Here is a 224,971-nt window from a genome sequence, read left to right as displayed (position 1 = left end):
AATTGCAATCACTACTCGAGAAACGTTGTCACACTATCTATTAAAATCAAAAACTTATCTGATTTACTGTCAGTTAGAGAAACCCTCCTTTCGACGTCGTAGTGGAAACACAATGAGTTAGTTGCGATAACTCAACTTCCCGTGTTTGCGGAAATGAAAGTAAAAGTTTGATATATGTCACTATTGTCATTACTGACAATGGTTGTCTTGGTCGTAGTCAAATAAAGCCTCTTTAATACCCTCGAAGTAATTACACGAGTAATTGACTGCTTCCAATTATATCATTATATTTACAATAAACTTATGTAACGTATACTCTACATTCGTAAAAGCACTTCACTCGCTTTTTGTTGTCATGTAAATTAATAAGAAATTTCACCACAAATGTTACAAAAAACGAATCAAGTTTTAAGTAACACTTCCAAGGCATTATTAAAAAATGACTTAACTATGCAATATAAACGACACTATTTCCCAATGAAAACCAATAACCATAAAAGTAAGTTAAAACGATAAAAATAAGTTTAATGTCAGTAACAAAAAATACGAAATCAAATCGAAAGAAAAAAATTCACGCGTCCTGGTCTAAGAAGAAGCCCACACTTTTTTTTGTTATTACCATCCTCACATTGTGATTTAAAATTATTACAAGAGCAACCTGGTTAGAGCAATAATTCACACCCAAGCTTTTTTAGCGATTACGTAGTCTTTATACTATAATATGACTTTTCTATAAGCTTACATTTAATACAAGCTTTGAACTTTTTAAGAGACATCTCCAAGATGTCAATGGGTAGCTTTTTGTATAATTGTATGCAATTTCCTTTAAACGAATTATGAATTTTATGTAACCTAAGTATACTGCACGGTAAGTTTATTCTTACTTCTAATGTTTAAATTATTGCAGTCACATTTTTTCTTAAATTTAGATATGTTTTTATGAACATACATTAAATTTTCAAATATGTACTTACAGTCACTATTTTAAAATCTTTAAATTTATCAAATTATCATAGATTGTGGACATCCAATTTAACACTATTTCTGAACAGCCTGTATGCGGTATGCCGTCATCATTAGGTATTAAGACTATATATTTAATTTTAATAGGCTATTTTAAACTAAGGTTTTGATCACACACTCATCTGACTATCACAACAGACATCTGAAACAAAAGCTAAGCGGATTTCTAATAGATCCAAGATAGTCAATTTAATTAATACAGTATCTATTAATTTGTAACTATCTACTTTGTTGTATACGTAAATAGATCTAATAAAATAGATGAAATTTCTTAGTACAAACATAAGATGAAAGTGGTGAAATCTTAAACGAGTCGCGAGAAATCGCTACCATAATAAATAATGCACTAGTTCAGTCAAGGCAGCCCTTCCTTAGTTCATCTTGTCTAACCAGTTACAACAGCCGTGTACTTTGAAAACTGCTCTAAAGACATTTTAAGTAGAATTCCATGGCAATTAATGGATTTATTGCACTTTACTTTTCTAGATGAACAAAACTCATTTTCGCTTATAAAAATTACATACGTAATTAACTAAACCATCCTTTAAAAAAAACTAACTTATATTATAAATGCAAAAGTTTCTGTTTTTCGTCCAAATCATCTTCTTATCCCCGAAAATCTCATGTATGGGTCTCAAACATTGTTAAATATATTTTGATAAAAGAAAGTCGAGCGGATATGGTCCAAATGGCGTTGGTTGCAACGCAGTAGATTTAGAAGTTAATGAATATCGTTTTTCGTCATCATCCGACGCTACTAAGACTTATTTTAATAATACTAAGACGTTGCTTTAGAAAAATACACAATATATTGACACTAACTTCAAATTATCTACAAATATAATTAATGCGAAAACAAGCATGATGGCGTTTTCTTCTTTAACTCATCAACATTGTCATTTCTATACTATTATAAAGAGGAAATATTAAGGAATAGAATATATAGGCAAAAAATATAATATTCCTCACAAAAAACTTATGACGGACAGACAGCTCATGTAGATAAATTAAACGTTGCCCTGATTAGCTTTTTATTTAATGCATCTAGGATATAGTGTAAAATTCGAGGATTATCGTTCAATCTTACCGCTGCGGGAGTGGATACTTACGCGGCTCATATATGTACTTTAATACATTTCATTAATAGCCATAATTTACACAGGCGAAACCGCGGGATACGATAGTAAGCCGCCTGTAAAGCTAGTTCCATTTTTAGCAAAAAGTCTTTTGTAATACTTTTTTTTTTAATTATTGGCGTGCTTAATACATATTTACGCAATATTAAAATTGTATGAAGTGTTTTTACTAACATGAAAAAGTGATTGGGATCTCTATATTTAAATTCGTTTATCTACCATCGATCATAATTGAAAGACAAATGCTACAATTGCGTGTGTAATGGGCAATTTTATTCTCATATGAGATTTCCAATTCTTGTCGGCTAGACAACTATTTATTAAACTATGATATGAATTTAAATTATTTTTTGTATGTATAATAAAAATAAGAATGCAAACATTTTATTTTGCTTTCTTCTTTATGCGCTCTACATTTTTTTTTTGCATAATTTAAAGATTATAATTATTATATACATGTTCATTTGTTATAAATAGGTACGAACAAATAATTGAACAGAACATCAATATAACGTAATACCAATGTTAACAATAAGCTATTGCATTAAGTTGAGGATAGGTACTATTTGGTTGATAAACGAATAAAGCATCAGGCCACAAAACTTTTTCCTAATTTTAAGAATTTCTCAGTACCACCCCTTGTCCACTCCTGTGGCTCAGAGAGAATGCTAAGCTGTCAATCCAAACGCCGACCCGCGCTAGAGTAGCGTGGTGGATCTATGCAATAAATCTCCCTATTCCATGAGAAAGCAAGAGTTTATCACTTAGGTCAATAAGCTGAGAATGATGTTGAACTTCATTAGCGTTTAACTGTGCTTTAACTAACATAACTTGCCAGGAATCTTTTGTGCTCCACTGAATTTAGGTCATCATATCAACATAGGTTGATTTAGGGAAAGGGTCTCCTCCCACAATGAGAAGGGGTTCAGGCCGTAGTCCACCACGCTGGCCCAGTGCGTATTGGTGGACTCTGCAAATCTTTGAGAACATTATGTTGAACTCTCAGGCATGTAAGTTTCCTCACGGTGTTTGTCTTCACCGTTGAAGCAAGTGATTAATTACTTAGAACGCTCTTAAATCACTTTAAAAAAGTTAGAGTGGCGTGCTTGGATCAGAGCTCGGCCCCACGAAAGTGAAGTCGAGCTTCTACACACTGGGCTGTCACTGCTTCTAATTTCAGAATTTACATATCATTATTAAAATAAAATTTAAGTGCATAGGCAAAACACAGGTTAGTCAAATGTAAAAGAGAAAACGAATGCAATTAATTATACTCATTGTAGCTGGTGGTATTTTTGGCTGGGTTCTGAAAGATTAATAAGAGAAACACGGGAGAAAGTGAGTTGTATTATTTTGCTCTAATTGTGATGCTGGTTTTTATGAATAACTTTTATTACCATAACAATAAGTGCACAATTATAAAATTAAGTAAGAAAGTTTTTGTTTCGTTTTCTCTAATTGCTCTCTGAACAATAGGGACTTACGAGTAGTTTCGTAGTTGGTACTTACATCATTTTGTTTTTACCCGAAAACTAGAAACATAATTCACGTCACGCGAACGAACTCGCAAACTGACTTATCGGTGGTTCACTGCGGCTCACGAGGAGAAGTTTCGATTCTCAGATCGGACTAAAATTTAATAGGTCGGGATTTTGTTTTACAATTTTCTAATTTGGTTACGAAATTGGTGTTCTCCACCCACGTGTCTTTGAGTGCACAATAAGCTGTTATTATCATTAACATGCTATGATAACCGAAAAAGACAACACCAAGCTCCTCCAATGCGTATTGGAGGAGCATGGTGGGTCTTTGCTCTAAAGCTTTCTCTCCTATGAAAAAGGAGGCCTGTGTGTGTGTATATTAATAATACAATTGGGGATGATCAAATCGCGTCACGTCGTTCATAATATGACAAAATATATCTAGAAGGGCAAATTGAGATAGTAAGCAAAATATTTTAAATACGCTGACACTTACGTGCACATAAAGGCAGGCATAAAGCAGTATGATGACATGAAATAAAATTGTAGAGTAGGCAGTGCTTTTGTGCATGTATGTAGTCAATCTTTTATCCCTCTACAGCATCTAAACCACCAAGTAGTTGTAGTTACGATCTATATTAGACATGAATCATTTACAATTTATGTGTTAGGCATTTTCTTTTATAATTAATATAACATACTTTGTTTAATGATAATTACTTTTGAATGTTACAAGTTATTACTTATTAATGTAAATAACTATGGACTCAGTAATACGGAAATAAAAGTAAAGTATTCCATCAAACAAAACTATTTGATTACTCTTTTAGAGTTATCGCAGTAATAAAGGATTTTTTTTCTGGATTACATGCAAAAATGGCATGAAAATATGAAAGAAAATCTATTTCGCTATGCAAAATGTAGACAGGTTCTTCAGTAAAGGATATGATCCGATATAACTTTTATAATCAGATAATCGCGAATAGTTTTCCCCTGCCTGGCTATTTAAAGGTGAGTTAAGAAATATAGGGGCTCTATCATCTTGTTAGTACTTTTCATTTATACGGGCATACCTCGTATAAGTATTAACATCCTCGTTTAAAATACTTTTACATACATTGTTAGTTAAAAATCAAATCATGGAGGTACTTTCTACTGTGATTCAGCATTACGAAATTACGAAAGCGTTTGACATTGCATTTTTTTTATTTATGTGAGTATTTTCATGTAACGATGTATTCTTTGCTTAATCAAGCATTGTGAGTAGCATGTCGTTTCCTTTTGAAGAAGAACAGACGTATTAAAAATACTCGTACGTATTCTAAATTCAAAATACGTTAAATCGATTAACAACTATTTTATTTGATTCAAAATTATACTGATGTGTATTCTTCTTCTTCTGCGCTATATAATCTAATACTCGTAGTATTAGATTATTTATGCGATAGACAAACCTATACCAAAATGTTTTATAGTTTGTGATGTATTTGGTTATTAACGAAGTTGATTGAACTTTCGCAAATTTCGATGAAGCTTTTCTTAAGTATAGTACAACGGGTACATACCACGAAATCCCTAAATATTATCGTAGTAAATACCCGTTGAACTATATTTAAGAAATGTTGATTAACCACGAAAATCTTAGTTTAAAATATGTAATTCGATAAAGCTATTTTCAAGACCTTTTAGCTTTGCTTTTGCCCCACAGTCCGTGTATCTCATGAACCGTGTTAGCCTTCATACTCTCACACCTAGTCGATTTTTGAAAGATTAATTCATTATTTTTCTGCATTAAGAATATACCTTAACTAATTTATTATATTATCTTTATTATTTCTGTCTTAAAATGACTTATTCCGCTGTTTTAACATCGACAAGTTACAAGACAAATACAATAATAAACATTAATAGGTGCGTGGATGTATTGCTTTGTAGTTTTAAAGTGCTTTTGTGTGTCATTGCTCACGTGTTTTCACAAAAAAACCTTGTGTCTTCTTCAATCTAAGAAAGAAAAAATTGCAGTAAATTTCCTAATCAAAAATGCATTCATCAATTGCTATTTTTTTTTTAATTTGGATAAATCCAGTGATGACGAAATGAAAACCTGCTACGTCTGTTTGACATGACGAATGCATCCTATTGAGAGAGTGATTGAAAGTTCGAACTTGGACAGAGGACGCAAAGGCCCTTGGATGATGATGCTATTATGTTTTGAGTTTGTACGAACAAGATCATCATTCTATGGTTTCCAGCCAGCGGCTCATTTCCCAGGCAAAAGAAAGGAGCCCTACTTGTAAACTATGCCTTGCAACAATAAACGATGCTCCCGCGCGTGATGCGATCGCAGTGCAGAACAATTAAGTTTTTCCATGATCGCTAATGTTAGATAGTTGCCTGAACAGTCACATTTGTAAAGATGTAATTAAGATAAACTATTTCTATGCAAGAGTACAATTACTTAGTGTGATCGATATCTGTTTATATCAATATTTATATTATAGTATCAAGTCTTAAGGCAGATACTGAATAATTACTTAAAAATATAATACATTATAACTTCGATTATTTTATGGACGTTTTACCCTATCGACGTCATAAATAAATACGATGCATACAATAATATTTTGGATGTACCTATATATTTGCAAAAAAGGGGTTCAATCTTTTCGTGTCATCTTTTCAATATCAAAAACCTAACTAAGGAATTCACTAATTTATAGATAAAATATTAAAAAAATAAATGATTAAAAAAATACTTTTGTTATTTATGAATACCTTCATCAAAACGTTCCTTCCAACACGCTGTCGCTTTTGCCATAGGTAACTATTGCTAAGATTACGTAATTTTAAGACAGATCGATCGTTATCGATTTTGCTTAATCAATTTTAAAATAATAACTACTTAGCTGTACGATTATTTCGATTTCTTACAAATCTCATGGGACCCGTTTGTTTTCTTAGGATAAAAAGTATTCTATGTTAGACCCCGTCTTTGCAACTACCTATATGTTAAAAATCAAGTTAATTAGTTGCCTTGTTATAGCGGTGAATAAAGGATAAAATTAAACTTTCGCATTTATAATATTAGTAAGGAGTGAATGTTGAGTTTTTTTCGTTCCCAATACGTGGGTAATTACTAGTATTTACGGCTGACATAGTCATGTCGGGGAACCGGCTCGAACTAACTAACCCGCTTCTGCGTTTCAAAACTATACGAGCTTTCAAGCCCTAACCTAAATTTATTATCTGCTATAGCGTTAAACTTAATGATAAAGATTGATATCTTATAGCTTGATGAATATAAGACTTAATAGAATGATTGAATCTAGATATTCAAAAAAAAAACACAATAATATAGCTAAACTTAGTTAAGTAATGATCGCATCAATTTAAAAGGTTTCTGATAATCGACTTGCGTACTAGAGATTTTTTTTGAATGAGTGTGATTATTATATTTTGCACATACCAAGCCTGTATATGCAAAGGATACTTGCAAAGCATAGGATACTTTTTAAACCGAAAAAACATACCGCCGGATTTTTTTGAACCGAAACATATGCGGACGATACAAATATACGAATACGTACACGTACTTAGTAATATGCTCCGATCTTCAGCTTTCTAGCTTTATGGATCTGGATACGTCGTGATCAATCAGTTAATGGTATTTGGCTTTTATTTAAATAGATAGAAGATAATGTTTCACTTATGAAGTAGGTACTTTGTTTCAAAGCCACAAATTACCGACCACCTTTCCTTTAGCCCTGAGGCTTAATATTATCGAGCCAATAGTAAAATAACAAGTGTATTAGTCGAACAAATCAGGTGTAAAGATGGCATAGGAGTGGCGTGGAGTGGCATGGATCTGACACACTGACTCGCTTTCCATTAGCGCGCCGCGTCGCCCGACCACATGCCAAGCATCTTATACATTACTAGTAAACAATCCTAGTGCCAAAAAAACATACTAATTTTGCAAATGCGAAAGTGCGTCTGTTTGTTTGTTCATTTCTTACATATGTAAGAAATGAGCGAACGCGGCTCATCTTAACAACTGATATCTCAGTAATTTGCTTCGTATGTGACAAAGCCTGTATCTGCAAAGGATACTTGCAGAACATGGGATGATTTTAATCCGAAACATACTGCGGATTTTTTTTGTACCGAAACATATGCGGACGATATCTCAGAGAACATTCTAGATATCTACCGGTATCTAGAATATTAAATGTAGAAAAGCAAGATGACATTCAAATATATCCGAATAATAATGTTACTTTTGATTTAAAATCTTCTGTAGGTTTTTTTTAAATTATTTTGTGTCTATTTTTATAAATAAATCAATAAATTAAAACACGTACGTAACTGACTAAAATAAATAAAAATTTAGACAGCCGAACATTTGTTCAGCAAGCCATTGTTACTTTAGATTCTGTAAGGATTATTACGATACATCTAAAATATAAGGGTGGATTAAATAAACTCTTGGCCACCAATAGAGGATGGGGAGGATCGTGCGGTGCAAATAGCACAGGTATCGATGGATTCCTGAAGCCTGCAAAGACTTACACACCCTTGGAAAGCCGATTAGTGGCGCCGAATAGGAGCGAGTGGCAGCTTCTGGTGTCAGAGGCCAAGTTCCTGTTTGGGTCACTGAGCTGTCGTAGTAGCCTATATATATATAAAATATAGTATTTAGTTGCAAGAACGCCTTAGCCTGCAATCTCACCGGGTATTAGTAGTAGGTAGGGTTGTAACTAGAGAGTTCTTTTGAGACTCGGGTCGATTGCGGGTTGGTGGGCTTTCGTATAATAAAATTATAAAACATCTACAATGAGAAGGAAGTGTACGAAGGACTGCTAAAACTAACATAATATATTTGTCTCCAATTCTAGAATAAGGGAAAAATTATGAAACTAAGGAAATGTTACTGTTTAAAGGTCACCCATTATGTCTACCTGTCTACATTGTAGAATCACATGAAACTCAGTGAAAATGCAGCTATGTATCATAATTATATATTTTACGAGTTGGTAATCGTAATTATGAATACCGCATCTAATTTGCGGTACAACTTTTAAGCAAGTAAGTCGTCTGGGAGTGAATTAAAACTCAACATACTCATTAACGCTTTCACCGTGACATTTCCGTTATATTCGAGAATTTATCTCGCAAATATGAAATCTATACAGAGAGAGAAAGTGACGATTCATATTATTATGACGTATGTATTAAAAATTATACATGTAATATTGTAATTACGAGGCAGATTAGATGAAAATTAGATGAATTTCTTTTTTTCGCTTAATAATTTAGATGAATATATAATAGACAAACACAATTATAGACATATTGACATATAGACAATTTGTTATAGACAAATCAGCAGACCAAGAAAATGCGACATAATCAGAAAACATTATGTTTATCAATTCCTGCCTCATATTGACATGATGAACAGAAGGTTCTAAAGGTTGGCCTTTAACAATTGTCATAAATATTTTGTGACATTAACCACAATAATTACAATAATCCGATTCGATCCGGAACTCAAACCTAGAAACTCGTAATCCTTAACGTTTAGGAACTTTCAGACCAACGAAGCAGTTTAACTTTATCGGAAGTATCTTAGCTGCAGTATTGTAACTTTTTAATGATTTATTCATATTAAATTGTTACAGATAGTCACACAGATGTGACCAAACTCTAAGGCGAAGTAGCCATTAGGTACTTACTGTCGCGTGTATTCCCTACTTCCATACTAATATTTTAAATAATAAATAAATATACAATGACAATACACACATCGCCATCTAGCCCCAAAGTAAACGTAGCTCGTATTATGGGTACAGATAACTGACTGATGATTTTTTATGAATAGTAAATATAAATTCGTGTAATGTACAGATATACGCACAGACATAAACATTAATGTTCATTACAGAAACATTTTCCAGTTGTGGGTATTGAGCCCACAGGCGCAGAAAACAGGGCACACTGAGCCAATCGGCCCTCAAAATGCAAACGAAAAACAAAGAAAGACAACCTTCCTAATACTAAGCAGTTTGGTTGGGATAATTTATTAACTTGTTTTATTCTTATAAAATAATTTAACTGAAAATCTAATGAAATCACGCATTTCGCCAGTTTTGAAAATAGGCTATGTCACTAACTTTTTGGGCAGCTTATGGGCCGAAAAGTGACATAAACTTCATTAGACCTACACGCACTGCGAAAAAAATTCGCGCAATTTTTTTTCGTTATCCTGTAACACTTGCAATCATTCAGAGACAACGTTCCTGAGATTTAAAAAAAAAAGCACGGTAAAAAGAATCTTTGGTTTCGATGTATGCAAAAAATAACAGCAATCCGTTGCTTTGCTCTTGCTTGAAGGGCAACCAACAAACATACTTTCGAATCTACACGTAATTTAGGATTGGGAGGTACAATAGACACCTTCGTAAAGTACAATGATTAATATTATGACATAAAATTCTGTCCCGAAAATAAAATTATCCTTGAAGACGTGACCACACCGTGACGCCCCATTGTTTCGATGTCAAACTACATCTAAACAATAGAATGGGAATCCCTACTGTATGGAATTTCGTAATTCAGACTATTTCGTAAGAACCTGCAGTTAGCATACCATATCCGTTGTAGAGATAAGCCAAATGGAAATACGCAACTTTAAAGTAGCAACGGCAATTTTAAAGGTTCTTAGACAGCATTTATCCATTACTTTAATGAGTTTTTGTTTAATAATTATTTTTTACATTAGTGGTGACATAATATGTTCTTATAACTTTACACGTACCTTTCGAGGTACTTTCTATTTCACTTTATTCTAGTTCTCCGGAATTAGATTGATTTTGATATTTTTAGGTTGAATGTTCCGTGTGTTGACGGCACATCCGAATACAGTTTTCACCACCCCTACTCTTCTCATGGGTGTCGTACTACGCGACTTAGAGTATACGGACACAATTGAACGGACTCTGTGCTACTTCTAATAAGTGTGCCCAGCTTGGTGATTATGGGTAAACCCTCTCGTTGGGAGAAGCCATTCAGTATAGACAGCATTGTGTTGAATAATTTAACAAAATAAATAATTTAAGGTTTCCTTCCAAGGATCGGAAGCCCCAACATTCGATCTGTCGTGTTAGAGTAAAACGTAGACGGCACCCCCCTCGTGGGTTCGGGGAACCGTATGCGAAAGTGTCTTCATGACTCCATTGGTTGGAACACCGTGAGCATGCATTGCACCTTCTAGTACAGTGGTGGTATCCATGAGGATTTCTCGCATAAAATAAGGTGTTGGTAGTTGTTTTTTTTTAGACAAATGCAATTTGGCTAATAAAAGAACAAATAAAATAATAATTTATATAAACTCTTTAAAGTACAAGTCAAATCATATTTTCGTTGCGACAATCTAATAAGATGAAGGTACTACAGTTTAGGAAGGGGCATAACTGGGTGTTGAAGTATTACTAAAAAGTTTTGTAAGTACAAATTCGGTTGGAGTTTTCTTCTAAAGGATTCTTTGTTTTTTACTATCAATTCTAACCCGCGTGGCTATTTCAAATGTCTGTCTTTCTTTGGTGTAAGGGCTTCAAAGGAAAGTGTTAACTACCAATATCAGAAAGACGGTAGTACACACTCGTAGGTTACCGTGGAAAATCTCTTAATTATTTTAATCTTACAAGAAAATAGATACTATCTTTACGCGGACGTAGTTGCGGTAATAAACAACCGCTAATAAATAATATCAAATCTATATAAGATAATACCTACAATAATATAATATCTACGTTTACATGTGTATATGAACTTACCTATGTAAAATTTAAAAATAGCATCTTATGCTACAACTCTATAATTTATTTTAAGTTTTTTTTTATTTTAACTACATTATGTTCCAAAATAACAAGCAACGTTAAACGCTATTTTAGCTTTTATTGTATTGTTATGTTGCGAATCAATTGGAATGCTTACAAGTAATTTCACATATTAAGTAAACGAGAAACCCCTCAAGTATACCTATAAAACGCGAGCTCTGTAACGACTGACCTACTTTCCACACCCGGCTTCCACATATCGCCTGTAGAGAATCTGCTCGCGAACATCACTTGATGCTTACTACGTACACATAAAGCCTATATTTCATTAAATAAGCCCCAGAAGCCGGCTCTTGGCGGTAAAAACCGTGGAACACATGCAAATGCGATTTTCAAACGTTGCGGATACGCAAAAGATAATATTTGTCGCAAGTGAAAGTAAAATTATGCAACTTTCTAAAGGTGATTAACTATAGACCGCAGATAAACCTTATTCGAAAATTATCTGTATCAATTTTTTCAAGATTTATCTGTTTTTTTGTACTATTGCCTACTTACTTTATCTGTATACCTATCAACCAACAGGTTCGAAAAGAAAGTAACATTATTTTTTTGTAAGTTTCTCTCTTGTTTAAGCCGTTTTCAATTAAGTCTACTGTAAGCGGTTTAAAATAAGAAATCGAATTATAATTTTTTAAAATTTTTTTTAAACTATCCTGGATTTTTATGAACTAAGGATTTTTATAAAACAAGTTATGAATAAAGCCTTCATACAATAAAAAGGCAAACCTTATTTTGAAATAAAAATCCTGGATACAACAAACCGGCGAACGCTATCCTCAACGTAAATTGACGATTTTTTACACACATGCACTTGTTATCACATGAATTTCATACACATATCCATATCTGTACCTTTTCAGGCGAGCTTTCAACGCGGTAAGAGTTCGAAGAGACAGTTTCAGGATAACAGAGTGAGCTAGCGATCACTGTTCCAGTAACACAATCACAGTATCACAGTCTGAAGGGTAGGGGTGTCACTTTCGTTTTCGCGGGTGGAGGTAGCGCGTGCGCGGGTGCAGCAATGTTAGGCGGACTGGTCGCGGCGGCCGGCGCCCGCCAGGTTTTATACGCGAGAAAGTTGCGTCTGCACCTGCGACGTTTCCACCAAGCCTCTATCCCGGATCGGGCAGATTTGGCGCGGATTCCGATTTTGAAATTATGACGCCATTGATGTCACCTCAATGACAGAACACGTGCGTAGGCATGAATGAACGAAATTTCGTAATAGCGTATTTTTGAGCGTTTCCCTTTACTCATTGTGCTATTGATATAACTATGTGCCTTAACTGCCTTATTGGTTTTTTGACGACGCATTTTTCTTGGCCAATATACAGCATAGAGAGTTCCCCGTAATTTTAATTGTAATGGTAACAAATTAAAGCTTTACATCTATATCATGCGGTGATGGCCTAGTAGTGGTTACGACTTCGGTCTCATTTTTGGGGATGGGTTCGATTCTCGTCACGCTACTCAAAATATATCAAATCTACTTACATCAAAGATGTGTGAAGTCAACCAATTGGCCTAAACCCTACTCATTCAGAGACCCATGCCCCGTAGTAGTAGAGCCGCGAATGGGTCGATAATGATGAGTACATCTATTTATTTATAATTAATTTATAATTAATTTATAATTAATTTATTTATTCATAGTGGTGAAAACATTACAAATACCAATTTTACATAATTTATCTAAGTTACAGTTTTCTTTTTCAAATGATGCAAAATATAATAAATTAATTTAAAATGGTTGAACCAAAAACTAAGCTAAAATCATGCGATTTTGTGGTATAGCTTTTGGATCTCTTCCTGATCGAAGGTATCCGTTATTGCACATAATAATTTATAACTAAGTGTTACAATTTTAAATAATATAATTGATGAAAATTACAAACTATTATATTTATTTAATCAATTCATTTTTTTTTTTTTGAGTTAAGAGAATTGAGATATAATATATAGATTATTTAATAAGTGTGGCGAATTGGGTGTGTATAGGTGTGGGTGTATGTGTATGGGTGTTTGTGAGTGTGTGTGTGTCTGTGCATGTGTGTGTTTTGTAAGGATAGGTTTAAATATTGATAATCTATGACATATATATGAATACGTTATAACCTGTCATGGCCACTTTTCTTCTTTACATTCAGGCAATTATACACCTTATTGTACATTTTATTGTATCTTTAGTTGCTTCCTATAGTAACGAAAGCTCGTTATGGTTATTTATATATTATAACGAATTCCCTGTCGCAACGGTGTACGTGCTATGGTTTTAAGTTGGACGTCCCGGTTTTGATCCCCCGCATATATAATTTGAGAGAATTTATATCTCCTGAATTTTGTCTGGTCTAATCTGGTGGGAGGTATGACCCTTTAGTTAACGCATACTCTAAATCGGTTTTGGTATCGAAACCTTACGCTTATTTCACGACTAAAGCCTAGCTAGAACAATATTTAATGTTGTTTGATCAGCTTCTTTAAATACAAAATTCATTTATTTTGAGTAGGCTTACTCTATCCGCACTATTGAAACGTCAATGTTTTTAGTGGCGCTACCACCGGTTCGGAAGACAGACTCTATCGAAAAGAAGCTGGCAAGAAACTCAGTAGTTGTTGTTTTCTAACTTCAACATATGAATGTACTTCTGCTGAAGATCGGCCTCTTACCATAGGTATTTAGATCTTGAATCCTCCACGCTGCTCCAATGTGGGACGGCAGACTTAAACCATTACTATCACGGGTCAGTAATAACAACCTAATGTGCTTTTCAGGGCCAAAGGGTAGGCCATGCCAAACCAAAAATTCCGGGCTGAAAAGAAGAAAAAAAAGAAATCTTTTGGAAGAACTGGGTGGTACCATTTGTTTGGCTCGTAAGAGTTTCAGCGTAATGTAAAATAGTTTCTAAGCTTCCCCAAGAATTGCGGGGAATATCTATTAAATGCCTTGAAATATAATTTCCCAAATCCACTGCGTATATCTTGAAAATTTACCCACATAAACTATCAGCCGTTATTGTATACAAAATATCGCGACCCACAGCGTCACATCATCCTCCCTCGCTATTCCTCCATTTCCTAAAGTTCGTAAAGTGATTTTAATCCTTGAACAGGTTTTTTCCGGTGAGCAACGAGTATCAAATGCAATAAAGGTTTTTTAAATCCGACTGAAAATATTAGTAGTAGTATATAGTAGCGCTTTCAAACATAAAAACAAATAAATACAATTTAGCTTTACTTTTTATTAGTAGGTATAGATAAATAAGTGTATTTGAAAGTGCCGATAGTGAAACATTGATTTTCCCTTTTTAACAATTTCATTGGATAGGTGATGAATTGCAAATGAGACAACGGATCAAGTTTGTTTTAATAAATTATTATATATTTCATAGAGATAACATATAAATAATAATGAAAAGATAAATAAATATGTCAGTGAGAGTATTTTTATGATTTAAAGTAGGTACGAAATTAATATTTATTTTATTCTTTGCCTATTTATTAGAGACTGTTTTGCTAAAATTAAAGTCAGGCTTTATGCTAATTCTATTAATAATGTTACGCAAACTAACTTGGATAGGTAATCATTCTTTGCATAAATAAATTATTATTTTCATAGAAGTTTAAAATTCAAGGCGTTTTTTATACCAATGGAAAACCGGAAATTCAATACTCATGAAACAGTCATCATCACACATGATGAAGATGAGAAGAATATGCATTATCATATGCACCCACTGCTGGACATAGGCCTCTTTCAAGCTGGGCCAACTATTTCTACTCCCAGCTTTCTGCATCCATCATTAGTGGATGCCTGCCACTAAGAAAAAAGCATCGCACTGCCTAGTCAGGCACCCTACACTCCGATTGCCGAGTCGTGGTCTCCACTATAAGCCCTTTCAACTCCAACTCCAGCCCGTGCCACTTCAGCATTTTAGACCAATGAAATAGCAGGCCACAGGTAGCTCAAATATGCATTTAATAAATCTAAGTGAACAAGAACCCAAACGTTTTGATTGATGCGTTTCAGATCAATCATTATTCCAATAAGAAAATACTGTTTGCTAAAAACTACTCTGATAAAACGACTTCAACGCGCGTAAAGTAGCATTTTATCTTTAGGTCTGCCTTGCGATCTAGCCTAATGGTAACTGGATTATATTAGAAAACAATTACAATGTATTTTTTCTCTTTAAAATAGAAGATTCATAAGCATATTAGAATCAAACGAATCGGAACGAATCTAATCGTAAAATGAGTTTTCGTTGCGCAGTGCCAATCGAAAATTCGCCGCCCCATAAGTTTAATATGTTAAATGGCGGATGAACAAACAGATATATACTTAGATATAATAAGGTTCTCTGAAGTTTGTTGGGAGGCTTTGGCTGTAGCTAGTTACTACACTTCTGTCAAAGATAAGTAGATTTCTACCTGAAACCTGCTACCCGGGGCTATGATTCCCAAGTCAACCCACGCTAATAGATTTTGCCCACAAAGTTTACGAGCTTTTAACAAGTAACTTGTCAAGTCGAACTTTAAGAAATCTTTAACACGTCGCATCGCTCTTCTTAATAAGATGAACCAAGTATACCTACACGTTTGAATCGCATGGAGTGAGAAATAGAAACGCATCACCGTCACTAATCACACCTGCGCATACGCGGGCATTATCGTTCCACTGCTGCCACCGCGTGTCGAGATTAAAACAGAAAGTAAAGCTTGCCAAATTCGTGCACCTTACAATGGGCAATTTATTCGATTTCACTCTTTCCGTCAATTTCATATTTCTGTGCGGGCGCAGAGAGCAGCGCGACAGGTGGAGTCTACAGCGCGTGTTCATCAGAGCACAACCTACTTAAGAATATCCTTTGCATACATACATTTCTTCTCGTAGAATGCAGTTATAAAGTACCTGTTTAACTCTCGTGTGCACTGTATCTCTATTTCCCAAATGATACCTATAATAAAGGCGAAAGGTGCTGCGTGAAAGAAAAACATACTGACAAATTCACATTCGCATTAGTAGATTTATTTAGATAAATAAACTCTTGAGCTGCTATGGGCGTGGAATTTAGAGGATCTGTCAACAATATGGGAACACTCTGGAAAAAGTTTTCGAAAGTACTTGCAACCACCGCGTCAGAGATTATTTTATTATCGTTGACAATTACCTCGAAGTCTATATCGCGAGGTTTTGTTTTTCCAGACCCGTTATTAACAATTTTCCAGGTTGCTTATATTTTGTTGTCAGATTTCAAATATTTTTTGCTTTTCATAGCCTGTTTATCGAGGAAGGCTGTAGGCTAAGTACAAGGCAGTACTATTGATAATCCCGTAGGATCCCTGCATTTTTTCGTCATCATGTCGTGTGTTTGACATCCGGTTTGCGCAGTGGGCGCGTTATCCACGACTAATTCATCTTTATCTCATTCTTATTACCCATAACATTGTTACTACGGTGCGCTTACATTGGGGCTAGATGGCGATGTGTGTACTGTCGTAGTATATGTATGCATGTTTGTATCTATGTAACTCTCGTAGGTACCGAAATCATTGTATAGCTTGTTATCATTTGAATCCACCGATACATAAGTTTAATTAATGTGATATAAAAATTACATTAATGTGATGTCATTTATTATATGAGAGCAGTTATAGCCTAGTGGGCAAGGCTTCCTCTTTCCTTTTGGGGGGACAAAGTTTGAGCCCCGCGGCATGCAATTCTAACTGTTCGGAAATATATGCGTTTTTAATTTAATCACTGTAGAACAATCTCAGGTTTCAATACTGTTTAAGTCGATGACTCGCCAATTACGCCTTTGGTTGGATTTTAAGTTTGACTTTTTTCTCGTACTTTTAAACAAAAATGCAATGCTAGGATGCATTGCGTTTTTGTTTAAAAGAAGCGTTATTTTCGGTTACAGCAGCCTATTCGTTTATTCAGTTGATCGCTTAGTTAAAGACTCAACATATTTTCCATTAAAATATTTAATCTATTACCTAGCTTTTTCCCATTCGTCTTAGGGCTTACTATCGCCACGCAAAAATGAAATATTGATTTAATATAGTTTATTAGATATATACGAGTATGTACATTGCAATTTTTGAAACCTGTCTCGGCCCATTCCATTGTCCTTATAAGCCAATTGGGCAAACACGATACATAAACAAAGTGTTTTCACTAAAGTTATTGTACCAACTAAGTTCCTCAGATCCGCTTTGCATAACATTTGTGTGTCACAACGGAATTGAATACACTAACTAAATTGGGCTAAATTCGTCACCGTATCCAAATCGCTAGACTGAGTGCGCCGATTTACATAAGATGCCTTTTGTGCATTATGATTAGTATTAGCATTGTCCTAATATCATTATAGACAATGTAACAATCACATATACAAGAGACAGGTATGCACACAATATTATATACACACACAAACGAACACACACCCGAACAAAAACATGCACAGACACTGGCTGATATAATCATTACAATACAAATGATCGGTTTGTTAGTTATTTTCTTAATACTTCATTTGTCTTTATGAACAAATACAATAGTTACCACTTGTTACCGTTCCTTACATTTTTAACATTCTAGTCAAAAAGGGCACAATAAAGTTTTTTAAGTTTTCAAGTTTATTAGTTATATTATAGTTTAGGTATAAATTTAAAGTACATTTTTGACGTTACACACATTTTTTCTTAGTAAGGAAGTAGTAATTTAATAGTGGAATAGGACCTACAGGCGAAGCCTTGGATAGATCAAGTATATAAGATAGTTTTTCATTGTTAAAGAATGTAAAGGAAGAGTAGAGTTTAATGTCGTGGAAATGCGATTTTTCGTAAAATTCTAATAGGGTAGTGTGAGAGAACCTGCGATCTACTCATAATTTTAATGAAATACCAGCAACAAGCCGTCGGACCATATGATCGTAATTCTCCCTACGTGAGTGGTTAACGTAATAGTATGCCATTGACCCTCGGCCCAAAATTAGTGTTTCATAATTGTACGCCAGAGCCATTAAAATGTAACAAACGACGTACGTTATTCAATATGAGTGCGGTGACGCGGATGCGGGCGGAATGGGGGCGGATCTTGCGTATTTTGCAACGTACCTGCGCCCGGAGCTGAAAGGAAAGTGAGAGTCCCAAGCGGATATTGAAAGGAAATTCTAATGTTTACGAATCGAATAGATTTCTGACCGCCTAGTACTTCTGATAAGCTTTCGTGAATAACTAGTTAAGGATTCAAAGTAAATTCCTTCAACAAATCCAAATTCTAAATTCAAATAGCTATTTTAATTACACAACATACTGTTACCGGCGACTTCGTCCGCCTTTATTTCGGTTATTGGAAATCCCGTGGGAAACGTTACTTTTCCCGGGATAAACAGTAGCCTATGTGCTATTACAGACTATATAAATCTGCTAAATTTCATCCAGACCCCTTCAGCTATTCCGGCGTAATTGAGTCAAAAACATCAAACAAACATTCGCATTTGTAAAAGCAGTAAAACTTTTGAATAAAATGTATGGAATCACTAGCTGTTGCCGTTGGCTATTTATTACTCTCGCAGGAATCGTGGGTTATCTAGGGATCAAAGAATTCTATGTCTGTGTCCAGGATGCAACCTATATAAGTGCCAAATTTCATCAAGACTGGTGCAGTAGTTAAGCCGAATATAAGAGAGAAATAAAAAAACTAAAAAACACACAGATACACTTTCGCGTTTATGGTATTAGTATGAATTAATCTATTCTGTATTAATAAGGGTACTACATCATTGAAACTTGAGAATAGTTTCTTAGTCTCACATAACTACAAATGTAAAAGCACTTTCGCCAGCTCAAGAATGCATGTAGCCACAAAATGATATCTTGTTATTGTGTGCAGATTAGTTGGCATGTACCATAGGATTAAGCCATTGTCTAAGCTCATATATGAATTGGCGGTGGAATTGCTTGTCTGTATGATAAATTGCTGGGTTTAAAACAGTCGGTGGTATAGAGAGTGCTAATTTCAAACAGCAACCAGTATTATAAAGATTGATACGTACCTTTATAGATTTACTAATTTTTGTGTAACTGTAATTATTCCTTACTAATATTATTATTGGGAAGTATTAGTACTTATTATAATGTTAGTAAGGATATTGAGACGCAGGAACCTTTATGGTCTATAATAGTCCACTGCTGACTGCTGTACTACAGGCCTCTCTCAACAGACGGTTGGTCCATAGTCCATTCCATGTCCATTGGTGAAAGCAGTAGAAGTAGTAGCACAGATAACTCTGTTGCCCGTTCTGCATTATTTTCCCTTAGTTACCATATAACAATAGTGGTATATGTTCTTTTTGAGGTGCTTAGTACTGCTTTATGGGGTAGAAAAGCTTAAACTATTAATAATATAATCTATCTAGTTCTTCACAGCGGAGAAAAGATATACTAAATTGACCATATTTCTGATTAAATGATTATCCGCCTTAATATTTTTCCGTTTGTAGAGCTTGTCAATCCAACTGAGTGATCTTTTACTTAAACTCTTTTTTTCCATCCTTCGGGAACAGTATTTCTGTCCTTTTCTGAATTCTTGAAAACGTGTACCTACGCAGAGTTTCGTGATGAACAGTAGAGTATTTTTGTTATTTTTTTTATTTCACTACAAATGAGCGCTTGACTGCAGGCTGCTTGGCAGTCTGCTAACCTTTTAAAGGTTTTAGAGGTGGCAGCCATATAATGGTCACTGCGTAATATTTTTCAACAACTTACAATGTTTATTGCTAATAGGCTTGATCTCAGTTAAAAAACGTTATTATTTATAAGACAATACCTTCTGCTAGTTGCTGCTTTACAACATTTTCATAAAACAGCAATAAAAAGATTACAAATGATAAATGTTCATTTTCACTGTTATAAAAACCCAAATGTTACGTCCAACGTCATAAAACCCAGTTATGTAATGAATCATTGTTTAATATTTGGTTTAAATGCGAACTCGTTGCACAATACAAATTGAGTGCATTCAGACCGTAGAAGGTCCTGCAGACGTAACGAAAGTGAGTCACGACAGACAGTGAAAGCGTTTTTGGCTAAACTCTATTTCTATTCTAATCGTGAATCGATAATGGGCTAAGTAATTTTAATGATAATATTAAACATGATCCAATATATTACATTAAACTTTTAATAAAACAAATTGTTTGATTTGATTATTTATTTGCAACTTTTGAAGAATAGAATTAGAACGCGCAGCGCGTTTGAAATTAACACACTTGAGAGGTTATATTAAAAACTATAACCTCGCAAGTTTTAAACCTAACCTTTGTATAATTAATATTAAACATTATAATTAATTTTTTTAGAATTCTTACTTCGTACCGTTGCGGGATTTAAGACCATGAAAGCGGCGATAGCAGAGTACAATGCTTTGGTTAGGAGTCAATTGGAAAGTAACTCAGGTATACCCATATTAACCACTAATGTACCAAAACAAAAAATCTGCTCATAAAGGCGTAGTATTAGCACAGAGGATATTGCTGCTCGGTCTTTGATATGATCCCTTAGTCGCCTCGTACGCAACCCGCGGGAAAAGGGGGGGTGGTGACAACTGTATTCTGATCTGCGGTCACGAAAAGGCACCAATAATCATGATTATTCTTACTACAACCAGTAATTTAAAAATATACTAATGCCCCGATTAAAATACTGTATTGTAACCTGTTAGAAAAGAGCAACTGCGTATAGTTTCTAGCCAGCTTATTCTCGGTAGAGTCAGCCTTCCAAACAGGTGGTAGAGTCACTACAAACAGATTGGACGTTTCGAAAATGCTTATAGAGTAAGTCTACTTGAAATAAATCAATTTGAATTTGAACCATCTGGAAACTATAGCTGCCTAAGGTTTAATCGCACTTTGCAGGTCGGTCTTTCATATCGCCTAGATCGGACGACGAGGCTTGCATCATCCCTGACCACTCCAGAAGTTAGTTATGGGTATTTTTTTTATTAATATAAAATTAAATTATTATTACCTTTAAGCAGGTAGGTTGCTACAGTGGGAATATTGTTTTTTAGTCAATAAAACAACGATAATGCTCCACATCGTTGAGAAAGTGGATTGTAAAAAGAAAAAGCTGATAAGTAAATGCTCAGCCCCTAGCTTTTATAAACTCAACCTAACAGGATGAATATAATCGTCTTTTGTCAGAAATATAATATCCATAAAGTACTAGCAGACCCCAGCGCCATCTGTCGGGCTGATTTGTGAATCTAAACCATCCAGGGTGCCACCCCAAACGCATACCAAAAAATTCATTCAAATCGGTCCAGCCATTTAGGAGGAGTTCAGTGACACACACACGCACACAAGAAATATATATATAGATAGCGGAACCCAGCGCCATCTGTCGAGCTAATTTGTGAATCTAAACCATCCAGGATACCGCCCAAACGCATACCGAAAAATTCATTCAAATCGGTCCAGCCGTTTAGGAGGAGTTCAGTGACATACACACGCACCAAGAAATATATATATAAAGATATTTATTGCTTCGAGAGTACAAACCTATAGTACAGTCTGTCCGTCGCTATTGTAATTTATTCTTCTGTATGATACGTTATCCACGCGTTAGAATAACGCGGGCTAATAATTTACCATTAATTTCACTTTCGTACGAAAATTAGACCAAATTTATGTACGTGGAATTTCGAAAGTAGATCTGTTACATGTATTTCCCAAAAATAACATTGAATACTTTCACTAGATTGCGTAACCTTGCGTTTTAATTTTGAATGTTTATTATAGGCCATCCTCAGTATACAAATGTCCCACTGCTGGGAACGGTTCTCCTCACTTATAGGAGAGAGATTAAGAGCTTAGACCCACCACGCTGCTCCAATATTGGTTGCATCGGTTTTAGCAATCAAATATTAATTTTAATAACCGGGACTAAAGCCTTATTGAGCTCTCGAGTAGCGTGGGAGTAGAATATGCCAATTTCTTAACTCAGGAACCGATTGGGACTTTATAATTTCTGCATTTTCTTTGGCCTGGTCTGTTCGGAGGCTACGGCCATGGCAAGTTACCTTCCTAACGACAAATAGAAGCCGCCAGTATAGTATAGTATAGTATATAGCTCCTATAACAGGTAAGTCCGCTACCATCTTCGCTTACCACCAGGTGAAATTGCAGTTAAGGGCAAACTTGTAGTAATATAAGAACTAAAAAAATGTCCCAGCAGCTTAGCAGTGCTGTATCCATGAAATCAATGGACTAGAAAAGTCAATGTTATAAAATAATTATTAAGGTAATAGATATTTAATATATAATATCTCAGCACCAGCCCGGAATAACTAAATTGGCGGAGTCTTCCCACTGCCTAGAAAAGCAGATTAAGGCCAACTCTGGGAAAAAAGGACAGAAGGAATGGTAGCTTAAACTCACCGTGTTGCTCCAATGCGATTAGTGGGCTTTATTATTATTATTAAGTATGTTAGTGATGAGCTTCATTTCCTATCCAAGGCACAGAGTGGACAGCGCCATCTTTAGTAGGTATACCTAACCCATTAATAATATGGATATTTATGCAATCTTCCAGGCAAGCGAACTCCACCTCATGTAGTATTATCACATATCCTAATGGTGGTACCATTAGGGTAATACCGATATATTTTAAGATCTACTTATCTTTGGGAGAAATATGTCGATACTTTAACAAAAAGAACACAGGTATGTGTTCTATAATCTGGTTTGTAGATTTATACAATCTTCCAGGCAAGCGTCAGGCACTTCAGGTTGTATCGTCACATATCCACCACCATTAGGGTAATCCCCATATATCTAAAGATCTACGTTGGAGAGAAGTATGTCGATACTTTAACAAAAAGGACGTATATGTTCAATAATATAGATTTTAAGATGAAAATCTGCGATAAACCGCGAATGAATACTGCAAAATGCACAAACATCCTGGTTTTATTCGTCCGTTCTCACTTTCACTGATCCAATGCAAGCTTTGCAGGCTGCAGCTATTGTTTACGATTTAACATGCCTTTTATGTCACGAGATGTATCCGGCTGATGAAGCGGTCACTGACTTTAGAAACATATAGCACCGTAGAAATTACCTTATGAAAGTAGCTACTATATTATACCTACATAATTAATTAAATAACGAGTAGGTACTAATTGGATGGAAAAAATACTCTTTCTATTCCATGAAATCTAATTAAATAATCTTTCTTTTCTATAAATATTCATAAACTTGCATACACTGTCTTTATTGAGTGTTCATATTAATCTTAGGTTTGAAAGGGTTCAAACGACATATGACCCCCTATCATTGGTCACTTTTAGAATGATAGCGACATTGCTTTCTGATTGGCTAACACAATTCCACTATTGGCCAATAAATATGTAACTTTTGTTGACGACCTCCCTGGCGGAACGGTGAGCGCTGTGGATTTAAGTTATTGGCTTCAGGTTTGATCCCCTGCAGGGGAAATTTGGGGAATGTTTAATTTCAGAATATCCTCTGGTCTGGTCTGGTCTGGTGGGAGTCTTCGACCGTGGCTAGAACGACCAGCTAGACGTAGCCCCAACGCTACCGAAAGACGTTCCGTTAAGCGATTTAGCGTTCCTATACGATATCGCGATTTAACCGATTAGCTTTATGGGTCTAATATAACTGTCATCTTCCTAACAGGGTGGCCTGTTACCATTTTAGACTGTATCATCACTCACTAGCAGGTGAGATTGCAGACAAGGGTTAACTTGTAGTGGAATAAAAAAAAAAGCTAGAGTAGCATACATTCAGCCAATAAAAACCATTGCAATAACCACAGGATTTGTTTCTATAAATAAAACAACTAAAATTAAAGGTCATATAAGGATTGCTTTCATGATTAGTAGACAGTTTGGTTTTTTTTTGTAAATACAGTAATTAAATCAAAATTAAATCAAATGAATTTGCCAGTACGAGCAAATTAAGTTTATTCGATTTATCATAACATTTACATTATTTTTATTAAATAGCTTATATAACTAGCCCTGTTTAACAGCCTGGCTGTAGGAATAAGGTCGAATAGGACTGGCTTTGCCCTGACTGTTGTAAAAAGTAACAAGTTGCTTCACGCTTCCAGGTCCAGGAGTGGTAATGGGATTCACTGCGGGGGTAGGGTAGACCGGCTTTGGTGTTATTATGCTTGGTGTTTTTGGTGGCTGAACTGTTGGGGCAGCAGCTGGTTTCACCGCAGGTGGAGCCACTGGTGCCGCTGGTTGAGGAGTTTGAATTGGTTTCGCTGTGTCCGGTATTTTCGGTGCGGTGGTTGGGTTTGGACTGATGTTTCGTGGAGCCGGCCTTATCCCGCCGCCTTCCATATTTATAAAAGCAACGTTAGCATTCTTGTCGATCGGCGCGTAAGTTTTACGACCTGTAAGGCATACAAAAAAATATTATAACTTATTACAAAGATAATATAAAAAAACATTTAAGTTTACTTACCAAAAAGAAAATGCCTACAGATAGTAACTTCTTCAGGATATTTTCCTATACCGTTAAAGAAAGCGACATTTTAATTGATTAAACTTTAAACGCACATAACTCGGATAATTTTGAAGTGTAAACTAGGGAACGAACAGTACTTACTTTAGCAGGCAGATATAATTAAATTTCAATTTGTTTGTGTAAATGTTTTAGGTAAAAGATAATAGTAGATAGAGATACGCAAATATAAAAAAACAGCGTAAGGTAAGTCGCCTTACGAAACTCAACGTGCGATGAGAAAATTTCTAAACAGACTATTAATTTGCGCATATTTTAGATGGTATCTGAACAAGAAAGTTAAAATTCAAAAGAATACTCACATTGGACGCAACAAAAGACAAAGAGCAAAACAAACGCACAGATCTTCATGGTTTCCCACTGAGTCGACTGTCTAGCACAGGTTACTATCAATTAATAAGAAGATGAATGTTTTTATTCTGTGGCTTGCGTTAGTGGAGGTCGAATCAGTGTTCTCGAAACACTGTGCGGACAGATGGAAATGCCAATCCAACTTGACCTTTATGAGCCTGACCTCAAGATAGTGGTGCGCTTCTCGATATAAATTAATCTTATACTTTTTAATCTGACAGTTGATTTTATATTTAACGTTTTTGAATATTAGAAGAAAGTTATACCTTAGGTAGGTTAAATAAAATATACGAAAAGAACTCCAAACTGTACCTTTAGATATAATTTAGCAGCCAAATTGGTGCCTGAAAATCCTTTGGCAATCAGAAGGTGGATTATATACAAATCTATTCTTCCCGGGGTAAAAAGAATCTCAGATTCAAATTCCGTCGGTTCTAAAATTTTTATATGCATTTTAGAATTTCATCAAATTGATATTTCGTCTCAGTGTAGTGTGCAATACTACACTCACTAATCAAAATTATAAAACTGCAGGACTTATCTTAAGCCTTTGTCAATGTGCAGGAGGCACTGGGTAGTCAGCAAATAAATAGACACACAATAAAATTTTAAATATTGTGAGATGATTAGCCTTGTCTTAACAGCTCTTTTTCGATAGACTAGGGAGACTCTAAATGCCCTCTCTAAAATGGGCCTATCTACCCAAAAACCAAACTTAAAAAACAATCAACTCAGCTGTACAGATCAGGTTATTATATAAATGGTCTTAAATATGATTCATAGAACTTTACGATTGAATCTTGGAAATTATTTACCTACCCAATTAACTCTATGATCTCACCAGTTAACCTAGCACATCCTTTTATATCACTGACCCAAGTATACAAACAAAAACAAGCTTATTATTACAACAGTCTCAGTGGACGGGTCGACCATTTTGTTTTTTTTTTCACTTATAAACTTTAAGTATAAACTTATATACCGCTGAAAAGTTATTGTAATAGCAACTTAGGACCCCCATGTCTTATTTATATTAGATAGACGAGTAATATAGGTAGTTGTTTATAGGAAACTGTAATCAGCACAACCATTTTTCACAAGTGGTAATATAAAGACGTATTTAGGTAAATCGTTGCATCCGCATATGCAAACAAATGATAACAAATTGGAACATTATGACCCGGCCATAAGATAACACAGCTCTTAGAATACATAAACAAATTGCTTGCTTCATAAATCCCATTTATGATTTATTATTTACTAGATTGATTTATAATATACTTATAATAAAAATTAAACGGATCAAATTCCGAAACGATATTTTAAACTTTTTTTTTGAACTTTATTATAATCGATCAGACGCCAAAACTTTTTATTTTCTTTATAGTCTGTCTGTATGTGAAACTACTGAATGAATTCAAATAAAACTTGGCGTGATCTGAGTTCATACTGCGATATAGCACATAGGATACTTTTTATCCCGAAATTGATCACAGTTCCCTTGATAGAAAGGGTGAAAGTGTTTGACTATTTTACACCTGCATATAGGTCTTTGTAGGGAGTTCCAAATTTCATGTTCTTGGGCTTCATGCTCAAGTTTAAATCGTCTCCGTTTGGCCAAACATATCCAGGAACAGAAAATTGTAGCCACGAACCGGTGGCCTCATTGTTCCTAAGTACTAAGAAAGTATATACTTGGAAATTGACAAGATGAATAGGTAAGTTATAATGCCCAAAACGGTAACAGTGTATTGTATACCAACATGTACTGTGTTTCCAATGAGCAGAAAGAAATGCATAATACATGAAGTAAAATACGATTTTCCCGACGCGCGTGTGTGGCTCGCAAAAATTGCATTGCAGGTGTGTGCTGGTGTGTGACCGTTTGTCTATCACACCTACTTAGTCTATATCTTAGACTTTCTTCAAGATAAATATGACAACACTTTTTTATTATTTCCAATACAATCTTACTTGCGGCCAATATTTTTTTCCACATCAGACAACAATAAGCCGATAAGTATTTTTCGTAAACAAGATCGGAATAAGAACTTTTTTGTGGTAGGTATAACATATTATGCTACTTAAAACCTACTTCCTGACGCAGTAGTACTGGGTTCGATGCCCGGCAAAGATAGAGTAGTTATATGTTGCATTATTATATAGAGTCATGGTTCTTACTTGTGTTAAGTAAATACCATCTATGTACACTAAAGCGTATATTTGTTGTCTAAAACATGATATCTACGTCATTTGATGAAATTCTATAGCCATGATAATTTGAGTTAACAATCACGAATGAGTCGTGAAGGCCGAAATTGTTTACCGTGCCACAAACCTAGCATTTGGCATTATGTATTCGGGGCAGTCACCGCTGCTAAAACTGGAAGTCCGCAGGTTGAATCTCAATAACATGCCGTATCTCATACACAGTTGAGGATGACGTCAGCCAAAGGTCGTGCAGTATCGCCTACAGAGCGCGGTCGCAGAGATCACTAGTGCGCAGTGATCGCGCCACTCGTAACGTTTAATTTACCAGGATGAAACTCTCAATAGCTCTACTGCTCTGTATAGCAGCCTGCCGAGCTGACGACATCGCTTCAGCTGCGGGTCAAATCTTCCAGAACATTTTACCAAGCCTGATCACTAACTCCGTTACCGGCCAGCAAGGTAACACCGGAACTAATACGCTCCAGCAAATAGGGACTGTAGTGGGTGGTGTGGTGGACTACGCCAAGAAAAAGAGCTATGAAGACCTCTTGCGTCAAGTGCAGGATCAAACCTCCGATGATGACCTGCTCAGAGTCAGCGAGGAAATGTTCAACGCGGATATTAACAATGCAATAAACTATATTCAGGTCAATTTGCAAGGCAAAACCACCCCTATGTCTAGGAATGATGAAGCGCAAACTAAGTGAGTACCTACCATTATATTTTAACAACGTATAGCTAATGTAGGGATCGCTACTAAGGGATAAGTCCGCTTTTGTATCCTGCTTTGTAAGTTTCTTCTTACACTGTCCATTTTTTTCTTTTTGTGGTGTAAGTACAAATAAATACATGACAATACCTATACCTAAGTAGGTAGAAAGCAAAAGTTTATTAAACAATTTAACGTAAGAGTTTTTGAAAGGGGAAAAATTTATAGATCTTTGTTAAAAAAATACATTTGACTTTTAAATACGTAGGTTCCCGAGATTTAAGATATCAAAGTTCTACTGGGGTCATTCAGTGAAAAAAATCCAAAACTGAAATTAAACTTACGCTCAGAATAATGTTGTTTTATGGTAATCCAAAAAGTCGGGATAAGCAAAAGATTAATCGTTAAAGTATAGGATGGTGTATTGGGTAGGTAACCTATGTTACGTTTTACGTAATCAATGTATATATATATATATATATATATATATATATATATTTTAAACCTACTTACTACAAGTGTAATGTTTTAACATATAACATACACTACTGTTTTGACAAAGAGGCCCAATTTAAAAAGTAAACAGGTTGATACCTACCTATAGGGTATGTTACTTTGGCTACCTATTTTTATAAGGTAGGTTCTAGGCACAGAATTAAGAAACTACAGAACACTCATTCAGTCATTATTGCATGGAGAGCATAGTGTCCAAAAACAGAAAACGCCCCGTCAACTGCTACATCGTTTGAAGTGACTAACCGCCTGTTCGAGATACACTACTGAAATAAAGTGGTTTTTGATGTTTCAATATTAGTGGTATACACGTTCTTAATTCTGTACCTAGAACCTACTTTATAAAAATAGGTAACTATAATAATCCTTTGTTTCTTGCAGCCTATTGACGATTCCTGATAATGTCTGGAACGGACCAACCATCAGGCCGATGGTGGCACTTTTTGATAATTACCACAAGAACGTAATTAGACCAGAATTCGTGACGCCAAATGTAAGTTATTTATCTACTAACTAGCTGTTGCCCGCGACTTCGTCTTCGTTTAATTTAGTTTTTTGATGTAGCATTCAATTCAGTTGTAGTTCTAAAAAAAAATTAAAGTATTCAGTATCGCTAACCCTTAAATTAGGAGTTTTGTCCTCTATCTCCAACCACATTCAGATCTACACAAAGTTTGGGGATAATTAAATCGGTTATCATTTGTCGGAGTTATGGTGTAAAACCTTGAAACACTCTCATCCCCTCTCCCAAAGGAACCGAACTTAATGTCGGGATAAAAAGTAAGAATATTACTTCTAACACTTCCAAGAATATGTGTACAAAGTTTCATGAGGATCGGTTAAGTAGTTTTTGCGTGAAAGCGTAACAAACAAACTTACATTGACATTTATAATATTAGTAGGATTAACAATTACCTACCTATATAATTACGATAAGTCGGTTGTATAATATTTTTCCTATAATATCTACTAAGTCTTCACTTATCTATAAGTTATAATCACAATTCACAGTGGAATCTGCGGAATAAATACCACCATGCAAAAGAAGCTTGAAATGTTTACAACTTATTAGCAAATACATGTCTATCTAATAGATTCAATAGTTTTGCCACAATTATTATCTATGTCTGAATTCATAACTGCGTATTGCGACCTCTTCTCACATATACGAATTAAATTGTATTATTTAATCACTTAATATGTTTAAAGCCAGCGCACATTATAAGTAGTAAAACTTTTTGTGACAGAGCTCGTCCGGGGATGTGCTACCACCGTGATTATTTCTGCCGTTAAGCAGCATTGTTGCAATGCTTTTTCCGGTCTGAAGGGCGTGGGTGCCGGATTAATTACAGGCACGTTAGGCTTCACATATAATACTCAGGCCTCCAGGTTGATGGTCACAGAGTAACAGTTTGCAGGATGTGTTCCTTGCATGCCCTGCGAAGTGTTGCTCTGTTTATAGGCAATGGTTTTCCACATACCATCAGTTTTAGTCTCTCTGCTTGGTCCATCAATTGGTAAATATTAAAAAAAAAAACACCAGAAGGGCAGGCCAGAGCATTTTGCTTTGCCAAACATACGTAACTAGAGGAAATAAGGTACTTTTGTCTTATTGCACTGCCCAGCACGGCTAGCATGGGCAGGAGACAATTATTTCCCTGGGGAAAGGATATAAAATTGATCTTCTCCCACAGCTTTATCAACTCTCAGAGCACTGGCGCAAGTGGAAATAATATATGAAAAATAATAAACGGAGTTAAATTATCCTATTCCATGTTGCCGTGCTATAGCAGCTGGACACGTTCATTATATCCCTTGTCAGAGGAAATAATCGGGGGAAATAAATAAATAAAAAAATAAATATACTACGACAATACACACATCGCCACCTAGCCCCAAAGTAAGCGTAGCTTGTGTTATGGGTACTAAGATGACTGATGAATAATATACATAAATACTTAGAATATACATAAATATATACAATATACATAAACACCCAGACAATGAAAAACATTCATGCTCATCACACAAACATTTTCCAGTTGTGGGAATCGAACCCACGGCCTTGGACTCAGAAAGCAGGGTCGCTGCAAACTGCGCCAATCGGCTGTATATAATTTTTATCTCCTGCCCATGCTAGTCCTGCTGCCTTCTTCCCTGTGTGCGTTGTCCATTAGAATGTGTTACGACTAGAGATTAGTACGTAGGTAAAAAGATAATCGGGGCCATGAACTTGTAGCTTGTAGTATGTAGGTAAATTTACCTACCCCACTGTTTACATTCTATGTACCCATTGCAGGAAGAGACGGAGGTGATCACGTACATAAACACAATTCTGGCGACTGGTCCGATTAGGAGTCTAATGACGTTCTTAGTCAGCAAAGGTGAGCAACATATGTGACTAATAAAACTATACTCATCTATGTAGTAATGCAGTTGTTTTTCTGATGTATGCTAAGCCGGTAAAACGGTTAGAGCGTGACGATATCAGTTCTAATGGTTGCGGGTTTGAATCCCGAGCAGTGCTCTTTTTGTTAATACATTTACACACACACTTTTAACAGAAGAAATGCATTAAGGAATCCTGTATAAGTAGGTACTTATTTTGGAGTAAATCAGTATACAAATGTAATATAAAACTGAACAGTGTAAACCTACACACAACAGTACAGAAAATATATAAGTTTTAAAATATAATTTACTGTAATAGTGGTCATGTTATTTGGAAATAGTAAAACGAAAACGATCCCTACCATATAAGGATAGGGTCGAGACATTTTATAACCTTACAAAAAAATGTGGCACAACGTCGCAATAGTTATGCAGTGTTCCGTCCTACGACATTACTTTACAAATGTCAGAGCCTGTAAAAGCGGGATTGGATCTTTTTCTTTTTACTACATCTTAATCAAATCTTCACACAAATAACTACGAGAAAATAGGCGTTATAAAAACTTAAATTGATGCAGTGCCTTTACGCACGTATGAAGTGCATGCCTATAACCTATAAAAATAAAATCTTAGTAAGCAAGTAGGTACCTACTATTTTATTTTTTACTTGTATAGTTATTAAGGTTAACACAATCTTGATATTAACAAACAGGTCTGACGCAAATGAACGAGTACAATGAGCAAGTTGAACTGCTCAAAAAGATCTGGTTCACGAAGTACGCGCGCCACTGGACAAGCTTGTGCAAATGCAGTTGCGCTTTCGAAAACGTCTTTATGGCCGAGCTCAAGTCGAACGACGTTCTGGGTGCGTACCACTTGATTTACATTTTACATGTTGGTAGAGATCTACGTATAAATTACCGAACTATCTATTTAAATAGCACTTATACTCTAGAAACACCTCTGTAATTGTCCTGTCCTTACGTTTGTTAACCCAATTTCCGATTTAGGCTTTAGGGTATTTAACATGCCTTGAGACTTAGGTGACAAGCAACGCGATTTTTCGTAAAACAAAAGTTTGTATGAGTTACCTACATTTACGTATCGGACGTTTCCCACGGACTTAATCGCAAGGAGACGCTAGTGTTATAATGATGTCAACAAACCTCATCCGTCTGCCTGTCTGCGGGCTGTATCTCATGAACCATAATATAATATTTCGAATGCATACAGAATTACTTTCTGTCATCATCATCATCATCACATCAACCGATAGACGTCCACTGCTGGACATAGGTCTTTTGTAGGGAGTTCCAAGTTCCACGATTCTGAGCCGCTTGGATCCAACGGCTACCTGCGACGCGCTTAATGTCGTCTGTCCACCTCGTTGGGGGTCGACCAACGCTGCGCTTACCAGTACGGGGCTGCCATTCCAGCACCTTGGGACCCCAACGTCCATCCTTTCTCCGAACTATGTGCCCGGCCCATTGCCACTTAAGCTTCGCGACTCGTTGAGCTATGTCGGTAACTTTGGTTCTTCTACGAATCTCCACATTTCTGATTCGATCGCGTAGAGATACTCCGAGCATAGCTCTCTCCATCGCCCGCTGAGTGACTCTAAGCCTTCTTATGAGGCCCATAGTTAACGACCATGTTTCAGAGCCATAGGTCATCACTGGCAACACGCACTGTTCGAAGACTTTCGTCTTCAGGCACTGAGGGATTTCTGACGAAAAGATGGCACGGAGTTTCCCGAACGCTGCCCATCCGAGTTGGATTCGGCGGTTCACCTCCTTCTCGAAATTGGACCTACCTAACTGGATCGTGTGTCCTAGGTATACGTATTCGTCAACAATTTCGAGTGCAGTGTTCTCAACGATTACTGGTTGAAGCGGTACTTTCTGTAAATGTAGTAAAACCCTTTGTGTGCGAGTCTTACTAAACTTGACCGATTCTTTGAGATTGCCGTGATTAGCACCAACTTTGTAATTATTTAGATACCGACAAGGTTTGTCTCCTCAATTTAAATTATTATCGAGGGCGAGGCTAAGGAAAACGAACCGAACACCATAAACGTTATAAAAAACAAAGCCAATGTTTCAATATGAGCTTTTAGGCTAACGGTTAGAAAAAAACAATTCACTCCACCAAAAATTTTCAGATTTGAAAAGAGACTTACCTACCTAATTTGTATATGTGGGTATAACAAAAACATCTTCTTTAGGTGCCTCTCCAACGCGTGAAATACTCGCCTTATTTCTTGAAGGTTTAACAAAATCTGGGCGCTACTAGCGACCCCAGTCCACTCCCTTATGTTGTGCAACCAAGACTTCCCCTTGCGCTCGATACGCCTCCTAGCAGCAACTTTGCTCACCTTTATAAGTTGCACACAACACAGAAAAAATAATTTAATCATTTAAACGGTTTAGCTGTATGCGCTGACAACCAACTCGGCGCAAAACATTCCCATTGGTGATCTTTTGGGTCCATCCGATTTTAAGCATGTGTCGACAGGCCACATTTTGAATGTTTCCATTTAGGCGTTCCTTTAGATCCTCTTTTATTGCCCAGGATTAGCAACCATAAAAGATTACCTATCGGTAATAGGAACATTCAGGTTAAGTATATAATCCAACAATTTTTTTATCTTTATAGGCCTTCACAGCTGGCTGTTCTTCGCTAAGCGGGAGCAGGATCGGAAAGCCAATTATTTGGGATATATCGACAAACTGGACTTGTCTGGAGTAAGTCAAATCTGTTTTATGAACCATATATGATCCCTGCTATTTCATATCGGATACTTTAACATGTTCACTTCCCCGAAAACTGTTTATTGTCTTGTGATTGTGTATCGATTACAACTATAAATGCCTCGAGCGCATTTAATTTAAAAAGGTTACATCGACAAACTGGACTTGTCTGGAGTAAGTCAAATCTGTTTTATGAACCATATATGATCCCTGCTATTTCATATCGGATACTTTAACATGTTCACTTCCCCGAAAACTGTTTATTGGTCTTGTGATTGTGTATCGATTACAACTATAAATACCTCAAGCGCATTTAATTTAAAAAGGGGGTTTTAATCCATTTTTAGTATGAAACCTGGCTAACCAACTGTCCTCCATTTTCACCGTTTCTAAAATAGGGGATCTAGACTAGGACTAGTCAAGTACGTTCATCCGAACGAAAAACAATACTTTAAATTCAATTTGTATGATTAAGTTTAGTTTTAATTATTCAATGATTCCGAAATGTTGATAGCCCAGTGGGGCAGAGTTCGAATGCCAGCGCGCAACTCTAACTTTTCTAAGTTATATATACGTTTTAAGCAATTAAAATATCACTTGCTTCAACGGTAAAGGAAAACATCGTGAGGAAACCTGCATGCCTGAGAGTTCTCCATATTGTTCTCAGAAGTGTGTGGATGATGATGATGATAATGATGATTCAATGATGGCACCACTAATTAAGCTATCGTATCTACAGGGAAGAGTACGAAAACGATAGCACTACTTAATTCAAAATACCAGCATCAATATCTTGAATTAATATTGGATAGAAGCAGGCGTTACTTTGCAGAAATCCATGATATGTTATCAAAATTAAGCTTTATTTGCTATACTCCGCGAAAAGCAGGAGAATTTGTGTCGTGTAATTTATAATTTCTTCAATCCTTATACCTACTGTTAATATATCTTGAATTAGATTAATTATTAATTTAACATGTTACTCTTCTTTATTTTGAGATGCGGCGAAAGCTTGTTAGGCAAATAGCATCTGCTGAAAACAACATGACTTCACGATGACCACGACCACTCTTACAATACTCATAAAAAATCTTCTCTATTAATTGCATAAAATTGTAGATAACTATTTTATGAAAGTTTACATAATTATTTTACTGTGCACAGAAAGGGTTAATCCTGAAGCAACACTCAATCCTAAGTGAAACCAAGGATGCGCCAGAAATCAACATGTTCGTGGGGACTTCCCCGGAGCTGGAGACTGCTCTATACACGCTCTGCTTCATGGCCAGACCGGACCGCCCGTGCAAGCTTCGTTATAACAACGTGCCGTTCACAATACAAACCAAAACGCTGAAGGCTGATAACGTACTCGTTATCGACACCGCTTATCCAGTTTTTTAATGTAACGTTAATTAGAGCTATTACTGTTTCTTATCTGTGTTAAAATTAGGGTTGCCAACCATATTCTATTATAGTTAGATTATTCTTATAGTACAAAAAATAATGAGTAATATCTCCATCAAATAATGTGGTAACTCTTATTTCTTCCACAATCTATATTACTAATTATATTATTTCCATCATGATAATAGATATTTTATTCTCATTTAGTACCTACATAAATTCTATAAAACTTATATATCATTTTTAATTTTTCAATAAAAATAGTACAAATTATTATCCAAAGTTTTCGTTTACTTATAAACCCTGTATTCGTAAAATATTTTTGGCTTTCTAAAAGATAAGTTTTACGAAGATTATCTGACTTAAAAGATTCGTAGGTAAATAAAACAATTGATATTCAAAAGTGTTTTATTGTCTAGTAACATGGCACAGTACATGTGAGGTTATCTAAAGTTACACAAAAGTTGACTTAAAAACAAGCATGTTATGATTAAAGTTAAAAAATACTTCCATTTGAGGTTATACACGGTCATATCGTCTCACATCAACAGTACCTGAATACATCTGATTTAAAGATCTTTAGGCAATAGTCAAAAATGGTATACATCTGATGTATACCCTTTAATAGGTACATCTGATTTAAAGTAACTCGAGACAAAAGTAACTAATGACAAATAAAATTTCAGTTCCGAATCGACATTTTCGTTTTAACTTATGATAGAAAGCTTGACTCCATTGCCAGTTGGTAGATGTAGCAACCTGAAATGGAGCAAGCTTGCCTAGAAGATGCCTATTTGATGGTACTCACATTAAAAGTGGAAGGTAAAAAAGGAAGTCGAAAGGGCATTTCCGATATTTGTGGGATGCAAAGAGCTTCGCGAGAGTCGATGGGATGTCGACTATGCAAATCGATGGTAGTTAAATTATTTGAATAGTTATTCAAATAATTTAAAAGCGAATAATCAAGATTGAAAACACCCTCGCATCGCGATGCTCACACTCGCTTTAGAGTTTCCTATTGCATCAAATTTATATTTTTTTGCATAAATAATATGGAAATTGTTTCTTTTTTTTTATTTGGTAGCGTCTGTACGACGTTAACATATCGTAATACATTCGGTGTTTATAATCACTAATTAGAACATAACGGGCGGCTGGTAAAAATATAATAGATTAAGCGAAGGTGTAAATGTTTGTAAATGTAAAATACGATCTAAATATCTATTCGCCTTAAAATAATCTACAAAGGTTCACTAATCTAAAATAGAAGTTGACTACAAAATATAACTATAACGCCCAGGCAAGAAAATGGCTTTTACATCAAAAATATCAGTAAGTCTATAAGTACCTACACATGATATGTCGCAATTATGTTTCCAGGACATTATAAAATTCATTTTAAATGCCTTAAACGGGGTGACTATAAAAATGTTAAAAATGTTATAATGTTTTCAAAGGCGGTGTTCAAGTCTACCAATCCGCAATCGGCCTGCGTGATGGACTACGGCTAAAACCTTCTCATTGTGAGGGCAACTCGTACCCTGTAGTGTACCGGTAATAGGTGGATAACAGAAAGGGAGGTCTCATGGCCACAACTAAGCCAGATAAAGATCTTTTACGCGATTGGAAATCGATCAGATCGGGCATACTTGTTTTTTAAGTTTGCAGAACATAACGATAATCATCAGTTAAGAAAAAGAGGTTTGTATATTTTAGTAATGAGTGTGGCTTACCTACTCTTCGCCATTTTTATTTCATTTTACACAATAGCAGCCTCGCATTGACCCTGTATATAACAATAGCTGGCTGCATTACATTATAGAAGGCACTATCTTATATATCAGGTTTCTTTGATAGAAGTTATCATAGTTTTACTGGTAATTGAGTTAATAACGTAAATAACAAATTAAGCATGCGAATTGGCTCTTAAATAGTGTTTAATGGTCAAGTCTAGATCAACTTTATAAGTAAACCTAAAATAGTATTTTCAGGGTAGGTATTTTACTAAGGGATAGTTCCCAGCCCATCCGCCAGTAAGCTAAAGCTATACTTGAATTAACGAAAACCAATACTTTAAAGCCAATACGATTAATTTCTGTTTTAATTTTTGCTACCGTTTAAATTTTGGTGGCTTTTATTACGGAAACCAGACCTTTTGATTTGGTCTCTAGTTTATATTGATAGTTTGTGGCCGCTTAAAAAAAATCGCACGAGTAGGAATGCCCTTCATTTAATTAATTGTTTGTACAACAAACATAAAAAAGGCGTCCGGCAAAGTCCATTTCAGACCTCTATATTTTATTCATTCAATCAACATCAATATAGAATACCTACAGTGTTAAATATAATAAATAGATCGGTTTTTTATAAAGATCCCGTCATGTACCGACCCCCGTAAAACGTATAATCTTTTAGTAAATACACTTGACTAGAATCTTCGAACAGGAATACTTAGAGACTTCTTAACAATAGTTTTGCACACAAAATCAAGTTGCAGGTTCCATCTTACCAAACACAAATTCTCAATGAATCTAAGACAACATTATCTGTTAAGATACTTTTATAAGTTCACAACTTTAACAGGATAAATATAATAACAAATAATCTCTACTTATAATAATAACAAATAAATAACATGATCTTTTCTATATAAACATATAAAAAAATTTCTCGATATTTGTGGTACAAGTTTAAAATTGTACTCATATAGATCTTTCAACTGAGATTGGAGTGTAGAATCCCTATCCCTATCTTACTAAAAATATAAATGCGAAAGAGTGTCTCTGATCTTCTTTCACGCAGCAACGGAGCGGTTCGACGTATCAATCAATCAAATATTTGGAAAAATATGTCTTTTTTTCTATCCCGGTAAAACAAATTATCACGATCGATGCCGCGAACAGGAACTGGTATTAAGAAAATGCATTTTCTATGTTACTGTCGCTCTTAGTACAAAAAAACTATTCAATAAAACTCACCCAACTTATTAACTTATTACGACCAGAGTAAAAATATCCAAATTTACCATAGGCGAGTATACAAAGAATTCGTTTATTATTTAATAATTACTTAAACTCAAAATATTTAATACTCAAATAATATAAAATATTTACTCTTAACTTAAAACAATTGTACAATAGCTAACAAATAAATCTCCAAAATGTATAGAAGCACGTTGTATAAAATGATTATAAACTTATCTAGAGGTCTTATTAAACGAAATAAGAACCATATTCGTGTGGCATAACACCACGGCGCGGATAGAAGGTGTGCGTTACGGAATAATTCAAAAGATTCCTAATGTTCGATGTGTAGATATCTGCGAATCGGAACAACCTTCGAGAAAAATATGTAGGGTTGTGATATGTCCGAAATACACTACCGAACTGTTTATTGAATACTGCTTTTGTAGATTTCCTGGAAATATAAAAAATGAAGTCATGATACAGAATTTATAGACACAATTTATTACTAAGTCCGTGCGTGTGTGACACAGACTCGCACGCTCGCACGCACGAAAGTACGCACGCACGCACGTACGCACGCACTCACGCGCGCTTACACACACACGCATCTGGGCGTATCAACCAAAGAAAAAGTTAAACGGAAAGGTTTTAAAAAATAAGTCACTGAAAGTGGAGATTGATAAAGCGCACATGCATCCTCCTTAGTGCTGTGGTGAGCGCAATGGTCTTACATGTGGAATCCCAGGTTACCCGGCAGGATCAATATGGAATTAATAATTTCAGGTGGTTTGGGCCGTGGCTAGCTACCGCCCTACTGACAAAGACGTACTGCGAAGCAATTTAGCGTTCCGGTACGATGTCGTATAGAAACTATAATAAATAATAATAAAATAGAATATATAAAAAAATATATATAACTGCCATAAACCTAATAAATTGCCATCTTAGATCATCACTTACCACCAGGTGATCTTCAAGTAAACTAACAAACGGGTCGTAACCATAATAGAATTATGGGTTTATTCTATTTCCTTGAGTCATACGAACTCTTATTATTATGAAAGGCATTTTGAGGTTAGGCCATAAACACAGCTTGCTTTGCAACGACACTTCTAGTACGTTATACATTCAAACTCAAAGAACAAACCTGAGGTAGTCCCGTTCTGCCATCCAATCAGATATTACTTCCATTGCCTCTGGTTCCTTATAATCTTGGTGGTCCTCAATAAGTTGCGTAAGCATTTGCAGCCAATTCGCGTTCTCCTTGAACGACGGCGTGTTCAAAGTGTTGATCTCGTGCTAGAAAATTAATAGCAAAAGTTATAACCCGGGGACACTTGAGACTTAAAGCAATTTTTGACTTTTCTTATTAGGGATAATTTATATAATAAATGTGAATATTTATATATTTGTTATTCCTTCAAGCCATAATGTCTCAGCTAATTTGGCTGAATTTGGGATCTTACAAAGAGTTCTTTCTTCTTTCTCAGAGATTCTTTCTTTTTCTGCCAGCCAGTTCAAACGATCCCCAGGAAATATGGAGTTATATAGATGGATGCACTTGTATTTTTTCTTTTAATTTTAATATACTCTCACATTTTTTACTTGTCTCTGGACTTTAAAATGATACGATATCAGTATCATCATCATCATCATATCGATCCATCACCGGTCCACTATATGGCACGGCTCTTCTCCCACAATGAGAAGTGGTTAAGGCCGTAATCCACTACGCTGGCCCAGTGCGGATTGGTGGACTCCACATACCTTTGGGACATTATCTAGACCTCTCAGGCATGCATCTCGCGATGTTAACCTTCAGCGTTGAAGCAAGTGATATTTGAATTACTTAAAACGCACATAACTTAGAAAAGTTAAAGGTGCGAGCTGGGATTCGAACTCGGCCCCCCGAAAGTGAAGTCGAGCTCCGCTATCACCACTTTTATGTATATAAATAAATAAATAAAAATTTCATACCGTAAGCTCATTAATAATAGCTCCTGTTCGCCAGCCATGTTCGAGCGTCACATCTGCGAGGTCACTGTACGGATGATCTCCGAAGTACAATACTTGATGGCCGCTCCATCCAGTTAGGTCCTGCAGCTGTTTGACTGTACCCTGTCACAAATAATTATCATAAACGGTTAGCTGTCCAAATTTTATTGTGCAATAATCCTTGTTAATGCCAGTTTTCACTGACATCGAATAAGGCAATGCTTTGGCAATTAACGTCTATTCTAAGAAGATTCGGAAACATACAGACGTTTCACTAATCGGTTTCAGATAGGCAGCAGCTTAGCTTAGCTCTGAGTTGAATATCTTGTCTATGAATCCTTGCCACGTTGTCAAATTGAATGTTTACTGTGACGTTTGTCATGCACTAGTACTTATCGCGCGCGACCGGCCGTCCACTCGCTCGTGTCGTATTATTTTCTATGATGACAAGATTATTAAGAACAAAAGTTTGTAAAACAAAACATTATTCTTTATAAAAAAAAAAGTGTCGACTCCACTTACTAGAAACGATCTTAAATTATTAACACCAATGTATCTACTTGACAGAAGCAGGCGTCACTGTGCGGAATTCCATGATATACAATGAACTTAATGTTAGTCACTAAGCAGGTACTAAGCAATTGTTAATTGTTAAGTCATTCCCTGAGGATGCTCCGGTGTCGGAGCAAAACGTGCGTTGAGAGAAGATTACGAAAGATTTGTTTGGTGAGGAGTACAAAGATTTAAATAAATGAGAAAGTGTATTTGTTGGTATAAATTGTCATCATGTTTAAACGGCTAAAGGAATTAAGATAATTTTTGGTAACTAGGTAACTGAGTTCCGGGAAAAGTACTTCTGATATCTAAAAACCTACTGTCATTATTAATTTGATTATTAAAAGTGAGTTCGTCTATGAAGTTGTATCGACAAACTCACTTATATAATTTATTTAAATTTAAAATGCATATAAAAATTGTCGGAACCGACATGATTTGAACCTGCGACTCTCTGGCAATCGCGGCCTGCACGCTTTCTCCAATTAAGCTACGACTCTCCTATCGTCGATGCCGAAATAAGTATATGCCTTTCACATCAGTCAGTATATGCATTTTAAATTTATAAAAAATGATAATTCCTCCAAGTGTAGGTAAAAACACTAATAAAAATTATAAAAATCGCTTATAAAATACTCATTTAATACGCAATACTTTCTCGCAGCAGCTGTATTTGTTAATGATTTATGATCCGTTTACAAATCCGTTATTCGTAATGTGTTTCAAAATCTAAGACTGGATATGACTCGATGGTGGCACGTAAGCTGGGATGACATTAGCAAATGTGTTACCAGTTTTGGGGCAACGATATCTTATTTAACAACACTCACCTCATAGTAGATGGTGCCCTTCTCCAAAGAGGTGACCTTCTCCCAAATGTGTGTGTTAGCCGTTTTATCAAACACTCGGATTGGGCGGGAGACCTCCGTAAAGAACTTCGGCTTATTCGCGTTCACTATAACCACGTCGAAGAATTCCCGCCAATCGGGACCCACCAACATTTCCATGCCCGCATTACTAGAATCAAATCATAACCAAGATATACTTCGGAGAGTGTGCTCAGGAACTATTCAATTTGGTTCCATCCTAACATTTATACTATCGAACTGCAAGGCGTCGTAAAGCGCGCTCCATCCTCGGCATTATCACTGGGTGCGTCAAGCGCTATTTTATATATTAGAAAAAAAACATCATACCGACCCACTACACGGTCTCCTTCCGCAATGAGGAGGGTTTAGGCCGTAGTCCACCACCGTTGCTAAGTGCAGATTGGTGTATTTAACACGCCTTTGAGAATATTATGAAAAACTCTCTGGCATGCAGGTTTCCTAACTATATTTTCCTTCACCGTTAAAGAAAGTGACATTTAATTGCTTAAAACGCACATAACTTAGAAAGGATAGTGTTCGGACACAAAGTTTTACTTAGCATTTTATTAAGCAGAAACGTCTTGTTTTTATATACCTACGACTATCTTATTTTTAACCAACACAAAAATATTTCGTAAGTAGGAATATTATTATTCTTTGTGTCTATTTAAAGTTCAAACATATTGACACGCTATTGGCAGTGAATAACTATCTAGGTACACATCACCTTATATTAATAGAAGTTTTGTTACATACAACTTTGTAACCAGTTTTGCGACTAATTTTTCTTCAAAGTTTAGAAGTCGTCATCAAATTGACGTTCATTTCTTTTATTCGTAGTCAAACTTAGTCTAGCTATTAGCTAGTAGCTGGATAACATAATAATGATGTTTTATTATGGTAAAAGAACCACCAAGTATATGGCTACCTAGACTAATAAATGAACTACCCCTGACATTGAGATATTCAGTGAAAGAGAGTAACGCATTCTAAAAAAATTATACGCTGTAATAAATCTAACATAAAACCTTTGCACGTAGTAAAAATGGAACACCGGTATAACGTATACATTCGGAGCAGCGGCAAACCGGTCGCTACCTGCTTTTAGAGGTTAAATGATATTGTGTACAGCGCATTTAAACTTATATATAGCTAATTCGATATTAGAAGAATGTTCAGCGTCCAAACAAACTCATGTGAGTTTCAGGATGCGAAGAATAAATAAATAAGGTACCAATATCTAATATTAACTTTAACTTTCGTATTTCTGTATTTCTTATTGTCATCCGAATGTTCTATCGTTATCTGTAATTCATCGGGTGGTTGGTTTAAATTGAATTACACAATTTGAAGAAAACTGACAATAAGTAATAATAAAAATTCTGGACAAGTACAGATTTGTAGACTTCACACGTCTTTGTAAGCGTTATGGATAACACTCAGGCATGCAAGTTTCTTCACAATGTATTCCTTCGCCGTTAAAACACAATATTGAAATGCTTAAAACGCAGATAACTCCGAAAAGTTCGAGATATATCACTGCTTTTCCTAACCACTAGGTTATGATAGCTTTAAAAATAAAAACATAAATACATACACAAAATGGAATGGGCTGTTTGTGACCAAGAACAAATTTTTATCCTTTTCTTGCAACAGCTGAAAATATTTTCTCAAGTCTGTGTTTGGCCTTATGTATTCCTCCAAATTTTGTGCTACAATCTTGTGCATGATAGGGTGACAACTTTGTACTGAGTTCTGGGAAAGAAAGAGTACTAAGCATAGTTGGAAAAATCTTAATATCAAAATTAGATAATTGCATAAATCGATACATTACAAAATATAGTGAGATCACGTCGTAAAAGGATTCATTGCCATGCATATAAAGAAAATACTGAGAACTAAAAAAAAATGTTCCAAGAAGCGTGAGGAATTGCACAACAATATCTATGTCAATAATTACTTTAGCTTGTAAGTTAATTGAGTCTCGATGATTATTATTATAAGCATTTTAAATATTTGTTTAATTGGTTAATTATGCTGGTATTTAGTTATCGATATTAAAATTTGGAATGCGAAAGTTTGTTACTCAATAACGCCAGCACAGCTGATCGGATCTCAATGAAATTTAGCTCAGCAAAAGATATAGTCTGGAATAGCAGGCTACTTTTTATTCCCGAAAATGTCTGGTTCCCATAGGAATCATTTGTGTTGCGCCTTCACAGAGCAAGAAAACGGTGTTTTTTTTGCATAGTGGTGGTTCAGGTGACACAGAATATCATAGGGATACTTTAAAAATTTCATGCAAGCGAAGTAGCGAGCAACATTAATTAGATAATTTAACATTAATATTTTTTCTCTTATTTAAAAGATTCTAATCATGTTTTTTACTTTAAGAAAGTTCACCGTGCTGAGTCGATCGTTGGACCATTTAAGGTACGTAAAATTGTCTACGTCTTTTTATGATAAGGAATTTATCAAGCTTTTATAAGTATCAGCTAAATCTTCGTTATAATTTATGTTTTTGACAAAAAGTTCTTGGTCAGACAGAGTAGGTATCGCGAATTCTAGAATACTTCATTGTTTCTACGTCAGTGACCAAAAAAAAAACCAGTACTCACCTTTACATCTAAAAACAATATTTCAGGATGATATTCTATATGATTTTTGATAAAATATTCCGCAACATTACACAGTAAACCCATTTCCGGAACTGAAAATAAATCTGCAAGATGTACCATTTTTGCTCGGTTTGTCTGTAAAGAAAACTGGAGTTTTAGTCGGTGAAGTTGGTCTAACTCGAAAAATCTATTAAGCATTAATTCAAAAACATCGACTGCTATGCAATTTGTTATAAGTACCCTTCCTTGTATGAGCTTTTCACGCTCGCAAATGTGAAGTCGCTTCACATTCTAACATTCTACTGTACAGTAGCAAAATAAACCATAATGCACTTATGTTAAAGTCGCAAGTTCTGTACCACAAATTTTATCTTACAAAAGTTCTGCGCAAATCACCAGCTGCTGCAGAATTGTAGAAAACATTGAGCTTTATTAAACAATAATGAATAATTTCATTTACTCTGACGTGCCAGCTTTTCGATACTCGAAAATTCTTTCATGTAGTAAACGTTAAGTTTAACGTTAAAAAAGCAGCGACAAGATGCAGTACTTTTTTAAGCTGCGCTCTTTTTATGTGACGCGAAAATTTAAACATTCACAACGTAATATTACAGACAGTTGTTTGAAGTGAACCATATGGAACGCATTATTTACTGTTGTTATGTACCTAGTTACTGTCACATCTTGTCATAAAGACCTTGTAGTGTAGGTACAGAGCGGCTAGGGGATCGCGCAAATGAATGATTGCTTACAAGTGCTCTCATTACTGGAGTAATAGAGTACAATAGCATACCTACTGCACAACTATGGTAGCGTAGCTATAATTTTTTTATTACTGATGAAAGGATTGCACAAGCTATAACATCCCTTGTCTGTTACTTGCTCAGTTAATTAAACTTATTGATTCAAAATCGTCCCTTCATCATTCTTTATTTGCCCCAGATAACGTTCTATAGACTTTCCGAAAAAAAAGACAAAACTATAAACTTTTGTGCTGATGAAAGCTTAACTTGAGCTTATCAAGACATTCACAGAATTTTGATTCAGCTGCATGATACCACTGCAGTCGATTGAATTCAAACCACCACTGAAGCACACTGCTAACTCAATATAGCTTATACATCAAACTATTAATTTAATCTTCTTAATATAATCATTTAACCAATTCATTTTTGGGACAATTGTATGATGCACAAGAAGTCACAGTGAATATACAATTTTCTATAAAAATATAACAGTACAAAAAGTTCTAAATAAAAATTTGTTGAACAGCAACTATACATTTAAATTTAATAAAAAAAATTACTTACTTTATGTGCTCTTGTATCACCTTCAACATATGCAATGGGTATTATTCTATTTCTATATATTTTAAGAATTTCCTCTGAGGATACAGGTGTTAGTCCTCTGTAAATAGCATCAAACTGTATTTGAAGGAAAGAGTCCAACTTCAACAGTAAACCTTTTTCAATGTCGTAGTGCAAACCTCTTACAGCAAAATCTGGTTTGTATTCCAATTTTGAAATTTCTGGTGGATACTGAAATTAAATTGTGATAATGCATCTATATGTGGCATTTGGGATTTTCCTCAGCTTGATTTCTTTAACAGAATTGCACGAATATTTCTTACACTCACATGAAAAGATAAGTTTTCCTTTACATCAAAATTGCCCATTGCACTACCCTGTTTCACATAATATGATTGCAACCTTTACACACATATATATTTTTCAATATATATATGTTTGCTACATAGACTTATCTACTCAATTTTTTCATGCCATTTCAGCATGAACAGATTTTGATAAAATTTAGCAAGGATATAGTTTGCATCCTGGGAAGAACATAGAATTGTTTTTTTTTGATGCAGCAATGGTAATGCCTTACCTTATATTTATCCAGTAACATGTCCCGGCCAAGATTATATAATAAATGCTCCAAAGATGGTTTGTAATGAGCCAAAGTGTAATCATAATCAAAACCATATACTTTAACTTCTGACAGGTCAAGCTCATTACAAGCAAAGACTCCCTGTGGATTGACATCTTGAGGCAGCTTCTTCGCTATAATTCATTACATTAAATGATATAATAGAACACAACCACATTAAGCTGGTGATAGTGATAATAAAGAGCATATTATGCAATCTCTTTTTAATAGATAGAGAACGCTAGACTAAACATGATGTAAGCAACAAGGTGATTAGTTTAAGAAAGCATCCGCTTCCTTTCCTTCTTGTGCCATCCAAAGCTTTTGAGGAAGCTCTGATTATTGAAATCCACCTGGATAATAAGTGGGTTTAAAGTCATCTAAAAAATCATACAAATTATAAATGTGCAGAAGTGACATAGAAAAAATAGTATAAGACCATACAAATTAAACAGGTTTTCAAAATGTAAACTGTTTCTTCCAATCAAAGTTACAAATAAATATTACAAAATAGTTATATTTAAAAAAAAAACAAGCGTGTAGCGTTCCAACAAATTATACCTTTTTAATATTTTGTCAAACATAAATTTCAAAATTAACTTACATCTACATTTCAGTTTCGTCCGACAATATGCTTCTTTTAAAAGTTCACGGGTAGAGAAATTTTTTGACAGTATGAGAAAATTATTATTAAATTTTTTGTGTGATAAACTGCGATTAAACTTTATAATACTTCGTATTGACTCGCACAAAGCCATTTTTTAATGTTATAATAGAAACTTTGTTAATATTTTGTTTATGTGAACATACCGACACTAAATATGTTGTTTATAAAAAAAAGAAAAAAATCGAAAGATCTTAAAAGTCGATTACAACTGATGTGTATCGTTGCATAATTTGACGATTTGTAAAGTATCCATTTTTATTAAAACACACGAACATCCTATAACGTTATTTTGGCAACTGCACCAAACACAGACCCATAACTCCAGCTATGACAAAAGTCAAAACAAGTCATGACATCTGACATTAGATAAACTGTCAAGCAGAGCTGTCAAGTATCTAATGCAATGGCTTTACAGTAATAAACGCTTTAAGGAAAGCATCATACACTAATATCTAATAGAGGCAGGGATCGGGAAGGATAAAGAAAAAAATTTTTATGTCAGAATGTCAGTCATCGTATCTGGGGCACTACACTCTATTATACTATAGCACGTCATCATAGAGGTCAGTGTTTCTAGGGTTATAATATTCATACGTAAAATTACTCCAGTCCAATAAAAAACAATTTTCAGAATCACGCTATACTTATCTATATATAAAAATGTTATGTTGGTACGCTTCAAAACCTCAAAAAGTTCTGCACCGATCGAGCTGAAACTTTAGCATGATATATCATCCGCATCAAGGAATGTTTTTATCTATTTTTTGCATCAGTCACGTTAACGACGGAAGTATACAGTAAGTATATTGGAATTTTCGGAATTGTTTCTTTAAAGTTCTATAAAAAAGTCCGCGACAACATAAGACTATTTTTTGATGTTGACTCATTCGCGGACGAAGTTGTGAGGGTTCGCTAGTTCTATATAATTTCTTTCCTTTTTTTTCCTCTTTTAAAATCCCGCCAAATAACCCCAAAGGCCCGATGTCGTTTCCCGCGCCATCTTTTTTCTGTTCCATTTAATTTTTTCTTCCCCGCGTTGCTTTAGTCGCCAGTCGTCCAACTTTCGTGGCAGCACCATCGTATCAAACATTAATACTCATCAAATCCATGACTGTTTTTATCGATCGTTGAAAAGATTGGTGACCAAGGTCTTACATAATTTCTAGATTAATTTTAATGATATGCATATCATTTTCTATCGATAATCTAGCTCAGAATGGCATTTTACTTTGAAGAAAATTCAAGTAACCTTACAAATATAAAATTAAAATAATTTGAAATTGCATTACTTAAAAATACCTATAATAAGAGTTGCTATGCTATTTCGCATTCCTTTCATTTGCAGAGCACTGAAAAAACACAGGCATGCTCACCCAGTGCTGCAGTTTTCTGATCTTGTATTTAGAAATCCGTTGGAGTTTCTGCGAATTCTGCTCATCACAACACTGGTTGAGCATGAGCACATGCTCAACCAGTGTTATCTATAATATGATGACAAAAAGAGCAGCATCAGTGTTGTCTATTATATACAGCAGAGATGCTCTACAGAAACGCGGAAACCCCATCAGCCCTTTACGTATATGTCACCCACAGGTTACACGTGTAAAAAGTTAGGCAATAAGCCTTAAAAAGTGCGAGTTTCCTCCTTATTGCAACGTGTGAACCAGCAAGCTATTGTGAAGGACCGCCAACGCCTTGGGCTCCCTTTCGATATCCTTCACATCTGATAAGTCTTTTAGGAGTATATGCCCCAGATACTTGATCTGTGTGACTTTTTTCAGATAAATTCTGTTAAGATTCACTACAAGGAATTTAATTTATCTTTTCTTCACATTATATGTTAGTCCATGTGATGCAGCATAGGATTCACATACCTTCAGTAACCTCCTGAGCTAATTGATAGACTAAGAAGAACCGTATCGTCTGCGTAACTCAGGTTGATGATTACAGTTTAGAACAATAAATTTAGATTCGAATTTAACAATGAAATAGAATTTAGATCCAAGTTCATCGATTAGCTAATTAATGAATACATTAAACAGAGCTGGAGAAGTTAATCCACCTTGATGAAGGAGGTGTTTTCCTGTCCGTATAGTATTTTCAGTAGTAAGTTGCTTCTGAATCCAAATCGCGCATCGTTTAACTGTAAATATCCACTTAGCTGGCGGTTGAGCAGCCTATCAAGCTTTTTTTCCCAGTATTGCGTTTATTTAGAGCAAGCAGGTTTTAAAAAGCTCGTAATATAAGTAAGAAACGACAAAACTAGAAAATGTAGCAGGTATTAATTTTCTAAAAATCATACAATAAAATATTTTTTTTCCAAGCTACGGTCACGTGTTTACAAACGCTGATTGGTGGACTCTCGGTTTACTATTTGTGTTTTGTGAGAAAGTACTTTATGTGCAGTCTTAAAGTTCATAATTGTGCGTGACAACGTAGGGTCTTTAGGTTTCTCGGAACTTACTTTAAAACATTTCTAGAACATTCCTCATACGAAGTCCTACCCACTGGGCTATCACGGCGGCGTCTGCTTCTGATCACTCATTTTGATCTCAATATCACCGTTACCGAGGAAAGAAAACGGAGACTTAAAGATTTTTTTTTATAATTATATTTAAATCCCTTTCGGCCTACTTTTCAAAAAAGTTTTTGGGTATCTAAGTTGATTAAAAATTATAATGAAATGAAATTTGTACAACATTGTATAAAACATTTAATTTAAGATTGTATTTTGGTATTAACATAAATAATATGAATTAGTATGCAGCATTATGGATATTGCATAAAAATTATATTTGAGGATAAGCGCTCCCAATATAGTTTTTGCTGCGGTATCTAAAGTTATGAGTTACAATGTCTAGATCTTTATTTCCAAGTTTAAGTTTGCAGTCATTGCCAACACGAGTTACGTAACATAGAGTATAAATTGCAATCTCTAGTTCAGGTGATGTACCAACAAACATTGTATCAACGGGCTTGTCCACTCCTTGCTGGTTAAAATGCATTTTTAAGACAGCTCCTTTCTGCAAAAGTATTATATAATATTAATATTCAAATATTAATGTTTAAATAATAAATCATGCTACCAGCTGTGATTCGTAATTGGACTTACATCATTAAACTCGACATATTTTAAATAACCCAAATAGTTAATACGATTTGCTACCTCTTCTTTAGAGAAATAAAGCCAATTATGCAGTCCTGTAACAACAAAATTATTTAGATACATTATTATATACGTTTTATAAAAAGGTAGAAATGCATAGTTATATAATGTGATACATTTAGTGAATTAATTAGGTACCTGAAACTTCTCCATTTTTGAGCTCTGATACAAATATATGTTCGAATCCAGAACTGCTGATTTTACCTTTACCTCTAGAATATAAGCCAAACCAAATTTGCTTCAGAAAATCTCTTTGTTGTTTAGGATCTGGTGTAACGTAGCCTATAACAGATGAAAAAGGAATGCTTGGACTAATTAATAATGTAAAGTAGGTACAATACAATTATACAGGTGACATTTTCATGGAAAGATAAATAAATACCTTTGTCTTTTAAGAAGTTCATTAAATGACGAATAACACTTGTAGACATTAACGCGTCCATGAAAGTATTTTCTTCAGTTCTCTCCTATAACAGCAAAAACAACAAGATTTTTAAATAAATTATTTTCCAATAATTTATTTCGTCTTCTAAAGAAAGCTCTGTAAAATAGCTACCTTTGTAAGCCATAATCTGAAAAACTAGGTATTTGTTTATCTTACTTGTGGCGTAACATGCTCGTTTATTAAGGTATCCCTTTCATAATTGTCTAATAGTGGCAAAAACTGTTGAATTGTTGTTATATTCCATACTTCTGGCGAAATGGTGAGTAATCTGCAAACAAAGATAATGAATTTGACGTTTTGTAAACATAGTCAGAAATATAATAATTTCTTAAGGTCACCTTAATTTTGAACTAACATATGAATTGTGATGAAGTGTTTGAGAATATTATTCGAGATTACAGCAACTGGACTACAAATTAAAAAAAAAATTTATTTCGAAGTTACTTACGGTAGAGCAGCTTTATCGTCTTTAGATTGGGATGTGGTTTTTCCTTGATAATTAACTGTTATAAATTTAGCTGCATTATTTACATCTTTTCGGAGCAGCTCTTCACTAACAGTTTGTAACTCTACATCACTTGGATTGTTCGAGTTTGCAACTTGATTGTTATTGGCTAAAGAACTGGGTAAAGCAGAACTTGTTGGACGATTATTAAATTGATTCATATTCGGGGTACTATGTGGTTTACCAGGAGTCGATGCAGTAGGAAGAGACGGAACAACTCCAGTATTAGGATTTTTTGGGCCGGATACGACTGAACTGAAGCTTAATGGATTTGGAATATTTCCTGGAGTTTTAGAAGAAAACTGTGGAAGTTGAGTAGATGAACTTGGTATTTTGTTATCTTTCGGCCCTTGTAAAATCGAACTGTAACTCGGCCCTCGTGATGGTGTGGGTCCTTGCTGGGATTTACTGTCATAAAAATTAATGAGATCTTTTACTTTTCCTGAGGCATGCTGGTTACTTTCTTGTTTCGTAGTTGGAATGATAGGGGCAACATAATCTCTCTTTATTGACGTCGTTGGCATCGGAGTAGTACCGTCTTGCCTCTGTGATGATCCCGCGGGTTTTAATGTTGGCCACTGAGAGGCTACATAGTCTCTCTTAGGAGAATTTTGGGCAGATGTAGGATTTGTCACTAAAGATGGTGGTTTAGACGGTGTTGTTGCTGTTGGAGTGTTTGAACTGCGTTGAGGAGCAACATAATCTCGCTTACCCGAAGATTGTGGTTTTGCTGTAGTGGCTGAATCAACATTTGTATTCAGGGTAGATTGGCTAGGTTTCATAGATGGCAAACTTGGGAATTGAGCTGTATAGTCATTTTTAAAGGTGGGTGCAATTCCCCCAGCTTCGTGTAGTAAAAAATCACTGCTTGGATTATACCGTTTAGAAAAACCTGTAATTTGAATAATATTAAAATAATGTAAGTAGGATGGTTGACCCTATGGTTAAAATTAGTTTTCATATTTTGTATCAACTAAGAGATGATCAAATCATCCAATTACATTGCCGCTAGGATTATGATAAAAAACATAGCCGTTTACATACAATTACTTACACACAATTGCGTTTTACGAATATAAAGCTTGAATAAAAGTGTCACTGGCCGTTCGGCCGCTATTGACATAAGCAACGCGTTTCGACAGGTAAGTCAATATTATTTTCCATTTGAAATTTAATTGATAAACTTAATTATAATGAACTAGCTGTTGCCAGCGACTTCGTCTGCGTTTTAATTTAGTTTTTTGATGTGGCATTAAATTTAATTGTAGGTAGATCTAAAAAAATTTTAAGTATTCAGTCAACCCTTAAATGTGGGGTTTGCTGTTGTCCGCTGAGGAGTTCTGTCCTCTATCTCCAACCACAGTTTAGGCAAAATTAAACACATATTATAACCTTTGTAGTACAAAAATTATTATTTAAATCGGTTATAATTTGTCGGAGTCATGGTGTAAAATCGTCAAACACTTTCATCCCCTCTCCCAAAGGAACCGAGCTTAATGTCGGAATTAAAACTATCTTATATTACTTCTAACACTTCTAAGAATATGTGTACAAAGTTTTAGGAGGATCGGTTAAGTAGTTTTTGCGTGAAAGCGTAACAAACAAACTTACATTGACATTTATAATATTAGTAGGGAGTAGGGATAGGGGTGTATCTGGAAATGAGATTAAAATGTTTATTTTTGTAATTTTGAAATAATTCGAAGATTAACCATATTTCTAACTACAAAAACACCAAATTTGTTCACGTGTTCTGAGGTTTGCTTGACAACATTACAAGGATTTTGTAACTTATATTTTACGAAATCCTTTGAGCGAAAAACACCTGAACCAGGTTGTTTGCCAAGCGATAGATTAGTACCCTTTGCTTAAACCCAGGTTTATCCAAATAACTAAATAATCTACAAAGAAGACCTACTAAATCTGCAAAAATATATAAACTTTAATAAAATTACACCCGGGTCATGTAATGACAATTAGCACTTGTCTTTGCGTTGTCTTTAGAATCGGAATGTTAGAATCAACTTTGAATAATCTGGTCAACGTATAGTGGTAAACAATGGGTACATTCTATAAACCAAAATGCATTAAACTGTACATATAAACCCTAGACATATTCATATACATATATATTTAGGTCTAAATAGTAGATAAAGAATTAAAAAAAACACCATCCACCCATGACCCATGTCCTTCAAACAAGTTACGAAAGTTCGGTGTTTCACTCTATCTAGGAAACTGGTATTTACAAGTAGGGCGGTGAGTTGGATTAACAAAGATTTCAATTAAGCTCCGGATTTTTTTTAGTGGCATCGCAAATTAAACCGTTAAATAATTTGGTAAAATCATAAGTACCCATTTATTCTACAGCTACTGTTTTTATTCCATTACAAGTTAGCTCTTGACTGCACCTCACCTGATGGTAAGTGATGATGCATGTCTAAGATGATAACGGGCTAACCTGTTAGGGGTATGGCAGTTTTATTAATCCCATACCCCAGCCACCGTACCGATACGCTAAATCACATAGCGCAAATAATGGATTTTTTCACAAGTTAGAGTGTTTTCGGGTTTCACACATGACGGACAGGAAAATTTTTTGACCTATTTTGGTGTTTTTTTCCAATTCTATTGCAGTAAATCAATTTTTTAAGAGTATGGAATTAGTCTCCATTAAATTATCTCGACAATAGTATGCAAAATATCTTGATTCCGTGAACTAACAAGGCTATAATAATAAAAATAGCCGCCGAAATGAGGCGAAAAAAATTTTTTTAAAGTAAAGTACGTAAAGCACTCTCTGATGCTTCGCATCATGAGTCGTGCAATTACGTTAATCCTTCCTTAAGGCTTCCTCGTCATTTTAAAGGATGCAGCCAAAACTGTGGTACAATTTCGTTGTGTTACTGGGAATCCGAAATCTATTGAGGACTGATTTATCCATGGTAAAATATTAAAAGAGTTCGAGTCTCGTTTATATATATATTTGTTAAGTATTTATCTGCTTATTTGTAAGCATATTGTAGTTACTTACTGAAAACAACAATTGATGTGAAGAGCTAAATATGTAATTAGGTAGCTTCTCATAATAGGTATTTATGAATCCCCTGTTAAATATTTGATTAGGTAGGTACGCGAAAATTTATATCTGGTATTTTACGTAGGTAAATAAATGCCTATTTTTCCATCTAATTCGAATAACTATCTAGGTATATCAAGATACTTAATAATTATAAGTCAATGCTTATTTAAACGTCCTTGACATATAACATCTCTAATCAATTGCTCTGATAAAACTTATGACTCAAGTAATTGCTTAAATCAGTAAAAAACCAAATGTAACTTACATGTTTCTATAAGAAGAAGGAGTATTGACGAGAAAATCAAAGTTCTTAAGTTACTATCCATTCTTCACCTGAAATTAACCCAAACTAAAATTAATTGAATAACACTCTTAAACCGTAGAAGTACCTACAACGCGTGGTAAATATTTCGCCTTGTTTTAATTTGTTTATTTTTCGCAAGAAACTGTTAGCCGCACGTATTCGGGCAAAATGATCCGATAAGTGCAAGATCGAGGAGGGGAATGAATACCTACTCTTGGAATGACAAACATCTTACAGACTGCTTACATCATTAATTTGTCCGTGAAACTATCGCGCACAGATTGCCTAGTGTGAGATTTCCTTCCTCTTTAATCGCGTGAAAGTTAAATACGACTTTTATTGAGTCGAAAATGCACCATCTAGCGGCAATACTGTTTCTCAGTACCTACTGTAAATATACCTACGGCGCCCTTTTTATTCCATTCATACAAATTTAACGAAAATAGAGTTTTTTTTTTTTACAAAAAACAGACTTTGTACAACAACTAAAAAGCAAAAAATAAATATTTCGTACATGTTTAACTAGTTGCCAAGTAAAATGCTAGTAAGGCTAACTTTTATGCATTAGTAAGGAAAGTATCTTGAAATTTTCTACATTTTAGTTAGCACCGTCTTTAAAATGTAGAAAATATTTATTTCTTGCTTCTTAGTAGATTTACAAAGTCGGTTTTTTTGTAGAATTTTTCTTTTCCGCTTATTGGTATGATTTGCTATTTAAATCTTATTTATAATAGCCGAATTCAACTGCTAACTAAAAACCTTTTACAAAAATATTGCTTTCCAGAAGCCAGGGCGTTACTGGTTCAGGAGTTCTCCCTCGACTTCATCATCAGCTTCTTTCTTGGGAAATTCATAAATTGCTTACCTACATATAGTAGGTAAGCCATAATCGAATAACAACCCGTGTAATTATAACTTATACTTTTTATGTTATAGTTCAGTCACGGTCATCCGTGGTCAAAGAGTAAATGTATATTACGTGGTCTTCATCATTTGTTTCTCTTTACCAAATGGTGCTTTTCGAAAGAAAACGCTCAAGTAACCATAACAATATTCAAATCGGAATAGTTCCCTCGCATGGTTTAGGATACCTCCAATACTTTTTCACCAAATTAAAATGGGACTACCTACCTTTAGGTATGATAAACCAAACAAAAAAATATTTATCTAGATCCCTTTATAATTTGCAGAGTAATTGCGAAACAAACATACAAAAAACAGCTCATAGTCGAATTGTGAACCACCTGTTTTCTTTCATGTCGGTTGAAAAACCTCAAGCACGTTTCAATATTGTAAATTTGAAACTGGCTTGAAGATCTATATAATAATACGGATAATTCTTTATCGCTTACCAATTAAATTGAATTGAATATTTAGTTTATGTTGAGCTACAACAAAATGTACCCATGTTTTATATTTTGTAGGTATTATCAGTTTATCTTAATTTGACGCGTAAACTGATTGGCACCACTGGAAAATTCAGTATTGCAGAACTCATATATACAACTGCGGCACAAAAAAAAGCTCATGCACTCGCGCTGATCAACAATTAAATACTATTGGCAGTTTTGTATTTATTGTTGTTAATACCACCAATGTTTCGCTCTTGGCTGAATGACCCCCGCGATTTTCATATGGACACTTGCCGATAACCACCTGAGGGGTTGCTACGGCGTCCTCGGGGGAGTGGGGCGAGCGCGAAAGGTCGCCATGAGAAGAGCCCCAGGGCTCGACGACATCGGGGGGAGATTGACACCAGCCCCAAGAGCCAGACATTTATATATTTCACTAACGTCACCTTATACTTTATTAATTGAGCATGAATGGGACCACGCGTACATTTAACGGATTGAAGTCTTGTTGACACATTCCGTACAACATCACAAAAAGATTTCTAAAAGGTAAAGAAAAAGAATTAAACATAAGATGGAATATTTTGGCACAATAAAAGGAATCGATATTTTCTCTAAAGTAAATCGACGAGAAGACTAGTAGAACTCACAAAGTACCAGGTAACAGGCATATTAGGGGCCATTGCTTGTTCAACAGAGATCTCACAATAATGAGAATTTTAGATCATCTATGATGTGAATCCAGCTTTCGCTTCAAAGCATGCGCTATGTATGCACTTGTATTAATTATTAAGTATTGCCATTACTAAACTTAGGATATTCATGGATAGATTAACCCTTCCCCGGGGAGACAATTGTCTCCTGCCCATGCTAGCAGTGCGGGTGGTTTATGCTTCCGCGCCAGTAGTAAAAGCTGTAAACTAAAAATCTGTATAAATACTCTTTGTTTGGAGAGTATGTACGAAACAAACCGAAAAATAAGCTGGTTTTTAGTCTTTGTTTACTCACAAAAAATAAAGAAAAAGTAAGTGATCAAGTTTAAAACCAGATGGCGATAAAAGGAAGAAGAAAGAACAATGCTACCAAACCGTAGTATCAAACACTCAACAGCTGTAAGGTGAACGGATCGAGTGAGTGAAGTGTGAACTGTCACTTGTCAGTTTGAAGTTCCAATGCTGTCTGAAATCACTCACTCTCAATGATATTCCGAGACAAACTAAAAGCCATGAAATAGAGCCGCGAAAATCAAATAAACAGTTTTGCGATATGAAAAATAAATTAAATTTTTTAGAGTTATGTATTTATTTTATTTTTTGGATTACAGCTAATATATATTCTTTGTATAAACTTTTTGAGGCTCAAAATGGTAAGTCGCTGTTGCTATACATAATCAGAAAATTATAATTGTCACAAATACAGTCTTCTAAATAATTTACATAAATTAAGTGAATTTTTTTTGCTATACCATTCTTGAGAATAAGATTTCGCAGGAACCTTAAAGTTATGGAGCCAATATTTAATGTCCCATAGTTGGACATACATATACCGCGATGCTCCAATGTGGTTTGATGGTTATTTTCACTACCTGATAACCAGTGGTGTGCATACAGGGTATGCACTAAGCGGTATATTTAATAATATTAAAAGGAGAAAACTTCCAGTATGAGTTATAAAATCTTAAGGATAGGCTTTTCATACGATGTACAATACAGCTTAGTGAATACCCTGTATGCATACTTGCTGATGACCCACCACTATCACGGCTGGAGCAGAGCTTTTGCCACATGCTTACGTAGATAGAAGTTTTGCTTATGTTTTCATCTACACATGAGATAACCCTCTACCAGCAGTTCAGGAAGTTTCTCATTAGCAGAATCTGGCAGGAAACTCAGGCAAACTATATTGTACTGTAGTTTTTTACTACTCCATAATATTTTTGATTTGCAGATATTTTAAAGGGCAATCAAGAACTGGTACATTCTTTAACTGATTTACAAAAAGGTTGGGGATTCACAGCAAGACACAAAGATGTATCTGATATTGAGTGGAGCAGTTGGAAATATTTTTTACATACATCCTGGCGTTACCAGATTTTTCAGTTTATTGTTACGGAGACCTTACGTTATAAACATGCATCTATCATAAAATACTGGTACATCATATCCAGCATGTTTTTTGTGACTACTTTTATGGGATATAAACAAATGATAATTATTTTAACACAGCCTGTGATATTTGCTGTGATTTTATTTTGTGGTGGCAAAAAACTGAGTATTTGGATCACAAGTATTTTACTACTTTTTAGTTACAATTCACTAAAATATATGTATTATTTTTGGAGTTTTTTGGATTACGACCACATGCAGGATGAAGAAGTATATCTCATATTATTTAGTGTGGCTTGGATTGAGCTTCGCTGCATAAGTTACTCGTTAGACTTTGTAGGAAGAAAGGAAGAGAAGTCATTAAATCTAGATGATTTAATTAACATGTTCAGTTACACATCATATTTACCTCTGCTATATACTGGGCCAATTATTCTATATGAAGAATTTGAGAATAGTTTTAATAAAAGAAGAGAATATTTAATATCAAGAATAAAACAGTTTATTTCTGACATGATATTTTTTCAACTGTATTCAGTGTTATTGGATTTGGTTTTTCATTATATATATTTCTTTGCAATGCATAGTAAGATGGAGGTTAGTACAGTTTTATAGTTTTAATAAATGTTTATTAATATTATATAACTAAAAAGTATGTATAAATAATGCACTAATATCAGAAAATACCAGTCTGGTATGTAAATGTATTAGATTGTTCTCAAACATTTTGTACAATTTCACATTTACAATAATACCTAGTATGGAAATATAGATTAACTTTTCATATTACTGTTTGTTTCAGTTAATACGAATGCTGCCCACAATCGCTTTGTGCGGTGGCGGCCTCTTCATGGGCTTAGAGTTCCATATGAAATACGTGGTCTCATATGGCACGGCGGGGGCATTCGCTAGGTTGGACAACATGGATCCTCCTCCGACACCAAGATGCATCGCAAGGATTCACGTGTACTCACAAATGTGGAGGCATTTTGACGTTGGGCTGTACAGGTTTTTAGTTAAGTAAGTAAACAAAATACAACAAAATACTTAGAACAGTTTGCAGTACTATTGATCACTGTAGTAGGCTTACAATGAGTTGATAGTGATGAAGATGATGATGACCAGCATCAACCTTTTTCGACGACCTCCCTGGCGATACGGTCAGCGCTGTCAATTTAAGTAGGAAGGCCCGGGTTCGATTCCAGGCAGAGGCAATTTAGAAATTTATAATTTCAGAATTTGCTCTGGTCTGGTCTGGTGGGAGGCTTTGGCCGTGACTGATTACCACCCGACAAGACGTGCCGTTAAGCGATTTAGTATTCCGGTGCGAAGTCGTAGAATTCGATTAGGGGCATGATTACCATACGCCCTAATAGGTTAGCCCGCTACCATTTTAGACAGCATCATCACTTACCACTTGTTTATATTACTCTAAGTATCGTGGTAAGTGATAATTAGAGGAATATAAAAAAAAGGTCCACTACAGAGCACTGGTCTCCTCGCAGTGAGAATATATACTATTCTCAACAATAAAATAGCATTGACTGAATTATTTGGTATCAGTTCCAACTTGGTACGTACGTTGGCGTCGCCGGGTGGTAGCAAATAACGGACTGACAGACATACAACACAGTGACCATATTTTTATCAAAACCCTTAAAAAATCATATATTTATTATAAATATTACGTATTATATCAGAACAAATTTCTTACAGGTATATCTACAAACCTGGTTACAGTGTACTAAACCAGTATTGCAACTTACCCAAGATAGCATACAAGTTAACCGCGTCGCTAGCTACATTCCTCTTCATCTTTGTCTGGCACGGCACCGTGTGGCATATACTCGTTTGGTCAGTACTCAACTACTCTGGCATAACTCTAGAACATCTTGGCAAGTGTATTTCAAGGCATGAAAGTTACACATATTTTAAGAAAAACATTTTAAGATCTGAGGCAATGGAAACAAGGTTTATTGCAATGCTATGTACGCCACTTTTGGCCCTATCAGCGATATCAAATTTCTATTTATTTGCTGGCAGTGAAGTTGGTAATTTATTTTTTGAATGTCTATCACATCCTTCTTTGTTGAGCTCTGTTGTATTAGGTGTATCTTTATACAGTTGTTGTCATGTTTCTATGGCTTTGGAACATGTGCAATCAAGAGGCGGTTCGAAAAAAGTTGATACTCCCAAAACGTGAATATATCACAATTCCTATGGTCTCAGAGTTCCTGTTCTGTTATATTAATGTTTGAATACGATAATCTCAGGTAGACTGGTACTACTTTGCTTTATAAAATTCTTAGTATATTCCAATAGAAATCCATGACTTGACAGATTTCATATATTTTTTGTACTTTTTATAAAGTAGATATGCATAAAAATAAACTTTTCGTTAGAATCCCGTTTACTTAAGAAGGTTTTATGTATACAGTAGCCTTAGTGCAAGATTTGCTCGCTGGCAATCGAGTAGTCGTTTTCGCGTAAAACTCTGTATCGTTGTATAAGTAAAATAGACCTCATGTCATTCGTTTTACAGTTATAAATTGTGTACCTCTGATTTTTGTTTTACAAATGTTCTGTCAAAAGCTCGAGTTTAAAATTGAGCTTTAGAAAAATGCATATAAGATCCATTTTAGGTATTTCCATACTCGAAACCAACTCGATTGCCATCGAGCCATTCTTGGCTTACAGGGGTAACGCGTGAAAAAACGCGGGGCACAGTATAACATAAATGTGATAATCATTGTGTAATCTCATCTAAAGTATTATCAAAGGTAACATAACCTAACAACTTTGAAGTTTAAATTAATTATTAGTTAAATTGTAAAAAAGAAACATATCAACTTTATATAATCTCTTTATTAGAATAAATCAATAACTATTATTTAAAGAGAAATTAATTGATAAGTATTTGATTCTTTAAGTAATAAGTAAGCATGGACGTGCATTGCCTCAATAAGATCATTAGGATCGCCAGCGATTCCTGCAGACTTATGTATTTGTATCAACTCCTGTCTGGTAAAAACATCTTTACCCAACTGATGAGATCGTCTGCCCAATATGTCCAGGAATTTCTTAACCTGCAACCAAAATAAGACACATTTGCCTTCTGATGTTTGCCACTATAGTCTCAAGATTCCCAAAGTGTACCAATAATATAGAGATAAACACACCGCAACTGTAATAGGTACATGAATTTTTATCACAAAAACATTTTCCCGGAGTCTCGAATTACGTTGGAAACAGGAAAAAGATTAAGGTCTTATATAATATTATTAAAACATTAATTGACAAAAAACAAAAGTTTACACAAACACGTAGTCGTTTTTATAGTAGGAAAACAATTAGTAAGATTAAAAGGAAAATCAAGCTCTTACCTTATTACGTGAGCTAACGCCCGATCCGTTTATAGATCGCGATAGTTGTATATTGCCAAATTCATCACTAAATGTGTCCATAAGGCTGTGTTCTACGAGGCTGATGACGTCACTCGCATCTCGAGCTGTAGCCTCTTCGCGTAAATCTACCCTCGCTCGAGCCTGTAGAAATTTTCCTTTAATTCATATGAACTAATACTGGCCAGACCAGCAGAGTTGTGGCGACGGTACGGTGGGCGTAAAATCGAGCTTCCTTTTATTTAGGTTTTAATAAATAAGTAGATATTTCTTTCATAATTACATCAGAATATTTGGTTTTAATTATGCCCCTATTAATTTATTTTATGTATATTCAACGTGTATATGTAATTCACAGGGTTGAAATTTAGTGGTACATTATGTACTGTGTCTGAGACTTATCTGTGAAACCGAAAACCTAATAGTTTGTGAGTAAACCGCTGCCATAGTTTTTACTGAATGAAATCAGATGCAGCATTACATGCAAAAATAAAATCAAGTGACTCCTGCACTTTATCAGGTACGCGTCGCGAAGCGTAGGTACTATGCGCGTGTCGGTCTTATATCTTCAATAGGAGGGTTGTCATAAGTAAACACTTGATATGAATTCGTTTGCATCGAAAAATAAATGTGTTACCTTTGATTTAATTTTTTACAGGGCGTTTATTTTATAAAAATATTCAATCAAACATATTATGCAACTACTGTCTACTGCTACCTTATGGAATTCCTATACTTATGCAACATTCAACATTATTTCGTAATTCGGTTACACGTTGCAGATAATAAACCATCCTTGTATGCATATTTTAAACGGTCAAGACCGACAGTTTTAATGACTCTTTCCACAGTTTCAGCAGGTTCTACGGCGAATTCGGAAAGAACCTGAGCAGTCGCTCTTATCCATCATTTTATTATCTAACAAGCATATTTGTATCTTGTGAGAGATGCATATGACGTAGTTAATATGTGACGTAGTTTAAGAATAGCCTCACCTGTGTCAATCTTATGCAAGCTTCAAGTTGTCTAGTGGTGATAGGAGCGCCATCGTTTGACACACCTTGATGCTTATGACGCAGCTCTAAGTAGAAATCCTGAAGAATATTCGCCGCTTCCACACTCAGTTTTGGGTGGACGTATCTTCTTGCGTACGCGATGTATTTACGAAGCAATACCAGCGGTAAAGTGTCGATTACCTCCCCAGATTTGAGCCGTAATCTAATATGAAAAAACAATGATAAAAAAATCTTTTGAAATTCACTAGAAGGGGGATCCACTAAAAATTTATTTCTTACATTACACTTAGTGGTGTAATGTAATAAATAATTTTCAGTCTGTCGGGCGTGAGGAAATAAACACTCACGAAATTTCCAGTAGGCGCGGCGCGGCGTTGATTTAGCGCGGCGTTTTTTTGTAAATTCTTACACATAGGTTACATTTCTTTTAATATACAGCTTACAAATCCCGGATTGAAATGTTTCCATAACCTAACGCCCAAATTTATAAAGAATCAATCAAATTCAAAAAAAGATAGTGGACCAAATTTAGTAGCCTTTTCCTACTTTTGCCTGTATATAAGGATAGCACGACTAATTTCTCTGTAAAGATTTTGGATTAAACTAATAATTCGTACTGCGAACTGAAAAACACCAGTAAGATTTTAAAACTACGAGTAAATCCCGACTGAAACTTCAAAGCATTAGAACGAAATCGAAACGCTTATTAAAAACTAAAAATGCTTTGAAGAAAGTTTTATAAGAAAGGAATCAATATATATTTTTAACATTTTCAATGTTTTAAAGCGTCAAATAACAAAAAAGTGGCACCTACCTCCCATTTTTCTGTTAATTGACTTTGGCCTGACTTGGCGTCTAGTGGCTGTTATTACATTGGCTTTTTTTCACCATTAAAAGCGAACATAATGTTAAAGTAATTTTAATAATTGTTATTTTTATTCAATTTTAAATCTCACCTTGACGATATATCACCATCCGTTTGACTTGATACGATACTTGCATTCATTTTACTGGTACTAGCACCTTCTTTTCTTTTATTTTTTGGGCCTGCATGAAGTGCTAATACATGTTCAGATAACATAGCATCTAGTTTCTGAAAAAATAAATAATCAACAGGTACGTATGCGTTAATTAAAACAGACAAATTATAAATTATTATTTCTCTAAACACTTACCTCATCCGGCTTATCTAATAAGATAAAAACTAAATCAAATCTCGATAACAGCGCAGAGTTCAGTTTTAAGTTCTCGGCAACGGTTTTTGCTCTGAAATGAAAGTTATACAGTATTATACCACATAACTCTGAAAAACTACAAAATACACTAGGCAGGGTTAATCAGGAATAGATGGTAAGAAGAGATTTAGGGAATTAGATTCTCGACTCGCACCTCTTAACCGCATGAGAGTTCTCCATGATGTAAAACGTAAAGTCTACCTATCCGCACTTGGCCAGCGTGGAGAACTTCAGCCGAACCCATTTTCATTCTAAGGGAGTGTGCCTTGTAATCGGCCGATAATCGGTTGATAAAGATGACATGTGCTTTATAGCAGATTTAAATTTACTAAAGTTATTAATATATTATGAGTAAAGGTGTAACTAGTTTCTTTCTTAAATATTCAGTATTGAAAAGTTTCAAATTCTTATGATTATCATGTCAACTAATGGACGTCCACTGCTGAACACAGGTCTTTCGTGAGGAGACCAAAATACCGTTTGGGTCCAGCGGCTACCAACGCTGCGTTCATACCGATGCAAATTCGCTATTCCAGCTAATTCTTACGATGTACTTAATTTGTACGTTCATCGTGAGAATTCTCAAATCTGTATGTTCTTATAAAGTACAAGCGATGTTAAGCATGGTTGTATGTTCAATAGTTTATGACATTTACTTCCAAAAAAACGGTGTTATTTTCTGCACCTTCAGAACCTGTTATACGAGCGATAAACTCACCATACCATCAAATAAAATAATCATCCAATAGAAGTATTATCCACTTCGGCAGCATCGCAATGAGTTCGAAAGAAATATTGAGATCATGGAGGTGCAGCCTTAGGTATTGGCGTTCCCTTTTATTACGTGTATTTATTTTTATTTAAGAAGATGAAGTCTTTGTTGCACATACAAATCGAAAGCTAGGTTAAAAATACAAACAACTTTTGGTAGAAGCAACATGTTACATCAAACGGTATAGTGCAATACCCAAATTTGCAAATTATATACATTAATACTATACATACTAATACTACTTTTATTATCACCAACAAAAGAATATAACCAAAACGCATCACAGGTTAGCCCGCTACCATCTTAGACTGCATAATCACTTACCACCTGGTGAGATTGCAATTAAGGGCTAAGCTGATTTGGAATAAAGAAAACCCACCTGTTGTAGCTACCAGCGGCTGGATTCGCTGCGGCCAGTACCGTAGCCCGTGCGGCTAGACTGCAAACCACGCCTCCTTTCGCAACGCTCACGCGACACTGTTCCATCGCTTCTAATAGACTGCTGTGATGGGCTGTCATCTACAATATATTTGTTTAACTACACATATTAGTGGTAACGAGTGGTGCGAGACACGGACGTGAATTGGTTTTTAGAGCTCCGTACCCAAAGAATAAAACGGGAACCTATTACTAAGACCCCGCTGTCCGTCCGTCTGTTCGTCTGCCGTTATAGTTAGCCAGTTGAAATTTTCCATATGGTATATTTCTGTTGCCACTATACAAACAAATACTAAGAAGCAGAATAAAATAAGTATTTAAGTGCGCTTTACAGATACAGATTCTTCTGCTGTTCGCGGAGTATAGCAAATTAAGCTTAATTGTCATAATACCTTTAAAGTAATCTAAAAGAAGGAATGTAAAACCATAGTAGTAATATAGCATAATAAAACCATAATAAATATAGTAGTATATTTATTATTTATTTATTATTATAATTCAGCTGTTGTATGTGAGAAAGCCTGTGGAACATTAATAAACTGAGGATGATATTTCCAGAGATCGTAAACCTTTAAAATAATGTTTACCTTATCGAGTTCGTCCACACAACAAACGCCCTTGTCTGCCAGCACCAAAGCGCCAGCCTCTAGAGCGAAATCCCCGCCCGCCTCGCGACCTAAAGCCACTGTTAAGCCCCCAGCGGAGGCCGAAGCGCCACAGACGTAAACACCTAAAATACGAAGAGTAATTGTCAAATTGAAATTCAGATATTTAAAAAACAAATTAATTCTTACCTCTTGGCGCAGCATGTGCGGCTGCCTGGAGGAGTTGTGACTTCCCTAACCCCGGATCGCCTACTATTAACACATGGGGGTTACACCTCGCCCCATTCTCTATCTCGGTCCCCCCAAACAAACCCAGTATAAGGCCCGCTTTAACAGCGTCATGGCCAAATATTGACGGGCAGAGAGAATGAACCAGAAGTCTAAATACGTCGTCTGAAGCATGGATCTCCTGTAACAAAAGTCCTTATTTTCTTAATTATTTATCAATCTTTATAAGCAGTTGATTAAAATGTTAATGTATAAATATTTTTAACAATTAATAATGCAGGGGGCCGAAACTACAAGAGGTTTACACACACGCACACAAGGCATACAAAACTTGCATAAAAGACACCTGTATCACACAAGCTGGACATACGAAATTTGCATACGTATAAGAAAGACGTTAGCCTCTTACGTGATGGATATACGAACGTAGCACAAAATAAACTTTCAAATCACATGTGCGTCATACGGAACTCGCATAAAAGGCACTCGCAACTCGAATGCAGAACATACATAACTCGCATAAAAGCGACTTTCATATCGAAAGCGAGAGACAAAACTGGCATGAAAAACCGATTCAACATACATGCGAGACATCCGAAACTCGCATACGACACAAAAGTTGCACTTTCTATTCACATGCCGTACATACCGAAGTACATACCGAACTCGCACAAAAGCCAATATCAAACTATAGCCAACACATACAGAACTTGCATAGAAGCCAATATCAAATTGCACCCAAAACATACAGAACTCGTATAAAATACATAGAACTCGCATAAAAGATCACATCAAAACCGAGACGCTTAACTTGCAGGAGCAACAACTTCGTTTCACATGCGAGACATACGAACGTAAAAATCTTGCAAATCTCACAGGAAACATACGAAACTTGCTTATAAGGCACCTTTATTTCCCACGCCGCACATACAAAAATTGCATAAAAGACACCTTCGAATCACATGCGGACTTAACAAAACTCGCATAAAAGACTCTTGCAATTCGCAAGTGGGGCATACTGAACTTAAATAAAAAACACTTGCAGCTCACATGCAAAACATACAGAACTTGCAGAAAAGACACGTGCAACTTGCAAGTGAGTCATAGGTACAAAACTCGCATAAAAGACAGTTTCAAATCACATGCGAGACATGTGAAACTCTCATAAAATATATTTTCAATTTGTACGTGAGACGTACAAAACTAGCGTAAAGGATACATACAACTAAGATGCAAACAGCAACTACAAATAGCAACTTAGATGCAAAACATAAAGAACTCTTATAAAATACACTTTGTAGTCACATGCTTGACATACCTAACTCGAACAAGACACTTTCAAGAAGTTTCGACCTCTTAATAGATAATTTATATTTGTTCCAAATCGACGCAACGGTTCCATAGATAAAACATATCTAAGTACTTTTAAAATAACACACCTGGATAGCATAGTAATCTTTTAGAGTGAATGACAAAGTTGGATTGCTAAGATTCCTTTGGCTGTGTATTGAAACAGCTTCTACATACAACTGTAATAATCTTGCTGCTCTTCGGCCATCTTCACCCCCTTTGCTCTCGCCTCTAACCTGGTAAGTAATAAGTCAATGATAAAAAACAGGTCAACTTTCTGTGATATTCCCGAAGGGATTATAATTTCAACATAATCCATTAACCATTATGTTTTGTCGCTTAAAATCATGTTCGTAAACTATGGCCCTAATAAGAAAGCTGCAGCGTTAATTTGCTGGCGATAGAGTTCGGCGTGATATCTTTGATAATAAGCTTTGTTCTAAGACCAGACATAGAACAGAGCTTGTTGTCAAAGTGACTTATGGTTCCCAAAAAGGTGGTTGGTACCTTTAGGAATGAGTTGAGAGCTCTAGTCACTCGACAGAGGCGATGTAGATATTTACTGTATCTATATGAGAAGAGAATGAGAGAGATCCGTGGATGATCCAAAGTACTCAACGAGATGCGAGATAAGTTTTAAAGAGCTTAACTCAAAGTAATTGGAATAGCCACCACGCACCGAAAATTTTACGAAACCTTTATCCAGCAGAAGCTCATTGGTTTAGTAGTAGATAAATGGTGAGGGATATGATAGGCTGGGAGCATAAGATCGATCGGGTGAATAAGATCGATCTATTGTCCAAGCCTAAGTTGTGGAATAGGAAAAAACATTTCGGAGGAAACATTGTAGCATGCAGCTTTGCATTCTTGCGCAAATTCAATTGGATATTTTATTAATAGTTTTTTTACTGGCACGGATTACTTTGACGTATTGTATAATATTTCCATGTAATACGATAGAGAAAATAAACTTTATTATTTTACCTGAACAATGCCAGTAACCGAAAGTACATCTCCTGGACATGCAGTACCAACCAAATCACCTTGAAGTTCTATTTCAACAGTTCTAGGAATTGTTCCTGATAAACTCTGAAAAAAAAATGAATACAGACTACAGTGTAGTTAAGTTTATTAATAAACAAATAATGAGGTCATTTTAATTGGTCATGTGAATTTTAGTTGTATTGACAAAATGCCAAAAGACTACAAAATTCACATTCTATTTTAGAGCTTTTTGAGGTTCATCAGAAGTAGCTATTGAATTTTTGATTACCTGTGATTGTATTTCTTGTATTTTAGCAACTTGCCAGTCGGTGGTATTTGTGTATGACGATGATTGTAATGGTTCAAACTTGTGACCATTTTTACAATTTTGACATAAGTTTGGTGCTGTAGCAGAAAATATTTGGTAAGAATAAGTGAAGTAAATATTATTAGATTGGTATTAAAGGTCCTAGCTCTAGTTTAAAGTTAACGAATGCAGTTATCACCATCACTGACGTTAGTGTAACATGTTAAATGTATGAACGCTTCATAAGTGCCTGTGATAAGGTCTCCATGAATAAAAAAAAAAAAAATTTTTAGATTTTGAATAAAACAGGCAGCTTTAAATTGTTAGCAAAACTCTATAGGTTATAGTTATTTAGCTTATTGCTATCTGATATGAACATGACCTCTAATGAATTGGACCTATTTGACGCTTTTAATAATATGAATGAATTCTCTTAATGTTATTTCGCATAATGTTATTATTCTCTCAATAGTTCTTTATTTACTGAAATGCTAAAAATAATAAGTACTGATAATGTTATAATACAACTTAAAACTAATCCAATTATAGCACAAGTATGGTACCTTTCTGCACCAAACAAACAGGCTGATCCTTTGCTCATAAATGAGCCAGCCCTACTGTGTATCAGATGTGGCAATCAACCATGGTGTAATGTCTCGCAATAACTCTTGAATAAGTACTTAACAAATTATACTGTTTTATGATAGGAGAAAAGATGACTAAGTGGTTTTAAATTGTACCTGTAAATACACCTTGTGGTTGCATAACAGCTTGTACACTGTGACAACTGCTGCATTCAAAAGCCATTGAGGTGCACATTAACCCAACACTGCCAACTCTTATCACCGTGCCTTTAATCGTAACTAGTTTTCCTGAAAGTAGGAAATTAATTCTTGTAAATAAATACCAACACTTTTATGGTACACCACAGAAAAATCACAAAAAAAAATGCAATACAGTTCAACAGTGGCGAGCATATGGGTTTTGACCAGGGTAGGCATAAAGCTGGATGATCGTATAAAATTGCAAAGTTGTATGGAATTTTTAGGGTAGGCAGTGCATTCGTTCTTATATGAAGTGCACGCCACTGAAGTTCAGTAACACAAAGGTACATTTAGGCGATGATATTGCTACGTAAATATCCCTTCTAGGTAACCTGATGTAAAAATAAAATGCTATAGATGCAAGGTAGGTAGTACAATAAATATTAACAGGTACATAAATCTACATATAATGTTATACATACTACACCAAAATATAATAAAACTGCATAGTTGGCTGCAGTAACAATTATGTGCCACAGCATGATTTTAAGAGTTCAAAGGAAAGAGATAAGAGATATACATATATCATGTTCAGTTTATAACAAAGAGGCTAATGTTCATTTCTTGCACCGTTAGCTGGCTAAACTTGACTGTATAGTGAGAAACAGTTTTTCTGGGGTTATTTGAGACAAAGCATCAGACAAAAGATCAATTTATAGCTAAGTTGTACACCAAGAGCAAGAAAATAAGAAAGCATTAACATACTTGATCGCTTAACAAATTAAATCTGTAGGTTAGCAGAACACCTAATATTGTTAGATTTTTTTTGAAAACTGTTAGATGGTTTAGTAAATAAATCATAGACAAAATACATACCAAAGTAATTAACTTTAAGATTTGCGATTGGGATGACTGGTTCATGGTTTAATACTCTAACTCTTATTCTGGATTCACATTTCAGTGTCTGTAAATAGTACTTTATATTATAATTATTTCAATAACATAAAAATAGAAAATTTAAATTACAATACAATGTTTACATGATTGTTTATATTCAGTCTGATCATCAAGAATAATACATGATCATATGGCAGGCAGATGTAACTTTCTTTAAAGGAAGTGTGAATCTATAAAAGAACTGAATGCAGTATTCATAACTATTTAAAAAAATATCATATGCAAAATAAGAAGGTCCTTGGCGATAATCAAAATGTCTTTTTTACACATTTAAATAAATTGGAACTGAGATAAACTATAGTTGAGTGATCTTTACAGGCAATAGCTAGGAGTTTTAAGTATCATGTTTGGATTTTGAATGAACAATTACCTCATGTAAACAAAACTCCAAAATCCTTAAAGTTGTATCTGGTTTTTCAAATAAGTCTGTTTGAAAAGATGACCATTGGTTTTTAAATACTTCATCACTTAATAATGCTTGTGTGTCTAGTGAAATACTGCGAGTTTGGTCAATTTTTTCCAAATCAAATAAACTTCTATTCTTTTCTATATAGCTCTGGAAACTTTTTATGTTTTCAGAAATAAAAGTATTTGGTGGTTGCCCTGAAATTTAAAAAGGAGCAGTCAAAAAAAAATGAGGAGATCTGTAGAAGAACTAGAGTTACAAACATATCTCAACTACATAGCTCAGAAAACAGATGGATGATGTGCTAGAATTGTTGCCCCTTACTGTAAGCACACTGTTGGTCAACCCCCAATGAGGTGGACAGACACTGGATGCAAGCTGTACAAAACCATGGAATTAGGAAGTCCCTAAAAAACACAGATAACCAGCAGTGGACATCTATCGGTTGATATGACGATGATGATGATATCTTTGAACACCTATAATATATATATGAAATGCTAAATTGAGCCAATTTGGTGTTCAAAGTTGCAGAAATAGTAACACCGGAAGAGTTCACTAAGTTTGTTCACTAAGTTTGTATAACAACACTATGTGGGCAAGCACACAGAGTTGCTAGCAGGGCTCCAAAACAGTATTGGATTTGTTTTCGTATGAGTAATCTATAGAGGCAGGATGTTTAAATCATCATTACTTATTCCATGCACACTATATTGCTAATTTTTTTTTGCTCGATTAGAATGGTAACCTATAGCTTTTCGGTTTGTTCAATTATTTAATAGGTAAAACGCAGAACAATAAATTAAACCAAACAAAATTTTTCCAGTAAATTGAAACCAGTTGTGAGCCTTAGAGCCCTGCTGAAACATATGGTATAGTTAATTATGTGATGCCTGGTAGTAATGGTTCATTTATATTATGTTCAATCAATCAAACATTGAATCAAAAGTAAATGTTCTTTTAAAAGGTTCTGAGAATTGCCACTGGCTCCGGACAAGAAATCAGCTTTCTTATTTTATAGTTTGCAAAACTCAAAAAGTAGTCAATGGTTTAACTTGTAATTTTTACACAGCATTGCATTTCTATAAAATAGTAACAACTTTAAATTGTGGTTGGGTTAAAAATAGTATTAAATACCTTCAGTGGGAAAATATAGTTTCCACACATTTTTATCAGAATTAATAGGTATTACTATTGGTATCTGATTAGCGGGAGCTCTTGAGGATGCCGATGTTGATGCACCAGATAATGTCGAGTTATTAACGCTACCACTACTATGAGAATTGCGACTGCTAGTGCTTCTGTTCCAGTTACTCCTATATCGCCCTCGCCAACCACGACGCATTGTATAAAACCTTATACAGCTGCAAGTGTATAATCAATTTAAAAGATCAATCGTATTTCAATTTTTTGCGGTGTTTACAGGTTCACTTCATTGTGTGGTTTACATTTTCGCGCCATTAATACGTAGTGTTTTTTTACATTGTTATTCTCTAACTGTCGATAAAATTGTGTTTTTCTAGTTCTCTCGGATTTAAGTTTGCTTTTAGAAGTTTTATTATAAGCATTGTTGAATTAAAATTGCTGGAAACATACGGCATAATACTGTTCGAAAACAAAAAGTTTTGAAAGTGACATTTGACAAATGGCAATAATTCATTTTACTGCTGTGACTTCTAGTGTAATGGCTGTATTACAGGCGCGTACCTAAGCATCTAATTCGGTTAGACGTGATCGAGATGTTGGCTACGACCTTATTTATCATTATGATGCCTCTTCCATTAAGCATGCATTGCAATACATGCAGTTGCTAACATTATAACACTCTTCTCTGTCCGTATGTATGCTTTGCAAAATAAGTTTTGTCTTGTTATGTGTTCAATGTTTGTATCTTCACTGTGTGTAGGTACCAAAAAACATTTAAAAGAGATAAAACTTTACTCTGTAAAGCCTTAGAAATTGTTCTTGGTGAATGGTTGGTTGCAATGAAGGTAAAAAAAAAATTGAATTTAAAAAAAGAAGTCCAAATGGAAGTTTGCATATTTTGTTTTGACCTAATCAATTTTAAATTCGGTTTGAAGCTGACGTTTGTAAGGGTAGTCGCTATAAATAAAAACAAGTTTTAATCTAATTAGCACGTATTTTTAAAATAATGGGAGATGAAGGTGGACCAGAATCTGCTGAGGAGCCTGGTGAACCAGTTCCAGCTCTCTCAATTATGGACCCTGGCGAAGGACACATTGAGGACGTTTCGCATACCACAGGAAAATTAGATGATATTTCAAGGAGATTATCCAGAAAGCAGTCTGTTTATCCTGTGAAGCCTGGCACTTCCGCCGAAATTATTGACATAGACAGAACTGCCTTGGAAGCAATTCTGGATGTCAGTTCCCGTATTCAGGATATTCAGAAGAAAAGTAAAGTATCCATGAGCACTTTGGGTCTAGCTCATGAGTCTTACAAGGACAAACAAGTAAATAAAGCTCTTAATTGATTAAAGCGTGTTTAATTTGTAATTTGTCACGAAACAAATATTGTAATTACAGGCTAAAGCGAAGGAGGCCCGAAATAATAGAATAGGAGGACTAAAGTCTCAAAATAGATTTTTATTGGAAAATGGCGCTACAGTATTAAATAGAACGCTTGAATATGTTCTGGTTGGTACTGATTTAATTTTTATTATATACAATGGGATGAGATAAAAGCCTTATGCTTTTTTCGTATCCGAAGGCCAATGAGACCCTATTAATAAACCTCCGCTGTCCGTTTGTCCATCCGTCCATAAAATCTGACCAGTACGAGAACAAAGGAGCCGTACGTTGTTGGAGGGTTTTAGCTATTCATATTTTAGTTATAATAACCAAGACCAAATTTTTACTTGCTTGTCAGAGGCAAGGAATCAACGTATTATCCAGACTCGAAAATCAAACCGAGGAACATCATGCTCCGTATTCGAACATAATAGGCACTAAGTAGGTGCTACATCAATTCATACAGATCGTATTTTATATACCAATTGTTATTACGTATCTATTAAATCCGTATTCCATAATAACTGAACATTATTCGATTAGATTTTACATTATGTGTGGCTTCGATATTATGAAAAAATAAATCCTTTAAGTGGCAGGAAGTTTGTTTTTTCTTAATAAAAACGGGAAAAAATAATAAACTGAAAAATCTGGCCTTTTTACTTGATTTCAATGAGTAACTTGATTTGAACTGAAACTTCTACTTATAAATAGTAACAACTAAAATATAGTCCAGCTATCCATCTATGCAAACAAAATATTGTAGGCAACTTAATAACATACCTTTAGCTCAGAAATTTTAAGGAAGTTTTTGATTAAAAATCATAACTAATTTAGGAATTCGGTATGAAGTTCCATTCCTATGCATACAAAGGCTCAATAAAGAAGTGTGACAACTGTCGCCTAATAACACTGAGCCCCCTCTAGTAAACTAATGCTACGCATTCTCTTTAACGACTAGTGATCTTTGGTCCAAGGAAATCTCCAGAAAAATTGTTTGCCAGATTCGGGAAGGCATGAGAGGTCAAAAAGCTGACTTATATTTGCTCTTTTGAATTTCCAAAGGCTTTTGACTCTATAATATTATATATTACTAGACATGGGTGCGCCACAACTAGAGCATTTACCGAGATAGTAGTGCGGACGGATGGTGTTTAGTCATAAAACTACGATCCCCATACAGAAGTCCACCGTTCCACAGCAGATATGCAGTACACTTGCGCACCCTCTTGCAAGAGTGTACCAGGGTACTGACAGTAGGGAGAACTGCTCATGAGGAGATTAACGTCTACTCCAAACAACGTCACTTTTCGATGACCACGACCATTCTGACAATACTGTAAAGAATTAGTGGAACCCTAAGGTTTAGTAATTCTCAGGATCAATTTTAAATGCCTACACACGAAACATCACAAGAACTTTCTTCGAAGACATTTAACGATGGCAAAATCTGTCGATATTAAAAAGAAAAAATGCGATAAATTTCCGTCTATTTTTTTTTCAGGAAGGCGTTTATGATGCTGATGTCCATATAGATATTTTGGATAGCTCATTAGCTGATGGTGGTAGGAGTTGTTTTGTACTGTGTGATGCATCACTACCGCCTTTAAAAATGGGTAAATTGGTTTCCTTTGCAATATTGCATCACTTCACACTTTTTACTCTTTGTATGTGAAAGACGACGTCATTGTAAATGAATTCGAGGAATCGAGTCTCACTTTCCAGTCATTTTTTTGGAATTACGAAAAATATATTCTGTATAGCCGTTAAGTCCCATGTCCGTTCCATTCTTAAAGTTGGCTGATTTTCTATAAAGAAAATAATAAGGTTCTTAAACAAGATATTATGAAATTTTCAAATTCTAAAATATACGTTTATAGCACTAATTGAACTCCGTAGATATTTACTTTACTCGGTCTAGGATTTACAAGCTTCTTTTATATACATACCTACGCTTCAGATTTAGTTTCCAATTGGGTTCTTCACTACTGGTTGGTCCCAGGATATTATTTTAAGAAATATATTTATATAAAGTGAAATTTAAGCTCAAATTCGCTGTAATCCACGAAAAGCAGGAGAATCTGTACGGTGTGATTTATAATTTCTTCAATCTTTATACTCCACACCAAACAGATTCTCGGCAAAGTACTCTACGCACGTTTCGTTCCGACGCCGGAGCATCTCAGATGTTGACTTTACAATGAATACTGGTCAAACAAAGAAGAAAAGTAAACAATTGTTCAATGTAAAGTTAAAAAGAAATTATAAATCACAGGTTCTCCTTTCGGCGGACAATAGCTAATTGAACTTAATTTTTATTGTAAATCATGGAATTACGCAAGGTAGCGCCTGCTTCTATACAAAATCTTTTATTACGAAACTATGAGCATTTTGCAGCGAACCTGGTTTCTGAGTCCAAGGCCGTGTGTTCGATTCCCACTACTGGAAAATATTTGTGTGATGAGCATGAATGTGTTTCAGTGTCTGGGTGTTTATATGTATATCATAAGTATTAATATTTTGTATATTTTAAGAAAATTTCAAACATTTTTTAATATTGTTTATTTACATTTAACTGGAGTATGTAGGTACCACATACTCCAGTAGGTTTTGATCGATAACTTTTTGCCATCTTCTAGGTAGGGTACATAATCCCATTGCTATAGTAATTTTGGGGCTTCTGATCAATAACCGTGACAAGTAGTTTTGGCAGTCCTTTCGTGATGTTAACCTGACAATGCCTAAAGAATTCTGAAGAGACCGAAACAGGTAGAAATCTGAAGGTGCAAGGTCAGGACTATGCGACGGATGCATTAACACCTCCCAGCCAAACTCTCTTAATTTTTGCTGAGTGGCTAAATATGTGTGAGGTCTAGCGTTATCATGATGAAAAATCACACCTCTTCTGTTGGTTAATTCCGGCCGCATTCTCTCAACTTCCTGCTTTAATCTCATCAGTTGTTCCAATCCCACCACACACACAGCATCACCTTGTTGCGGGTTAACCCGGGTTTGGCCACATTCTGTGAAGCCTGAATAACCACGACCTTTTTCGCACGTTCTTGTCGTACATGATGCACTTCTCATCAACAGTTATCAGCATCTTCAAAAATGGTTCGGTTTCATTAAGTCGTAATAAAGAAACACAAATGAGTACACGGTTCATAAGGTTTCTTTCAGAGAGCTCGTGAGGTACCCAAATATACAGCTTTTTTGTGTACCCAGCTTTTTTCAAATGCGCCAAAACTGTTTTGTAGTCAATTCCTAGTTCTTCAGCGACGTTGTTACTACTGATATGCCGATCTTGCTCCACTTTTTAAAAAATTGCATCCATTTTATCCGTAATAGGGCGATCAGAGCGAGGTGTATCTTTGACATTATAATTTCCGGATTGACAACGCTTAAACCAAATTTGTGCTACTCTCACAGACGCTGCTAGGTCCATAAAAAAACATCGTAGTATATAAATTATTTATAATTATTTAAATTATTTATACTGTATTTCTGTGTTAAAGTCAATTTACACATAGTTTAGCCATACATTAAGATATGGATAACTGCGTGTATAAATGAATCTTCCTTCTTTTATTAATAAGAGGATCGGGACGTATTACTGTTCATTTATTATTATTAATAGATGTTTTTTTATAATGTAAGTATTTAATACCCTTTCCGTATCATGTTATTAATGACAGAGTCGGGACGATTTGTTCCTAACCAGAAAGGGAAAATGGACAGGACGTACATATCTGATGCAACGACTATAGGAACTGAGGGCATGTGCGTTGCATTTTACAGGATCAAAAATAAGGCTGTTGACATGAAATCTGTGGCAGATGTAAGATATTTATTGTATACAATAATATTTACATTATGAGTTTAGTGTGTGTAATTATCGTGCTAATTTTTTTTTGGCTATCGACTTTTTGCATAAATCTACAGATTAAGTATGTAATGCATTATCAAACATGCCGTTCTTCTGTTAAAGTTTTTTCCTCACTTACGCTGCACATAAATTGAAGGTTATCTTCAATTTATGTGCAGCGGAAGGAAGGAAATAGGCCTTTGCATAACTCTGCTGGGCTTATGTATCTTCGGCAAAAGGCTCCATTTAAAACCATCTGCCCTATGTTGTGATGCCTATCCTTGTGACCTTTTAATATTTTGTGTGGATAACTCGTGACCTAAAATGAGAAGCTTTAAATACTACTATAGCATGCATTTGTAGGACTATTTCTTTGCGGTATTTGACATAAATCAAGAGAATGAGAACGTCGTCTCTGGGATATTCAAAACCTTACAACGCGTTCATGTACCAGCAATAAAGGCTTGCCAAGCTTGGGGAGACTTGAACCCTCCTAATCCTAAAAGCGCTGACATTATCAAGTCTTACATATCGAAGATTATGCTGTTTCTTGATTATCTGGCTAGTGAGTGCAACTGTTTTTCTTTAAATATTTAATGGCTTTTAAGACATTTCAGCTGCTGCGTTTACCTGCAGCGAGCTCTTCAACATCGCAGGCATCTCCGGGGATTCCACACTATATTCCCAAGTTGTTGTTGAGCATTTAAATTAATACGCTAATCCTACAATAAATTTCATTATTTTAAGTAATTTCTAGAATGTTCATTAATGAATTTATATATCCTTCTGTCATACTGAAGAATTGGGCATGCGCTCCTGTTTTAATTCATTAAAGATAAGCCTTTTTTTCTGGGTTCATGTAGAAAAAAATGGAAAGGTATTATAATGTAATTAATTAGGTATTACGAACCAGGAAGGATTAAATTATTTATATCTCTATCTTCAGAAACGAAGGTTGATTTAGACTGTTGCACAAAATTTAAAATAAATCTAACCTTGTACGAAGAGGAATTGGCTGACCAAGATAAAATGAAAGCCGCTATTACTAAAACTCATGTTTTGGAAGAAATCTGTACTTATGTTAAACAATGGGTTAAGCAAATAATGATGGTAAGTTGGTGAACATCTTTAAACAAACCTTGTCTCGATTGAATACGCTCGGTTTAACATGAACATGCCCTCGATTACAATAAAATAGATGATTGATTAAAATAAGACAAATGGAAAATGAATGAGAAATATATCATCATTGTCTATTATCGGTCCACAACAGGGCAAGGGTTTTCTCTTAGAAAGAAGAATCAGAAGGGTTTAGGCCGTAGTCCACCACGATGGCCAAGTCAGGATTGGTAGACTTCACAGAAATATATAGTCAGCCGTAAAATGAAATGTGTAAGTAATAATATGGCTGTATGGAACTAATACATATAAAAATATTTAAAACAACATCGTTATTAAGAACAATGTATGGGCTAGTTGAAATCTCCAAGTTTTTTCATTAGGTGCTAGTCCAAAGTCAGCAGCTACGTCGGGAGCCTTCGAACATTGGCCCTCTAGCTGAGCTGGATCATTGGCGGCGACAGCTAACAACTTTCACATCCATCATCGAGCATATCAAGAGCGAACCCTGTCAGATGTACATACACACACTTATTAGAGCCAAGTCCAAACTGATCAAGGTGCTAATAAGTTTATTTGAATTTACTTTTTTTATATAGTAATATTTAAAATGAGCTAAGCAAAAAAACCGGATTTTGCCGATTTAAAGTTTTTTTTTTATGTAATTCAGAATTTGGTCATGTTCTTTTAGAATTTATTCAACCCTTAAAGTTACATGCACGATAAATAGGATTGATTTCGAAACCTTTTACGTTTTTTAATTTATTTCTGTTATAATTCGAACTACAGGATTTTCTCTAATATTTTGTAACGTTTTGCAGAAATGGAGGTTGATTGATAATCAAGTTACCGATTATTTCAACGAGGCATTTGATAATGTGAAATATTTATATGCCTTGGAGAGATATTGCGAACCCCTTTATAGGTATCATATTGGATTATACCATTTAGTTTCCGTAATCTGATATTTTTTATATTCATTGGTCTTGTTTTCACTCTCAGGTGTGACCCGCTAACAATGCAGCAGTATATACCCGGTTTAATTTATACGGTGCGGATGATATTTGCCACGTCACGCTATTATAATACCACTAAACAAATCTCAACACTTCTCGTCAAAGTAACCAACCAGATCCTTAACATGTGTATGGACTATATGACGAATGGTGGCAAGAAGACTATCTGGAATCAAGACAAACTTAATTTCATTAAAAAAGCTAAGGTTAATATTGTGTTAAATTGTAAATGTGGCTTCACTTCAGTTCAACATTTTTTGAAAACTGTTTTATTGGTTGTGGCCAAATTTCTGTTATACAACCAAAATAACTAGTACACTGGAGGTATGTGGAATGAGAGACGAAGTTTAAAAGTTTGAATTTCATTTTTACGAGTACCTTTTACGAAGTTCAGCAATTTATAAGATTACTCACTTACTTTTCCAAATAGTTCGCAAAATATTTTGTTTTATTATTCTGACAGGCAGTGGTCGGTTTATAACAAACTGCCTTTTTTCCAGTTATGCTTGAACCTCTACAGCTTTTATCGAGAATGTTACAACGAAACTCAGTTGGAAATGATGGAGGCGGCAGACGAGCGACCATTTGATTGCTCTGAAATGTACATTTTTGGGAAATTCGAAACCTTCCGGAAACGATTATTAAAGGTAAATGTCGTGTTAAAAATGTTACATTTCTAAAACTTGGTAGAAAAAGTTATTAATAATATTTAGCAAACAATTTTTTTCCGTCTGCTATTTTTCGTTGATAAGCATGAACTTTTTATAACAGGTTGTTGATTTATTCCAAACGTATATAACGTACTATGTGTTAAATAAAACAACTCTGGAAGGAGTTGAGGAGTTCGCTGTGAATTTCAACAAATTATTTAAAATTATATCAACAAAAACTTATGATGCTTTGGATCACAGGTACGAAGTCAACCTTTTCAATCGACCGTTTGTTTAAGTTTTTATAGGTTCTTTTAAGTTTGTGTCTTATTTTTTTTCCAGGCGACCAGATTTCGATAAAGATTATAAAACCTATAAAGACAACGTCGCAACTCAAGAACTACTTTTAGAAAATTTTATGATAGCGGTATTATTTCAAATATATTTAGTACACACTACATAGATGCCTGTAGGCCATAATGATGTAAGATATAGTTGATTGCAGAAAGAGATGATTGTAAATGTATTTATGATCTTGATAATTGCAGACAATTATTATTAAGTGTTAGTGATAATAACCAGGATAACATAATAAGAATAACCACAGAGGAAAATATGAGAAGCCAAATAAATTGGAGCCATCCAAATCATACATCATCTAATGACTCTGAAATTAGTTGCCTATTGCACTTTGCAAGGAGGCTACAGCATCTAACAAAAAGAATATTATGAAATGATTTTCACCGATTGCAGAGTGTAAATAAATGTCCCACCACCGAGATAGCTCTACATCTTTTAGAAAGATTCAAGAAGCTGAAACTAGATTGTTTATACCTGGAGGATCAGTATTATGACTTGATTAGCAAGTATACAGGAGAGATTGAATCTATTCGTGATAGGTATGTTTTGTGTCTCTACTATTATAAGCATCTCTAAGAAAGCGATAATTTTTCTTTTTATTTCGCCTTTTTGCCCTTGTCCGTCACTATGTGGGGTCGACACATTTCTGACAAGAAAGCTGACAAGCCTTTAAGTCAGACTTGTTTTTTGATTTGGCAAACTTTTTACGACCTACTGACGTGCCTACCTGACGTCAACTGTCCTTAAGAATATTTTTTCTTTTTTTTATTCATAATAAATATGTCTTAACTTACCCTTTCGGGTAAAGCTTTTTCCAAAAGTATATGTGAACAGGGAAAAGTACACATAAAAAATACGAGTAAGATAACTCAAGTAGATCCTCGATTGACAAAGACTGGTGTGAATGGATAAATAATAATTATTATTTTATTGTGTATCATATAGTTTATTAAATAAATGATAAATCATCATTTCTGTTACAAAATGATAAAACAAAACATAAATTCAGACATTATGATCATAGGTATAATGAAGAAAGAGAAAATCCAGAACTACCAAGAAATATGCCTCCTGTGTCTGGTAGAGTAATGTGGATACGATTTTATGATAAAAACATAAAGTATCCGATGCAGGAATTCATGCAACACAAGGAGGTCATCACTCACATGGTACTTAAAAATGATAATTAAAATAAAGGATTTAGGTATTGTAAATAATTTTGTTACGACTAAAAGTTGGTAAAAGTTTCGACTCCCCACACTAACCTCGTAAATCTTCGTATTTTGTCACTATATAGCATTCGAAGTAATTATATTATTAAAAAAACTTAATTCTACTTTAACAACTACTTCGAAGTGAAATTCCTTCACGTTGAGTTTATTTTTGACTTATGTTTTTTTAGCTTTTGTGACCTTCTAGCTTGGCTAACAAAATAGGACGGAATGGTAAAATATCTACCTTAGTCTTTAAAAAAAGATCAAAGCGATTTAGTTCATTAATAAGTATTCTGAGGCATATTAATAATTTATTTTTTTGTACTTCTTACTTCGGAAATTACTGCTTATATGAGGACTCTGTTGTACGCACTTAATATTTATCGACACTCATTTCAGAATACTCAGCGATGTATCAAACTATTTAACGTGATGTATATAGTGTTTACGGAATTTGAATACATTTATCATCGTGCTTGGACAGAAAATGTGGGCCAGGTATTTCTGATTTATTATTTTAGTTTACTTATTTGTCTACTTATTTCTAGTCGTATTATAGTTACGTGCACCGGGAATGGGATAAATTAAAAGCGTATTGAGGGTGTTGCATCCAGAATCCTGAGTGTAGCGAGGAGTTTAGGGGCGCATAAGACGAATACTGCTTTACCTCTGCATTAAGTGGTATTTTACACACCTCGTGAAGCAATAATATATTGGAGCATTTATTTTAACACTTTCTGGAGTTTATGTCTGCTATGGTTATACTATATGCTATTTTCATTTTAAAATAAATAAATAATATATTTCAGCAAATACAATACAACGTTTCTGAGGTAATGAGTTTTGTAGCGAATTTTCAATAATCAATATTCAATATTGTTCGCAATACAATTTCAGTAAATATAAGAATCCCGCTAAGTCTAATAAATTTAACGAAGTACTTTAACTCAGATAACTAACTGGTCTTGTATTAACGCATTTATCGAGTGGTGTGAAAAATAAAATTATTTTTTTAGGTGAGGTTGGGTCTAATATCTCCGCTCTTAATTCGCCATCCAGTCACAAACAAATATATAGTAAACTTCAACATTTACATACCTGAGTGTATTCGAGAGGTGGAATATATGTGGCAGTTAAATCTATGTAAGTAACATCCGATAAGATTGAATCGGTGATATTCCAGTGGGGGGACTTCGATTTCACTCTTGGGGGGCCGAGTTCGAATCCCTTCACGCATCTCTAACTTTTCTAAGTTATGTGCGTTTTTAGCAAAACGTGCGTTTCACAGTTTCAGAGGTTAAGGTAAACATAGTGAGGAAACCCATGCATGAGAGTTATAGGAGATATAATGTTCTCAAAGGTGTTTATTGTTTATTGTTATTAGGTACACAAAACAGGTAATAACTAAAAGTAGATCTAAATATAAGTAATAACAAGTTTTGTTCTAAGCTACAACCCAAAGTATGTGTACACAACTTAGACTTAAATTAAACAGAAAGTAAAGATAAAATTAAAGTTGAAACAAAAAAGAAACACTGAAATAATAATGTATATATTATTTCCCTAAAGATTATGTGGAATAGTGCTTAATAATTTGAATTTTAAAAATATTTATCCTTTTGTTAAAAATGACAATATTATGATTACTTGATACTAAATCATTATAAAGGCGGCACATGCGAACGATGGGATTGTAAAAGGAAGTATTGTTCTTGTAGACACTTAGGGAAAATGGTTTAAAATATTTTAATCTGGGATTAACGCGAGTATTTAAAGTAATGAGCGAGAGCAAGACAGAAGAATCAATTTGGGAGTTAATGAGCTTAAATAAGAAGATCAAATGAAAGTATTTTCGACGAAATTGCAAGAGTGTAGAGAAGATGTGTAGAAAAGATGAGTAGTGTGTGTAGAGTCCACCAATCAACACTGTGCCAGCGGCTGTGGATAGCCTTAATCGCTGTAGTGGGCCGGTAATGGGTTGATATGATGAAGCTATATCTAATTAGTGGAAAAATCATGTAAAATTAAAAAAGTACTTGCTCGCGCGTTAGTCGTATTATTTATTACAATCTAAGCCTGTTACGAATTCTATCAATGTTATTCGTGAAGACAGTACTTTCTCATCGACTCTATGATCGTCCTTGTATAAAGGTTTTTGCAGTCATTTTATAGTAGTACTGGCTTGACTGATATATAATGAAAATCTTGCCTACAACTATTATCCTATTTTTTGTAGATGTACCAGATACCGCCCAAATTGTTGCTTTTTGCAAAGAGAAAATATATGGAGACTACGAAAGACTGTTATATTTGGTCGAACGCAACGACCAGATCAGAAGGTATTTTTGATCATTTATGCCGCTACTAATGTTTTGATAGTAAAATAAAATAATCTTAGTTTTAACTTAATTTTAATCATTTGGTGATATTGATCTCAATTGACGGAATGCATTTTATTTTAATTGTTATTGTTAATTGTATTGCAAATCCATTTTTGCAGATTTTCGCATTTTATTCTGAAATTAGCTCCAATACCTAAATGCAAAATTAGCTCTTTTACTCCAGATAACCGGTGTTTTGTTTAATAATCTTGTGTCATTTGTGTCTTCTTTCAGGAGTATGCCAAAATTATACTTGCCATTGCTTCGTGCACAATTAGTGAAGTTAGATAACGCGTTCCAACCAGGTCTCTCTAGTATAACCTGGACATCTTTAGAAATACAACCATACTGTGATACCATCGAACACGTTTTAGATGAGGTGGACTTGTTTGTTAAGGAGGTATGGCATGTTATATTTGCATAGATTACACAAGCATGTATCATGCATCCATCTAAAGACACGTAATATGTACGTAAGTAAATAGGTTCATATTGCTTAAAGATCAAATCTGGTTAGGTTTAAATTTATTCTTATTTTAACTTTTATTTTCTATTTTTTATTTTAATGTTAATTAATTTTCTTTTTTCTTTTGTAAGTGATCATCGTTAGGTTTTAATTGCCATTGGTGAGCAATGTTTGTACATTTAATTGTTAGAGTAAGCGCTCTTTATTAAAATAACATTATTTCGCAGGTAGTGGATATGAAAGAAGCGCGTATCGATGCAATATTACAGTCGATATCAAAAACGTTGCTTGTGTATTTACCAGAAATAGCTGTCGATCCTAATTCATTTTACGAAGACAACCTAATAAGACGCGATGAAATAGGTGAGATTTTTATATCTGCTCTGAAATATAACAGCACTAATCAAAATAAGTTTAATGTTATATTACCACGGTATTCACCACAGTTTGGAACAGAGGCAGTTTGAATTCTTACCATATAAAATAATTGTCATCCCAGAACCAACCCTAGTGACGTTACAGTGGGATTTAAAAGCATACCGTTTATTCCTAGGTATGCAAAACTACATAAGCGAAAGTTTTCATAGAGGCAACATAAAATTTGATAGAGGACATATACTCGTTTCTCAGGACCACGATAAATTCCGCATGATAAAAGAACTAAAAACCAAATAATTTCTAGTTTGAATTCTTAGGATGGGATATGGATTTTAAGCTTTTGGATGTACTAACTTACCACAAAAAACTACCGGATTGGTTGTCATGAAACTTTAAGATTAGTGATGAAAGTTTCATGTCAATTCAGGTTGGATGATCAACCAGTCTACTACAAAACAAAATTATCATCCCGAATTTCAGGTGGCACGAGCTGCTATGACTTAGTACTAATTTACCGAATGTTCTTTAATTTTTAGCAATGGATTTGCAACAAAAATCATTTAATGCGGAAATAGCTGTAATTGAACTGATAAACAAGTTCTTGGGTAGCGTGCCTTCCCAACCGATTCGGGACCTCGTGGATAACTGGTAATTGTATACGATTTCACAGGCTACAGCAATAATTTCGTTTCACCAAGCAAAGAAAGCTTTGCTTCAATCAATAATGTAAATACTAGATATGCAGGCTTATACAAAATCTAACAGAAGAAATGTCTGAGTTTTGTTGGTCCTATTGAATATAACATACCTGCCATATGGTTACTTATGTTTTTACTTAAAATAATAAAGTGCGTCACTTTTATTGCCTTGACTGATGCTCAGTAAACACACATTGGCTTTCTTATTGGAGAACTAACGTTTTTAATTTTTCGGTAATGAATGTTGCGATATGGTTAGCGAATCCCATATGAACGAAACGATTGATTGATTATTTTTACATAGGTTAGACATCGAAAAGGCACTAAAGCAAGTGACTTCGGCTACGCGGGTATTTCCTGAAGATGCGGGTAGGCAAACAGTGATATAGTATAAAATTCTATATTTGCGTGAAAAATAATAATAATTTATTAATGAATTCTTATTCAGCTTTTATGGAAATCGAAAATCCAGATAGATATGAACCAATGCATGCAATTAATGAATGCAATGAATTATTTGCGTATTTTGCCACAAAATGCTTAGAATCTTTGATAAAATGTACTAGGCAAAGTCTGGATTTACTCCGAAAGCGGGCTTCTGTCTCAAGGTACGCGTTAAACTTTAGATACCTCAAGTAATGAAATATAATTTTAAAATCTTATTATATTGATATTGCATGTACCAATAGCTTTTTGACAATGACAAATGATCCAGAAGAGCAAAAGAAGTTGAAGCCGCTCATGTTCACTATGATGTACGTAGAAATTCCGAGGATTTTAATCAAACCCTCTTTAGATGAGATTCAGAGCGCTTTTTCACAGGTATATTCAAAAAATGGATTTTTAATTTGTTGAAATATATAAAGATAGCATATAAATATTATAGCATGTTAAAAAATTTAAGGTGGTGCTAAATTGTATAATGGACATTCACCGTAGCGTGTTCATGTGGGGACAACAGGACATGATCAAGAAAGAGGGACTGAAAGGCAAATCATTTTCGATTACTAGGACAGTAAGCTGTAAGCAACTTTTTAACAAATTAATTGGCAGAGTACTTATTTTTATTGATATTTATATGATCTTTAAATATAATGACTCTGTGTCAGACAAGTGGAGGAAATATATTGAAAACAAATTATGCGTTAAAAATTCGGCCAAAATACCTTCAGTAAAGTTTTAATAAACAACAATAGATACAGGATAAAATTGATACATGGACTTTGTTTGCAATTTTGTTGCAGCTGGTTCCAGATCTACTTCCAATTTCCTTGGAGTCAGGACCTATTTCCGAATGGTTTCCGAGCATAAAGATATTGTGCGAGCAGTCATGGCTCTGCAGGGCATGATGTATATGTATAAACCTGATATTGAAAAATTGCTTAATGTTTGTATTTGTATAGTAATATAAAATAAATATTCAGATTATTTAAAATCCCATCTTTTTGAAAATTCTTCTATGTTATAAGGTTTATCATCGATTTGCCCCTTTATGGGCGGAAGATAGAGTACAACAAATCCAAAGCTTTGTCGATACAAATCCGTTAAATGTTATAATCGGAGATATGTTTAAGAAGTATGAAAGTGAAACGGATGAAGTTCTTAATTTACCGAAAAGGCATATAATTGGATCCATACAAATAAACATGGGTAATTTTTACTATTATAATCTTATTTTGTACTGAAATATGCATATAACTTATTGGACGTATCTTTTAGCACGATTCAATCTTTAAATAAGTCTTGAAGGTCAATACTTTGTTTCAGATAACATAACATTGGCATTGCATATTGAATCCGTCGAATGGAAGAGAATACTAGGAAAACTTCTTAGTCAGGCCTACAAAGAAAGAGTTTTGAAATTGATGCAATTTATCAAGGATCGCATGAAGACTATGAGTAAGAAAATCAAAGACTTAGATGATGTTAGAGTAGCAATGATGTGCTTAGAAATGATACGAGACGAGTTTATTGGGTAAGATAATTTCGAAGTTTTATTGAAAATCTATGGAAATTCACTACTAGTGAAATTAATTTATACTGATGTTAAAAGAGCATTTTAAAGATGTCTTTGTAAACTTTCAGAATGGATATGGAGTTAGATTTAATTGAAGAGAGCTATGCTTTGTTTAGTCAATTTAACATAGATATTCCAAAAGACGATGCTGACATGGTTTATGGACTGCGATATACGTTTCAAAATATGTTACTAACAGTTAGTTCCTTTGTTGCTAAATTACGAAATTTGATAATATTATGTATGAAATTTATTAATATTTTGTAATCATCATTAAACTATAATGTCACTGTTATTCAATTTGAAAAGAGAAAAAATCTGATCTGTCTGATTTATCCACTAGGCTCAACAAGTGCAACAACGTATAGTGGAAATGCAGGGTCCCCTGCAGCAAGAATTAACCGATGGTGTGTCAAACTTCTTAAAAGACGTGTTGAAGTTTGATGCTGATTACGAACAGTTTGGACCTATGACACCCGGTCTTTCAGCTAGAGAAGCCAGTGATAGGTAGGTGGTTGTGATTAAATATTCGGTGGGACATTTTAAATTATATCGTCATCTTCATAGTAAATTTCGGTCACTCTTCTATAGGTAATTCAAATTTAGATTATAAATATAACGCAAACTTAATTTCAGAGTAATTATGTTCCAATCACGATTTGATGAGTTATGGCGGCGATTTGAAATGTATTCCAATGGCGAGAAATTATTTGGGATGGAAGTTAAGGACTATCCGATTCTGCATCATAGAAAGAAGGAATTTAATCTACTAAGCAAGCTGTTAGTATACTTTTTATTGTGATATATACATAAGAGATTACAAGTAATTTACTTATTTATTACAAGGTATTATTCGGAATTACAGGTACAGTTTGTATCTTGCTGTTATGAATTCAATAGATGGATACTTTGAAACACCTTGGGTGGCTATAGATATTGAACAAATAGTAGCTCAATTAGCTGAATTTGATTTAAGGTAAGTTGGATCCAATATTATAAAAAATATGTTTACATCTTGTGACTGTTGTTGCAGTTTACTTTAAAACAGATCAGTTTGGATTTCCATCCCAAATATCGCGTAAATGAATCTCATAATAGTATAGTATCAACTAATCATATACGTTTTTGTCAGATGTCGTAAGTTACCTAGGGGTATGAAAGATTGGCCAGCCTTTATTGATTTAAAGAATAAGATCGATGACTTCAACCAAACGTGCCCTCTATTAGAATTGATGGCAGATAAATCAATGAAAGATCGTCACTGGAGGAGACTTGAAAAATTAATGAGTAAATAACTTATTTTATAAGATGAAATAAAACATTAAATTAACATAATTAATAGTTACACTTGTTAAATAAAATCATATACTTTCAGATTGCATTTTGGACGTAGAGTCAGAAACATTTACATTAGCAAATGTTATGGAGGCTCCGTTATTAAAATACAAAGAAGACGTTGAAGTAATTATCTCTCATAAATTAAAGCTACATTATACTGCATAAATATCACCCGTATTGAGTAAGCCTCCAATAAATTCTTTTAGAGTATCAGTACGAGATATAACCAATACTTCGATTGAAATCGTTGAATGATGTGTAACTTTATAAGTGTCAGTGCTCTATCATGGTATTATTTATTCTCAGGATATTTGTATAAGCGCTGTTAAAGAAAAGGACATAGAAGCAAAATTGAAACAGGTTATAGCAGATTGGGCAGTTGTGGACCTCACTTTCGCTCCATTTAAGAATCGTGGAGAACTTTTGATTAAACCGCAAGATACACTCGATATTATAACGATGCTAGAAGACTCTCTGATGGTTCTAAACTCTTTAGCCTCCAATAGGTAGGAATATTGAGTTTCTTCAATATACGATGCATTGTATTAATAATGCTCTACCTTTTACGAACTTTCTTATGTAATGGTTTTCCAAAAATATGTGATTCATTTTGTTAGCAAAGTGCCATAAAAACAATTTTGAGCTCATTTCATCCCTCTCGCTAATTACAGACATTATGAATGTGCAATTTTATCTGTATCTACTGTGCGTGTATGTGGAAAGTTCATTTTGTCAGTAGGTTTTGTTCTCTATAACAATTGTAACTTGTCGATGCTCCTGCAGGTATAATGCACCGTTTAAGAGGGACATATTGCTGTGGATTAATAAACTGGTGGGCACGACTGATATCCTAGAGAAGTGGTTACAAGTGCAAACTCTATGGATGTATTTGGAAGCTGTTTTCGTTGGTGGCGATATCGCAAAGCAACTGCCTGCTGAGGCTAAGCGATTTGCAGTAAGAATTGTTTTATAGCTTTTTATGCTGCCCCAGTGTAGGTTGGCGCTGCTTGTGAGCCGGAAATGCGATGATAATGAATTACCTTTTAATCATTTCAGTCTGTTACCAATAAATAAAATTCAGTTAAAATAAGTAGGTATGAAGTATGAACGTATAACATGAGAAATAAATAGTTGAAATAAAATGCGATCTTATTTTTACAGACAATTGATAAGACTTATGTCAAAATCATGTACCGTGCTCGGGATATCGTGAATTGCGTGGAAGTGTGCGTTTCAGATGATACTTTAAAACAACTCCTCCCTCATCTCATAGAGCAGCTTGAAGCTTGCCAGAAGTCGCTCACTGGTTACTTGGAGACGAAACGGCTTATCTTTCCAAGATTTTTCTTCGTATCAGATCCGGTTCTGTTGGAAATTCTTGGTCAATCGTCAAATCCGCAATCTATTCAGGTATATGACGTTTTTAGCTTTTACTTACATAACTCCCTCTGAAAATCTTATGACGTGAAATAGCACAAAATTTTAATGACTTAATACGATAATCATTGGCAAAGATAATTAGTATCTGCAATAGATTTTATTAACCTAGAAACTATATTTTTTGATCCACGTAGCCTCATCTACCAAGCATATTCGATGCAATGTACACAGTTGACTTTGATGATAAAGATCGAATTATAAATATGAACTCTGACAATGGAGAAACTATTCCGTTGGATCGGCCCGTTAGTTGCATTGGTGGAGTAGAGGTACTTATATTTTTATAATGATTTTCTAATCAGAAGGTTGATTGGTTGATTGGGGTACACTAAAGGTCCCGTACCAACGTGTATTATGAAACACTAGTATTGAAATAAATGTTTTTTTTTTTTTTTGGTTTTATGTGAAGTATTTAAAGTAAACATTGTGTTTTATTCTCTTTACTTTTTTTCTTATTCTTAAAAACAGATATGGCTGAATACGTTGCTGGATACAATGAAAGACACTGTAAGAAATATAATTGCTAGTATAGCTCAGGCTATGGCTTCAGATCCAGAATTTGAATTTTTGGTCAGTTTTTGGAACTTTCCGGGTCAGGTAAATAAATATTGATTTACAAAAATGAATCAAACCGGTTGAAAAATTACCTATCGAAAAACGATGGAATGATTTTTTAATTTATATTTCCAGGCAAGTTTATTGGGGATGCAGATACTTTGGACCAATGATGCTGAGTATGCGTTAAAAAAAGCAAGAGCCGACCGTTTCATTATGAGACTGACAAATCAAAAGAATCTCGATTTGCTGAATGGACTTATTGATCAAACCGTAACTGACTTAGTGCCTTTAGACAGAACTAGAGTTGAAACTATGATTACTATCCACGTGCATCAAAGGTTCCCTCTTATTTCTTTCTACGAAACTTAATACTTTATATAGCATAGAAATAATTTATAGAGATTAGCATGCATATTATACTTTAATTCTATTATAATCAAATATCAAGCCATTAGCGGCCAACTACAGAGCATGGGTCTCCTGCGGAAGTATGTAAACTTGGAATAACATGGAAATATTATAAATTTATATTCGTTACTCATTTAAAATTGTATTTTAGAGACATTTTTGATGATCTGGTAAGAATGAGGATTAAGTCTCCAGGAGATTTCGAATGGCAAAAACAAGCGCGTTTCTATTACTTTGAGGATTCTGACGATTGTGTCGTGTCGATAACGGATGTGGACTTTTTGTACCAGGTAATTCTTTTTGGTATTACAATCACACAATTGTAAAGTAAAACAACTAGATCATAAACTTTAGGTTCTGATTTAGAGGGTACACAGCACACATCGACACAGATAATGTTCGTAAGCATGTCCTGAACTATTTAATAAAATGGAGAAGTTTATTCTCTTCCATTTAATTTCCGCCTTATTTTCTCCCAACCGTGCAAAGGTCTCCAACTCCCGTTTTAGTCTCTCTTCCGCTGGATACCCTACAAAATATACAACTAATACACTTTAACATCATCGTCGTTATATCAACCCATTACTGCCCACTACAGGGCACAGGTCTCCTCTCACAATGAGAAGGGGTAATGGCCGTAGCTCACCATGCTGGCCCAGTGCGGATTGGTGGACACTAATAAACTTATTTGAATTAAAGTTACAAATGACGTTTAAGCTAAAACAATATTATAACGTCCAATTTTAATAGTTGTGTACATTGTTCCAGAATGAATATCTGGGCATAACTGAGCGTTTGGTAATCACACCACTAACTGATCGGTGCTACATTACACTATCGCAAGCTATAGGGATGAGCATGGGAGGGGCACCAGCAGGGCCAGCTGGTACCGGTAAAACAGAAACAACGAAAGACATGGGCCGCACGCTCGGCAAGCTGGTTATTGTGTTCAACTGCTCTGATCAGATGGACTTTAGAGGTTTGTGCTTATATAAAATAAAAATATTTCACGCCATACGAACGTGATATTGCTGTCACATCATTCAATATTATGTCCGGATCAAAGCCTATATTGGTCCAGAAGAAGCAGAAGATAAAAATTATTTGGTATAAAACATTTTTAGGGTTAATTTAATGTTTATCTTCAAGGTTTGGGTCGTATCTACAAGGGTTTGGCTCAATCTGGGACATGGGGATGTTTTGATGAGTTTAATCGCATCGAGCTGCCGGTATTGTCTGTAGCAGCACAACAAATTTATATATGTCTTACTGCGCGACGGGAAAAGAGAGAATTCTTTATTTTCAGGTAAGAAACTTCACGGACAAAGTGGTGTTTACAATAAATAGGATGTTATATCAATTGTTCACAATTTAGTTAGTTATTTAGACGCTTTCCAATTAAATAATATATAGTTTTACAATTATAAATTACCAAAAAACTTAACTTCACTTACAAAAGTATGTAAAACTTTATAGCAGAAACTTGTAATAAGAAAATTTAAATTATTTTTTAAATTTAGTGATGGCGATACAGTGAGCTTAAATCCTGAGTTTGCTTTTATCATAACAATGAATCCCGGTTATGCTGGGCGGCAAGAATTGCCAGAAAATCTAAAGATTCAGTTCCGTTCTGTAGCCATGATGGTACCAGACAGACAGATTATTATCCGAGTCAAATTGGCCAGTTGCGGATTTAAGGAGAATATATTGTTAGGTAATGTCTAAAATTTAAACTATTTGTTCTCATTTACTATAAAGATGTTACTTAATTCGTGCTGTCTGAAAATTTTTAGCTCGTAAATTCTTCACTTTGTACAAGCTTTGCGAAGAGCAGCTCTCAAAACAAGTGCATTATGATTTTGGTCTTCGAAATATCCTGTCTGTATTGAGGACAATGGGTTCTCAAAAACGCGCTAATCCAGACAGTACTGAAGAAAATATTATGATGAGAGTATTAAAGTTCGTATTTTACATAGTAATTTGCTTTATAGATGGTATTGAATAAATTGTAATCCATTAAAAATATAACCTTAATAGATAAATAAACTCACAACTTTTTGTTCATTGCTTAAATTATAGAGAAATGAATGTATCGAAACTGGTAGATGAAGATGAACCACTTTTTATATCTTTAATTGAAGATTTGTTCCCGGGCATGAAACTAAGTCAAACATCGCACAAGTATGTATTGATAGAATAACCATGTATTGTTATTGAAAAAAAAAAAAATTGTTGAAAATTAAACTATTTCAATATTTTTAAGCCTGTTATTAAAACTGAGATATTACGTCAATCTATTTTCATTACTTTTAACTATAGAGAGATGCAGCGCGCCATAGGAATTATTACAGAGCGAACTGGTTTGGTTAATCATCCGGAATGGAATTTGAAAATTATTCAGCTGTATGAGACATCTCTCGTACGTCACGGACTTATGACCATGGGTCCAACTGGGTCGGGAAAAACCACGTGTATTCACACTCTCATGGCAGCTCTTACAGAAGTTGGAAAACCTCATAAGGAAATGCGAATGAATCCAAAGGTACGCGTAACAAACGCTATGGAACTAAATCATGTCGTAGGTTATAATATTAATACTCATAGATCACTAAAATATTGCTAACATTATTTTTTATATTTTGTTCAGGCTATAACAGCTCCTCAAATGTTTGGTCGCTTGGATGTAGCAACCAACGATTGGACGGATGGTATATTTTCGACTTTGTGGCGGAGGGCTTTGAAAGTAAAAAAATCCGATACTACATGGATTGTTCTAGGCAAGTACCTTAAATCTTTCGGTAAAATTCTTATCTAATGTTATGGACCATTACGTGCTAATATTTGTGTTTGTAGATGGTCCCGTGGATGCTGTATGGATTGAAAATCTAAATTCTGTTCTCGACGATAACAAAACTTTGACGCTAGCAAATGGTGATCGTATTTCGATGGCGCTTAATAGTAAACTTGTATTCGAGCCCGATAATGTAGACAACGCTTCTCCAGCCACAGTCAGCCGCATGGGCATGGTTTTCTTATCCTCTTCTGTGCTTAAATGGCAACCCATTCTTGAGGTATATGAAGATAATAAGAAATAAAGTAGAGAATAATAACAATATTTATATTCATCCTTGTGCTATCTACGGATAAAGTAGAGATTTAAAAGTTAGAAACAAAATATTTTCGCAGGGTTGGCTTAAAACGAGAACCCAGAAGGAAGCAGATTCATTTCGAGCAGCTTTTAATAAAGTATATGATGATGTGCATTCGTTTGTGCAACAAAAGTTACCAGCTAAAATGAAGCTTCTCGAAGCCATTTACATCAGGTATGAAGAAGTATTTTCAATACTTATATTATACTCGTACTACATGTTATTTTATAAATTCAAGCAATTAAAATATTTATTTTTCAGACAATGTATTGATGTTTTAGTTGGTCTGTTGCAAATAGAAATTCCTGGTGGAAGTGAGTGCCTATAATTGTTTCTTTTAGATATGTATCAAAGTTTTGTAATTTAGATATTAGTGCTTACTTTCCACCAAGCACAATGCAAAATTTTCTTGCATTGTTCATGGTACTTTGGAAGAAATTCACAATACTACCCGTATTGTGAATTTCCTCCAAAGTAAGCAGTGGTTATTCTTTGGTGAGGTCTCTCAAATCATACATCCTGGGTATTTGAATAATACTGCTTTTTTGTTAACAATTAGAAATTCATACCGATCGCCACCTGGAACGTTTGTTCGTTTTTGCGATGATGTGGTCACTCGGTGCTGTGCTGGAGTTAGATGCACGTTATAAAATGGCAGAATTTATGACTAAACTCTCAGTGCGAATGGACTGGCCTGGTGCTCGGTCAAAAGAGTGGGTCATGCCCTTCGAGTTTATGGTCAACGAGACAGGCGCTTGGCAGCACTGGTAATATTTAACTTTTAATACGATAAGCGAGCCAACCAATGCAATGTTAAGAAATTACCGCCATCCATGAATATTATCACAAACACCGCTAAGGAAGATGGTGCGATATTTTTTATATTTGTGGACAAAATTGTTTAAATATATGTGCAATATGATCAAGAAAACGACAGATCCAGTTGGTTTCACAGAATCCCCTTTATTGTACCCAATAATCCCAACAATAAGTCGAATACAATAATAATACTATTGTTGCCCTTTAGGTCCGAAATCGTGGAAGATTATATATATCCAAACGATAGTGTACCAGAGTACGCTTCTATATTGGTGCCAAATGTGGACAACGTTTGCATATCATTTCTTATTGACACCATAGCTAAGCAAAACAAAGCTGTGCTTCTGATAGGAGAGCAGGGTACCGCGAAGACTGTCATGTTAAAAAGTTATATGACAAAATATGACAATGAAGTGAAACTGTTTAAGATGATTAACTTTTCTTCTGCTACCACTCCAAATATGTTCCAAGTACGTTTCGTTTCTTTCTTTCTCCATAGAACCGTATTTAAAAATCCAGTTCTATCCGGCTTAATTGATTTTGAACATATTCCAGCGTTGCTTTGATATACGTGTTAATATACATAAGAATCCTTTTTTGACTTATCAACATCTACACTCATAACAAAATTATGAAGTCGCCTTGCATCTGGCATATTTAGTGTCGCATATGCATAGTTTATAAAAATCCAGTTCTATCCGGCTTAATTGATTTTGAACATATTCCAGCGTTGCTTTGATATAAGTGTTAATATACATAAGAATCCTTTTTTGACTTATCAACATCTACACTCATAACAAAATTATGAAGTCGCCTTGCATCTGGCATATTTAGTGTCGCATATGCATAGTTTAGTATCGAGTTATCATAGAACCGTATTTTCCAATTATGTTTGCAGACAATTTCCATAGATATGTAATTATGAGTATACTGGATATTAATATATTTTAAAATTAAAATTTGAACTTTGCAAAGGGAATTCTAACTTATGTTTGTGTATTAATAGCGAATTATAGAATCGTACGTTGAGAAAAGGGTCGGAATGACGTACGGACCACCTGGTGGAAGGGCCATGACTGTATTTGTTGACGATATCAATATGCCAGTCGTAAACGAATGGGGAGATCAAGTAATAATAATTTATTTAAATACTTAACCACATAAATATACCTATAATGTTACCTTACAAGTTTTCTAGATAAAGTATAGTAAATGTTTTAGGTAACAAATGAAATAGTCCGTCAAATGATGGAGTGTGGGGGATTTTATTCTCTAGAAAAACCTGGCGAATTTATAATAATTGCTGACATACAAATGTTTGGAGCCATGATTCACCCCGGTAAGTATCAGTGTTGAAATATTAAAACATACTGCGATAAAATATATGATAAGCAGCTTAAGTTGGAAATTGGCACGTCTGAAAATTAAATAAAATTTTTAGGTGGCGGCCGCAATGATATTCCGCCGCGTTTGAAGCGTCAGTTTAATATTTTTAATTGTACATTACCAAGTGACGTATCGATGGATAAAATCTTTGGTTCGTATATCAAAATAGCAAATAAAATCATCCAAAATTGTATGTAGGGGTTTTAACGCTGAATTTGTGTGTACTTTTCGTTTATTTATTCAAAACTTAATTATAGAAGAAGGTCTAATCTTAGGTCCCTTCTTTTCTTAATTTGATACATAAAGTTTAATTAGGTATATGTTAAACAGAGACTATTAGTGCGGGATATTTCTGCAAGTCACGGTTTGACAAAAAGATTGTGGAGTTTATGCCACGTCTCGTTCCAGTCACACGTATCCTATGGCAGCAGACCAAAGTTAGTACTTTCATCTTTTTCCTTCGTCAATACCATTATCTTATTATACATCTTGACTTTAATTCAATTTCATGTTTTTTTTTCTGATATTCACAAAACTTTAAGGCTTTGGATTAGTTGTCTTTTAATTTTTCGCATGTATTAAAATACCTTTGAACGATAAATCATTCTCTCAGGAATGATTTATCGTTCAAAGGTATTTTAATATTATAATTTTATCATAATTTTAATTTATTTAGGTAAAAATGTTACCCACGCCGGCTAAGTTCCATTACGTTTTTAACTTAAGAGATTTGTCAAGAATTTGGGAAGGAATACTTTTTATTAAGAAAGAAGAACTACCGACTATAAAAGTTGCTCTGAAATTATGGTTTCACGAATGCTTAAGGGTTATATCAGATAGGTAAGAAAATAATTCAAATTATAAATATAAATTAATTTAAAATTGCAACTTTCATAATTAATATAGTATTAATCGTCTAATAGGTTTACGACATTCGACGATAAGGATTGGTTTGTGGCAAATTTCTGGAAGACCGCAGCACAAGAATTACCGGACGTTGTTAGCGAATTCCCAGAAAGTGAGACATTCTTCGTTAACTTCCTTCGGGAACCTGTAGACCCTACCGGCGATGAGGACGAGGACTTTAGTACTGACGCTCCCAAAATATACGAAGAACTACCTACGTGAGTTATTAGAAAATTAACTAATAATATTATTGAGATTGTAATTCATTACATTCCTATACGTGATATAAGGCAGACATAGTCTTATAGGGTAATATGCACCAATATCAATATTGAGAGATGACATTATATCGATTAACATTTATCTTGTATAGAACCTATATTGTGGGCTAGATATTTTAATTGTTCAGCTCTCTTTTATTTGGAACCTAAAGAATAAACATTAATCAGTTTATTTATTTAGTTAAGTGCTCTCAGAAATATTTATAATGATTATAGTTGGTAGCACGGGGTACTTAATATACGAGGTTATTAAAATTGCGAAAGAAATATAAAATTGGATATTACAGATGGGATTTCGTACTTATGAAACTTGGGCAGTTTCAAGAAACATTTAATGAACAGATTCGAGGAGCCCATTTGGATTTAGTATTCTTCCACGATGCTATGGTTCATCTGTTTATCATATCACGAATTATCAATACACCACGGTAAGCTCTTGTTTTATATTTTAATGTTTTTAGCTCCAGACTATTTGAAATATTAATTCAATATTAGAAAAAATAATAAATCTAATATTAAGGTAAAGAAATAATGCTGAAAAGTTTGCTTTGTTTCAGTGGAAATGCTTTACTAGTGGGAGTAGGTGGTTCTGGTAAACAAAGTTTGACAAAGCTAGCAACGTTCATAGCAAATTTTTCATTTTACCAAATTACACTGACAAGGTTTTGATTTTTAATTATTCTGTTTTTATTAGTTACATTATTAGTTTATAACATTGTTTCACTTTTAAACAATTTAGACTTAATAAGCTTTTACTCGTTATTTACCTAGTGTCTTATAGATTTATGGCAATTCTGCTTTCCTGAAATCATAAAAAAAACTATAATAACAGGAAAAGAATTAGTGGTACCATCATTTTTAATCTGTAGCGTGTAAAAAAGGATAGCCCTATTTTTAAATTTTAGTTTTGTTTAGAGAGTTTACTAACAAAATAACATTATGTTATAGGTCATACAATGTAAATAACTTCATGGATGATATTAAAGTGTTGTATCGCATGGCTGGTCTCCAAGGAGAAGGAGTCTCGTTTATATTCACTGACAATGACATAAAAGATGATCAATTTCTTGAATTTCTTAATAACATCCTCAGTTCAGGAGAAATTGCTAATTTATTCGCTAAGGATGAAATGGGTAATGCTTTTTCAAAAAAAAAAAAAATATTACTAATGGATAGGAGTTTCTTGGTGATGAGATGTTTTAATTTTTAGTACGATCAAATTGTGTTCAGTGTTTTAATTTGACAATCCTTTGATTAGATGAAATACTTAACGAATTAACGCCGATAATGAAAAAGTATGCTCCGAGAAGAATACCAGTGCCTGATGTGCTATACGAATATTTTATTATGCGCTCCAGAGCAAACTTACATGTCGTTTTGTGTTTCTCACCGGTAATAATAAAAAGATATTTTAACGAGATAGGAAATATATACGCTGTCTAATGAGTTTCCTTTATCATTTGTCAGGTAGGTGAGAAATTCCGTAGCAGGGCGCTAAAATTCCCGGGACTTATTTCTGGATCTACTATGGATTGGTTTCAAAAATGGCCGAAAGAAGCTTTAATTGAAGTTGCCCATCATTTCTTGTGGGATTTCAATGTAAGATATTTGTATATTTTAATATTTCTCGTTTCAAGACTGTAAACCTACAAATTCAAAATCTTTTAAAATTCAGAAATGTCCAATAACTATGTCAATATATTAGTTTACCGAAAGTTTACTATCAAAAGTATTATTCTAACTTTGTTTTCCATTTTTGCCTACATTCATAAGTAACATTAAAATAAATTCTGTTTAGTATTCAGTAAATTGATTACCTGTGGTGGTAGTACGTAACAATGCTGGATTCTACATTCGCTTGCATAAAATATTGCTCTTCAGGTTCTATTTCAAACGTATGCTTATTATATTATACATTATATTTCTTGGTTTTACTGACGACAGGTTATAATAAAGATCCGACAAGTGTGTTGTGTGATAAATAAACTACATACCATGCAAGATCCATACGTGTACTATTCAATATACAAGACGCTAAACCACCGCTAGCCTAAACATGTGCCTTTTTACTCTTAAGGTTGTTTGTTCAACGGAAACTAAAATACAGTTAATAGAAATTATGGGCATGGTACAAGACAATGTGGCCGATACGTGCGTTATGTACTACGACAGGTTCCGGCGACAGACTCACGTCACTCCCAAGTCGTACCTGTCTTTCTTGGAGGGATACAAGGTTCTGTATAAGGAAAAGCATATGCACATTGCTGAGCTAGCTAGAAGGTTAGATATTTTGTTATTTTTGTGTAGAAATATAAACTAGTAAAATCACTATTTGTCCTAATCATATTTGTGATCATTATCCGATGACTCGAAGGATGACTTTAAGGCAGGTGTTTGTTTCTTCAGGTATTTTATCAGCCTTTATCGTATAGGGTTTTCTCAGTTGTATGAAATTCTAATCGGTGTCATGCTATTCTCACTTTAAATTTTGCGCAAGACTTGACTGGATAATGTAGATTGTAGATAAATTCGATGAAGGACATTTCTGCGCATGATATATAAATGGAGTCTTATCCGACATTATTAATTACGGTGGACACAACGCGTTGGTTTTGTTTTTACCCGAACACATATGATCCTTCTTCTATAGTTGAGATAAAATAAAAATCATCTAACCAAATCACAGTTAAGTGTTTCAATAATAAGCCAACCATTTAATTTTTTAATTAATATGTATAAATAAATATATAACAAAAGGATGACAACTGGATTGGATAAACTCGTCGAAGCTGCTGCAAGCGTTGATATTTTGAAAAAGGAATTGGAAGTTAAAGAACTAGAAATCAAGGAAGCTACAGCTAAAGCGGAAGAAGTAAGATTTTGATTAATACTAACCGGCCCTATTCTATTTACTATTTTTATTAGTCGTCTTCTGACTATGCGGACTAAATAGAAAAGAAAAATCGTCGTTAAAAAAAAGTTATTCCATTCACAATCACTGCGTTTTACCACGTAAATGACTGTCCCGATTAAGGTTCTTTTTTATTACGTTCTAAAGGTATTAGCGGCTGTGGCTGAATCAGCAGCTGCGGCAGAAGTGGTAAAGGCCGAGGTGTTAGCGGTGAAGGATCGAGCTGTTAAGCTAGTGGGTGTTATTGCAGCAGAGACGGCTGTAGCGGAAGAAAAACTAGCCGCTGCCAAACCAGCCTTGGAAGCTGCCGAGGCCGCTTTATTAGTAAGAATATGATTTTCATTAATATTATTGATAACTAGGTCTGCACAGCGGTTTCATCCCGTTGATCACGGGGAGTGTTTGATATACCCTGTAATACTTTCCTAAACACAAACAAAACTCAGTATGTTTTAAGCCTTAATAATTATTAATACCTTTGAGCAAATTCTTTTCAAGATTAAAAATCTAATAAACATCTAAAACAACAATCTACAAAATTGTATAGGTATCACAATTTTGATGAATGCAGTAAAGTCGATGACAATTTTCACTAGACTAAATTTATATTTTTTTGAAATTAGGTACTTTTACCTCGATCAAAAATATTAAACAGTTTTTCAATAAACATTCATAAGGTACAGTCAGAACACTTGGGACTAACATATAGATTACCAATAAAAAACCCGTCATAAAATGGCAACTATTTCAACTTCTGCTTTTTTCAGACCATAAATGCGGCGGATATAGCTACGGTGCGCAAACTGGGCAAACCGCCCTATCTCATTACATTGATTATGGATGCTGTCATTATTTTGTTTAGAAAACGTATAGATCCCATTAAACCTGATCCTGAAAAACAATTCTTAATGGCTTCTTGGGCTGAATCTCTAAAGGTTTTAAATTTTTTAATAACTTTTGCTATCTAATTACATTTAAATCTAGTGAAAATTTAACTACATTTTTTTAAACCCTGAATAGGTAATGGCGGATTCAAGGTTCTTAAACAACTTGAAATTTTATCCCAAAGATGAAATTAACGCTGAAATGGTGGATTTACTGCAACCCTACTTTAGATTCAGGTTAGCTTCTAATAATTTTGCTTATTTTATTAGCTTTTATATTTTGTCAACAATTCAACCGTTAAATTGGCATAATTTCAGTCAGTACACATTTGAGGCAGCTAAGATCGCTTGCGGTAATGTAGCAGGTTTGATATCTTGGACTATTGCCATGGCACAGTTCTACTCGGTAAACAAAGATGTACTCCCGTTGAAAGCCAACCTCGCTGTCATGCAAGGCAAGTACCAGGCCGCCAAGAGGGAATTGGAAGCCGCTGAGGCTTTGTTGGAGGCTAAAGAGGTAAACTATGCATAGAACCATAAATATAAACACTATAAATCATAAATAGAAAATACGTCTATTATTTTATATTTATGGCTTCTAAGTTAGAACGTAATTAAACGTGTTAGGTTAGGGTAAAAAATAAAAGATTTACTGAAACATTTATTATTTAGACAAAATTTACTTTGTTATTATAAAAAACTTTAAAATGATGACGATCATTCTGAGTTATGGTAGAATTACTAATATAGCAATATTATCTTTGTAGCGAGAACTGGCCGGAGTCCAGCGTCAGTTTGAGGAGGCGATGTCTTTTAAACAGGCCGTTCTAGATGACGCGGCTAAATGTCAGCAAAAAATGGACGCGGCCACAGCTCTCATCAATGGGTTGAGTGGCGAAAGAGTGCGATGGACCGAACAATCTGCATTGTTCAAATCTGAAATCGAGCGTCTTGTCGGCGACATACTTCTACTTACCGGGTATTTTTCAAAGAATTAAGCAATAGATGCCTAATAACAACATAAAATATTTTAATCACAATAACGTACAAGATTGGCATCTGTATCAAATCTGTAATATTGTAATATTTACTGTTATTGCCAAATTGGCCTTGTTTTCAGATTTTTGTCTTACACTGGACCATTCAATCAGGAATTCAGATTATACTTGATTCAAAGTTGGCTTCACGAACTATTGAGAAGGAAAATTCCTGTATCTATGAATTTAAGCATAACTGATCAATTGACGGATGCCGCTACTGTATGTTTACATTTTTAATTACACTTTGGATTTCTTAAAACATAGTTAAATCGTTTATTTAGAATTGAATTGAATTCGTAATAATTTGATGTAGATTGGCGATTGGAATTTATGTGGGCTACCAACGGACGATCTGTCGGTGCAAAATGGAATTATCGTGACAAAAGCAGCACGCTTCCCCTTGCTTATTGATCCTCAAACACAAGGAAAAATTTGGATTAAGAACATGGAAAAGTTTAATGATCTTATCGTAACTACCCTCAATCATAAGTATTTCAGGTATAACATTGAATGCTCCGAAGCTTAAACCGCATGCTATGTTTCTTAAAAGTTTTTTATCACTAACTTTTTTACTCCTTCAGAAACCATGTAGAAGATTGTGTATCTCTTGGAAGACCGATGTTGATTGAAGACGTAGCTGAAGAATTAGACCCTGCTTTGGATAACATTTTAGAGAAGAACTATATAAAGATTGGTTCCTCGTTTAAGGTTTTTTTTTTAATTATTAGCTGACAGTTCCTTTTGTTGAATATTATTTAAACAGTCCAATGTTTGCAGGTAAAATTAGGAGATAAAGAAATTGATGTTACTGCTGGTCATAAAATTTATATTACAACAAAGCTTCCAAATCCTGCTTATACTCCGGAAATATCAGCCCGAACGTCTATTATAGATTTTACTGTAACAATGCAAGGTATCAACATCGTTCATAAAGTGTATTCCGTCTATTTTGGAAGCATATCCACTACTTACCCAACTATTATACAGGCCTTGAAGACCAATTATTAGGGCGTGTTATTTTAACGGAGAAAGCCGAAATGGAAGCCGAACGGACTCAGTTGATAATGGACGTAACGGCCAATCGTCGTAAAATGCAAGAACTGGAAGCGAATCTACTGCACAAACTAACTACAATACAGGGATCTTTGGTTGAGGATGTGTCGCTGATTCAAGTGTTGAATATTACCAAAAGTACAGCAACTGAGGTACCACCGACCCAAATCTATACATCTGTGTATTATCTTTCCCTAAATCGAAATGACAAAAATAATATGGTTGTGAAATATCAATTATCAAAGCTAAGGTAGGTAAAAAATGATGGGCCTGGCACGGATATTTGATAATAGCTTTGTTTCCGGACAGCGGGACAAAAACTTTTAAGAAACATAGCATGCTATTTGTACACGGTCTGGTGTAAAATTAATAGGTTTACCCGTCATGCACGTCATAAGTAGAATTTCCACATCCCACACATCCTACTCTTAGCGTTTTGATTAAGACGCCAAATATTGGTAATATTTACTCCCAAATGGTTTTCTTCTGCATAGTCTATCTAGTTTTTTTAAAGGTGAAAATTTTCGATACAAATCTGCTCGTGTATGCTTTCCTAAGCGTTTTTAAGCTATGTTACATGATCAGCATAAATTTATAGTATTGAAAAATAAAAGTAGAAGGAACAGAAACAGGTGTTAAAAAAAGAGTGATTAACTTTTAACAACTTTAGGTGAAAGAAAAATTAGATATAGCAAAAGAAACGGAACAAAAGATAAATATTGCTCGCGAGGAGTTCAGGCCGGTCGCGACACGGGGCTCCGTGTTGTATTTCCTAATATGCAATATGTCGCTCGTGTGTAACATGTACCAGACCTCGCTTGCGCAATTTTTGGAACGATTTGACATATCCATGGAGCGATCAACGCCAAGCCCTATAACTTTTAAGAGAATTGCCTTTATTATTGAGTATTTGGTGAGTGAATTCTTTCTTTTATAAAGTTCTGGCAGTTGCCCCTTTATTCTCCCACAATTTTAGTGTTACCGCGGAACTAACATATTTTCCTGTTTCAATGGGAAGATAAAAGTAACCGTCTTTTTGTAAACCTTTGTTAAGTCGAATTGATGATAGCTTAAAACAATTAAACAGACAGAAGCTGATTCAATTTTGTATGCACATGGAATATTTAAGCTCTATCTAAAGATAAGGCTAGTCTACTCTAGTTTGCAATTTAACATATCTATTTTTCCATATAGACGTATGATGTATGGAAATACATTAGTCGTGGTTTTTATGAGAAGCACAAGTATTTGTTTACGTTGCTGTTAACTCTTAAGATTGACCTTCAGAGAGAATATGTAACTTATGATGAATTCCAAACATTTATTAAAGGTAAATATAGATCACGTGTTTCTTTTTCGGATTGTTTCGAACTTAGTTGTCAGTGTAATTCACCGTAAATAATGTAGATATCTTATGGGAATATGTATTTCTTATAATTTATTTTAGTGTCAATAACTGACTTTGTATTACTCAACTTTTCATTTCTCAATTTCCGTTCTTCTAATTTATTGATCAAACATACATAGGTGGTGCAGCGTTGGACTTAAATGCCTGCCCTCCAAAACCATTTAAATGGGTAACTGATATGTCGTGGCTGAATCTAGTTGCATTATCTTCATTGCGCCAATTTACCAACATTCTGGAACAAGTTAATAATAACGAGAAAGCATGGAAATCTTGGTAAGAACTGGATTTTTTATTTTATTAAATATTCTCTAGCACGTAAAGATCAGGCATCTTTTAGTTTGATAAATCCCGTGCTTTCGTGAGCAGTTTTATTGGCAGATTTTTTACGTTTGTTGTTACTAAACAATTAACTTTTTATGAGATCTTATCTTCATTCTTAAAATGAAAACTAAAGGTTTGAAAAGGAAGCTCCCGAAGATGAACCTCTGCCTGATGGATATCATACCTTGGATGTTTTTAGAAAACTATTAATTGTACGAGCTTGGTGTTCGGATCGAGCGTTGGCCCAAAGTTTGTGAGTATGTTCAATGGCTATGTCAAGGGATTTTTTTTATATTTCTTCTCCAAATTTTAATGATTTATTAATTTCTCATTATTTTTACAGAAAATATGTAACATTTTCAATGGGTTCCAAATTTTCCGAAGCCGTTATTGTGAATTATGAGGTACATTATTTGCCTTTACATTTTAATTAAGCCATATAATTTATTTATAAGGCAGAAGAGATATTGAAGACATAACCTTTCCTTTGGCTCGGTTTTAGTTGGTTCCTCTGTCTATTAAAATGGTGGTTTCAGGCTATGGTGTTAGAGTCACGACCTCTTGTACCACTGATCGGATACTTATCTATGGGCTCAGATCCGACGCCGTCTATCGAGATTACAGCTAAACGTCTAGAGTGTCTATGCTCTTCAATATCGATGGGACAGGGACAAGAAGTGCATGCTAGGAAACTTATTGATCGCGCTTTGAAAGAGGTAACTTTCAAATCTTCTAAAAAATTTCTTAGGTTGGTGAAAAATAATGTGGTAAGTAGGTATAATTCTAGAGTGGAGAAAATTACCATCGATAAAATCAGCTGATAGTAATTTTTGCCTGTATTTTTTTAATTAACTATTAATTTATTTCTATACTATTAACATAACGCATTTGGTTCTTGGGTTTTGTCCCTTATGTTAAAATATATTTTATTAACAGGGATTGTGGGTCCTGCTACAAAATTGCCATTTAGGCTTAGAATATATGGTTGAGGTCATGGAACAATTTTCTGAATTGGAAAAAGAACCCGAGAAAGTTCATGAAACATTCAGATTATGGATTACAACGGAAGTACATGAAAAATTTCCTATCACTCTACTTCAAATGTCTATAAAATATACTTGTGAACCCCCGTCAGGTATGAAAACATAATTTAAAAAAGATGTTCGAACTCAATAAGCAATAGAACATGTATCTAAATTAATTTTCAATACTTTTCTTATTTTAAGGTATAAAAGCAGGATTAATGAGAACTTACGATTCTATGAGTCAAGATTTCCTAGACTATAGTGACAGTCCTTTCTATCTGCCCATGATATATACGATATCATTCCTCCATACTGTGGTGCAGGAAAGGCGTAAGTTCGGACCCCTAGGCTGGAACATACCATATGAGTTTAATTCGGCCGATTGGTTGGCTTCTTGTATGTTTGTACAGAACCATTTAGATGTATTGGAGCCTGGGCAATCCGTTAGTTGGACTACTGTAAGGTGAGATTTTACAGAAGCTTTAGTTACTTATGTTTTCGTTGATTTGCAAAGGAATATTTAAAAATACAAATACAAGGAGTACATGGAGTGAAATTTATGTTTGATTTTTTTCTACTGTCTAAGCACTCATTTTATTTTATAATTTTAGATACATGGTGTCGGCTGTACAATATGGCGGACGAGTGACGGACGATTATGATAATCGTTTGCTAAGCACATTTTGTAGAGTATGGTTAACAGAACAGCTGTTCTCGGACGAATTTCAATTTTATAAAAATTACGGTATCATGAAGTTTAAAAATATTCCCGAATACATAGAAGAAATTGAGAAGATGAAGACTACAGATCCACCTCAAGCTTATGGACTACACACAAATGCTGACATAACGTAGGTATTTCCATAATACTGAAAGTACAAAAGTTAAATAGTGGAGTATTTAAAACGTTTCTAATCTGAGTACACTTGAGATTGAACCCTCTTTAAACCCTCCAGATATCAAAGAAATATGACTCAAGAGCTGCTAGATACAATTTTATCAATCCAACCAAAAGAGTCTAGTTCTGGTGGTGGCGAAACGCGCGAAGCATCAGTGTACAGGCAAAGTAAAGAGATGTTAGAAAAAGTGCCACCTAACTTTGACCCTCACGAAGTAAAAGAGAGGTAATTGGTTAACGTATAATAAAGCCCGTTAACTATGGTCATCATTATTTACTGTTTTTCTGTACTTAATGTTTATATATGCAGGTTAAGGTTTTACGGTATTCTAAACTCGATGGTTATATTCCTGCGACAAGAGATTGACAGGATGCAGAAAGTAATTTCACTAGTGAGAACAACGCTTAAAGATTTACTTCTCGCCATTGACGGAACAATTATCATGAATGAGGTATTGAGCTTTGAGAAGTGTTTAACATTAGTTTCAAGTTATTACTTACTTACAATGCCTATTAGGATCCACCACCTCAATTGCACGATCAATAATTTTAATAATTTTATTTTATTTTTGAATTTTTAGCTGTACTTTAAACTTAACTATCTCTTACATAATTCAAAATAAAGAAGTAGAGTTCGAAGTTTACCGATAGTGATTTTTTCACTAGATTTTGCATGCCACGCAATATTATAGAGTGAAGTTAGCCAGGAATAGTTTTGTCTTATCTAGCGTGTGCTACAAACCCAAAAGTCTCCAAGGCCAACGTCTCATCATTTTATGCTGTATTGAAGTACTTATATTGTTTTGATTTGACAAAGAACAGTAATTGTGGTGGTGTATTTTTGACAAAGAACTAGAACAGTAATTGTTGTGGTGTATTATATACTTATGGTCGTATTATAATGTTTACTAACAGGCTCTCAGAGACTCGCTCGACAGCATTTACGACGCGAAGGTGCCAAAAATTTGGCAAAAGGGGTCCTGGTCGTCGTCCACGCTTGGTTTCTGGTTCACCGAGTTTTTAGAGCGTAACATACAGTTTTCCACTTGGTGCTTCCAAGCGAGACCATTTTCATTCTGGATGACTGGGTTCTTTAATCCTCAAGGTTATTTATATACTTTTTGCAGCTGCTTATTCTTAATTACACTTTAAACTTTATTTTTAGTAACAACGTTATACGACAGTTGAATTATTGTATCTCTGAAATTAATTATTATTTCATATTCCATTTAACTACTCTATATAATATGGTGTTCACTTTTCTAACGTTTTAAAGGGTTTTTAACGGCAATGCGGCAAGAAGTGACTAGAGCACATAAGGGATGGGCCTTAGACATGGTTGCTCTTCACAACGACGTGACAAAATATGTGTTAGACGAAATAAAGGCTCCACCTAATGTAAGTATTACATTTTTCTCACTCTTTATTACGATTTGGTTTGTTTAAAGGTGGAACGGACGTTAGTATTTAAACCTATAATGAAATATGCGAAATGCTTTGAAATTGTTAAAGTTCAAATGAGTGGTTCTTGCGACATGCTCGAAATAATAAAACTTATATTATTTTATAGTATTACAGTACAATATTAATTTCATGTTTATTGATTTCTAGGAGGGAGTTTTTGTACATGGTTTATTCCTCGACGGTGCAGGATGGGATCGTAGGAATCTGCGACTGTGTGAAGCAACACTCAAGGTGTTGTATACGCAACTACCTGTCGTGCATGTCTATGCTATCAACTATACTGCACCTAAGGACCCTAAGCTATATCAGGTTCAAGTCATGCTATTATATATGCTCTTACTAGAAAATTTGTTGTCCGACGTTTGGACATAATATATCCAAAGGTTGTAATCGTAGGTCATCACACTATAGCCCTTTGTGCGCCAAACGATTCTCCCATTGACTAATCTCTATGGTTTCAAAACTGTTTTGTGTCTTGATTAACCTCACCCATCCAATCGACTTTTTGCTTACTAATACTTCCAGGATAGTTTGCCATGACATTAGGTTGACACTCATTCCGACGCTACAGAAGTTCAGTCAATAGATAAGATGAAATAGAGGTTAAAGTTGTATGTATGTAATACGTCATAAACTACTAACCATGTATACCAACCAACTACTAAAAATTTATTTCACTGAAAACAATACTTGGTGCAGTACTCACATTAATTTTCTATTGGCGAAATGACACTATATTATTGCGTGAGTGCGACTTATAAGTACGAATCCACAGTGACCGGTATATTTATAGTCGTCACTGTACTAAGAATGCAGTCTTGTAGAGATGTAATACTCATAACATAATTAAAGATTGATGTCAATACATATTTGAACTGAAATAATTGATACTAACTATTTTATATTTTTGTTCTAGTGTCCAGTATACAAAAAGCCTTTCCGTACAGGCTTGACGTTTATAACGCCGCTCTGGCTACCCACCATGAAGAACCCTGATCACTGGATCCTCAGGGGTGTGGCCATTTTGTGTGATATCAAGTAAAATTGTAAACATCTGAAAAAAAAAAACTAATAGTACCTACTACTGCAAATGCGCTTTACATCAAAACCAGAACCTATAAAGGTTTTTTGTTTGATCTTCATGCCATACATACCTGTAGGTATATATTATGTAATCAGGTAGATCTCTATATCATATCTTAATTTTCATTAGTCTTTTATAATTTATTTCATGGAGTGAAATGCAATAAAATACTGTTTACTTATAAATGTTTTATTTTCAACTAAACGTGTGGAAGCATCGAGAGGTATCCTTAATTTATTTACAAAACATTTAAATTACGTTGTAACAATACTGTTCATGATTATTAAAAATGTATGTATATTAATTATTTTCGATCGGTTCTGGATGGTATGGTTCGTACGAGAAATTCGAATTTCTCTATACATGCCTTCTACGCTCGATGTGTATTGCCAATCATCAAAATACTGAATAATTGACCTTTTAACAATTTCATTGGACGGAGCAGATTCGCCGATTAATGTTCGGCGATTTGTAGTATGTATAATAAGTATAGAAGTATGTATCATAATTGTTTAAATATTACCCACGTAATCACTAAGCTTTGGTTGCTAATATAGGTACAAATAATTATTAAGTATAGAAAATTGAAATATCAGTCTATTATTTTATTATAGAATTAAAAAGAACTGTCTATGTACTTTAGTCACATTGGATATATTTTAAGTTAAGGTGATTGTCATATTAATATTTTAGCACCTAAAGTCTGCTCCACGAGAGCTGATAGCAGATTCCGATACGTAACAGTTGGCATGCCCAGTCATAATTCTTTGTTACCATGCAGGTTTTTTGTGCGAGCGCAGTTTGGTTTACAGACCACTTATCGATTACAAAACGATTATTATATTTTTGTGTCTACAATACGGTAAGTCGGCAGACTCACTATCAGCTCTAATGTATGGACTATATTTGAATACGTAGAAATTACAGTAGTAACGAGATCTAGCATTTCTATTGGGACATGCCTATTAATTAAGAACTTATTAGTCTTATAACTTAGTAGATATTACGTACAGTCTTATTATAGTCACATTATACAATTTATTATAGAGGTTGACAAAATATCGAAACACGATTAAATAATTTATGAAAGTAGGAATATAACATTAGATGTCCGCATATTATGTACATTCTACTCTGTAAAGCTATCAAAGCAACGTGTACAATATTTAATACCACTAATAACAAACATTGATAAATGGTCTCAGAGTGCATCCGATTGCGGGTTTCCTCAATCACATTTTTAAAAAGAGACAATACACATGGTCTATTAATAAATAATCAGTTTGGAGGACTCTTCCCCTTAGTTTTCGGATGCACTGTGAAACACAATAGGTTCAACATAGTACCTAACGTTTGTAAATACCGGTGAAAGTTGTTCGATGAATTGAGATGAATTTGTGATTAATTTATAACGACTACGCGTTATACTATACTTGGGATACAGGTACAAGTACCACGTACTTTTTTTTATACACCTATGAAAATAACTCTAATATGTAAGTGATTCGCCTTTGGCCAAGTTATAAAGTAAAATATTATTGCACTTAATAAAAACATGTTAAGCTGTCTTTGGGCTTCTGGCTCTTCTAGTATCAATCTCTTTTACATTCACCGCGAAAATTGCCGAGAGGTTCCACAGATCTTGACCTAGGAGCTCTGAAATTTTTATTTGATTAGAATCTATGAAGTTCAAATAAATATTGTTCGAGAGTGTAAACAAATTACCTTCTTCTTGAAAGCGTCAATTCTATTTTTCCTTCTTTTACTTGTTTAAACAACGATATTGCACCAGCGTGGCTGAGTCCACGCGTTGGAACGTTGTTGACTGATAAAATCTCGTCACCTGAAACATATTTGTTTTCAATTTACCCAAGTGTCTCAGAAAATAATAAATGAAGAATTAAAACTTACCTTCATAGATAGTTCCCTTATCGGCTGCTTGACCATTTGGAAAGACTGTCTTTACGAATATTCCCATTTGCCCTTTGGGTGAATCGGTTCCGCCTACAATACTAAAGCCAAGGCTCTTTTGACCTTGTCCTTTCCAGAATTCAGCTCTGTGTACGGTGTTGTGAGAAGAAATAACATTTTCTTGATGATTATTATATTCTTGGTGTCGTGACACATGGGCATAGTTAGGCGTACATCTTTGTGATCCAACTCTGTTGAAAAACCTGCTTCGGCTACTGCTCCTCAGTTGTTCTGGTATACTCTCGAAAGATCTGTTTTGGTATAGTCTTTGAGCATTTTTTATGTAATGTGAAGAATTTTCTTTGATTTCGTTTGTTGTATTGTCATTACAAACTGATAGGCCAAGAATTGGTGGAGGCCGTGAATTATGTAGAGATATGGGTCTATAGTTATTGCTATTAGAATGTCTCGGTACAGGAGACGATCTCATTGAGATTTCTATATTTGTGATATTTTGTAGAGATGAATGAGATTGCGTGTAGCAGTTTCGCTCTAGTAATTTTTCGTCGTCACTTTTTTGATTTGACAACAATAGACTATTGTTTACTTGAACTCCAACTTCACATTTTTTATTATTTATATCAGTTCTATTATTAAAATTGCCTTTTGTGCTATTTGCGTTTCGCCTATGCTGATCTTCACTTGGGAAATGAGTTTCTATAATTATTTGGCTAGAAGATGGTTTGTGAACCGTTTGTGGGATAATGTCAGGCGGTATACTTGACAAAGAATGCATCGAATTTGATTCACAATGCTGATTATTAATAATTCGACTCAATGTAATCGGAGAAATTTCGTCATGTGCCATTACTAAATCAACTTGATATCTGTGAAATAGTGCACCTTCTTCAATAGTAGCTTCCGTTGAACAAGAGTTAACTATATGTTGTACATCTCTTAGAGAAGATAATCCTCTTAAAACTTTACCATTTACATTAACTATTTCATCGCCTATTCGAAGTCTTCCATCTCTGTGAGCTATACCATCAAAATCTAGTTTTACCACAATATATCGGATTTCATAATTATTCCCTCCATTATCAAAATCAACTCTATGTTGCGCTAAGTACACGCCTAGGCTTTCATCAAGTCTTGATTTCAATAATCTTATTTTCCGAAACCTTTTTGTACATGGCCCTCGGCCGAGTATGTCAGTTTCTTGAATTCGTTGCACATCGACCACTTCTTCAGAAGTACTTATTAAACTTTCACTAAGGTTTGGCGTCGACGAGTGATCTATGGGAACTAATTGGGATTGCAATAACTTAATTTTTCTGGTTTGCACTCGTTCATCTAACGTTATTGTTTTGTAAATAAAGGGTGTTTTTTTATTGATAGTTTTCTTTGGCAATGGTGGAGGTTTAGCATCATTGTAGTCAATCATAATAAGATGATTTGTATCGTTGTTTTTATATTTATTTATATCTCCATTATGCTTTTCGTATTCATAAGAATTATTTTTTTCAATTGGAAATAGAGCACAGGGTGTGGAGCTTCTTCGAACAGGTGTATTAACTCTATTTACGTTTATTTTATTGTTAAGACTCAATTGTCTTAAAAAATTACCATGATTGGGCTCTCCATTATTGTTAGATGCCCCTTGAGAATTACAAGAATAACCTGGGGGCGAATGATTACTATGCTCATCTGTAGGTCTACCATCACTATCATACCCAGACTCATTTGAGCTGACGTAGTTGCTTAACCTATGAGCCTGTAGAACTTCTAGATGTATGCTTTGATTGGAAGACGCAAGATCAGCTTTAAGATCATGTGCAGATCCAAGAACAGAATTATATTCATACACTGGCAAACTATTCCTATTCCTGGGTAGCAACATTGGGTCGTAATCAAACGGTGCCTTTTGAGACACCATTGATGATCTTCGTGGCACATCCTCAATACGATGAGGTTGGTAGACATTTATGTCTGGGTCGTTAACACTTCTCGTTGAATTTCTCGTATATTCACAATTATTTCTCAGACTCGCACTGATTAGTAAATTTTCTTCGTGGACGGATATGTTATCACTGCTTTGGTATCGCTCTTCTGACCGAGAATTAGGCAAATACATTCTTTCCCTTCGAAATTTAGGAGATCTGCGATCTATCCTTTCCGAAAAGCTTTGTCTTACTGATACTGACCTATGATGTGATGCCATACTATTCTCTTCCGGCAAGACGGATAACTTAGACCGCAAGAAAGCGTACGGAAAATTTGGTTTTTTACACGTTCCTGTATTTTGCTGCCCATCTAATTTGTTCGGTATGTTATCACAACTTACTGCCTTTGTTGATGTATTTACTAAGCTTTCCTCTGATAATAACTTAGTGTGTTTTTGTTTAGAAGGAGATATTTTATTTTCCGCGTTCGTATTCTGCAAATCAATATCATCAGAAGGGTCATCTGCTTTGACGTATGTCGATAAATGTGATGTAGAACAACTACGATAAAGTGATTGTCCGTTGGATAAAGGATAATTATCAGGTGGTTTCGGGGTATGTAGAGACTGAGTTTTAGAGGAATTCAGCATTCCAGTTGAACCCATCCTATGAAAAAAAGTTTTAAAGGGACTTGGTGATCTATCTCTTGATCCGCTTCTTATAGAGTCGCTGTCGTTATCTTTTTTTAAGGACGTTGAATCTGAGCTGCTTCTTCCCATTTTCCAATTTTGTTTTTTTTTATACCTTTCAGTAATAATCAACGAGGAATCGTCACTTATATTTTCGTTTTTGACTGGTTCTTCAGGTGATTCTTTTGTCTCCGTCCTTTTCAACATATCTAATTTCTTGCCCATGCGACGACCCCACGTAGCAAACACTGAAAAAAGAAACAATAATAATTAAATATCGAAATTTGTCAATGAAAATTAAACATGTTAAACTTTACTCGGTTAAAGAATATTTAAAATTTATAAAAATTTAAACATTTCAGCCTATTAATGTCCCACTATGTAATGTGAGCGGGATTTAGACCATCCATAATGCTCCAGTGCGAGTTATTAGCATTTCAAGTCAAAGGCAATCAATTAATTAATTAAGAAAAGTAAAGGAAAGGCTACAACCGTGGCGTCCAACCTGCGGTTAGCGTCGTTCAAGACGTTCCAGCGTACGACCGATGGCGGGACGCTGGATGGACGCAGTAGACGCAGTGACCCTCGCATGAATATTGGTATCACGGGGCTGGCAGCTTAGATTGCTCTACGAGAAACGGCAGGTGACTAACGCCCATTTTCTTAACTCCGGGTACCGTACCGTGGTACTGGAAAATTCTTGTCAGACAAAATATAACAGTATTGGCTCAAACCGGCTGTAAAAACATGCTAACTACTAAACCAACAAGAAATCTAAAAAAGGTGTTAGGTTCTTTAATGGATTGATAGAATGACTCCATTTAATGATGTTAATGTTTTCAGTTTTACTTGCATTTCTATCTTGGTTGGTTTCGTCGAGATGTAACAAAATGCTGCTATCACTTTATTCTTGTCTCAAATCGATTGTCACCGTTTTGGCACTGTAAGAGTGACACAACACGAGTGTCCAAGGAACTAACACTAGAATCACTACATAATTAATTTCAGAAATACTCGTATGTCACATATGGTGCTTTAAATGGGGATAGAATATAAGCTGTCGTTTGCATATGCAGTATGTTGATAATAGAGGTCAGTGTCAAAAAAGGATCTTAGGTTGTTGTGGTACCTTTTTTCATGTCGTTGACGTCGTCCTCCATGACCATAGCGGGGAGCGCTGTCACGAGCGTGTAGTTGTGCGGGGTGTGCGCGGCGAGATCTCCGCGCGGAGACGTCGCGGCCTGCGGCCCGGTCACTTCCCTGCGCTTCGGCCCGCGGAAGAGGCGCATGATGACCGATCACGCATCCATCGCGCGCATACTACGCACCCTGCTCTGTGGACATAGTGACATATGGTTATTTAGGTTACGTATCTCAAACTAGGTTTTGCGAATTACATAGGTATATGGCGTTAAAGCCAAGTAGTTTTACAAGGATTTGAATTGCATTAATAATCAATTGTTTTAGCTGTCTATAATAACTGCCACAATGGCCCAATAGTTTGCATGTGCGACTTAGCATTACGAAGACCTGTATTCAAAAATTAAATAAATAAATAATAAATAAATAAATAAATAATAACAATGACAATACACACATCGCCACCTAGCCCCAAAGTAAGCGTAGCTTGTGTTATGGGTACTAAGATGACTGATGAATATTTTATGAATTATATATACATAAATACATAGAAAATACATATAAACACCCAGACACTGAAAAACACTTAATGCTCATCACACAAATATTTTCCAGTTGTGGGAATCGAACCCACGGCCTTGGACTCAGAAAGCAGGGTCGCTGCCCACTGAGAAAATTGAGAGGGTCTGGTAGTTTTTATCAAGATTTTTTTAGCACCCGTGCAGCAGCCCGATAACTTCACTGCGTTTCAGCCCGCGGAAGAGGCCCATGGTGACCACGCATCTATCGCGTGCACACCACGCACCCTGTTCGCGGACATAGTGACATACGGTTACTTAGGTTAAGTTCGCTAACTACGTTATAAGTTGACACGGTTAAACCAAATCGTTTTAGTTGAAATAAAGGCTCTAAATTGCATTAATTACCTACTTTCCAAATCTGCCTCATTTGCATGATCGACTGCGGATAACGAAGTAGTTAGTAGTTTTGCCTAGCAGTGGAAAAGCCTAAATATTATGATGGCGATGAGATTTCGACAAGAATTTTATCGTTCTGAATATTAGAGCAACTATTTTTTTCCGGAGAATTAAATTGGATTTAGTCTTACTAATCCAAATTCATTGTCATTGTTTTTTTGAACGAATATGTAAGCGACACGCCAATTGCAAGTCAAAAAACGTCAAATGTTTCTAGCGTAGAGATTGACGTCACGGGTTGGTGGACAACGAACAGCGAACACTAGGAAAAAAGCGAAAAGATCAAATTGTAGAGCATTTAATTATGTACCTCTATATTTGCTTATTTACGTTTCTGTCATTAGTAGGTGAATGGTTGGTGAAACGAGATAATTTGATAATGAATAATTTTTGGTCGTTCGATGAAACAGTCTGTTTTAATTTAAAAAATGACAATTCGGTTAGATAGAGACTTAAGCTTAACTTGATTTTGGCCATTTTCTAAACACTAAAATAAACAGTTAAAATCAATGCAATTCTCTCGTTCTACCTATTGATATATGTTTTAGAAGCGTAAAAGTACTTTAGTTTTAAAGCCCAAGTACCTGGGCGACCGACTCTCGAGCTTAGCCCGGCCTTTTTATTGTAAAACCATGTTTTTTCGGAGAAGATACGTATTTAGATAAACATGAATTGCAAAACGTAAATAAAATTTGGCATCCAAGTCGTTACATCCAAAGCTGGTTTATTCCACGATTCAAAAATATATATTATATAAATTTGCTCGGAAAATGTACCCGAAGCAACGACTTCAATTATATCAACGACTTCAATCTTATCTCGCAGACCTAGGACGAGAAAAGGTAGTAATAAATAATTCGTAGCGCGCATGTTAGCCGTAGAGTAATTAATTCGAGCTTATCTTAAGTTTTGCGCAATTTGATTAAAAAATTAAACAAGAATTTGTAAACTTAAGACAAGTTATTACTAAATTTATTTTTTTACCTTATTATAGGTTTAATGAAGATCGTTATTAGTTATTACGTATTTCGTAACTCGTGTAATAATGCCAAAGCAGTCATCGACTCTACGAATTATGCAATGTTCTGCACGCATATATCTCCCTGTTATGTTACACGTAAACTGCATTCGTGTTTTGTTTACACGCGATGTTTTCATATGTAAATAAACTTTTTCACTATTTAGGTATCTATTTAATTACAAACTTTATAAAAACATCCGATCTAACAATTACCTCGTAATATAAGGCAGTTAGATTATGAAAACAAAAAAATTATTTGAACTATTACCAATAAATTCAACTGAACACATTAGGATTATAAATGCTGAAACTATCAGACTAAAATTCATAATTGAGGCCAGGAAATCTTATGTTTTTTGATCAAATTATAAGTGCGTTCTTACATTAACATTCATGTGAATGTTATGCATTTCTCCCTTTTAAAACACAACTTAATACAATCATAATGATCAACAATGCATTTGAGTAGGATACACAGATACAACGCCCGTCGCCTGCACAGCGTCTTCGCCGGGTATGACGAGGTTTCGATTACTAGTGTCATCTGGACGCAGGTCTTATACGCGGTCTGATCTGTACTCACTAGCACGTTTGTGATAAACCCTAGTTCAAAACTTACACACAGTCCAAACGTCATCCTGAGCTGAGGTCCGATTGTCACAGGAGGGACAGGTAGGTCAACACATCCTGACGCCAAGTCCTGAGGCTCAACTCCTGCCTAGATCGCGTTTGCTCCTGGTTCTTCGGTCACGGTAAAAATCCGTATGACAACAATAATTACCATAAAACTCATAATAGAGTTTGAAAAAAGTTCTGTATACGTAGTAATTACGTTTGTCGTAGATATAAATATAAATAAATCATCAACTTTATCATATCAACCCATTACCGGCCTATTACTGGCCACCGGTCTCTTCCCACAATGAGAAGGGGTTAAGGCCGTAGTCCACCACGCTAGCCCAGTGCGGATTGGTGGACTCCACACACCTTTGAGAACATTGTACTGAACTCTCAGGCTTGCAGGTTTCCTAACGATGTATTTATCAATTAAGGAAGGGATATTTCAATTGCTTAAAACATAACTTAATGAAGTTAGAAGGTGCATGCTAGGATTCAAACTCGGCCCCCCAAAAGTCCTACCCACTGAGCTATCACCGCTTCTTATGAATAAATAATATTGTTAAAATCTTTATAATTCTTAGCATATTACGAGTCGGCGCGGCCACGGGACAATCCCGTAGCGCGATCATTCGCGAAAGTCCTTTGGCCAAACGTTAAAGTTCTACTTATAAGAGAGATTAGAGTGGGATTACTCTACGCCCCGTTTGGATTATCTAATGTGATTTAGCGGGTTTTAACAATAATCATCACATGTTAAATACGAGGTAAAGATACAAAGCAAAAGGGAAGGAGAAGAGCATCCTGGCAGAAATACCTGCGCCAGTGGTTTAATAAAAGCACTCTGTCACTTTTTAGAGCTGCTGCGTCCATAGTTCGGGTTGCCTTGAACTATTGTTAAACTTGGTGGACAAGAGGGACTTCAACCTGGACTGCTATCTTATTGAGTCTCCTAGGCACGGGATTGGATGACACTTATTCTCACAGGCAATTTTTATGTTTAAATAAAAATATGAATATGAATTATCCTCATTATCAAGCCATTCCCGGCTTCCACAGGGCAAGGATCTCCTCTCAGAATTAGAAGGGATGAATAAGAATAAGTAATATACTAACTTAAATAATGCAAGTTTTAAAAATATATCAGAAATAGCGTGAGAGTACAGTTTAAATGTAAGTTCTTTCAATTCGTTAAGGAAATGCGTCTAACTGTGCCTAGTGGACAAACAACGGTAACGCGTGTCCGTGACTATCATTACGTGCTTCTGTCTGACGGACGCGCGTACCCACCGTAATTAAATGAGATGAGATACTCGGCAGTTAGAACTATTAATTTGAGTTCATCTATCGTGAAAACTTGTGTGACTCATCGTAGGTAATAGACTTAGTGGTTAGACTGGTTGGCCGGAAATCCGTGCGACTCCTAAGCGCCATCATTGTTAATTGCTTTGTGTAATGTATATTTTTAGGAACCGTGACAGCTTTGTATTTATTCGACAGGAGTTGAGATTGTATAACTTCAGCCGATTTTATAATATTAGTAATTAGATACCTATTTTATTAATTTCTCTGAACCAATGTAGTTGTGTAGTCAAGGACCAAAGCTAGGATTCACCTATTCAAAAACCGATTTAGTTAAAAAATATACTACGACAATACACACATCGCCATCTAGCCCCAAAGTAAGCGTAGATTGTGTTATGGGTACTGAGCTGATGAATATTTAAGTTTTAATTATATGTGGATTTTTTAAAGATTTCTGAAACTCATATGCCATAATTATCTACTAAATTAATATTGAACTTATCCGAAATCTTCAGATCGAATAGTAAATTTTAGTAAGCGGTTAGTCATATTCTTTTCCTAGTCCTGATAAGAATGACGACATATTTAATCTGAAGATTTTGTGATTAGATTGATAATAATTATCTTCGAGCGTAAGAACAGATAAAGGCGTGTAAACATACTCGTATTATTAAATAATCGAACTATATTACGAGGGAAAAAAAGAGTAGGTAGATATTTTGTATATATATAAAAAGTAGATAGCCAGAGCACAATCATAAGGGTATTTAGTAAAATAAAAACAATTTGGGTGTGTGTACGTAACCCGCCATTACCACCTTGTCTATGAAATACTAAAAGTATTAAACCAATTTCTGAACGTGTCACGGTGGCCATCCACTGTCCCTAGGTAATTGCATAATTCGCGGTATTTACAGTAAACACGCACGCACGACTCTGACAGACCCAACGAATCCTGCCGGCTTAACATTCCAAGATTACTGTAGGTACACTTAGGATTCCTTTGTGCCAATAGAAATGCCACGCACGCCATAATTTCTAGAGTCGATATATTTACACTTTTAGTAATTATACCTACTTTCTTCTCACCAGCTTTGAAGGCGAATTTTAAAATATAATATATTCTTACTTACTATAGAATTGATAAAATTACCTGTAAATTAATACATACTAATTGTTATATATTTTTTTTATTTTAAGAAATTTCAAATATCACTTGTTTTAATGATGAAGGAAAATATAGCGAGAAAATCTACGCAGGTTTTCTCGCACTTGCCTGAGAGTTCTCCATAACGTTTGCAAAAGTGTGTGAATTCTATCAATCCTGACTTGGCAGCGTTGTGGACTGACAATCAACCATTTGATCAACCCTTTGCCGGCACTGTAGTGACCGATGGCGATGGGGTAATCGTGATGAAGAATTAAATGAGAATGTGAGATATTGATAAACAAAATAACACCTGGGCTTATGCTTCGGCCTGCATGCGTCGTAAAAAAGCCTTATATTTGAACAAAGAGAGTTTTATTGCAACTGATCAAATATATTACTTATTTAGTAATAATACCGGAAAAACCTTGACATCGAGCAGTTGAACTTTATATTCCTCGTGTAGCAAATGAATGTTTAAATATACAGTGTGTAATAACACTTTATATTTAAACATATATTTACTTTCCTTTTTAATACTTACAAATTAAATGAAGGTTCGATTATCCATAGTTAGCTTATTAAGTTATTAAATTAATGTTAAAGTAATGTGTGTAAAAAAAAGTAGATCAAGTCAACATCTATTTTTCTATTTATTTGAAATCACTGGAAGTCATTAATTAGAGTAGGTTTTCATATCTTTTATATATACTGCAACTTGCGCTATTTTAAACCTAATTAAAATTTAAAATTATGTTCGTACATCGGAGGCAGTATCGTAGCTTCTAAATGTGACGTGCCTGCCGGAACCTTATATTTAACTTAAAGCTCTATTGGGTATGAAAAGTGCACAGAGAAAGGTTTGCCTATAATTACAAATTATGTAATCTTTCCTAATGGAAAGGTAATCATTTAAGTTTATCTTTTTAAATGTATGTACCTATGCGCAGTTGAGTGTTATGCAATTAGGTAATATTTGCACTCGGGCTTTATTTGTAAAATGTAAGTGGCCATGTTTAAGTTGTTAGTGCCGCGTTTGACGGGCATTGACATCGTGTTGCTAGGCAGGTGTGCCGCGAACATAATTATTACTAGGACGCGTATGCACGGGTATTCTTTTCTAATAATGGACTCACGAGCATGTGGTATACTATAAAGATTAAGTAAACGCGCTTTTTACCCGACGTGAGGTTAAAATTTTAACACACTACGACGTGCTTGTATTTACACCTAGATGTTCTACTTTTGTATAATAGCAGCTGTATTACACATTAGCTTTGTGAATGCCAATATCACAATAAATGCGATAAAACCTATATATTGTATTACAAGGTTCTTTTCTGTAGTCGAGCTTTAGTTATGAGAAGTTTTTATTTTATACTTGTTATTTCTTTAAACATGAAAACGAAACTTACGCTCTTGTACTACCCATTATAGGCTCTGTAAGCAACTCTACTTTTTAACCGGCATTGGGGCAGCATGCTGTTTGTAAGATTATTCTGCATCCTACCTCTTCTATTAACTTCTCTGATAGTTTGCCAACTGGTTGTCACTATACAAAATGCATTATTAGACAGCAGCGTTTGTTTTGCTTTCTATTTCAGTTAAGCAATATTTTTTTATTTCAATCCTACTTGCCTGACACTCTTATAAATTATTCAAACATAATTTTCAGGATTATTGCGAGGTGGACTATTATCTACTTAATTTCGTTATTTAATAGTGGAAACAAAAAAAATTAAACCCGAGTGATTATGAAACATCAATCAACTTAGCCGGTTATTTATTTGGTCACCATTTAATATTGTGACACTTACCTGGTTTGAACAATTTATTTCCAAGCCTTCATGTAATCCTATTGTCCTTTATTACAATAAAGAGTTTTTGGTATGACAAAAATATTATAGTTTTTATGGTTACGTGTAATGAGGAGAGTGAAAATAGTTTTTTTGGAAATTAATGAATATCCTACTCCGTCTGACTAAAACATAGTCGATTTGTTATTATATGAACAGTACAGCAATGATTCTAGTGTTGGCAATCCAAACTGTGGCAAATATCAGACTCCTGCACAACTCTATAATAAGATAGCTTCCGTTTTCGTACAATAAGCGCTTACGCAGTCTAACGTTATACAGATGCGCTGCAAATATGGGGCCATCAGTGCCCCAATTTTGCAGCTTTAATGTACCCATCTTCATTGACAATACAACAAGCATGTTTTTTTAATTCACGACCCTTTTTAAGTTTGACCAGTCAACGCAGTTTTAAACTTTGGGTTTTACATATCTGTTTATTTTAATTAATTTCTTTACAAAATAACACATAAATTATTAAACTTTTCCCTGTTTTTACCTAAAGTACTTAATACTAGAAAAGGTACAGCTGGAATTTCTAATGGACGTCTTTTTCTTATCCTGACACTGAACGACAATAAGCGAATCTTGTTGTTAATGCAGATATTTTTGTTGACCTATGTTATTGACCTTAAACAATTCGGTCACGGTTCACATAAGAACCGAATTTTGTTCGGTCACTTTTTACTTCAATCTTGTCTATTTCTACGACGCGGTCTAGTAGCGATCGATATAGTGCGAAAGGTCTTTAAAGAACGTTGGCACCAAGCTTCTGTAAAGACCATAACCGAAGGTTCCCATGGAGACACTATCACTAAGTCTCCGATATCCGCCTGCTGCCATTTTTTTTTCGGATTTTTTGTCCTCGGTCCTGCCGTTAAAGAGGAGGTAGTTGACAACATGTCCAGAAGAATTGAATTTATTAGTAATTTTCTCACCGTTTAAACCTTCTCTAGACTTCCACGAATATTTCATGACCTAAATAAACCAAATCGGTCCAGCCGTTCTCGAGTTTTAGTGAGACTAAGGAACAGCATTTCATTCTTATATATAACTAGTTGTAGTACTCCACTCCCGTAACCGATTGTGTGATTTAAACTTCATTCAATACATTCTTGTTTGCTCGTAACGTAGCCCAAAAAAATTACCACATTTCATGTTTAAAAGAGTTAAAATACAAAATTTAGTCTTTATGATTTTTTTCTAATCTTTAACGCCCCCGCTGTACACTTCGGAGATTTAACATTTATAAAAAAGTTAGCCTATCCATTAACTCAATGTATCCTCTACATGGATGCAAAATTTCAATTCAATCGGATGTACAGTTTAATAGTTTTAACAGAAAAACCGTAATAAACTCTATAGATTTATACATTAGTATAGATGATAAATGAACGATTTCTAGTGCTCGTGTTGCGTGTTTTTTTCTCTCAACCAAGTGCGAGAATCTCACAGTGAGGCAAATCTTTACGTTCTGGTTTAAATATGGTGAGCATATAACTTTATAAATATATTACGATGACTCACCTCATACCAGGAATGCTCATGGAGCAGACAGACGTCGAAGGCGTGCGCAGGCGACGCTCGGCTGAAAAATGAAATAAAACGCATTTCAATAACGTGCTGTTTGTTTATTACCTTCGTACTTCCACGGAAACATTCTGAAGTAAACATTACTTTGTGAAAGCAGTTTCAAGCTTTTAAGTAGCTTAAATATTTAGGTGTTGATACCGAACATGTGCGGTCAGCTTAATTTATGTTTGTTTGTATCTTGTTGCATGTTGGCAATGAATATTTCTTTAATAATAGTTACATAGAGATTGCTTTGTTGGATAGTATGTTTAACTACAGATTAGGTGCTGGGTTTGAATCCTGGGTCTGGCAAATTATTTACATCTCTACGTCTGCCACGCTACTATTCGCGACTCGTAATGCAAAGTTTTGTGATATTTTAGCTTACACTTTTGAAAAGGCGGTTCTAGATTTGCTTATACTCGTAGATTGAGATATCATACAACAGATAATACATAAAACTTTGTACGTTTCATAAAAGCATAAAAGAAAATATTAATTTAACCTGAATCATAATGCCGGTGGCGTCAAGGGATCGGATATATAAAAATTCCATCACGTACAGAATTTATCGCCATCTACCGCGGACAATAGGGCGGCGTTTTCAACGGCGAGTTTCTAATGGCAGCAATGAAGTTCGGGTCTTATTCGCCCAGCGTGACAGGCAAATAGAGTTATTCCCTATTATTTTTTTTACTGCCGGACGGACGCTTGGCGCTAAAAGCCTTTGATCGTTCGCTTGTTATGTTTCAACCGCAGGGATTGCTCCGAATAACGCCAGGTAAATGTCCATGCAGTCAAGTGGCAACCCATTATACTATAATATTATGTAGGTACCTATCTATTTATAAAACGGTGATAGCTTAGTGGTTTGGACTTCGGGCTCCCAGCACGCACCTCTAACTCTTCTGTCTCTTGCTGTTCTTTGTGTGTCTGTCTCTAAGTTATGTGCGTTATAGTTATTAAAATATCACTTGCTTCAACGGCATAGGAAAATATTGTGCGGAAATCTACATGCCTGAGAGTTCTCCGTAATGTTTCAAATGCTTGTGAAGTCCACCAATCCGCACTCGCCAACGTGGAGGACTACGGCCTAAACCCTTGTCATTGTAAGAGGAGACCCGTGCCCTGTAGTGGGCAGGTAATGGGTCGATACGATGATGATGATCTATTTATTAATGTTGTTTGAGTTTTCGAGTTTAAAAAAAAGCTTTGAGTAGTTGTAAGTGAAGACGTAAAAACAAAATAAATTTCAGAAATATATCTCTTGATATATATCTTATATCTTTAAACTAGCAATTCTTGTATTTATAATTGGAATAATTGGAATCTCGAAATCGGCTCCAACCATTTTCATGAAATTTAGTATACAGGGGGTTTCGGGGGCGATAAATCGATGTAGCTAGGATTCATTTTTAGAAAATATCATTTTATTTGTGTTTTCCGGTAATAACCGATTTGTTGCAAAGAAATTGCACAGGTCAGCTAGTGATATTTAAAGTAGAAGAAGATAAGCTATGGTTGTCTGATAAATCTTTTATATATTATTCCAGTGGCATTATGTTTGTCCGGGAAGAACTCTGAAAATACTGAATCGAAATTAACTTTTTTTTGTAAATAGGATATATCTTAATTTATAATTGCTATATTTTGAACATTTCTTAATTCTTTACTAATCACTTCCTTAGTACCTAATTATTGAACGGAATACAAGAAAACCAAAGCAAAGCATGGCCGGGTCTGCTAGTATTATTTATTTCGAGAATCAGTTATAAGACATGATTCCTTGAATTTTACCTAATTACCTATTTATTACATACCTTAAGATTTATTCCTTTGTCACCACTTCATAAAGACTTTAAAGACACAACTAAAAAAAACTATATAGGAAGTAATTTCTATCACACCCGAAACAATAAATCAAAGACCACGACACCTCATCCAACGATATCAAAGAAAACATCTTTGTCCTGTTACTTGATATTTCACGCCTTTGACTAATAAATAGGTATAAACTATGAAAATCATTTAATAAAAAACATAAAAGGCAGAATAAATTAATTAATGCTCACACAGATTTAAAGATTTCAGACGAATGAAAAAGCATTATCTTCACACTCTAAAAAAGAAAGCCAACTAAGAGAGATTTTCTCTTAGTTGACGTTATATAAATTATAACAATTATGATAATAAACATAACAACAAAAGCTGATTAGTTATAGCAGCAAGTATCATTATAGATTGAGCTAAAAATGTAGGTATGTTCATTGATTCTAACAAATAAATACGTTGTTTCTATTATTATTTACTTCTTTGTATGATTAGATTTTTAATTATTTAGCTTAAACAAGTACGTAAATTGAATCAGTTAAGAATATGCCTTAGTTAAGTAACAATCATAGGAGCAATTCAGTTGCCCAGTCCATTGAATTATGATAAACAATCATTATCATCTTATTTTATGTATCTGTTCTTGTTAGGCTCGTATGGAATCAAGATGCTTGATCACAACAATCACTATCTTGTTAGGAATAACCAATTTTTTTTTAGAGTGCAGATCAGCCGAGATAGCATTTTAATTCCGATATTTGAACCAATACGACGCGACTGTGCAAATATTGTAAGAGATAAGCAAACTAATATCATAAAATCTGGCGCGAGATTGCTCGCTAAGGTATGTCAGGAACGCAAGTAATGTACTATGATTAACCTGGCCAGTTTACCTAGAAGAAAAATGGCTCAGTCGGTCCTTAAAGAATGCGTTGCGAATTATATGAGATTAAATTGAATGTGGTTTTAATGGTATTTTGACGTATTTTATAAAATGTGATCTAGAAAGTGTTTCTGTTATAAAAGTGTTCTATTAAAGGTAGGCAATGATTATATATGTACAAAATTGTAAAAATTTTTGGATGTGTGAACTGTTTGATAGTAAACGGTGGGAAAAATATGATTTTCCTACATTTATATAAAGGATGTAACTAAAGACAGTGCATAACCAATTCATAGTTAAAATTTAATTTATGTTCATAACAAATGATACCATTTTAAATAATAATATTAGAGGCTTGTATATGGGCTTATATAAAATACTAATGAACGATAAAATATGGGTTTAACTGCTCTAACTAATTTATAAGTGAAATTTTGTAATGAGAATAGAAGCAATCCGACTTTGTTATGCGCTATTCCTAAGAGCAGTTGAGGCCTAGGGCCATCATTTAACACAATATTATCTCAAAATTAAGATTACGTATAGTTTATATAATCAGCGTATTACAAAAACATTGATGTCCTAAAAAGAGGATTACAGAATTATGTAATAAAACCCCAGCAATACTATAATAAGTACTGCTTTAACCTACCCCTAAACCTACACATTAAATTAAAACATAAACATTAAGTTCAAAAATTTCGAATTACTCAATAATTTATTTTTTGACGACCTCCCCGGCGCATTGGTGTGAGGCTTGTGAATTTAAGTAGGAGGTCCCGGGTTCGATTCCCGGCAGTTGCAATTTGGGAATTTATTATTTCTTAATTTCCTCTGGTCTGGTCTAGTGGGAGGCTTCGGCCGTGACTAGTTAACCACCCTACCCACATAGACATACGGTTAAGCAATTCGGGTTTCGGGGCAAAAAGAGTTTCGGGGCATAGAAACCCATACCATACTCCCTGATGAGATTGCATTAAGGGCTAACCTGTAGTGGAACAAAAAAGAAAACTATCATTTTGATTTAGTTATCCACACAACGATTTCAAAATATGTACAAATGCTTTAAACGATATCGAAAATCTTTTTGATAAAATAAGCTGTAGCTTAGAGATATTGATATTGATACGTTTTTCCAAAACATTATTTTATGGAAACATAAATTCAATGAAACTTCGTTAGTCGTGTTGCCACTTAACGAAAACACTATCTTTTGCACTTATTCGTATGAAACACATACTCTAGAACGACGCATATAGTCTAAGATAATTTGTACACTTGTCGTAAGTTTTATTAGAGTTTTATTACCTGTAAAACCTACAAGTGACTTTACAGATGATCACAAAGATAGGCGAGTCATAAAATCTGGACGTTTATAACCGTAATAGCAACGCTCACGCACTGTTATCAGTACGGGCAAGAAGAAAGCACATTTGCAATAAAGCAAGCTATCATGGGTATTACATAGGCAATTTGTCGCGTGTACTGTTAAGAGAACAATTTATAATTGAGTGGGCGGGCGGACGGCGCACGCGTTCCGTGGGCGGACACCACCATTGACGAGAAATGCCCTTCACCAGAGCCTGTACCCACGCACTACCCATAGACCCTTTAGTAAACTTTAACATTCATTTCAATGGTATTATTTGGAAAGCAAACAATGTCGACAATAACGTATTATTTGTAAACTACTTCGTTGATGTTTTCTGATGCACGGATACCTTCATTGTTATTTATCCTAATACATTAATGGATGACTACGCAGCCAAGAAACTTACCCACGATGTCAGAGTTAGATTTCCTTGTGAGATAAGTGTTTGTACTGACAATGTAGATAGTTGTCGCGGTGGGTGATATAATATGTTGCGATTTTACTACTGAACTCGGGAAATCCCGTACAGAATTTTAAAATTGTTTATACAAGTATAAGAAGCAAGATTTTTTTAAACCTTGGTTAACGTCATGAATAGTAGATAGTAGATTAAAGTTCCCAAGATGTCAGAATTAGAATTTATTGTGATATAAGTGTTTTTACTTACAATGTAGATATTTTTTGCGATATGGGTGATATATTACCTATCTATATTGCGATTTTTCTACTAAACTTGGGAAGTCCCAAACAGAATTTAAAAATCGTTGATACGGGTTTAAGAAGCAAGTTGGTTTTTAAACCTTGGTTAACGTGTGGAATAGTAGATAGTAGATTGACGTTCCCATGATGACTGAGTTAGATTTTCTTGAGATAGATAGTGTTGATATTTGTTGCGACCTGGATGATAAAATATTTCGATTTTTCTACTAAACTTGAAAATTCAAAAAGTCAAAGTCAAATATTTCTTTATTCAAATAGGCACATAGATGGCACTTTTGATGCGTTATTATATACAAAATGTGTACATAGCAGTGAGTAGTGATGGCGATTACTACAATCGTAAACTTAAAACTAAAGCTACGAGGGTCCTGGTCTAAGAAGAAGCCCACAACAAACTTAGCCGGGTGTAAAAAGTCTTGAAAAGTCTTATACAGAATTTTTAAAGTTGTTGATCCAGGTTTAAGAAGCAAGATTCTTTTTTAAACCTTGTTTAATACCTAGATTTGAAGATAGTAGAGAAAGGTACCCACTATATCAGAGTTACATTTTAATGTGGCATAAGTGTCACTGATAATGCTGATGTTTGCCGCGACCTGGGCGATATAATAATATGTAGCGATTTTTTAAAGATGTTAATAGATTCTCTACTGAATTTGGCAAACTCCATACAAAATTTTAAGGCTGATACGGGTTTTAAAAGCAAGGAAGTAAAAAGTTATAAACCTTGGTTAATATTTGGAACTCTTTCATTAATGTTACACCTTGTCTGGAAGAATGTTGATTAAAAAAACTGACTTAAAAAACCTCGGTGTAGTGCGTAGTTGTATACGTGAACGGAATTTAGAGTATTTTTAAGTAATTTATTATATAGGTACTCTCTAATTTTTATGTCTATTTATTAAATTTGTTTACCATACCCATACTAATATTAAAATTACAAAAGTGTGTCTGTTACATATGTTCGGCTCAAGCCTCACCTGACGGTAATGGATTATGCAGCCTAAGCTGGTAACAGGATTCTTAGCGACATCGTACCGGAACGCTAAATTGCTTAGCGGTACGTCTTTGTCGGTTGCTTGCACTCTAGAGACTTATAACCCGGGAAAACTAGCGGTTACCGGAAATCGAAAAAAAAGCGGACAAAGTCGCAGAACATCTAACTGTTTATAAAGTCAAATTGCGTTTAGATTTACAATAACACTTTATCATATTATGAAAATGAAGCTAAATTTATAATATATTCAATCTTTATACTTTTTATACTTTTCTACGCACTTTTCACTCCAAAACCGGAGCATCCTCAGGAGATGTTGACTTTACAATGAATAATTGTCTATATTTCATAATATATCATGGAATTCCGCAAAGTAACGCCTGGTTCTATCCATTTTAGCGTATGTGTATTGCGAGAGTACGTTAACCACCTGCTTCATCTTTTCTCTGATAGGTAAGCAGTGTTCAATTAATTCGTTTCCCATGTATTCGTTAGATAGGAAATCTTCCTAGAAGTCTCTCAATCTATTTGTTTTATCGCCAGCAATTAAACGCTCCCAGACTGACGGTTTTGATTTACTTTCTCTATATACTCTGGGCGGAGTCACATTAACTTCCAATACTGCTGGATGTTACGATATCTCATCAACGGGCAGGTGCAATGAACCCCGCACAGGTCTAATATCTAATTAAGTTATTTTTCTAGTAATAGAGATAGGTACGCTCAATATTTATTACCTGCTGCACCTGTGTGTAGTGCTACTGAGCTACTTTTAACTACGTGTATAAAGTTTAAAGTCTTGAATTACTTAAATCCTTGAATTAAAATGATATGCATGCACAAAGGTGTTTGTTTGTTACTTACTCGGCGCCTATATAACTTTTATACTGAAGATGGACATAGTTTTATCCCGGGCAAAAGACGGTTCCAGCGGGTTTTTAAAACAGCGTATCTTTAAAACCACAGAATTAAGAATATGCAGAAACCGTGTACACGACTCAATAATATTGAAGCATCAAAAAACCACTCCACTTTAGCAGTGTTTCTCGAACCAACGGTGAGTCACTTCATACCATTTAGCAGTTGAAAGTTATAAACGTTTACCAAAAAATGGGAAATGAAAAAGTTTGTGAGCTAGCAGCATTCCGCGGGTGTAAAGTAAGTTGTATACAGTGGCGAGAACAAAAGCACTGCTTACCCTAAAATTTAAATATAGCTCACCTAGGAGAAGGATTTTAGCTATTTTATGCAATTTCCCTTCTGTATAGAAACCTGGTAAGAAACCCAGTGCACGCCACTGGTTGTACGTTGGGAGTTTTCATTGTTTTGGATACTCTGCATACAATAATGGCGAGGATTCTGTATGATCTTAATTCTGTGTTTACAACAAACTTAAACATGGTAACAATGTGACATTGAAATTATTACTTGTTTCTAGTAAATTAAAAATTATACAGGACAGGACAAAATAGCACAGGAGTCGGTGATTTTTGGGCCACCCTAAAAGTTGAACCCCTAATATTGGCGTTGTGAGTATGATATTACTTTATAACCATGCGTTATAAATTTTTTTTAAAACATACACTTAGCGAGTTTACTTTAATTACAGATAATCCTTTGCATGCTTCTGAATTAAGAAGTATTATAATGCGTTTGTCCACGAAGTCTACTAGCGTATATTCAATGCTTAAAGGTGGCTTTTATTTTCCGATATGGGACCCACTGAAACCTGCCCTGCGGTCTGGACCGCTACGCCGATGTCAATAGAGTTCCGTCCCAAAAAGGATCGGTTGCTTTTTCGTGTTAGCCTCGTTTTATTACTTTGTGTAGGTACAAAAAGATTGGTGCATGCCAATATGTTTTCTTAGAAAACACAATAATATGATAGATTCTTGCTCCGCGTGCATATACATCGTACTTTTCTCTTACAATATCACTTTTTATGAAACAGGTAATGATAGCAAAATGAAAATGCAATTTACTCTTACAAAGGCAGTAGATCGGATCTCAAGACATTAGACGAGACTCATCCGGAACTCGCACTGGTGATTTGTTACACGTGTGATGAGAAGAATCTAGCGATTATAGTAATTATCTTAGGCCGTTTGATACGCTTCACGGTCACGGAATGGCGTTTTAGTACATCGTATCGCAAAGCGTTTTATTCGGTGTAACAACCAAAAGCTATTTTTTTTTTAATTTGTTACCGTTTTTTTTGACTAAAATGCAATACGGCGTGGCCCGGTTACGAATACGACAGCTCTATTAAACTCTAAAGATTATGTCTGTTTAGCAATGTCTCGAAGTAGGTAGTCAAATATTTAAGAGATTGTTTACAAATGCTTTTATTATTTATAAAACATACCATACACTGAAAAGCAGTTAAAACATGGTTTACTTTCATATATAAAAACGACGTCTATAAGTCCTTTTTATTAGTTTCATATTTTTAACCTGATATTATGAAATTCAATGAAACCCAAGAAATGAGTTAAGAGTTAGCTACTCTAGCTATTAAATACGTGTGTGAACAACTACGTTTTACGTATACCTACTTTCTTCTGTGTTCTCCTGAGCGTTAAAACTAACGGCCGTAAACTTGAAATATGGTGTAAAATAACACACATTAGCAAAGTCATGTGTTAGTAGTCTACTCGTATATTTTTAATTCTTCGACACATATGTTCATTACCATTTCCATACCATACCATTAGTTGTTCATACCTAGGTATCTTGGGTATTTTTAAATGAATTTTGAGCTTCTAGTATATTTTTTTAAGGTGTATAAACGTTACGTCAGGGTTTCTTTCATCTTCATCAACAGGTTATTAAAGTTCCACTGCCGCTTGAATTCTCTCTACCTACCTTGAATCTAAAGATAGCGATGTCCTTTTACGCCTTTGGTTGCCTGGAAGAGATCGCTACGTAGTAATAAAGCCGCCAAATTGTAAGACCGTCTACCTTACTCTATGTATTCCTAATTTCGGTTTTTTTCTCTGGTGTACAATAAAAGTGTGTTCGTTCATTCATTCACTGCTAGGCACGCATGATAAAAACGGGACTGGTGCCAATTTCTTTTATACACAAATCTCTTATCTTCATTGACAGTTCATAAAGTAGAGGTATCCTTTTTACAATGCTCCCTATAGAAAAGGATGGGCTATCCTTTCAGACCTGGCAGTTTAGTTTAGAGATTGGTGATTTTTGGGCCACCCTAAAAGTTGAACCCCTAATATTGGCGTTGTGAGTATGATATTACTTTATAACCATGCGTTATAAATTTTTTTTAAAACATACACTTAGCGAGTTTACTTTAATTACAGATAATCCTTTGCATGCTTCTGAATTAAGAAGTATTATAATGCGTTTGTCCACGAAGTCTACTAGCGTATATTCAATGCTTAAAGGTGGCTTTTATTTTCCGATATGGGACCCACTGAAACCTGCCCTGCGGTCTGGACCGCTACGCCGATGTCAATAGAGTTCCGTCCCAAAAAGGATCGGTTGCTTTTTCGTGTTAGCCTCGTTTTATTACTTTGTGTAGGTACAAAAAGATTGGTGCATGCCAATATGTTTTCTTAGAAAACACAATAATATGATAGATTCTTGCTCCGCGTGCATATACATCGTACTTTTCTCTTACAATATCACTTTTTATGAAACAGGTAATGATAGCAAAATGAAAATGCAATTTACTCTTACAAAGGCAGTAGATCGGATCTCAAGACATTAGACGAGACTCATCCGGAACTCGCACTGGTGATTTGTTACACGTGTGATGAGAAGAATCTAGCGATTATAGTAATTATCTTAGGCCGTTTGATACGCTTCACGGTCACGGAATGGCGTTTTAGTACATCGTATCGCAAAGCGTTTTATTCGGTGTAACAACCAAAAGCTATTTTTTTTTTAATTTGTTACCGTTTTTTTTGACTAAAATGCAATACGGCGTGGCCCGGTTACGAATACGACAGCTCTATTAAACTCTAAAGATTATGTCTGTTTAGCAATGTCTCGAAGTAGGTAGTCAAATATTTAAGAGATTGTTTACAAATGCTTTTATTATTTATAAAACATACCATACACTGAAAAGCAGTTAAAACATGGTTTACTTTCATATATAAAAACGACGTCTATAAGTCCTTTTTATTAGTTTCATATTTTTAACCTGATATTATGAAATTCAATGAAACCCAAGAAATGAGTTAAGAGTTAGCTACTCTAGCTATTAAATACGTGTGTGAACAACTACGTTTTACGTATACCTACTTTCTTCTGTGTTCTCCTGAGCGTTAAAACTAACGGCCGTAAACTTGAAATATGGTGTAAAATAACACACATTAGCAAAGTCATGTGTTAGTAGTCTACTCGTATATTTTTAATTCTTCGACACATATGTTCATTACCATTTCCATACCATACCATTAGTTGTTCATACCTAGGTATCTTGGGTATTTTTAAATGAATTTTGAGCTTCTAGTATATTTTTTTAAGGTGTATAAACGTTACGTCAGGGTTTCTTTCATCTTCATCAACAGGTTATTAAAGTTCCACTGCCGCTTGAATTCTCTCTACCTACCTTGAATCTAAAGATAGCGATGTCCTTTTACGCCTTTGGTTGCCTGGAAGAGATCGCTACGTAGTAATAAAGCCGCCAAATTGTAAGACCGTCTACCTTACTCTATGTATTCCTAATTTCGGTTTTTTTCTCTGGTGTACAATAAAAGTGTGTTCGTTCATTCATTCACTGCTAGGCACGCATGATAAAAACGGGACTGGTGCCAATTTCTATTATACACAAATCTCTTATCTTCATTGACAGTTCATAAAGTAGAGGTATCCTTTTTACAATGCTCCCTATAGAAAAGGATGGGCTATCCTTTCAGACCTGGCAGTTTAGTTTAGAGATTGGTGTGGAACAGTATTGGCACCACTGACGTTTTATCGTACTTTTTACGTTCAAAAGAGTGTACTTATGGAGTGACTACAACATTAAATGCCCAAAAAACTGATTGTTTCTATTAAAAGGTGTAACGTTTACATATAATACAAATTTACACTAAAAACACAACTATGAGAATGTACTCGTACGTCTCTCTTAGCGTATCTTCATCTTTGTAATTTATAACTTGTATATTTATTACGAAAAAAAAATGTTAAATTTGAAATAAAACCTTAGGTAGGTTCTAAAAATCATCACATGTTAGTTAAAATAAACAAAATAGATGTACTTACGTACTCCGGATTGATTATTTAGAAATTCTTGAAAGTAAAACGCATGATGCATATCTATAACGGTGATGCATATATATTTTATATATGTATGTATATAGGTACATACAATTTTTGCACACGCTTACCAATAGACAAAATGAATTCTCATATATTATATACTTGAGCTTGACCCTCGCTTGTATCCTCTTCAAACTTAGGTTTTATTTTTCAAGAGTCCTCAAAACTTAGGTTTTACAAAACAAAACTCGTTTTGTATTGATGTTCGAGAGATAATGTTGCCAATTCGGTTTAAATTACTAGTAGGTATATTAACAAGCAGTCGTACAGTTTTAAAATATGAAAATAAGACGATCTTTACATTCCAAAGCTTAGTTTCGTGGGCTGCGATCTCTTTACTAATTTATGTCGCAGGGCAATAACATTACTTACTAGTAATTTTGTGAAATGTTCTTATGCTGAATCGGAGGGCAAGCCGGGCAACCGCTTTGGGTTTTAAATAAGTCGGGCTATACAACACATCTAGTAATATGACAATTATACGACCAACAATACAAAAATAATTTAATTCAGGTGCAAAACTTAAAAAGTGGAATTAAACGCTTAGCAAGCTGGCGAAAGCAGAACGGAGATCCCGCTACAACCGTCTTGGTTACATATTAATAATTATAATTTGGATGCCACGTAGTACAGTACAACTTCAGATTTTTGTCATTACTAGATTAGTAGGAAGGCATATTGGGCTTAAGTTTTTCATAAATTTTTACCTAGGCAATTCTTGAAGTCACTGAAAATATCATAATTTTCCTGCGACATTAATGTCTAATCAATTAACAGCTTAAATGGCCCATTTCAATATTCATAAGTCACTCGATTTACGTTATAAGTGTATAAAGTCTTCGTCATTATGCTATCTATATAAAATTATTTTAATTGCCTTGCATAATGAGATGCTGTGGACGAGAAGTAAAAACACACTAAAAAATGTTTTCAAAATGAAACAAATTGTGAATACCGAACTGGTTTTGTGTAACTCCGGAAGCGAACAGGTTCCACGCAGATACATAACAATTAATTTGACTTTTAACTTTACTAATGAAAAATGGTCCCCGGTCATTATCAATGACACCTGATAAAATTTAAAGAATAAAAACACGAGACCTGTCATGATATCGTATACTAAAACACTAATTCAATATTTCTCATGATTTGAAGTTGTCGTTCATTTCATAATATGAAAGCGGACTAAAACGGTTTTTTTGTTTATAACTAACTTTCTCATCTAGGTTCTAGTCTTTCTCTTCTTTTATTTATCTTTGTTAGCGAAATAAAGTTTTGTGGCTTTTTTTAATTTTCTTCCTAAAATGTATTTTTTAGAATTTCTTGTTTATCCTTCGGAAAATCATCGAATATCGAGTGTCATCGACCACAGAACGTTTATTTCTTTCTATTACGTAGATTGAGTAACGCAGCTTTCACTTAATACTAAGTAGTTTTTTTTTACAATAGGAGAATCACGCAACTTTTAGGTTACGCAGTACCTACACAGTCTGGCTATAACGTCTGTGCTCGTTATAAAGGTAGATTTTATTGTATCGCTTATAAATTATTATTGCTTATTAAACTGTCGGTAGGTAGAGCCATTAAATACATAGTTAATAAAGAACCGCTTACTGGACTATGAAAATTAATTAGGAATTATCTATTATAATCAAGCATGCCGCTGATAGCAATTTTGTTTAATATTATCTGTGTAATGTAAAGTTAAATATATAAACTATAAGCGCGATCGTTGCTGGTAATTACTTCGAAGTAAGTCACGAGTGGTTGCGCGGTTATTACCTATAGTTTTTTTGGAATTCAATGTTGACATTGTTCATGTAATTCAGAGGTCGTGGTCCAACCACGGTATTTTGCCTATATTGTGCCTAATTGGACAGTACTGTTGATGGCTGAAAGACAGTGTAAGGATACATGTTGCGCTGGCATGTAATGGTAATAGCAATCTTGTAAGATAAGTAACGTAGGTTAAATACATTAAGAACACTAAATGACACTATAAAATTGTTAGATACTTCCGGAGCCTTCTTTCTTGTGTTTTTGAGTATAAATACGATTTAATAATAATAATAACAATAATAATGTTTATATCGGATAAAAGTCCAATAGCTTGCAACAATTATCTTATTAACTATTAATTTAATTAATAATTTAAATTTGCCAAACATATCTTCTAATTAAGGTAATTACCCTCTTGAGCACTTGGTGTATGAGTGTCCCATTTTTTGCTTAATATTTTAAAAATACTGAAACAATGTTTACGATATCATTTTTATTTTTAATGAGGTTCGCGCTTGTCCACAAACTCACATGCGTGGCTAGCGTGGGCAGGAGATATTTTCTCCACAGAGAAAGGTTACTCTTACCTCCTTCGACAGTTTTATCCACTGGCCGAGCATGGGCGCACATTTAAATAATTATACGAGTGATTAAACAGATGTACACTTTTCCTTTTCCCTGTTGCCGTGCTTGGCAAGTGAACTCGTAAATTTTATCCCCTGTCAGTGGTTTGAGTTGCGGAATAATTTTTTAACACAAGCTACGCTTACTTTGGGCCTAGATGGCGATGTGTGTATTGTCGTACCATATTTATTTATTTATTATTTATTTTAACTATGCTAGCCGTGCATCTAGGGAATATAACCTTCTACATTTCCTATGTGCCTGTCTAGAAGATCTATTAAAAGTTACCCATGTTGTTAGAATCGGGATACATATCTCGATAGGGCCTCTAAAACCGTAGCCCACTTACGACACCGGCGCGGTATCACAATTTTAAATAAATCTGAAATTATTACAAATGCCCCGGTATATATACCTATTAGATATTTATTACTATGTAGATACTCGCAGCTATAATTTCTAAAGCCACTGTTTTCTTGTTTTCTACTTACAGAGTACTTTACTATTAAAACGACATAGGCTGGCTTTTTACTCACGTCGATTATTTTGCTCTTTAACGGAAACAAGTTTTAGATAGACTTACATTTAAATGTGCAACAATGTTTCATCCTGCCGGTTAGGTATATTAATAAACCGATAAACAGTATCATAAAATAAATAGAAAATTCAATAAGATATTGCTGAGATAGGACCGTTTTATTAGCCTGGCTTGTTTTGTTAAAAATCGATGCGTTTATTTAAGATAAATAAAATATTATAGAAAAGGTCCAAACCAAGCGAGTAATATGTAAAAGCTGGATTGAATGGACGATATAACTTCGAAGTGGTGTTGCTTCAAGATAAAAATATTTTTTTTATTGTTTAAAAAAGTATTTACTAATATATATATTATTAAAAGATCAATATTCAATGTATATTATAATAAATTACTTTATTTTAATGTATATCATACTAGACATAAATATATTTAAAATAAATATATTATCCGTATTTTTAAATTGAGTACAATAAAAGTGTTATAATTCAATAATTTTGCCCAAAAAATATATTGTTAAATAAATAAGGTTTTTTTAAAATTTATATTTTGCTGTCACAAGGTTTTGTGTATGGTTTATTCGAACAACTGACAGGCGTCACAAATTTTTTTGAGAGGCGGATTATAACGCCCCTTCGAAGCACAAGGATGTATAAAACCTATCCCTCTATTAAGTAGGTATCTTTTCTGAAAGGCTTCCTCCAATCCTTTCTAAGCTTATCTATTTCTTTCCGATGGTATGGCCGAAATATCATTTCAAAATTTTTACCTCTCTGGAGTACCCGCACTTACTACTTTGCTCCGTAATACCTCACCCCGAATGCCTATGTATAGATGGCTCATTAGGTTTATTAAAATACTCGGATCTTGGTCAGTGTAAGTCGGCAATACCTAATAATGGCAGCGTTGATGAAGTGACCGCAATATTTCGTGCGACGGTTGGGTGGCATCCAGGTCGCATATGCGCATATGCGTCCGCGCACACTGGTTATCGCGGTCGCACTCGATGTACTCTTTGGATTCTAAGTAGGTGGACCATATATCTTGGCTTTACATAAATTTCCGACTGGATCTAAGACACGCGAATTCAGCTTTCTAGTTATATTAATTGATCTTCTTTTATAAACAGACTGCCTAAATACTGAATAAAAAAATTAAAATTATATAATTTCTTTATTGCAATTTATTGAATACCTACCTAGTATAAATCTAATTTAGAGGAAGTTTTGTATGGAAAACTATAGCTATAGTTAAGGGCTATCCTTGATTTATGGATATTTCGATGGTAAAAGTAGCCTTTTTGTTAATTCATAGTATAATCTGAGTCAAGTTGGTTTGTGAGCCGTTTTTGCGTGAAAGAGTAACAAACATCTTTACTTGTCATTTTCACGTTTATTGTATTAAGTAGGATTAATAAGATATATCTTAATATATAAAAATCTCCTGTCACGATGTTTGTCCGCGATGGACTCATAAACTACTTAACCGATTTTAAATTAAATTGGCACACTTAGATAGGATAGCTTAGATATTTCATTATAGTCGCAATTTTATTTTATTGTAAATTATTTGTCCATAATTAATTGACAGTCACATGTACTCATTTAAGGCTTAGCGATACTGAATACGATAAAAACAAAATCAAACGCAGACGAAGTCGCGGGTAACAGCTAGTTTTTTATAAATATCTGGTGAAACGAGCATATGGAAGGCTTGTTTTATCATTTGTTTCTAGATGTCTTTTTTGCCCTTTATGGTTGTTTAGAGACTTTATACGGGGCGTGTGTTTTTTGTAGGTAATTTTCCAACATATTACCCACATGTGCAGGTCGCTCATAACTTTTACGTATGAGGCCCGACCTAACGAGAGCCTGGCGCGGTACCCGATAAAATGCTAACCCAGTAAATATCTACTCTTTTATTTTAATACAAGATAAACGACCTTCTTTCGACGACTGCCATGCTTGATAGAAAATATTGATGAGCCTAGGGTAGAGCACGCTTGTCTACAAAATATCTATTCACTTTTGCCTTGAAGTTATTAAAATTATACGTGGTAGGAAATATTGCTGCCGGAAAGGAGTTTCACACCTTAGCGGTTCGTATCAGAAACGTGAATAGTAAACGTATTTTATACATAAGAAGCAAGTATTTATGGCGCTTGCGTTGGACTTTGGGGCCATGGTCAGAGCACACGAATCTTTTCAACTGATATAAAAACAGGTCCTTCTATCTAGTGATGAAGGTTTTCATATTTAAGCCTCTTGGTCTGCTATGCACACACCATTGTTTGTTTATAATTTAATTTCTGTTAGGTGTACAATAAAGTGTATTTTCATTTCATTTCATTTCATTTCATTTCATTTCATTTCATTGACGAGGTGGCCAGTATATGTCATGCAGCTATCGACACAGGTTGCTTCCCACACAAGTAATTAACAATAAAAATTAGCTTAATATTATCCTTAGGCTAAGGCCTTATTTTAAAAGAATATATAAAATACTTGAAGCAGAAGATCTCACTGTTCTTTTAACAAGATTCGTTCAAAAATTATGTGCTAATTATAAGATGGCGTATGGCTGATATCAAAATGTTTATTATTTAAATATGATTTTTAAAGTAATAAGGTTTTTTTTTCATCTACAAGTAAGCCCTTGACTGCAATCTCACCTGGTGGTAAGTGATGATGCCGTCTAAGATGCCCCTAATCGGTTTCCACGAAACATAGCAACGGAACACTAAATGCGCTTAGCAGCACGTATTGGCCAGTATGGTGGTAACTAGCCACGGCGAAAGCCTCCCACCAGACCAGAGAAAATTCAGAAGTTATAAATTTCCAAATTGCCCTGCCGGGACGAACATCGAACACGGGACCTCCTGGTAAATTCACAGCGCTCAGCCGCACCCGTTAGATCTTTAAAACCGCAGAAATAGGTTACAACTAGTATAAGTAAATGGCACCATTACATACATTTATTACATACGCACCAATATAATTTGTGAGGCACGCATTTGTTTGTATAAATATTATAATAACTACTTTACATTTTAAAAACTGTATGTACCTACATTCTTGTGAATAAATTATTATTATGTGAATGTGAATAAGTTAAACAAGACTAAAACAATGATTAGGTGACTGAGTAATTAAAACTACACAATTGATTTTGACAAATTCTGTAGTCCCGGTTTGTTTATCAGAAACGTGGTATAAGTAGTCAGTAGCAACGCCGCGAAGATTAGCAGTTATTTGCACAAGCTCATGGCAATGAATTATTAATTCTTATTTTCTTAATTACTTATTTTATTCGAGATATGCAAAAAAAATGGTATATAATATATTCCGAGAAGCTAACGAGCAAGCTAACTTTTTTAATACCACTTTTGTTTCACTACTAGGTAGTCACTACCATTAGATAAATACTTGTAATTGATATTTAATTAATTTAGTTAATTTTATAAATGTATGACCTATTTAGAAAGCATTATATTATATACGTCAAAAATTATTGGCAACCGGGCATTAGAAATGATACTTTAAATTCACTCTAAAACCTCAGGCAAGACCTCGTGCTTTCTAGCGTTGGGATAGCAGAAGGAACTGCTACTACTTGATGAAATTCTTTAAAGATACATAATAACTGCTAATTCGCCAAGAATTTAGACGACACCTAATTATTAATATGCTTTTAGCATGACCAAAATTATTTTATATTATCAAAATTAAGCTTAATTTGCTATACTCCGCGAAAAGCAGGAGAATCTGTGTGGTGTAATTTATAATTTTTTCAATCCTTATACCCCACACCAAACAGATCTTCGGCAATATACCCTCTACGCACGTTTCGCTCCGAAACCGGAGCATCATCAGGAGATGTTGACTTTACAATGAATAATTGTTAAGACCGTGCAGGCTCGACTTTACATATCCAATATTTAAAAATATTTTAATTTAAATCTCGTGGTGAAGACACATATCTGTCATCATCGTTCTCAGCTTATTAATAACTGTTGCAGAGTACAGGATACCCATCTCAAAGGAAAGAGGGTCCGGAACTTAGACTCACTACGTTGCTCTAATGTGGGCTGGCAGGCTACAGACACAGAAATATTTGAAATGTATAAATAACAAATTCAGATGGTTCCATTGTTTATTTGGAACATAGATTTCCATAATACCTACCTATTACTAGAATTAAAGAATAATGGATTCATTAAATGCTATATCGTTCTGAGTAACGCGCAAGAGAGCGGACGGAAAATCTCCAAACACACCTAAATGAACTAGGAGACGTCACTATGTTAGGTTAGTAATTTTCTGATAGTATCTTCCAGTAATAGAGTATTCAACGTCTTGCCTGGAATCTTTACATCAGTAAAAACTTATTTACTGTAACATCTAGTACTCATACAACGGTACCGGGAGAGCATTAAGTTTATCATTACCTATTTTACATCATTAGGCCGATGTAGGAAGTTATGCTTGTATAAAAACCATCATGGAGTATCCAGATATACCTATCTATACGTACATTAGAAGATTTACGGTAGGATAATGGCCATACTGGTGTTTATGATCTGCTTAGGTAACTAAAGTCGTTAGGTTTTGTTTTACGATTATTATTAAGTCATATCGTTAACACATTTGGAAATGTTGTCTTTATTATATCAAACAAAAATGTTGTCTTTATTGAGTTATGTCAACGTTGTGTATTTATATTGCGTATTTTAATTAAATTCTTATTTATTTTTTATGTTTCTCATTATTGTTGGTGATATTTGCAGCGGGCTCCTTTTAATAGAATTGCGAGGTTCTCAATATTTCGACGTGTTTTTCTCATGTTTGTGCACCAAATTCAGGTGATTCTTTTTTTATTTGGGAAGCTTTCTTAAAATCTCCGATTATCAATTAAATATTAACTATTCCATCGAGATTAGGAATAATATGAACTTTTTAAAACACATTGTGGACGTACGGCGTCTCGGAATTTACACGAAACAGCGAAAAGAAATCAATCGTCCATACCGTTGTTATTTTCTGCCTGTTAATTCAAAATACGTCAATAACGGAAATTAACCGCTTTTACTTTTTATTTTCTTAATTTTTTAATATGTATTTTTCATATCCATGTCCATCTGTACTTTTCAGGATACATTTTTGATATTTTTTATATTATTTTATCATATATTCAAAGGTAGGAAACCTGTTAGTGTTGTATAACGCTCATATTTCTAAGATCAGAAGGTACCTACGAGTATGTGGTATCGCTCCAAATATTTGTAACCGGCAAGTACACAAAATTGTAATTTGTATAAAAAATAATAGAGCTAGTTACGGTCTAGTTGTTAGTAAGATTTCTATGGGCATAACAAAAAACTAAATTAATTTATATTCCACCTACGCAATGTATACCTAAATAAAAGACTAAAATACGTTTAGCAGTAGCGTATTGTATAGGCTGGCTAAGTTGGCTGGTTACAATGTTGAAAAATATTTGTTGTTGTAACTATAGCATAACATGAGCATAAAGGGCAAAATAGCGTTTACCGAAATAGGTTTGTTATATTCAACAGCTGCTCGCCCGTTTTAGGTAACTCTTTAATGTTTGCGTCCAGTGTAAAAATACCCTCATCTTTTTGTCGCTGTCTGGTGGGACGGATATGTCTTTTGTCCTTAGATGCATATTTAAGAGCGTTTCAAGTTAAAATTTAAAATTCGTTTAAACATAATGTTTTCATACACAATTCCACGTGGTTAAGTACCAAAAGTTTTGGAGTTGGTAAGTCACTTTGTCTTATTGCAGCCACACACAACTTTACAGACGAGTTTTCAGAGTTCCATATAATATTTAGTATCGAGACTAACATTTTTAGAGAACTCTTCAACACCCTAAACGAAATGTTTGTGACAAAAAAAAACAATTATACTTTGATCCATTTGCCCCTTCAGAAAGTTGTGTTTTAAAAATGCTTAATGAGGTATTTAATTTTAAAGGACTTTCGTACAATTTTCCAACACCTTAACGAAAGATGTCCAACATTTGTTTTTTCGCAAACTTCCTCTGGTTGTCGTGAAAGTCCCATCAAAATCGGTTCGACCGTTTTAAAGACTAGCCCTAGACTAGAAAGATGGATAGACTATCGATAAACTTCAATACGTTGTATGGTTAAAGAAGTCCGTTCAAGAAGTCATCTGAGGGAGGGGCAGTTATTTTGAAACCCCAGACAGACACCTCGATTTATTTATTAGTAAACATAAGTTGGATATTAATCAATGGCCTTCAATTCCATATTTACTTTTAAACAATCAATTAACTTTGTAAAAACGTGACATTATTAAAATTTTAAACAAAAAATTGATACCTAGGTCGAGGTAGTTATAGAGGTATGTAGGTAGGTTTACTATATTTTGCATTGAACAATATTATTGGAAATATGTGTAACCTCTATTTTAATCAGGATATCTTAGTGTCAGGGGCAACGTAACTGAGTAACAAATTATTATCACTGTAACACGATTGGTTTTAACTGATTGCGTTGTTATTGACATAGAGTCGTTTATCGGGGCGAGGTTTCTCACGTATTATGGTGTAATGAAGATGTATATTTTACAGGTATTCTATAATTATATAAAAAATAGGTTTACAATAGAATACATGCATATCTTGTAAACAAGAAACTAGTTCTGGCCGGCAATTTAACTGGCCTTAATGTCAATATTGACAATATTTTTTTGTTTTCGGGCTAAATATATAATAATTAAAAGACACCTTATGTCCGTCTGTGTAGCATTGTAAACGTACATGCAAAATTGCATTGAAATCTATTGAGTAGTTAATTTAACTAAAATCATGAAATTTTAGTGTAAAAGGGTAACAAACATACTTACATTAGTATTTATAATATTATAATATAATAAAAATAAAGTTTGCCAACTAGCACTAGAGAAGCGTATCTTAACTCTATACCTATTGGTTATTGGTATATCCTATGAGAAAAGGAGTTTGTTCTTAGCAGGGGAACAATGTTATGCTATGAATGATTAAAGGCCAGTGGTTAGGACTTCGGCTTCACTTTCGGAAGGCCGAGTTCAAATCAAAGCACGCAACTCTAACTTTTCTAACTCTCTGTTTTAAGCAATTAAAATATAACTTGCGTCTAATGTTGTTACTTATAATGTCATGTTAAACTTTATGTTCTATGTTGAGCTTGTTTAGCAAAACATACTCATACTCTGGATGAACCAAAAACGTTATAATGTTTTCATGTTGAACTTCATAATCGTATATGCAAAGCAATATCATAATATATAATCTTAAGTTACACATGTAACCAACATTTTCACTGACAACTATCTCAATATACTTATTAAAATGCAGAGATATGCAAAAATTGGATTGTATTTAAGGTTTGGGTGGGTAAATACTTAAGAGTATTAACTTAAATAAACTTTAGACCAGAAAAAAAGTTTAGGTTGACAAAGGAGACGTAAATACTTTTATTTCTACGGTTCATAAATATTTTACCTACTTAAACATTACAGCACGTAGGTATAACGAGACTGTAATAAATAAAATAAGTAGGTTACTAAACTAGATATTTTTTTTATAAGTTTTTATCCATAATGGAAGGTTTATATATAGGTGGCTAGTAAGGTTTTACATTGAGTTAAATTATGCATAGAGATCTACGACAAAATCAAATAAGGAAAACCGACATCACAGTATCTCTACAAGTCTTTTTTTTTACTTGTCTTAGTATTTAAACAATCTTTGCTATAAATTATGTTTAAAAAAATAATAAAGCTAAATAAGGCCATCTAGACAATATATATTTTATTTATTTTATAACGCACTGGTTTTTTTCTGTTTAAAGAACATGTTACATAAAAAAACACTGAATACATTGTTTACATAATAAGATGACTAAGAAGTACGAGTAAGTATATCGACAATGCTACATTACATAGCCAAGTTGATTTCGTGAATTTCTAGAGATATAAAGGACGCTACGAGTAAGTAGATATAATACTAAAGTAAGTAGACTATAGAATAGATTTAATCTAATTTTTGTAGCTCTACATTAAACTCTACTTAAACGTCTATAAATGAACTTAAAAAACTGATTTATTTATTTATTTGAACAATCTCAAGATCATTATCATACCTTAATTTTTTTTATTGTCATAATTAAAAAACAATCAAAACTACCAGGCATTGAAAGCTAATATAATAAATATAAAAAAGAAGTCTTTCTATTAATCTACTGCGAATATTTTAGATTAATTTAAATGAAAATCAAAATCATTACGAAAATACCGAATAAAATTTGAAATAATTTTTAATAAATCTACATATATGTCTATTTATTAAATAAAATGCTTATTAATATGTACTCACCTATTATTTCCGAAGTGTGATAAATTAATACAAATTTTGTAAACAATAATCCGATAACCGATATTCACAAGCCATAAATCACAACACAGTATAAACAGGACACTACAGTCGCAACGTCATTCGGGGGTCGTACGTTATCACCAGTAGCGTAGAGACGTGCAGATCGATCCCAATGCGGGAATGTTTTGATAAGGGCAGCTGCGGATGCGGAGAGTACGCAAACACGCGTGACAGAGTAGCGGAGAGCTCGGTGCGCGCGGCGCGACTGACTGACGGACACACGGACTCGAATATCGTCTTCGCCGTACCATCCAGCGGTTCGAGCAATGCAACAAAACCAGTTGAGTTGGGTATAGCTAACACGATAATCCTGCAGCGCTGAACGATTCGATTTACACAATCACAAATTCGGCTCCAAATGCCTTCGATACTGTGCGGTTCTGTAACCATACAATTATAGCCGAAGAGCTAAGTGATCTGAGGTGTGACTTGAAACTGACAGTCCTTGTACTATAAACTCAAATTTGGTAAAAAAAATGCATTTCACGCGTTGTAGCCTATTAATATTACTTAAGTCTGACTTAAGCAGTTTTAATTTCAAAATACAGTTATCATCATAATATTAAAGGAATAGTTGACGTCTCTGTAATAAAGAAGGTAATTCTGAAATGAAAACGTCAATAATGTTAAAACAATACTGCTTTAAGCTAGGCTTTACTGCTGGATAAGCCTCAAACTGGCTTTGAGATTTGGCTATCTAGAAATTGTAGAGGAAATAGTCTACCTTGTATCTCGTATCGTTTTCACGGAGATTTTTGGTTAGATGACGATATAAGAGGTTAAGTTATACTTTTATGGTTTCTTAGCTAAACAAAACTTTTAAAATTTTTTGGTGCGTTAAACGTATTATTTTAGAACGAACAATGACATGAGAAGATATCAATTATCATGAAAGTGGTGCTGTTTTTTCTTTTTTTCCTTTTGTTTTACAGTAAGCTAAATAACAAACATTCTGTCAAACCTGACAACAGTTTGATGATGGCATAAGCTCTCTCATAATATAACGTAGTAATAAAATATTAGATCTTAACTTAATTAGGTAGGTAGATAGTATAAAAACAACTGAGGTTTTATGAATGTTTTCAAGAAGGACCTGCAAATGATAATAGGTTTGTATATTTATTTATGCCCGATGGAACCATCACGCGCGGGCTAGCAGGTTAGATGTACGAATCTTTAATCATACTTAACTAATGCCCGTTTTCGCTAACGACGGCCAAGGCAATGCCGAAATAAGTAACACCTAATCAAAGAAGATTCTTTTCATTTACCTTTCACCAATCGATTTTAACTAGGCAACTCATTTACCCTAACTTGTCTATTATTTACAAGGTAATATCAGTCTCAGGTTGTATTAACATATTTTTCATTTTCCTTATGGAATTTTCACCAAATTCATATTTTTTTATCTGTCAAGTGACAGTTTAGGAGTTCCCTAAACATTACGAAAAGCTGAATCGGTGTCGTAACTTAGACGGCGCCTAACGACATCATATCAGAGTTCGTAAAACGCTTTTTTTTCTCTAAGAATAACCTAAATCAGTAGGTATCCAATTAAGGTGATTCCTATGTTTAGTGAAAACGGGCTTAAGAGTAGTGACTTATTTTAGGCTTTTAAAACACTTACTGCCACTTGCCCACATGCTCCTGGAATACTAGAACGCCCGAACCAGCGATAAGTCGGCCGCTTACGCGACAAGTGCATCCATTCATTCCCTTTCTACTGCCACGCTTGATTTAGATATCGTAAGCCAAGAATCACTGCGTCCATGTGGCGATGATCATTTATATTTAGTCGTGATTGTAAAAAAAAGGAACTGCGCCTTTATATTTGGTTGTGATTGTAGCAAAAGAAACTGAGCCTGGCCGATTTATAGGCGTAATTGGAGCTTGGTAGCGTCAGAGTAAATGAAATTAATACAATGTTATAAAAATGTACTCACGATTTTCTAGGGATGTGGAAATTGATGACGTTCGTATGTCCGTTTTCATCTTTCTAGTATTTTAAATACAACATGAGGCATGGATTTTTTTAAACAAAATTTTACGTGTAGTACGTACTATGTAGAGCTCCGTACCATTTTGGTCTTCCTAAGAAAAGTTGTAAGAAAACTAAAATAAAAACTACTCTCTGTTGCCCGCGTTAAGCGGTTATTTTTTCCAATCCTGCGGGAACCGTTTGTTTTTTGGGGATAAAAAATGGCATATAAATTTTTAACAAGTACGTTATTCTCCATCTTTTCTTTATATTCTTTGCCGATGTCTTCTTTCAAATCAAGATGATTGGTTGGACCTTTGGCTTATTTGACAACTTTGATTGAATTTGACTAACCAGTTTCAGTGTGTATCGAAATGCAAAGTAAAGGTTACTTACTAAGACTAACTTATTAAGACTAACTTTAAGATTTCAATATGATGATTTTACTATTGTAGTTATTTATGATAAAAGGATAAGCCGTTATTCAATCCAAAAAGTGAAAATTAATTACAATCTGAAAAATTATTTAATTCATCTAAAATTATATCCTTATTAAAACAAAACTGTTAATAAATACGTAAAATAGATAAAAATAATTAAATAATAAATATTATATTATTCTATTATTCACTATTAAACAATATTTTTCTGAAAAATATATTATTTATTTTGAGGAAACTAGGGTCATATACAAAAACCAGTTTTACAGGGTTTTTGTATTCGTGAATAAAGCGACCTACGAACTCCGCTCGTTGTAACTGATATTAGAGAGAACAAAATTTTCGTTACATTGTAATCCTAGTCCATTAGATCAATGTGTTACTAATTATAATTACAAATCGAAAACATTTGAAAACGTATCGGTAAAGTCGTCAATTGAAATTTAATTAGCGTAGCTATGTACAGATTCTGTTTCATCTACTATTCCAAGAGACATCAATATTTTATTCCATCTAACTGATGGAAAGTAAGTAGTAAAGAAAGTATTGCACCTATTTAGGTCAGCGGATCGAGACATAAAATTGAAAGCAGTAAAAATAAACGGTACATAATCGAATCAAGCAATTTATAAACTCTAGTTCGCTGAAACTATTGCTTTTCACTGGTAATATAAATAACCTTGGCAATTGGCTTAAAAAGTCTCAATCTATTTTTAATATAATTTAGCTAATTAAAAAGCTCTGCTTTAAATACCTAGGAATAACGCAGTGTATAATATTTTATATTGTCTTTATACATGCGAGTAGGTGTAGAAAAACGTCGTGGTTGCATATTGCTTTTTGGGTATCTTTGAATGTGTGTAGGTCGTGTAAATATTAAAATCTATACCTAGCGTTAGTTTATCTTTGTATATAATAGTATCCTATCTTACAAATATTGTTATGGATATATAAGTTATGCTATAACAAAATATGCGGCAGTAAACAACCATTTTTATTCACCCGGAATAGGGAAGCGTGCCAGGATTTTCCTATTGCTTCCCGTTCTAAAAAAGTTTTAATGTTTTACCATAATATTAAAAATATATCAACATTTCATAGTTATACTTATGTTTACTTATATAAGAACTTCTAATTTCTACTTTAAAATAATGTTTTACTGAAAGATGAAATGTAGATTAAAATATTTTAGTCAAACGTCACTTTGGTATTTTTATAGTATGCAAAAAAATACGTTTGACAGCAAAGATCGCAAGATTTACGTTTGTTGAAAGCCTGTTGTTATTTACGTAAGCACCCTGTGGGATTGGTTGTCTCTATGGATTATTATGACGCAGATATCAGGCTCTCCGAGCCACGAGGTTGGACACCGCTGATATTTCAACCCCGGGCTGGTAAAAGATTTTGTATGAGAGTACCTTACAATTTTTGGCTGAGAATCAACTAAAGACCTCGCGTACCAATTCCAAATCTTAGGTAAGATCGATAGAAAAAAAAATTCACCAACTCTTAGGTGCTATAGCTATTGGTGAAAAGTTGTTGCATGACTAGGAATTTCCTTAGATTAGGCGTTACTTATCATAGCATTGCCTTATATAAGTTACAATCATTTTTTTTAGACTAACTTCGACCTTTCATCACAGTCGAATTATATTAAGTACCATTCATGTACTAATACAACTAAGATTTAGACAAACTATTGATCTTATAATTTATTAATAATAATTCATTTTTAACCTATAAGTACTTAAATATATCATTTTATATACTAAGAAATAGCCCAATAACGCTTATTAGGCTTTTGATAATAAACGGTAAGTGCACCGTGTTCATGTTTTTTAATGCAGAGCCGATTAGCGCATTGGGCGACGACCCTGCTTTCTGAGTCCAAGGCCGTGGGTTCGATTTCCACAACTGGAAAATGTTTATGTTATGAACATGAATGTTTTTCAGTGTCTGCTTATATGTATATTATAAGTATTTATGTATATTATTCATAAAACTATTCATCAGTTATCTTAGTACCCATAACACAAGCTACGCTTACTTTGGGGACTAGATGGCGATTTGTTTATTGTCGCAGTATATTTATTTAAAAAAAAATGCAGCACTTACACTAACACTACACTGTCACTGTTCACTAAATCGAAAGGCTTTGTCTTTTAGTGTTCTTACTAACTTCGCTAAGTCGAAGACCTAAATTGGCATAACTTTAAAGTGGTTGACAAAGTGAATTTGTTAATTTTTAATCAATTATTATGTAGCAGAATCTATAACATTTCAATAAAACAGCAAGCAAAAGGATTATTCATTTTCAAAAGCGGTAAACGCTATGCATAAGGCGCACTTGGGACATTTTAACAATTAAAAACATTATACATAAATCCCGCTGTTGCCATTTTAGCAAATGGAAAACTCTATGCATAAAGCTTGCTTTTAAAATAACAAGAAGTGGGAAATTACTGAAAGCATATATTTTTTAATGTTTTACATGTTACTAAATGGAACACGCTTACTGGATAGGAACTCTGGAAATGTTGAATAAAAGCAGGCTTACTTTACGGAAGTCCAAGATTTAAATAGATATGAAAACCAGATTTGACTGGTATGAGGCTTCGGCCGTAGCTAACACCATACCGACAAACACGTTCCGTCAAGCGAGTTAACGTTTCGGTGCGATGTCGCGTGGAAACCAATTAGGGGTATAGGTTTTATATTACTACCAAAACCCTTATCGGGCTAGCCTATTACCATCTTACACTGCATCGTCACTGCCACCAGGTAAAATTGCAGTCTTGGGCTAAGTTTTAGTGGAATATAAAAAAAACATCTGTACGGTGTTATAATATTTATAACTTTATCTTTCTTTATACGCCACACCAGAGCTTCTAAAACACGCTGATTTCACGAAGCACAATGCTGCTTCAGTGTCGGACCGAAATGTGCGTGAACTTCCTCCAGATTAGGTTACCTCTAAAATAAATTGATGTCTCGATTTCGCTTCCACAACCAAACATTTTAAGAAGCTCATCAAATCGTACTTTAGGAGAGCCATCCGATATGCCAAAGCACTAGTGGTTGAGGCTTACGCTTACGGTTTACGGTTGGTAAGTAGAAACTTACACTCTCGATCCCAACGCCGCTTCCCTCAGGAGACCAATCATGTCCTTTTATGATCCGGACGAACAAATAGTGACTGACAACATATCTCCAGAACAAAAACTGATAAAACTATTACACAGTGTATTCTCCAATGAAGACGAAATGCCGTGTACTAAACCGTTGTGCAACAAACACAAAATATTGTCCAACTGCACCCGTCTGAGCCTCAAAGGTGGTGCCCTCGCGTGCCGCCCACTCCTGGCAGGCTTTGCAAGACTCTCCACTCCACGCCGAGATGCCGCTGTAACTACCTATAATAGGGCCTCCGCACACCATATTCAACAAAGACTGGGCTGAATTAGATGAGCGGTATAATATGCCACTGTATGTGAAATGAAATTAAAATATTCATTATATCTGTGCCTGTAACATGTTAAATCAAATCATTTTTTTGATTAAGATAATCCTATAGAAGGCAATTTTGATACGTCACAGGTTTTAACATTGTTAGTGAAATGACAAGCCATCCAAAACTATAACAATGCGCGTATTTCGGAAGATTAGTGTGATTTTGAAAGAATAAATTTGAGTGCATCGACTATTCTGGATGTCGCGGATTATAGCAATTTAGGTAAGCGTAATATTTATGCAAACTCTGGAAAAATACGTCTTAACGTTACTTTTATTAATTCTAAAGTCAAGGTATAATAATGATTATCTTATCTGCGACGAAAATTTAAATATTTATGTTAATGTACAATTTTGCAATAAGAATTCTTTGTACATTGTTCCACTTAACTCGAATATTAATTAAATCGTAAAGATAATATGATTGTAAATGAAGTAGATATACTTAATTTGTAACATGAAACATGCCACGACTCAGGAATGTATAAAAACTATCCAATTTGCTCACCGACCGTTATGTGTATGCAATTATTAACAGCTAAAAAAAAACCAACAGTTTCGCAATTTAACTTTGGAAATTATAGCTGAAATAAAAATGCATCTTATCACCATTAAATTTCATGGAGTTTTAAAAAGAAATTAGTATCTTGTATTATAACATTACAACAATTATTACCTACAATTAATGTTTATTTAGTGCTATTTGGATTTAAAAACACATGGCGATGTCCAGGGCAATAATAATTATTTATTGGATATTCTGTTAGAAAATTTTCAGCACCAGATTGGAGTTAGAAAATTTGCGTTGCCCACCCTCGTACCTCGGAAAGCATGTGTCATAAACACGTGATAATGAAAATTAAAGGCCGCCATCTTTCATTTGAGCAGCGTGGAGGGTCTTTGATTAATACCTTTCCCTAGGAGAGGCCTTTGCCAAGCAGTGGGAGTCTTGTGAGATGCGGACGATGATTGTGATTCTAGGCATGGTTTAAACATATATTCAGTGAAAAAAGAATTTATTCTGCATTATTACGGAGAAAACAATTTATCCTCGAATCTCCATTAACAGAGAAACCGAATATGCTTTTATATAAAAGAAGAATCAGATGAAATTTGAAAATGTAATCTTCAATCACTCATAGTAGGAACACATATACGAGTATAATATTGAAGTCAATTTCGTACTTCATCAACATTTCAAATTGAGCAAATAAAAAAGTTCGTTGAACTAGATAGAAAGACAAATTGGATTTCTGACGTTCTTCTCAGTTTCTGTCTGAAAACAGATACCTGTGCCATGATATGACTTGCATATCAAAAGTTTTTGTCCGAACAAGGTGGTTAACCTCATGCAAATATTAGTCTCATACTTAACTGTGACTAAATTATATATTTTTTACTTACTTGAAATCCGATTAAAATATATGAATTACCAGTTTCAAAAGATTCAATAAATTATATAAAATGTATCGTCACATTTCATAAAGAATGATTGACGTTAAGCAGGTGAGTAATGTTTCATACTTAGTTAAATTAATCACTTACTAGGTATATATTATGTAGTATAAAAAAATCTATGCAGCTTACTAAGGTAACCTATCCCATATACGAGTATATTGCTAAAGTTTAGTACATATAACTTCTTTATATACCCACCACATCTTTTAACTTACGCTCTCAAGTCTCAACGCACATTTCACTCCAAAACCCGAAGTTCAGGAGATGTTGGATTCCAAACGCACAACTGGTACAAATGAGCGTTGCGAAATCAGCGTATTTTGGGATATCTATGATGTTGTGTCATCCGTAAGAGATGCTGACTGTAGGTATACGCATATGATCATTATCCCATCCCTCGTGTTAAAAGCTGTTATCGTTGATACAGTGTTGCACACCACTTCACACTACTAAAAAGTAATGAAATGATGTTTTACATTATAAGACAAGGCAATTGCAAACAGAGCAATCGTACGGTAAGTTCGAGGTGGAGCGGGTCGAATAAAGGACCCTTACCTGACTCAAGATTAAAGGGCCTACTGATACGGTCTAATATATCGGCATTTACGATGAGATCAAAGGCGTAAACTACTGTATTTCTTATACTATGGGATGGTGATGATACGAATAAAAGTAGAGTATAGACGTCTTAGTCAAACCTCTATATGAATATTCTCACTCTGTTATCATCCTTAACTTATTAACGTCTCACTGTACAAGTCTTCTTTCACACGGGTTTGGGAGATAGAAAACTCAATACTTAGGTATTGAAAAATACACAGAAAATATTAGGTACGTCTGGCCATCACGGGCACTTTAATCACCACAATTACGTGACGTGTAGATTACATACAATAACACCGCAAAAAACCGTCACGCTGTATAGGTTGCATACAAATGACATAAAGATAAAGATAATAATTGAAAGATTCAAATCTGATAAGTATTACGATATTTTATAAGCATCAAGAAATTGAATTATAACATGTAGGTGGGTAGGTAGCTATAGTTTGCAAGCGCATTAACCTTGCTCCGGAATGTCGGTGCATATGTTAATAAATATAAGTACTTGAAAATACGAAAGGTTTCCTTCGTATTCTTGAACAGTTATTATCAGATTAAGAACAAGTATGGAAAGCCTTTAAAAAAATTCAAACACTTCAGTAAAATTCCCTGTAAAAGTTGAATGGGATTTCGAATAAAGGAATGAAGGGCGTAACTGGCTCGATGGTCTAGTGGTTAGAGTGTTCAACTGCAGATCCCGAGGTCCGGGTTCACTCCCCGGGTGAATAGTATTGAGTTGGCAAACCCGGAGTTTGGAAATGGGTGGTATTCACCCACATGCCTCAGAGAACACCTTAAGCTGTCGGTCCTGTACCTGATATATTTTCGGTCGGGTTGGAGCTGCCGTCCCATCGGATTACTGGAGTGAGGTAATAGAGGGTTCACTCCCGTGTAGTTGAATATCTATTTGGTTCAATCTCCAACGAAAAGGCCCTGAACGGAATCTGTCAGGGAAACATTTTTTTTAAATGGCTAGAAATGGAAACATTCCAATAAAAAGTAAAAACTTATTAAATGTTCAAATCCAGTTTACTAAGTACTTTAAAACCTAACCGTGCTTCGTAATACCCAATAAACTTGATAGGCCCAGTGCGGATTGGTGGACTCCACATACCTTTGAGAACATTATGGAGAATTCTCAGGAATGCATGTTTTCTTTCACCGTGATATTTTAATTGCTAAAAAGGCAAATAACTTAGATTCGAACTTGGCTCCCCAGAAAGTGATGCCGAATTCCTTGCCACTAGGCTATCCCACTTCCTTAAATAATCGTTAACTTATCGATATATTGTTTTCGTAAAGAACCGGATAGTGATATGGGTTTCTTTTCCCGGGAAAGCAAATTAACGCAATCGAAGTCGGAGCCACAGCAAGTGAAAATAAGTTCTACAAGTTTTACAGAAACACTGTTATGTAAATATCTCGTGGAAGCGGTGATAGCGCATTAGGCAGGAGGTCGAATTCACTTTCGGGGGGCCGAGTTTGAATCCCTGCACGCACCTCTAACTTTTCAAGTTATGTGCGTTTCAAGTAATTGAAATATCACTTGCTTTAACGGTGAAGGAAAGCATCGTGAAGAAAACTGCATGTCTGAGAGTTCTACATAATGTTCTCAAAGGTGTGTGAAGTCCACCAATCCGCACTGGGCCAGCATGGTGGACTACGGCCTTAACCCCTTCTCATTGTGGGAGGAGACCCGTGTTCTGTAGTGGGCCATTAATGGGTTGATGTGATGATGATGAAATATCTCCTAATGTGTATAATTTATAATACGTGACATTTAAATACAACATTGAAATTAAGCAGATTTATTTTCCAACTTAAATGTTATTATTATAGCTACTAAGCGCAACTACTGGTCACGAGGTCCTGAGTTCAATTTGCTAGGCATTGAATGGATTATTATATCAGTGCCAGCCTGAAGTTAAGAAATTGGCAGTATGCAGCCAAAACTCTCTGAGATAAGATAAAAATATAATAATATGAAAGACAAGTTTTAATAATAGTCTTGAAAGCCCACCAACCTGGAAAAGGTAAAGTAGCAGCTAAAAATTTGTCTCATATGAGAAAGGACGCTCTTGCTCAGCAGTGAACGTTTATAAGCTTATAGTAATGATTTCTATTTGAAGTTGCAGTGCCAGTCACAAATTGCCCCATCGCTCATCCGCTTCTACGAATATATAACTATTTATAAACGTCTTCCAAAAAACGTGGACGTTATCCATTATGTATAGATGCGCTATGCCGTGTGTTGACAGATTTGCTTGTTTTCTTCTACGTTAAGTACTTTGTTTTGGTTGCTAAAACAATAGAAATCGGCGAAAATAAATGCATGCAATACATACCATAAACATATTATTGCTATAGTTACAAAATAAATACACAGATCTTTAACGTACCTTGGTTTGTAATTAATGTAGTTAGTACTTTTATTGTAAAATATTTATATTTAAATAATACTTTATGCGTGCGGCGTAAAAATATTCCAATGATCGTCCGTTATAATTGAGGTATTTTGATTGCTTGATTTTATCTTCATGTAGGGCAGTTTTGTCCTAACAAGCCTAAATGGAAAGCCAATATTACGAAAGTAGAGCGCAAACAGTACGGGTAATTAGTACGGTATCAACGAATAAATCATGGTTATCTCCGTTGCTACACAGATCTTTTGATCTTATTGTTAGGAAATTTTGAACGCAAAGAGTTATTAGTTCTCAATACAAAAGTTGTAGTGAACTAAAATACTCCTAGGATGTTTCCTCTAAGCAATACTAATAGCTCTATTCACTGTTTTCTAGTATTGCAAAGATGTTGCAAAAGGAAAACGTGTCAATAAAATTTGAAAACAAACCCTTAATATTTCGTTTTTTTTATAACAATAGTTTAAATTTAGTTACAAGGGAGACATGACAAAAATGCGAAGAAAAAAATCTTAGTAATAGGAATGATTTTGATATGAAAGATTTCATAAGGAGTGTTGAATTCGAAATTATATTAGTAGCGGGAAAAAATGTAAACGCTAATCTAGTACTCTTTATTCGGGCATAATTTTTTTATCCTGTTTCATGATAAAATACTAATACCTTTAAAGTTTGCTGTCTTCTCGAGAAAGGAAAGTCATTAGAATAATTTAAACTTTGTAGATAAATTAAGAAAACATCAAGGAACTTTGTATTCCTTGGTGTTATTATCATAAAGAAGCCTTGAATTTACTGATTTTATTATGGAACCCAAAATACTTAACATTCTTATAGGACTCTCCTACATTTGACAAGAACGAAGTATTGACTAACTGTGTGCATTAACATTTAAATAAAAGAAATTACCTACTGCTTTTATTGCGGAACGCGAAACGTTGCGCAACACGGGAACTCATCTTCTTAAATATCATGAAAGTTATATTTTTTTTTACTATTTACTTACGTAAATATGGTTATAAAACTATTGAGTTCTTACGCAGTAAGATTTCCACTTAGATTTAGTTAGCTAACATAACGAATTATGACTTAATGACTTTGCAATATTATTAGCACGCAAGCTGCGTAAACAGAAGGGATATACTTACAACGTGATGACTTAGTAAGATAATGGAAACAAGGCGAATGTATTAGTGGGACGGCATTGAATACACTTTGCGTAAATTATGCACATGCCTGATTGCCTTTGTAATTAAGTTAACTGTCGCGCCCTAGTGCAAGTAAACTTAAAATATTTTAATAACGTTTGTCTGCTGAGAGGCTTCGAATGTGGCTGGTCAACACTCCAAAGTCAAATTTGTTTACTTCTCTTAGAATGGAGAACAACATTTTTGTACCTTTTAGTGTAAAGTATAATTTCAAATTTTTAAGAAAATTATGAAAAAACATTCCTGCATAAGAAAATCTCATTCCTGTTTTTATCGAAACAGTGTTTTAAAATCATACTTTACATTCAAAAGTAATTAAAAGATTGTTTACATCTAGGACAAGTTTGAAAAAATTGAGTGAACAGATAAAGACGTAGAAAACGATAAGCGGTATGGGTTTAATACAACTGTCATATAGCATGTAAGCTCGCTACCGTCTTAAAATGCATCATGAACAGCAATCAGCAGTGCTAACACAGGCAGGAGACAAAAATTATATCCCCCGATTATATCCTCAGTCCACCACGGGAATACAGAGAAGTTCACCCCCGTTTCTTATTACTGTAATGTATTATTTGGATATTATTTCTACTTGTGTGATGTGGCAGAAGACTAATCTTTATATATCGTAGTCCACAATGGACTAGCACTAGCGTGAATATGAGTTTTAGCTCGTTCTCCCAACGCTTATGCTGCCGGCCCGTTTGTCAGTTTCGTATAAAGAAAATCTGTCAACTTTGTTTTCCTCAGGCAATTAGGTGTACATTTGCGCCGAATCTGCCCTTATCTAACACAACCGGAAAGTATACTTGGTGCCTCTTGTTTGCAAGCGATTATTTATACCGCTACGCCTGACAGCAGAAAACTACGTAATTCAAATCCTAATTGTTTATTTGTGTTAATCACGAAGATTAATGATATTGCTAAATTCCTTAGCCATAAATGTGTTACATTTATAGCTCTTTTTCATGCAAATGATGTTGTAATATTAAATTAAAATATGAATACAATAGTATTTCACGGTTCATTATTTACTCAGTTTGATTTTAATTTTAAACCAATAAAATCTTTTTATTGATATGGCATAGTAATACATTTTAGTTTTATTTAAAGTGATAGAAATAAATTGATGATTGAAGATTTGATGGAAATTTAATTTTTATTATCTACGTACTACGGTATATATTGATACAAGTCATATTTATCGTTTTTTAGATATAGTAAACGGAATAATGAAGGTGATATTTGTTAGATATTTATAAAAAGAACTTTCGATATGCTATTCGAATAGTTGCGTATAACCACGATACAGGCAAATGACGGAGTCATGAGAACTTTAGAGAGCCTTGTTAATAATCTTATACTAATATGTAAAGCTTGAACGCAATGATCTCAGGAACTACTAGTCCTATTTGGAAAATTATTTCAGTGTTGGATAGTTAATTTATCGGGGAAAGGGAATATATAATCACTAAAACCAATAGGAGCATAGCACCAATGGCAAATGTTTGAACATCGAGATTTTTTCCCGTTTGAGAATTTTCACTGTATGCGCTGCGCGGTTAAGGTATCGATAAAATTATATATGACAAAGTTATTCGCGTCTTTTAAGGTTGACTTATACGCCAACAAAGTTGGAAGGGACCGCATCATAATCATATCAAAATCGATAGTAAAAAAACAAATTATGAACCAATTTCGAATATTTTCTCAGTATCTCAACTTCCGTTCATACGATTTCTTTAGTTAGCACAAGCACATAAGTCTCATCTTACCAGAATTTTCTTATAAGTAGATTTACGCAGAGGAATGTTTACAGAATTATGAAAAACAAGAATCTCAAGTGGGGACATCCACGATGAAGAATCATAATTGCAAATCATGTGATTAAATACATTAATTTACCGTGTGAACGCAATTAAGAGGAGCAAGGGAATGCAAGTAACAAATACAATTATTTTGTGTGCGGTATGCGGCCGCGACAGGTGGCGCGAATGTCAACAGGATTCCCGTACTTGTCCGTCAAAAAACTGGAGTTTACATGCGGGAACGGTCGCCTCCACAATTAACCGGCTGAAAAATGTCACCCTACATCCTCAGAAATAATCGGACCTAGACATCTGCTTTGTAAAATGATAAGTAAAAAGTCCTGCCATCGCTTATTTAGGTGGCCAGTCTTAGAGCCGGTTGTAATGCGTTTTTTTTTGCGCGTTACAAAGAATATGAATACAATTACTTTATAAAGTTATTTATAAATCTAAATCATTTTATTGAGATGCTTGAAACATAAATGTTTGATAAGACCCAGATAGAAACATCAAAGGCAAATTTTGCAATTAAAAATGTATTTTGATTATTGCTGCTATATTTATTATCTAAGAAATGTTATATATTTTTTATAGTTACATTTGTGGTTAAAACTTACCTAAAAGTTTAGGTGAGTGAGGTTTTTAAATCCTCCTTCAATTTTTAGCAGTCCACTGCTAGAAATAGAGGGTGCACGGGACGAACAACTTTCACCATGCGGAAATGCTTTCGCATGAAGGTTGCTTTGCCCGTCAGTCCAAGGTGGCAAGTCAGAAACTGACGGGGAGTACTACGAAACTGCATGAGGCACTCATGGCAATAGTCTGTAACTAATTTATAAGCCAGCAATGCTCGAAGTAATTTTGGATAGTGAGGCACAAACCTCTCCTTGATAGCTGTGGTCAAAGTTGTAACAGGCATGCTATGAAAGGCGGTTATCACTTTCTGCGAAAACGTTCCATCTCAGAAAGCTACATAATAGCTAAAAGGGGATGATGTGGACTCGAACGAATAGCGCGTGGACGGCGGCTAGCATATTACCACCTGCCCCCTTAGTGAACGCTTGTGGGCTAAGGATTCGGGGAATCTGTTATCAATTAGAGAACAACATTTTTGTACCTTTTAGTGTAAAGTATAATTTCAAATTTTTAAGAAAATTATGAAAAAACATTCCTGCATAAGAAAATCTCATTCCTGTTTTTATCGAAACAGTGTTTTAAAATCATACTTTACATTCAAAAGTAATTAAAAGATTGTTTACATCTAGGACAAGTTTGAAAAAATTGAGTGAACAGATAAAGACGTAGAAAACGATAAGCGGTATGGGTTTAATACAACTGTCATATAGCATGTAAGCTCGCTACCGTCTTAAAATGCATCATGAACAGCAATCAGCAGTGCTAACACAGGCAGGAGACAAAAATTATATCCCCCGATTATATCCTCAGTCCACCACGGGAATACAGAGAAGTTCACCCCCGTTTCTTATTACTGTAATGTATTATTTGGATATTATTTCTACTTGTGTGATGTGGCAGAAGACTAATCTTTATATATCTTAGTCCACAATGGACTAGCACTAGCGTGAATATGAGTTTTAGCTCGTTCTCCCAACGCTTATGCTGCCGGCCCGTTTGTCAGTTTCGTATAAAGAAAATCTGTCAACTTTGTTTTCCTCAGGCAATTAGGTGTACATTTGCGCCGAATCTGCCCTTATCTAACACAACCGGAAAGTATACTTGGTGCCTCTTGTTTGCAAGCGATTATTTATACCGCTACGCCTGACAGCAGAAAACTACGTAATTCAAATCCTAATTGTTAACGAATAGCGCGTGGACGGCGGCTAGCATATTACCACCTGCCCCCTTAGTGAACGCCCCTTGTTTTCTGTGGGTCTTTGGAAAGTTGCAACCTTATCCAAGTCCTTAAGCAGGGTCTGCTCAGGTGTTGGGTCAGCTGGCAGGCGTATATTTCGTACACTATGAGCTGTTAACCCTTCAGACGTCTGACTTAACCCACACGCCCCGAATATGCGTTTGGGTTTTGCATGACGAAAAAAGAGTGATTTTTTATAGTACAAAATTCTTCTTACTTGTAAAGAAAAATAAAGAAACACGACTGAAGTGTCCTCTTGGCGCCAATAACTGCCTTACATATTAAAGAACCGGATCGAAGAATTATTGCAAAACACAGTTGTAATCGATCCATCCGATTGAGTGCTACAATTACAGTGGCACACAAACTTAGAATGAGAGAGGTGTTTCAGTCCAGGGTAAAAAGGGACAAAAACATTAGTAACGACCGAAGTTGCATTTAATTTATTTTCTCAAGACACTTATAATCATAATACGCTTTTAAGATCGAGATACGCGACAAAATGTTTTCATGTTTCGTTTTTAACTTTTATATTTTGCATGTAAACGGACAGAGATGGTGACGGGTTTTGACTTTGACAAATCGAATACGGGATGTATTGCGACGTTCTTTGAGGCATCTCCACTTTATACTAGCAAAATAATAAAGAGCACGTGAGGCTGTAAAGCTATTCATTGGCTTCGGTCGACAGTATCTCGTTTATCGTTGTTGTAATGTGACAGCTTATACAAAAGTTATTGAGGCAAACTCGAAGTCTAAGTGCGTTGTACTGGTAATTGTCGGAGTAAATGCATTTTTTGGAAAATAAAGAAACTTTGACGGTAGAGATCGCAGAATAATCATTCTCTAGGGTTGGTTTTGGGTAAACAGTTGGAATATTTAGTGATATATTTTCAACGAACATGACCAACATTGGGGTTTAATGGTATATGGCGTATTTTTCCAACAAATCTAAATAGATGCCAGCTTGGCTTTTCTGCAATGAGATACCACGCCAACATACTAAAGTTCTTTAAAAAATATAAACTGTTTAATGCTGATTTCATTTTAAAATTTAACATCACTAAACGGATCTTCATCATCATCAACCCACTACTGGCCCACTGGTGGGTAGAATGGTAGTGGTGGACTTAACACATCTTTGAGAATATTATGGAGAACTCTTGGGCATGCAGGTTTTCTAACGATGTTATCCTTCGCCGCTAAATCAAGTGATATTTAATAATTGAAACGCATATACGTTAGTAAAGTTAAAGGTTCGTGCCGGGGTTCGAATTCTGCGCCCATAAAGCGAGTGTGACAGCGTACATATTGACGGTGAAGTTGCGTCTTGCGTTCGACCAATCACAACTCTTGCCCGAACGCGCAAACGTCTTGTGATTGGGCGTTCGCTGAGCGCAATCTTGAACGACGTCAATGATGCATGTTGGATGCCCTTGCTTGGTCTCGCTTCGACTCTATCATCGTATGCGCAGCGAATCCTGCAACACAGATAAATCTGTTACTGACATTATCATCATATCATATTACTATCAACGGAAGACGTAGCTGGACTTGGATATTTTCCAGGGATTTCTAAATAAAACGATCTTGTGACCTTAGGCTGTCAATCTTGTACGAAGTCTATTGACGCTGCGTTCTGCGTTGCGGAGTTGCTATTCCAGAACTTTGAACCCCGATGTTTATCGTCCCCTTCCATCGCAACTTAATCTTAAAAAACTCTCTGCGCTCAGGAAAAGAATGATAGAATAAAAAATAACAATCAACAATAAGAACACATAAACCACCAGATCTTAAAGTGCAAATTAGTAGACTGTAGGAGGAAAGTGGGTTGATATTATTAAACCAGTATGTTCTCAGTAATGGACACCTACAATAATACAAACAAGGCAAATGACCTACAAACAGTTTCAAAGTGTGGCGCGTTAGTGTCTCGCAGTATTCATTAATTAGAACGCAACCGTACACAAAACAAATGAATCGTTTGATGACGTTTGCACCTCATTGATGTTTGTAAACAAAGTTCATTGAACAAAACAAAATACCTATTTGTAAGATGCTGTAGTATACGTGACAATACTCACGAATATTATTTGCTTAATAACTAAATGATGGATGAATGAATTTATGGAACCTTTCATACGCCACATAATAATAAAAAAAATGAAAAAAAAAAACAATTAACGCTATATTATTTACAATTTGCGGCTTTATCGTTACATTCGTGACTATTCCAGGCAACTTATGGCGTAGAACACAGCTAAAGAAGGGAGGTAGGTGATGGATACAATTATGTTTACACTATACATAACATAAACTTAAACATAATAATGTACATATATAATATATACATACCTAAAATATTAAGATTTTTATGATGTGTGTGTACCTTAGGTTACCCGAATGAATATCTACCAATAAAATAAACTGTGCTGGTTACTTCGTAGATAGTAGTATGAAAAATCATTGATGAAGTTGCCCCATAGATCCAATAGGCAACATGACCAGGGATCACGATTCACGAGGGTGTGAGTTCTATTAGATTATTTTTGGGTAGAGCAAAAAAATATAAGCGATTAATAGTATAAGCTCGGTGTTAGGAAATTTGCATTGTCTATCCTCGTTCTTCAGAGTGCAAGTGAAGCCGTTTGTCCTAATAGTCATTATAACTAAAAAATTAAAATATTATGATTAAAGAAATATCCTTGAGATTTTCAATTCTAAATACCTTGCGATGAGAGAAAAGGCTGCTGTTTGATTACGATAATGATTGCTAAGATGAACTTGATATGGAAATTTTAAGACTTAGATCTAGTAAGTGTTGAAACGTGTATTTAATAATGAAATAAAATATATTATTATTTATAAAAATATAATTACTATGCCATACTCCTTGGCGAAGTGGTGAGCATTTTTATAAGTGGATGTATCGACCTGACATGGGCAATTTGGAAATAAGTAGTTTCTCGTCTGCTGGTACGTTTCGGCTGCAGTGGATTACCACCCAGCTAACGAAGACGATGCCGCCAAGCGGTTAAGCATTTCTGTACAAAGGAACCGATGGATATGGGTTGAATATAACTATTATACCAGGTTAGCACGCTATCTTAGAGTGCATCCCGATTTTCGGATGCGGATAACCACCTGAGGGGTTGCTACGGCGTCACCGGGGGAGTGGGCCGAGCGCGAAGCCGCCATGAGAAGAGCCCCGGGGCTCGACGACATCGGGGGGAGAGTGTGAGACGTCGAAACGAGGGTGCCTCCTGCGAGGGCTCGGACCTCGCCTCGGTTTGACGTTAATCTGAGTGTTGTTGTCTGACTGTTCGACTTATCATTGTTTAGTCTGAACGCCCCCGTGACCGTGTTAAGGATCCACGTCCGGATGACGTCAGAAATCTGGGCCCAGACTGCATCTACAATTACCACCAGGTAGGACTACAGTCAATGACTAGTTTGTAATGGTAAAAAAACTTGTTGAATAATCTGTAATATACGAGTATAACTATTTTTATTCATTTTATCTGCTACAAGTATAGCACACGCTACTGCTTATTAGCCACACTCAGACTTGACAAGTTTGACATTGAGGTGCTGCACGCGTCCTGTCGCTCACGTAACGTTCCCCAAAAAGGCATGGCCAGGAAGGGCCACTGACTCAACCGCAGCGTACGCCAGCGCTGGTACAAAGACGGTGTAAGAGAGCATGTACACTGCTACTTTAAAATTCGGTTACAGATAAAATCCGATTAAAATATTATCTTAAAAACTTGACTGGAACGATTTAGTATAATCGTAACTAACACGGATATCACTCACTTGTACAGGGACTTACTGACTGCATTTGGTCTATAGTATTGCACAACTGTTGTATTCTGTTATTGTCTGTGACAGATATCCAACCCGGTTCACTCGGTCTTTTGTAAGACAAAACGCATAATTTGACACTGATGAAAAACGCATAAATTGTTATATCATACATTTTTATTGCCTGGAAGAAAACGCTATGTAGCGATTAGGCTGCCAAATTATACCATTTACCTTCTTGCTGTGTTTTATTCGCATTTAAGTAATATGTTCTCTGAGGTGTCCAATATAAGGATATCCATTCATGCGTTTATTCACATAATGTTGTCTCAAGATTTCAGGTCCAGTACTGATCAGCGTCTGACACAAACGTCACAAAATATATTTGGGATTTTTCGTGACCTTTAAGGAAATTAATAAAAAAAACTTGTTATGTTTTTATTAATTTAACTTTTTCCTAGTGAAATACCTAACTTTTCATAAATTATTATATATAAATACGTGACCTTACCTACTGCGTACTTTTTAAAGTTATCAGTTATGGGTTTTTTATTCACTTTAATGCACAACCAAAAAAAAACAGTTAAAAAGGCAGATTTAATGCTAATATATTTATTCATGGGATCATTTAGGGTTGGTAATTGGCTTATATGAAATTACATAATTACCGATTAAAATAGTTGAATTACTCATTCAGTGTGCACGGTTCTCTACGCACCTTTCACGATTATGAATAGAGTCGAGCATGACACAACGTATTTATTAATTAGCATACGTCGATACAAAGCCATATTTGGTGTATATAAAAGGCAGGTGCGCTTTAATGGCGGTTATTAAAATACTTGTGTATAATACGGCGTTAAAATTAGCGTTAGGAATGAACGCTTTCCGTTCTGAACTTTCAAGTCCCTTAATACAACATAATACTTGCACACATGATTAATATTTCTTCGTCTTGTTGGTTGCTGTTATTTAAAGCATGCCTATTATTTTAATCTCTGAGTAAATAAAAAATAAAAGTTATTATATTTTTCTTATCTTGTATTAAGTTTAAATTTTATTTTTGTTACCTTTTTATGAAAAATAAATTAAAAATACTCTTACAATGTTGAAGCTTGAGTATGAATTATTATTACCCTCACCGTTAACTATGGGCCTCAGAAAAAGGCTCAGAGTCACTCAGCGGGCGGTGGAGAGAGCTATGCTCGGAGTATCTCTACGCGATCGAATCAAAAATGTGGAGATTCGTAGAAGAACCAGAGTTACCGACATAGCTCAACGAGGCTGAAGTGGCAATGGGCCGGGCACATAGTTCGGAGAAAGGATGGACGTTGGGGTCCCAAGGTGCTGGAATGGCAGCCCCGAACTGGTAAGCGCAGCGTTGGTCTACCCTCAACGTAGACCAAGATCCAAGCGGCTACCTGAGACGCTACAAAAGACCTATGTCCCTATGACCCTACAAAAGACCTACGTCCAGCAGTGGACATCTATCGGTTGATATGATGACGATAATGATTAAGTGACACTGGTGCTAATAGTAGGAAAAGAGAACTTCGTGTAAAATAGCTCGTCCGGGGATACTTCCCCGGACGAGCTATTTTACACGCTATTTTAGCTATTTTACCGCTAGGTTTATTTCATCCGCCAAGCAGCATTATTGTATTCCGATCTGAAGGGCGTGGACAATACAATATAGACAAGACAATAATAATATGGCAGTTTATTATTAAATAAATAAATAAATAAATATACTACGACAATACACACATCGCCATCTAGCCCCAAAGTAAGCGTAGCTTGTGTTATGGGTACTAAGATGACTGCTAAATATTTCTATAAATATAATACATAAATACTTATAATATACAGATAAACACCCAGACACTGAAAAACAGTAATGTTCATCACATAAATATTTTCCAGTTGTAGGAATCGAACCCACGGCCTTGGACACAGAAAGCAAGGTCGCTGCCCACTGCGCCAGTTGGCCGTCATATATCATATTGTTTAGTAATGTAATGTAATAATTCAAGCAAAGGATTTCCTAATATTGCTAAACTCGTATGTGGATTAAATGCATAGAACGAAAAAGAAAATAACTTAAAAAAACTGTATGAACTAAAAAAAAATCTGTTATTAACATTTAGTTCCACTTTATATTGCCTCCTAAATATTTTCTATTATTTAATTTAAATAAAACGAATGACAATAATTTACATTCTGCATAATATTAACGTACTGCAGTTGTGAATACCGGTTGTGAATGTCACACTGATTTTTCTAATGTTTTCTTGATCGCCCTTGATGCACAGATGGAGTCAAATACTAAGTAGGTAGGTTTATAGGAAGACTTGTATCACTTGTACGTAATAGTAAGACTAGTAGTATCTAGTAACTGACGTTTATGGAATGTGGACTGTGTAATTAGATTCAAGTGCTATCCACGAGTCATCTAGGAAAACAACGATAGCCTTACTAGGAGTTATTTATAAATCAACGCTTAAAACAGTAAACGTAAACGGTATTAAAAACACATAGTTGTATCTACTTTGATAAGCTGATTCTATGAGTTGCAACAAAGTTATTTACAAATTATAATTGAAACCATGCCATTCAGTGGTCTTTTTATTTATTTGTATAATTTTTAATTATTGTATAAAAAATCTATCTATAAAAAACTGTCTAGATTGTAATTGTAAAGATTTTGGTTTTTAAGAAGACATCAACATCTAACGCTGTTGCTTTCGGGGATATTAAGAACGAGATGTTCGTTCTTAATCACAAACAGTTTCGCTTTTCTAATATAAGTACGGATTTCATTGTTTTAACGTGTGGTAGCTTGTGATGTAGCTGCAGAAATAATTAGTTAGGCACGCAACAGTGAACTAGAACTAGGCAAAGACAGCCGCCAGCGTTCGTCCTATTTCTATTCTGAGAGGAGACGCATTGTACTGCGTAGTATTGTTTACAAAATAACGAGCGTGACGTTTATTGCACTCGTGGTTATCGTTGACACCGCTGCGCCCCTGCTAGACTTTCTCCAGCGATGATTCTCTCCAATTAACGGAATGATTGTCGGGTGCTCTAAGAGCATCTTTGGCTGCCGCACGCGACGTACTTTGCTCTCGTTATGAATGAGGCAGATTCACAAATTCGTGCTAACGTGAGCACGTATGTAGGACGGAACCTTTTAAGTGAAACTGTTACTTTGACAAGCGCTTTTAAAAATTTCCTCCAATTAAATGCGTGGTTCATTATACGTTATTCCAAATGTGTGTGGAGTGATCTGAATGCGCGGACACTTTATGCATTAAATAACTGCATATCCTAGATATGTTTATAATTTATATTGGAGAATGGTTTTTCATATCACCTAATCTGTTCAAACGTAGTCCAAAAAAAATTTGCTTGATAGTCATTGATTTCAAACTAAGCTGCGAAGAGTTTAAAGTATCGAAAGTTATAAACTTTAATTATATTTAATTTGAATTACCATATTTCAAGACGATCAGTACCATAAGTAAGATGTATCCGTACACTACTAGTGAAAAGTTGTTTTAAGATCCTGGCAAGGCTGCATTGTTTGTTGTTGTTTATCTATTGAGGAGTTCGTTCATCATTTTCAAAGATCTTCTTTAAAATAAATGGGGACCTCTCTGAAGATAAACCTATCAAATTAAGAAAAAGATGAATACAATTTTGATCAAAATTGAATTTTCTGCATTTCATTTAGTTTTTGTATTTCTATTCTTAATCGTGAAGACTAGAAGGTACAAAGAACTGAACATAGATATGCGACCTTAGAACTGGCAGTAATTTATTCTCAATGTGCGATTTCAATATGATGTCCTTAATATTTTAATTAGTTTGAATGATATCGTAGGTGCTCACGGTGTAGGATGTGCCTCACCACGGGCGTTACTTTTAATGGGTCAAAATAATAATGAGTCAGAAGAATTCAATCATTTTTATCATCATCATCGTTTTTCTCAACCTATTAATGTTGCTATTGGGCACGCTTTGCAACGTGGCACCCTGTTTCCATCAACCTGAGGAGTAGGTGTTAAGCCTCATGAGCCTGTTATTACACCGGTAATTCGCGTCCTTCACACTGGAACAATGTTGCTTGACTGTAGAAATAACCATTGTGGTACTTTTCCAGACGCTCTTGGTTACAAAAAGCTCTTCTACTACTGCTTTAATAATAATAATAATAATAAATTCTTTATTTTCAGGCAATAGTCCCATAGAATAAATTTGTTTTATAGTACAGTAATAACAATAATAATAAATAAAGCTAATGCAGATGTAAAAAAAAAAAGAAAAAAAAAATGCTTTTAGTATACTAATAGATGGTTGATGTATATAACGAACTAAGTAGTTCGTTATACATATCAACACAAGTATTTAGTGTCACAAAGCAGTAAATAGATAAGTATTATGTAATGTAACGCTTGGAAATATATTCAAGGCGCATTGCGTTTTACCGAAGAACTGTGCTTTCGCTGTTTGATATGCGTGTAGCGTCGGAATCGGATTCGAGTAGCTTTTGTTCAAGGGCGTACCTATCTGTACTTTGTAACGAATTGAAATCTTTGTATTCTAATGTATCATCATGTATTATCAATATCCCATAACAGTCCACTGCTTGACTCAAATCCTCTCCAAATGCTGCCTGTTCTCCGTTATATTCCCTTGGTCACCTCGAACGACACCATGAAGATACCACCGATGAAGAGAGGAAACACATACAACTTGTAACCGAATTACGGAATAATGTTGAAGGGTGCATATGTATATTTCATAAGGAATCATCATTTAATTTCAGAAGCACATTTATTTTCCATACAAACTAATTCAAAACATTCTATGCGTTTACTTATGATAACCTTATTGAAGATAAAACACCGAAGCGCGCGTATTACCTACTTCGTGTCACGTGCCTAATAAAGTGACAGTAGTTGATTAAATTTTGCATGTGATGTTAGGGCTGTTTCTGATTTATTTCAGTAAAATCTATGGCAGTAGATTACCCAGCAACTATAAGCGTTTCGGTTCCACAGATAAGTCTCAGAGACAGTAAACAATGCACCGCTAAAGCATGTGAAGAGACATTTTGGTTTACATTTACACGTTGCATAATCTATATCATCGTTAACAGGCTACTAAGCTATTAAGCGCTAAGGTCGCCTTTATTTTATTTTGTTTCTGTATTTGTTATTTTATTCTTGTTTTGTTTCTTCAACTAGTAGTAGTGTGCAAATAAAGAGTATAAATAAACAAATCATGCTCTTAAATATGTTAATAAAACAAAATCAAGTCATCAATTATTCATTTGAATAGGCCGATCATAATTTGTGAGGGGCTGATGATAACAACAATTGTTAATTTATAACTAAGCTTTAATTTTAACACAAATAAAAATCTTCCATTTCAAAGTATTACTCACTCAAAAGCTTTCTAGTTAAATCAAAATATAGCCAAGCCACAAAATAAATATTAGAACTAACGTACTAAAGCTACAGAAACTTGGACATAAAATGTTTATTTAATCCTGTTTAGTGCGTACAAGTAGTTAAAGAACAATATTATAATCACTTCATAGCTTCAACCACTTTGTCATAATTTCATTACAATGATAAATATATCGTTTATAGTATAAACTAAAGAGTAATGATCTAATTGCAATATTTTTTTTTTTTGCATACCTAACGAAAATTGACTTGATGCTCCAATAATGGCCAAAATGTACTCGTATTTTGGAGATTATGTCTGGGGTTGCGGAGTCGAAACGGGTAATCTGTATCATCAGCGACATTTTTATGTCCCACAGCTTGGCACTTTTTCTCGCATTGGAGAGGAAGATAATTACAACACTGACCCACCAAGCTGTTCCGATGAAGGTTGATGGGCTTTGAGACTTAATATTTTGATTCTCAAACGAATCAATTATACCTGCTAGGGAATCAAACCAAAGAAATTGTGATCCTGAGTCAAACTTACTTAGTACTTTATCAATGAGGCAACAGGCAGAGCGGCGGGACAAATCAAACTGACCTGTCCCGCCTGTTCTGTTCATAATATAATATATATCTCACTAATGGGAAACTCTGATAAAGCTAAATAGGCAGGGATAGAAAGAGATTCTGGATATGGATACGGATTTATGAAGGAATTGGGTTTGAGTATGTAACCCGTTTTCCATACAGCTGAGTATAAGGTATAATTCGAAACTTTTTATCAGATACGGTTAAGCTTTCAAATAGGTAAGTATCGATACAATAATAATAATAGTAGATATCAATTAGTGTAAATTTAAAAAATAACACAATTAAAAAATAAGATAAAATAGAATTAAAATCCTTAAAACGGGTTTTTTTTATAACAAACGCTATTTGCGATTTTTGTCACGATGAGCAAGCCAGTACCAGTATAGATTAAGTGATAATGGAATGATCTGGATAGTCAGTGCATATACTGAGGATCTCGTCCTCAGAATATCAAAAACGAAATAAAAATGTTACAATTAGCGATCTAATAATTGCGAAGTAAAAATCTAAAGTTGCGTCGGCAAACATGCATAACCCACTACAGTATGCAGGCTGTTTCTTGATTTTCTCCAATAGTAACGAAGCTCTTTTAAATCTATGTGTTTTGTTAAGTTATCGAAATGGCAGGTGCTTAATGTAGATAAATGTCAAGGTATAATTTTTATGTCCCACAGCTTGGCACTTTTTCTCGCATTGGAGAGGAAGATAATTACAACACTGACCCACCAAGCTGTTCCGATGAAGGTTGATGGGCTTTGAGACTTAATATTTTGATTCTCAAACGAATCAATTATACCTGCTAGGGAATCAAACCAAAGAAATTGTGATCCTGAGTCAAACTTACTTAGTACTTTATCAATGAGGCAACAGGCAGAGCGGCGGGACAAATCAAACTGACCTGTCCCGCCTGTTCTGTTCATAATATAATATATATCTCACTAATGGGAAACTCTGATAAAGCTAAATAGGCAGGGATAGAAAGAGATTCTGGATATGGATACGGATTTATGAAGGAATTGGGTTTGAGTATGTAACCCGTTTTCCATACAGCTGAGTATAAGGTATAATTCGAAACTTTTTATCAGATACGGTTAAGCTTTCAAATAGGTAAGTATCGATACAATAATAATAATAGTAGATATCAATTAGTGTAAATTTAAAAAATAACACAATTAAAAAATAAGATAAAATAGAATTAAAATCCTTAAAACGGGTTTTTTTTATAACAAACGCTATTTGCGATTTTTGTCACGATGAGCAAGCCAGTACCAGTATAGATTAAGTGATAATGGAATGATCTGGATAGTCAGTGCATATACTGAGGATCTCGTCCTCAGAATATCAAAAACGAAATAAAAATGTTACAATTAGCGATCTAATAATTGCGAAGTAAAAATCTAAAGTTGCGTCGGCAAACATGCATAACCCACTACAGTATGCAGGCTGTTTCTTGATTTTCTCCAATAGTAACGAAGCTCTTTTAAATCTATGTGTTTTGTTAAGTTATCGAAATGGCAGGTGCTTAATGTAGATAAATGTCAAGGTAATTGAGGAATGAGTAACGATTGCAGATGATGTAAATACCTACCCACTAATTATTACAACTTTGTGGGTGCAACAATAGTTTAGATATAAAAGGATGACTAATTTTATAATTGTTTGCACAGTTCGGTACTTACTTCATGGCAGGTTATGCTTGAGATATGTAAACATTTACAATAATAAAATAATAATACCGAGTAAGTACCCTTTTGTTAAAGAAAACAAAGTTTGTTCTTAAAAGATATTGCTGATTTCAAAATAAACTGTAGTAATAAATTATGGATATGATATCGTAATAATATTTATACGACTTTCAACTCGTTTTTGCTTTGCGAACTTAAAAGATTAGGTTTTGGCATTCTCTAGAAGTAATGAAATAGTTAAGCTGAGAAAAGAAGCCATGTCAAACCGACACATAGAAAACGTAGTAATCCTACAAGGATCCCATTTTTCTATTATGAAATTTATTTGCTTTATTTTGTTGCGGCTATATTGACCTATTTTCATAGATATTATTATCTCAATGGGACAGACCCTTCTGCGTATTAGAGAGAGGACGGTTTTTATTGCATATTCTACCCTCGTAAACTTATTCTGGTTAGAAAAATATTCCATAATATTTTCGTTGTCCGAATTTTGTAGCTGTTTGTATTACTGTCGCATAAGCACGCCATTTTTGAATACAACTTTTTATCGGATAATATCATGGTCAAAACGTTTTTCTCTTAACAATACCTACGTGTTTATAAGTGCTTATGTGGACCCGTAATTTACACACACGTAAATTAAGGTTAGGTGGCTATCGGCGATCACTATCTAGGGACCTCTCCATGTACAGTAAATTATCTATTCTGTGGTACAGGTTAAGAATCCTACCAAAGACACTTAAATATCATTTTTAATTAAAACCTCGATGTAATTAATTGAATACAATATACCCTGTACATAAAATTGGAATAAGTATACGGTAATTAGAAGTAGCGCACGCAGCGTGTAGGCAAATGTGGTTTGAGTGACTTCGCATTTGCAGTAAAATTCTTTAGAAAATCACATAACTTGTGGTTTTAATGATGATCTTCCGTGCTGCACAGCTTTGCGGCACGGAATGGATTTTTCCCGAGTACACTTATACTGAGACATGGCTGCATTTGAAAAATTATAAAGCGTTTAATATATTTTATTATGCATTCTGAATCTGAACACTATATTTAATTTGCTCTTATGTTTACCCAGAGTGAAGCGTGGAGTGGAGGCCAGGTATTGACATTGACAGTAATTGGTTTAAGTTCACCATCATCTCACAGTTAGCTCATTGCAAGCACACTGCAATTTGTACGTATACAAAAGTACCTTCTATCGGTCTCATGAAAAAAGTTATGACTTCGCTGGTCCTGTATCTAATATTGCTGAGTAGGTAGTATAATAAGTATTTTTTAAATATTCTGGATACATTTTTTAACAATAAACATACTTTCGGGAATATAAACTTTAAAATGAGCGCATTGTTAGCTAAAATTTGTTTGACCGCAAACACTTTTTTTATACAAACTTTTCTGTATAATAACTACGAGTACCAACGATGATATTATGAATTTAATTTTAGTACTTGGTGTTTGTACAGATAACAAATAATAAATATAACAATAGATAAGTATACATAATTTAACGGCCGATTGGCGCAGTGGGCAGTGATCCTGCTTTCTGAGTCCAAGGCCATGGGTTCGATTCTTACAATTGTACAATGTTTGTGTGATGAACATGAATGTTTTTCAGTGTTAGGGTGTTTACCTATGGTATAAGTATTTATGTAGGAATATTATTCATAAAATTATTCATAAAATTATTTATCAGTTATAGTACCCATAACACAAGCTACGCTTACTTTGGGACTAGATGGCGGTGTCGTAGTATATTTATTAATTTAATAAAAAAAAATACATTATATCACAATTCAAGTTTTCGAACGGATTTTAAGGCAGATTCTGAGATAAATGTTATAAAGGACTAAATAATGGTGCCGCTGCAATCGACCTTTAAGTTTAATTATTATATAAGTTCCCATATGTTCCCTTTTTTTCTTTTAATGTCAATTGCAGGGCAAATTTTGGTGCTGTTATTTGTAACAGTTACTCACATACCTCCTGTGTAACTTAAAAAGTTCTTAGATATCTTTAATGGCCATAGGTTTTCACAGATTTTTTATTATATTACATGTTTAGTTGTAGACCGGCGAGTTCTCGGTGTCCAGATAGTTAATTTCCTAAAGACACTGGGCCGTACCTATTATTTATTTAGAAGCCGGTCGGTCTATCGCTCATCGGCCGAGTGGTCCGTAGAATGCTATAGTTTCCTGAACGGGTCACTGAACGCTATTTGGCAACCTTGTACTTTGTTTGATAATATCCTTATTAAACGAATTTCAGGTTATATATTCTACACATATTGTGTTTAAGCTCAATATCTTCGACAAACTGCATTTAATTTGTTGACTTACCTACAATATATTTTTTGGATCACATCCATAAAAACTGTATAAATCAATAGCTGGCATCAGTTGGTACAAGACTTAACGATGCAATGAATCTTTATACTATATCATACTTTATATAAATAAAATAAAATACAAATTAATATAAAATGGGGAAAAATCGAAGTCATCGGGTTTCCTGTACTTTATTATTTATGGGGTATTAAGTATATGTTGATTCCCAAGGTAATTTTAGACCTACCAATGCATACGTTTAAACAATGTGCTTTTTATAAAGGATAGCGAGGATAATACAATTGATGAATTTCTTAGTGACAAGTTTGCTTGCTTGGAAGCACACCGCTACGCTTTCATCTCTCGGAAGACAGAATAGCAACATGCATATATTAAAGCCTACTTGAAATAAAAGAATTGAGATAATAAAATTTCACTAATATGTAAATAGTTGCAATAATACGTATTTTAGAAAGTTAAAATAAAATGTAGGGAAATAGGTGAATATGCCTTGCATCATACAATATTCGTTCTGCATTACTTACATATTGTAATAAATATTAAATGTAAGTATTGTATTGTGAGTAGTAAGTAGGTAGGTACGTGTTCTAATCAGCAATTAGCCGCGCGGTCGGTCAAGCGGTATGCGGATATCGCGCAACCGAGCTGCCACACCGCACATTGTACGCGCCGTCCTTCGAGGTCGTTCGTTCCAGGGCAACCGCACCGCGTCAGCCTGTACCGATCCACCAAAACTACCTACCGGTAGGGCTGTCGCCTGGCAGTTAACCAGGGACATTTTTTTAAAATAAGAAGCTTTATTATTATTGTCTACTCATTACCGGTCCACTACAGCGTACGGATCTCTTCTCAGAATGAGCAGGGTTTTGACCCTAGTAACAAATAATTGCTAGAATATTGTATTTATCTAATGATTTATGATCCATGTATTATGAAAAAGTATTTTTATTTATATTCTTAGTGAGGTTGGTATTAATTTCAATAAATTAACTGCAAAATCTAGCGATCCGCCATGACAGGAGAAATGCTGATTACAAATTTTGACATATTATCTTCTAAATAAACATAATTTTGTACCGTTTGAACTTCGAAAATATATCAATAATATTGTGATTTTTTCTTTCTGGTAACAGAACGATTGCTGTAAATTTTATAGCTATTGTTTGAATATTTAAATAGAGGGGACAAGCTTAATATCGATATAGAACCCAAATCATATTATTTTCTTTGTCTGTCTGTCGGTTCCGCCCTGTGCCAGCGCGTGGAACTACGGGCTTAACCCCTTCTTATTGTGGGAGGAGACCCGAGCCCTGCAGTGGGTTAATATGATGATGATGACCAAACCTGAAATCTTGTAGGTTCTTTTTAGGGCATAAAAATTCGCTAAGTAACGATTTTATGCAAATCGCAATAAATTGTGAAATTTTCGAAGGTTGTATCAAAGTTCAATATTTTTTAAGTTAGACATAAAAGTTATATCACTTAAATTTTCACCGAAATACTTAAAAGAAGGTTCTAATCTTTCAAGAGGTTGAAGAAAAATATAGTATTTATATTTGCTAATTCACCGTTATAATCAATAATATATCTTATAGTAGTTTATACTACATATATTCATATATTAGTTATTGAAATAGACCCTACAAAAACATACAGCAGTAATTGTAACATTTGGTAACCCTTAGCTGCAAGACTACTTTAATGATCATGATTTATAAGAGATAAACTTTAGTTAGACGCAATAAAATTCTCGGGAATACTTGTAATGTGGTATTGGAACTTTGGCTTTGACCTCTGCCTGCCAAACACGTATATAACCCAGGTAAAAAAGGCAAGCGTCTGTTATTATTATAAATAAATACATATAAATGATAAGTTATTCAATTATAAAAACGGATAACCTAATATTATTATTAAATTAATAAAATTATAGATTAATGTCATTAAAAAAAAAACTAATTAAGAATACTGCCAATAGCTTAATATCTTTTAAGAAATATTATATAACGACCCTATCTGCATAATTTATCACGATAACCCCATTATAAGAACATTCATATTCATCTAATGTGTATAAATCGAGACATTCCAGTTTGGTTGCCTGTATACGTATAACGCTTAATTACTCTACAGGTGCTAAATAAATTGTTATGTTAATTTGTCGATGCATAAAAGCTGAGGACAGGTTCCAATGTATATAGACTTGACTTGTTTTGACAGTCGTTTGATATAAATTAAAAATATTTGTCGAGTAAATTAAAGGCCGCCAATTAATATTAGTGCAGCGGGCTTGGTTAAAGTTCAGCCGAGGTTCGGCCTCACATGAGGCGCCCTCAGGCCGATGATCCCTTCGCTTCTTCGAGCCCTAGGGTTCAAATTCTTCCCGGCAGAGCCCCATTCCGAGGCTCGCCAATAAGCGTTACGCTCTTAAAATCATTAAGGTTAATCAGCTACACACAATCCGAAAAAAAAAAATTGGTTAAACTTCAATATACCTGTCTCCTAAGAGGCTTTCGTTGAACATTGCGACATTAATTAATCTGCTGCTGCTGCTGCGGATGATGATGGCGATTTAATTTTTTTTTTTGAAATCCCACAGTTCCCGTTAGCAAGGATGGATTTAAATTCCACTGTTTTATATTCTTACGACAATAACGTTTAATGTTTAATAATGATACGTACAATGGCGGATTATTTACTAACGTTAATGTTTATTTAGCAAGTTAGCTGGAGTGATTTTTTAATTTATCGACATACTACGTCAATTGAGTAACCTGAGGTTTAACTAACATTTGTTAACCGCGAATGAACGTGCGACCGTTAAACTGTAGTAAGTGATAATAATATTGATGCCGCTAAGTTATTATTAAAATATAAAAAATTATAATTAAATTTTGGTGCGTATTAACGGATATTTTAATGTCTACGAATTTATATATAAAGGATATTTTTTTATTGCTAAAGCTAAGCAAATGAAAGTAATCAAACAAATGAATAAAATTGAAGGGTCCTGACATTTAGGATTATTTGGGAGACAGCTCAACTCAAACAAACATGCATACACTCGACAAAGACGTTTTGCGATTTAGCGATTTGGTATGTATTGCGTTATATAACTGCCTCACCCCTAACCTAACAAGTTAGCCCGTTATCATCTTTGACTTCATCGTCAATTTCCAGCGTCGGAGGCTAACTGGTAGTGGAATAAATAAAAAAAAAAACAATAGTACATTTTTTGTTTTATTGGGGCAACTGTTGTAGGGGAATTCACAGGCAGGCAGATGTTTAATATAGTAAATATCATAGAGTGTTTTTTATTCCATAGAGTTCCATAGAGTGTTGGAAGATACAGTACCTCTAATTAAAAAAAAATTAAGAAAAAAAACAGTATTCGGAAATAAGTTGTTGCCCGCATTCTTCGTCCGCGTTTATTAAGTTTATTACAAATCCCGTGGGAACTTTCTGTTTTCATGGGATGAAAAGTAGCTTATGGTACTCTCTGACCTTTCAACTAACTTAATACCAAAAATCAAGTTGATTCGTTGGTTAGTTAGGGTGCGAAGGAAGGACAAACAAACAAACAACAAACTTTCGAATTTATAATATAAACAAGGAATTAAGCAAGTCGCGGGCAACGACTAGTTTTCAATATGGTTAATCTGAATGCGTGAAGCTATGAGTGTACAAGTTTTTGCGTCATGAAGTCGCGATGTGTATACGTGCTCTTATACGGCTTACGTTTCTTATAGCCGTTTGTACTAGGAATTCTGAACAGGCGTTGTTTATCAAGAATGGTAAGGAACGCATTAAGTATATATAAATCGTGTGTCGGCAACAATATCTTGGTAGTAGTAGAGCTTTTTGTAACAGAGCTCGTCCGGGGTAGTGCTATCGCCATGCTTATATCTAAGCAGCATTATTGCAATGCTGTGTTCCGGTCTGAAGGGCATGGTTAATATAATTACAAGCAAACGAGGTTAACACTTCTGCCTCAAATTGTTGGATAGGGCGTGTATCCATGTATGCCCTGTGACGTATTGCTCTATTTAAACCAATCAGTCTTCCTAGCTGTGCCGCACTCATTGCCGATTTAGCATTACAAGTTGAGCTTTGTAAGTAACGCTGGTACTTTGATGGATACTTAGAGATATTTAATTCAAGCATTGCTTTCTCCATCACCCGCTGGATGGTTCTGAGCTTTCTTATAAGACTTGTAGGACCTAAGTAATCACTGGCAGCTTGCACTCTTGAAGACTTTGGTCTTCAGGCACCGAAGGAAAGATCCATGCACTCCATCGTTATATTATAAATGCATTGTATGATGTGTTTGTTTATTTGATTGTTCACTATTTTCGGCTCAACCATTGCGACGGGCTCCATGAAATGAATACGGAGAAAGATTACTTTTGATACCCGAATAACACCAGGTGTTCTTGTGGAATTCGAAAATGATGCTTTTGTTATCTAATACACATACCTTCATAGCTTTTTCTTTTTTTTTATTCCAATACGAGTTAGCCCTTGACTGCAATCTCACCTGGTCGTATGTGATGATGCAGTCTAAGATGGAAGCGGACTAACCTGTTAGCGAGTATGGTAGTCATACCGCTAATTGGTTTCTACGCGACATCGCACCGGGACACTAAATCGCTTACCGGCACGTCTTTGTCGTAGCGGTAGGGTGGTAACTAGCCACGGCCAAACCCTCCCACCAGACTAGACCAGAGAAAATTCAGAAATTATAAATTCACAGACTGCCCTTGCCGGGAATCGAACCCAAGACCTCCTACTTAAATTCATTGCACTCACCGTAGCGCGAGGGAGGTCGTCAGAAGCTAAGTTGTAATTTAGCATCGATAATGCTTGCATACTTTAAATCGATACAAGATATGATTCATAACTGTTATATCGTAACCGACTTTAATATTTTTTTTTTTTATGTGAATATTTTAATTATTAGATACATTTTTAATATTCATTCATTCATTTGTAATAAATTCTGAACTTTATAAATTGCGCTCTAAGGGTATTGTTATTTAAAGGAGGAAAGGAATGGCTTTTGTATTTGGTATTCATGAAATATTTTGGGCGAGAATAATAATGTTTCAATTCGAATCTAAAAGGAACGATAAGAAACACCATCGTGCCATAAAACTTTTTAATAATGTTTTCCAAGCTACGCTTCGAAACTTCTTGTTGGCATAAGTCAACTCAGTTTGGCTCCACGATACGGGCTGTGTAACATCAAACTCGTCAAGAAAAACTCTAACTTTTGATAAAACTCGAGAAAAACAACAAATGTTATCTTTAAAAAGTTATTAATTTGAGGGTCATCAAGCGTGTTTTTTCTGTAGTAACCACTAGACTAATGAGGCAGCTAAACAAAACATTTTATATTTAAGATGATCCTAACAAGTTTGCATTGTCTAATCGGGTAAACTAGTTATTTATAATTTTTCCTGTATTTTTACGTGGTGTACAATAAAAGTGTGTTCATTAATTCATTGTCTGTAATTGTCGTTGATAAAACATTCTAACTGATCATAGACAAATTAATTACTACCACCAGGAAGGTAAAGCACAAATAGTGACATGGCAAAAGTTTGAAGTGCCACTGGCGACACAGATTGCGTTTATTACGTGTATTACGTAGTGATGAGGCAACTATAAGGCGCGAGGTAATGACTGAAAATTACTTTTCGACTAGGATGGACACATCCGCAATCAGAGGTAATTGGTCATTCACTTCGGAGACTGAACGCTCTCACGATATCATAGACAAAGGTTTCTATCAGCCCTACATAATGTTACTTATACTTATTTGATTGTACTCTTGGAAACGCCTGCCCCGTCAAATCTTCCGTTAGGCTACATATAAAGAAAAGAGCAACTTCTGAGTTTCTTGCTGGCTTCTTCGTAGCACCTTCAGAAAAGTATTTTTTTAGGCTTCCGTACCAAAATGGTAACACAGGACCCTATGAGGTAGGGACCCTATATAGCCAGGAGCCCTTCGTGCGCGAGTCCGGTTCGCACTTGTATTGTTATTTTATGTTCGTAATTGACCGGCCAAGCACATGGCCCACTAGATAGTACGCGGTCTATGTACAGAGAAATTCTTCGCAGGCCACGGTAGGCACGCGTCCTACAAAGTGTCGCCCCATGTCTATCAACTTGAAGCGTAGTTTTTAAGCCTCATGCACCCGGAATTACACCGGCAACCACTTCAGACCACAACACAGCATTGCAACAATGCTAAAATAAGCATGGTGGTATTACTTCCCCGGACGAACTCTGTCACAAAAAGCTCTCTCTATTGGATAGAAGCAGGCGTTACTTTGCGGAAATACACAATATATAATGAAAATTAAGCTTAATTTGCTATACTCTGCGAACATCAGAAGAATCTGTATGGTGTAATTTAAAATTTCTTCAATCCGTATATTCCACACCAAACAGATCCTCGGCAATGTACCGTTTCTACGCACGTTTCGCTCAGAAACCGGAGCATCCTCAGGAGATGTTTTTTTTTTTCATAGCTCTACAACTACTAAAAGTAGCATAATGCTTCAACTAGCATTCACTCTGAAGTCACATTGGTTATTATTTATTATCGATAAAACATCAACACTCGGAAGAAAGTCTCTTAAGACTCTTGCTTTAGCCTTATATCGAAATTCCATAATTATTAGGCTGGGCCCAATGACTCTATTTGCCCTACGACTGGTTTCTGGTGTGTGAGTCGATCATTCATTATGCCTAATCATAATGAATGATCGACTGTTTAATATAACATTTTTATCTACTTTCCTTGCTATGGCTTTCTATTTCAGTTGTAACCACAAAACCGCGACAGTGAATATAAAATTATTCAATATAAAGACGGTGGGAACATTAAAACTAAACGCATTTCCGTGGTTCAAGTGTGCATTAAAATATTACAAATGTTAAACAATTTTTTTTCTCCATTCCTTAATTATTATTAATATCTCTTAAAGTTGCGAAAAGAACTTAAGACTAGATCATTACTTACCGCCGTGAGCTGGTTAGTAATGATCTAGTCTAAAATGGTAGCAGGATAACCTTTTAGGGGTATGGCAGTTTTAGTAGACCAATACTCCTTATCGGTTTATTCTTAGCGTCATCGGTAGGGTGGTAATTAGACACGGACAAACCAGACAAAAAATGTAATCATACAATCCTATGACTTCCTATTTCCTAATGATTTGGTAAAAGCTATACGTAATTTTATGGTTGATTTCACAAAACGTTAATGCCCCTATATGTCAACGTGGTTCAGAATCACGTTTCACGTTTTTTGACTACACGATTGGCATGTTAATAGCTTGGCTTCATATACGCGAATTTTTTTTGTGTAAAATTTTCGATATTGTACTAGCAAGGTTGTTCGGTACTGTTTCGTAGTTTGTGAGATAGAATTATGCCATACAGTAAGGAACAAAATATTGCAATATGACACTGCGTACCTAATGCAAAATCTACCTGTTGTAATGAAAAGCGGTGATAGCTTAGTAATGAGAGATTCGGTCTCCTTTTCGGTTTGACCGATTTAAACACCTTTAACTCTTCGCGGTTATGTGTGTATCACTTGCTTTAATGGTGAAGGAAAACATCGTGAGGAAACCTGCATGCTGCCTGAGAGTTTTCCATACCGTTTTCAAAGGTTTGTAAAGTCTATCGATCCGCAGTTGGCAAGCGTGGTGGACTATGGCCTAAACACTCCTCATCCTGAGAGGAGAGCCGTAGCGTGTAGTGGGCCCAATTGGTTGATTATAAATAAATAAAATAAATAAACAAATATACTACGACAATACACATATGGCCAACTAGTCCCAAAGTAAGCGTAGCTTGTGTTATGGATACTAAGATAACTGATGAATATATTTTATGAATAATATACACAAATACTTATAATATATAGATAAACACCCAGACACTGAAAACATTCATGTTCATCATCATCATCACATCAACCGATAGACGTCCACTGCTGGACATAGGTCTTTTGTAGGGAGTTCCAAGTTCCACGATTCTGAGCCGCTTGGATCCAACGGCTACCTGCGACGCGCTTAATGTCGTCTGTCCACCTCGTTGGGGGTCGACCAACGCTGCGCTTACCAGTACGGGGCTGCCATTCCAGCACCTTGGGACCCCAACGTCCATCCTTTCTCCGAACTATGTGCCCGGCCCATTGCCACTTAAGCTTCGCGACTCGTTGAGCTATGTCGGTAACTTTGGTTCTTCTACGAATCTCCACATTTCTGATTCGATCGCGTAGAGATACTCCGAGCATAGCTCTCTCCATCGCCCGCTGAGTGACTCTAAGCCTTCTTATGAGGCCCATAGTTAACGACCATGTTTCAGATTCATGTTCATCACATAAATATTGTCCAGTTGTGGGAATCATACGCATGGCCTTGGACTCAGAAAGAAGGGTCGCTGCCCACTGCGCCAATTGGCCGTCAAATGATGAATGCGTCGATTATGATGAATGATTCTGTAAGAAGTGAATTGCTAGGAAACTAAAAAACAGGCATGCGTTTTCCGGGTTCGCGGTTTCATTTGAGAAGTAACGTGGTACAGTAATCATTATTATAGTTATTTAAATATTCGTCAGATTTTCATATCGATTAAGATTAAGATACGATAAGATACTAATATTACAGTGAGCTGTTTTTTATATTTATATGTTTGATGCCTAAGTTTCGTTCAATTTCTGCACCGATCAATAATAATCCCCCGAGAAGCACCGGAGAAACATTCCCATTAGGTTTGCAATTTAACATTTATCTATGAATCTCATACCATTTGATCTTTACGATTTTGCATAGAGTTTCCAGAAAAACTGTCATTTCCTGCAGGATGCCTCAAAACCCCATACAAGCACAGGCAAAGACGCGGTAATTTTTAGTAAATTTGAATATAATAGCGCAAAAGAGTTCAAAGCCACATAAATATAGATAATTATAGGGACATAATTTATTAGAGTTGCCAACAATAAAGAAGAATGGAAACATGGTTTTATTTTAAAATCTAAGAACCCGTAGTAGGCATGGTAATGTTATATACACATAATATTACCGTGCCTTAGGTAATATCAGTACACTGACTTACTTAATATTATTAGAATCAACCAGAAACGACAATAGCATGAAGCCTACATCATTTAAGCGTTCTTCTTTTCCATATTATAACGTAATTAAACTATTATTTCCCAGACTTAACGACATACCTAGTTAATTAAAAGTTATACTAAGACCTCATAACATAAGATGTCTTAAGATTGCCTTAAAAAGGTCAATTAGGTAGGTACTTTAAATACTTTGTGGTGTTTTCTTCCATTTATTTAATTACGCTCATAGTTAGGAAATCCAAAATGTGTAAAAAATTACCGGCTGCATAAGGCTTGGTCGTGTGATGATCGTAGATCAGAAATCAGTATACAGATAGGTGTCACCATCCGTCCTCTTCCAACTTCCGATGTGTGAACCGGAGGCAATTCTGGCCACAGGTGCTATGGCAACGGCTGGAGCTGCAGCATGTGATACGGTTGACTGTACGATAGGTGCTGAGTACCGCACGCTATGGGCTGAGTGTTGGGATATCGCTGGTACGGAATACTGGGCTACAGGTGCTGCGTATTGTGTCACTGTTGGTACAGCGTACTGAGAAGCTATGGATACGGCTTTTTGTGCCACTGAAGGGGCTGAGTATAGAACAAGGCGCGCTGTAGACATTGATGGTCCAGCATAATGCGATTCTGCGGGAGCAGAGTACTGGGATACTCCGGAAGCAGCATATTGGGATACTGAGGGAGCAGCATAACTTACAGTAGGTGCAGCATAATGAGACACTACTGGAGCACTATATTGAGAAACAACTGGTGAAGCAAAAGACGTGTATTGGGAAGTAACTGGTGCAACTCTCGCTATTGACGCTTGATTGTAACTGGCAGATGAATATGCAGGGCCAGCTACCTGCCATGGGCAATCCCCATTGGCTGTGGAATACTATAGGCTTTTAATGATAAGGCCCATAAGAAGCAGAAGTTTTTTCAAACATAAATGAATGAAATATGTTACAAATCAAAGTTTATTTTACTGGCTATGGTCAGAATTGATTATAAAGAACTTAAGCGACATTGTAATTCCAAATACATTGTAGACCACTTGAACACAAACTATTTGACCATCGGGTTTAGCGCCGTCTAACATCATAATTATACGCAACGTATAGAATACTAGCTGACCCGCGCAACTTCGTCTGCACCTAGAAAAAAACCTAGAAACTAATTGCAGCGCTACCTACCAGGTGGGCCTGTTTTATTTCCAAAGTTTGTTACTTACGTGTTATTCTATACCCGTCGCAACTTCTAAGCGATAGCGAATTTGCAGGTATATAATCAAACTAAATATTTATATCACTTTATTTCTTTAGCATTTATAATATTAGTATTTAGTAGGATGATACGCATGCATTCGATCGTTGTCTCATATGCCTCGCGACTTGCTGTTATCCGTGAAGAGTTATGTCCTTTATCTCCGTAAATCAGATCTTCATTAAAATTAGACAGAACATGCTTGATAGTATACACTTTCAAATAAAAAAAGAACTATAAAAATTGGTCAAAATTTAACGGAGCTATGAAGTAAAATTTATAAAAAATTTCATCCCATTTCCCGGCGGAAACTTATTGTTTATCGAGATATTTTAAGGGATCCATTCAGTAGTTTTCACGTGATGCCCGGACAGACAGACAGCCAGACAGACAAAAATTAAATAAAAATCTGTTTTGAACTCAGTGTCGATTACAAAGCATCCCCAGGTCAAAACTTTCAAAATATATTAAATGTACAGAAATCTTCCAGTTACAGTTTTATTATAAGTATAGATACGAACTAGTACAAAATCTTGTATCTAAAATACCCAATACAAAACAATGTGTTGGCGTAGAGGTAATGTAATTAAACCATAGAACCGGCTCATGATCGGAGGCTATTCATCGCAAATGTGGTCCTTGCTGGGACGTGCGCAGTTTCGCTGTCTAATCGAATCGCTATCAGTGATACCAGTGTACCATGACGCTTCCCACCGGACACTCGACACTGCAAATATTGCTAGTAACATGAAACTAGCGTAAGTAAAATTGGATAATCTGATATGAGCTTATGCAAAATTGGACGCGAAACGTGATCTATTATTTGTACTGGGGATCTATTTACATTTAAAGGTTTTTGTAGATTAGATATAATATAAAAATAAATGTTGCAAACCTGAAAATTAACATAGTTTTTTTATTTTTTGGAACCTCATCAGTGTTCTTTGGAAGAACGAGAAGCGTTGTCTTTTGCCTTTGTGAGAACTATCTCCCGGATAATACTGACCGAGTTTGCAAATATGTGGTCGGCTTACAAACTACCCAAGTGCTTACGATCAGTGATTACGGACCCGTCCGAAATACGTACGACAAACCAAAGCGGGCCTATTTTTAGGTGCAATATCTCCGTTATATAAATTCGAAAACAGACAGAGACGGTTGAATGACTTTATTTCATTGAATATTTTACTTGCATTGCTTCGTAGATGTCTCTCTGTACTCGTAAAAGTGATTCACTGAAAGCAAAAATACATCTTTTGCTTTACCTTACCTTTATTTCACAACACATATCTATGAATAAATGGATCACATATAAAATGTATAAAGTGCTATGTCCTGCGTAGAATAGATCATATGTGTATGGCAACACTAATCAGGGACTTGATCCCGGGACGCATTCCCGATTCGTTCCCTGTTGTTTTTGCGGCTAGCCACTCACTAATGGGTACAGGTTTAAAGCCGGCAGTGGCTTCTGAGTTGTCCTGTACTCCTAAGACAAGATAGTAAATGCGGTTAAAAACATTGATGAATCTTAAACTGTTATTTCTATGTAATTTATTCCAATGGTTATTAGTATTTTCATTGCTGTTTTTTCTTAGAGCGGTTTCATCTATTATATTAGTTAATTTTATTTTTTATCGATACACATAATTTATTAACTAGAATAAAAAACAAGTTATTCTAAGGAAACGCCGATTTACGAGATTTACAATGTCCACCAAGTATTTTTAAATTTTTTTATAAATCATGGTACTCTAGTTACGCATATAGTGATTCAATCATATTAATATTATTAACCGAGACTAGTTATAACACAAGTTATATCATATATATATTGTTCAATTAAATGAAGTTTTTGCGTTGCTTTATACAATGTTTAAGTTGTGGAATTCTCAATATATATATTTTCCAGACAACGAAAGTTGATTGAAGGCTCATTTAATTTACATTCGTATTAATAAAAATGAAAGCAAAGTTCAGCTTTTGTGATTTCGATTGAAAGTGAGAATATTGTGTTATAACATTTGCTGTAGGCTCCATTCTCCGAGTAGGTTGAACGATCGAAGGCTACAGACGGACTACGATATTTGATAAGTAACATATAATATGTTGAGACTTCCTATATAGCTATTGATTTTATGACCCCGCGTCAATCGCGCGCGTGTGTTGGTACCGAAAACATTTAATCCCCGACGCATGAAGTGTTTACGAAGAAGAAGTATAACTTTGTTGCCCCCAGAATAGGGGAATGTAGTTAACACATTAATATATAGAAAATTGTAGGTTCTTAGGCAAACAAGGCCTTTATTACTAAAGCAAAAAGATCACAACAACCGTGTCTGCCTGTGTGTATAAGCGTGTGTATCGCTGTGTCTTTGTGTCCGTGTTATCATAGCAATTTCATTGCGTTGTTTTTTTTGGGTTCCGTACCTGGAAAGGAAAGGAAATAAAATCCTTAAAGGATAGCTTCGTTGTTCTACTGGGTGTTAAGACATTATTTCTTGGGAAGTATACAGTCGAAATTAATATTAAGTACTTCGATCTTCCATCCCTAGAATCTGTGAAAACATCAAACCTATAATCAAAGATACAATCGTTTTTGATACTCAAAACTCGCAAGAGAATTAATTGGCTTAGTCACGAAATTTGGCAAGAAACCATAGCTTAAAATAGAAGTAAAGCATAAAATCCAAAACCTACTATCATGAAAAAAAAATCTATTATAAACTCATTTGTAGGTTGAAACTGACCGTGACCTATTGTAATATTATAAAGGGACAATAGTTTTCCAGTTTTATTCGAGACTCGATTCCCGTGATGTGCAAGTGCGACTAACGCTTGGCCAGTTTTTATATATACATAGTAGTATTCGCGATCGTTTTTAGCTATATCTTTAGTCCGTTAACCGTTATAAATTAATGGATTTTCATTAAATTAATAAATTATATCAATAATTACCTGTATCAAGACAAATTATTTCTTGTCGTACAACTATTCAAAACACCACAAACATGTTCTTATATTTGTATATATATGGCTACATTAATTTTAATAAATGGTTTGCAAAAGTTAGTTTTTAATTGGAGTGAAGCACACTTGCTTTTTAAACATAGATTTCAGTATTGGAAATCTTTAAAATTAGCATCATCGGCGCACAAAAAGCTATGTAGAGAGTCTCAAATTCATAACGAGCAGAAGAGGGACAAAAAGTGGTTATACGTACCTATTAGGTATAAACACAAAACGGCCGATTGGCGTAGTTTGCAGCGACCCTGAGTTCAAGGACGTTAGTTCGATTCCCACTACTAAAAAATGTGTATGTGATGAGCATTAATATTTTGCAGTGTCTGTAAGTGTTTATTTGTTCTAAGTATTTATGTATATTATTCATAAAAATATTCATTAGTCATCTTATTACCTATAACACAAGCTACGCTTACTTTGGGGCTAGATGGGTATGTTTGTACTATCGTAGTATATTTATTTAAAACACTATTACCTATACATTGAACTAATGAAGCATGTGTAATTTTTTGCCCGCGTGGTTTCACACCAACTCGTGAAGTAAACGGTTTATATTGTCCTTTTTTATAACGCAGTTTTTGTTATAAAAAAAACGAAACGAAATGAAAACTGCGTTAAAAAGGACAATATAAAGCATTTACTTATGAAATCACATAATTACGTAAATGCTAGGTTAGGTTAGATATTTTAGGTTAGATATTACATATTTTCGATCGGCGACAAAAAATCCATTTTTCCTTAGAACCTAAATATTCACTATGTCTATAATATAATCGAGTTAATCCGATGCTCTCATTCACGAAATTGTTTTGATGGTTTTAAAACTACGATTGAAATCTGACAGTGTGTACGTAGCTTTATTGCTTTTTTTTTAGTGAAAATCCACAGCATAGTTGGTCGTCTCAAGTTGTCCTAATTGCTTAACGATTACGGACTTTAATTCGGATTTCAATGGCACCAAATTTAATTGAATAATTGGAGGAAAGAAATTAATTAAGCTCTTACTGTACTTTATAATTCCGCTATTTAACTATTTTAACGAAATAACCGCCTTGTTGGTCCCGTGGTTAGCAGGTTTGCCTAACGATCACAAAGTCCTGTGTTCGGTTTTCAGGACATGCAAATAATTGATAGATATGAGGTTTTTCTGTATAGGCAAGGCTAAGTAAAAATCTATGTGCCTCGTCGAGCAAGTTAAGTACCGGATGATCACCATTATAATCCACATTATTTTAATATCCCACTGATGGGCATATGCCTCTCTCATTACGCTTGAGCATTATTTTGAATTTTTCCTTTTTTTAGTTTTTTTTAATTTATTTTTTATTTGTGTTATAGTTTCCTTCTTTACTTAGCGTCGACTGGAATAGTTATTATGCATATAAAAAACCTACAAGTTGAATAATATGTGTATCTTAGGCTATTATGATATGTCAATGTATTAAATATGATTCCTTAGATGTTGCTTTGAAAAAATAAATAAATTGAAAGAGGACTCTAAAGTATAGACCCACCACGCTGTTCCAATATAGGCAAAAGTGTCAATCAAGTGGCCCGCAGGTATTTGTTCTGTCAATTGTTACTAAAAAAAAGGGTTTTGATCTCGGCCCCCCGAAAGTGAAGTCGTACCCATTGGGCTATCACCGCTAATGAGATAGTACTTAAACATTATAGCCTATATGAGAGAAGGCTGATGCCCAAAAATGGGACAGTAATAGACTGAGAGTGAGGGATGAAATCTGAGTAACATATTAAATTAATGGATTCAATAACAAAGTATCGTAAACTGAAAGTCTCTAGCAACACACATTCTTTTAAGGAATTACAAAAATTAAATTAAATACTTACCGATAAATTCCAAAAACAAGCACTCAATAATTGCCTCGCTTTTTATAGTTCCAAAAAATAAATGCAATATACATTATACTGTAAAAGTGGTGACATTAATATTATAGTTATTGGTGTCGCGATCGCTTCATAAAATGAAGATAAACCTCATTTAATTTATGACGTTTGTTTATCGCTGGGAGTAGTGCCCGTTATGAGGGCGTATAAATAAAATGTGACGGTAACTGACAATAACGCACCATTACTATCTTACTAAACGTCGACGCGGTACAGAAAACTGTTCGATAGATAATAGAAAAACATCTTGACCTCAAAGAATCTCGAAAAAAAAACAATGGTAAAATAGCAAATAAAGCAATTTATTGGACACTAACACCCGATGTTAATAACCAACCAATCCTCCAAACCAACAAAATTCAAAAAAAATCAACATAGTCCAAATAAAGAAAAATCAGAATTCTGTTCTAAAACTCAAGCGTGAATTTAATCGTGCTATCGTGCTTATCTAGAAGCGGTGATAGCCCAGTGGCCAGGACTTCGACTTCACATTCGGGGGCCGAGTTCGAATCCCAGCCAAAGTTTCCAACCTCTAACTTATCTAAGTTCTGTGCGTTTTCGGTAATTTAAATATTACGTGCTTCAACGGCGAAGGAAAAACATCGTGAGGAAACCTACATGCCTGAGAGTTCTCCATAATGTTCTCAAAGGTGTGTGAAGTCCACCAATCCGCACTGGGCTAGCGTGGTGGACTACGGCCTTAACACATCTTATTGTGGGAGGAGATCCTTGCCCCGTAGTGGGTTGGTATGATGATGATGGTGATCCTTATCTACAGGGAATTAATTATATTATTTTGGGCATAAGTCAGCGCTGTAAATAGGTATTATTTTTATAGTATTACCACAAGTATATTTGTTGATTATCCAAGTTTTAGGTACTTTTTTGTACATTTATTTATTTTTCAAATAAAACTAACACTACAAAGTAAGAGCATGCACACACGTACAAGACAGGACAGGATACAAAAAGTCTGGAGTGTATCCATAGAGCTAATCTTAGAATTAATGTAGGTGGATTATAGTGTGTATGACCTACGTCCTTCGATTAGTGTCAATTTAAAGTCTTTGTTCAGTAACAATCTCATCCTAAACGCCTACATAATGACCGATTTATCTTCTCCATTATGCACTTTAATGGCCATTGGCGTAACCAGGATTAGTTATTTCATTTAGTTAAGGCACGCAAAATGTGTTCGAAAGAAGTATAGGTACAATTAGCTCGCTTGCTGGCCAGCTAGACTGGCTGCAATCACACCTGATGATAAGTGGTGATGCACTCTAATGTATATAGGTAGCTAGAAGATACCTATTTACTTTTGATACCCATATTTTGAGTACCTTCAATGAAAGTAAGTAAACTTGGTGGGAAAAACTAAAGCCGCTATTTCGATTCAATATAAATATATAGGAGTTAACTTTTACGCGATTGAATATAGGTAGGAAATCTCATACTCAACTCTGGCACAAGCAGTAACCATCTTTGCGGTGCGTGTGGAAATTAGGAAGCAAAAGAAGTTTTTAATTGTCCATGAGAATTGGCAACAAATCCAATTTATTTAATTTATTGATCCTAAATTATTTAAGAGTGCAACGTATTTCGGCATTGTTCTCTATACACTACATTACTAAACCCATTCATTACCAGCCCACTTCAGGGCACGGGTGTTGTCCCACATTGGGAACGGGCTAAGTTTATGCTGGCCCAGTTGTGAACTCCACACATCTTTGACAACATTATGGTGAACTCTCAGCCATATAGTTTTCCTCGCGATGTTATCCTTCACCGTCGAAGCAAGTGATATTTAAGTTGCTTAAAACGCACATAGCATAGAAAAGTGATGATGAGTGCTGGGATTCGAACTTGGCTCCCTGAAAGTGAGGTCGAAGTCCTACCCACTGGGCTATCACCGCTTTATAATTAAAATGTAATAGATACATAAACTATTTAACTATCGTGCGTTATCAAACTGACAGTAAAATATGTAATGAACATTAAGAAGTGCAAGCCTACTGTTTTATAAAGTATTGCTTTGTTATGGAGAGGGAGTCTTAGTTTTCCATTACGATCTGCAATTCAGCAGAATAAAGTATTGCACTGTCCTATTATTACAGTACAATGGAATATTTTATGCAAGCATTTTTAAATGTTCACATTATTTCTATGGTGAATAGGCATATTTTTATCCGACTTTATTAAAGGAGTAGGTTCTGAGCTATATTGTGTCACAGGGGTTTTCCGCCGTTTACTCATTTCTCAATTTGATTGGGTGAATCAATTAAAATTATTTGATCAACATACTTTTCAAGGAGGCCAGAAGACTTTATGACATATACAACGTGCAAAGGAATTACGAAATAAATTTGAAGAATAGTTATGTATATTTTATAAGGAATTACCAAATAAAAGTATTGAATCCAAAGAAGCATATTTATTTTTGCATACAAACATTATAAGTGTTAATTGGAGCCTGTTAAGCCCTGTTGGAGATCAAAGACGGACACGCGTATAGTACCTACGCTACACGACGCGTACCTAATAAAGTGGCAGGAGTCACATGATTTTCAGTTTGCATGTTTTGTTAGGTCTTCACTAAAAACTATGGCAGCGGTTTAATCAAAAACTATTAGGTTTTTGGTTACACAAAGAAGTCTCAGAGACTACATAATGTACCCCTAAAGCATGTGAAGTATTATTTCGGTTTTCATTTAAACGTTGTATAAAGTGTCCATTAAGCGTATGCAGTAATGAACATCCTTAGAGTGCCTCCGATGAGGGTGGCATGTTCAGAATTAAACAAACCCTCCATAAAATTAAAGAAATAAAAAACCCATTTTTCAGTCAACTTCCGAAAATATGAAAAACAACTCACAAAATTCGGCGTGAATGTTTTTGTTCCTAAACTATGTTTGTAATTTAAATTATTGGTCTAATTTATCTGTCATATCCGTAACAGGTTAGCCGGCTGCCATCTCAGTTACAATCATCACTCATCACCAAGCGATTTAACCTTCCGGTACGATACAGCGTAGAAACCGATTAGGTGTATTGGTCTAATTTATCTGCTACTGCCGATACAGGTTAGCCGGCTGCCATCTCAGTTACAATCATAACTCATCACCAAGCGATTTAACCTTCCGGTACGATACAGCGTAGAAACCGATTAGGTGTATTGGTCTAATTTATCTGCTACTGCAGTAACAGGTTAGCCGGCTGCCATCTCAGTTACAATCATCACTCTTCACCAAGCGATTTAACCTTCCAGTACGATATAGCGTAGAAACCGATTAGGAGTATTGGTCTAATTTATCTGCTACTGCCGTAACTGGTTAGCCGGATACCATCTCAGTTACCATCATCACTCACCACCATGTGAGATTGCAGTCGACTGCGTATTTGAGATTCGTCGTAGATAAATAAATATAAATAAATAAATATACTACGACAATACACACATCGCCATCTAGCCCCAAAGTAAGCGTAGCTTGTGTTATGGGTACTGAGATAGCTGATGAATATTTTTTTATGAATATAATACACATAAATACTTATAATATACAGATAAACACCCAGACACTGAAAAACATTCATGTTCATCACATAAATACTTTCCAGTTGTGGGAATCGAACCCACGACCTTGGGCTCAGAAAGCAGGGTCGCTGCCCACTGCGCCACTCGGCCGTCATATCTACATTTCATATCTACATATCGTCGCCGTAGATATCTACATTTTATGGAATCGATTTGTTTTATTTCAGTCTAAATTGCGACACGTATTTTATTAAAGATTCTTAAATAGCGTACCTATCGTAGGAAGTAGAAATCTGACGTGCAAATATGTAGATTGGTGCAATCCGCACTTAATTGATTAAATGGTTGGTTCTGAAGGCGAACGAAGTCTCCTTTTGTGTTGAAATATAATTATTGTGTTCTTTATTTTGTGAAAGTATCTCAGTTTTCCAAAGTACAACCAAAATAAACTTTTGGTGAAAGACTAAGTCTTAGAACAGTGCGTGTTGCCAGTGATGCTTGTGATTTTCTAAAAAAGTACTAATATTTATAACTGATCAAATTATAACTATTTGCATAAAAACTAAATGGCCATGGTAGGTATATGGCGAAGGCAGGACGTAATCAGACAATATCTAGATTTGGAATGCTTCGTACTTGGCCTTAATTTGTAGATACATAAATTATATTAACTTTATTATCGTAAAACATAGTGTAGAGAACCGTAAAAATACGACTAATAAAATCACTTTTTCCTATATTTCAATAAATGACAAAGATTTCGTTGTAAACGTGAAGACTTTCATTTTTACTTTTAAGTTTCACGTTAAAGTTTTTAAGGCAAGAGGGTCAATGAACTCGGTTCCGTGACTTCCTTTTTAACGTTGACTTAGTGAGAAAGTGTTTGGAAATTAACAGGAGCGTGGAGATCTTTTGTTCCTCGTCTGGAACAAATTGACTGAAGCTCGGCTCAAATGACAACTCATTACGACCTCATTATTGCCATAGAACATTTTTGCATTTAAATAAGTCCTGGGCCTTTTGGGGATAACTTGAGGGCATAGGCCTATTATGTATAAAATGTAATAAGGAAACACAAAGAAACACAAACACAAACACAAGCTTTGACTTCATAATTGATCTTGGCGACCTCCCTGGTACAGTGGTGAGCGGTTATCTTATGAGTTGACAATATGGGAATTTATAATTTCTAAATTTTTTTTTGGGATTGGGAGGGTCTTGCTTGCTTACCACCCTCCAAACAAAGTCGTGCCGCCAAGCAATATGGCGTTCCGTACGATGTCTACATTTTGTCTTAATACCACTAGCAAGTTAGCCCGCTATCATCGTACACTGCATTATCACTTACTTCAAAAACACAGTGAGAAATACGAAAGAACTTGCGAGGTATGTATAAGTGAATCAAACATAAAAAATCTCTCTATAGAGAATATTGTGGTTAAAGAAACCAGGTAGGTAGAACCTGTGTCTCAAACCTGGCAATAGCACGCGTTCCTTAATCGAGTACCCATCATATACCGTCTATTGAATATATAATCATAAGGTGAAATAACCGACATAGTACTAATAAGATTCTGAATACAATTTTTTTTAATTAAAAAGCTTTGTTCGAATTTGTGGCAGGCTAAGTTCATAACAGAAAAACAAAACGAGGCCTTCATACTGTATTGTGCTCGTGTCTTTGTTTGTTTGTTTGAACGTGATAATCTCTAGAACTACCGATCGACCGACTTAAATACTTAGGTCTTGCTTGGCTTACGAGTAATCTCCAGATATCTTGAGCATTATTTAGTACAAATCTCGGTCAAACGAGGTCTGTATAATATGAATAATTTCCTTATTATAGCATAATGCATCTTAGAGAAGCTCTAACTAATATTATTTTCTCAATATCTATGGTAGCCAATGTAGCAAGTCATACGAGCTGACAATGGAGCTGTCCTATTACTGGAACGTGTAATTTTGCCTTAGAAAGTACACAGAGTCAATAATAATTGTAAAAATAACAATAGAGTCATCTTTATACAGCGTTTTTTTATATCGTCTCACCAAGACCCAGTGAATGTATCGAATGACTATTTTTAAGTACCTAATATTTTAATACCGTGAATTCGTAACCGAAGGATATATTATTTAAAACTTAACCGAAAACTTTTATCAGATTACAAATCAAATCTCTACATGAAAAACACCCGATAAACATCCTTTTTAAGGAAGTCGTTTAAAAATATACTAACTACACACTACATTCTAAATGCCTATGTTGCTTACTCTCCGTACTTTCAACTAACCCTCTTCCAACAATCGAGGTCGATTGCTCGTTTAGTTGGTATGTAAAGAAAGGACAAATAAACAAACAAAAAAACACATTTTCGCATAAACAGTAATATTGATTGATTTCCCGATTTCAACCCGATTAAGCTTCAGTATTTAGTTTTTTTATTTAAAAAAAAAACTGTCGATAATGAAATCCGTTATACCTATAGTTTTAGTATTTTATATTTTGTTAAACACTTAAAATTTTTGTGTTTCGTATTTAGTTAAATACCTAGTGTATTGTATGTCGGTATATCTTGAAGTTTAATAAGGTAGAGTTCTTCATCTTCTTCCGTTCCATCGCACTGATTGCTTTTTGATAAGTTCTTTATAAAGTCACCTGTTACATGCTACGTGCATTTAGTATCCTAATTTATCATCCGCGTGTCATTGACCGTAAGGTTACGAAACACTGCACAATGTAAACAGTTTTTTCGAGATACTGCGAGTTTAACAACACGTGCGAGTACCCACGTGGGGGATTACTCATTTGTTTGTGGTACTCATAAGTTGTAACAACTTATAATATACAAGCTGTTGCCCGCGTTCTTTGTCTGCGTTTATTAAGAAGCCTTTGTTACTCTCCGTTTTAAAATTATCTCTATGCAAAAAATCAAGTCGATTTGTTAATTCGTCAGAGCGAAGGACAAACCAACACTATTTCACATTATAATGTTATATTAATAAGGATTAGTTAGGAATAGCTGTTACACGTTACTTTATTAATCCTGAGCGCAGTTTCTTTTACCCGGTTATGTTTTCTAACATATACAATTTATATTTATTTATACTGACACATGAAAGGTACACCTACAATGGCGTGCATAGAGGAAATGCATAGGGTATGCAGATGATATAAAATAAAGAAAATCTCCAGTATGAGTTATAAATACTTAAGGGTAGGCTTTTTATAACTTTAACAATGCCTATCCTTAAGTTTTTATAACTCGTACTGGAGACTTTCTTCATTTTATACCGTCTGCATACCCTGTGCATACCCTCTATGCACGCCACTGCCTACAATAAAATTAAATATTACAATCATCATCGTCAACCCATTACCGGCCCAATACATTGCAAGGGTCTCTCAGAATGAGACGGGTTCAGGTCGAAGACTACGCTGGTCAAGTGCGGATTGTTAGACTTTACATGCCGTTGAGAACATTATAGAAATCTCTCAGGCATGCAGGTTTCCTCACGATATTTTCCTGCACCGCTTAAAGCAAGTGTTACTTACATTGCTCAAATTAAAAACGCACATAACTTCTTCTCCAAGAGAGGAAAGCAACAGCCTTACCCACTAGGATATTACCGCTTTTTACTTACTTTCAGCTATTTATTTGCCAAAAATCAATTCGATTGGTTGCTTCACAGTTGACAAGCAAATAAAATACGCATTTAAAATATTACGAACGATTAGCTGTTACCCGTAACTTTTTACCATCCCGAGCAAACAATTTATTTAACCGAATTATTTTTTATTAATATTTATGCAATCAATCATCATCATCATCACTTCAACCGATTTAAGTTCACTGCCTAATTCGACATAAATCCACAGTCGTGAGCCGCTTGTTTCCAGCGGCGCTCAGCGACTCGTTTGATGTCGGTTGTCCACCTCGTTGGTGGCCGACCAACGCTGAGTTTACCTGTGCGCGGTTGCCATTCCAGAACCTTGGAACCCCAACGTGCATCGGTTCTCCGAGCTATGTTCTTCTCTTATTAAATATGTTAATAGTTTTATTTCAAGTTCGGCCTAACTGCTATCCCGGTAATCAAAACCATATAAATGAACGGATAATTTTTTGCAATAATAACATTTTTATGGCTTTTATTTAAAATAACATTTTTTTGGTTACCATACTTGTTCAGTGGGTATTTTGTGCAAACAACGACTGTTATTATATCTGCTATTATATCGTTTTTATTACCCATCCCTATAACAACGAACCTAGGCTTGCGAATGACAATAACCCGACATTTGAATCTAAGACAATTAAGATTACAAACCCGATGTTGTGGCAAAAAGTTTCTCGCAATTAGTAGAGTCCGCGCCAAGTTTCTGTTTTCGGTTTCCTTGGTATCCCGTCCGAAAAAGTTCCGTCAAAAAATAAAACGGTTTCTTTTAACCGCTGTAAAGGGCGTCTCGATTACACTTTGCTTAAGAACTTTCTTGACAATACAAATTCTTGTGTGTTTTTTGGGTTTGCTGCTCTATATTTCTGAGGCTATTTTGAAATCACAGACATACACTCCAATTTTATTTATTTTACTTACAGGTCAGGAGGGAAGTATGGAAAACTGAGACTTTCGCGCATGGCGCTTTGGCGCATTCTTAATGGTGCAGATAGCGAACCGTGCTCAGTGCACACACCTCTCAAAATAGCACAACTACTCAGCAGACCGACTTAAGGGCGTAAGGGTGATGGGTACGATGAAAAGAACGATCACATGAATTGACATTGCCCCCATGCGCACGGCAGCGAGCCTATTGCCCACAGCTGGCGACCTTTAAGCCCCCAGCCATAATGCCAAGGAAGCCTGGATAACATAGGCTTAAAGAACAATACCGGAGAAGTGTCACCTGAGTAAGGAAATTCAGCCTCGAGGCCGGTACCCACACTGCCAAAGGCCATCCTGAGAAGATCAGAACATAATGCCTGTAATTAAATAATGTTACTGCTATAACTATTATACGATGGACGGTACCTTTATTTCTATTTATTTAATAGTTCAATTTCATTATCTGTTAATACTGTTATTAGTCAACAGTAAAGATGCTATATTATATAAACTGAGCTGTAAAATTAATGCATAATTTGTGGTTTACAAGGAATCATAAAACTACTTCCTAGATGCAGTTTAGTCTACAGCCTATGGTCTACAGACCATAGGCTGTAGACCATCAAGCTGGCCAAGTGCGGATTAGGGGACTCCACACGCCTTAATAACACACGCCACGTTTATATATGCATTATAAAGAACTTTCAGAAATGCAGGAATTTCCTCATGATGTTTTCGGGGACTGTTGTAGCAATATTTAATTGCTTAAAATTCGCATATTATGTAAATATAGTATAGATAGATAAGTTCTTTATAGCACACAATTAAGGGATAAAGATAATATATATTGAACAGAAATTTAACAGGTTGCCTTTAAAGATCACTTTTAATGATAAGGCCGCCTTTGCAGGGTGCAAAGGCTAGCACTAAGTACTATTACTGTTTTCTTGTGTCTTTCCTATTGTGTTGTGTTGCAATAAAGTTTTTGTATTATATTTCTATAACTTAGAAAAGCATGTTCGAACTGGGTCCCAGAAAACGAAGCCGAAGTCCCAATCACCGCGTTTCACCCGAGTTTCACCGCCCACCTTACATAAGGAGTAAAATGCAGTAGTTTCATGGTTATATTTTCATCTGTGTACACAACGTAGCAACGGTAATTTAACGTAGCTTTAGTATTAATTGGGTATACCTATGTAGAGAGTCGTGAAATAACATTGTAGCTATAGTCAGTAGCTAGGTAATAAATTGCGACCACACTGGAATTGACTGCCGACAGCCAATGCCGAGGGACCGAGGCGTCCACTCATTTGCACTAATCGGGCCAGTGAGGCTCGGGTTACAATTACGCTTTCATCGACAGTCGACTGCCGGTAACGTGGTGTTTATAATTAAATGAACTGTGCAGCAAAAATGTATGAGCTTAGAACTTGGTAACTTTTTTTTATTCCTTTACAAGTTAGCTCTTACCTAGTTAGTCATTATCTTGAAGATGTAGTGGGCTTATCTGTCAGGGGTATGGTAAATATGTTTTGCTCATATCCCTTAACGATGTCTACACATCAAATATACTGGAACTAGCGGCACGTCGTCGGGAGAGTTGTAGAAGTTGATAACCAGACCAGACAAGCGAAGTTAGAAAGTAAATTCCCGAATTGCCACTACCGTAGTTCATAGGATACCTGAAGGACCGCAGCGCAAGGATCTCTTTATAAAATTTTGTTTGTTCTAGTTTTTGCTCGCGACGATGATTACCGACAGTGATCTGAATAGAAATCGGTTCTTTTATTGATTCATTCCTTACTTAAAGTACTTAAGCGAGGCCCCAAAACGTCCCGACTTTTTGTCCCGATTCCAAGTTTAGTTCGTATAACCTACCTAATCCGATAACTGACGATGACTAGAATACTCATTGAAAAGGCTCTACCAGGCCTGAAAAAGTCCCACCAAATAATAATATAAAGTTCCTACGAGTCATGACAAGTCACCTCAATAATTATTCCCAAGAGAGTTCTAAAGTTTAACGTGCATCTGGTAAGGTCCAACTCTTTTTAATGTATGCGACACTTGAGATGAAGCGGCGCCAGATGTCCCTCGGGCCGGCGCGGCGCTTTATCAGTAAATGAGATTAGAGTGCACTGGTTTAGGCCGTTTTAAGTTACGCCCGTCCCGATAACCAGGTCTTTGTATGCTCTTTGGAGATAATGGTAATCGATTTATTTGTATAGCTATATTTACTTTGTACATACAAGTTATGGGTTACGGTGTTTTTGTGATGGTTGTTGAGATCATGTATCCCCTTAGTGTGTCCGATAAGCCTAAATAAGTGCTTTTAGAAACAATCAATAACATAGTAACGATAAATATGGGTACATCACTAATCATTATGGGCTTGTGTTTGGAGATAAGTAAGCATTGGCGTTGGTTCTGGTTCATGAAACTAATAATTTTATTACGATTATATTAGTTCAATAATGAATAGAAGCCATTTTAGGATAATATGTTATTTTTGTAGGTACCTACATGTGAATACGGTAATTGATGCTTTTCGGATCGCTTTGGCGCAGTGGTCTGCTCTTGATCTTATGAGTGGCATGCTGGGTTCGACTCCAAGCAGGGACTTTGATTATTTGTTATCTCCGGTCTAATCTAATAGGAGTCTTCGGCCGCGGCTAGTTAACACTCTACTGACTAATACGTGCTGCCAAGCGATTTAGCGTTCCGGTACGATGCCTAGAAACTGAGTAGTGAATGGGTTTAATATAACTGCTACACATAAACAGGTTAGCCCGTTACCATCTTCTGCTGCATCATTGCTGGCCAGCTGAGAATGCAGTCAAGGGCTTACTAATGTTAGGAAGTATAAATAAATCATTACCTTTGCTCTAAAATTTACGATGATATTTAAATAATAAAGATTGTCTTTGAAGTGTCAAAGACAATCTTTATTATTTAAATACACATATTATCTATAGTTTTGGACTAAACCTGACAAAAAGTAGTATGATTTTCTTAGAATAAAAATATCTATATTGAGGATTATAATTGTTGTCATAAAAACTCACACTAAGGCCCCCTTGCCCTTACAAAGTATAGCTTAAAATACTGTTTCCAAGTAGATTCCTATGCATTGTCTTTAACACAAAGACACGATAACGACACTAAAGAAATGGATACAATCTCTCTTTACACAAGGAGTCCACGTGTCTGTACTCCGTACGTTTATAAATTAGGCTGGAACACCAGTTGTTTGAACAACAGTTATAAGCACATCCACGGCCAATATTGACGCAGCGGTGATAGCGCATACGACACGCTATTTGTACTAGTGTTCTCTAATTACGGAACGTGCTTTTCTTTATTCGAGCTATTATACGAAATGTTGTTCGTTAAGACTAAAGATGGTCTCATGTCAGAATTCGAATTCGGAACGTTACCTACATGTTACGTTACCGACCCGGGCACTGTTAATATTTTATTTCATAAACAAAATGAACAGTAGGTTATCCGTTCTCCTATATCTAGTAATTTACACTTAATATCAAACGTAAAAAAATTATACATAGATATGATAACCTAAAACCTAAGGCTATCTTTGTTTATAAATATCTAGATTGTTTAATATACTTCCGCTTCTTTGCTTAACCGTTGCCGATAAAAAAAGGTCAAACCCGATCGAAAAGAAATGTCGCGTCACTAGCAACGATAGACGTAGCGTAAATTGGCTGTCACAAAAACCCTTCTCTCTGAACTCAAGCGAGTAAAAAATGTTGATCTTCATTTTGTGTTGTAATCAGTTCGTTGAACTTAACATTTTACCTATCTATTTTATGCACCAAATTTACCCAATATTTCATGGAAAAATATATACGTTACTATTTACTGCAATTATACTACTAAAAAGAGCTAGAAATGGTTAAATATGTTAATAGGAATAATGCAACAGCTTTAATATCTCAATACAAAATAAAAATAGCTTATACTTTCTAAGCACATTGGTATAAAACTGACTCTGCGAAATGATGAATTCAAAAACTAGCTGAAGTAAAATGAGAAGACCTCGCATCCTATCAAACCATTTAAAAAGTTGGTAGCTTATATTAAAAACTGGATAGTGGGTCTAATTTTGCTTACAAAATTTCATTACAGATAAACTAAAACCGGGACGAGTGAAAGTAAATAAAAGCTTGTAAAAAACATTACCTTTGAATTGATAAACTAGGTCTGTTTTATTAGGTACTTAAATAATATTAATCTCAATCAGTACCCCTTTGCCATTGAACAATTTATCATCTAAATTATCAGCTATTACACCCTAGCAAACCCCAAAAATAATACCGAAAAATAGAGGCGTACAAAAATGTTGGCACCGGAATATTCCATAAATTTCTCGAGCGCCATTTGTTCTATTGAGCGGGCGTCCTAAAAAGGGAACTTTCTCGGAAAATACGCCAGAGGGTTAGCTTGATTTTGTTGAAAATTCTTTCCTTCTTTTCCCTGGTTCGGTAGATTTTATATTGATTATGTAGATTTTATGGATTCCGTAATACTTTTGTACGGGAGCTATGGTGATATGCTCGACCGTAACAATAGGAAGATCTTCCTCCGAGCGGGTGATCATGCTCGGGGACCGAGGTCCGAACATTCATTTTTGGAAGTTGTAAATATAGGCATTCTTAGTGAACACTTCGCTAGCGCGATGTAGGATTTTAGTAGCGCCATCTAGTTATGTAATGTCGAGACCGCCACACTTTCGATAATCAGTATGACGGGAAGCGTACTTCATTATTTTGAATTCCGTGATCTGATTTGTAGAGAAAAAGCACAGAAGTGAGAAAAATATTATTTGCTCTTCTAGAATAAATAGATAGTTTTCTTATTTGTTGCCCTGTTTTCAAACAATTATTTAGTGTAGTCATATTAGCTTACCTACTTCCGGTCATCATCGACTAGTATCTATTTTTTATTTAACTACAAGTTAGCCCTTGACTGCAATCTTACATGATGATGCAGTCTAAGATGGTTGCGGGCTAACCTGTTAGGGGTGTTGTTACATTAAGCCCAAACCAATAATCGGTTTATACGCGACATCGTACTGGATGCCCAACCGCCTAGCGGTACGTCTTTGTCTCTCATCAGACCAGACCAGAGAAAATTCAGAAATTCTAAATTCCCAATTTTCCCCTGCCAGGGATTGAACCTGGCCACCGGGAATCCTAACTTAAACCAACCACGCTGTGCCAGAGAGGTCGACAAACTGTAGGCTGTATATTATTTCAGTAATAATAATATTTCGGTATGTATTTTTATGCAGGTCAAAAAAGAAAACAACTTTATTTAGACAATCATAATATGGAGATATCCTATATTGGAACTGAACTTCCACTCTTCTAAACTAAACTTCCAAGCTGACATGTCGTGAAATCAGCTGCTCGTATTATTATTTTAATTTTTATTATAATATTTGTATAAATTGTGTTAAAATCACTGTGATTTAATGTATTTTCTATGTGTTAATCAAAGAAAAAAGTGTAACCTACACAGTGACCATATAAACCACGTAAATCGAAACTCCGTCTGACAGGAGGTTTCGTCCAACGGGAATTCAAAATCCAACGACTGTTATAAGCAAACGACGTACATTTTACGTCCATGGGATGTACCTGGGGAGTATTGCTTTCATTTTTCTTATGTTAATAACACTGCCATAACAATATCCTAGTTGATAACCAATTCCCTACTTCAAATTTTTGTTTTATTTTGTTATTCTCGTAACACTCACGAGAGACGTCCCTCCACACACTTAGACAGACTCATTCTCGCTTTACTTGACGGATTTGTGGAAGTATAGTTGAAGAATTAATTAAACTGTCTCAGACAAAAATACACAACCAAATAAACCTTATTTTACAAGTTGTGATTCAAAGTTTTCTTTGCTAAAATTGCTATTTCTATCACTTAAAGATATCCCTAATTAGTATGTTATTGTATTTCCTAGTATACTATCTGTAATATTCCTTAGTATTTATCTCTATTTCCTATAACTTTTTCATAATATATATACATATATTTTTGATCCTTTTCTCTTTCTTCTGTAGGTTATCTAATTTCCTTCACTCACATATACTGTTTGCTGTGTTTCAGGGCGAAGTGCTATAAAATGGTGCCAACAATGCTAACCAGAAGAGCGGCTGCATTGCAAGAGCAATTAAAACTTAAAAATGCCCTCAGTGAACTAAAGTCACTGAAACAACTAAATACTGATTTAATGAGGGAACAAGATGACAGTGAAGTGGAACTGAGATCAATTATTGCCAAGAACTCCCAGCTAAAGGGTGAACTAGCTGACCTACATAGCGCTCACACTCTGGTCTTAGAGGAGCGCAACCAACTCCAGGAGGCAGTGCATTCTTTTAACCAATGCATATCTACTTATGATGAAGCTTTAGGAAGAATTACTATGTTGGAGGGTGAATTATGTAGCGCACATAAAACTATTGATGACCTTCAGTCACAATTACAAAATGTTGAAATGCAATCAACAAATAACTTGTATGATGAACTACTTACTTCATCCTCAACAATGCCAGTGTGCATCGATCTGACTTGTGATAGCCCTTGTGTTAAAAAAACCAAGCCTCAAATAGATCTCCCCTTTTTAAATAGCCACAATAAAATAAAAAAATACATTAGAATTAGTAAAATAATAAAAAAAACTCAAAAATTAGTAAAAAACCAGAAGAAAAGCAGTGAAAACCTGATACTAAGAAAAGAACGTTCAGTTTTGTTAAATAAGTTAAATACCTTTTCTCTTTCTTTTCAAAGTAGCAGGGAAAAATATGAGAGTGAAATCCAAACCTTAAATGATGTTATTCAACAGCTGGAAGACTCACTTAAAACTATGACTATTAAATATGAGCTGTCAAAAAAGCAGATTGATGAACAAATTCTGGCAGCTGATGAGTTGTTAGCTCTAGGTACCTACAATATGGCTCGTTTTGAGTCATTGGCAAATAAATGTCAATGTTCTCAAGATATACCTACGGCTAATCTAGACTTAAGTAGTAGTATTTTGTCCTCTAATAAGCTAGAGACCTGCCAAGAGCAGTGTGAAAGTATTATTCCTGTCACTACATCCTTCGATTATAATTTATCAAGTAAGCATAAAAAACACACTTTAGTAATTTCAGACAAGCTAGGTAAAGGTTTTGGTCCTATTATGAACTGTTACCTAGATCACTCAGTGACTAATAGATATTCACCGGGGGCTAATTTAGACTATCTTATTGATAGTTTGAACATAGACAGTTTAGATGTAAATAAAAATGTTATATTTTTGTTAGGAGACAGCTTAAATGTAAAAAAGACACAAATTATAAGATGTGTAGAAAAATTGCTGGCTTTGCATGAAAAATCTAAATGTAGATTTGTTACGTGTGCCTTTCCGTACTGTGGCACACTTAGTTCTAAGCGAAATAAGCAAATTTATAATTTAAATTTATTAATTTATAACTTGACATGCCGTCATAGTGAGGCAGTTTTTTATTTTGATGTGAATAAATTTATTTCACCACTGTTATTGACTAGGGATACTTTTTATCTGTCAAAAAAATGTAAGCAACATATAGCCTCATTATTAGCTTACAATTTAAATGATACAGTTACAAGTGTTGTAACTAAGTCTATTGACAACTTTACAAATTGTACTTTAGGTACCAATATTTCTGATAATGACCCAAGTACTTGTTCAAGTACTAAGAAAATTTCTTATAATTATTTAAACTAGATAGCCAGACAACGGAGAAGCTCTCCAATATGAACATTGTACATCAAAATATACAGAGCTTAACCGGCAAAGAAATTGAAATAGAACTGTTTGTGGAAAAACTAAATATACACATTCTGTGTATTACTGAGCATTGGCTCACTGGTGCACATCCAGCAGTTATCTTAAGGAATTTCAAAATGTCAAGTGTGTTCTTCAGAAGGACTGCAATTCATGGTGGGTCCTTAATTTTTGTACACAATAATATAACTTGTAAGGAGCGAAAATACATAGTTAGTCTTTCTGTTGAACGCACTGTAGAACTATCTTGTGTGGAGCTGGAGCGATTTATAATAGTGTGTGTATATCGTCCCCCCTCAGGTGATTTTAGCCTTTTTGAGGATGTAATGGAAGATGTGCTTAAGCGATTGTCTGTATCCACAAAAAAAGCAATAGTATGCGGGGATTTTAATGTTGATATTTTACTTAGTAATGCAACTACGACTAGGTTGCTAAACTTATTTAAATGTTTTAATTTAAATTATGCTTTTAGTGAACCTACTAGAATCACAGCAACCTCAGCATCGTGTTTAGATAATATTTTTCTCAACTGTGATATCTTAGGTAAATCGATAATAACCAACTTAAGATCAGATCATTGTGGCCAACAAATTACTGTTTTGAATAATATAAACAAAGATAAACATATCGTCAAGTGTAGGCCAATAACTAAGAGCAAATTGACGCGATTCAAAGGTGAAATATCATCCAAAATTCCTGCCCTTGTCTTTAAGAACGGTCATCCTGACAGCATTTATGGTACGCTCTTTAATATTATAGAAAATAAATTTAACAAAATATTCAATTTCAAACATATAGATTTCAATAAAAAAATAAAGTTTAGCGATTGGGCAACTATTGGCATATACAAAAGTAGAGATAATTTGTATGAGCTCTATGGTGAAAAACAATATAACCATACTCCAGCTTTCCTACAACACGAAAAATGTGTAAAACGTTTCACACTCTAAAACGTTTAAGAACGTTTGCTTTCATGCTAAGTCGCTATACTTTAAGGATCAAATCATAAAATCGGATAACAAAGTACAAACAACCTGGAAAATTGTTAATAATGAAACTGGGAAAGCTAAATCTCGCAACGTAAACTTTGAATTAATTATTAATGATAATAAAGTTACCGCTGACAGTGAGGTTGCAAGTACCTTTGAAAACTTTTTTCAGAGTGTTCCTATTTTGTTGACTGATTCACTTAATTCTTCACCTACTGCAGCTCAGAGTTTATTGAGGAACAACGTTAATGAGTGCAACGTTTTATTTAATTTTAAACATATATCTGCATATGATATAATAAAGAATTTTAAGTTGTTGAAACAGAAGAAAACCGGTGATTTATGGGGTATGTCTGTAATGGTAATATCTAACATTATAGACGTTATTGCCCCTTACTTAGCCATACTTTTTAATGAATGTGTTGATAGAGGTACTTTTCCAAATTTAATGAAAAATAGTTAACTTATACCTCTATTTAAATCTGGCAATAAAAACGACATTAACAATTACAGACCCATTTCAATCTTACCAGCTCTTAGTAAGGTCTTTGAAAAAATTATATTAAATCAACTTTTGAATCACTTCAATGTAAATAACTTACTACATCCGGAGCAGTACGGTTTTACTAAAGGTCGTAGCACCACGGATGCAGGCGCTAAACTTTTAAAACATGTGTACGATGCCTGGGAACGTTCGCAGAATGCCATTGGTGTTTTTTGTGATCTATCCAAAGCATTCGATTGTGTCGATCATAAAACCTTGCTTCTTAAACTAGCCCATTATGGTATCAAAAACGTTGCACTAAATTTGGTTGCCTCTTATCTCAGTGACAGAACCCAAAGGGTTTGCATAAAAGACATTAAGTCGCAGGGGTCGGCTACGTCAATGGGTGTCCCACAGGGTTCAATCTTGGGTCCCTTTCTATTTTTGGTGTATATAAATGATCTACCACACCATGTCAGTGAAACCTGTGACATTGTACTGTTTGCTGATGATACATCTCTAATTTTTAAAACTGATAGAGGTAGAGACAACTCTGACGATGTAAGCCGTGCTATGTCGCATGTGTCGCACTGGTTTACTGTCAATAATTTACTTTTAAATGCAAAAAAAACTAAGTGTGTGGAATTTATTTTACCAAATGTAAAGAAAGTTAATAAAAATATAATAATAAATGGAGAATCACTAAAAATGGAAGATTCCACAGTTTTTCTGGGCATAACCTTGGATTGTAAGCTTCAGTGGGGTACCCATATAGATAAACTAGCAGGTAAACTAAGCTCGGCTGCCTACGCCGTCAGGAAAATTAGACAGATTACTGACGTAGAAACAGCAAGACTTGTTTACTTCGCGTACTTTCATAGTGTGATGTCTTACGGGATCTTATTATGGGGCAAAGCTGCTGATATTGAAACTATATTCATATTGCAGAAAAGAGCTGTACGGTCAATATATAAACTTAAATCACGTGAATCCCTCCGTGAAAAATTTAAAGAAATTGGTATACTTACGGTAGCCTCACAATACATTTATAACAATATAGTATTTGTAAGACAACATATTAGTCTTTATAAACAAAAAGTGGATATAAACAGTCGACTTACAAGAAATGGTCATAAATTAGTGACATCTGCATATCGTCTGCGAAAGGTGCAGAAGTCATTTGTGGGATTGAGTATACGCTTTTATAATATGATTCCTAAGGTAATTTTGGACCTACCAATCCATAAGTTTAAATCACATTTATTACAGCGAGGTTATTATACAATTGATGAGTTTCTTAATGACAAGGTTGCTTGGAAGCATCCGGCTCCGCTTTCATCTCTCACAAGATAGAAAAATGAATGGCAAAATATAAAATGTAAATTTTTGATGTTGGAAAAGAGCAACTGCTGAGTTTCTTGCCGGCTTCTTCTCGGTAGAATCTGCCTTCCGAACCGGTGGTAGAGTCACTACACACGGGCAGACTTGACGTTTCAAAAGTGCTTGTATTAGGCCTACTTGAAATAAATGAATTTTGAATTTTGAATGTTTGAATTTTGAACAGTTTCCGAATTCCCCCAATTCGCGATTAGGCAGATTTTTGATTGGACAGATACGGCAGAAATACGCGCTCGATTGAGGTCAAGTGGTACTCGTAAGTTTACGTCTATGAGTACGCGGTTCGTAAACTATAATTATCATTATTATGTATATATACGATTAGACTGTTAGTTATCCCGGGTGAAACTCCGCGGCACAGCTTTTTAAACATAAAATGTTGAACAAACATATCGACAGCTATTTTCGGATTCTCTCAAAGTTATTAATAAAAGTTAAGTAACAGTGCTTATGCAGCGCAAGAGGGTCACGGCCAGCGACCAGTTGAATGGCCTTGTCATTTAGTCATGATTTAACAACGCAAATTAATCACAAACACCTAAACTAATTTTGATTGAATCAATTTGTAATTAGCTTACTTTTTGTGATGATTTAGATGATTTAAAATAAAATATAAAGTGTAATGATTTCAAGTAAAAAAAGTTTTGACGGCCGACTGGCGCAGTGGGCAGCGACCCTGCTTTCTGAGTCCAAGGCCGTGGGTTCGATTCCCACAACTCGAAAATGTTTGTGGGATAAACATTAATGTTTTTCAGTGCCTGGGTGATTATATTAATATTATTAGTATATATGTATACTATTCATAAAAATATTCAAAAGTCATCCATCGTATACCCATAAAACAAGCTATGCTAATTTTGAGGCTAGATGGCGATGTGTGTATTGTCGTAGTATATTTATTTATTTATTTATAAACCTACCTTATATTCACCTTTGAAACGTCTATCTGTTTGTAGTGACTCTTCCAGTGCAGTGGTTTAAAGTCAGATTCTACCGTGAAGAAGCCAGCTGGAAATACTTTAATATTCATGATATTATGCAGAGTAAGTTGTAACATGTTAGCTTTAAGAAACACTATCACAGAAAGCTCTACCATCAGTACCTGTAGTACTTCTACCGCTAAAAGCTCTACTTACTAGAGCTTATTCCGATAGAAATACTACCACCATCCTTATTTCAGTTGCCTGGCAACATCGTTCCAATTATTACTATTGGAAAATAACTTTATACAAGAATGTCGATATAAGTATACAATTTGAGATAAAATCTCTTATATTAAACCAACTATTCGTGTACTTAATTACTTATACATTTCCAAGCGTAATGCACGTTTAATTTGTGTGTGAACAACATTGTAAAACGAAACCGTGAAGCGATAACGTGACTGCGTTATTAAACCTCATTCGTGTTTTGAGGCTCCCTGGCCAATGTTTATGCAATTGTTTGAAGTCAAACAGAAAGAAAAGTCCCGTTTTTGTTTGACCTACAGGGCTAAATGTTACTTGCACTTGTTCTTCTCACGATGTTGAGTTATTTTGTAAACAATCGATACAGGTCTCTGTTTGCGTAGATAATAAATAAGACAGTTGTTAAACATTGTATTGTATTGTTTAAAAATTCCACATATTGTCTGCTATGCAACTAACATCTATCTTTTTGTCCGTATCATCATATATGCAGCCTATTAAACCCACACTTGGTCACAAGCCTCGACTCTCATAAGGGAGACGGATTTAGAGCATGGGCCAACCATGCTGCTCCAATGTAGGTGGGTGTCCAATTGGGACCGACGGCTTAACGTGCTCTCCGAGGCACGGGGGCTGATACCGCCAATTTTCGAACTCCGGGATTGTACTGAAAATTAATTTACACACTTTTTAACAGAAAATACACTTACCTTATAATTAATATCCAAACCCGGGATTCGAACCTAGGACGCCGTGACCCTTAGTTGAACATGTTAATCACTAAGCCAATGAGGCAGTTAAACAAACACAAAGTTTAGCAGGATAGACAGTAATAATAAAACTGACAACTGTTTTCTTTTTCCTTTGCTTCCTCGAACGTGCTCATTGTACTTACTAGTCGTATTTAAAACAACTTTTTCAGAGTTTCTTAGTCCAATTCTTAAGGAAGATTATGGGTTACTCTCTAAAAAGTCCAGGTAAAAGCGGAGGTAGTCGAAACGAAACATTGGGTCGGGGTATATTTGTGCAAAATAGCTGATAAAAAAATTTGTAATAAAAAAACATTGCTAGGTATGACCTACTGCTAAGTCCCTCAACCGCCAATTAAGATAATATATTTAAATATTATTAAATTGTTGTCAACAAATAAGTGCAAGCGACAAAACCTTAAAGGATCTGTGATTGTAAATCCATAAACATTTTTGCTGATATTTTGTATGGAACGTAGCCACGTCGTACGTCGACGGTGCAATTTATCGAGTTACGTATACAATTTAGCAGTGGCGGAAGGATGAACTACGGTGCGCAATTGGTATTCGTGAAGCGCACAGGGGTCTGCCGTTCGAAAGGTTCTCGGAATGTTTTCTATACGCCGCAATCGACAGACGAGCTTACAATTTCACCATTGCAACGTTTATTCTGTTGATATGAAATTTTATATTTTCTTATATTTATTATAGTTGCAATTGTATTACAAATTCATCAGGCTGCAATTGCCAGAGAGTCGCAGGTTCAAATCCTGTCGGTCCCGAAAAATTTTTTATATGCTTTTTAAATTTATAAAATTTACAAATTCATCCTAATGGGAAAGTTGTATTGATGTCGTTTATACATGTCTGACTAAAGGCCTCTCCCGGGAGTAAAGGTTTACGCCCAATATCACCACGCTGGGCAGACGGGTTAGTGATCTTAGTACATGGTGATAAAGTACAGAGGACGCTGCAACCCGTTGTCCTTTATATTCTCATAGCCGCTGACGACTGTATTGTGATCTGCCATCACAAGGCACTCTTATAATTATTACTTATGAAATTGTAAAATGCGTACCATAGATAAGATCAACTGAGTGATCGAAAGGGTTCATGTTCATCTGAGTTTTTTACATAGCTTCATTAGGAATTGCTTTCCAACCTCAGACGGTAGACTTAACGTTCTGAAAAAGAAAATATAAATATACAAGCGGTTAAAAAAAAATGTTAAAAATTTTCATCCCATTTCGCGGAAATTATTGTTTATCGGGATAAAAAGTATCCTATATATTGACTCGGAATTTTAGCCACAACTATACCAAATTTTATTTAAATCCGTTCAGTAGTGTTCACGTGATTCCAGGACAAAAAGACACACAGACAGACAAAAATTAAATAATAATCTGTTTTGGACTCAGTACCGATTATAAAGCATGCCCCGTTAAAAAAATTCTAAATATATTAAATGCACTGAAATCTTTCAGTTACAGTTTTATTCTAAGTATATAGATAATAAATAAATTATACTTTAATTAAATTCTCTCAGACCCTGGAAAACGGAAATTTTTCCGTGATTAGACGGACAAAATTAATTATCTTACCCCACATTTTACTTTACACGTATGCCTGAAAATTAGCGAGCAAGGAGTCATTTTAAATGAGTAAATCGTCAATCATTTCTCATAGTAGGTACTAATACAGCCTACTTAACTAACTAGTAGACAGGTGCGAATATAACCTAAGGTCAAAGATAAGCATCAAGGGACGGAATTGCGAATCAATACTCCTCGTTTATGTATATAAAGCTGGTACGGAGAGGCCAAAGTACTTAAAGTCAATATTGAATATCTCGATGCTTCAAAATGTGGAGAAATTGCAAAATAACTACTAAAGTCGACGCAATCTGTCGGATGAGTGTTCCTACGCGCAAACGTATCCTGTTGACTCATACTCTGAACCGTAATATGGCTAAGGGAATGAACGTCAAGTTTATTGATGTGCTTAAGTGTTATTCTAACATGAAGAGAAATATCCTTTATCCATACTAACATTATAAATGTGAAAGGTGTTTGTTGGTTTGTCGCACAGCAACTCTTTCACGCAGCAACAGATCACCGGATTGACGCAATGACCTCTGTTATTAAAACTGAACTGCCTGTCTTTATCTACAAATTTTACCTGCATTTGAAATAGAAATTGCTAAAAATATTATTTGCATACAAATAATATTTTTAGCAATTAAAATTTTAGTTCTTAGGACAATCGTCTTAGTTTCAAATCAATCAATTTAAGACAAAATAAAAGTCACAGGACAGGTTGTCCATTGATTTAGAGGTCAGTGGATTTACGGAATTGTTTTCTCATAGATATTTTACCCATAAAGGCTTATTTTCATCCTGGCAAATGACCCTTTCTTGCTTAAATGGCTGATATAGTCTTGGAATATTCACAGAATATTTTGTTAATCAAACTAATATTACGTACTATTTTGCGAATATGTGTTATGTGATCCTTTCTTCATGCACCAACTTTAACATTTATAACATAAGTAACGATGTAGAAATAGCAAACGCGGGCAAGGTCGCAACTTACCTATACATAAAGATATCTGTGATTTTGCAGACCGATAGGAAGGTTTACGTAGTAACGAAAAACATAAAACCTTTATTGGAGCAACCTCTTGAACAAAAATATATTTATAATTAAATTAACGAAAGATATAATATGGTTGTGTTTTGAAGTTTTATTGATCCACATAAAATATTTTTTTAGCGATACGACTGTCTGCGCATGGCTGAATTATAAAGCAGGTATACACTGCGTTGCTTTTTATTTTGTTTCATTTTCCAACAAAAATATCTCCCTATGTGAACGTATTAATGAACACTAGCGAAATTTGCTGTACTCCGCGCAAAACCAGGAATATCGGCTATTTATAATTTATATCTTTTAAACACCACCCACACATACACACTCACAGATTTGGAAGATCTGTGTGGAATTCCATGATGTATCATGTATAGTCTTGACGTCACAAATTATAATTATGTAGGTATTATTATTACGAGAAAAATAATGCTTGTGGAAATTGAGGATCTGACTATCAACATTTTTTATGGCTTCTTTGAATAATGTCGTGTCTTTAAGTTTTTTTTAACTAATCAGCTATCGGTTCTATTACGAGGTCAATAATGTTAAGTGAATGTCAATTTGTGTAATTGAGTTCAATATTAAACTGCAGTTATTGCGTTTAGTATCTTGCCGTATGAATGCTTTTACAGGCGTTTTATGACCGCTTGCATAATTCGAACGCATTTTTGCTACGTTATTTTGTAACTGGAAGATGTAATTGTTTATTAATAACGTAGTGTAAGTTTCTCTATGATCTTCAAGGCGGTAATATTAGGAATGTTAAAATATTCGTTTGCTTAATAGGTATTATTATAAATTGAAAGACAAGGGTAATTTTATTTTAAATAAATTTAAAATAAAATTATACCCTTGTCTTTCAATATTGTGTACACTATTCTACTAGTCAAGCCGGTTCATTTGATAACCATATTGAGAGAGTGGTGAAGAAGTATGTTATCCGCCATTTCTTGGTGACCATGTCGGACCGATTTTGAAACTTCTACGAGCTTTATCTAAAAGTAATAACCCGATAAACGGAATACACAGGAATTCGAATGTACAGGTGTGGTGTTATATTGATTGATATTATTGATTTGATTTTGTAAACAGTGCATATTCATGCGATAGCAGCAATCAAGGTTGATTTGCTGTTATTTTTTAAGAGGTCCGTTGTCTGTTTGCGAAGTTTTTCATCAAATCGATATGAAATTGTATGGGACTATTACAGATGGTTCATTATTTTTTTTTTATTCCTTTACAAATTAGCCCTTGATTGAAATCTCATCTGGTTGGTAAGTGATGATGCAGTCTAAGATGGTAGCGGGCTAACCTGTTAGGGAGTATGGTAGTCATACCCTAATAGGTTTCTAGGCGATATCGCACTGGAACACTAAATCGCTTAGCTGCACGACTTTGTCGGTGGGGCTAACTAGCCACGGCCAAAGCCTTCCACCAGACCAGAGAAAATTCAGAAATTGTAAATTCCCAAATGGCCCCTGCCGGGAATCGAACCCGGAACCCCCTGCTTAAATTCACAGCGCTCAACGATGCGCCAGGGAGTTCGTCGTTATTTATATAATATTACAAAACCCTTTCGAACAAAAAAAAAAAAATAAATGACGGAGTTACCTTTTAAAACTAAAAACAACCGAATTGATAACCTTCTCCTTTTTCAAGGATGACGGTTAAAAAGAGAATAAACTAAATATTTATTTTGAAAGTCATGATGTTCGTTCTAACCATAACATTATCTGAGATGCAGCGCAGTGATAAAGTTGGCATGATAAATGTTTATCAGATACACACCATTTCTTACTTTCGACGAGCGATCTATTTTGATCCACGTTGGAACAGTCAGATCGCGATGTTTTGATGTATGGCCTATTTAGTTTGACTTATCTGGGCGGCTGTGTAGATAAAAAGTACAAAATGAGATAATTTTTTTGTGTCAGCGAAAGTTTATTTTCGTAATATAAAAAGTGTAGAATTATAATTGACAAAGCGTGAAGAATATTATGCTTATTCATGTAATGCCATACGTTTTTTTAGACGCTCCTTCCTTTTTTAAGGGTATCGTACAACGAATATAATGTCTATCCGTCTGAATAAAATCTTTTTTAAAGATTTGTGATGTCAATTTAATTGCGGCGATAAGTAATTGAACAAGACAAAATAAAGTAACCATTTGACTGTTGTATCGTATTGCAACCACTTGCTTCCGTTCATATATTATGATTGTTAGTTAGGACGCTAAATGATACGCGTTTTTTATATTTTTTTTAATCTCACTAACAGATGGAATCGCTTGGTATGTTTGTCGGTAGGGTTTTAACTAGCCACGATCTAAGAGCCTCCCACTAGAATAGACTAGAAAAAATTGCCCCGACCGGAATCGAATTAAGGGCTTTCCACTTATAATACCACAGCGCTCACTATTGCACCGGAGAGATAGTCTAAGGTCGGTTTGAAGTGACTCTACCACCGGTTCGGATGGACCCAGTTTCTACCGAGTAGCAGCCGGTAAAAAACTCAGCAGTTGCTTTTTCAAACGTCAACAATTTACAGATAAAGTTATCATATTGCGAGATACCTGCTGTTATTTCAACCTTAACCTAAAAACATTCTGGAATGAGTCATTCTTCTATTAGATTCCTAAAAAGAAGTGCAAACAGTCATACTGATTTCAGGCCTACTTAAAACCCACGTAATGTACTAACAAAGCTGCGCGAGAAAATCTGACCATACAAAGTAGCAAACTATGAAAAGGCAACCTCATGACATATTTTCTTGTCACACTGCGTCTTGCATTGTGACCGGCCGTCGACATTTGTAACGATTTATCTTTTTTGCGTCGTGGACAAATGAGGTGTAATTAGGTTCCCCTGTATCTAAAAAACTATACGGAGTAAAATATGTATCTACTTGTTGAGCGGATGTTAAACTAAGATACCGGGAGAAAAAAGTTTCTGCTCCAAAATAGAACGTAAGCGAGAGACGCTTCTTTATAATCCAATAAGGGGCTGCACTCGAAGGCGATGTTTTGTAGGGATCGATGGCACCCAAATCGAAGCGATCCATCGCTTCAAAACTGTGGTCCACACACGTGCAAACCACCGCTGCGATCGATCGCTACGACTTGTTTGCCCAATGCCCCAGCAACTGATTACGTCCAAAATAGCAGTTTGCAAAGGTAGACCTCATGACTCATTTCCTGTCACAATGCGTCTTGCATTGCAAGAAAATGGATGTGACTTAATTTTTTTTTCGCATTTTGGTCAGATCAGTTTTAATTAGGTTATATAGGATATAATGTAAACGAAAGACAACTAAAACTGCCGCGTTCGCGGGCAATCCTTTCAGCGATCGATTGCACACGAATCGCTTCAAAACTGCCGTCCACACTCGGAATTTTGATCGATCGCTAAGCTAACCATTGTTAGCAATGGGACGGTGCATCATAATAAGCACATGCAAGTAGAATACCCCAGTACTTATTCAATGAGCGCCAGTAACCTGTGCATGTCGCCTGCACCAGTGCCTCGTGCAAGTAACTAGGTTCAGCACCTTGCGCTTGTAACCCGGAAGAGTTTGCACGACCCGCGCAAGTGTGCTTGCAGTTGGAAATGCCCGAAATTGCATGCAATCTTCGTAATCACCCACGATCTATGGTTTCGACGAATTGCCCCATGTTTGGAGACCTTAACACGTCTTTCGTTTACGCTTTAAAAGTTTTTATTATAATTATAATTATATATATATTACAATTATAACACTTTTCTATCTACATGACCTAAAGATTACTTAAAGTAACAATCGCCCTTGACTGCAATGTCATATTAAAACCATACCCTTGTGGAAGTCTTTGGCTGTGGCTAGTTACCACTTTACCGACAAACGCATGACATTACACCAAGCACGTAATCGCGGCGATGATACGGATCATGGTAATGAGTTCTATATAACTACCATACCCCATAATATGATTGTAGTCAAGAGCTAATTTGTATTTAACAAAACTAATTCTATACATACCTATATAACACAATACCTCTAAACTGAAATATGATATGACAAACTAATTTATATGGTATCTGCGAGAAACGCGAGTGGAATATGAAGATGGAGAGTTCCGAAGCCGAGAGCCACTTCCGATTAGTTTTGCTAAAGCTCAGAGCTCGAAGCCATTGCGTCGCATATGTCGCGGCGGACGGCGGATATCACGTTTTCGTTACTTCCTTTGTTCCTTCGCTGTTTTTGTACGTTTGTATTTTGAACAATGATTCCATATGTTGTTACCTGATTTTGATAGTATTATTCCAATTTTAATTTCAACTTCATTTTAAGCAATTTCCTTATTGTTAAATTTTTTTGATAAACCATTTTAGGTCATTTTATTTCTACAGTGTAATAAACGATATATAAAAGTTATTTAAATGTAAAAGGGACCGACTATTTGGGATGTTCTTTTTTATAAAAAGAACATTAATAATTGCGAAAATCATTTCTTAAATTGGTATTTTTTAAATAATTTATTTTTTATCTTTTCATGGATTCCGTAAAGATGTTTAGGTAAATGGCTATAACAGATACCTCTTTTGTCAAGGTTCGGTGCCGTCGCTAACCCAACCCTACATGGAAAGGAAACAAACGTAATATTATACTTTCACATTTATATTATAAACCCTTGAGTTCCTTCCAATATAAGGAAACCGTAATAATAATTTAACCGTCAAAGAGAAAACAAACAAAGTAACTTTATCCATTTATAAGTTACTTACAAGATAAGAGCATTACGAAGATAATGATTAAAGCCCATATGTAATAACGTATAATAAATGGGGTAGAGAACCTCCCTTGCTAGTGTAAACAACCTTTGAAACACAGTTTACTTGTCTTAGGGGAAGATAAAGAGAATATACACATGACTTTACGTCTGGCTGCCAGCAGTTAGGACAACTCCGAGCAAACAAATAAAGATCAATGTCCGGCCTTACGCCTTCGCCACCTGATCCTACTTTTATAGATAATGGTATCTAACACGTGGAAGGAATGCCTCCTTAATATAACATTCCCCTCTCTTTACTCACACGATTTTCCTCCTTACACCTTGCGAGGAATTCGGTAAGTGTAAATGTATCTAAAGTTCCGACCGCAGACAAAAACTTTTGATATTAAATATCAAGATACAGATGCCACGTGAGCTTTTTATTTTTATGCGAACCTTAATAATTATGCTCGGATCTTTGGGTACACCTACCTACTTACTAAGGACTCTCGTCTTTTTCTTTTTATAAAAATCTTCCTTTAGAACATTCTGCGGCCACGTGCGTAAGGTAATTTGCAATTGCTGGCAAGATGCTGCTGCTGTCTTTTCGGTGTATTGGTGAGAATGTTTGATTGTGGAACACAACCACAAGTCCAAAATTGTTAAGTGTTGGTTTTTTTTGTCAAGAAACTATTAGGATTTTTTAGGAATTTAGCATTTAAATACCCGTTACATCATGCATTGGAGTGGCGTGAAGGTTCGAGCCCAGCAGTGGGACTGTGGGCTGTGGGTAATATGCTCAGAATGAAGATAATGGTTGTGATGATGACAATGATAATTATGTTGATATATAACGCTTCTGTCCAATGATGATGAATGTAATTTTATAGTTGTTTACATTTCTACACAGGCGTTCAACTATACACCTATTCAACTGCCTACCTATGAAAAATATGGAATCAATGAATGGAAGTTTTTTTTATCTAGTTGACGGACCAAGCAGATGTCCCACCTATCGGTTAGTGGAAAACCATCGCCTTTGAACAGAGCAACACTTAGCATGAAACGCGTCCTACGAAATGCCGCCCTGTGTCCAGCAACCTGAGGTGAAGGTGATAAGCCTTACGTGCTTATACCTACACTGTACAAAGTATCGAGCCAGATGCTAGGCGTAATGAGATAAAGGCCAGACCTTCGCCGGCCATATATTACAATATAATTGGTGGAGTACTGACGTGCTGTCAATGTGATCGCACATTTTATTAAAACAAAGAGTGGTTATGCCAGTCACTTGAGAGCACATCAGGTACGGTCATAATATCTAGAAGGAGTCGCTACGGTCGGATACGGCCAGGAGGATATATATATATATATATATATCCTCCTGGCCATATATATATATATATATACTTTCACTGAAAAGCAAGCCCTTCAAACCGGAATACAGTACCGCTCCCTTGCAGTGGAAATAAGCATGGCGGTCTGTTCCCTGGACGAGCTATGCCACAAAAAGCTCTACTACTACTGAATATATGCGCGAACGAAGTCGGTCTAAAAATGTTTTAAACAACTGCCCAAATCTACCATTTCCACCAAATAAAACTTAGTATTCAAGGAGTGTCCCATCGCTGCGTCCCGGCGTAGGTATATCTGGTGGGCCAGACTTCGGGAGCGCACGGGAGCTGAGCTGATATCGACCGATAAAGTCTCGTCGTCGCGTCGTTGGCGAGACCGGGTATGTCGCGTTCGAATTGCTCTTTTCACGTCTCTCGCGCTCGCACCTTCTGTTTACCACTTAATTTATTATGTAGAGCGGTGATCCGTGATGGCCTAGTGGTTAATATCTCGACATCCCTTTCTTCCAAATATTGATTGACACCGGATCTTTTGTCTAATTCGTACAAAACAGTTACTATAATGATAATGTTTAGAATTCTGTAAAGAATTATGAATTGTAATAATTTGTTCGTATTTAATAAAAACTATTGTTATAAATATTTTACATTACTAAAAATTAAATATATTTTAATAAAAAATTTTAGTGTACACCCTTACTCTATAACTTAAATTCAACTTGTCCTTTGCTAGGCTGCCTGGCAGAGATCGCTTATAAGCGATAAGGCCGCCTATTTTACCTGCGTAATATTTCTTGATTGTAACTCTTGTTATCTATAACGTTATTTTATGTGTACAATAAAGTGTATTTTCATTTCATTTCAAAATCTTCTGAGTGAAAGAGTGACAAACATCCAGGCATGCTCATTTATAATGTTTACTAACTAATGAAATATAACATAGTAGGACATTTCAGCTATAATCAACCATCTGAGCTAATATCGATCGATAACGTATCGTTGCCGCTAGCGAGACAGACATCGCGTTTGAATATTTCTATTCACGTCAATTGCACTCCCGCCTTCTACTTGAAGCTCATCTGAAAGCTATTTTCGTTTGTAGGTACCTTCCTCACTCCTTCCTTTACACCTTTCGAGGAATTCAGAAACTGAAAATGTGACTATAGGTGGTTCCGACCGCAACACAAAAACTGTGATATCAAATATCAGTTATCCAGATGCCGTTTGAACTTTTTATTATTGTGCGAAACATATGTTCGGAACTTAAGGTAAGTGAGATCATTTTTATAAGAGTTCCGAAGGAGCTTAGACAGTTCTCCAGTCACGCGTGGATTATCAATTAGCTAATAAACATGTGCTTAGTAGATACACAAGTAGCATTCTTATTACGGACATTTACCTGTGTATATGCAATATCGGTTCGATTGATTGTTGTGACTGTGTGCAGATCGAATAAACAAATCAATTGATTTCTCAGTAATACTATTTGGTTGGTTTGTTTGTTTGTTTGTTTTAAGTCTTTATTGCACACACACATTTTATATAAATTAAACACAAATAGAAGAAACTTAAAATAATAAAAATAAAATAGAGCGTGCAAAGGCGGTCTTATCACTAAAGCGATCTCTTCCAGACAACCTTTGACGTTAGGAAAAAAAAAACGAAGGAACGGGTTGGTGCAGCAATTTAAGTATAAAAAAAATATATATATTTATATATATACAAAATTAATTTTAATAAACTACTTACTCATAAATTCTAATACTACATACATATTATACATAATATATATAAGTATATACATATTTAAGCAATATACTACATACTATAATATTACATAGATAAAAAAAGGTTTTCCAAACGCTTCTTGAAAACATTTAGGGATTGAGCCTTACGTATGTCAGCAGGGAGGGAATTCCAGAGTCTGACACAATTAACCGTAAAAGAGTTACTATAGTATTTCGTGCGACTGAATGGAACCTGGAGTTTGCCGTCGGTGCAAGATCGAAGCAAGTCCTGGCAGTCCGCTCCGTAAAAAATAAATCGTTCCTTCAAATAAGGTGGTGTTTGAGGAAAGAAAAGGATACGATATAAAAGGGACAAAGCATGTTGGTATTAATATTATGAATCTATATTCATAATATTAATATCATCCGTCTTCAAAAGCCTATAAACGTCCACTACCGGACTAGACGAGGGTTCCAAACGCGCCCTCGAAGAGCCTACAACAAACTTAGCCGGGTAATTTTTTTTTTGGTTATCGTCATCTCACAGTTTATTTATATTAAGCTATGAAGCTAGAGCAATTCACACTCAAGCTTTTTTATCGTTTAAGTAATCCTTAATATTATGGTAATTTGTTATAAAATAATATACAATTGTCCTTGAATGAATTTGCAATTTTGTGTAGCCTAGTAAACTGCACGAGTTTATTTTTGCTTCTAATATTAATATTGTTACAGTCCATTTTATTTTTAAATTTTGTTATATTTTTATGGAATCACCACGCTGGGCAGAGGGGTTGGTGATCCCAGTGGATGGTAGTAGTAGCACAGAGGCCGCTGCTACCCGTTCTCCCTTAGTAGCTTCGTTCGACACCCGCGTGCCACACGGCAAAATGTCATTTACTTTTTGTCAACTACAAGTTTTAGTATTCATGGATCGTTCAAACGCGGCTTAGGTAGGATTTTGGCGGGACTGACATCGGTAGACGCGCGGGAGCTGATATCGACCAGCAACATCGCGTAGTGACTGGCGGGACCGGGAATACGATGTCACGTCGCATCGCTTCACATCAATCGCACTTGAGCCTTCTTATCGCTGATTAGAAAACTATTAGCAGTAGGTAACAAAAAAAAATGTTTTTACTATACTATACTTCTGCGACGTTAGTGCCATTTACTATAAGTTTGAGGTCGGCGTTATTTTTTTTTAAACAGCTCATACTGCAACCAAGGCACCTGGTTTAAGGACAAAATTTAAAAAAAAAAACAATTTAAATCTTCTATATTTGCAGAACAATTTCGCCGTTTGAGCTGCATCTGGCTTCCAAAAGAAGAAAGGATTTCTAGCCTTCAATCGGGAGGCTCGCGGGAGCTGATATCGACATTCAACTGGTTCTTAAAAACGCGCCGTTGTTGGCAGGTTCGGCAACGTCACGTCAATCGCAATCGAGCCAACTACTAAGATCAGGTAGAAGAAAATATTTTACACTAATACACATACAAAACACTAAATTTGATTTATAATTTGACATCTAATTCATCAGATGTAGTATACTAAACCTAATAAATTAGTAAAATTATTGGTAAACTGCGCGAAGTAAGTTTTGTACCTATGTGTATTAGTGTTTTTAGTATATTTACTAATTTAGTACTTATTAATATATTTATTTAATCTACGCCAGCTTACTTATCCATAAGCCAATGTATGTCTGTTACAAGTTCTAACGAAAACAAAAGCAGCGATTACGAACTTAATTGTCTGTAAATTATCCTTACTAATATTATACATGCGATAGTATGTTTGTTTGTTTGCCACTTTTTTAGGCCCTAACTAAGTAACCAATCAACTTAATTTCTTGCATAGAGTTAGTTAAAAGGACTAAGGAAGTTAGTGTATCCCAGGAAAACAAACGGTTCCCACGGGATTAATAAAAAACCGTAATAAGCGCGGACGAAGAACTCGGGCACCAGCTAGTTTCGTAATAAATAAGTGAAGGATCATTTATTTATTCCGGACTGCCTATGTAACTGCAAATTTATATGCAATGCATTAAAAGCTCCACAAAACAAAACGTCATAATAACACTCTATGGTCACGTCCTTTAATTCAAAACTCGCAATATAGAGGCACTTCTGACGACGCATCGCGTTCATCAAGTTGTTGCGAGAATCCCGACGCCTTTGTAATTTTTTAATCAACACTTTGTGTAGAACAATTTTCCCTTTAACTATATTTCTGAAGCAGACTGGGTGGGTGGGCAGCTTTAATTTGCCGTTATCGACCCGTCGCGTCCCGTCGCCGCTCGCTCTGAGTCTACCCTGTACAGAAGAGTTCGTTCGACTTTGGTAATTATAAATCATATGTATATTATCTAACGAGAAAGAAACTCATGACTATAAAGTTCATGATACTAAATCATGATCAAAATTTTCCGCTAATTAATAAGCCCTAATGTCCAACTAGGCGTACTACCAAAAACATCTACTAGGTACTACTACATAATAATTGAAGAGCTTTTTGGGACAGTGCTCTCTATCACCGCTATGCTTATTTCTGCCGCCAAACAGCATTGCTTACACTTGCTTGCATTGCTTCATTCACTAGAGATCACTAAAGATACGTGAATCCTATGCTGCATCACATAAAATCACATATAATGTAAAGAAAAGTGAATTTTTAATTTTCAAGAAATAATAATGTCATATCAATAATATCCCAGTATTATTGTTTATTATTATTATTTAACTCTTTCTTTGTACACCACTATGAAGTTAGGAAAATGAAAGAACAATAGAAATACAAAGACAGGTAGAATACAAAAGGCGGCCTTATCGCTTAGTAGCGCTCTCTGCCAGGCAACCTTTGGATTAGGACAAGATGAGCGAGAGCGGACAGGTGGTGTAAAATTATTACAAACCTACATACTAATAGCAATACAAATACATGAACCAAATTGCACAAATAAGAAAAATATAATAAACAGTATTGACTCTTAAAGGAATTTCT

General features: G+C 35.0%; 9 protein-coding genes across 12 annotated transcripts; 4 read left to right on the top strand and 5 right to left on the bottom strand.

Moving 5' to 3' along the window:
• Positions 1–24,500: 24,500 nt before the first annotated feature.
• Positions 24,501–25,579, bottom strand: LOC120631344 (4-O-methyl-glucuronoyl methylesterase 1-like). The gene is made up of 2 exons (XM_039900848.1): positions 25,403–25,579; positions 24,501–24,969 (listed from the first exon to the last, which is right to left on the bottom strand). The coding sequence occupies exons 1-2, from the start codon at positions 25,449–25,451 to the stop codon at positions 24,581–24,583; spliced, it is 438 nt and encodes a 145-aa protein (XP_039756782.1). The 5' UTR covers positions 25,452–25,579; the 3' UTR covers positions 24,501–24,580.
• Positions 25,580–27,929: 2,350 nt separating this feature from the next.
• LOC120633296 (poly(U)-specific endoribonuclease homolog) lies at positions 27,930–35,623 on the top strand. Its single transcript, XM_039903484.1, has 6 exons — positions 27,930–28,365; positions 29,266–29,377; positions 31,184–31,268; positions 31,988–32,140; positions 33,931–34,019; positions 35,190–35,623. Exons 1-6 carry the CDS (start codon positions 27,992–27,994, stop codon positions 35,424–35,426), a joined length of 1,050 nt encoding a protein of 349 aa, XP_039759418.1. The 5' UTR covers positions 27,930–27,991; the 3' UTR covers positions 35,427–35,623.
• Positions 35,624–35,823: 200 nt separating this feature from the next.
• On the bottom strand, positions 35,824–47,343 carry LOC120629766 (5'-nucleotidase domain-containing protein 3). The gene is made up of 9 exons (XM_039898799.1): positions 46,966–47,343; positions 46,320–46,495; positions 45,743–45,970; positions 44,433–44,567; positions 43,412–43,569; positions 41,776–41,962; positions 40,373–40,513; positions 39,543–39,694; positions 35,824–38,846 (listed from the first exon to the last, which is right to left on the bottom strand). Exons 1-9 carry the CDS (start codon positions 47,117–47,119, stop codon positions 38,642–38,644), a joined length of 1,536 nt encoding a protein of 511 aa, XP_039754733.1. The 5' UTR covers positions 47,120–47,343; the 3' UTR covers positions 35,824–38,641.
• Positions 47,344–49,725: 2,382 nt separating this feature from the next.
• On the bottom strand, positions 49,726–54,824 carry LOC120628279 (poly(U)-specific endoribonuclease homolog). Of its 4 annotated transcripts, none has more exons than XM_039896586.1 (8): positions 54,777–54,824; positions 54,492–54,559; positions 51,088–52,036; positions 50,796–50,907; positions 50,577–50,661; positions 50,333–50,476; positions 50,141–50,229; positions 49,726–50,051 (listed from the first exon to the last, which is right to left on the bottom strand). In XM_039896586.1, the coding sequence occupies exons 2-8, from the start codon at positions 54,550–54,552 to the stop codon at positions 49,818–49,820; spliced, it is 1,674 nt and encodes a 557-aa protein (XP_039752520.1). In that variant the 5' UTR covers positions 54,553–54,559; positions 54,777–54,824; the 3' UTR covers positions 49,726–49,817. The 4 variants fall into 4 exon arrangements, with proteins under 4 accessions (XP_039752520.1, XP_039752512.1, XP_039752529.1 ...); XM_039896578.1 differs by having other exon boundaries at positions 54,743–54,790; XM_039896595.1 differs by lacking the exon at positions 54,777–54,824 and adding an exon at positions 54,739–54,755.
• Positions 54,825–57,067: 2,243 nt separating this feature from the next.
• On the top strand, positions 57,068–60,877 carry LOC120628304 (protein-cysteine N-palmitoyltransferase Rasp). Its single transcript, XM_039896616.1, has 4 exons — positions 57,068–57,248; positions 57,830–58,584; positions 58,790–59,007; positions 59,704–60,877. The coding sequence occupies exons 1-4, from the start codon at positions 57,149–57,151 to the stop codon at positions 60,188–60,190; spliced, it is 1,560 nt and encodes a 519-aa protein (XP_039752550.1). The 5' UTR covers positions 57,068–57,148; the 3' UTR covers positions 60,191–60,877.
• Positions 60,835–72,118, bottom strand: LOC120628273 (DNA helicase MCM8-like). Its single transcript, XM_039896566.1, has 16 exons — positions 71,899–72,118; positions 71,588–71,814; positions 70,415–70,647; positions 69,964–70,051; positions 69,064–69,195; positions 68,306–68,421; positions 68,017–68,121; positions 67,122–67,268; positions 65,644–65,863; positions 65,437–65,579; positions 64,791–64,930; positions 63,580–63,670; positions 63,361–63,497; positions 62,384–62,606; positions 61,371–61,532; positions 60,835–61,073 (listed from the first exon to the last, which is right to left on the bottom strand). Exons 2-16 carry the CDS (start codon positions 71,793–71,795, stop codon positions 60,879–60,881), a joined length of 2,340 nt encoding a protein of 779 aa, XP_039752500.1. The 5' UTR covers positions 71,796–71,814; positions 71,899–72,118; the 3' UTR covers positions 60,835–60,878.
• A 224-nt stretch (positions 72,119–72,342) lies between these two features.
• On the top strand, positions 72,343–109,488 carry LOC120628314 (dynein heavy chain 8, axonemal). The gene is made up of 90 exons (XM_039896627.1): positions 72,343–72,923; positions 72,997–73,107; positions 74,486–74,597; positions 76,677–76,819; positions 77,210–77,411; positions 77,793–77,956; positions 78,349–78,525; positions 78,787–78,890; positions 78,968–79,187; positions 79,482–79,628; positions 79,753–79,892; positions 79,974–80,058; positions 80,385–80,530; positions 81,016–81,160; positions 81,605–81,703; positions 82,222–82,348; positions 83,442–83,544; positions 83,821–83,986; positions 84,280–84,415; positions 84,967–85,078; positions 85,433–85,497; positions 85,577–85,736; positions 85,818–85,950; positions 86,033–86,150; positions 86,373–86,515; positions 86,598–86,778; positions 86,896–87,103; positions 87,214–87,343; positions 87,489–87,652; positions 87,782–87,925; positions 88,011–88,121; positions 88,278–88,432; positions 88,521–88,606; positions 88,790–88,989; positions 89,267–89,438; positions 89,645–89,893; positions 90,058–90,192; positions 90,392–90,520; positions 90,614–90,819; positions 91,041–91,179; positions 91,658–91,868; positions 92,039–92,195; positions 92,410–92,603; positions 92,683–92,848; positions 92,969–93,070; positions 93,209–93,431; positions 93,537–93,666; positions 93,743–93,960; positions 94,076–94,212; positions 94,300–94,352; positions 94,598–94,805; positions 95,066–95,327; positions 95,864–95,986; positions 96,079–96,196; positions 96,299–96,394; positions 96,574–96,680; positions 96,920–97,083; positions 97,167–97,367; positions 97,718–97,858; positions 97,988–98,092; positions 98,379–98,563; positions 98,689–98,822; positions 98,898–99,029; positions 99,508–99,710; positions 100,188–100,302; positions 100,489–100,665; positions 101,109–101,276; positions 101,362–101,462; positions 101,544–101,742; positions 101,993–102,204; positions 102,346–102,484; positions 102,579–102,763; positions 102,847–102,973; positions 103,043–103,178; positions 103,253–103,470; positions 103,989–104,231; positions 104,513–104,648; positions 104,846–104,999; positions 105,181–105,300; positions 105,391–105,451; positions 105,584–105,763; positions 105,984–106,182; positions 106,274–106,535; positions 106,684–106,923; positions 107,029–107,196; positions 107,281–107,422; positions 107,886–108,075; positions 108,247–108,368; positions 108,582–108,743; positions 109,351–109,488. Exons 1-90 carry the CDS (start codon positions 72,603–72,605, stop codon positions 109,474–109,476), a joined length of 14,040 nt encoding a protein of 4,679 aa, XP_039752561.1. The 5' UTR covers positions 72,343–72,602; the 3' UTR covers positions 109,477–109,488.
• A 203-nt stretch (positions 109,489–109,691) lies between these two features.
• Positions 109,692–146,377, bottom strand: LOC120628264. Its single transcript, XM_039896552.1, has 6 exons — positions 146,127–146,377; positions 123,653–123,713; positions 115,191–115,395; positions 111,430–114,309; positions 111,244–111,361; positions 109,692–111,174 (listed from the first exon to the last, which is right to left on the bottom strand). The coding sequence occupies exons 3-6, from the start codon at positions 115,348–115,350 to the stop codon at positions 111,111–111,113; spliced, it is 3,222 nt and encodes a 1,073-aa protein (XP_039752486.1). The 5' UTR covers positions 115,351–115,395; positions 123,653–123,713; positions 146,127–146,377; the 3' UTR covers positions 109,692–111,110.
• Positions 146,378–204,865: 58,488 nt separating this feature from the next.
• On the top strand, positions 204,866–205,860 carry LOC120632493 (the record flags this gene model as incomplete). Its single annotated transcript, XM_039902304.1, has 1 exon — positions 204,866–205,860. A coding segment is annotated over exon 1 (864 nt), but the record flags the coding sequence as incomplete, so codon positions are not given.
• Between the last annotated feature and the right edge of the window lie 19,111 nt (positions 205,861–224,971).

This window comes from Pararge aegeria, chromosome 2 (genome assembly GCF_905163445.1).
Source record: "Pararge aegeria chromosome 2, ilParAegt1.1, whole genome shotgun sequence".
Classification (NCBI taxonomy): domain Eukaryota; kingdom Metazoa; phylum Arthropoda; class Insecta; order Lepidoptera; family Nymphalidae; genus Pararge; species Pararge aegeria.
This window is presented reverse-complemented; position numbering and strand designations above follow the sequence as displayed.

Excerpts from the sequence above, each read along its gene's own strand:
- LOC120631344 (XM_039900848.1), bottom strand. The coding sequence starts at position 25,451 with ATGAAGATCTGTGCGTTTGTTTTGCTCTTTGTCTTTTGTTGCGTCCAA. Across the intron at positions 24,970-25,402 it reads TGTCTTTTGTTGCGTCCAAT|GTCGTAAAACTTACGCGCCG; the intron begins GTGAGTATTCTT and ends TATGCCTTACAG.
- LOC120633296 (XM_039903484.1), top strand. The coding sequence starts at position 27,992 with ATGAAACTCTCAATAGCTCTACTGCTCTGTATAGCAGCCTGCCGAGCT. Across the intron at positions 28,366-29,265 it reads AATGATGAAGCGCAAACTAA|CCTATTGACGATTCCTGATA; the intron begins GTGAGTACCTAC and ends TGTTTCTTGCAG. Across the intron at positions 32,141-33,930 it reads CAAGTCGAACGACGTTCTGG|GCCTTCACAGCTGGCTGTTC; the intron begins GTGCGTACCACT and ends TTATCTTTATAG.
- LOC120629766 (XM_039898799.1), bottom strand. The coding sequence starts at position 47,119 with ATGGCTTTGTGCGAGTCAATACGAAGTATTATAAAGTTTAATCGCAGT. Across the intron at positions 46,496-46,965 it reads GACGAAACTGAAATGTAGAT|CGAAGAAGCTGCCTCAAGAT; the intron begins GTAAGTTAATTT and ends AATGAATTATAG. Across the intron at positions 40,514-41,775 it reads AGGGCACCATCTACTATGAG|GGTACAGTCAAACAGCTGCA; the intron begins GTGAGTGTTGTT and ends TATTTGTGACAG.
- LOC120628279 (XM_039896586.1), bottom strand. The coding sequence starts at position 54,552 with ATGGATAGTAACTTAAGAACTTTGATTTTCTCGTCAATACTCCTTCTT. Across the intron at positions 50,908-51,087 it reads GACGATAAAGCTGCTCTACC|ATTACTCACCATTTCGCCAG; the intron begins GTAAGTAACTTC and ends CTTTGTTTGCAG. Across the intron at positions 50,052-50,140 it reads AATATGTCGAGTTTAATGAT|AAAGGAGCTGTCTTAAAAAT; the intron begins GTAAGTCCAATT and ends ATACTTTTGCAG.
- LOC120628304 (XM_039896616.1), top strand. The coding sequence starts at position 57,149 with ATGAAAAATAAATTAAATTTTTTAGAGTTATGTATTTATTTTATTTTT. Across the intron at positions 58,585-58,789 it reads CAATGCATAGTAAGATGGAG|TTAATACGAATGCTGCCCAC; the intron begins GTTAGTACAGTT and ends TGTTTGTTTCAG. Across the intron at positions 59,008-59,703 it reads CTGTACAGGTTTTTAGTTAA|GTATATCTACAAACCTGGTT; the intron begins GTAAGTAAACAA and ends AATTTCTTACAG.
- LOC120628273 (XM_039896566.1), bottom strand. The coding sequence starts at position 71,795 with ATGCGTCGTGGTTGGCGAGGGCGATATAGGAGTAACTGGAACAGAAGC. Across the intron at positions 69,196-69,963 it reads TCTTAAAGTTAATTACTTTG|GAAAACTAGTTACGATTAAA; the intron begins GTATGTATTTTG and ends TCCTACTTTCAG. Across the intron at positions 68,122-68,305 it reads TACAAGAAATACAATCACAG|AGTTTATCAGGAACAATTCC; the intron begins GTAATCAAAAAT and ends TTTTTTTTTCAG.
- LOC120628314 (XM_039896627.1), top strand. The coding sequence starts at position 72,603 with ATGGGAGATGAAGGTGGACCAGAATCTGCTGAGGAGCCTGGTGAACCA. Across the intron at positions 94,806-95,065 it reads ACAGGCGCTTGGCAGCACTG|GTCCGAAATCGTGGAAGATT; the intron begins GTAATATTTAAC and ends GTTGCCCTTTAG. Across the intron at positions 97,084-97,166 it reads TTAAGGGTTATATCAGATAG|GTTTACGACATTCGACGATA; the intron begins GTAAGAAAATAA and ends ATCGTCTAATAG.
- LOC120628264 (XM_039896552.1), bottom strand. The coding sequence starts at position 115,350 with ATGCGCCTCTTCCGCGGGCCGAAGCGCAGGGAAGTGACCGGGCCGCAG. Across the intron at positions 114,310-115,190 it reads CGTCAACGACATGAAAAAAG|TGTTTGCTACGTGGGGTCGT; the intron begins GTACCACAACAA and ends TTCTTTTTTCAG. Across the intron at positions 111,175-111,243 it reads TTGACGCTTTCAAGAAGAAG|AGCTCCTAGGTCAAGATCTG; the intron begins GTAATTTGTTTA and ends TAAAAATTTCAG.